This window comes from Python bivittatus, unplaced genomic scaffold (assembly GCF_059951505.1).
Source record: "Python bivittatus isolate LINGU-HERP-01145 unplaced genomic scaffold, Pbiv_v1 ctg000090_np1212, whole genome shotgun sequence".
Lineage (NCBI taxonomy): Eukaryota > Metazoa > Chordata > Lepidosauria > Squamata > Pythonidae > Python > Python bivittatus.
The window spans coordinates 1,599,432-1,823,653 of NW_028277046.1; the positions used below are offsets into that span (position 1 = coordinate 1,599,432).

A 224,222-nucleotide genomic window follows, 5' to 3' on the forward strand; every position below is an offset into this window, starting at 1 on the left:
GTCACAGGGAAAGTGGCTTTAACCTGCGAGATGAGCCAAGGGTGCTGGTCTGTTCTGCGCTCAATCTCAGTTGAAAAAGAACAAGAGAGTAAACTCACTTCTCGGGGGGACATTTGGGGACACGTGGCTGGGAGGACACCCATCCCGGATTCACCCTTTTCTGGCATTTCCCCTGCCGTGACTTTGCGTGTGGGCGAGATGAACCGAAAGGCAGAAGAGTTGATTATCTGATCCACATCAACTGACTTACATCCATTAGCAGCTGTCTAACTGCACCATAATAAGCCAGGCTGTCGGTTACAGGCATCACAACAGGTGAGACTTCACAGTCCCAAACTCCCCTCGCCACCCCCCCCTGCAAGAAATGAAATGGAGAGGGTCTTTGAGAAACGGGCCGTTCCAGCCGATGAAGAGCTGGAGGCCTCGCTGCAGATAGAAACGCAGGCCGTTCGGTCGCAATGTTCTTTTATTTAGTCATTGTGTAACTCCTAGAAGCCCCACTGATCCTGTGCTGCGCTCGCAGTGTCAGCCGGCCACCTCTTCCTTTCCTGGTCCCACCTTGCAGGGAGGGCTTCCGTATAATTTATTTCCTATTGCCCTGGGGGACGGTGTTTTTCCTCCCCTCTCCCAGATACCCTGCTTGGGAAATCAAATGCGTACCTGTTCGCTGCTGGGACCTTTGGTGGGAATTCAACACGGGAGGGCATGGATCCGGCTGAAATCAACCAGGGGCCCTCGAGGCCTTTCGTGGATCGATGCTTTTTGAAGACAGGGGTCCTCTTCCTTTGCAATCGGGGGTACTTTTAAGTGCGTCATTTATTGTATTTATTTATTAAATTTATATGCCGCCCATCTCTCCCAGAGGGCATCATGTTGCCTTTCTAAGACGACACTTGCAAGATCCACCCAGGAGTCTCTGGATGAAGCATCGGATAATCCCGAACCCTTTCAGGTCCGCTGCTGTTAACAAAGGAAGGCTTTTAGGAGGTGGGCATCGTTTCCATTAATGAAAATTAAAAATCTAGGCCAAGGAGCAGCTGGTGATGGATCCCCTAACATGTTTGGCAAGTTCACGTGCTCTCTGACTCTGCCCGTGTTGAGGAATTTCAAAGAAGCAGCTGGAAAATCATCTCAGACCCACTGCCTAGCCTCTCAGCACCCCCATCTCAGACACACCGCCTAGCAATTTGTTTTTTGAGGCCCAACATGTCCCCAAGGCTGCTGAGGACTAGAAACTTGTCTTTGCTGATTGTGAAGCTCATTCTGACTCTCGGTGGTCCCCCTTCCTCTAAATTCGTGCCTACGTGGACCCTCTCTGCCTTCCGGGGGCACTCTTTACGTAGGACACGCTTTATGCCTTCGCTGAGCATCCGGGAAAGGCTCCCGCTGACAAAACCAGTCAGGCTAGAACGCTACTGGTGTGAATGCTAGAAAGGTTAAGACGCAGAAACCGGGGTTAGCTGACAATGCCGTCATCTGCAATCTTGCCCAGAGAGAGAAAGGGCTCTAGGATTTGCATGATTATAAAGAAGCTATGCTAGTGTTTGCCCAGATGTGCCCTACTTTTACCAAAACCCCGCTAAGTGGGCTTTTACAGAATGCATAGGAAGGAAAAAAGAGAAAAAAGGAAAGAGCCGAAAAAACAGTTCGTGAGGGTTTGGCCCCGGGTTTCTGCCCTGTTTCTTCACGCCTTTGATTTTTCTGCATTTTCTTGCTTCCTGTTTTCTCTTCTTTGGAACCGCTGGCTCAGCTCCTTGGTGAACACAGAGCAGCAAGATTTCTGAGGTCGAGAAAAGAGGGGGAAAGGGGGTGGGGGAAATGAGGATCAAAAGTTTTTTTTTTTAATGGCTTGCATAAAAACCATATAACATTCGGCAGCCTCTGAGAATGTCGGATGACCCAGAAGGGAACAGGTTGCAGGGCCCTCCCTTCTGCAGCCGGGTGGCAGAGCTCATCGAATGAAAAACCGATCGACTGCAAAATGAAGAACTCTGTCTAGGATTCTGCAAGGGTTCAAAAGTGATTATGGGGCTCCCTCCGGAGAAGTTCCATTTTCCAGGAACTCAGATTTTGCGCAACGATAGGGAGAAACGGTTAAAAAGATGCCCATATCCAATTTGAATTTGTGTTTCAGCTGGAAGATGGATGGGGATGGGGAAGAATGGTTCAGGAGTGCTGAGAATTTATAAACCCCTAAACAGGGCAACTTTGCCATTCTCCAAGTTGGGATTTCCAAGAAACTTAAACATTTCTTGGAAACACAGCTCGCGAGCCAACATTTCCGTGCATCAAAAAAGAGGCGTTTGGTGGGGACTGAAAATGTTGCTTTGCAAAGCGTTTGCAAAGCGGAGAAAGAAACAGGGAAGAGCAAACAGACTTGGTTAAGGCCCTGGAGAAGGTCTAGAGGAGAGACTCCAATTTTTGACCCGTTTTGAAAACCAGCAGTGTGGCAAAGAGGGAGAAGTGGGGATAATGTTGATCCCTCTGCCACGTTGGGGGATCCAATGAAGTGGAGTGGGAAGTGGTTAAAAATGACCCCGTATGGGAATACGTGAAAGACATTCTCGCTCTCAGCTATATTTGAAGAAGAGAAAATGGTGGCTTTGTGGCCAGATTTGCACTGTTATTGAAAAAACAGCTCTGGAAATGTGGATTGAAGCTGAGCTTTGCTCCTGCCCGTTTATGTTATTAAAATGCTTGGATCTGGATCTTCTCCACCGCATTTCCCCCCATGTCTTTGTGCTACCGTGGGAGAACCAGAAGGCAGTCGGAAAGCCAGCTCACCTTCTCCTGCTGAGCGGTGTGGCGGCTTTGTTTGGAGAGCTCGATCGTGGCGACCGCCATTCCTGATGCGAGACCGAGGGCCAGCAGGAGGAAGATCCCGCCCAGAGCTTGGGGCTTCAGAGGACTCCACTTGTCATGGTCTTCGTGAGAACAGCTGCTTTCCCACCACTTGCTGCGGAGATAGTCCAGGTCTCCAGACTCACCAAGTTTCAGGATAGCCACGGAGAGTTTGCTGGTCCAGGAGGATCCTAAGAGACGGAGAGCAGTTAATTTTTTCGGCTTAGCCAGTTCAGAACAGACCTTCTGGAGATGGTAGTGGGGCTGCAGTGAACGATGAATGCATTTCACACAGTGTGTCTATTGGAGTTAACAGCACTGGGCTTCAGTCAATCCCATTTTTGGGATTCACTTGGCATGCAGAGCTGAAACGGGCAGCGGTTTAGTTTATAGTACGCTGCAAAAACCAGTTATGTGGGGGTTTTCCGTGATGCAAAGCACTGTAGCCAGGTTTGAAGCATCTTCTAGCTGGGTCTACTCCAAATAAATAAGGCTGTTTCTTGTACTGATTCCATTTACAGCCCCCCCAAGTCACTCGAGGCAGTTAACACGTAACACAAATCTAATTCATGCAGAGCAATTTAAACATGTTAAGATGCACCATAAAACTGACAAAATGGCTTGAGTGGACTGGCGCCTTCAGCGTTTGTTTCACGTAAAGCCAACCTGGGTTAGTGGTAAAGGCAGACCATGATCAGGGATACCAGATTCAAGCCCATTCTTGGCCCTGGAAGCTGACTGGGTGACTGTGGGTGCAACCGTATCTCACGGGCTTGTGCGGAGAAATCCGGAAGGAAGGTTACATCCATTGCTTTGTGCTCCTGGAGGAAAGCAGGAAATCCAGGACGGGAAGGTCTACTAGTGAATCCCGCAGGGGGTTGGACTTGATGACCTCTGAAGTCTCTTCCAACTCCATGATTCTAACCAAAGGTATAAACGGTCTTCTCAAGCCTTTGGCTGAGTGAACTGGGAATGTCCAATCTTGAGAAGATTTGGACATTTTTTTGGGGGGGGGGGGAATGTCCAATCATCTTCTTCAAGTATTTGAAAGGCACCACAAAGAGGAAGCCCTGATTTAATCTCAGAGCACCGATTTTGACAACTGTCACCACCCTAATCACTGGTGCTCTCCTGCTGCCGTTGGTCTAAGAGTGTTTCTCAACCTTGGCAACTTTAAGGTGTGTGGACTTCAACTCCCAGAATTTCCCAGCCAGCAAGCTTCAATTGAGTTGAGTTGAGTTGAGTTGAGCTGAAGTCCACACATCTTAAAGTTGTTAAGGTTGAGAAAGAGCAGTCTAAGATGATAGATTTTCATATCCATTGATCAATCAGGCTGTAATTAAGAACATTTAGGGGGTGACTCCCCCCAGCACTCACTATCTTACCTTTTGGGGTCGCAATGCCAAAACCTCGGGCCCCCAGGACTTCTGGGGACCGGACCAAGTTGCAGTGCCGGGCAACAGCGAGATCTTGAGAAATGGATTCTCCGATGAAAGCATAATTGGAAGCCAGCACTCGCTGAATCGCTTCTTGGTAACTCTTGGTCAGGACGGCCTCCTTCTTGCTCATGGACTCGTAGACCAGCTGCTGGACCGGACTCTTGGAATTCTGCCGGCACAAGGAAAGAGCTGATGCTAGGCCCCCTGGCCATGCAGAGGCCTGCTGTCCTTTGGGCATGCAAACACAGTCCGCTTCGTGCAAATCCAGTGCTGTGCTCATTGGGTTGCTGAATCCATTTGCAAACAAGGCTTTTGGGCAGGCACGCCGAAGGATTCAAAGGCATCCAGTCTGATCCGATTCAGAAATGTCATTTGGACATTTGATCCCTTTGAATCAACTCTTAAAACTGAAACGCTGCGCAGGCCTGGTGATCTGCCCTTAAATTTACATTAATAACTTAGTTCCTTGAATGTTTGCTCTACCGGGCCAATACAGGAATGGAACGGAACAACGCAGGAGAAGGGGGGTCCTGCGCCAATCCTGTGGCAGGATTCTGCTGCGGTCCCTCTTGTTATCAGGAGATGACAAATGTTTCATCAGCGGGTGACAGACCCCCTCTTTCAAGAACCCAATTCATTTAACCTTGATGCTACCTGTCTTTTTGTGCAACGCTTGCTATTCCACTCCAAACCATGATTGATTTAATGCGCCCTGCAGTTCAACTCCCAGAATTCCCTGCAACAGTTGTGCTGGCTGGGGAATTCTGGGGTGGTCAGTTCAGGGAAAGTTGCAGTGACCTTGAGGATGCAGAGACAAATTCTGCGTCGCATCCAGGGATGCTGAAAAACCAAGGGCAGTGTAATTTTCCCACGCTCCCTACTCCTTAGGTGCTGCAAAAAACCTGCGGGAACCCCATGCCAAAAGGAGAAATAAGAGAGGAGCTCACAAGGAACTCCTAGGCACGCATGGCCTACCTTGAAATATTGGAGAGTAGAAGATCCCTCCATGGTCCCAAACTCCAGCTGCCTTTGCTTCACCAGATCTTCAAAGCTCTCGATGGAAAGATGGTGGGAGGCCGACTCCAGAATAAAGCTGAAGCCGGCGATGTATGCCGCCAGGACCACAATGCCAAACAGCCACCAGATGGCAGAAATGACCCGTATGGAAAGGGACTTGGGTCGAGGAATGGTGCCTGTACAGGATGAGCAAGAGTGGAATGAATGGCCATTTCAGTCGATTGAAAAATGCCAAGCGGTTGAAACATTAGGAACTCAGGCTGCAGAGACACCTTTTTAATTCTTGTGGTGGCTTGGGAATTATTTGGCACCACAAACTGTGCTGGACACCACGAGACGTTGCGCCTGCAAGTCCAGAAAGTTGCTGAATTTGATTCCGCCCCGCAAAGAATTCAAATGACGGGAAGAGCCCGGAAAAAGACACGTCTCCTGATTAGACAAAACCAAGATTGCATTTGCCCGCCACCCGCAACTCGATGAGTTATGTCCTGAATTAACCGAGGGTGAGCATCATGGCATATCAGAAATTCACTGGGCAGATCTGGGTTGGCACAATACACCATGGGCAAATCCTATTTTTGGAGGCCATCTCTGTTTGCTGCTGTGCTGAAATTGCCCCCACCTGCTAAGAATTGAGGTGGTGCTTTCTGTAATGGGCTGCGCAAGGCCACCCAAGGTTAAAGCTAACCCCGCTTAGCATGTTGTGCAAAAATAGTGGGTTGATCCAGGTCATCCTGGATCTTGTCTAGCGGGGAACCAGAGAGACCGCAGGGCCTGTGCCAATGGGGGCCCTGGCTGTAGAGGAGGCAGAGGAGAAGGGCCCAGGTAGCGAGGCCGTAAAGGTGAGCAGCCCAGGCTTTGCCATCTGGTGAGTTCTCTGCTCGGCCTCGGCCTCTTCCTTGGAGGAAGCAGCAGAAGGACTTAACACCTGTTTGTCTGAACTGGGCCGACCAGAGCAAGACTAGTGCCAGCAGTAGAAAAAAAATGGGAGGGTTCTCTTCCCTTCTCAAAGAGGGAGGGGAAGCCAGGGAGGCTGGGGAGCATGGAGAAAGGATGGTCCAAAGGACAGGACCTGGACGGGCATCCTCTGGTTGGCATGTCACTCTTTCATCAAACTGAGGACTGCAAGGAAACCACAGAAGGTCTTCAACTGGCTCTCCTAATATCCCAGAAGAATTCTTTGCTACTTCAATAGGCAGAAAGAAGCATCTGCAGCCATCAGTGTGAACTGTTGCAATTAGTCCAAGACGTTGTCCCACCGTCCCTCAAGATTCCCTCAAGGTTGTGTCCCCTCTTGTGATTTCCTAGAGGTCTCCTGTCCAAGTCCTAAGGAGATCCAGCCCTGCTTAGTTTTTTTGAGATCAGCCAAGGTTGGCTAGGAGCTGCCACCTATTGTGCCCAAAGGAGCAATGATTCAGATACTGACAAGTCACGGCCTCCATTTCTATAGCCTACCTTGCAAGGTGAGCGCCCCGGCACCAAACCACAGGCTGTTCAGGAAGGTGAAGTAGTTCTCCTGGTTTTCATTCCATTCAGAAGGGCTCATTCTACGAAGAAGCAAAGCAAAGACTTTCTGCTGGACGCAGGGGATATAGGCTTGGGGTTGCCCAAGCTGAGCCCTTTGCACATCCATAAGAAAACAGCTTAAACCGAGAAGCGAGTAAGCCACGACAGAGATCTAGGAAAGTGTTTTTCCTTTGCTGGGATTGATTGATTTATTTCCATTCTACAAATCCTACAGCCCCAGGTTTTCCTGGTGGCATCCCATCCCCCCAGTGGTTCCAATCCCACCAAGCTTTTTTTCCATGAGATCCACAGTTGCCTAAGTGATGTCAGCTTGCTCGCTACTAAAGCTAAGAGGAACAGCGACGAAGACAATCTTTTTGGCCCACTGACGGTGAGATGGGGGGAAGTGTTACCAAGCCAACAGCCAGCCATCCTCCATCTACCCAGCTGAGAAGGGATAGCTGCACGGTCGTAAGGTATCGCTGAGTTTAGGAAGCATTTCCGGAAAGGGCACGAAATAAAAATTATTCTGCAAGCCAGACCACCCCTGAACGTATCAAGCTAATCTCTTCCCACCGCTTCTCCAAAGCAAGGAAATTAAGAGCCTGCAGCCTCCGTTTTTCCAACACAAACTGCCTTTCCATTCTGGATAACACCTGATTCCTAACCCTTCGCTCCCCCTGCTCACATAACTAGCTTTCCATCCCCATTGCTAGATCAATCACATGCTGCTTGGGGAGCAGGAAGCACGCCTCGCCCCCACATGCGTGCTTCAACTGACACGAATGCACAGATGTCATGGTCAATCGCCCTGGCACCATTTCCTGGCACGGTTTGCAAGGGGGGAGCCAAGGACTATAAACCTGGATGCTGAAGAACCCATAGGATGTATTATGACAAATTGCCTCTGTTGTGGCTGAACGGGACGAGAGCTCCCTGGTGTAACTACATTGCTTCCATTACTTAATAAAGCTTTGCGCTCTATTGTAATTCTGGCAGCCATTCATTATTTTTTGGGATCGCCCTGTGGCAGCTCTTGCCTGCCCCCCCACCCACCAGTGACAGGTCCCTGTGGTTCTCCCGTGGCTCTCGCATCGCATCTCTGGACCGCGCCTGCCCTCAAATTTTAAGCCATAGCCAGCTGGTTCTTGCCCAAGCTCTGGGTGGTTTTGAAACCGCCTCTTTCGCAACCAACTTTTACTCGCCTTCCGGCCAGGAAGAGACACAGGCTGGAGAGGAAGTAAGCAAGGAGGATCCCAGCCCAGGTCTCCTTGCTGAAAGGGGTCAGGAAGTGGAAGAGCGAGGCCTCCTCCAGAGCAGCTTCTTTCTCGAGCAAGATACCGATGCCCGTGTGCAGGAACGGCTGGGTGAAGTCCACGGCGTCTTCTCTCACCGATGTAATCGTCAGCGGAGCCACGGCGAGGTCAGCTTCCTGGAGAAGAAGAGGGGAGATGACGTTGGGGGGTCACGCAAGCAGGTGGCCTCTCTTCACAAACCCTGCAAACTGCTCCTGGTGGGGTAAGCTAGGAGTGACAAGCTGTGGCCCTCAGGAAAGAGTCAAGGAAGGTGATCTTGGCCAAGATGTGGAAGAACTGTTATCGATAGGGGTTGAAACCCTTCTTAAGTCCAGAACTACAAGACAACATTCAGAAGCGGCTCAGGAAGACGCCTCTCAGATTCACTGGAGTAAAGGAAGAGGAGGAGATGCAGCACTGCTGGAGTTGCAAGATTTGGTTATTATGGATTGCCTGGTCTGGCCTACCTAGCGGGGCTGACATCAATCATGCAAGTCTCCTACTCACCCTCAAGAGAGGCTGGAGGTCTTCCCTTGGTTGGTGGAGATGGCCTCTGATTGTCAGGGCGTGCCACTGTACTTTGCTGCAGCATTGTTGCACACCAGCAACAGGTGAATTGACACATGACTAACCAGTAAAACACCATGGGGTGACAAACACAACCTGGGAGAGAATTTACTTCAGCCCCTTTGGCCAAGGTCATGGTTCCTGCAGATCTCTGTCAAGGTCCTTAGTCATTACTCTCTACACCAGTGTTTCTCAACCTTATCTACTGTAAGATGTCTGGACTTCAACTCCCAAAATTCCCCAGCCATCTTTTTTCAATATTTGTGGTATCTATGGGACCAGAGGTTGGCTGTCTCCAGCATCCAGAAGATGACATCAAGTCCACATATTTTTCTTGGGCTGTCTACATTACAATACAGGTGTCCCATAGCCCAGGAATCTTGGCTATCTAAATTGGTGGGAACCTTCATGGCTGCACTTTGCCAAGCTGGTTGTGTGTGTGTCACACTCCCTTGACGCCCATGTTGGGATCTCACTCTCCTAGTCTGAGGAGCACACCTTCAAGAAAAAGCTTACCTTCCTCACAACCTCTCCGATCATCCCGGACCAGCTCCCGTTGGAACTCAGACTACCATATTTCCCATCCTTCACGATCCCCACTTTGTATTTGAAATGCAGCATTTCCGACAGCTTCTCCAGCAAGTCGATGCAGTAACCTTCTAACTCAGTGCCCCTGACCATCACATAGGGATCCTCCTGTAGATAAACCAAGGGAAAAATCTCACTGCGTCTTTCTGACCGGCCCCTCCATTGCACGGGTGTGAAAACTTGAGGATTCTATGAAAAATTCTGAACTTCTCTTCCATACCAAGTCTGGCGCACCTTCTAAGCCACAAAAAACTCTGGGTCTCCCCTAAAGGATTTGGGATGCAATTAATTAAAAGAGGGTCTCCTTCAGTTTCAACCAGGCAATGGATTAAGAGTAGGTCCTCTTACTAAACAGATGTGTTGTGTGTTGGGTTTATGTGATTAACTATTCCTAGGTTCTTAAGCAAAATACAGCTAAATGTCATATTTGTACTGTTTTTACAGCTTACAGTATATATATGGCTTCAGACACATTACATGAAGACCTAGTCCTCTGGAGAAGTCCATAATGTTGGGAAAAGTGGACGGAAAGAGAAGAAGAGGACAACTAGTAGCAAGGTGAAGGACTCGATTATAGCAGTGATGGGTGCTCCACTGGGGGACCTGAAGGACCAGGTTGAGGACAGATCATCTTGGAGATGGTCTATCCATGTGAACAGTAAGAGTTGGCACTGATTTTATGGTATATAATCAATCAATCAATCATGGTATATGGCTTTTTGCTGACTATTGATTTGTACATCACACTGGCTCAGATGGAAGGGGAGTATAAAAATATCGTAACATCAACTCCAGGGACTCTGGGCTGTTCCCAGCTAATCTCCTTACCAGAATAGTTGTCACATAGACCATCGGTACATCTTTCCCCCCTGCCCCAAGAGAATCACTGTCCTGTGGATGAAAACATTTAAGAAACTTAGCTGCAATTAAAAAGAAAGAAAGAAAGAAAATCACACACACACAGAGTACATTATGACAACGGTTGCACTGGCATTAGGAGTGCAGTTGCACCTTGTGGTAGGTGACCTACAAGCTGTTCTAATTCCAGGTGGTGTTTTCCCCTACAGAACTCTTGTGCGAATGATAGAAGTTTCCAGGGAATCATTTCAGCTGCACCCTCAAGTCACAGGGAGGCACCTCCCCTCTCCTCTGGACTTCAACCCTGGAGTATTCCAACTCCAGAAATTGTCATTTCACCCATCGATTGCCTCCATCCTAAAATTACAATGCCCCTCCTCCAATCCAGGTTCTGAGAAATGTCTCTGACTTAGCAAAACGTTAGTTTTCCTTAATTGCCCAGATACTGAGGTTAACAGATATCTGGGTTAACACTATCATGAGTCCTACCCATGGTTACAGTTCTGCCAACTCAGTAACTTGAGATTTCTGTTCTTACTGTGTCTAGCCTAGCATCAGCTGGGAAAAGCTGAAATATTCTGTGCATTCACATCTTACGAGGATTCAATAAAACTATTGATTCTTACTTCTCTGTCCTCCTAGGAATTGTGTTCACAGGTGTGTGTGTGTGTGTGTGTGTGCATTGACCACAGAAGCAGCTGTCTTTCTCCCCCACCATCGCATCCATCACAGAATACCACCCATTAAAATCAATTTCAGACCATGCCAGTACATCGAGGGAAATGAATACAGACCTTGCTAATGGAATCACCATCCTCAGCTGCCTCTGAAAAATACAGGAAGGAAGGAAATAATTGTGCAAGCAACTGCAATTTTATACTTGTGATTTTTGCCACTGTAAAATAACAAAAGAGACACACTTTCTTCCGTAAAAATAGACAATTGCCTTAGATACAGATTAATTATCTCTGTACACCACAGTTGTCTGCTAATCCTATGGGAAATAATCTCAGGCAGAGACATACTTTCCTTGTCAACAGAAATTGAGAGAGAGGGATTTTTTCAAAACTACAAACAGAACTTTAAGCAGGTTTCTTCAGGATCGCAGGAGGATGCAATTAATGACACGCAGAAATATTAATGCTTGAAAGCAAGACATTTGCACATCTGGCTTCTTCCTATCTTTGTATTCATTTCAGAATTATCATCCCCATCTGCTCCCATATGTGTGTTTGCAGAAAGAGATTCATAAACTAAAGAAGAAAAAGAAAGGTGCCATTTTTCCATACGCTGATTTGGGGCACATTTGGAGCTCCCCAATCTGCCCCCAAAATGGGACATTTAAGACAGGTTTGGGAGACTTCCAGATGTGTCAAGTAACTTAGACACTACCTAAGACATCTCCCCTGGAAATACCAGGTATCTGGGTCTTTGGCCTGTAGAGCAATTGTTCCCCTGCCAACTGACATCCAAGGAAGACTTAAATCCAGAAACAGCAGAGCTTGATGGAGGGAGAAGGAGATGACAATAATGTCTCTCCATCCTCGCAAGGTTCTTAGCCAGCACAGATCTCCACAGAGTTTTCTCCAGAAGAATTATAAATTGCTAACAAAGCTGGGAATCCTCTGTAAGAAAACCATGGATATTCCCCTGTCCATGGCCAACTCCAGGCGAGGTGGGAAATCCAAAATGGCAGACTACTTCCCAGGTGTCACTGATCACTGATTCCATGATGAGCAAACCAAGGCGATGGTGAGCAAGGAGGCCTCTTTATACAACAGCAAAAAGGCCCTTTGAGTCCCAGGCGAGTCTGCGTCAGGGATGTCGAAAAACCCTCTGTGCTTGAGAGAACTTGGCCATTTGTCGGTAGCTGAAAATACGGAGCATAGAGGAATCTTAAGTTTGAAGGGAAAAGCTGTGCACTGCACTAGTGGGAGAGACAGAGTTTGTCTGGGGTAACTCAAAGTGTATATATGAAACCTAACTTGGGATTTGTTTCAGTAAATAATGGAGAAATCACCCATGTTGACAGTACATTCAAGCTGCCAACTGAACCCAAATACAAAGCAAAACAAGATCTCAAGGAACATTTTAGGAGAACACTTGAGGGCCTCCAAAACCAGCTAGGAAGGTACCAAGAAAGGAAAGGAGTTGATGGTTGATGGATATCATTCAGGAAGCCCTCAGAACAAGAGGTTATAGTCAGCCTGATCCTTCACCAAGGTGTCCTCCAACCATCTACATTGGTGGCCATCCCCACACCCAATGGCCCCGAATCCTGCAGATTATGCAGGGCTGGAACTCTTGCAAATAAAATCCTCTCCTTCTTTCATCCAAGAAAATCAAACGGCAGGGCTGTGGAGCGGAAATAGAAGGAGGACATTCCAGCACTCCAGCCAGTGGAAGTCTCTTTCTCTCTCGCTTTTTAAACGCTGTTTATATATAGCAAAAAAAAATGTTCATCAATTTTGCCTCTCCTGTCTCGAGCTGAACTCTGAATTATCCCCCAATAAAGGGCTTTTACCAGCACCCAACAGCTCTCCATGGGAGCTGGAGAAAAGGTCCAAAGACAGCCCTTGTTCTCTTTTCAACAGCTGCTGTTCAAACCAGCGGGACTTCCTTTGGCCTCCTTTTGGAAGACCTGCGCAGGAGCAGTAGAAGGAAACAAGGAGGCCCATTGAAGCTCTTGGCATTCCCAACCGCAAGCCTGGGACAGGAATTGTAAAAGATGCCTCCAAGGGCAATGGAAGAAACAAAACCCCCAAATAAATAAAAGACCGGCTCTTGAAAGGGGCCGTAAATAATCTGCAACAGCAGCGGTCCAGGGTTCTCGATGGGAGCGTTTGTACAGCATCCAAATCCGACATGGATCTTGGTTTTGGTTAGAGTTCCTAACAAGCATTAGGAAGAAACAGGGCACAAGGCTGGAGAACAAGTGGGGGTCGAGCAGGACTCGAATCCAAGATAAAATGTTGGGGTGGTGCAATATGTCCTGCTGCGGATTGCAGACCAAGGCTCTCGATTAACCATCCCCAAATTGGGTGACTTCCAGTTGAGTGGACTTCAGCTCCCAGAATCTCCCACTAGTACAGCCATTCCCAAGAATTCTGGGAGCTGCAGTCCCCCTATCTGGATGGCTGCAAGGTAGAAGAAGGTTCCCAAAAGTGTGGGGGGGGGGATGTTCTTTACAGGGCCAGCCCTAATCAGAATGAAGTGGCCACTTCCAGCATCGGTTTGGGGCATTGTGGGAGGGCAGCAAAGATGCTGTATTGCTATATTTTAGCAGCAGGGAAGGAAGAGAATGCTTCTGAGATGCCCTGCTGTAATAATACAGTTGGCTTAATTGGTGCCATTTTCCTCTCTGTCTTAGACCCCAAGCTACCCTGGGCCACCTATTCCTAACTGGTGAGATCAATATTTTGCACCACACATTAGACGAACGGCCCATTGGGACCCTTACATTAAAACAACATACTTCATTTGTGGTCATAACCCCCCAAAAATCACATATAATACAGCCCTTTATCTGAACAAAACAGTACAAATGAGAACTGCATCTATGGATCTGACTGGGGTAAATTGTAGGGGTGACACAGAAATATGATTTGCATTGTCTTTTAGTTATACCTTTGACTGTATTTCATAACACATAGACTTTTATTGTTCTGTATTTTATATTTTGTATTCTGATATGGCCTAATGGCTAATCAATAAAGTATTATTATGATTCCTAACTGGATGGGCAACAGAAAAAAATCATTTTGTCAATACTCTTTTTGCTCTCTTTGGATCCTGAAATTATTGGCGTGATGGGGCGTGCAGACGCAGAAGGAGAGGGAGAGCTGAGAGAGTTGGAGAGGATGGTTGTAGAGGAACTGAAGGAAGAATGGGAAAACCCAAGGAAGTTTTGGAAGGAGAGAAAAAAAATGAATTCGGCACAAATAAACCAAAAATGACCTTCTTCACAAAGAGCATTGAATTAAGGAAGGATGTTTGCCCATGTTTTGGAAAATCAATAGTTGCTTGGTTGCGCTTCGTCCCTTCGTTATGATATGTATTTCTTGATGAATATGGAATATATTCATATTATTGAGAAACAGCGCTGAGGGAAGACCCTCCCCAAAGAAACTGTTCTATTTGCCTAAAAAGGAGCCCTCGAATTCAGTTCTGCTCAGTCTAGCAACATCTTAAGGATGTTTGCAAAGCAGGGAAGAGGAAAAAAGGAGGCAAACTCCTCGAGAAATGTCACACATCTAATAGAAATCCTTTGGGCCCCTAAGAGGGTCTCTAAGGAAATTTTCTTGAGAGAGATTTTGGAAGCAGGCCCAACTGTCCTCCTATCTCCAAATATTTAAACGTTCAGGAGGGTGAGATGATGCTCCAAAGATACTCCTTGCTTTTCTGTGTCGTTGAATCTAAATTGATCTTGAAACTGGTAGGAAGGAAGGGATTAAACAGAGAAATGTCCAAGCATCAGACTGGCTGGGTCAAGCAAAATGCTCATGATTCAAACCTGCTTGGCTAAACTCAAGGCAGATTGTTCATCCTTCTATCTTAAAAGTATTGTCAACTCTGAAAGATACCAGGCTAGACAAAGGACTACACATATCACTTGCTACCTGATGCTTGAATGTTAGATCTGGCTCCTTGGTGCACAGCATTTATTTGACCAAGAAATCACACTTTCTTTCTGTAAGAGAGGTCCGTATATCAAATCAGCTTTGGTCCTGCCTGCATGTTATCTTGCCCTGACCAATGACAGTTCTACCATTTCTTTTTCAAAGGTCTTCTTTATCACTTGCTCTCTCAACCTTTCAAATGAAGATGCTAGGGTTCAAACTGGGCTTTCAGCAGCTAAATTCACAGTTGATCAGCTTCAATCATTCCTGTAGGGCAGTGTTCTCAACCTCAGCAACTTTAAGATGTGTGGACTTCAACTCCCAGAATCCCCCCAGCCAGAAGTCCACACATCTTAAAGTTGCTGAGGTTGAGAAACACTGCTGTAGGTAATCCCTCATGCCACTAATATTCAAAATTGTTCATTATTATTTCATAATTTCCATGGGTTGAATCCTAAATTAATGGAATGAGTTAGCCCTGAAGGCTGTCACGGACCTAAGGGTGGCTAAATCTTTTATATATAAATGCCACTCTCCGTGGCAATCTCTTCATAACTAAACCAAGGATTCTCTATCCCCTTTTCATCCTCTTCTGCACACGGAGTCAACCTCACTCCCCACTTGTGTGGTCCAACCAGACATTCACCACTGTTACTTTACACAACAACCAGAGGAGGACTTGTCTGAAGATGGAGCCAAACGTTGGCCAACGGTCATGAGCAAAAATTCCATCCCGATTTAGAGTGACACATGAGCGCAATGCAATAACCCAACTTGGATGTAATTAAAAAATGTCTTCTTTGCACAGAAGTGTAGAAAGTAAGGAAGATGACTTTGACAGAGATAGGCCAGATCCGTCACCCAAGTGACAAGGGGAAAAACATGGCTTAAGTCCAAAACAAGAAGGTATGAGCAAGTGATTCAGGCAGACACCTCCCTAATTCACAGAAGGTCTTGGCAAGGTCCCATCAACGGGGGAGTTACTGGTTTCCCACTTTAGGAGTGAATGGAAGGGACAAAAGTTTTCCTGGGGGTAAAGTTTTAAGATTCTCATTCAAGCAGTTCTGAGAGGTCTTTGGAGAGCAAGGAGAATTCAAGCAAAAGACAAATCTTAGCTGATGTCAAACCTGAATTTGGGCTTATTCATGTCCACCCCATTTTGCCCTCATTCAGGCTGCTACAGAAAGTTCCCCAAAGCAGATTTTTTTGCTAGACCAACACAAAACGCTCGACAAGGCAAATTCTTTACCAGCAAAATGAAACCTACCCAGTACATCTAAGCTTAAATATTTAAAATAAACCTAAATCAAAGCCCAGCACTTGGTGAAATCAAAATTCCTTTGTTCAAATATTCTTAAGCAACATCTCTTTTGCAGATTTTCCCCAAATCTGAGCTCCTCAGAACATATACATCTTCCAAGTGTTTTACAGGGGAAAGATTTAGCTTTTCTCTCACCAAGCTAGGCGTGAGCAAACAGACTGAGGAGGTTTTGACACATTATGTGGTTAGAAATAGAGTTGAAAGAATGCAAATGTTGAATGTCGAGTTCTTGGGGAGGGCCCTGTCATATGAAAAATTGTAACAAGTAGAGTAAGTGCCAGGAAAGGAAATATTTTCACATTCCACCTAAATCATTGGCACCAAACTGCAACATCGCCCACAGTATTACTCTCTGTTGCATAGAGTCTGTTCATCAATCGGTTCATAAGGTCAGTTTTAATTAGTTTAATCAAGAGGAAGAACCCTTTCCAAAAATAAAATAAAATATAAAGTAAAACAAAACAAAACAAAATAAAACAACAGTGTTATTAGTTGCCTTGCTGCTGGACCACATATTTTTCAGACAGTCAAAATGTTTTTAGGAAATTAACTGATGGTTAATTATCGGTTAATTGGGTGTTCTCTCTTTCTACATATATGAGGACAATCTCAGGGCTCATCAGCTGCGATCCGACTGAGTCCTGAAAACATACATGCAGAACATTGCATAAAATACTTTTGATGCAATTAAAGTATTGAGAATAATTTGATGAGTGGGGTCTGGACCCTAGCTTTGAGCAAAGGGGATAAAATTCAGCTTTCTCACCTGCCCATTTAAGTTCTCCAAGCAAAAGGAAAATCGCACAAAAGATAAAGCCGAGAGCCTTGCCCATCACAGTGGAGAATTTTCTACCGGGGTGCCTCTGTTAGAGAGAAAAAAAATCACACAGTTAATTAGAGTGTACTTATTTCCTCAACATCATCTGAGACCGTCTCATTTCAGGACCCCGATGCACAACTTACATGCTGGAAAACAAGCCCATTCTTAGAAAGGGGGTTGTTCTCATTTAGCCCTCTCCCTGAAGTACTAGATTTCTGCATGAAGGAGAACTTGAACAGAATAAATCATCAGGGAGCCAAATGTAGCCTCAGGCGATGGGGTAGCCTAGCATGACTGAATACAATGATTTTTTTTTTTTTAATTTATGTAGGGGTAGAATTGGGTCCCATCAGATGATTCAATACAAGTATGAAGATAACAACGCACGCTTCGGTGATAGATGGGTTTGGGAGAAAGCAAAGTCTTAAGTTTGGGAGGGAAGGAGATTTTAATTTATACAGAAGTCTGTGCGTACATACGTACACACAAACTGATGACTTGAGAAGAAGGCACAGAGAGCGAATTCTGCAACAGAAGCAGGTGGGGATCTCAGTAGGCATTCTCCTCCAGCCAATTACATTTTGGAAACCAATTTATTTGACTGAATCCATCTGGATTCAAAGCATAACATGATAGTTAAAACATTTTTTTTTAAATAGAAAGCTTCTTCCAGCTGAATAGTTTTGTAGAACTATTATCTGGAACTAATAGAATGTAGAAACTCCGGAATCATCACCATTGCCATCCAACAGGAGATTAAACGGAAAAGGCTGAAACTGCATTTAAGATTTCCAAATGGGGAAGAAAGCGCCAACCCTCGCTACTCCATTCCTCAATACCAAAATGGACCGTTGCCTAGGAATGGGGCAAATACCTTCTTTTCCTTTTTTTAATTAACGAAATCCACAAAACAAAGACAAAAACAAACTTTTCTGCATTCTTTCTCTTTTCGTTTGGTTTTTGTATTCAGTTCATTTAAAAAGAGCGAGATGAATATATTCATAAATGGCACATCTTGGGGGGGAAGTCTAAGGGCGATTGGAAATTCTCAGCAAAATCTCAGCAGCCTCGCCACCTATATTCTCTTTTGCCCGCCCTGGAATCTATCGGACGCTCCTGATGGAAACGCAACCTTTTGCCTTGGAGAAAAGTTGGGAGAAATTCTGGGCAGGGTTTTCTGTACCAATGGTCCACCTCGGCCAGGACACCTGGGCCATACCTGAAGTTCTATTCGATTGCGCTTCTCAATAATCTTCCCACGCTGGTCCAGCAGAAATGCGTTCTCTCTTTCTGGAAAGCTGAACTTAGAAACGGCATCGAGAAGGCGACTGCTTTGAAAGGGAAAAAGTGGAGACAGAGACAGAAAAAGTCTCACTTACGGTTGGTGGCACCTTCCGAATCGCGGGGCACAGCTCCTTTGCTGCTGCAGCAGACACAGCCGGTGCTGAGCCCTTTCTGGGAAAATCACTGCATCAATCAACCGCACGGTCCCCCCTCGGCCACTCAGGAGAGGAGGAGTTGGGGGGGCAGGGGGCTTTCAAAAGGGAAAGCATTGTTCCCGGTTCTTGCTTGGAAGGTGGTGCGTTCCCCTATGCCTCTCCCAGTCCTTCAGCCAAAATGGTAGATTCTCCTGCAGGGCGAAAACGTTGGGAGCCCATTCCCATTCACAGGTCACAAGGGGAAACTATTCTGGTCTTCCTCTGTCCCTGACGTGCTAGGTCTCTCCACGCGGGGAAGATTTCGCTGGGTAGCTTCCCGCTTAAATTCTGCCCCAGTGGGGCCATAGCATTCGGTATGGCCCAAAACGTGGCTTGTTCCTTGTCCACAGAGACAAGTTAGTTTTGAAAGAGCGGGCAGAAGGAAAAAATAGGAACCTTTGGGACAGGAGAGTCGGGAAACATTTCAAAACATTTTGCTAGATGTAAATAGAAAACGCTGATAATAGGGACCTTTCTGATTTACAGCAGAATTTGGTAGAAATAAGGCAGCAAAATCAGAAGGGTTGTGACCTTTGGCCGCTGTTGAATAATTCAGCATTTCACAAAGCATCACCAGAAGATCTACCATTCATCTTCATCTGCTTTCTGCTTGAACGGTGAGCCCACCGTCCCTTGCCTTTTCCTTTTTCTCTTTAAAAAAACAAAATTCACCCAAAGAAAATGCAGACATCCCAGATCTGTGGAGGACCGAGAGGAGAATGCACAACATTCAGAAATACTGAGGTAGATATAGATATATCAATACGGATATTAAAATCACCATTTGGATTACACATCGTCGGCAAGTTTGAGTCTCCATGGCAAACAAGATGAATGCCTTTAAAATGCATAAATTCAGTATGGGCAGTGGCTGGATTTAAAGGTGTGTACAATAGGTAATTCTTTCAACTGCAACAGGGAGTGAGAATCCACTTGGGCTTTCTGAATGTAGAGGCCTGTTCTCTGTCTTTAGGTACAAGGCAAAAAACAACACACGCACACCCCCTTAGGGAGGAAAAAAAACTTTCATGGTAATGTTAAATGGTGAACTAGCGCCTTGTGAATATTAATGAGAGATGCTTTATGCCAGGAACAATGTTGGACGAGACGCCAGGACATCATACATTCAGTTTTGCCATTGGCAAGATCCTTCCAAGACTTCAAGGACACTGGAAGTTTAGAGCAAGAGCGATCCCATCTCTTGAGTCCAGGAGCGGAGATTTTCTTGAAAGCAAAACGAGAAAAAGAAAAAGCAAGGGGAAACATTCCAGGAAAACCGATCAACAGGGTGAGTTGGAACGCGGAGGAAATGTCCAACCTTGATTTGAAGTCCACCTTGAAGTGGATTTGCACAAAGACGGACAAGCTATGTTTCTTTGCATGCATCCAGGCTGGCATCCAAATCCTTGGAGAGGTAAAGAAAGGTGAGGACCATTCTGGGACATGGTGAATAAAATCAAAATATAAACAAAGGCTGTGTTTTGAAGTAAGTTTTCTTTCCTTTTCTCCCATGGCGTGGAACAACAATGCCTGCAGCTGAAACGGAAGCTGATATTTTGGTCAGCAATGGGACACAAAGGCTGCCCAGTTTAATGGTGGTGGTACCCAAACGTTCAAGACCTGTGTCTGTGTGTCTGCAGTGGCTGTGATAACAACAAGGCAGTCAACTGCCTGGCCAGAAAGGATCATAATTAGAGTTTTCAGATCTGCATCCGATGGTCTCATCAAGCTACTTCTGATCATCCTGATAATTTATAGTCTTCCCAACCTGTCCTTATCATTCACTTCTCACCTGCCCTTCCCACATCATAGCATCTCTTCAATATAGATCAATATATTAATACTTACCAGCATCCATTCAGTGAATCAGAAGCCAGGAGAGTCAGGAAAATAAAGGAGCCATCCACCAGGAAACATACGCAGATGGAAATGCTGCTTCAGCACTCTTTGTAGGTGTGGATCAGGAGTCAAGAGGTCTTGGCCCTTCCAAACCATCAGCTTTCTCCACAACGGGATTGTCTTCTAGACCATGATCTCGGGAGGTTACCTGGTCTCTGGTGGCGCTCCTGGAAAACTCTTAGCAAAACCAATAGGAGCTTCCTCTTCCTTTAAAGACTACTGAACTTGACAACTCAGGTTGGATGGATGGTAGTCAGAGAAGATACCTTGCTTAACTTCGAAAACAACGTATGTCTATGTGCCATTTATATACCTCGCTTAGACATTAAGTATAAAGTTCTACAGCAGCATCAGTCCATCTAGCTCAACATGATCTAACTTCACCAGCAGCTGTTCTCTTGAATTAAGATGCTGGATGAAAAACAAGCCCAGGATTCTTCTGAAAGCAAGTCTATGAGCTGAGTTACATACAGATATGGTACAGCACCTATTTATAAGGATCCTTTTCAACTACAAGGCCTGATACCAATTTTTCTCCAGCATGGAAACCCTGAAACCCTTCGAATCAAGGTTGATGAATGCAATGGAAGTCTTTGAGCCTGGGAGTGAGATTGGATGTTTGCAAACTTTTGCAGAACAAGAACAAACAGAGATTCATACCTGCTAAATGGCCAGCCAGCTCCTCCTTAAATCAAGAGAGTTGGAAAGAGGATCAAAAATGCATTGAGGACCCCCCACTGGAACACACTCACTGAGAAAAGGAGAGCTGAAGTATGCACATTTCAAGATTCAGTAACCTGATTCTTTCTTTCCCTGCAATAAACTCAGCTAACAAGACTTGGTGAGAATTTTGCTTCTTGGTTACCGTTAGGGGAATTGACACTGAGTCCTGAATCGTGGATCACCTGCTTGCCAAGCAGATTCACACACCTACATAACAGTCTCATGAAATACGATCTATCAGTAAGAGCTGCAAGCTGTAACACCATCACATTACACAGTGTACCAAGAGAAATGACAATTCTAATCCTATACGTGTGTGTGTGTCTGTGTGTGTGTGTATATATATATATATTTTTTACAACACACCTCTGAGGACTAATAATACCATGAAGAAATACTGTAATGTTCTGTATTCTCTACAGTGGGCCTTAAAAGGAATCATCTGTCTTCATATGGAATGCTGCAGATAGCAGAACTAATACATACTGTAAGCTGATCCCCATAAAACGTCTTTGCCACCCACCCAAAAATTAGAATGGTGACATTGTTTGTAATGAACTGAGAGTGAGCTGCAGAATCATGAACACTTGGAGAAAGGAAAGGAACACCAGATACGTCCATAAAAGGCAACCAGTAATGGTTCCCCTGGTCGTGAATTGCAACAAGTCCTTGTTGATCAAGTTGGAAAACTATAAAAAAAACAGGAGGACACAACTTTTAGGAGAACCCAGTCAAACAGATTTCAAGGCCCATACTCCTTGCTGTTGGTCATTCTGGAAACAGGCATGCAGGAGTTGAAGGCCAAAATGTATGGAGGGACCAGCTTCTCCGTTCCTCTCTTTAAGGACACAGAATTTTTGAATTTTGAAGCTTTTTCTCAGGAAAGAGGTGCAAATCAAACCCAAGTACCAGCACCAGCAAGGAGGAGGAAGAGGAAGTTGTTAGAAGGAAACAGGATCCCCCAACTAGCAGCTTTTGCAAAATTGGATCTCCATTCTAGAATCAATTATGGAAACTCAAGATTACATCTCCGCTCAACCACAAACCTCAAAATTGAAGACCTTCTCAGAGAGATACTGTTCATGACACACTAGGAAAGAATTGGGCACATTGGACAACTTAGAGGAAAGGCAGGCATCTGAATAATTACAACAAAGAAATTTTGATATTGCTCAGAGCTGCAGACAAAGCAATCGGAGGCAAATAGGTTAAATAATCTTTATTTTTTGAGTTGCGCCTGGTGATTTTACAAATAGATTTTAAATTATTTGCAGTGTAGAGAGAGGACACCAACCAACAAACAAGAAAAAATTCAGCCCTCAGCCTATTTCACACTCTCCAACCACACATAACAAGAGCTAAAAAATAAAATTCAATTTATAAGATCTCTCAATATATTCTCTGACTTTTTCTTACCGGTAAAATTTGTATTAATTATAATACATGTTAATTAGGCAAGGGGAATAAAGCAAACAGTTTGAAGAAGGAGTTTAATCTCTGTTTTATCTCTGAACAGAATTAAAGTTGTCTCATTTTCTTTAAAACATTGATTTTTTAAAAAAGTATATTGCATGGAAGTGCAAAAAGACAAGCAAAAAACATCAAGAAAGATATTTCTGGGAAAATACCATCTTTGGTGATTATGAAATAAGAACAAAAAATCCTACTTGTTATACTTAACTGCCTGAACCTTCACCCCTAAATCAACCATTTGAAACAAGAATGTGATTTTGAAAGAGATGTTGGACTTGCAAAAATAATAGCAACAATGGCTTATTTTAGGAGAAACCAAGTACAAAAATGCATATGTTTAGAGAAACGCACACAAGAACGCATGCAGATTTTTGTGCAAACTTGTTTGTTTACAGAAATAATCTGAAAATGACGCGGAAAGAAACTTTGGGCCAGAAAAATGAGGATCTGAAATCGATTTGTTCTTTATTCCTGGCTGGTATCCACTTTTCCTGGTTGTTCTCAGTTCCCACAAACTGCCCAATTTGGTATCTCCTTCTAAAAGGAAACAGAAGTGACAATGCAAGTGGCAGAAGAGGGGGGAAAAATGATGCAGCTGTAAATTTGTATGATCCCCTGGAAGATCTCTAACCCCTATAAGTCTCTATGGTTGTTTCTAGGAACTCGTTTTGCTGAGAAATCGCTTGACCGACTCAACTACACCCAATCCCTGCTTTAATAAGAAATGTAGGATTCCTCAAGACGACAAGTACCATGATGGTCGTGGTGGACAAGACTACAAAAACTTAGTTCTGCAAAGATGTCAACTTGGAGTCATGGAAGCATCTGGTTGGAAGGGACTGTCCAACCCCTTAGTCTAATCCTTCTAGTCAACTTGGATCTGGTGGAGTCAACATGTCTCTACCCTAGACGTGGCTGGATCTTCTGGTGGAAAAATGCACCAGATCCTCCATGCGCCAGCCAGTCTGGTTGGCAAAGGACAAGGTGCAAGATGAGATGGGAAGGGACAATGTCAGATGAGGGCCAGAGTGAAGGAAGCAGTGTCAAATCTGGTTTTGCCCCACTCACATATGAAGGGGACTGCAACTGAGAGCAAAGAGTCAGCATATCTGCCCGTTGCTAATCAATGCAACATCAACCTTGTCATCAAAAGCCCTTTTCTCATCGGCCAGATTTTGATCCAGCAGCCACCTTGAGAAAGCAACTTGTGGACAGAGTAGTAAGAAATGGGACATGGGGATTATCTCTTCCCCCAAATACCTCTTTTGCTTAAAAAAAAAAAAGATATTTCTACAATGTCTTGATATGAGATGGGGAAAGAACTCAGTTGAAACGAAAGAGATGTTCATCATGGCTTTAGCTGGGTCTTGAAATGGCATCAGTATAATGCCAGTTTGGGGCAAAGGAAGGGTTGAGGGGACAGATGGTAGAAGTTACATCTATAAATGATGATTATCACAGTTTAGCCATGAGCTACCTGAACTGAGGGAAAAGGGGCACCCTCTCCTTTCGTCGGGGCCTCATGTTCCACAGAGCAAGTGATTTTATTTTTTAAAGCATGAGATTAAAACTAAGCTGAATAGGGGACGTGACAACAGGAAAGGAAAGTTGGCAACAGGCCACAATTTTTCCCTAACGCTGTTAAAGAGGACATCCTAGAGAAATCAAGGAGGACGCTCCCTGCCACACCGCTCCTGAAAAGCAGGTTTCCCAAGTTTTCACGCCAGTTGGAAACCTTGCAAACGCCGTCGGGCCAAGAGGAGAATGAAGCTGTTGAAACCAGCGGGAGATGAGAAATCTAGGGATGATTTGGGGATCATGCAGTTATCAGCTCTTGTGAAATGCAGGCTCTGATCTTTGTGCTTTGTCTCCTGCAACTGAATAAAACTAAGGCCGCAGCTGATGGCTGAGCCAAATTTTTTAGGTCAGTGTTTCTCAACCTCAGCAACTTTAAGATGCGTGGACTTCAACTCCCAGAATTCCCCAGCCAGATATGCTGGCTGGGGAATTCTGGGAGTTGAAGTCCACGCATCTTAAAGTTGCTGAGGTTGAGAAACACTGTCTTAGGTATTTGTTTTCCCAGGACTGAGGAAAGCAGGCAAGGAAGGAGGAGGAAACGGACAATCGTGCAAATCCTTGGACATGCTTTCCAGGGAACGTGGAGGGGGAGAAATCTTCTCAGGATCTGTTCCCACCCTGGGAAAATTCAGTTGCCCACTCCCCATAACACATGCTACAGACTGCATTATTATTATTATTGTTATTATTAATATTATTGTTTTTCACAAACATAAAATTGTCCCTTGGAGGAGGAGGAGGAGGAAGTGCCCTCCCTCATTGAACGAGGGCTTTCTGCACTATGCTTTTTGTTTTAATAAAGAAAATGAGGGAAGGGAGTGTTGGTTTTGCTCCGACAGAAATGTAAACATCGATTCTTGTTCAGCCCTTCCCAGCGTTAGAGTTTGAACATAAAGACGACTTCGGGGTCAGGGTTCAAGTCAGTTTGGTTCTTGAGTTGGGATGTAAACAAGCCAGGGGAAGCCAGGTCCACGTCAGCCCCCCCTGGAAAGCAGCAGGCTCCTTCAGGGATCCCCCGTTCCTCAATGGGGTTCCCCTTGCTCAAGGCCAAACTTTTTAGCTTCTGCCTTTCTTGAGCTTGCTTGGCCCGGTTGGCAATGTACCTCACCCTGCTCTGGCTCCGAGACGAGGACCTTCGGAACAGGACCGCCCCTTCCTCTTCTTCTTCAGACTCCACAGGGTCAAGACGAGTGGGGGAAGTGATGTCGTTCTCCTGCTGGAAGAAAGTGAGCTTCTTTAGGCGCTCCGTCAGCTCGTCAGGAGATCTCACCGAAGTCCTGATGGCTCCACGGTGGCGCTGCTCCCTCATTGAGCGGGTGGCAAAGCTCCGGCTGATGCTCCGGTACTTGCTCTCTGTATTGCACGTGATGTCATCTGAGGTAAGATCACCAAGGCTTTTTGACTTAGTGTGGTTGGACTCGGGGTTCTCCTGCTCTTCCAACTTCAGGCAAGACTGCTTGAGGCTCTCCACATATAACCGGTTCCAGGTGTGTCTTCTTGATACAGATGATAATCCTAGCTCAAGACCCCTGGCAAGCGGCCTAGGGTGCAGGTCATCTTCCATGGGTTGATCTAACCTCAAGTTGGGGTTGGATTTGCTCTTGGACACCATGGGGATTTCACGTCCAGATGCAGCATTAGCAGACCATGGCCTCACAACCCTTCTCTCAGGGATGACTTCAAAAGTCTTATGCTGAGCACCAAGGTCGGGGAGGCTTTTCCGGGCAAGGTTGGGCAAGGAGAGATCTATAACGGTATCATTGGAGGACATGCTAGAAGAGGAGGACATGCTGTCCCTGTGAGTGGTGAAATCAAGCTTGCTCCAGATCCGGTCATTGACCGTGGCATTCCAGGACACTTCAGGCACAGGAGAAAAGTTATCAGGATGCTTCATCAAGACCATGTGGTCACACGATTTATATCCTTCATTCTTTGATCTCCTCACTACAATCTGAGGCATGGGGACTGTGATAACTCCGGTTACTTTGTGAAGTGGAGGTGGTGTGATGCTGTTTTCCCTTTTGCTTTGGTGTGGCTGCCCAACTGTGTTCTTCTCAGCACCTGTCAGCTGTTGAACCATTCTATCTGTCTGCTTCTGGGCATTTCCAGCCGGATGGAGCCAACAGTTGCCTAATGCTAGATTGTGCTGAACTTGTGAATGGAGAGAACCTCCATTGCCAGGAGCTCTTTTCCAGCCCCCTCCTTCTCGGCTGCTTTCCATCGCTTCTTCCTCTTCCAAGACACTAGGAGCAAGGGGAATCTTCTCCAAAACTGCATGCTGCAAAAGAGGAGGACTCTCAAGCTGCCTAGACTGGTCCCTTCCATCTGAAAGAGCTTTCTGGGAATGATCAGGCACAGATTCTTCTTTGGGATCATTGACAAGTTTGGTGGACAGAGGAAAGCAAAAACCGGAAGGTTGATTCTCATTGGCAACAAAGGGCTCCTCGTTGATGGTCTGCAGGCTGCTTAAGGAAGGGACCGACCTATGCATTGAGAATTGGCGGACATCTGGAGGGAGAAGGAAAAGAAATCCACGAATGAGTAAGTGCCAAAGAAGTTCTCAAAGAGATGTCTTGCCTACCTGGTGCCCATTTTGTAAAAGCACATCTTGTACTTTGCTGTCCCATTCCAGCATCTCTGAGTTACAAGTTGAAAATAGTGGCCTAGTTTGAGTAACACTTGTCCTTCCCAACCACCTCAATATGTGGAAGTAGAAGCAACTGCACACAGCTGTATCTTGCCACAGCACCCAAATGGGCAGATCATGAAATTCATCCTCAGAGACATAGTGACTCCTGGTTGGTTTCCCAGGTCAAAGGTGAAAAATCAACTGGATAATCTTATGTGATGGAGATGAAAACTGGAGAAGTTTCCCACTCCTTCCCACATGGAGGAGAAGTGGGTGGGGAAGAGTTGTGTATATTCATCTCTTCCTCTGTCGGGAGGCTTTGGGGAGCAGTTGCGCAGGAACAATCACCATCCAAACTGTCTTACACCTACCTGAGTTAGAAGATATCTGGAAATGGTTACTTCTAGCTTGAGAAGGCCCTGGAGGGATTTGTGCTCAACCCTGCCCAGTGGTGTCATACAATCACCTTAGGATTAAGTGACCCTTTTCCCTTCCAAGAAGTGATAGAGAGCTTGACAGCCCCCATAAAAATTGGATCTTTCTAAGCACACTGTCTCCTTGATACTTTGTACCTCCTGTACCCATCCAGGAGGAGGTGAAAAAGGGCCAGAAGGAGGTGAGGATGGATGAATCCCCCTCACATCCCACCCCCTCTGTTCTGTCACTGACCCTGATCAGGCCACTACAGTTCTTGTTTTCTTTTAATTTCCTTCTGGCAAAGTTTAACAAAGAGGGAGGCCACCCTCTTCTGGCCTCTGTTGCAGTGGTTGATGTAGAAAAGGGATGCTACAAGGCACACTGACCTGGTCATCCCAGCCCTGCCAAGAGCTCAGCAGACTGGATTTTGCAACCAACACCATCTTCTGACTCAGAAGCGATGACTCAGCAGCCATGCTCTGGAGGAGATGCGGACATACAGTCCAACTAAATCTGATCCCCAGAGAATCCCAGTGACATGATGTCTTCAACCTCTCCCCTAACCTCTTCAAATTACCGCCCTGTAATGAAAATGGTCCAGAGCCATCTCCCACCTACATAAAACCCTCCGAATTGAGGGATGCAAGACAGAGGGAAGGAAATGGCAATCCCACCAATATCGATGGGCCCCAACTCTTAGCAGCCCCTGCTTTTGTGTGCCCTAGGGCAAGGGCTGCTGGGAGTTGCAATTCAGCAACAGGGGAAGGCCCAATGTTGTGGCCCTTTGCTTTAAAGGATAACTGAAAGAGGGAAGGCTTGTGAAGCACTGGATGTCTGCAGCATCTGTTTCTGCATTGCCATAAGCAAGAGGAAGTCAGTGAAGCATCAAAACAGAAGGCTTCTTCCCTAATCAGCTGACAAGCACCGTCAAACCTGGTGGCAGGTGAGCAACCATGGACCTGACTTATCCCTTTCCAGATGAGATCAAAAGATGAACATCCTGAACTCTCTCCCAGGTAAAAAGGATATAACCCATATGTAACGGGAAGAAGGAACAGAAGGAAGAGCCTTCTTGAGGAACAGAAGGAAGAGCCTCAATCAAGACAATGGTCAGATAAAAGAAATCTGAGTCTGGGGCAGAAAGTAACCAGAGAAAACGTCTCAGACAAGACCCTCTCTAGTTCCCATGATGATAAAGGGAGGGAGGTGCATTCAGACTTGCAAGATTCTGTTACTATAACCTTATAATAAAAGTAGTATGAGCTTGTGTGTCTTCGGTTTCCACATTTGGTCTACCTTTGTGGGCTGACACCATATCTCCATTTACATTATTACTTTGCAGAAATCTGACACAAAGGACAGCTGCACACAAGTATCCACGTGTGTGCACCAAACATTCATATGCAAAGAGGCATGCTGCAGAAAAACAAGAACCCTGGGAATTTCCATTTTCGTTCGGGCTGTGCAAAGTTTCAAAAGGAGGCTTTGCCAGGACAACGTTACTTTATGAGGCAACAAATGCTCTGCGTCATAAAAAAACAAAACTCCTGCCACACTCAATGTCATTCTGGCTATCTCTTCCAGTGTTCTGTGTGCATAGAAGTTTCTTCCGATAATTAGACACACCAGAGGAAACAGTCGAAGGGACACAACGCATCTCAACAAGGGAAATATCTTCATCTCCCCCTCTCCCCAAAGCAACCAGCATTGCCTCCATGCCACAACATATCTTCTCAAGGTGAATTATGGCCACCTCACAAAGAACAACTCTTGATACCTTACTATAACCTAGCATGGGTTTGCTCGGTGTGGCCACCTCCACAGAACTCCCAGAATTCTCTGGAGACACAGCCAACATCCTTGGAGGCACCCACCTTGAGAAAGCTAAAATTGCATGAAATAAGTCTAGTGGACATGGTGGGAGACTGCTGCTCCTTCCCCAAAGACCCCCCAAGGCAATGAAAAACATGCAGGAAATGTTTCAGACAACCGTGCGAGGCAGGAAAGGAGAAACCATAGATAAGTGTGAGAAAGAAGAAAAATAAAACCATGAAAGAAGTAAACAGCAAAGGTCATCAGTTACCTGGAACTTGATCATCCTTTCAGTTCTTAACTATATGATAAGAGAGGGCATGTGGAATAGGACGAGAGAGAGGAAAGGAAAAAAAAAACCCAGTTAGTTCAGGAAAGGCTGGAACAGACAGGGAATAAATTAGTAAAAGGAAGCAAGGAGATGAGATTATCTAAACATGCTGATCCTGAGAATTCGCTTTTGACCAACCAGAAGAGATTCAAGGGTAGGGCTGGGGAGTGGGTTTGTCCATGAGGCCAAGATTACGGATAACAACATAGATGGTAAATCTAATAGAATTATGAAACCCCGATGAGTAGATGATCCCAGCTTTAATACAAACTACAAAAAAATTGCTATCGGGGATGGGCCACGAGGGGAGTAAGACATCCTTCTAGTTCCAGACAACTGTCCGACATTCAGCGTAGGGATAAGAAGGCAAAGACGACAGAAGCCTATTTCCATTCAGTCAGAAATCTCATGGGAATCTATTACGGCTATTTTCAGCTAAGTAAAAAAAAACCCTACGTGCACTTTCCTGGAAATAGGTTTATTGGAACGGTGGGATTTAGTACGCAACTGGCAGGCAGCACTCCGTATTTGGACAGCTCCACTCCGGAGGCCGTTAAAACAGGTGAAATACTGTGCACGGGGCCTGAGCTGAAAGAAGCCATGATTTTCATGGGCCCTTTGGGCAGCTACAAAAAGAATCTGGGTTAAGTTACTCCGAGAACAAGGAGAAGAGCCAAGGGCTGCCCTCACTCGGTGTTGGCTTCGGTGGGGTCATTCCTTAGCTAAAACTGATGGCTTGGGTGGCACTGTTAATATTATCCCGGATTAGCTAGGATGGACTGCTAACCAAAAGAAAGCCATTTATTTATATAATAACACCCTATTTATGTAATAAACAACCCAAGGGACTAGGGGCAATGCCAATGACAGGTTAATTTTCCCTTTCCTTGATGTAGCACTTCTGGTTGGATTAGAAACGGCTCTTAGGATCACAGCTAAGCATTATTTAATGGAATGCGCCAAGGCACATCACAGCAAGGTCTCCAAACGGTTTTGCTACAGGAGGTGGTTCAGCATGCAGGGGAAATCACTGTTTCTCTAAGATAAAGCCCCCGGCGGAATGAAACGATGGAGAAACGCTTCGATAGCATGCCTGGACCCCCACCGATCAAGGGGGAAATTAAAGTGGCCAACCAGCGAACAAGGAACATGGATGTTTCTAGGGGGAAGCCACAACACAGTCGGCAGTGTACGGTTGGGTGAAGAAGATCTGATCTTACCAGTAAAGAATATAGGGGATTTACTCCGAATTTCCTCCAATTTTTCAGCAAACAAGGCATTCATTTCCCTCTGAAGGGTGCCCGCCTGTTTTCGGGAGCTCTCTGGCCAGCATTTGGGGAAATCAGGGCTTCCGAGGCTCTCTAAGCTGCTGGAGCTGGAGGACACGGACCCGTTGTTGGAGCCCACCAGGTTGACGGTGCTTCTGTATTTGCCACCAGGCTGAGTGTGCCATCTACGCCAGGAATGGTCTTTGACCCCGAGACACTTCGAGTCCCCGTTTTTCTTCCCTGAGGTCCCAAAGGGCTGGCAGGTTCTGGGCAGGCTACTGGCAGCCCCGTAGCTGGTGCATAGGTGCAGATCTGACCGGGCCCTGGGCTGTTCTTGGATCCCCCAATGTTTGAGTTCTACCCTCTCCTCTCCCGCAAGGCTGCCACAGCAACTGCAGTGTGGAGCATCACCAGAGGCGGGCTGGCCAGCGCTGGGGTCACTCCACTCGCACTCCATGTCAGGGCTCTCATTAGAGCCGATCATGCACTTCATGCAGTAGGTGGCCACGCCAGTCCTACCCGATCCGTTGTTGGCACAGCGGGCGAAGAGGCCCTGCTTCTCACTGGGTGGCTCCTGGAGGCAGACCCGGCTGGATCTCCGGATGGGCTCGCTGAAGGTGGCTTCCCTGAGCCTCTGGCTGTGGCCGCTCCTATCTCTGCCCAAACTGTGAGCCTTACCTTTTGATCCCTTGCTGTCCACTTCCTTGCTGACATCCTCTCTGGGAACAGATGGCGTGGGGGACGGGCATTCAGACTCTTGGTCAAAACGAGGATGGGAGGAGTCTTCGAGGGCGGGGTCTTTGCTGGCCCCTTCAGAGCTGCTGTCTCTGGTGTCGATTGCAATCTTGGGCTTTTTCAAGCTCTTGGTTGGCGCACTGGCGGTCCGCCGTAAAATGTGACTGCTAAAGGAATGTTTGCGGTTGAGCTGACCAGCAACATGGCTGTCGAGAGAGACTTGCTTTGGATTTCTGAGAAACAGGCTTTTTAAGCCCAGCGCTTGTTTGACCTGGGGGAGAAGAAGAAAAAGGAGAAAAGCCATAACAGAGCATGTATGTTTCTTCCCCGGCGGGGAGAGGGGAAAAAAAAAATCCAGACCACAATCAGTAGCAATGTGCAAGATGTTATTAACCTCATGGTAGCCTCAGCTAATCCCGGCTGGACTGGAAGACAGAATTAGGAGGAAGATATGAATTGCAGTTTGGTTTCAAGACTTCACATTTGCATCGAACCCTCCCTTCTCAAGCCGTTCTGTTTTCCTTCCCTAACCAAAATTAGTCATCTATGTCCATGAAGAACATGACGTCCCGCTATCTTCAGGGGGGTTATTAATTCTCAGCACACCGAGGGAGGCATTTTTTCAAAGGGGATTAAGCCACGACCCCTGCTTAAACTTTTTTGGCCTCTCAGTTAGCAATTCTAGAGGGCAATAATCATTCTTGAAGTAGAGAGATTCAATAGGGAAGATTTCTCACACCTAGGTTTCTTGTTGTCACCCCTTCCCACCTAGCTTTAGAATTGCAGTGAGCCAATTCATCTGAACCAAAAAATGTTGAAAATCATCTAAGTATGGTGAAAGCTCATTTTAACAGACTGTTTGGGGGAAGAGGGTTCCCATTACTTTCAAAAGTCTGTTAAATGCAAAAGTAGGTTATTGCGCCCATTAAGATCCTTTGTTCCATGACATCATGATGCAAGACGTCATAAAATTAAGGTCAAAATAATGTACATTGAACGGCCTCACCCAGACTAATTCAGATGCAATGGATTTATCCATTATGTCTGGATGGAAATTCAGTCCGTTGCATCTGAAATCCGCTAAATGAGAGGTCTGTTAAATCGAGGTTTCCCTGTAACACGACTTTTGATTTTATTTGCTTGCGTTAAAAAGTTTCTCACATGCAGGGCACTAAGAATTGGTTAAGGAAGTTTCATCCAAACTAGAGCTGCCTTCAAAACTGGCCTGCTGTGAAAGCTGAAGCGTATTTCCGAGGGCAGGCGGGTGTGTGTTTGTGTGCGCGTGTGCAGGAAGAACTTTCTACAGCAGTTTAGGGGAAATGGCGTGCTGCTCCTTGCTCACTGTCTTTTGAGACTTTGGGTACAGGAAGGATGCATGTTCTAGCTGTGTAATGTAAAGCCACCCTTGGGGACCCATTCCCATTTTTTCTAGAGGCAATCCCCAAACTTTATGTAATGGGCTAAGACTTTCTACAGGGAAATAATTAGCCAATATAGCAGCACATTTCTTACATGTGCTTATTATTGAAAGATGACTATGGCAGCAAGAAATCTTAAAAAGCCCTCCAGGTATCTCTGGTCCATGATTACAAACCAATCTTGGGGAAGATTTCTTCCATCTATCCCACATGCCACCCTCTTTTGCACACAGTGAAATCTGTTCACATTGACCCTGGTTTGAGAGGGCTTTTCGGTGTTTGGTTTTCCCCTTAGCAGAGGTCAAAATCTGTTTTGTTTTGTTTTTCAGGGTCACAACTCTACCCTGCCTTCTTGATCTGAAAAATCCCGTCTTTCTGCACACCACCCAACCAAGTGTTGGAACACTTCTACTTTCGTGCCGCATGCCCTTGTCAATTTGTTAGCAAATGGCGGTTGAGTCGGAAGCCACCTTGTTAACAAAGAAAAGCTTCATCTTGGCTAAGGACAAGGGATCCTGCACGAAAGCATCAGCTACAGTTGACAGTAGTAAAAGTGGTTATTTGGTGCTACGGCCCTAGCACTGCGGAAACAGGGCAACTGTTAATTGCTTCAGGAGGACTGAACTTGGAGGAAGGTAGGTCATCCTAGGTTTGGCTGAGATTGAAAATACTTGATAATGCCCAAAGGACACCTTCATTGCTTAATTATCTCTAAATGCCAACACACATATGCCAGTTGCCTTACATCCTATCCTTCTGATAGCTTTGCCCAACAAGAAGCTTTCCAGATGTTTGGAAATAGAGTCCCCATCAACTCAGATGGCCTGGCCATTGGGGGAATAATAGCCAGAGGGGAAAAAACCCTGCAGGATACCAAATGGGGCAGGATGGACTTGAGGAAGGCCAAGAGAAGTGAGTTCAGGGCAGAAGTCCAAATTAATCTGCTTTTTTTAAACTAAGTGGATGGCCAGCTCTTAATTGTCATAGAGGACCCACGAAATAATGAGCTGTTTGGGCAAATACATAGAATGACTGTCAAACAGGCCACAATCCCATGTATATCGATTGCAAAAATCAGCAAGAAATCTCTCATGTACAAAATACAGAGTTAATGGGAAAGGGGACTTCCCCCCACCCACCCACCCCCACAAGAAATACAAGAACCCCGCTGATGGAATGTAGTGGTGTGCAGTGACATTTCTCCCCCTCCCTCCCCCTTCAGTCCCTTGAGGTCACTTGATGCATCCCCGGTGAGGCTACTCACTGACCCTTGAATCCAAACAAGCGATTCAAGATCCCAAATCCAGTGCAAATTTGGTGGGAAGAAAAGAAAGGCATTTAAGAAGAAGATCCAGCATGCCTACTCCCGATGTCAAGGCTAGAGTTGAGTCCCTTAAATGGAGACTTGAAAGAACCCAGATGACAAATTGCTGGTTTCATTGGGGAGGAGATGCGCTTGGCTCAAAGTAGAGCAGGTGTTAGTGGTGTTAGAAGGAAAAACTACCCCCCTCCCCATTAATTGATGTTGTAGAAGCAAGGATGAAGGCAACTCAGCTGCAGGGGCAACGGGGATTTTTAAAACATTAGTCGGGATGGGGGGAAGAATCCTGGATCTGCTTCATAAATGTAGGATAGTCTAGAGATTCAATGGCTCAGCAAACGTTCCAAGAAATGTTGCAATCCATGTTATGAGTGGAAGTTTTGGTTTGGGGCTTGTTTTTTTTTTTTTCCAGGAGGAGAAAAAAAAAAAAGAACGCTAAATCAGGAAAAGACACAAGATGTTAATGATGTTTTTGGTTACAGAAGCATGCAAGCGTGATGCTCGGAGCTCACTACACCTTCCTGGGTCATGAGGGAGGGGGGGTACCTTCGAGGCGTCTAAATTGGCTCTGCTTCTAAAAGGAGACTTTTTTTGACACAGAGAAGTCCACTGCAATCACAAACAGAAGTAAAAGGCAGAAAGTAAGACACAGAGAAGAACGAGCCGAGACAACGCTGCAAGAGATCGAGGCAACAGCTGGAAAGGATCAGGCACAAAACCCACATACGAGAAATTAGACAAATAACATGAATAAACTACAAAAGAAAGGGAGGGGGGAGAGACAAAACAGCGAAGGGAGCCAGGTGAAGGAATCACACAGTTTACATTATTAAATTCCCCAGGAATGCAGAAAAGTGGGTGGAAAAAGAGCAACGTCGCTTTCAGAGCAAACCGAGGCATTCTCAAAAGGGTTGGGTCCTCCTTTATTGCAAAGAAGGACCCCCAAATCTGTCAGCTTTGCCCGGTTGGATTTTAGAAGTCAGGGAAGTGCTGAAGATGATTTCTTACCCAGTTTTGAGCTTTCTCCAGTTCCACCCCTCTGGGTTGTGGGAAAGTACAGCTCCCCCAATTCCCAACCACATCACTTGAATTAAGGGTCTCACGGGTTGAACCCAGAACCTTGAGTTTGGCCCGGACGGCAATCACTGTCCATTCCAGGCTTCCTAATAGCTCCTTTTGCACTATTTTTCTCCAGCTCAGTGCTAACATTTCAAAGGATGCGCTCTCGTTTTTGTGGGGTTGCTTTGATTTTCTGGGTCCCGTATCATTAGTCACAAACGCCGATTTTTGCAGAAATCATTCCAGGAAATATTGCGGGAAAATTCACAATCTGCGTTATCCTGAATGCATTCATTTTTTACTCTGTTCATTCCTCCTTTCTCCCAAAATCCAGACATCTACCTAATTGTGGCCTGTAGCCTCCTATAAGTCCTTATTAAAAAAGAAAAAAAATACCGGTCCTCAGAAAATATTAAACGTGCATAGAAAATAACTGCTGTCTTTTTCACCCACCTAAGGGCTCTGCAGCCATGGACTCACCACTTCTGCAGTTGGAGGAGAAAGAAGAAAAAAAAAAGGCTATTCTCCAACACCTCCAGCCAGATCATTGGCAATCAAGTGAGCTAAAATCTTAACATTTTTACTTTGCAGGCAAAAGCTGTCTTTTTGTGCGTACACAAAGTAACAGCAACAAAACACGTTAACATCTATTATCTTCTATCCAAGAAATACCGAGAAAAACAGTCCTCAGCTACATAGTTGTGGAAACCCTGTCTAATCTATGGTCCAAAAATATTTTTGGAGTCTCCTCCGACCTTGGTTGCTTGAAAGTTAGTGTTCTGATTTTACCATGTTTAGAAATCTAGACACCAAAGGGAGGAGAATTCAACTGCCCTCACACCCAATACAAACCAAAAATGTGGCCCTGCCTGTGTGTGCCAAATTCCCCTTCCCATTTTGATCAGACTCTTCCCCACCGTGACCCTCCACCCCAAATGTTAAGTATGGTCAAGATTAGCCATGCATTGTCTCTTGGACAAAATCTGAGACACACAACCCTGCTTTTACTAAACCCAGTTTCAGCAAAAAATAATGCTGTAGCTGAAGTCACATCCCTGTTTTAGAACAGGATGTAGGTATAAAAGGCAGGTATTGATATGAGGAAGAAGGGTTTTACAGTAATTAAAAAATAGCTATGCTAAAGGCTAGGTGCAAGCAGCATTTGTAAGAAGCTTTGGGTTGAATGACTAAATTGGTTAGAAGGACCTGATGCTCTTGAGAACTGGTAGTTCTCCTTGTTTTGAGATCTCTCATGGATGCCCTAGCCAGAAGATCCAACAGAGAGCTGGGTTTGGACCAGGTGATCTCCAGCAGGTCCAGAATTTGGAACGGTTTGGTAGCTCACCGATGAAACAGAAGGCATAGCAGTGGGAGATGGTAACCATGTCTGCCCTGATTGTTCAACTCTACCCACTCTGTCAGCAACATCACATGTCCTTCTTTCTCCATTTAAAAAAAGATTAAATATTAAAACCTGCCATTCAGAGCCAAATGCCACATCACAGTAGAGATGAGGTTCAGTAAGGCTATTCCGTAGAATGTTTTAAGTAAGGCCAGTTTATGCAAAGCTTCCCAGACCAAGAAGAGGTGCATTCCAGTTGGCACAGAAGAGGGAGCTATATCAGGACATCCAATACATCAGGTCTCATCCAGAGAATTTGTAGGCCCCTGATGTATTTTAAGGGCAATACAAACCAATCTGAGGTAGAATCCTTATTCCTGGATCATCACCTCTTTCCTCAAGTTTCTTTGGTTTGTTAGTATCCAGTAAGAGAATACAAAAGGATGGTTTGGAAAGCCATGGATATGTCTACTGTCCCATGTCTAGTTTTTAGCTGGCAACAATAACCGAGAAGATACCAACTGTTTCTGGAGCAAAACTGAAGCCAAAATGTAATGGATCTAAAATCGGGGATAGTCAACTTGATGTCCTCTAGGTATTTTGGAGAACCCCCAAGAGCTCTAGCTTCACCTACTGCACTCATGGGAACTGTTATTTAAAACATGGAGAGGACACCATTGTCTATCCTTGATATGGACAAAACAGGTGGATTCAAAGAGAACCTCTCTGGGTCACACTTTGGCAACCTCAAAATGATTTTTCTCCAAGGATGTCATGGTTTTCTACCGTTAGCAGAAGGATGTTCCATATGAAACTCAAGTCATTAAAAGAAGGTGTGGGGACAGTAGGGTGAAAAGTCCCCTTTCTATATAATTAAGTCTTATTGAGAATGAAACAGTCTAATTTTTTTAAAAAAAACAACAGTTGGAGAAGTCTTTTTCCAGAGACAGAAATGTTTCCATAGTCTCTTGCACAGATTGAGTTTTATTCCATATTCAGTGGGACTTGCTTAGGGTTGCAGTACACACACAGAAAATGAGGGAATCTCTTCCTTAGAAAGATTAGAGTTAATAATTAGTATATTGATTCCCACAAAGTCAAAGGCAGCAGAAATGTTAATGAGAACACAACAAGGGGTAGGTAAGTGATTTGAGAACAGGAAGAGCAGGTATAAAGCAATCAAAAAACAAATCAGCTGGGGAAATTGGAAAAATCGAGGCGAGTTTACAAGCTACAGCAGGGGTTTCTCAGGACAGAAGGAGATGCAGGCTGGGTGTTGTGCAAACTGGAATCCAGCAAGTCCCCAAATTGCTGCCAGATTTTAAAAGGCCGTCAGCTGCAAATTAAAACTATCCATCAGAAAGCAACTCAAGCAGAAGAAGAGAAAAGCAAGAAATCAAAGAGGGCAGAAATTATGTGGGACTGATCAAAGGAGGTTAATAAAGGGAGAAAATTGCCTTCAGTCAAGAGATAGGCAAGCTTCAAATGGGGGTGTGTGTGTTTGTCTCTGTGTGTAAGCTAGTTTATTACAAGAACAGAATTTGTCAATCCTCCCCCCCCCAAAAAAACAAAATAGCATTAAATAATGGTCCTGCCTGTAATGGAAAAGTAAGCTTCTAGTCCTCATGGTTCTAAATCAGAGTGATTTAAATCAATGCATTGAGAGTCAGACTCTCAGTCCCTCTAGCCCAGCAGAAGCCCTTCCCCAGAGGTGGCAAAAAAAAAAAATTAATTAAATGAAATGAAATGAAATGAAATTAAATTAAATTAAATTAAAAAAAGACCTTCTGCTATGTCCATCTGAAGTGAAGGACAATTGATTTCTACTGTGCCTAATTCACTTATTTAATACCAATATAATTCACTTTCTGATACTTTAAAAAAAAGGCCCAGAACGTTTAGTGTATGGTTAGACACTGTGCTTCCGAGAGAGAGGAAGATGAAGGAAATCAAATTTCCCCATTTCCTTCCTGCTTGAGCAATGACTTCAGTTTATTAAGAGATACAGCATCTACTTGACTTGACTCCTAGCAAGGACAGGATTGATCTGTTCATCCTGTGGATTGATTAAAAGGTTGAATATTTCTTTAGAGAAGGGCTGGGAGAATCTCTTTACATAATCAGCCAATAACGGGATGAAAGGCGACCTCGATATTTCCTTCCCACCCTGCAGATACCTAACACAGCTTGGGGCCAGAACTGCGCAAGATGAAAAGGAACTATGGCACGGGCCTCCATCAAGTTTTCCAGGGTGGGTGTGGAAGGGGAAGGAGAAGAAGCTTGGCCCATTCGGTGGAGGAGACCTAGAGGGATTATAAACCGACGGTTTTCCAGACAAGATGGCTTTTTGTAGAAGGATTCGAAACCACCCAACTGGCAGCCCTCCAACCCTCCCTGCTTTGGCTGAAAGCAAATTGAGAGGAGAAAGGAGGAACCCGAGGGAGGCTTGAACTTCACGTGTTAACTTCTCCCCTCCCAGCTCCCCTCGTTCTGAGGATCAGAGCTGTGCCAGGGGCTTTTGCAAACGTTGCCACGCAACGCTCCGGCGCTGGGTTGTTCCCTTCAGGATTCGCAGCACCTGGAATCCGATGGGCTTCTCTGAACCCAGACAGAGACTCACTTGTTCTTCCCAGGACATTTCTCCCTGCCTTTTGACACATTTTCCTGCTTTCAATGGGGCTATCCAGGAAGAGCTGAGCAGCTGAGAAGTGATCTCTTGGAAGCGAGACTGTGAACATGGATGCACATGGCCGCACAGATTGCTTTCCCAGCCCTGGCCCAACTCAACTGGATCAGAAGAGCCAATAAACCAGCTTTCCTGTTTCCAAAAACTCTGGGTATGAAAGAGTTCCATGATACAGATATGCAGCTCCTAATATTGGATATTCAGGCACCTACTTCCAACAGTTTAATTCTGTGGATGCATTTGGTATTTTTTTAAAATGAGATCTATCATAGACTTTATATGGATGAGTAGAACACGGATGAATAAAACCGTAACTCTTCTTTTTCTTCCTTTCTTATTTTTTCAAGCTGATGTCTCTCGCATCATTCCTCTACATCAGTTTGCAAACTGACAAACATCTCGGCAGGAAATACTTAAGACATTCCCGTGGGGATCTCTTCTGATAGGCAGTTTTCCACATAATAAAAGCTGTTTTCTCTCATGTAGTTCATTCTGCTATATTTTTTCACCCATTTTGCTTGACTAATTAGGATTAATATATTAGAAATGCACAAACACGTAACTTGATTGATGATCTTGCTCTGTGCAACTTGGCTGAGATGATTAGGTTGTATACATCAGAAGAAATCCATCAAATATGCATAGTACAGATAGGATGCATATGTTTGGAGAAGCAGGCACAAGAAAACATATGAATTCTTGCATGGATTGTTCGCCAAAACATTTGCAAATGGAACAGAATCAATTTGGGCTTTGAACAACTCAAAGGTTAGAAATTTGTGAAAGGTGGCCTTGCCCTCTTTTATTCAAAGGTGGGGAGGGAAGAAAATTGGAGAGGGAAATAATTTTAAAAAACAGCTGTAGCATGGACATTTTTTTTTCCCCTGAATGCCCAGCATGATGGAAAAGGTAAAAAAAGAAAAAAAAGTAGAAGAAAAAAACTGAACTGTGAAGCTTTCCTAACACGCATTTAAACAGTGACATTCTATGACCTGACCATATTCAAAAACTGCTCACACAATTATACCAGATCATATCGCACACTTCAGCAGTTGCAGTGAAAAACGATGTTCCTTCTTAAGCAATGCGAAATGTAATTATTTATTTTCAACCACTAAAAGACCCTTCAAAACTGGAGTGTTGACAATGCAGCTAGCTGGGAGAACAAGTTAGTAGAGTTACTCTGAAGGGAGAAGCAATTTGGAAAGGAGTTCTCCAAAACACTGGGCCAACTGATCATCAGTACGGTCCTTGTTAAGGTATCTCAACAGCAGCAAGGATAGGATCTGGCCAAGGCCGTTGCTGAGTTTTGTGGGCAAAGCAAGAAAGCTGGTGCATGCTCAGAAATGCTTTGAGGTCTGGTTTAAAAAAACTAATCGGTGAACCTCCTGATACAGAGATATCTGTATTAGACTGGGCAGATCAGTTCAAACACCAGAAAAAACAGGGCATTTTTGGTTCTTCCTTCCATAAGTACAAGTCAACCATATCATCTGGAAGAAATCTCAATTCATCTCAGAACAGACATCCCCTCACCCATATCCAGACCTGAGAACCGGTTTGCATATCTTGGGCTCCAGGGTTACTCACCTTACCACATATGTCATTGACAGCTACGTGAACAAAAATGGAAGCCTCCTCCATGCCTTCTAGGTAGACATGCCGATAGCCTGAAAGCAAGGGAAGTTGGGTGAATGATGGCTTCTAGTCTCATTTAGCCCAAATCCTTTCCAGAATCCCCCAACCTCCCCCATTGGAGAGATCCTTCCAAGGAGAGGGAAGAGGAGGATGAATGGATGAAAATTAAGGGTGAGACAAGACCAGAATCTAGCAGAAGGAGATAGGGATGCCAAGAAATGGATTGCCAATGAAGAGTGAGAAAAGGAAGCTAAGGAAAGGGTCTCAGACAGGCAAACTCTTCCAAACTCATCTTGGGTTAAGGAGAAATTATCTATTAAGAAACAGTTGGGAAAAAACTTGATATTTCTAAGCTTCTACATGGACCAGGGAAAATGATTATCTCCATCATCAGATATTCTTTTCTTTCCCCAAGCTCACCACACTAGCCCTCCAGTGCTAAGTAGAAGGCACAGCAGAGGCACATACAATGAATGATTCTTCTGGTCCACCCATTTTTTCTCTCTGTCACCTGACTTGAGACTGAGAGACCAGGGGAATGAAGATACCCCCAAAACCTTGGGAGCATGCTCACTCTGCCACTCATCGGGACCTTGCTGCAGCCCACTTAGAGGCTTGTCCTATCCAGAAGACATCCTTCTCCTTCAGAACTCTCTTGGTGATCCAAACTGGTGGCAGCAGCAATTCAGCGCCGAAATTAGCAAGATTGTTCTCAGAGGTTTCCAGATGCCAACTGTTTAATTTATTGTCACCTCCTTTATATCTTGCTGCTACAATGCATTTGCCTAAGAAGAGGCTCCTTTGTGAAATTCAGTGGCAGCTTCTCTCTCCAGTTATCAAAGAATGGAATCGTTGCTGACAATCACATCTTTTCTAATTGATTTGCTGCTCTCCCAGAAGCCATTAGCATTGTCATAATCCAAATGTCTTTGGTTCACTCTTTTCTTTCAAAGCCAGACAGATTCTTCCCTTCTTGTGAAAAAAAAAATTCTTTTTGCCATATTCCCCCAGCTTTGAAGACGATGAAGAATGAAAAGAGGGAGGAAGAGATGGAAACACAGGGGGCTTTCATCTGAGCTAGGAAGGCCCACGCATAAGTTCATCCCCAGAGGGAGAGAAGAAATGGATGGGGGGGGTCACATTAAAAACCTCCCAATTTTGCAGGTACTCATCCTCCAGCCTGCTTTTAATGTCAGAAGCCCTCATTGCAACCACTCTTCTGCTGCCATGAAAATGACACTTTCATTTAAAAAAAACCCAAACACCCACTCTTTGAAGTTTGCTCCACTGATTCCACCAGACTGGGGATGAGCAAAGGGGAGGTTGGCAAAGATCACCAGCAATTCAGAGAAGCTTTTTTGTTATGATTGACAGGTGGAACAGGGCGAGGAAGAATGGGATGACATTCATGGTATGGAAATCCTTTCTCCATGGCTTCCAGAGCTGAGAGGCAGCAACACCAAATGCTCAAGGGAGCTGGGTCAACGCTAATCTGCAAATGTCTCTCCAGGGTTTCAAAGCAAGATTTTTCTCCTAGCGTTCCCTGAGATGACACCAGCTTGAACTAAGGATTTGGGGCACGCCCAGCAAAGATTTTTTTTCTTTTAATATCTGCTTAGTACCACCCCAATCCGACCTTCACGGACAAATTCTCAGAGCCAGAGTATCACAGAGAGACCACAGAGGGAATGCAGGAAATCCATCTTACCTGGCATCATGCTTGTAAATGCAATCGTCCTCTGACCAATAAAATCCCTCCCAATGGGATCATGGTCCCAGACCAGGAAACGCACCAGGGTAATCTCTGGCATGCAGATGTTGAAAACCAGGGTTTCTTCCCACATCGGATTGAAACCTGCAGAACCAAAAGGTAGGAGAGTGGATCTTTTTAAGCATTACCTACAGCAGTGTTTCTCAACCTTGGCAACTTCAAGATGTGTGGACTTCAACTCCCAGAATTCCCCAGCCAGCAGGGGATGGCTGGGGAATTCTGGGAGTTGAAGTCCACACATCTTGAAGTTGCCAAGGTTGAGAAACACTGACCTATAGTCAACACTCAGCTCTCCCCAAATTGTTCCAACTGGTATTATCTGTTCATCCTCAACAAGACAGCATGAACATCCCAAAAGTGTAAGTGTTGCTTTGTGATATACTGCCTGGGTTCACATGAAATTAACCCCCTTTTGCAGCCTGCTCAATATTTGAACAAGGCATTCATCCAAAGGGGCACCTTTGCACCTACAGGGAACCACCAAAGGAAAAAAAATAAAAGAATCCAAGATTAACAGTCAACAAGCTCATTGTGCTGTGTGAATGGTTTAGCATCACAGTAACAAATAGCTACTGCTGTATGAATGTGGTCTTTTGCCCCTCCCCCCCATAGCTACTTCTAAGCACCCCTGAGATGCTGCTTTATGATGGTTTTGAATAAACTTTAGGAAGACCTTCCTTGAGGGAATGAGCTGCTGAACAGTTAAGAGTTCCTCAGACGTTGTCAGGTGCTCAGAATTCCTCCAGCAGATGATGTGGAAGCTGCGCAGATGTTCTGCATAGATAGTGATTGGATTAAATGAATTTGGAGGATTCAACCAATCCTATGATTCTGTGAGTAACTGCAAGATATCCTTGGCCTTATAGATAGCCTACAGCAGAGATGGCAGGAGAGACAGTAAAAACTGAAGGAAAAACAGGGAAGCTATACCATTGTCATCCACAACTCTTGTCTGTTCTTTGCAACAATCCACGGGCAATCCGATCACCTCAACTTCCACAAATGGATCTATGATCTGGAAAAGAGGTGAGATATGATTGTCACATATCCTGGAATAAAAGTAGAGCTTGACCACGGCATCTTTCTTCAACCTGGTGGCTTCCTTTGTTGACCATAAATTGTAATAATTGACAGATAGCTCTCTTAAGATCTGAGAAGAGGCCTTTTCCACATTTGCCACCCAGAGGCCTTTGATCCTGTAGAAGGACCAAACTCCTCAGTGGAAGAACACACATTTTCCTCCAGAAGGTCACTGGTTCAATTCTCCAAAGCTCCATTTGACAACATATATACAAAATGTATTCTCAAAATGCCCTGATTTTTTTTTTTAAAGAAACCCCACTTACTGCTTAGATAAACCATCTTCTCGTCTTCAAATTAACAAACAAATTAATGGAAAAGTAAATACGTTACATAACTTGGACCAACAGAGCCATTTTCAAGAAAGCTACAAAGCACTGGACTTTCTCAGAGCACGTATTCTATATTTGGGGTGGCCAAATATCTGGAAAGGCTTTATTCAGAACCAAAATACTTTTGTTTGAGTCAACGCACAGGAGCAGCAGCAAAGAGAAAAAAAATCAAGCGCATCGGAGAAAAACAGAGATGATTTGGATGCACAACGACACATCCCATATGTGTTACGGTGTGCTGGGCCCATCTTTCGTTCTCAAGCTTAGCCCCAACGCCAAGCAAGAAGTGATTATTAAAGAAAAAACTCAATGCTACTTTTTCCCAGACAGGCCAATTAACAGCTTGGGAGAAAGAAGCCACCCACAAGGGTCCCTCCCTCCAGCGGGGAAAAAAAAACTTTGCTTGAAGGCAAAATAAATCCTGCTAAGGTATGGGGAGTGGGGGCAAAAAATTCGGGGGAGGACGCTGTTCAAACAGAACCCAGAACCCATCTTTAGATGGCCATCTAAAGAAAGCCATCTATCTTGGCTGACAACTCAGTGTAGTTTTACAGTGAGATTCTGGGCTGTTCACTGGGAGGTTTATTTTATTTTATTTTATTTGGTCCCCCTCCGCTTTCCAGGGAGGGGTTGTGAATAGGGTCCTGTCACTTTGATTGAGGAACTTGGCAGCACTTTCCCAACTCCCCAGAGGCACCCTGCAGACAAGAAAGCAAACTTGGCCCTTTTTTGCACAAAGGGAATGGGCCAAGCACCTGCTAAACCCCGGGAAAGGAACGGGTTGCGTAATCTTTCTAAAATGAGGCTGCCTGATGGATCTTCCAATGTGGCCAGAAGGGAGGGCAAAGGGGTGGGTGGGTATTGACGCCCATTTTAAAACAGCTTGCAAACGAGCTCGCTTTCTTGGAAAATGGGCAAGCCGTAGATGGCATTTGTCCCCCCCCCCAACTGCCACAAATATCTTTCCACCAAGAGAAAGCGCTTCCTAGCACAGAAAGCATGAACGGTGGTTACTTCTCTGAGTTACAGATTCAGACGACGGCCCTCGATTAGTTCAAGACTGAAAAGAGTCCCTTCAGGTTTGGCACTTCAAAGACTTTTTAAAGGGCGTTTTGGAGACTCGTGGGTCAACGGCTTTTCCAGGGGCGTCTGCACCGGTGAAGCGGGGAGGGTTTAAAAAGTCAAGGCACGTGCAAAAACAGGGCAGCGGACCTGATTGCGTGGCTGCAGACGCCATCTTGACTTTAATGACCCCTTCCCTGTGGACATCCTGGATTGTTCCAGCTCTGCAGCTTGAGAAATTGATAGGGAAAGTTCACCAATTTTTTGTGCTGCAAGCTTTTCGACCAAGGATCTCCCTTGCCCACAGGTAACAAGACAAGCTAAAACAGAAGTATTCTCCTATTTTAGAAGGGCACTTTCATTTTTTCTGAAACTTAAATGCACCCAGCGTTCGTAAAACCAGCAAAACTGAGATCCTCACCGTCCGATGAATCGTACCCTCCCACTCCGTTTGAGGTGATCGTGTTGGTGGGGCTGAAACGCAAGCCGATTCAAGCTATCGATGAGCGTTTGAGGTCCAGCGGGACCGACTGAGGTTGTGGCTTTGCCTCCAGCTGTTTTAGCAGCTGTCAGAACTGATCATTGAATAATCTTATTTCAACACAGCCCACAAAAAAGGTTGGGGTTGCTTCCAACAAGCAGGGCAAAGAGCGCGCGTCTCGCATTCCATTATTAAAAGACGCCAGGCGTGTCATAAAATGGCGATTTTTTGTTTATCCGTAGAATTTCCGTTCGGATGGCTGTCCCCTCCTATGTAACTCTGGGCGCGGGGTGCCCTACCTCGCCTCGGTCTCCAAGCATGGAATCCCGTGGTTTGGGAAGCTGTTGTCCGCTGATGATCCTTAGGATCAGCTGCTTTTTCATCTGGCCCACCAGCGGATCTTCGGAATTTGGGTTGAAGACCCCTGGAAAAGATTTACGGAAGTTGCACAGAGATGAACAGCAGAGGTGAACCCAAATGTCATGTCTGTAGGGGTCTCTGGACACAGGAAAGCGGGTCCAGGCAGGTTGGGGGGATCCGCCCATTTTGTGGGTTTCGTAAATCCACAAAATCCTAGGACAGGAGTAAGCAGCTTTTTCCACACTGCAGACTGCACTACCACTCCTAGTAGATACGGCTGAGACAAACATGAAAATCAATTTGATTTCATTGACATGTACATGCAATTAACATTAAATATACTAAATGGGCTAGCTCTTCTGTCATTCCTTTATTAATTTCCTCTCTCTGTCACATTATAAATTACAAGTTGGCAACCACCGATGAAGGTTTCTGAAGACCATGCCTCACATTATTTGGGGCTGCAAGCAAATTATTACTGTAATTATTCATTATATTTATATCCTGTCTTTTCTTTGAGAGGTCAAGGAAGCTTGCAAAGAATTTGTTCTAATTTTATCTCTGTAAGAATGACCCTGTGAGGTGGGCTGGGCTGAGAGAGAATGACTGCCCCAAGTTCTCCATGGCCAACAGAATCTCCCTGGTTCAAGGTCAACATCTTCACCACTGTATTCCTCTACGAGCAGAACTGTCCACCTCTGGCTTTCATTGTTGCCCAATATTTTCCCATCACAGTGACATCCAGATGTGTGGACTTCAAGTCCCACAATTTGTCTGCTAGCAAGACCGTTACTAAGAATTCTGGCAACTGAAGTCCACACAATGGGAAGTTGCCCAGGTCAGGAAAGGCTGGAATAGCATGTTGCGTAATAATCCAATCAGTGGTGGTTTATCCAACAAACAACAGTTAAAGCAATGGTAGCTTACTGAAACATGGAAACAGCCTCTGGGTCACCTTTTCCACCCTCTGGAACATATTCCCCCAACCCAAGAAATTAGACTTGCCCTACCCTGCTGGCCTTTCACAAGGCCCTAAAAACCTGGCTTTGCCATCGAGCCTGGGGCCCTGATAACATGGGTGAGCCTGTTTCATGGTTAGTTTGAGTGTTTATTAGTGTTTTTTGGCTGCTATTGTTATGTCCTTTTCTGTTCTTTTTCATTCTGGTTCTTTTTATTGTTTGTTACTCTGTTTCCACTGTTAGCCCCCAGACTCATGTAGATGAAATGGGCGGCCTACACATTCAATGAATGAATGAATGAATGAATGAATCAATCAATCAATCAATCAATCAATCAATCAATCAATGAGTGAAGGACAACTTCCCAAAGAGCCCTGTCAGCTCTTTTAATCTATAGGAGTATTTTCAGGTTCCTCTTTTGTGCCTTTTTGTCTGTGGTGGATTCTTGCACTGGGCAGGGGGTTGGACTAGATGTCTCGTCCAACCCTTACATCCTATGAGGACTATTGCATGTGAACAGGCTTTGATTATGCTTTATTACTGTGTTGAGGATAGCTATTTGATCAACTGCTCTAGGAGCTGCAGGCCCAGAAAGGCTAATAAATAAGTAAAAGGTTAAGCTTGAGATTGTGGCTTCTTGCAACAGGACAAAAGTGATTTGTCGCAGCGTTCTTCTGGGACGTTCTTCAATATCCCAATCCTTGAGATTTCCTGGTGATCTCCCATCTGCATATTAATCAAGTCTGATCCTGCTAGGTTTTCTCAAGATCACAGTTTGCTAAGTATTGCCATCCCCAGTGGCAATAAAGAAATATCTTCAGTAGATCAAATGAAATTCCTCTTTTTGGTGGGAACAAAGCAGAGAAAGGAAGGACATTCCTTGTTGGGCAGTTAATTTGAAGTTAAGGACACAAATCAATTTTTGGGAGGCTGCGATGAGCTAAGACACTACAGGAAAGCACATCTCCCATATGTAAAAAGTATTATAATAATTCAGGAGCAGGACAAGGGCCAGGCAGGAAGCCACAGGCATGAGAGCAAGATTTAATTTAAATCCAGGGGTGTGCAAACATCGCAAGCTTAATGTGCCGATGGAAAGCCACTCGAGAGCAGATAAGAGGCATCTGAGATGCGAAGGAAAATGGAGAAAGACAACCCAGGTGATACAGGATCTTCAAACAGGAAGGTCCACATGGGTCCACCTGGCTGAAGGAGATGCAGAAAACATTTTGAGATGACCAGCAGGACGTACCAGAGCTGAAATCCACTGGGCCTCCCAACTGCTCCTTTGGGACTTTTTAGTTTCTCTGCTATCTTTGGGCTATCCCACACAAGCTCTTTGCCCAACATTTGATGATTGAGATCATTTGCAGTTTGCGCTTTCCGTTTCCAGCCCAGCCTGGATTCAAGCACAAGGGTGTTTTCTCATCGCCCCCTTCAGTCACAAATCCAGATGGGGTGGCTAAAGATCTGGGGCTGAAAACCTGGGAAAGAAGAAGGGGGGAAGCAGAGTATTTGGGGGAATGAGGAGATGTTCAACAAGACCTGGGCCAAGAAAGTTGAGGATAATTGGGAACGCAAAGCGGACCAAAAGAGTCTGTAGACTAGAGCAGTGTTTCTCAAGCTTGGCAACTTTAAGATGCATGGACTTCAGCTCCCAGAATTCCCAGCATGTCAAGGTTGCAAACACTGGAATCGAGGGTCCTGGAGAGAAGATATGGTTGGCTGGAGAATTTTGTCTCCCTTACCTTGACACATACACTTGGGTTTGAGAACGTAGCCACAATTCCCGTTGGTGCTGAACTTGGCACGGTTCAGTTGCAGCATTCTCCCTTCGGACTGGTAGTTCAGTGCCACTGCAACAGAAGGAAGGATGGGAAATAACTGAGAAACGAAATTATAAGTGGACTTCTCTAGGCCAATTCTGATCTAGCCGTTTTCGGAAAGCATTTCTCACTTTTCTCCTCTTTTTTTTTTTTTTCCAAGGAAAAAGAGCTTGTTTAGTTTCGGAAACAAAACAGCCCCAAATGGCATTGAGAGGAACCATCATGTCTGAAAATGAAAAAAAGGGGAAATGGTTTTCTTTTCTTTCTCCACCAGCTAATTTTAAGAACTGGGCTAAAAACAGCAGCAGGGGGATTAAACCGAGAGAAAGACTGCTTCAGTTTTCCTCAAGGACAAATTGTACTGAAGCAAATTTCTCCTTGTGCTTCGTTTCTGTACCCACCATTCACTTCTTCTTCACTCCAAAGAGCAGGAGAAGAACCGATGCATGGAAGCGTGAAGGAAAGTGGATTTGGGCTAAAAACATCTGGACTGAGGGGGTCCTCCTTACCCAACTGGCAGCCGGCATTCCAGAAGGGTTGAGGGTTGTAATTACTGGAATCCACGCGGTAGGAAGAGGGATAGATTCGAGAGAGCTGGTGCTGGTTGAAGCGGAGATACTGGGCTGGTTTCTGCTGGAGAATTTGGTGAGCTTTTGTTTCGCTGAAGGATGACACTTGCCAGCTGGAAGAGACTGTAACACAAGAAGCCTTGGGTGACAAAGGCTTTGTCTCCCTTGGAGCATCTTTGATCTGTTCACCTCCTCCCCACTGGCAAAAGGGTACCTTGTACCTCCATCTAGTAGCAATAGCAGAGAACGGGGGAAGTTTCCACCAGGACAGAAAGTCTAAAGCATTGTACAGCAATGCAACCATATTTGGAAGCTATCTGGGGACAGTAATACTCACTCTAAATCAGTATATATTTTCCAATTCTACTCTTAACCAAGCAGCTAGCACCTGGGTTCTTAAATAAAGAGTCTATATTTTCACAAAGAGGCCACAGGTTTCCTTTCCCAGCCCAATCTGGCAAGGCAGGCACGAAAGGAATTCCCCTATAGGACTTTGAATGTACGTTCTCCAGGTAGAATGCAAACTTAGTTATTAGAGGTAACAGGATTGCATTATTTAAATGACTTCCACGTCATCTGGGGAATATTTGCAGGGATCATACTGAGCAATTATTATTGTCTGCCTGAGGTTGGCACCCCAAACAACATTACACATGAGTGAGGCCATTTGAGCTAGGACTTCTGGAGAAACATGCAACCCAACCTTGAGAAGAAGACTACCCAGATTTGGACTTTTCGTAAGGGTGGTCGCAAACTTACTTTCAGATTCCACGTCATGGATTCCAACAGATCTGGTGTATTTCACCAGGTCCGAGAGCGCCCGGGAGAGTTTCATTGTTTTCTTTTGCCGATTTGTTCTGGGAGGACAAAACGAGGTTACAAATTGCTGAAATTGATCCAAAATCAAAATCAATGCATCCATCAGACAGGATGGCTGGGATGCAGCGAGGGGCCAACGGAAGTTGGAATTTGCAAGGAGGAGCAAATGGAAGCTTGAACATCCCCCCTTGGCTCTTTCCAAACAAACCAAGAATCCATGCCTGTGATTTGTATTGTTATGCCAACCAGAATTCCTGGCTGTTCCTCTTCTGACCATTTCAGCACACTAAACAATCCTTGTTTCTCTAAGGACCTCAGTTCAACTAAGAAAGCATAGGCTGGTTTGTTTGGCCCTTGCAGGAGGATCCAAGAAGGAATGGTGAAGCAGCAGTTATCATCATAACCCAGAAATCTGAAATATTCTGGCTTTCTGAGACACTCCAGTTCAAAACAGACACCCATGGATATCACTGAACAGTATCCTGGTCTTTAATCTCTGGAAAGCCAATTCTAGGTTTAACTGGGTTAAATCAGGTTAGATTTTAGCAGGCTTACATGAAAGACAGAGGTCTGGGGAAGGATCTGTCTCTTTAATCAGATTCTGATCCTGTTCCTCGACAGAGAAAGGAAGTACTAATAAAGCTGCATTGAATAACACTAGGAAAATAGAAAGGGGTTGATCTTCCCTGACAACAATTTTTCTCCCTTGACTGTTTGTAGGTCAAAATCAAGAAGCCTTGCAGGGCCACGCGGATTAGCTACGGATAGACATGATTTAGTTTTAAAAGAAAATATTGTTATCCTGAAACCCCTGGCGCTTACTTGGTATAATGGACAGACGTTCTAGTTAAGTTTCCTTGGCATTCAAGATCATCCTCCCCATCTTCTAAACTTGACGTCCTTTTGAGTTTCCTGGATTTTTTCTGTGTCAAAGAAAGGCAGGGAGGAAAACAAGCCACAGTTTACTTGTTATAGATCTGCGCACACTCAGATGTGGAACCAGAAGAGCAAAATAACAAAGCAAAGGATAGATATTCTCCCTGAAGCCCACTTCTGGGCAAAGAATCAGTCTTTATTTCGAATGTTAGGACTGTAAACAATGAATCACAGAGAGCCAAAATGGTGCTTCCCCATCACAAGAAACAGGAACAAACAAACTTGGGGAAGATCAACATTTGCAGAAGCATAAGAAAAAGTTTCTGGGCGGAACAGAAGAACTAGACCCTAAGACTCTCCACATGGCAACATTTTGTTGCAGATCATCATTGTTATTTTTAAGGGGGGGTTGAAAGGGGTACATTTAAGGCCTTATTCGCAGGGCACATTCTGTTCTGTTCTGTTCTGCAGTCCCTCTTCCATCTCTGTTGAATCAAGAGATCAGGCCTTTAGCATCTTTGGGTACAGGGCTGTCCACAACTACAGCTGTCATCTTGACTTTTTGACCCTCCTCCCACTGATGCTCCTGTTTGGGCAGGAACCGGAACCCTGTTAAACTTCTTTTCAGTGCTAAGGTCAGCATGGAGAGATGAAACTAGAAGCCACTTAAATTTCCCAACATGCCCCAGAGGGCATTGCAGACAAATAATGCAGATAGACCAAGAAACTTGGACTCATTGGAGCTCACCAGGGACTACAAGGTGAGATGGGGGGGTGCTTGGGGTCAGGCCTTCTGTGGGGGTACATCAACTGGAATTGGCCCAATCTTCCTGCCTGACCAAAAGAGGGTCTATTTTTCCTTCTTTGTCTCTCCTAGCTGGTACCCTGCCAGATTCAGGATTAATCCAGGAAACTCCTTAATCATGATTTCTTCTTCTGGTGCCGTCAAGTCAACTCTGACTCCTGGCAACATGTCTTTGCAGGGGGGTTGGTGTATTACAGGAGTGATTTGACGCTGACTTCCTTTGCAATGTTTACTGGCTTCCAGTTAGGGCTGGGAAAGAGTCACCTGGTTGACTTCCATGCCTATCGTGGGACCAGAACCTGGGTCTCCTAGCCTAGCACCTTCACCACACTGGCTCTCCTTTCATTCTTAGCATGCTGAAACTGTTACAATTATACAAGCATTTGCAAAAAAAACCCCACACCAAAATATGGACATAAAGCAATACAGATTGGACTTGACGCGCATCTGTCTCTGTTGAAAGCTTAACCCCCTCTTTGGAGCACACCACCTTGTCTCCATCTATCTTCCATTTTGCACCAATTGGATTTGTTCTTATCTTGCCTTTTACTGACAGTGTAAGAACTCACTCTCACAGAGACATTTGCATACAATCAAATCAGAGAGGTTGTACAACTCCATAAAGGCATGCATTTATGGGCTCCTGACTGGTGGCCTTGTTCTGTCCTAATTTTCTCTGGCCTGTATATTTGAAAGGTTTTGCTTGCTAATGGCCGTAATAAATTGAAATTAACAATTGACCATTAGAAAGGTCAAAATCCATCACAAATCTCTCCACTGGGGAAAAAAACAGAATAGAATATTCCACCCACCCCCACACAAACAACCAACCAACCTTGCGTTTGGTCAAGCTTTCCATCAGCGATCGGTTGTGACGTTTGCTGAGGATAGCATCTTCCCCAGATTCCACATTCTCCTCATGCTTGTTCTACGGTGACAAAGAAGGACAATGCACAGGATGATCAGTGATTAGAGCAATGGACAGCAATGCTCAAAGATCAGAGTTTTGCAAAGCCACAAGCAGGCAGGAAACTGGGAAGAAAAATGCCCCACCATAAACATTCTTAGACGGCATGTAAGACATTCCAGATGTTACTGGTATCATAGAACAGCAAAAATTCATTCTCTCACAAAACTGGATGTGATTAATGATTTGTTTTTACATGTCTTGTAATCCTTTGAATTAATAATATGATTGGTTGGTGGAAGAATGGGATGAAAGGCTGCCTTTGAAATCCCCACATTTCCACTCCAGAATGCCAATCGAGGAAGCTCGTTTTCTTCTTCCCCCCCTTAATCTCTTTGTCTTTTACAACTAAGGGCTAATTTTTAAAGCACTGACAAGTTTGGCCTGGTCACCTCCCCCATAATCTTCGGCAGCTTGATTTTTGTAGTTTTTGGAGGGACAGGAAAGGATAAAAGAGGACCTGTAAAGGGTTCGATGCATTTTGTGCTCGTGATCCCTTCAAGGCAAAAAAAAAAAAAAATGTCTGATTCCTTGGGACTCATCTGTTTTTTAGCTCTGACACCCCTCTAACATTTTTTGCAATATGTCAGCAAATCCTCTGTGAAGCATTTTACATAGGACAGCTCTCCTCTTGCCCCCAGCCACTGATTAAGGACTCTCAAGAGGAAAAAACAGTGCTGGTGATCACAATTTTCAAGCCTCAGTATTTCTGGGGATGTAAGAAATCTGGCAATTATTGGGAAATTAACATATAAGGAGTTGGGAAAAGGGGGGGGGAAGCTTCTTTATTAAACCTCTGGGTTATTAAAAAGTACTCCCCCCCCTTTTTTTAGGGAAAATAAGATTGCCAGCACTGCAAAAAGGAGTGCAAACTACTGTGCGTTTCTCGTGTTCCCAACACCACATGTGGCACTCGACAACAGTGTTGTGCTGTTCCAAAACTTTCACTCACCTGCTTTCCTCATTAACTGTGTGCACTCAGCTATGAAAGGCAGAACCATTAATAAACAATTTAGAAAGAAAGCTAATAAAAACTCCAGCAAAGTCAGCTGCAAAAGGCCACCCGTTCTCGCTTCGATTTCTAATGCTTGCAGTACTGTATTATTCCTTGAGAGATCACCCCCTCCAATGTGAACAGATACCATTAACAGAGAATGGCAGGACCGGGGAGGGGAAAGGACCACGTCAAAACCTCATTACAGGAAATGTAGAATGGAGCTGCTGCCAAGGGGAAGAGAGGCACGTTTTATCCCACGCTGCTGTCAGCAGTGCAAAAAGCCGGAAGGAAAAGGGAAAAGATGCCGACGACTTGCCTGGTTCCTAATTGCTCATTCTGGATTAGTTAACAGATCTAGCAGCTGTGCTGATTCTCAGGTGATCTGGCATGTGGCATTTATTGGCCTGGTGGCTTAGAAGAAGGAAGAGGTGAAACCAACGGTTGCAAACGTCAAACCTTATACCCCAAGAATGAGAGCAGGCACGGGGTGGTGGTGAAGGTGTTGGGCTAAGAGTGGGGAAACCCTGGCTGAAGGCCACTTGCAGCCAAGGACTTTAGCCCAGTCCCACTCTTTCAGCCCTAGCCTACCTCGTGGGGATGTGGGTGTGGGGGAAAATGGAAGGAGGAAGTGCTGTGTGCATCAAGGCAAGCTATCACTCTAATGCATAAATAAATAGCAACAGTGACTAGCTTAAAGGGGACAGAAAAGGAGGGGTGATCATCTTAAAACTGGATCTAGATTAAGCCCCCTCAGTTGTTTTACAACAGAGTTGCAACAAACACATTTGCCCTGGAGGGAAGGAACCTGTTGTCAGCCTTGCAAGGTAGTCCAGACTAGAAGCACACGCAGAAGTACTAGCTCTATCTTCATTGTAAAGTTACATTAACAGAATCTTGCAAGTCTGAAAGTACCTTTCCCCCCCGTCACCTTTACAGCCCAAGAAACTAGGGAGGGTCCCTTCTGAGTTGCTTTACACACACCCTTTTCTTCTGTGGGCTCAGCTGCCTCTTATCAGACCCTTGTCTAATCTGTGGCTCTTCCTCCTGTCTCCCAAGGTCATTCCCACAGACCATTACACCTGGAGGGCTTGTAGGGCCAAGGATCAATGTCTATCCCCTTCCAATCAAGAAAGATAAAGCAGGATGTGATGGGAAAGACCATTGTCAGACACACACCTAGAAGAAGCCTCAACAGGCAGAACTGACAAAACTAGATTGCTAGGCTGAATTGATCTTTTCCCATTATCCTGCCAACAGGATGACTCCAACTTCTCCAACTCTGTGAGACTAAGTTTGCCTTGGCAGAATCAGGACCTACTTAAAACAGACCCAAACTTTCAAGCTGAAATTTCTCTGCAAACTGTTTCCCTCCCCCCCCCCGCCATCTTTCCCCCTAACCAAACTAACAAGCAGACCTCCCTGGGGGATTTGAAGGGTGCCGTGCAAATATTCTGAAGGAGACTCAAAATGATCTTGCTCACAAGCCCATTGTTGTGCACGCAACGCCGCTGACGGCAGGGGCCGACCTATTGTTTTCCCACTGTTAAAAAGCCAACAATCCGGCGACAGATTGGCTCGATTAGCAATGGCACAGAATGAAGAATGAGGGCCCTGTGCACTTTGGAACCGTTGTACCTCTGGAGGGCAGTGTTCCTACGCCAAGCCTGTGCAGATGCAGCAAGGAAGCCAGATGTTTTGCAAACCTCAATTGCCAGATAGAATTATGCAAGCTGAAACCTGGAGCCGTTTGTTCACACAAGCGCAAACGATTCCTGATTTATCCTTGTAGGAAGCAGGGGCATCAACCTGAGCAAGCGCTGCATTTTTCAACAGGGTCGGAGTTGGAATACTTTGTTCACACTTGCCTAAAAAGGAGCGTCAACTTCAAATCCGGAGGGAGGGAGGGAGGGAGGGAGGGAGGGAATGGTAGTTTGCCATATCCTGAGGGCTGAGGATTGGGAGAAACAGGGGATACAGCTAGAATCTATCCGAGAGGATTTTAAAGATGATTAATTGATCAAATCCATTCCTCTTCCTGTTGCAGATCAGAACTTCCAAGAGAGTACATTAAAATAATAATAATAATAACAACAACAACAACAAAGAATTCCATCCAATTGCTCAGAGCATCTGCTTGTGCCCTGCTGGATTAAAAGTTTGGAATAGATTCCATTGGTGACTCAACCAAGGAAAGGAGGAGAAATGTGTCTCCTGTTTTCTTATTTAGCATCTTTCCACATTCAGCAACTCTCCAACCCCAGGAGCGGGAATGCTACAAACCCCCGACTCAGACGGAAGTTGGAATCCAGCAGCTTTTAACAAGAAAGGAAGGAACCAACCAGAGGTCAGATTTTTGCCCAGTATTGATCTGAACAGTTCATAGGCGATATTCGCAGGTTCTAAGCAAGCAGCAAGCTGTCTAGCCTTTTACTCAACTGATGCAAAGATTCTTCAATAACAGCCGAACAGCAGGCAGTTCAGTTTTACATCATTAATATTCGATGCAGGGAAATAACTATAAATGTATTAGGCTAAGCTCTTTTCATGCGCTGGCCGTGTTGCACTGATGTTCTCAAACCCCACCATGTGCCTTTGGGCTCCCTTGCTGCAAATTGTCTAGCAACCAGCCTGAGAAGGCAGTTTTAACCCAATTCCCTACAGTTCACTTAAACATTTTGAAAGGGCAACGAAAAAAAGAAGACATGTTTGTTTAGACTTCTCCCTGCTGACTTCGCTGATCTACATTTGCAGTTATGCTTAATAAACATATTATTAGGATAGGGCTCCTGAGTGGACGTCTGTAGACCCCAAGTACTTTCTAACTGGTGGGATACTGGCTTGGAAGGTTGTTTCTGGATTACGGATCCTACCTGGCATGGAATAGCAGGAGTACAATGGGATAAACTTTTGGACTTGTGACCCAAACCGATCAGTATTGTCCTCTTTGTTAGCAGGGAATTTTGATAATTTAGTCTGCACCTTCTCTATCTTACTAAAAAGCAATTCTTGATTGACCGAAGCCCTAATGGACAGGGGAGGCCTCTGAGCCCATCCGGTGACAACCATGTCATATGGAAGATTGCAACTTGGAATTCACGAGGAGTAAACGATAAAGAATGTGAACTCACAAACAAAACCAAAGAAAGAAAAACAGATACTTCGTAGGTTGGGGAAACAAAGGGAAAAGTGTCCTAAATCTGAATGAAGGGGATTAAATCGTGTGGAGTGGAGTTGAGGAACACATGCAGGGAAGTGAAGGTGGAGGTTTAATTATAAATGAAGAGGCTAAAGTGCATGTGAGAAGAAATGAATTAGTGTCATCTAGGTTCTGTGGGCATATGAAGGCAGGAATCTGTAGGTTGGTAGGTGACGTCTGTTAAGCTACAACTGTGATAATGAAAGAACCAGGAATGAATTTTAGAAGTTATGCAATAGGCTAGAATGAATGTGATGGAGGCGGGAGACTCCTGTTAGGTGACATGAATCCTTAAGAATAAGACGAGAGAATCCAGAAAAAGTGAAGAAACTAGTAGAATTCCTGTAGGAAAGGAAGGTATGATTCTCACATGGAAAAGGGCCAGAAGATCATCTCTCAAACAAATGAATGGAAAACAGACCTAAGGGGAAAAGGATGTGGAAGCTGGATGGAATTAGAGTGAAAAAAAATCAGGTTGCAGAAGCAGGTGGAATTCAGAAATACTGACTTAGGCATCTCAACTGTCTGGCTTGGTTTAAAGCAATGTCCTTAGCTCTTACGGCAACATAAAACAAAGCTATCACTCATCCTTTCCCCTCAGTTTTGTTTTACCACTTTCCAGATGCACCAGTGCCAGGCGTACATTCTCCGTAATGTTGGTGGGGCTTGGGGTGAACCTGCTACGCTGATCACTCCTTGTTCCTCCCTCCTGCTCTCCCTCAGCAGTCCTTGATCAGATGGCATCTGTCTCCAGGAGTGCTGGTCGGAAAGTGATATTAATGGCTTGGCACGGGAAGAATGAAGCTGGTTCTCCATGCATCATTGTCCTCGTGTGTCGGATGCTATGTGCACAAGAAGGATGAGAAATCTAAGTGGTCAGTAAATATCTATCATGATTACAGGGAAAACCAACAAAGGCTCATTAATGTTCATTGCTCAACTCTCCTCACAGAGGAAGAAGCCAGAGTGGTGATCAGTCAGAATTAACTGTGATTACACACCCAGCTTCCCCACTCTAAAGAACTTTATGAAGAATAATGGAAAGATGGGTGCACTAAGAAATACAGTTATCAAAACTAGAATTGGGCAAGGATCCATGTGAAGAAAGGACACTCCAGGGTCCCAGTGGAAACTGGTGGCATTCCTGAAATCAGGGGTGCAAAATCAAACCCCTAGGGCCACATGGAACTCCCCAAAAATCTTGAGGGCAGGCTATGGAACATTTCCAAATGTTATCTTCCCCCCATTTTTTTTTAATGTGATAGAAGAGGAAAATATCAGTTATTCACTGATCAAATTGTTCCAGAGGTGGCTCGTTTGGAACCTGATCTTTAATGTAGGTAATTTAGACAGCCTAGGATTATCAGCCTATAGATGATGGCCATCTCTGACATTGGGTGGACATTAATCTCTTTTTCCTGAAGCAATTTCCCTTAAAAGTCTCCCCGACTTTTCTGCCAGGATGCGCCTGATTCTCCAGTGCTATATTTCCATTCAAGAGGGATATGGCTATTTTTTTAGAAATTACTAGAGATGGGTGAGAATTTTATCTGAACAGAGTGCTCAAGAACAGCCGCAAAACAAAAGGGTGCTTTTAAGGAGACTGTGTCTAGAGAGAGTGGAAAAGAGAGAAAAACTTCTCAGCAATAAAAATATGCAAAGAAGAGATCTACCACCCAAAATAGATATGGTTGAGCTTATGTAGTAGTGTTTTTTTTCTTTTTTTCTGGTTTTCAGCTGCTCTCCGAAGGCAACAGGGAACCGTGTGGGCGTTTGAGTTTACAAACAAAAACGGTTGCCATTCTGAAATTACAGTTGGGTTTCAATCCAGGCTTGGTTGCTAACGCAATTGCTTGTGCTTGTGGGAAAAGACATTTCCATTTGGGATTATTAGAGGAGCAAAGAATAGGCTGAAGATGGGGGGGTTTGTGACACCAGAGAAGACTCCCCCCCATGGTCAGATCAGGTTGGATTGGATCATTCGGGAAAATAAATACATGTGGCCCAGCCTTCTTAGGAGTGAACCCCAAATTCCACTTTGCTGCATCCAAGTGAGAAGAGAGATCTTGGCTTGGATCCCCTTTGAGCCTTCCTTCCTAAGTATTGTGCCCACCTATGGCAGTTTCTCCTCGCTGCTCCCAAGGAGAAGCCCCACTGCTGAGAGAGCTCCTCCCTCTCCAGAAGGAGCTCCACCTTCTTGTCACATTTGTCTCCTAAAATGCCTGGGAAACGCAAGGTTAAAAAAAACAAAAAGGCTAAGTCAGTCAAATGCTTGCCAGAGCGTGACATAACGATCTCCGGATCCATACATCCACATGTGCAAAGGTTCCTTCCTAGGGAGTGCTCCAAGAGCAAGAGATCTAACTTTTTCTAAATTAATTAAACAGGGCAGGAGAGAACGAAAAGAATATGTAAAGGCATTTCAATAGATGTTGGATTTTACTCAAAAGAGATCTAATTTAACCTCTTCACCAGCATGCTCCCTTCCCACCTATAGGTTAGGTGTCATTATCACTGTAACAGGTTAACCTTTCTGTGATGGTGATGATGGGTGCATGGTGTTCTCACTCATCATCCCAACAGGAGAATCAGCACCTTCTTTCACCGCCTTATTCAGGACAGCACTTCCCTGAATGTTTGAACATACAACCTAGGATCTTTGACAGCAAACAGACAATGGCTAGGCTAAAGCGGAATTGGGAAGTTTGGGGTTCAGGATGGTGGGAGAAAGTCAGCCATTGCCTCAGCAAGTTGAGTGGACCAAGCCATTTCATTAAGCCAAAAGGTGGTTTCTTGCCGGTCAGGACAGTTTTTCAGTCCTGTTGAATTCATCTAATGTTGGGAAAGTTTTACACACTGAGGAAAAGGGTCTTACAGTCCAGACAAACAGGAGCTGGGTTGGTTTGCATGTCATGTACATTTTATTTGATTCATGTAACACTGAAATAACCTCAGCACATCTGTTGACTGTTATACTGGGCTGGTTTTTACTTTGAAGACCTAAATCCTTGGTCCTGGATTTAGGATCTTCTCTTTTACACATCAGATCACTGAAAGTTCTTAGTTCCTAGTTGGGTTCAGTTCCCAGGCATTGCATGGATAAATGCTAAAAAAAGAGTGCCTCTGTGCCCAGAAATCTAGCCTATCGGAGAAAAAGCATTTTCCTTGCCTTGCATATTTTTTGTGTGTAAGAGCTACTGCTTGGCTAGAGAATCCTATAGCAATTTCAATCTTTAAGTTAAGCCTCTGAAGTGACACATTAATTATATATTTCCAGAACTTCACCCTATTATTTACGCATATTTTATAATTGAGCTTTTCAGATTGATTCCCTCTCCCCCCCCCAATCACCTTCTTGAGATCATGCTTGTTCCCCAACTTCCCCGAGGATGACAAGCTGGAGACGGCAAAATTATTTGGGTCTTCGCAGTCCCGAATTTTAGATTCCTTGATCAGAGAGTCCAGTTTCTTCTTGGCGAGGTTTTCCACCCGCTTCCGATTAGAAGAAGCCTAGAAGCCAAAAATTTGGAAGTTATGAGCTAGCAAAAATTCAATCCTCTTTGGGGGGGGGGCATTTTCCAGCAATAACCAGTAAAACATTAACTAAAGAAGGAAACGAAGAGGAAGCACATCAACCCAAAAGTTAAATCAATCACGTTTTCTCTGAACAGACTATTCTACAGTCTCATGCTTAGATCAGACAGGTAATATTATGGACCTATTTGCACTGCAAACATGACTTTGGTTTAACTGTCAAAGAATCCAACCCCCCCCCCCAAATTCCAGTCGGTACGTATTGACCACTCTGAGTTTAAGAAGATACCCTTTTCCACAAACGGGTGTTAAACCAGTTCATGTTGCTGCATAAATATGGCCCATAGTATGGATGTTCTGCAAAGTATTATTTTTTCTTTGTTAGAATGAGAGCGTTCCTTCCCAGTGCCAATGTGGATATTTTGAACAATCCCAGATCCTTTGGAAAACTATCCCGAGCAATCCCAAATGGTTGACGTGTTTAAAGGACGCATAAAAATACTTTGCAACAGCTGGATTGACCATTTAACAACTTGGGTGAGATGTGTTTTGTTACCAAGCCAGTAGTGTTGGGATAGAGGCAAAACCATTTTCCAGACAAGGTAATTTTTACCTGTGGAAGGTTTCGAGCCCGAGAAATGAGTGTAAAGTCATTTCTAAAGACATTGCATACAAAGTCTCTTCTAAGTCAGTTTAAAACAGCCAAGAGGCCAACTAAAAATCTCTATCATACAGTTCGTGGAATGACAAGCCTATGAATATTTAATTAGTGGCTCCCAGATGTTTTTTCTTCAACTGTTTTTAAATTAGGCACAAGGAAAATGTCAAAACAGGAAGGCTGATGAGTTTGCCAGTCAGCTCAGGAACTTTACATTCAGTGGCCAGCAGACCAGAAAGCTAGAGCAGCACTGGCTTTGCCTCTGTTATGGGAATAATTTGAAATCATTTTTGTTTGTGGAACATTTTAAATCATTTTTGTTTGTGTCTTAATATCCTGCCCTGTCTTTAGAATCACAACATTGTAGTGCTGGAAGGCTCCTTTGAGGCCATGCAGTCCACCTCACTACTCAGTTGAAGAAGCATTCCGGAACCATGGCTGGTTGGCTCCATTTGAACACATCCACTGGTGGGGAGATCAGCACACCCTTAACTATTGGGTCCACCATCAAATTCCTCTTTGGGTTTTCCCCCCTAACATCCAACCAGAATCTGTATTTTAAGACTATTAATATATGACCTATGTAACAGATGTTGACTTTCTTCTGGGCAATGGCTCTTCCGCTTTGTGAAAAGCACTCCCATCATTTTCCTCAGTTGTTTTTGGAGATGGAACAAAATTTCCCTCCTTCTCTCTCCTTGTAGGACTTAAGGAATCTAATCCCCCTCTCATCCCAGCTGCCCTGTGTTGAGGCTACCTAGGTTTGTCTGAATCCTCCTTAAAATGCAGCGCCCAGAACTGGGACAAACCTTTCCTATTCATTAAACATCATTTTTGATTAAAACAATAAAGAAAGGCTGGGAAAATTTTGAGAACCCTCAATACTGCTGATCGTGGTATTAAACCTTGTCCTTTACTGCAGCTCCTCCAAGAAGAATACTTTTTAAGTAGGGCACACTGCAGTTGTGCATTATACAGCTTACAGCATGCGTCATATTTCTTTCTCATTTACGTCCTCTGACTGGTTTCTGAAGAACACAACCTCTGCTTCCTTAATTGGCCACGGCGCATGGCAATTAATGCTATCAGAAAACAAGCTGTCGTTTTCTTTGCTTGCGAAGTGCCCTTTGTGAGCTTGACCAGTCATTCACATCTGGCAACCCAGATGCTGCTTGCAGAGTTTTTTAAAAAAAGGGGGGGCAAAACAAATTACAAGCTAACGAAGACAGAGCTGGAGGACAAAAGTACATAAAAAAAAATAAAGAAACACAATGGAGCACACAGTACAGGAATGAACAGGCTCCGGGTGGAAGCCGCGAAGACTCCAACTTGGTTCATTTTATCGCTCCAATTTTCCTTCAAGCCGTTTTCAGCCTTAGGATTTGGACTGAAGGGGGGAAAAACTTCCCTGCTAAAAGTTGCTGTTCAAACCTAGCTGGGGCTATATAAAATAACGCCAGCAGTTAAGCACTATTTGGGGGCATGGGGGGCGGCTGGGACGAGCCTTTTGATCTGTTCCGACTTTTGAAACAAATCAGGAGCTGTCTGAGGTCCTGAAATGGGAAAGGAGCTGTTCAGAAAGCAGACGGGCTGTCGTTCCATATCTCCCAGGTGAAAATCCCAAAGGTTGATTCAGTTGACTGCCTCTACTCTAGGAAAGCTGCAAAGATGAGGGTTCTGGTAGGCTCTGTGCCTCCAAGATCAAACTTTGGTTCAAAACTCCCAAGAAGCGGTCGAATTGATTGCTAGAGATCTGATTTGTCTCTTCGATCATGATTGGAGTTTCACCAACCTCTTCCCAAAGCCACCATATGTAATATATTAGGACAAACATTTTCAAATGGTTATTGTGTTTTTTTTTAAAGGAGAAGGACACGATGAGGTTCTGGTCCCTAATATTCAATGTTCTGAGGCCCAACCCCGCCCCCCAGTTTCCTGCCACCATTTCAGCACAAACATGGTTTGGTAACAAAACAGTTTAAAACTTAGAGGGATAATACTATAGCCAACAATTGACTTTTACCATACCTTCCACTTCAAAAGGACACAATGGCCAGGAAACAAAAGAGAGACAGAAAGGGAACATCAGACGTAAGAGAGGGTTGCTGAATTAACAATTTCTTTCATCTATGTGGGTTAAGGGACCTCCTCCCTGAACACGTAGCCCTAAAATGTTTTTCCTCAAAGAAAACATAATGGCCCAGGGGTAATTTTTTTTCTCAGGATTTTATAATTTGAGGTACAAATGCAGGGGAAACCCTTGGAGGAATAGATCAAATTTCCCAGCACATCAAAAACATGTTAAGGAGCTAATAAGATCAAATTTTAGTGTACAGGGATACTTTTTTTTTTTTAATTAAGCAGGGAAACACAGAGCCCTTCACCCCTTGTTGCTGTGAAATTCTTGGATTTTTATTAACAGCCATGTTCATCAGCTGTACTCACTTTATTTATATTTGTATGGATGCTTTAGTTCACCTTGCTCTATGCTAGTCCTTGACCAAAATAGACTCTCTCTCTCTCAGCTGTAAGGAAGGGTTCTGAATGGGTTCTACCGTGGCCGTTCTACTGTTGCCTGGAATGTCACATGGGCCACCATGTCACAGGTTCTCTTCTAACTGCACTAGGACAAAATCCAGTGGGGAGGAAAGGAGGATGGGATGGCCAGTGTCCCAGGTGAGCAAGAGACATGTCTCAGCTGAGTCTTTAAAATGTAGTTCTGCTAGGTCTCGTTTATCCCCAGCATCCTGGAGGTTGATAAACTCTGCTGCCGGACCCCTGACAATGAGACATGAGATCCATGCGCAAAGTTCATGTGGGAACAAATCCTACTTACAATAAGGATCCTTTTCCAGGTGGCTCCAGATGTTCCCCCCAAAGGGTGAGACTATAAGAAGGCAAGAGTCCTCTCTTGCAGCTGGTTCCAGCTTTATATGCCCCTTTTAATGCTAGAAGCTCCCATTTTTCCTTGTGGCTAGGAATTCCATACGTCAACAGATGCATTTGAGGAAGAATCCTGCTTTCTGGCCCTGGTTGCGGCTTCCCTTTGTAAGAATTGGTCCTAGCCAATCAGGGTTGGATGCAGGGCAGACAATCAGCAGAAGGGCATATAGCGTCAGCCCCATTAGGTACAGCAGACCCGGAAATCAACTCCACAGGAAGACCAGAAGTAGTTTGATTATGCTGTACCCACCCCTTCTTATACTCCAGTGAATCAGGGAGCCCTCTGCCCGAGCGGCTTCCAAATCTTATCTCCCTTCTCAGGGCTTATAAAATGTTTCAGCCCCCTTTGCCTAAGTAATAGTTCTTGCATTTTCCATCAAGATCATCTTCCTTACTCTTGACAAGCCACGATTCGTGCCTTCATTTAGAGCAGATTTTTTTAAACACACCTCCAAGAGTTTGAGAGTTTGCCCCCCAAGGAGAGTTTGGGGGTATTGTTTTGCCTCTAACAAAATCGTGGCAAAAAGTATTCCCCCATCCTCCTCCTTTACCCACACCCACATTAATGCAGCTGAGTTTGATCAACAAGAATCACCTCCACACCCCACCAGTCTGCCTTTCCATACTTACATCCCCATTCATTAGCTTACAGTCATCGTCCATCTCATCAGCACTGTCCTCATCTGATACTTCGCCCTCTTCGGCATCTTCACTAATGTTGGCTGGAAGCTTTTTCCCCTAGCAAGCAAAACCATGCCATTAGGAAAGGAATAAATGCAAAAGACCAACCAACAGCCTCGTCGCTGTGCCAGAATCAAAGGAGGCATATCGCTGATAAATGCAGATTTATTTCTTGCATAATTCCTCCTTCCCCTCCATCCCAAGTTATTCTCTCTCCCAGTTTTATTTGTGAAGCAATCCTCTAAGATGGGTTGAGGTGGGAAAAATGGGCCCAAGAGTGCTGTGGCTGAGTAAGCCAGCCAAGGTAACAGATGTTTAAGGCTGAACAGACAGATTCTCTTACAGTTTTCGACCAGTTCTTATTCACTTTGAGGGAAGAGGTTTGCTTTCAAAATTCTTTTAAAGGAGAAGAACCTTTCTGTGAAATGTTCATGGCGGGATATTCTTGCATCTACTTAGGTGGCCAAGGAGTCTGTGGGAATCTCTTAGTTTTCATTATAAAATGGAACATGGCATTCTGATGCTTGGCTTCCCATCAACCCTAAATGAAAATATGAAGAGGACCAGCTCCCACAGTACTTTTTCAACTCTTGCTGCTATGATTTCCATTAAAGGAGAGTTTATACCTTGATAAAGGGTGGAAGAATGTCCCCTTCCCCTGGATAAAGTTGTAGAAATCGTTCAAATAATTTGGCAGAGAATTTCCAACGGCCAACTCTGCCTATTACCTGTTAATGCTTGGGTATGAGGCCACCAAGAAATGCCAACTTCCACACTTGCTAATTGAAAATAATTCCAAAGGTGGCAGCAGAAAACTGCTTGCATAGGATTGCCAAGGAAACAACAGAGATGTATCCATGAGGTCACTAAAAGAGTTTTTCCTTATCTGCTCTTGCAGTGGTATGTGAGAAAGACCTTGGGAAACAGGGCAAAGCGATACTGCCTAGGGAGCAGTCAGATAAGAGAGGGTATAGCCCATAGCTGCATAATGGGTGGAAAAAGAGGCTCAGAATGGACCTTCCTTAACTTCTCAGGTTAACAGGAGGGAGAACTGTATTTTCAGACTTGCAAGATTTTGTTAATGTAGCCTTACAATAAAGTAGAATTAGCTCATCTGGTTGTGTTTCCTGTCTGGTCTACCTAGGAAGGCTGACAGCTCTTGAGGTCTGCATCAACTTGGACAGTTTAAATCTTGCCCAAGTTGTTTTCATTCTACCTAAACCTCCCCCCATTCCTCCACAAAGAAATGGAAAGCTTCAAATAGGGCAACGAGTTATATATTTATTGATCAAGTCTTGCCATTAAATCCCAAAAGGGTATTAGATTGATTGGCCTCAGCTTCGTCAGTTGAGAAGCTGGGCTCTCCATTATGGAAGCAGAAACCAAAGCGTTTATCAAAGCTGAGTGGAAATGGATTGCTTTCGAGAGGCCGAAGACTCTTGAAAAGCTGGCCTTGATCTCCCGCACTCCAAAATCCAATCACTGAGAATTGGGCAGCTGTCGCAGATTGTCTGAAACTGTTTTGGGAAAAAGAATTAAACTCTGGCGGCGTCAAAGCACAGGAGTGAGGGGAAAGGGTGCATGAAAGAAACAGTTTAACTAAAAGAAAAATGTATTCTTTTCTCATATGTTTGGAAGGAACCAAGGTACAAATTAATTAAAGTTAATTACCACCTCATTTAGTTACTTAACTTCCTGGAGCATATCTGATTCAAGTCGGCAACTTGACAACCCAATTCAAATGGCTGACAAGGATTGAAAATGAGTGAATTGAATCCATATGATTCCATAAAAATGGTGGCGCGGATGCACAAAAAGCCACTAAATCTTACAATTGATTTGAGGCCTTGGGGGCACATCTTCCTGATTCAATGAGCAAACTGACTTGCAAGGGGTGACTTTATCAAATCACCTTTGGTCCAATCCTTCGTAGAGACACAACACCAAACCGGTGTCTCCAAGTTGTATTGGGGTGGAAGACACAGGGTTAGCACAGAAGGTCAAGAGCCTCTTCCCCACCTGGCAAACTGGGCTTATGTGACTCATGAACATCATGAAGTTCAGGTTAAAACTTGAATCTTAGTGATGAGAAAATCAGTTTTGTTAAGATTTTCATCCCAACCCTGGACACTTTCCAATGTTCCATTTTATTAAGGCAGAATGACACTGCCTGATAGCAGAGTCAAAGCTCTCAGAGCCCGGTTGCTGGGTCAGAAGAACTGCAGAAGGTTGCTCCCATCTGATCTTCCTTTGCAGCACCCAGTAGTGGAAAAGGAAGTTGGCTTAGATATCACAGCAGCATAACTTTGGAAGGGAAATGTCTGTTGTGTGGTACAGGGGCCTTTATTTTGGATTCCCTGGTGAGAGGCAGTTGCTTTTTACTTATGAACTTCTCTCAGTGGTTGATATACAGATCATATCAGTCCCCGCTGACCTTTTTCCAGCATGTGCTCTGTGATGTGTGGCACAGAGTGACATGGTGTGTGGTTTTTAGTGTTTTGCTCCTGCCTTGCATCAAAAAACAACTGGGTATTTAAATGGACCTTCTGGATGGATTAGCCCTGACTAAGTAAAAAGTTACTGAGAGCTTTTCTTGTTAGGAAATTCCTAGCTACCTCCTTTACCCAAAACATTGTAGGACAACTTTGGTTCCTTTGTCCTGTTCTTCACAGGCTGTTCCCCACGGTTGAAACTGGAGTCTAAAAACCTACCGGCATCAACTTCGCATATGCATTAGAAGAAAAAAAGGGCGTAATTGCCCCATTTTACAGCTGGCCAATGCTTTCACGATTACAGACCCATTTTGCATCTGGGGTCTCTTGCTAATTCAGCCCACCAGCATCCTGTGATGTTCTACAGAGCTGGAAGAAGAGGAGAATCACTGCCCGATACCAACCAAGCAGGAAAAGCCTAAGGATGTCATTCTGTAGCTGCCCAAATCATAAGCCATCTTCGAATTGACTGTCTGCCAGCATGTAAACAGCCCATGTTTATTAAATGGAACAATACTGTTAAGCATTTATATATTAATATATGTTTAATCACATTTATATATTAATCCAATCATTACTCAGTGAGATAATTTAGCCTATCACCCACCAAGACTGGCAAACAAACATCTTAGCAAACTCCTTTACTACAGTGACAACTAACCTTTATTAGAGATTACTTATGACAAAACCAAAATAATGGTGTTCGCTAAAAGGCCAAGGATGTTAAATTGGTCACTAAATTGGGCACAGTTTAGAACAAGTAAACTGTTTTAAATACCTTGGAATAACCTTCCATGCATTGGGGGAAGGTGTGCCTATCAAAATGATGTGACATTAAATGCATCTAAATCCTCACCAGCTAGCTAGACCTTTCAGCGTTCCCAGAGTTCCTAGTTCATTCCTGATACAGTAAAACTCTTTCTAGCAAAGGGTCATCAGTAGCTCCTTTACGGAGTCCAACTTGGCATTTATTTCAGCTTCTCAAAGCTTGGGTCTGTCCAATCCAAGTTCCTAATCAATATTCTTAATCCAGTTAATCCAGCGCATGGATTCGTGTCTTCAAATTTTGGCTAAGGCTTGCTATTTTCCCTGTAGGCTCAGCCCCGTATATGCAGCTGACCCTTTTTATTTAAAAAAAAAAAAAAAAAAGGATTGGAGGAGAATCTATACTATTATGATTTCTCTCCTCGTGCACTAATGACAGTGGGGTATGACTTGGCTAGGAAGAACTGCAGATAATGAATAGTTGATGTGAATTGAGCACAGCCAAATTCTTACTGATGTCTTCTTAGGCGACCGAGTTGCCAGTCCTAAGTCTGCTAGATATCTTAATCCGATGAACCTTAATTCACCCTGCACGCTGCAGTTCTAGAAGTGAGATTCCAAAAAACCCCGTAGTGTAACAGACAGCAAGATTAGACAGGTCTTCAGTTAGAAGAGTTTGATTTGATGAAACTTGCTCCAAGTTTAGTAATTACAATGATGGTAAACCCTCCTGTTTATCTGTTTCGAGCTTTATTTATCACGGGCTTTTCACTGGAGCCTTAGGGGTAATGGCCTCATTATTCAAAGTGGTTTACCCAAACGAAGCAGGTTTCACCAGTGCTGTGAAATGTGTTCAATCTATCTTTTATTCCATTTTGTTTTATTTATGGCATGTTATCTTTGATCTTATCTTATCTCCCTGTTTTGTGTTACATAAGGCTGGTCAATGGCTGAAATAAAGTCCATCGACTTTGACTTTTGACTCTAGTTGGCTGCTAGATAGGAAAAGGTTGTCAGGTCTCTGCTTAAATATGGCAGCCACATCCTTGGGTAAGATCAAGAGGAGGACCTGGAGAACATCCTGCCTACCGTAGACGCCAACCCAAATCTGATCGGTGTATAATCTGATCTTTGATTACCTTAACCAAGATTTTCCCTTTGAGGCTCTCTGGGGAAGGCAGCTTTGTGGGATCCTCATTGTTGACTGAAGACAAGTCCAGTTTGTCCCCCAAGATTTCAGTCAGATACTGAGCCATCTTCTTCTGTTGGGTAACACTGCAGTGGTTTTCGATGGACAAAATGACTGGATATCTGCAGGACAGGGAGAGCCATGTACACAAGAAACATTAAGACACAAATTCTATCATCATCATCATCATCATCACCACCACCACTGCTATTTACACACAGTCTACAAGATACTTCTGATTGGATTTGGTACTTTTGACTATTGGATCCTTCCCAAGGATCTAGGATAGCTCAAGACAACATCAGAAGATATGCACTGTCCAAAGTAACGTAACCATTTTGTAACTGGTGAGTTGAGATTCTCTCATTCCTGATCCACTGCAGCTATCAATTTCCTGAACTAGGAAGCATGGAAAATTGCAGTCCCATGCAGGTCCCAGTTGCGGCACGGACACATCGCCATCTCTGGTTTTTCACTTTGGACTGATAAATTTGTGAGGGAAAACAGGGAGAGCTGGATGGTGGGGGGAGGTTTATATTTGTAAAAAAGACTAAGTTGGTTTCATAATAAGTTGGAAGGCCAAAGCAGGAGCTCATTTCCAACTCCACCCCCCAGTTCTGAATTTGCCACCATCTGAGATAAGATACGAATAGCAAAATAAAGGAATGAGCACATTTCACTAAGACAGTCCTTTCTCCTTTGGCATTCAGTCCTTGAGATGGAAAACACATACTCGCTCTTGATGAAGGCATACTTGTTGATGGTCTCAATCACATCTTTAAAAAGGATCTTGGAGGTCAGGGTGTAGCCATGGTGGACAATGGGCTCACCATCTGGACCATCCCAGCAGTCAACTGCATAAAAGAAGGGAAAAGAGACACCGCGATGTTAGACCTGCGTCTTGTAGCATCTTTAATAGCTGGTGGGAGGCAGAGATATTTGCTGCTGGAACCCAAATCATACAGAGAAGCACATCTTTGGGGTTTGGGACTCCAACTTCCAGATTTGCTAGTGGCCAAGAATTCCAGAAGTTGGAGGACTAACTGGAGAATATGGTTGACGTGGTCTGATAGTGACCTGAGGGGTTCTGAGCACAGCTGAAAAGACAACCTAGTTTCTTTTCAGGAAACTATCTATCTCAGGATAGCTGAGTCTCTCTTCTTAGAAGGGAGAGGGGCAAATTTGGTTCGGAGCCATTTGCTTAAAACAAAAAGCTGAACTGGGGAAGGAAGGGGAAAAGACAGAACTGAGTGAGGTGAACTAGATGACCGCGGAAGACCCTCCCAACTTTGATATTATGATCCTAGTTCATCCTCCCAGAGAGAGTCATATTCAACTGTGCTTATAGCCCAGATTTGGAGCTGTCATTGGTTGTTCCCCAACTTTTTTGCTCCAGGCAGAAAGAACCATGCTAGGGCACATAGCTCTGAATGCAGCCTCTGCACTGCAGGGACTTTGTTCCATCCATCTTTTCTTACAACCTCCCCCAATGTGCAAGTTTCTTCATAAACAGGTCTGGAAAAAATGAGAGAGAGAGAATGAGAGAGAGAGAGAGAGAGAGAGAAGAAATCCACAGCCTTGTCTATCTGGAATGAGTGACAAGAGGGAATTGTGGAATCTTGACATAACACAGCTGGGTTTCCAAGTGGGGCAACGGGATGCGGGTCCTTCCTGCAGCTCACCTTCTACACATCGGCATCCGGACTGCAGAACCCAAGCGTACATATCCACTCTGGACTGGGACATCAGCTGGTCTCCCATGAGGTAGGTATTATGAGATGAGGTGATGAAATAGTAACTCAAAGGGCGAGTCATGTCTTGATTGACATGGTAGTGTTCGGGGTTGAAAATATCCCCGGCAGGGCTGCGCATGTAGTTGGTGAACCCTGTAAGAAAAAGGAAATTCAGAAATGCGGTTATTCCGGCAGTGTACACAATGGACTTAGGGGAGACCCCTGTACCCCATGTTGGAATTACTCCAAGAATTCCGAGAGGATGGGGCCTTGTCAGTGCTGGCTGGCATGTCTGAGAGTTGCATTCCCAGCACCTCCGGAGGATACAGGATGGAGAACAAAAGACTGAACTTAAGTTAATGAGATGTAGCTTCAAGTGATTGAGCCTTCAAGTTCTGAAGCTGGACTAGTCAGAGCTTAATCTCCCTGTCAGAATGACTAAGAGAGGGGGAGGAGAAATTATTAGACACCTCCACCCTGAATTTTTAGTTTCTCAGAGAAAGAGGGATAATTATCAAGACAATTGCTTAAAAATGCTCAAGTAATTACATGCAAGTTTAATTAATGTAGCCTGAATACATTGGCATTGGGGAAAATCCATAGTAACGCAGAAAACTCCTTGTTTTCATTGTCAGATGAAGTACATGTACATTACAGTGAGTATTGTCCCTGTTGCCTGTCCTCCCAGTACAAGTCTGGCAGGAGACTCAGCCAAGAAACCAAACCAGTGCAAACTCAGATTTAAAGAGGATAAAATCTCCCCTGAATAAACACAATTCCTGATGGTTTCATGGACACATCCACAGAGTTTTTTGAGTAACAGAGCAGACGTGGTTTGCCATCACATTCTTCCTTCCATCCTTCCTATTTCCCCCCCCCGTTGGACTTTCTAGTCTATCCTGCAGCATGAGATTTCTTGTTGGCTCCCATTCATGAACACTAACCAGGTCTGGCCTTACTAAGTTTTGCAAAATGAACCATGATCAGTAAGGTATGACCACCTAGCTGGGCACAGTTGAGTGAAGTTGTGTTGAATGTCAATAGCTCAAGAGCTGTGATGTTGCTTCACCCCTGACCTAACATTATAAGCTCCCTCCTTTCATTGAAGGGTGGGGCCTTAGAGGTGCCAGGCTACTTTTCTCCAGACATGTTTTGGAGACATCTTACCTCTGCTGCTCCCCTTCCACGGAGAAATTTAGTAAATGGGGCCATTTGGACTCTCTCTTTCCAGGAAGGGTTCTCCAAAGATACCCTGTCTGCTGCACCACCCCCTGCATTTTCTGGATCAATTTCTGTGGCAACTGTGGCAACTTGCTATATTCAACCAGCACTGAAAAAGGAATCACACCTATGCCTAAACTGAGTTGATCAACCTTATGCGACTCAGACTGAATCCTAAACAGATCCATGCTTGTTTGAATTCCAACCAACTCGACCAACCTAAATGGTGTGATGGAGACAGATTTGGGAAGGCCCTGCAAGAACAAGATCACTGTAGGCACTTTGTCTCTGTGTCTATCAACGTTTTTCATCCACAACTCATGTGCCCATATATAGAACAGAAAATTAGCAGAGATTGGGGGAAGGGGAGGTAAGGACCTTCTGAAACTATTCACAGCAGTGTTAATTCTGATTGTGGCACCACCACCACTGGTATTTTGCTTTTTTTCAATGTGGGAAGATGGGAAGAGGAATGGTGAGACAGGAACGGATGGCTACCCTTGGACCAGTTGAGAGAGCTGTAGAAACAACCAGCCCATGAAAGGTCCAGGTGAGTTACAAGGCTATGTCATTCATGCTGTATGAGCAGTCCAAATGGATCCTGATTGTCCTCCAGCAAACCATCTATGATGCCATCTTGGTCCATCACTCCAATAGGCACAAAGGATAATTAACAGAAGCTTTGCTTACAAAAAGTATGTATTATCCTCGTCAATAACTGCACCTAACCCGCCCCCCCCCCATACAATCATCCATGGCATTTGAGCCAGCTGGGTCCATGGAGAACTAATTAGGCTGTGAAGCTTGTCCAGAGAACAAGGCTGAGATACGTAAGACTTCTATCAAGAATGGAGCATTTTTTTCCTTTAAACTCTTGAAACTTTCATCAAGCTTGTTCAACAGCCTTTCTAACAGGCCCACTTGGGGGCATCCAAGGTGGAGCTTGACCTGGCAATTCTTTTCAAAAGCTTTCCCTATGGGTTCCCCAGACAGACCAAAAAGCCAGGCTGAAACTTTAAACACACTCCTTGCGCAGTCCTCCTAATGATCTGGTCTTGGCTTCCTCCCCTAACCATCTTCAGTTGGGTGATCTGATTCCCAGCTGCTCCATTTGGTTCTAGCTGTTTCCTAATCCTTCTTGGGGTGGGTTTTTTCCCCCTCCAATTTGACTTTGTCTCTACTCTTGAGTTGTGACAACGCTGTCAATTTGTGTTGCTGTAGACTACCTAGCAACCGGGGCTTGAAGTATATTACAGTGAACTCACCTTGGGTGCCTGGCAAGTGCCTGGGTGTGTGTCTGGGTGTGTGTCTGGGTGTGTGTCTGGGTGTGTTGTGCCTGCAAGCTCGTCCACATCTCCTTTTATAGAAGGTCGATTTTAATCCTAACATGTGCAAATTATACAGCGAGCGAATCTAAACACAATCCTTACATGTCTTTCTCTTCAAGGGCGCTGGTGTCACCTCCTGAAATGAACAATCCCATGAGGTTTGAAATGGATTTGGACTACTCCGGTTTTCCCCAGTCCAGCTTCTTCCTCTGCATCACCATCTTAGAGTTCTTTTATTTCCCCCCCAGCTGAAGGCAAGCAAAATCTCTGCTTTCTTCATTGCTTACCACCATCATTACCCACAATCTGTCTTTACCTTGCCCCCTAACCATGGATTGGGCTCTGGAACAAATAGGAAGCTAGTAGGGCTATTTGGCCCAGCTAGACGGCAGCACCAAGCTAAGGTTGGCTGATCTTCAAAAGTTAAGCAAGATTTATATATCTATAGTGCCTTCGAGTCAGACCTGACTCCTGGGGACTGCCTGGACTAGTCCCTGCAGTTTTCTTTGGCAAGATTTCAGAACTGGTTTGCCATTGCCTCCTCCTCGGGCTGAGAGAGAGGGACTGGCCTAAAGTCACCCAGCTGGCTTTGTGCCTAAGGTGGGACTAGAACTCACCGTCTCCTGATTTCTAGCCTACTGCCTTAACCACTACACCAAACTGGCTGTAAGCAAGATTAGACCTGGTTAGTTCTTGGAGGGGAGAATACCAGGAGATCCCAAGGCCAAAGGTTAGATTGGAAAGTCAAAAAACTTCCCAGAAGAGCGATGCTGCCCTCCCCACAAAAAAATAGGTGCCTATGCAGTCACCAGGAGTTGAGATATATTTTTCAAGACCAGAGGGAGGGGGTCTACCAAATGTGCATAAAACAGTAGCTTTTTGCCCTAGCTACCATTCCCAAATGTTGTCCAAGGGCAGCCCTCTGTAACATGAGTTGTAGCAATCTAGGCAGAAGATGATTAAAGCACAGGCCACAGGGATCAGAACTGTTTTCCCTGAGAAGACATGTCATTAGTGTACTGTGCTAATTTGGAGAAGGGAGGAATTAATATTCCTAAATCTCAGTTTTCAATACAAAGGATTTTATGCATATTTTTTCCTCACTCGAACAAGTAAGAAGGTCTGCTTCTCCATCCACCTCCATTTATCACTTGTTTTCCTCCCCCAATTTTTTATCAGAATAAACAAGGCAGACTCATTTTTCAAACCCGACTCTAACTTAATCTGGTCACCCAGAATCAATACTTTTATGAATGCAGCGATTTCACGAAGCAACGGCTGCAGAAAAGGGGGAGGGTCTGCTAGAGTTGGGGACGTGGGGACAAAAGGCAAGCTGACATTTCAAAGCAGGGGTCACCAGAGAAAAGGTCAAAAGAGGCACTACAACATGGCTTGGTGTAATCACCTGCACCGGTTCTGCAACCATCAATCTTTTTTTCTGAAAATGCTGGTTTTTACTGGTTGGTTTGTTGGGGTTTTTCCTGCACTCCGGCTATGAGGTTGAGCCTTGTTTTGGCATGGAATTTGAGAATGAAACGGTAGCAAGTTTCAGAATAGAGCAAATTCTCTTCTGCTGTTCCATTTTGCACCTGAAGAACAATTAATGCAACTTTCTTCCTATCTATTTTCGAAATGCTGCCTCCAACAGATTATTTCCAGGGAGAAAAAGTTGCCCAATGCTACTTTTGGACCCAGAGTAAACTCTACTTCATTTGAGGCAGTTCCCATTACACTTCTAAGCAAATACCTGTTGGATTCTTTGAATTTCCCTTCAGGACTAGATTTGGACTCAAATCTTGGAATGTATTTGCAACAAGAGTTTTGTTCTTGGGTCAACCCTTCTGCCAGGAAAATCCATTCCATCAGCCAACGCCATTTTCTTTTCCAACTGACCTTTGACATTCCACATCTAATGAACTTACTCGTTTCCCAATGGGCTGAACCAGGACCCTCTGTTCCCTTTGCTTTTATTTTTAGTGGGGGAAGGTTATAAAGCTAAACATCTCAGAGTTTTCATGTGTATGGCCATACCTCCTGGCTTCTTATAGGTTCAGATTTTATATTAGCTCTTGGTAGGGCAGCCATGAAGGCCTGGGAAAAGATATTCAAATGTTGTAACTATACCTACAAAAATCAGAATAGTACAAGCTGTGGTATTCCCTGTGACCATCTATGGAAGGAAAAGTTGGACTTTGAAGAAGCAGGATAGAAAGAGTATTGACACTTTGAACTTTGGTGTTGGAGAAGACTCCTGAGAATACCAAGGACAGCCAAGAAAACAATGGATCATCAAACACATCAACCCAGAGTTCTCCCTTGGGGCATAAATAACCAGGCTCAAATTATCTTACTTTGGACACAGTATGTGAAGACCTAGCTCTTTAGAGAAGGTTCTAATGCTGGGAGAGGTGGAAGGAAAGAGAAGAGAACAACCAGTAGCAAAGTAGAGTGACTCACTCAGTTACAGAGGCAGTGAGTGCACCGTTGAAAGATCTGAAAGACCAGGTTATGGACAGATCATGGAGAAAATCTATCTATGTGGTCACTAGGAGTAAAAAACAACTTGATGGCACATAATCAATCAATCAATCAATCAATCAATCAATCAATCAGTCTACTCACTTGCTAGCAGAAGGAATTGTCTATGCTGAACTCCACAGGATTTTCCCATCAATCCATACACACACAAACACACATAGAGTCAATTTATATCGCCATCCATCTCTCAATTGTTACTCTGGGTGGAAATTATAGGGTTAAAACCAAACCAAACCATTATTATTATTATTATTATTATTATTATTATTATTATTATTGAAATAATGTAGCCTGAGGACAAACCCGGCTCAAAACAAGGAATCACATCGTGCGAGACAGACACACACACCTTGCTAGTCATCATCACACAACTAGACTCAATCCTCAATGTTGGAGGAAGCAGGTGGCATCTGTTCACACATTCTTAACTCATCATGAAGTAAATAAAAAACCTGGTTGCAGTGAGAGCAGCTGAACTGTTACCAGCTGCAAGGGAAACATTAGCAGATGTCCTGGGGGGTGACCTGGACAATTAATCCCTCTCTTATTTTATGCAGGAACAGAGGCGAGAAAGTCAATTCCACTAATGGGGTACATCACAAAGAGACCCTGTCATTTCTCTGAGGAGTGCTGAAGGAGAGTGCTAAAATAATAATAATAATAATTATTATTATTATTATTATTATTATTATTTGGAACAGCTCATATCTTGCAACAATACCTTTAACACCATCAAACAACAACATCTGCCTATCCCAGGTCCTTGGGAAGGACTCAATAGCTGGAGAAAAATGCCAAATCTAGCCTAAACATCTGGCTGGCTGTGCGACCAACCATAATAATAATAACAACAACAATATAATAAAAACACCTTAGCAATTGCTGCTGGCAATTTTGTCCAGCAGCTTTCATTTTTAAAAAAAAGAAGAGAAAAATTCTCTCCCTGGCAGGAAGAAGCTTGAATGTGCGGCTTGAATGGACAGTGTCTTTTTAGAGGACACTCTTAAAATTAACTTCCCATGTGGGCACTTCAAAGTTTAGGCTTGCCTATGGTTGCCACCTAAAGGTCTTTTCCTATCCTGAGACTTCTTCTGACCAGATTTTTAACTATAACTGTTATTTCCTTCCCAGGGAGGGTGAAGGCCTCTTACCTTTTCTGAAAGAGGTTTCAGATGAAGAGGCACTACAGTTCGAAACTGTGCTAGAACTTACTCAGTAATTTATTTTGTTCCAGCAGTTATTGCTGTTTTCTGGATTTGGATTCTGCCTGGGTTCAAAATATTTACAAATGCTGAAGATATAATAAACCACAGCAACTTTTGGAAAGCAATCCCAGAAGGAAGGGGAGAAATTAAAGGGATGGGGAAGGGACCCAAAATAGTCCATTTTTTCCGCAGAAGAGGACGTGTCACAATATCCAGTTTGAGAAAACTTCTCACCTTGGTCCCCTTGAATTTGACTAGGAATGCAAGCTCCAGAAAGCATGGGACTGTAATCCCAACATACATGGAAGGGGCTAGGTTTGGGTTGTGTGGATGAACACATCCCACCTGCTCAAGTTTATCTACTTGGTTGGTAAAAGCAACAGGAAACTTACCGTCAATCCCCAAAGCTCCTTGCTGTTTGTTTTCTGGACACGGTTCAAACTGATTGATAATTTCCAAGCAGTGCTCCTTGGTGACATTATTCATCTAAATTAAAAAAAAAAAGCATGATGCAGACAAATCGGTGCATTAAAGTAAAATCTGTCCAGTGATCCGGCAACTTGGACATTTTCTTTGCCAACCAGATCCTGTGTTCATTTCTCTCTCTCTCAACCATGCAAAGAGATTCTCCTCCCTGTCAATCAGTAAATCTTTGGCAGATCATTTTTGGTAAAATGCCAATGGTGGGGTGGATTGCCCCATCTGTTTCATTCCAAGGGGCATCTGGTGCCAAGCTGGCCAGCTTCTCCTGTTCTACAGCATTTCAACTACATGTAGAAGAACTTTTTCATGGTGTATCCTGCTTGGTTAAGGGATCAACAAGTAGGCTCTCTTTTGCTGGAGTTGTTGAAATGGAGACTAGATGGAAATCTTCTCTCAGGACCAAATTAAGGGATAAAAGAGACGGGGAGGATCCGGGGTGGATGTGAACAGAGGAACAAAGTTGAGAGATACCTTCTTCGATTTAAACAAAGCAGTTCTGCTGCCTTGCTGACAATGAACTAAGCCATTTGCCACTCTTCTGGGTCACTTTCAACTAAATCAGTCATAAACCCATTTTGGGTAATGGGTTGATACAGGAGGAGAGGAACCATGTAACAGACATGCATTTAAGGGGCTGTATTTTTTGCATTTTTCAAAAAGCATTTTTGGAAGGGTTTTCCCAGGCATTTTTCCTCCACAGGAGACCCTTCCACCAGTGTTTTCCATAACTGCACTGGAAAATTTGGAGCAATGTGTGACCTAAAGGAAAGCTGAGTTCCAAGTTGCACATCAGTCCAGAAGGTTTGTTTAAAAATGGGGACTTATGGAAACTCCTGGACTGCGGCCAATTAACCAATGTTTGTGTCCCTTCCAAACTGGAACAAGGCGAAAACAAAACCACCGTCTTGTAGTCCTGCCAATTAACCCTTCTTAGTAATCGCGGGGGATCAATAGCCCAGTGGTCCAGAAGCCAATGCTAATTCATTTGGAAGAACACTGAGTGCAAAGAGAAGCATATATTTCGTGCAATGCCTGCACAGGGAATCTCCAACAAACGGGGAGTTTTTCAGACACAAGAGCAGACGGGATTTTGTCACTTGCACATCCATAACACAGAAACAACAACAACAATAAAACCATTCCAGATTTTTTGGGATCAAAACAGGCCGAACTGCCACCTTTATTGCTTCCCTGCAGCCAAGTTGGTTGAAAGCAGCAGGGACAGAGGAAAAATTAACCGAGTCCTGAATTTTATTTGAATTTACTCAATTTTCAGCCTCTCCAGCCCAGAATGAACTAGAAGGCCCTAGCATGCCAAGAGCTGTGATGCTCAGAATTCCCCCCAAATGCCCAAAGCTGTATATATTAAGGAGAAATGTGCAAAAAAAGGCTTACAGGAATGTATGCATGTAGACATTTATATATGTGCATCTGGAGTTGTGTGAAACCAAAATGGGCAAATGTATCTCTCGAAGGGATCAAGTTCATTCCAGAGGATAGAATACCCTGTCAACATTTATTTTTCCGGTCTGTTTTGAAACTCAGACGTGTAAGATAATGAGCTTATTTCCCACAAGTGAAGAGGCGTCTGCGGGCACGGTTTTAGCATAAGGCTGCCAAAGGAAATGCCAATGGATTTTCAGGGTAACAACTTAATGCCATAGCACAGAAGCAAAAGAACAGATATTCCTGCTTTTGGAACCAGACTTGGGCTTTTAGGCAGAGCGTCAAGGGTGTTTAAGACAACCTTTACATTTTTCCCAGAGGCGCAACAGGAGTAGGTTAATTTGCTCTTTCTGGAGGCTTTTATTATTTATTTATGTCCTTCCTTTCACTTGGACACGGCCTGATTCCAGTCAATTTGGGGTGGCCCACAGCGTAAAAAAAAAAATCCAAACCGCGCTATGCAATCCAGACAAAATGAACAACGCGCGAGACGGCCAATCTGGCCATTGCTTCACAAAAGCATGTCGAATCTTTTGTCAATGCCATGTGCTGGGCCAGGATAAATGGATCTGCATAAGCCTCGTAGTTTAGCCCACTGGAAACCAGACAGTAAATCAATGTGGAAACACAGAGCAGACATTGCATCAGAGAGTCGTGAGACTGGCATGCAGACCGTTAACTGAAAGTGCGTAAGTGCACGTAGGCAGGTGTGGGGAATCTAGCAACTGAAGTAGAAAGGGTGAATTGTTTAACACAAAGGAAAAAAAAGGGGGGGACATGTATCTGGATTTTATGAGGGCATCCAGAAGAACCCCCACATTTATAGGAGGGAAACACTTTCGTCAGGGTCTGCTTCAAATCACAAAAGAGCATGTGGTCTTAAAAATTCTTCAGCAGACAAGATTGTACACGAAGCAAAGAAGAAAGGCAGAGAGACGAAGAAAAAGTATTTGACGGACTCAGTTTAGGTGCTGTTTAAAGAAGGTAGGAAGGAATTGGCTGCAAATTAGACTAATTCTCAGGGGCTGCGTTGCTTCCAGGTTTCAGTTGGGATTTTCCCAAGCTGTTTCCTATTTCTAAAACTGTAAAATCTTGAATGTCTCATTGGAAGCGTCTACCTTCATAAACTGAGCACACTGTTCCTTTGATAGATGAATAAGAGAAGGAAAGAGAAATTAGACAGTGGTAGATTGGAAAAGCTGGAAGTAATTTTAGATTGAATCTATCTCTTCTTTAAAAAAGTTAGTCCACGATGAGTTAAGCAACTCCACATAGCAGAGAAAGGAATTGTACAGTCAGGAAATAAAGCCCCAGCATAAGAAGAATGACCATCATTTGCTTTCGGTGACCGAGTCACACAAAACTGGCTACCAGGACAAAAAGGACCAAAAGCAGAAATGTGAGATGTTTTGATCTGCCTTCAAGGCAAAACACAGCATTTCAGTGACAATAAAAAGGAGTTTAAGACAGGAAACTATTAGGGATTAAAAAAATAGAGAGTTAATTTTCTTCTCTTCTCCAGGATCCTTCCTGCAAGTAGAGCCAGTTACAGCCTAGTTTGAAGACAATCTATCCTGGTGATATTTAGGGGAGATATCACTTTAATAACATCTGATTCCTAAAGAAAATATGGGATTGGAAGGAGAAGGAGGTCACGTGTGTCATGACATCAGACATCAGATATCTTTGATGAGCCTTCTAAGCTAACAATGACCTATTTTTCCTCATTATTATTGTCTCTTTAAAAGGGTCGCCCTAATTAATCCAAAAACACTGGTTGTGGTGCTTCCTGTTTATTTCTCCCTCCCACCCCCACACCCCCAGCAGGAGCTGTCAACGTTAAGAAGGACTGTATTTTTAAGGGTGAAAAAAATCCAAGATGATTTATATGTTTGTCTGCAAATATTTGCAGAAGTTCCCAGATTGTCAGAGATGACCTTCTTTTCCCATTGGGTCCAAACTGTGTTTCAGCAGAGGCAAAATCACCTTGAGCGGATCTTTCAAAAGTCATATTCACGTGCAACGTCTGATCCGAAAAATGGGAGGCGCATGTTGGTTTGGAAAAGAGAAGCTGTGAAATTGGTGTTGCTGGTTCTCCCTACCCTTCCTAGCAGGGGATAAGCCACCAAAGACATTGGCATCTCTTCCATTTTTTAACATTTAATTTTCACACTAGGACCCAGAATTACTTGTTTGTGTTGGGGGGAGGGAGATGTGTAAACACAACCATTTCCCTCTAATTGACCAGAAAGTGAGCTTGCATCCAGGCAAGGCAAGATGTTCCAAGAACAATTTTGCTGCTTTACTGGTTGCCGATGAAACTACGTAGTCACCCACTGGGGAAGATGAGCGGCATAAAAATTTAATAATAAATAAATAAATAAATAAATAAATAAATAAATATAGTCAAAACCCCAAAAGTCAAAGGGGAGAGGAGGGGAGAGAACGCACCATTTCTTGCCACCAACAGCAACTCTTCCCCTTCTTCTGGTTAAAAAAACACACAGACAAATCTGGACCAAATGGCTCCCCAATATGATTTACAAATAGGTATGTTGCTTGTGTTACATAGGACAAAAATGGAAAGGAACTCCATGAAGGAGGTGGAATAAAGGGATTTTCAATTAAATACTGGGAAGAATATCCTAGCAGTGAAAGAGTTTGCAGGCTCAAATGATCCTACTTTGGATCCATTATGTGAGGACCCAACTCTCTGGAGAAGGCTCTGATGCTGGGAAAGGTGGAAGGAAAGAGAAGAAGAGGACAATCTGCCAGAAGGGGGATGGACTCAGTTACAGTGGTGGTGAAGATCTGAAAGACTAGGTTGGGGATATGTTGTCACAGAGAAAAACTACAGTATGTGCTTGCTAGGAGTTGAAAACAACTTGATGGCACATAGTCAATCAATCCATCAGTCAAACAGTTTGACAGAATTAAGAGCCTGGGTCGTCTCTTTCAATGGAGAGTGAATGTTAAATGGTCATTTCTCAGGGACCCTGACGTCCTGCAACAGGAAGGAGTTGGGATGGATGATCTTCAGGAACCTTTCCAAGATCCTCTGATGCATTGATGATGTCTCCCCCCAGCTTTTCTTAGTCTTTTTTCTGTTGTTTTTGTGGTTCTGCTGGCAACTGCAACCAAAGTAATCGAAGAGACCCAAGGGAGTGGGCAGAGAGGGGCAACAACTTCACACCCACCTTTTGTTCGGTGTCCAGAAAGCGTTTCAGGTCGTCAGCATCTAGGAAGTCCTTGTGGTTGCTGTAGCTGAGCATGAGAAGGTACAAGTCACGCCGAGTGGACATCATCTTGTAGAAAGCACAGAACTCTTCAAAGTCCAGGGTGCCCTGGTTATCATCTGTATCAGCCTCCTGTTAAAACAACAGAAGGGCAAAACAGGTAGCACATAGGTAGAACTACACCTGCACTTCCCAGGAAAAGGGACAGTGGGCAATGATGTTTCTTGGCTTGGCGTTGCCTTCTTCTGAGATGTTTGACTTCCCAATCTAGCTTAAACCCCTGGTGTCCTAGTGGTGTCACATCCAACCAAGATCAGCTAAGATTGGTGTGTGGCCACTAGTGGCAACTGTTTTGTGAGTGCCCACCACATGCTTTCCAAATTTAAAAAGAGCCTATTGGCTCAAAATGTAATATGTTCTAATGCGATCAGAACAGACTAGAAATCAGCTACACACACACACACACACACACACACACAGCAAATCAGTGGGCATTAACAGATTTCCCTGCATGCTTTCACAGCCTTTTTTTTTACAACTACAAAGCATTCTTTTTCCTGTCTTCCAACCGATCGTTGATTCACTAACTGCAAAACATCCGATTCTGTTTCCAACACCGCCGTGATGAAGAGCTTCACACACCATTACCATCTGCCAGTATTTAATAGCAAACCACAGTGATAGGCTAAAGCCTAGGATATATAGGCGCTCTCTCCCTTAAGCAACCCAATAACCGTCATTTAATACCAAAAAGTCACCCGTTTTCCAATGGCAATTTCTTTCCCCTTTGCAAAATTAAAGCAACTCGGATGCTTGTGGAAGCCAGAGAGCAACCCCAAAGCTACAAACCCATTTAGAACCAGCACCAAACAGGTTGGGGTTGGGCTTGTCTCGGGTGAGGTTGTGCGTTAAAACGCTTTTCTGCCTAGCAGCACCCTGCCTGGAGAAAGCTAGCCTTTGGGCATCTCGCCTAAGGCAAACTTCCACTCATGAGATAGGCCAGGGAGAAGTCAGAAGAAGGAACAAAAGGAAGCATTTGCAGGACCAGCAGAGCCCGGCCCGAGCTCCTGGTATCTCAGAATGACTCTCCCCAGGTTTTGCAATTCTCCTCTCTCTTTAACCTATCAGCTGGAGGCAAATCACCATTTTAATTCCCACTTGTCCTACAAAGGCTGCAGTGAAAGTCATGTAAGAGTACATGGATCTTTGACCAGTGTGGCTGCATAGTGAAGGTATTGAGCCAGGCCTGGGGAGACTCAAATCCCCCATCAGCCAGGAGTAATGTTGGGTCAGTCACAGTCTCTTAGTCCAGTCTACTTTGAGGGTTGCTCTTTCGAGGACAAAAATGGTCCTACAGTCACAAGTCTAATGAGCAGGCCTAGGGAAAGAGACTGCCTTTTTAAGGAGCACAATGTTGGGCTTCAGATCTGAAGCAAAGCACATCCCAGAGTCCTTTCCTCTTGGTATTTCCTCTTTTTTGGGGGGGGGGACGGTTGGAGTCCTGACATGAAATCAGAGAATTGGAGTCTTCCTATCAGACCATGAGAGCCACTTCTCCTGTGGCACTTTTTGGGGATGGTCCCATGCTCCAGAAGTGGGGCTGAGGGCTCAAGCAAGCCATCACATACAAGGATTTTTAGTTTGCAGGACAGCTGGGTCTTTGTTTCAATGCACCAGTTTTATAAATGTAGGATTTTTAAGAGACATGCACACCGATGACAGCACGGCCCCTGTTGTTTCGTGACAACCTTTCACGCGGCTGAGAAGTTGGAATGTTCATACACATTCCCTCATCTGTGTACATCTTATGTCACTGAGATAAAACCTTTCGCTAATGCAAAAACAGGCCCTTAAATTCATCAACCAACAAAGATATATGGACACCAATGAAGACTTCAAAGGGCTAGGCTTAACTTTGTGCATTAGAAAATGGATATCAAGAATTGTTCAGAGGATGGGGAATCAAACAGCAAAGTCCCTCTGCCAAGCCAACCAGACTGGAGCACGCTCCACCAGAGAAAACCAAACAGGGTCAATAAATGTGAAGTAAGGCAATCCTGGAGGTATCAAAGAGAAAACAGCTGCGAGTGTTTCAATCTCCAGCCTTGCCTTTCTGAAATTTCAATTAAAACTGAGTACTGTTAACAGGAGAAGAAGAGAAAGGAGGGTCGGAAAAATCAAGCGCCAAAGCAAATGTAATAAAGTTACATGGCGCTTCTTTTTGGAGCCCAGTCAAATCCAAGAAGCGTAGCCAAGAAATGCACGGAGGTAGCAGGGAACTGACATCCAAATTAAATAGCTACTTGGATAAATGATGCCAGGAGGAAGATAGAAAGCTGGATGGCCAAGGTCCTGTGGTCTGAATCTTAAGCCGTATTCTGGGGTTCAGCAAAGGAGACCACACCTCTTCTGTTTCTACAATATTCCACTTGTATCAAATATGGTTTTCAGCAGGTGGTAGATCCTGCTGAAAATATGATTTGATCATGCAATCTATTTTCTGTCCCTGTTATGCATTCTCCAACCAATTACATGTAGCCATTAGGACTTTGATGGCAACATTTCAACTTGTGGGGGAAATTGGAGATTTCAATAAATATTCCCCGGCTGCCTGAAGTGGAAGGGGTCAATCAATTGCTGAAGGTCATCCTGCCTGCAATGGCCACTAAGTTGAGGTGGGGCTTCCAAGATGGCAGTCAATAGCTATGGGGTCTCCCTAGACAGCGACCTAGACCCTGTTCTGATGTGTGCGGATCAGAACAGGGGCTAAGTAGGCAAAACCATTATTTTTCTTTCAAAACCCAGGAATCGACAATCCAATGAACCTCAGCAACATCAAGAGGTTCCTGCTGCAGAGCACCAATTTTACGTCAGAACCCAAGATAGATTGCAAATTAAGTTTTACAGGGGGAAAACCATGCATTTCCCTTAGCAGGTATCTAAAAAGTCACTTTAATGAATTAATGGTGTTAATTTGAAATGGTCTACTACATCTTTAGTGATAATCGGCATATCTATTTTCCATTTAATTCTCTCTCTCCACAAATGCAAACACACACCACCTTTTTTTTTTTTTACAGATGAAAGTATTTCTTTTCTTAATCCTCTGACTTTAAAAGAGTGTTATATTTAGCTTTCCACGGTGCTATCTCTTTACAGTCGGCATCTGGAGGAGCAGCTAATCGAGGCAGAGAAAAAGTATGAATTTTTTTTAAAAAGGGAGGGGGGTTGGAACAAGCTTATTAAAAATGGCCAACAATAGAGAATAAGTTCTCTCTTTCTGGGTTTCACAGGAATTGCTTCACTTTTTTGACATTACTGCGTCTAGCTAAGTGTGGGCCAGACTGACTGGGAGCAATTCTATGGGATTTTAGTAGGATTTTTCCTAGTGCTGCATCAATGAGCTGTGAGACCTGCCAAAATGAAGAGAGATTTTAGCTGTCCTGCTTTTAAATAGTCTGACAGATCAGGAGCAAACACAGGAGCTGCTCAGTTTGAGAACATAAGTACAGCTCAACCACGCAATTTGTCCCAAAATTAGCTGGATCTCAGTTTAGGAGCTTCTCAACAGCCTTGCAAGTTCAGCCCTTGTTAGAGTATCAATCTGGCTTTCTTCTCCAGACTGGGCTCAGGGAAAGAAAAGCTCAGCCCCAGCCCCTTTGGATATGGGCCATATCTTGGTTCTCATCCAGAGAGAAGGAACATATTGCAGGAGTCAGCCTGATCCAGAAAGATGATTCTAGCTGTAAACCAGAAGAACTAGCCTCCATTTGCAGTATAGATAGAAAGGGGTCACTTGCCACAGGGAACTGCTCTAGAATCATCGGACTGGTCATATCAGAAATACGCAAGGGCTGGCTCAGTGGCGATATTTATATTTTTAGAGGCTGCAGTTTCAATAGCAATAGAACCACAAGAGCACATAGGAGGCAGGGCAGAGTTCTGGAAACTCAGCGTTTTGATGCTGTGAGAAAACAAGCAAAAGAGCTCAAGAAATGCCAACTTCAGCAGCCCTGGAAAGGTAAAGACTTTGATTTACAAGAAACCCTTCTCTTAAAACTTTGTATATCCAAAGGTGAACAACGTTCTGTTTCCAGAGCACAGTGTTTTTGCTTGCAAGTATCTGGGCAAACGGAGATGGATTTCAGGAAAAAACAGGATTCCCTCTGTCACCATTCACTTAGAAAATAGGTCAGATCAAAAAACAGAGAAGAGCTTCAGAAACAGCCTTGTTCATCTAACACTGGACTTCCCACCCTTGCCCAAAACACTGAGTTTGTCGTCTCAATCAGAGTCATTTGCGCTATGTGAGGTGGTCCCATGTAGAGGGCAGAGGGAATGGCCTTGAGGAACAGATGCTACCAAGACAACAGTCAGATAAAAGGGACCTGAGTCCGGGACAAGAAAGTTAAAGGTCTCAGACAGGCCCCTCCCTAAGGAGGGGAGCGCATTCAGACTTGCAGCCATCTGTTACTATAGCTTTACAATATAAGTAGTACTGAACTAGTACTGACACTGGGTTCCATTGGGTCTAATCTACCTTGAAGGGCTGACATCCATTCAGGAACACGCCGCCTCCAAGAGCAGCAACGATTTCACCATGGAAGTTGGGAGACAGCTGTTGCAGGCCCATTTGCAAGTGTGCCAAGCTACAAAATCGACATCTGACGGTAAGCCCGAGGTGGAGCCTGCCAGAGCTACAGCCACAAGGAGGGCCAATTGCTGCCGAGGTCAGCTGTCCCTCCAAGCACTGCCACCTGCCTCACTAGATGCCGCAGTGCATGATGGAGCCTTACCTTAAACATCTGCTTGACTTTCTGACGGGGGAGGTTGACGTTCAGCTTGTGCATCAGCTGGAGGACCTCATTAATGCTCAGGCTGCCATCTCCATTTTTATCCGCTTCATCAAAGGTTTGCTTCAACCACATTTAACAGGAGTCAAGGAAAGGGAAAGGACGGCTTGGGAAAAACAAGGGATGGTAAAGAGAGACAGAAAAGCAACTTTTTTTTCTGAATGGGCCTTCCTAGAGACAGCCATTGGACTGTTTCTCTAGGAAGATGGTTGGAAAGGAGAATAAAGAGAATATTTATTTATTTTATTATAAAGAGAAGTGAGAAGTATGCAACACGTGCCACTGGGAAATGTCCAGATCAGGCTGCTGAGTGTTCCAGAAGTGTTCCAACTTCAAAGTCTGAACATCTCATGATGCCACGTTTTACCACTTTGTACGTAAAATGGGACGGTCAGCCTTCAAGCTACCAGACCCATTCTCAAATTCATTGCTTGTTAAATCACTGATCTGAGATAGTATGGGCTGACAGTTGTTCCCTTTAACTCATCTTGCCAACTTCTGTTGGAAATGGCAGGATGCCCTGATCCTTCCCCACCAATACAATTCAAGAAACTATTTTTTGTAGCTGTAATTCTCGGGCCCGTTAAGATGCCCGGTGATAGTAATCTCAAAACCATGAATAGATTATATTTCAATAAAATAGTAAAAATCCACTGAAACTAACACATTTTTCTCAGGTCAAATCCCAATGATTCTCACAAAGTTGCGACATGAAAGAAGTCTGCAGTTTCTCCTAAGTGAAAGAGAAGCTTTGGAAGAACAGAGTTTTGTCAAAAATAAGGGCAAAAAGGGGGTGGGGAGTTAAACCCCAATTTCTAGTGCCAAAGTCCCAATCCTCAGCTCCACACACACGCTCACAAAGACACGTTCAGTATGATCACACTTAGCCCTCAACTGGGTCTTGATGGAGCTTACTGAAAGTAAATCCCTATTTAAATGCTATTTTTACCATTAAAAACCTATGGACCAAGCTATCTGTTCAACTTGTAGCTTCAGAAATTTAATGCGGATCAAACCGCAAAACAAATGCACGAAGGGAGAACGAAGGCGAAGGGAAAAGCCGAGGACGTTGTGGTGGGGTGGAACCGATGAGATCCTGAAAAAGAGAGGAGAAGCTTCAAGAATAAAAGGCAGTGCGTCAAGTAGTGCATGGATGTGAAGGAAGCAAGGATGCTTTGTAAGGATAGAAAGGAACGACGCGCAGTGGTGGTGCAAACTAAACTTAGTCGGATTCTTTTTTTTTCCTCTGGTCTCCTACATTTAATTTATTTTGTTTCCTATGTCTCAGTGTTTTTCTGCATTTCGTGCTGCTTAGCCCAAAAGGAAATAGTGTGATAGACTTCTGGGCCCAGAGAAGAAAGATAAGCTAGGGGAGATAAGCAAAAAGGAAGGGCCATCACCCCAAGGCATTAGCCTATAAGCTCAGGATCCCTTCATCCAAAAAGGATACTGGTCTCTAGTCCTCTGCCGTTTTGACAGACTGTCTTCATCGCTTATCCCAGCCATTAGGTACTTGAGGCCAGTGATCCACATCCGCGCCTCCTCCCCAGTGGATGACACCAGATCGAGGGACTCCATGTGATCTCCATAGTAGATAGTGAAGCAACAGTTGGGGTTGAAGCTGCCATCGCCGTAGCGCTGGAAGATCTCTGACTGCTTCCCCTCGCACACTTCCTGGATAGAATCTATGGAGACTGGGAAAAAAAATGGCAGAACTAGAATGCAACATGTCTCCTTTGAAAAATGGGAGCAGCTGCTGCCAGATGTGGTGAGGGTTAGCAGGTTAGAAGATGTAGAGGAAAGAGGGAATGGCCTTGAAGGACAGTTACCAAGACAATGGTCAGATAAAGGAGGACTGTGTCCAGGGCAGGAATGTAACCTGAGAAAACGTCCCAGACAAGACCCTCCCTGGTTCTCATGAAGATAAATGGAGGGAAGGGGGAAGTGCATTCAGACTTGCAAGATTCTGTTACTATAGCTTTACAATAAAAGTAGTACTAACCTATGTGACGTTGAGTTCCTAGTCTGATCTACCCTGAAGGACTGACAGAAGGACCAATTTGTGGTGGAGAGAGCTATCAAGGAATACAAGTTTCTAAGCCTGTATAGGACTTTAAAAATGAAAGGTAGCACATCTTAAACACCAATCACTGGGAAACAATAGGGGAAGGAGCCTTTCCATCTCTAGAAGCACCTGGTTGGCCATAAGGTAACATAGAATGCTGGGCTAACTTACATTTCACACTTACTTTTAGCTTTTTCGTTTTTTCGCGAGGGTCTCCAGCGAATGCATGATTTATGTTCATCCAGGTAGTAGAAACGAACAAGTCCTTTGGAACTGCCTCTGAGTTTGATCATCTGAGTACCTGCTTGCATGGAACTCATACATTTTTCCACTACGGGAGAAGACAGAATAAAAAAGGTTTGTTATGCTAAAAATCATGCACCTCGTGGCGCATACTCAATTTTCAGAGGTCAAGACAATAACGTTTTTATTGGCAAATCAAGTTATGGGTTTAGAACACACATTCCCAGCTGCAAATCCCAGTATGTAGCTTTTGTAGGCATTTATTTTAGCTATGAGCTGCATTGCAAAATGTGGACTAGTGTGAAAATCAGTATATAACTGCATTCCAGGGAGTGTAAAGATGCAGGATTTGCAAATTGGATAAATTTGCTGGTCAAATGAATTTACTCCAGGCATGGCTTGCTATTTATCTACCATTATCTCATAGTGATAGTGTTGAAACCCTACCCACATACTTCTCTATCATCAATCTTACCACAAACTGCAACACAATCTTATTACTCCTTTATTACCTTCAGTTTCAGGTTGCACTGACTCTTTACCTTAGTTTCCGCCAAGCTGATCTGAGCAAAGCCCTCTCTTATAATGTCATCAAATTCTGTTTAATAGCTGGCAAGATCTATGAGGATCTTGCCAGGAGCAGTTTGATTTGATTACATTTTTATTTACTTTTATTTGCCTTATTCTACTTTTAACCCAATTTTATCTAATTAATCTAATTAATGTTATTCTGCTCTGTTACTCTAGTCTGGTCAATGACCAAAATAGTCCTTTAACCATGCCCAATATCCTTAGTTCTCTTTAAGCTTCCTTCCTTCCCTAGCCTTCCATGCTTGGACCATGAAAGTGTCTGTAGGCACCTCTCTGTCAATTCAATTTCTGTGAAATGGAGCACAGTTCATCGAAACATTATGCAGTAATAAACCTGCTAGTGTTGTTGTGTTGTGGATTCTGTACTGAAGTCTGGAGAGCAGCAATGGGCCTCCATAGACTTCTAATCAGCTTGTGAGTTCTTAAAATGTATCTATCATCTTTGTGCGGCTATTATGGAAGTTTTGAGAAGTTGGTCACAAAAGCCATCAAGTTTCCTTTTAAGGCTGAAACAATCCATCATAATGCTCCCAAGTCAAGTCATTAAAGCATCCGCTTCCCATTCTGCCATTCACCCTACAGGCAAGTTACATGGCATAGCCCCCATGGCATAGCCCCCATAGCTTTTGCTTGTATCTAATCCCTCCCATTGAGGAGCGCATGGAGGGTATTAGCTCATTCTGACATCCTCTAAGACAGGGTTCCTCAACCTCAGCAACTTTAAGATGGGTGGACTTCAACTCCCAGAATTCCCCAGCCAGCATGGCTGGCTGGGGAATTCTGGGAGTTGAAGTCCACCCATCTTAAAGTTGCTAAGGTTGAAGAACCCTGCTCTAAGATTCAAGAACAAAACAAAGAGGAAGGATGAGGAGGAAACTCCTACCCAACATGTGGCAAGGGGATGATGGCAAATGTTCTGGAAGCCCAATTTAAAAATCCGCAAAGGCACATTAGGACAAACTGCCTTTGGGCACAGAAGGAGGACATTAAACATTAACAACTTCAGGGTTCTCAGAATGGTGAACTGGAGCCCGACTGCAATGTGATGCTGTTGGACGTTCAGGCAAGAAGGCTAGAACGTCTGTACAGATTCTCCAAATGAGAGATTAGTAAACCCTTGAGAAAAAGGGCTCTTCAAAAGGACTCCCTTTTGTGCCTCTCACAGGAAAATTGACAGCAGCTCTGAAACTCGAGACATGTCAAGTTGATTTTTGTATCATTTTCTGCAGAAGAGCAAATTACCCTTTTAAACATTAATAAAAATAAGATATTAACATACAAGGTAGTAAAAAGCGACAGCATGGTTCTTTAATTTTATTTTTCCCTTTCTGATCTGACTGGTACAGTTCTCAGGTCAACTTGCATTATACTAAAGTGTAGTAAAGCAACAGATGTGGGAGCTTGCCCACAACACTTTAATTGCTTGAGTGTTTTAAATAGCTCATCCAAACACATTGAATACCCTCCCAAATTACAGCTCTCCCTCTGTGATTCAAATGCCTGGTAACCCAAACTCTTGTCTTGCCCCCCTCCCCAAATGTTACCCCAAACAGATTAAAACTTCATCATTTCTGAAGTCCAAAATATCACAAGATCTTGATCGAATCACGCCCAAAGTTGACATGCTCCCAAGAGGTTGGCACGAGCTTTGGGACAATTGGGAAGAACCATATGAGATGGTGCCAGGGAGCCTGAGAGACAGAAAAAGTCCTCCAAGTCAACATCAATGGAACTTTTCAGGTTCAAAGCTGACATTCTGTATATAAATTCCTTAAATGATCCTGAGGTTGAGGGAGGTGTATTCTCACAGGTTCCTGCATAGCAACTGATGGCTATCTCATTTCTCTTTGTATTCTAAAAACAGACCTCCATTCTGATTGGGGTATTAATATTATTTGCAGGTGTTCATCTCTGGATAGACTAGTCCCCTCCCAGCAGCAACTGGGACACTACCCCAACGGCTTTAATATGTGGGGGGCTGAAAGACGAAACACTGCGTGACTGACTCTCTTTGTCTCCGGAGGAGTGCCTGGTAGCACCAAGGGATGTCTGCCAGAAAACCTCCTAAGCCAAGAAGGAAAATAAAGCCTCTGTGTCTGGCCGCCCTCCAGACTCCGTTTACAAGGAAACATGAGCAGCCCCTGGCGGGTTGAAGGATATAGATGTTCCCTAGCCGTCCGGACTCTATTTGCGACACAGGACCAGTCCACAAGACCTTTCATTTTAAAGAACCAGGCTGCAGAATTGTACGGATTTCAGAGAAACCCTGCTGGATTGAAACAGAGAGGCGTTGTCTCCTGCTGCTGGTCGCCAGCAATTGGCATTCATGGAGTTCTAAATCACAATTCTTCCTCCCCAAAATGGTCTTAAAATTCTCAAAAGCTGTCTAAGTTAGCAGTTTGCATTGACGGCAAATCATACCCAACTCCACTTAAACCTTCAAAGCAACAAATTGATCTACTAGTTAACCTTATTGTACTTTTGGTCTGTTTGCTTTCCGTTGTGTCTTTATTTAAGACTCATAAGCCACCTTTCCAAAGAAGTGGAAAAATATTTATCTTATAAAAGTATTTCAAGTATTTCAACCTCTGCATTTAAGGAACAAGGCAAAAAGGAACACTCTGGCCATTTCATAGCAACCATGACATTGAAAAGAATCATAACATTTAAAAGATCGTCATAACCATGACCAAAAATAGCCATTACATTTCAAATGCTAAGCAAGTACCACGAAAAAGTCAAACGTCAGCTGCAAAAAACATTGCCCCATTCTCATAACGAAAGTAACATTTTCACAAGTCAATTAAAGTGAAGAGGGAGCAAATTTGCCTCTTGGCAGGAAGGAGTTGCACAGATACAGGACCCCATCGACGCTCTGAGCCCGGTCAGGCAGGTTCATATGGATATCAGCAATCTTTTAAACAACGTTAGAGCTTTAAATGTCAAAATACGACACCGAAAGAAAATCAACGGTTCCTCAACCAAATTACAGATGAAATGAAATCCTCCTTTTTTTAAAAAGGGTAGGACCCTTTACTGCTGGAACTGAGAAACTGAAAAGATATTTAGCATCAATACAGGCTGGAAATAAGACTTTTGCCTCAACCCCAAAGTTCACAAACTGATCCAAAAAAGCAAAACCAATGTAAGAATCAAATCCACGGATGTGTGTATGGCCAAGTTCAAATAAATTATAGCTAAATTACTGGTAAAGCTGCACTAAAACAATTCTGGGAACACTCTTCTTGCTAACTGATACATCAATGCTTGATATATTTATATGTCAAGATACATAGAATCTTAATCTCTATATTAAGATACAGAAATAACCGAGATTGTACAATATATGTAAGTACAACGAGTAGCTAATAAGAGCCTCATCTTCCCTACATTTTATCCTCTTTTAAAGCCACCCTAATTGGTAACTGTTGCTCCTTCCTGTGACAGTGAGTTCTACTGTTGAACTAGGAAGACATTTGTGGAATATTAGCTGACCATCTTTGCACAACCCCTCTTCAACTGTCAACAGACAAACCTGTCACTATATCCCACATAAGACAGTCACATCTTTGAGACATGATTGCCTTCTAGAGGAAAGGGACTCGGGCCATGTCTGTGCTCTTACCAATTCGGCCCATCTTCCATTTGGGAGCAGCTACGATGCTCCCGCCAATCCAGAAAAATTCTTCTGCCAGGCGGGCAACTGAAAACTTGCTTTGGAGCAAAGGTGAGAGGGAGAGATCCATGTCAGAAACCAAAGTCACCGCTGTGTTGAATCCAAAGCTCCGAGAGTTTACGAATCTTCAGTAGAAAAACGTACCTGACCCTTCTCCAACTGAAACTCTGTTTGTAAATTTTTTTTTTTTAGAAAAAAGAACTGGACGCAGTTCCAGCATATTTTGCTTGGGAGTCCATTCCTCCTTCTGTCCTCCTCGGTGGCTAGAAGGCAAACCTTGAGATTTCTCCTTTATTAATCCAAGCCATTAGCGCGGGGATCGAGGGGCTTTGAAAAATTAAAAAGCAAACTGACCACAAAACGAAAAATCCTCTCCCTTAAGAGACTGCAGCCAAAGGAAAAGGGAGGCCTCATCCATTCTCTGTGAGAACTAGTCACATGAATTGAGGGTAGTCTGCGAATCGGGTCCTTCCATTTCTTTCCCTGCCTTATCTGGAGTATGAGATGCACTTTCTGGGATCAGCAGCTCTCTCTCCTCGATATCGCTGGCTAGCACTGGGGAGAGCCAACCCCCTTCGCATAGTGGAAGGCAAAGCACATGGAACCCTGATGAGTTTCTGGTGCCTGTTTATGAAGTTTTGATGAGAAATGCAAAAGGAAGCACTTTAGCCTCGGCACTGGGGCCACGGACGGTGATGAATGCCACTTCAAATCCATCTGGGCCCTGGTTAATCTCCTCTTTGATCCAGATCTTTTTGTGTGTGTGGGGGGGCAATTCTTAAAAAAGTCTCAACCAAACCAATCCTTCTTCATGCCTTTACTTTCCAAATGTAAAGGGGCTATTAGAAGTGCTGATTCAGCAAATTTAGAAGAGGAATTGTCCGGATGAGGACGAGAAAAAGGTAGCCTGCGTTCACTTCCAGCAATTCGGGTTTGCCTGCAGCTTAAATCTAGTTAATCCCAAAGCCGTGGCTTCTGTTTTATCCAGAAGAGATTTAAAGGTGGAGGGGGGTGAGTGTGTGTGTGTGCGCACTTGTGCTTCTGCGCATATTAGAGACATTGCAGCTGGATGAAACTGAGACCCACAACAGGCTTTGGTTTTATTTTTTTTTCCTTGAGCGGGCTGCCTCTATTAGACAAATCCCCGTCCAGTACAGAAGACAACAGTGCTGCAGATTTTGGCCCAAGTGTTCTTAAAAGCCAGAGGCAAATAAGGAAGTTCTTGCCAGGATGAAATACCAGCTAAATTTTGCACAATAGAAAAGGAATTCTGCCCAAACTTAACAAATTTCCCAATGGGGTTCTAAATGTCCTTGCACTGTACAGCCCATAAAAATGTGGATTGAATTTTGGGGCATTAAGAAAGAGTCACTAATATTGCTGGAAGAATGAAGGAGGCATTAATTAAGCGTGGCTTTCCCAGTTTCCCAGAAACACACACTTTCTGTAATCACACACGTGGACCCACAAATAGCAATTTGTGGATAGGTGGATAGGACAAATTCAGGATGGAGGAGGAGAAAAACAGCAGCTGAAGTTCTGTGCAACCAGGAGAAACAGCACAGAAGAAACAGGACACAAGAGAAACTGTCCTGCTTCTTTAACCCCCCTCCCCTTTTTTTTTTTTTTGCAGAAGTAAAAAAATGAGTGATGGATGGGAAGTGAGAGTGCTCTGTCAAAGTTATGAATATCTATCTCAAAATCAAAAAGTAGCATGTATCCGGCAAAGCCTGACAACATTGCTGGGGAAAAGAAGATCCAAAACTGAATAGTAAATCCCATTCTTTGGGTCACAATTATATACAGGTACAAGGACCCCAGAACATTCAGCTCATTCAAAAGGGGATAAAGCAAAGCTGCAGAGAGTGAGTGGCATAATTCTTCTTGGGACTCTCGCCGGAAAAAGAGCTGACGTGCTTAACGGCTGCAAGCTTATTAGAGAAGGTTGCTATTCTCGTCCCCCTTGACATCCCCAGGCGGGCCTTGCAAGCCAGGTAGCTACACACATAAATGGCAGTTGCATTTCCAGACTTCTGAAGACCATACCTTTCAAATGGGGGCCTCCTCCTTTGAGAATTAACCCATGAAGGAAGTTGATCTTTTCAATCGGTGCCTCCTGGGTTAACAAAGGGTTCAGAACTCTCTGTGCGGTTCTCGGCAGCTTAAACGTCTCCAAAAATATCCTTCCCTAGTTGATTTTCTGAGCCTCGCCCCAGTCTTGCTTTGGAAAGATTATGGTTGTCCTCCTCTAACTCAGGCTTAAATTATCCTACCTCAGACACATAATGCGAAGCCCCAGGTCTCTGGAGAAGGCTCTGATGCTGGGAAAGGAGGAAGGAAAGAAAAGAGGATGACCAGCAGCAAGGTGGAGGGACTCAGTTACAGTGGCGATGGGTGGACTGTTGGAAGACCTGAAGGACCAGGTTGGAGATAGATCATTATGGAGAACATCTACCTGTGTGGTTGCTAGGAGTTGACAACAACTTGATGGCACATAATCTATCAATCAATCAATCAATCAATCAATCAATCAATCAATCCATCCATCCATCCATCCTCCTCTAACTACATTCTGGTTTCATGAAAAACAGCATCGAAACCTTCTTCATGGGCAAATATGACAACCGGGCACAAAAAGTTAGCATGCCAGGTAGAAAGGCAGACTACAGCCCTAGTTGCTGCCATGTCAGCTTTTCATGCATGGGGATTGTTATTGGGCACAGGATCATCATGGAAGAGCATACAGACTCAAACTCCCCATTGCAGCGAAGTACCCTTCTTATCATCTCCGGGCGAATTAAACTTCTGCTTCTGCAGCCCTTCCACACCTCCCAAAGTAGCTGTCGAAATGCAAGTTTCCAACTAAGAGCTAAACACAGAGAAAAAGATGAAAAAGATGCAGGAGGTATCTCTACTAGTTTGAAAGTCTACAGTCCTCATGAGAAAGGTGACCTGGTTAGTAAATATTACACCGCCATTGCTCCAAGTGACTTGGATTGTATGGATCCCATACTGTTGCTGTATATTTCTGGCAAGAGATGAGTTACAGTGTGGTAGTCGAGCCCAAATCCAGGTTGTTACAGGGCCAAAATATTTCAGTGAAGGAATCCAAGGTTACCACTGATAGGCAAGTTGAGTGGTGCTAGTAGAAGGTAGAAAGAAGCCACCCATGGGTATCATGTGCCCAAGAGTACTGCTTTGCCCTTAGGCAGGAAAACACAGGTACAAGATAGGTGGGATCTGGCTTGAGAGAAGGATCTTGGAGTCTTGGCAGACCACAGATTAAACATGAGCCAGCAATTGCCGCAGCTGTCACAAGAGCCAATGCAGTTTGGAAGTCTTCTACGAAGGCAGGGCACACTGCATCACTCCGGTGGTTAGGTAACTGTAGTTTATTGGTATGAGAACTAACACTCACCAGCATGGAAGGCCATCAAGAAGACATCTCCCACCTGCCTCCAGGAAGGTGGGGACCTTAACATGCGAGCACGGATTTATCAGGAAGCTTAAGGCAGCTATCCATATAGAGTAACTGTTCCAAGAAATGTCTTTCTCTGAAATTGCTCCACCAGAGGATTTTTGGAGGTCTCTCACTTTTCATGTTTGAGCTCATGCAGTTTTCAAAATCTCTGTAAACTCAAAAAAAACCTAAAAAAAAAAAAAGATTGGAACAAAAACAATGCCCTTCTAGCTTTCTTTTGTTCTTGCTTGCTTTTTTTTTTTTAAAAAGAAGCTTTAATTCCACCAAGTTCCAACGCAGGTCTGTGGGAATGATAGATCTTTGTCTTCAGAAAAGTCTGCTTTATACAAAAGAACTAGGAGTTTGAAGCTTTCCTAAAAATTGAAGTGAGCAGAAGATAAATCTGGATCAAGCAATTGATCAGCAGATCAATATTGCTGGCTCCCTAAGTGGACCCCCCTTCCCAGAAATCATTCAGATAAACAAAGAAAATGCAGTGGTTACCTGGAATATTCTGACTTTTGAAATACATTCCTGAGTTCAGAATCCTGAATTCTAATTGTTACACTTGGATCTCCAAATATATAAGGTATATCTCATGAGTATGAAGTCTAACTATTCCTGTTATAAAACACATCCACAGCTGTCACTGAATTTTGGAGCATTTTCAGGAACACCCCCACCCCCAATGTATGAAGAGTTTCAAGCAAGGGAATCCATTTGATAACTGTATAATATTTTTGATTGATTGATTGATTGTCTAGTTTGTCAGCAAAATATACATAAAGTGAAATCTGAAATCCATTGGGAGGGAGATGGCTGTTATTTTTTCAGTCTTCAATTCTGTATTGCTTTAAAGTTTCATTTTTATAAATTGATGCAAAACCTCAAATGCCTATTCTGTGCACTTCTTTCAACATACACCTTTTTAAGATTAATTTTGCCTATCATATGTGCATTTCCCCACTCTAAGATCATTCATTTTACTATAACAAGCATATTTATACGTGGGGTTTTTTTTTCTCAGCAGAATGTTGCTTGGGTTGGAGAACTGCAAAGAAATTTGAGGAGTGCAAAGTTCAGAGAAAAACAGAGCTTCAGTCTCAGCTCAGAAGTGCAAGCGTGACATTCTGATATTCAGACTACAATTTGACACAGCCTTTTGGGGAAGGAAGCCAGTGGAGACTGGATAAGAAGAGTTTTAGCTTTGTAGAAATAATGTTCCTACTTGGTTTAGCAGACTTCTCTTCTGTTTGATGAGTGTTTCAGCTATTTACTTAATTGCTACCTTGGCAACTTTAAGATGTGTGGACTTCAACTCCCAGAATTCCCCAACCAGCCAGCCAGCTGGGAATTCTGGGAGTTGAAGTCCACGCATCTTAAAGTTGCCAAGGTTGAGAAACACTGGTTTAGAGAGATTTACCCTATTTTAACCAAGTAGGTCAGGTAACAAAATGGTTGTCCAGCACAGGGAAAGAGGAACCCTGAGGCCAAATAACAGAAGACTTATAGAGTTACAGGCGTTGGAGCAAAGAAATAATTGAAAACAAAGTGCCAGGTTGAGTTTTCTAATGGAAAACAAGGGCAAAGAATAAAAATCATGAAGTCTGTATCAGCTTCTGGATTTATGGTCACGTGCTGGCAAAGTTAATGGAAAGTGTTTCCGAAATATACATTAAAAAATTCACTTGTTTTCTATGCATTTGAGGGACCGCTTCACCCCAATTACATCTACCCTCCCATCAAGTCTGGCAGGAGGGGCAGGTTGTGGGTCTTGTCAGGCAAGGAGCTTCATTTGGTGGGGTGCAGGAAGAGACCCTTTTCTGCTGTGGCACCCACCCTTTGGAACATAATTCCTCCCCAGGTGAGGTTGGCCCCAACCCTGTTGGCCTTCCGGAAGGCCCTCAAAACTTGAGGATCAGGCCTGGAGATCCCATGGAAGCGTGGAGCCCATTTGATGGCTGGTATGAGTTTGATTACATTCTTCCCTGTCTTTTTAAAAAGTTTTTAATTGTTTTAATGGATAAATCATATTGACTGTTTATATTGATGGTTTAGCTTTCTTTTAATTGTGTACGCCGTCCAGAGTCACATGGAAGTGAGATGGGTGGCTATATAAATTTAATAAATACATTTACCAAGCCTAGCACAAACAGCATGTATCTGAAATGGCTTCAGAATGACAATAACTTGGTGATAAAAAATTCAAATCCCTCTGTGCACATACTATAGATGCCCAAAGTCATGACTTTTCCTCTTGTAATCTGCACAATGGGCTTCAAACCATTGGTTTCCATTGCATATGCAACATATCCCAAAGAAAGATCTTAATTGAGGCATTTCTCACATGGCACCCTCAGGCTGTGTCAAAGACCAACTCTCTTCATTCCTACTCAACCATTTGGAATGGCTCTTTTCCTCTCTCCCAATAACAACAGTAATAAAAACAAAGTAATACTCTTATTATGGCCTTTTTTATTTATTACTTGCCCAAGGATGAAGATTGATCAGTGTTACATCAGATCAATCAGTGCATTCGATGGCTCTAATGCTGCTCACTGGAAGTGAAGGCACATTGCCAAAGATTCAGGAAGAGAATAGTCTTTCTTTCCAACGCTCACAGCTTCTCCTCTTTAACTGGAGATGTCACATTCTAAGGGGAATTCTGGGAAAAACAAAGTGGCAGCTAACAGCCATTTTGTTGCTTCCTAAATCTGTCTCCTGCCCAAAATGATAAAACGATTCCCCCCTCCCAACTTTGGCAACTGACCACCCTAGCTCCTCTTTCAAAAATTTGCCTTCAACTTTTGTCTCTCTCTTAGCATAACCTTCCAGCGCTGATTTCATCCCAATTTGGCAAATTATGCTTTTAGAGAAAGAATAATTTGCTCCCAAATCTGTATTCCAAACCAGCAACAAGCACAGCTTATTTGTTAGGTTTGGGCAAATCAACAAATGGAATGCTAATTTGAAGTTGGTCATACTTGTAACAATAAACTGTAGTTTAGCATTACATCAAAATAAAATCAACAATCTGACTTGTCCATCACACTAAGCTGTGGTTTGTTTAATCATTGATTTGCTAAATAAAACACCACTGCCTGGAGCTGAACATTTACTAAACCTTATTTGCACACCATGACAGCTGGATTGTACAACGCGTTACAGCAAGATCAAATAAAACTCATAATTTTTAGCACAATGTGTTTACCTACGCAATATGTCAAAATGTTCATTCCTTACAGGTCAGTTGCTTCAAAGGCATATTTTACCATTTTCTAATTTTGCACCCAGAGCCATTCAATGCTTGCAATCTAATGACCTCTTAACGGAATTCCTGTCTATATTACATTTCCGCGTGATTGTTTTTTTCCAATGGACTCTGAAAACAGTTCAGGTGTGAGCTTTAACACCAACTCCTGTAGCTCAGAAAACTAGTTTGCACCTGACCCCTGGGAAGCTTGTCTTTCAAACACAAACATTCAATAATGATTTTCAATTAAGCATCCGCGTAATTATCTGACTCGTCCTCAAGTTATCAAAACAAGGAACCAGAAGGAGCAGGGAAGGTGGTCCCTAATACTCTTCAAAACGCCTTGCACTAAACTCAGCTCTTCCTTAAAAAAACTAACCCACGATCTACTTGTTTAAAAAAGAGACATCGAGTTAGCAGCATTTATATCCCATTCTACTTCTGCACTTCTCAAAACCTCCCGCCCAGAGTAAACAAAGCATGCCAGAGATGTTTGATCAAGAACATTTTCACCTTCCTCTAATGAAAAGAGATGTTTCCCATTGCGTTGTTCCCGGACGCATAAAATGCAAGAGATAAATGACACGCAGCATGGCCAGAAATGTTCCGGCATGTGTAAAATAAAAGGTGCAGAGGAAAAATAACTTTGGTTTGACACTTGGGGAAGCAGTTTGTTTAAGCTTATACATGCAGTTCACTTCATATGCTGAGAGGGAGTGTGGTGGCCAGGAAGAAGTTCAAATCCACCATCAGTGCATAGGGGGACTTTGGGGCAGTCCTTCTCTCTCCCTCAGACCAGCCTACCCATCAAGGTCGTTGCTGTGGGGATAAAATGAAGGAAAATCCCAATGGAGGCCACCTGCAGCCCTTGGAGGAAACACTTAGAAACGAAACTAACAAATAAAATATCCAAAATATTTTAAATTATATTTTAAATATAATATTTAAAAATATTGTATATAACCTATATGCTAATTGGAGTGTTGATATATATATTTTGCAATTCAGAAAAGTCATAGGGGAAAGGAGGTTCCAAAATATGCATGTTGAAGGAAGGTTTACCTAAGCACCCCCTTTTTTTTTTTTAGGGGAAAGGTGCAGAAATATTGGGAGGAATGCACATTTGAGGGTGGGGTTCTTTAAAAATGAAGAGAAAACAATGCACAAGCAGAATAAACAAGGTTTTCTTCATCTCTGGAGGAAGGCCTCTTGTCTGGGTATCAACACTGCCTTATGCTATCCATCCTTTAATACCATGTCAGCCTCATGACAAGGGGAGAAAAAAATGGGAGTGACAATGAACTTCTTCAGCTGGATCTGGAATGTTGGAATGGTGGGAGAGATGCTGAATGGACCCTTCGGGCTGGCAATTAAAATTGAATATTAAGAGGAGGAGAAAGAGCAAAGCAAAGGAATTGCATCATTTCAACCTTTTCATTATTATGTTGCTAAGTTTTATTTGAAAGCTGATGCTGATTCTTCCTCTAGTCCCCACCTTGACAGTATTCAGTCCTCCCCCCTACCTGCTAATACTTTAGGGATTACTGGAGGATGATTGTTTCATGTATGTGTTATTTTTCAGCTGATCTTTGTAATACACTGAAAACTATCTATTGCTTTTGTGCAAGGGTATTTTTAGGCACTGTCCTGTTCTAATTTTCATTGACCAAATTACCACCCACTGCCTAGAACTCCAGGTTCCTAGGCCACTGTTGCTTAAAAAAAGAAATCAATAAATACACAGGCCACCACAGTGTGGGCAAATGACCTCACCAACTTAGCTGGTTTAAATGGGGGTTAGAGGAGATTGGTGGAAGACAGGCTACTGATGATGTCTAAAGGACTAAAGGACTTCGGTTCCATTTGCTCTGATATCCGGAAAGGTGGGTTCCTCCCTTCCTCCCTCCTCTCCATCTTCCACCTTCTTTCAAATTCTGGCTGCAGCTATTCTGGGTCTAATCAAAGAGGTCTCTTCATTTGGAGCTCCCAGAGAAGAACCATCAGGTCTTCAGGGCCTGAACACAAAACTGTCCTTAGTTTTTGTTTCATAACAAGAATCCAGCTTCCTTAGAGAAGCTCCCTCTGCATCCGAGAGAGAGGCTTGGACTGGTATCTCTGCAACAGACAGGTAGATTAAAATCCCATCGGTTTGAGATTTGTCTGAGCAGGGGATCAAATGGCAGGTTCCATGATTCAAGACAGCCATGTCCCATTAGTAGCAAATGACAGATCTGGGACTCACCATGGGGAAATAATTTGCTTGGTCATTGTTTCAAAAGAAGGAGAGGGCGAGCATGAAACATTCATTTTAATTTTTGAAACAAGACGCTCCAGGTGGATAGTGACTTGAGTTAGCTTCATCTCAGGAGCCAAGAATACAGCCAGAAGGAGAGAGAGCAACGCTCAACTGAGCAAGATTTAAATAAAACTGGCAGGTGGAGCAAAGGGCCAAGGGAATGCAAAGCTAATGGATAGCAAAGAGAGAGGGCATTTATATGGTGTGGTCAACTGCAGTTGTGTGATTGGACCATCCAATCACATAATCCAAGTTCAAGAAAATGGAGTATTATATCCAGTTTTGGGCACCCCAGTTCAAAAAGGATGATGACAAATTGGAGTGAGTGCAAAAAAGGATAATCCAAGCCCTCTCTTTTCTTCCTCTTCTGCGACAGAAGCAAAAGCTGCCAGGTAAAATCAGTGACAAAATCCAGAATGTCACTGCAGCGGTAAGTGCATGTGAGAGCCCTCATTTCCAATAAAAAAGAGGGCAGGGTAGACCGGAATATCCGTCATTTTTAAAGTAAATCTTCTTTTATGCGGTTTTAATAATGTTTTTAATTATTTAAGTGCCGCCAGTTGCTGAACTGCATGCATATCCTCTGCATGCAACGACTTGCAGGATCCAAATCTTTGCACCTTTGCACTTCATTGTTGCAGATATCAGCCATGCTTGAATGGTTCAAACCTGAGATGAAGAGAGGACTCCCAAGGCCCAAATATCACGAGACAATACCTCCTAACGTTCCTCAGCTCCTTGAACCCTGATCTTCCTTTTCAAAGCTACCTAGATTTGAATCCTAAAATGGAAGCCATCTGTTGTAGCGCTGCAAGTAATTTACACCACATATTGGAGGAGCTGACCTACGGGGGCGCATTCAATTCTTGAGGTCATGCTCTTGACTAATGAAGACAGAGCGCTGTCGAGAGCTGATTCAGGCCTAATTCTAAACTTTAAGTGCAAAAGCTGGCTTTAAAAGAGTGGGCGTTCTTTGTTGATTCAGAAAGAGGTTCTCAAAGTGTATCGTTCAGCAGTAAACTTTAAATTTAAAGTTTAAATTTAAATTTAAAGTTTAAATCTTTACTACCAAATTGTAACCTAAACCAGTCAGTCTTTCAATAGGATGACTCTGCCATTCATTTTTAAAAACCTAGGCGGTTATCTACTCCTACTTCCAGAGGGATGGGGGGACAGGATGTGGGGAAAGGAAAAGGGAACAGGGAAATCACATTTATTCATATGCTGCTGCCCCCCTCCCCCTGCAAAAGTACTTGGAATGTAATTACACGACAACTTCCACTGAATTTCATAACACAAAAATGTATATGAATATGTATACATTCAGGGGATACTGGCATAAAATATATGGATTGGGCAAGTACATAAACATGCATTAAATTCAGGAAAATAATTTATTGGAAAGTGCATAATGAAAGGCATATATCAGGGGGAGAATTTGGATGCCAAAGTTTGAAGCATTATTATAGTCTTCAGACACCGTTGACCGTGTGGTTAAATAAAAAGCACTGGTAATGCTCCTTAAATTATTCTGAAGGCATATGCTTGGACTAATCCAAGACATTTTGATGCCTAAATTATTTTCCTGGAAGACATACAACAAGAAAAAAAAGAAAGAAAGGTCCGGAAGCCATTCAAACTGCATCAGCCCTCATAGCAGGAAATCCCTTAACGCTCCATTGGGAATAAAAAGTATATTAGTAGTAGTTCTTTGCTCTGCTTTGCTGTCATCCCAAATCTGCTATCTGGTCAGTCTACGTCTGGCTAAAGATGGGCCTCACCTTTAACCTTCCCAGAAGATCTTAACTGGTGGCGGACGCCAAGTGTGGGGACCCCAGACCTAAACCTGGTAAGGTTATAAATATGGATCAGAGACAAATTAGAATCCAAAACAGGCAATCAGAAATAATTTGTCTTGGCCCAAGAGACACCTTTCCAACAATGCAGGGCAGTGGAAAAGAGATTCATCCATTATTCCAGTTCCAGTTCTGCTTCCAAGTCCATGGACACTACAAATTAGGCTTCCCCAGCCTGTTGCTCCTTAGAAGGGCTAGACTACAACTCCCATAATACTAGACTAGCATTGTACTACTGGGGTTATAGTCTGAGGCATCTGGCAAGCATACAGTTGGAGAAAGCTGTCAGAGTCTGCTTCTGACTACTAACCTGATGTTTTGGAATGGCATACTTTTATTCTACTGATTTCAGCCTTAAAAATTTGTACACGGTTGTATTTTCCATATTTCCCCTGGAAACTCAATACAATCTATCAATATAGAGAAATCATTTTCTGACTGCCCCTTCAATCCCCTCAATACAGCCCTTTAATACTGTATAGTCAAATTTAGCACCATGGACAGTGGCAAGAAATGGATATTTTCCTCCAAACAATGATTTAGCACAAGAATTCTCCTCAGCCAAAAGAAGAGACTGGAAGGGAAAAAAAATCTTGGTTTTACTCCAGACAAAGTTTGACAGTGTCAAATTTCTCTTCCAAATGGCAAGCTATAGGTAAAACACAGTAAAATCTGTTCTAGGCTAGCCAAAGAACGTTGTTAATAAATATTTCATTGGCAAGACCTCTATTAAGCAAAATAGGAAGACCTGTTAAGAAATGGCAGTACTAGCAGAGACCAGGTTTCCACCCATCGACAGATTTGTCCTCAGTGATTCGCATTACCAACTAAACCCCAAACCATGGTTAATTAAACAAAATTGCTCCACTCATATAAAAGATAATGCACAAACCAACTGAATTATGGCTAAGTGGCGTGACCTGGTTCACACAAAACACTGAACCCATTTTAGTTTGCTGTAGTGTGTTTGGTGAATCTGGCCAATGTAAGCCATTTTCTGGTGTTCCTAGATTATGGGGCAATAAGCAAGTCCCAGCTCTGAAAGGAAGTGCTCTTGGATTAAATCCTCAACATATCTTGGTGGGCCCAGGCAGGGTGCTTACCTGAAATCTCCAAGAGCTTCTGAAAACCCCAGTCTGGATGGACTGAAATGCCAACATTTCAAACCAAGAGAAATGGGGGGATTATGGAAGGATTAACTTTCAGCCTTTGTCAATATTAAAGCAATCACTTTACCAATCTGTGATCACCCATGCAACCTTCATACACCCAGGAGGACACTGACCCACTCAGGACAGAGTTTATAGTCCTAATCAGTACAACGTTGGTGTCAGTCTCTCGACAGCCATCCCTTTTGTGGAATTTAGCATTCAAGGATTTTGGAAGGAAGGAAACAGCTACTTGCTGCAATGCAAGAAAAATCCCCACTCCAGAGTAGACCCTTTCCTTAGCTAAACTGGAAAACCTGAAAAACTACTCTGTTCCTGAAAAACAGACAGACAGATAGAATAGATATGGATTTTAATATGGACTGTAGCTAATTACAGCATGATTTTAGAACTACGGGTCAAATCTCACATCCCTCTCCACTGGAATAACAGACCATACAGATTTCCTATCTTCCCTGTGCAGTTATTAACTGCACTTTATTATTTGAATTCTTCTGGTCTTTAAGGTGCTCAAATGTTATTAAGTCCAGAGAACATGGGATCCTGGGTAGTGTAAAAGAAAGTTAGAGCATTGCATTCAGTTCTGCACATCCCTGTCTCAAAAGTATATTGATAAACTGAAGCAAGTCCAGAGATGGTGAAAGGACTGGAAACCAAGTCCTTGGAAGAACAGTAAAAAGACCTAAGGAAGGTTAGCTTGCAGAAAAGAAGGTTGAAAGGGCCATGATCGCTGTCTTCAAATATCTAAAGGGCTGTGATGTTGTAGAGGGTTCAGCCTTATTCTCAGTTGCTCCAGGGCGTAAGGCTAGAACTAATGGGATTAAACTTCAAGGATGTAGATACAGATCTGACATTAGGAAGAACCACTCGACAATAAGAGCTATCAATACGTGGAATGGGTTACCACCTGGAGGGTTTCTTCCCCTTCACTGGAAGTTTTCAAACAGAGGTTGGATCGTCATCTATCGGGGATGGTATAATAAATCTTGCAGTGCACAGGGGATTGGACTTGATGACCTCTTAGCTCACTTTCAATTCTATGATTCTTTGAAAGGAAAAAATCCGTAAAAAGAAGAAAGAAATTATTAGTTGTGGGGTTTTAGGTGGGCCTGAAGGGAGTTCAGGCAAGAAGTGGACAAGCCTCTACTGGCAAGCTGTATCTTGCTCACAGCAGATCTTGCATGGGGACCGAGGAAGGGGACAATTCCTTTTGACCCCCCAAGTGCCTCAACATAATTGCATCCTTTTTTTCTTCCAGGGTCACTAGAAAGAAGTGGGAAGGCATTTGTCTTCTTATTTGTTTGTGTGGGTGTCTCTGTGTCTTGCTCATACTTTCTACTCCTTATCTGGACTGGGGGTACAATAATTCCTCCTCTAGTGGTTGGCCCTCAAGCAGAACAGCACCATGGCCACAAGAGAGGAGGGGAAGAGATTGCTGGTATTGAGGTAGAGTGCTCCAGCCATCTGAATCCTGCAAGGGTTTAATTCCTGAAAGCAGAAAAGCAGTTTGCAGATGGGGATATAGAAACATCTTCCAGACAAATGTGTTAATACAGTAATGTACACAAAGGATATTGATTATTCTGAGCATGCAACATTTAGCATAAAGGTTCAATACTCACTCTTCTGAAATACAACAGTCGTTTTGCAAAGGTTTTGAAAGGGGAGGGAAGGGATTTCAGCATGCATAAAATCCATCCACATCTCCCCTGACAAGCCAGTGGTTTGGTAGCTCTGGTATAATTGGTTTAAAAGTCCAATCACTCCTTCTGGAATCAAAGAATATTGACTTGGCACCATGCAACTTTGCGATTAAGTGTGGACAAAGAGTGTTTCCAGATTGTCACTTAGGTGAGGCCACAAAGAAATCATGCTTCTGGATATTGCTGTTCCCTTCATTAACATAAATGGCATAATTAGCAAAAACCTTTCCATAGCTAAGTTTATGTTAGCAATATTTCTTCCCCCACCCACTCCGTGTTTCCTACAAGTCCCCTGTGCCTCACATTCCAACCCAACTATCAGCAATATTGTTAGAATCAGGGTTATATCTCAGGTTGGTTTATATTCTGACTTCATCGCCTATGAATTTACATAACTATGAGGCTTTTGCATTGAACCAGTGAGAGGAAGCAGATGGGCAGGTATGGGGAACAGGTGGTTCTCTTAGTATTGCCCAATTATAACTCCCAGGGCCACCCAATGTTTCGTTAAGAACTGAAGACCAGCAACATCTGGAGAACCACAAGCTATTATGGTATGCGCTAACTGGAAGGGATGGTATATTGTACCCTTGATTACCAGTGGCCTTCTGATTCAGGAGGTAACCACGTAAGCTCCCTCCACTTCAGAGGGAGCTTCTATGTATAACACCTGGCCTCTGGAATGACACTCCCCCCAACATTTGTACAAAGTGTCCTTATTTAAATGAGTCCTTAAGACCTGTCTCTTTTCCCAGGCCCAAATGGTGGGCTCTTTGTGGATTGTCTGATCCGTGGTTGTTTTCTCCAGATGTTCTTTTGGTATTGTATTTTAAACTTGGTATACTGTATGGTGCCCAGAGTCATAATGGAGTTGAATGGCTTATTGAGTTTATATATTTGATATATTTAATAAAATAAAGGCTGGACATAAGAGGTATTTTATTTTATAGCAAATGAGTTTTGCTCGATTACACTTTAAAATACATTGATTTTTAAATGATGTTAGTGGGTGTACATTTCCAAATATGTGGGCAAACAAAGGATCCTGTCCACTTATTGACCAACATGCTTACTCAGGTCCCAATGGAGCGTAAGCCAACATTGGCTGCAGAACAACACTGCATGTTCTTCCCAGCACTTCTCCAAACCAGAATGTAGTAACAAGCCAGGGTGAAACCAGTTGTTCCAGATGGCACTTGGCAAACAAACAAAAAAAATCCCCCACTGTTGGTACCCTTTATCATTGGAGCTTAACAAGCTTTGTCACAGAGTTGAACACAAAACAACAACAAAACCAGCTGTCTGCAAACCCCCAAGTGGAATTGGGGCTTAACAAGCAAGCGAGGGAGCAAAGAAAACCACAATTTGGCATGGGCTGCTTAACTTGCATCTTCACCTCACTTCCTGCCTCTAGTCTGGGCATCACATTTAAGGATTCTGACAACCTGGAACATGTTCAAGAAAGGCCACTGCCAAGACTATCAGAAGACTGAAAGTTAAGTCTGACAAAGAGAGGTTGAGGGAATCCGAAAAGCACTATGACTGTGGGAGACGTTCCTTTTTATTGGAAAGAGGTTTTCCTGTACATTTGGATCCCTGCCCAGAGCAGGGGGTTGGACTGATTGGCCTCAAGTGGACCCTTCCAAGTCCTGGATTCTCTGTGAAAAAGGTAGAAGGATATTACTGATCTCAGTTTCTCTAGCTTCTCAGTTAATCCCTTGGCTTGTTGAAAAAGAGGCTGGGGAGCCATCTGTTAGGGATCCTTTAATTTGGATTTCATTCTCTTCAACTTAATTTAATCCTTTGGCCAGACGGTAAATTCGAGTGAACTTCCAAGTGGCCCACAGCCTGATTTGCAATCCCAACCTGCTCCCGATAATTATTTGGAGGGTGGCAGAAGCAGGTGTTTCAACTGATCCTCTAAGTAAGACATATGGTGGGCTGCTGAGGTACTGTTTCGAGTCTCACTCAAGGCTGGCCAGGCTGGGGTTGCAAACATCTAGCAAGACCTGGGGGCTGTTGGTTCTCTGCTCTGATGAAAGGTCAAATGCATGCTCAGTTGGGGATCAGCAACCCCCCTGAGCTCTTCCTTGCATCCAGCAAGATCAAGACGTTCAGAAGGCTACTGCTGACATTAAGTGAATTAATTCCTGGGTGAATTTGCAGACATCTCTTTAATGAATGATTTTGGACTAATTAAGAGTAAGAAATGTGCAGAGTGGAGGCCATTTCTAGCCTGAATGCCTAGACTTGCCATCATGGGACAAGAGCCGCCAAGGACACAGCAAATCAATTTAAAAGGGGCTTACCAATTAAATTTAACTATTTTTAAGACACTGCACTGCATCTACACACTGCAAAGGAAAAGAAAAAGAGCCACTGGAAACCAATTTGAAAATGGCCAGCCTAAAAACCACTCTCACAAAACCATGGGACTTGAAAAACATCCAGCACTGCTCTTGCCAAACCAGTGTACAAAATAATCTTCCAACCAGCCAACTGCTACATGGGAAAACTCAAAGAGTGGGATAATCCTTCCCAACTTTTCACATTAGTTACAAGGACACAGCACAGGAAAACCCACAGGAGCTTCCATTTCAAGATAATTTCTTCTTTGCCTTGTTGGTGGGACTTGGAAAAGCTGAAAAGCGTGAAGCCCTTGACGTGTTCTAATAGGGCCTAAAATCCAATGGGGCTTAGCTAGAAGCCTTTTAAATGCAAAGAGCTGTTCCGTTGCATTAATCCAATTAATTAAATGACAACTTTTAAAGAACCTGCAAGAGAATTTCAGCTTTCTGAAGGAGAGTAGAGCATTTGCTGCTTTACAAAGACCTTTCTCAGCCGTTCCTAGAGATAATGAGGGCTCTCTTGATTTACACCAAGCGCTGTCCAATTCCACAGAGGAAGCCCGATTTATGCCATTCAGGATAGACAAAGGTCCCTAGCAAACAATATCTATCTAAATGTTCTACTTACCCCTTCCCACCCACCCCTTCTCCTTGCCAAGGGCTAAAGGTTGCTAATTAAACAGGGAAAAACAGTTGAGGGCTGACATGATCAGAATGCTTGATGCTATCCTTCATTTCAAGTTGCAATTGCCAAGTTTTTGCCAGCACTGCATTTTTCCACAGCCTGCCCAACCACAGGATAACCTGCTTAGAGTTCTGTGATTCAATCAGAGAGATGAATGTTGCTATTAAGTTCATCAGGAGAACTGACAGCAGAATCTTGGGGTATTACCAATGTTATAGGAACTGTCTTTCCTTCTCCCAAATCCCCGAGGAACTGTACCTCAACTATCATCACATCACAATGTTGCACAGCTGAAGACTGTGCAACCAGCATAAAATTTGGGGAAGTTTAGGGAAATTGATAAGGGATATACATAATGGCTCAAGAATGGGCACATTTTATCTGGCAAGGCAGTAAAGCTGATTTGCCAGTCAAGCTTTGCTTTTTTTTTTTTTTAAGTGAATTAATAAAAAAGAATCTCAGGTTAGGGTTAGAAGGGTTCTTAGAAAGTTGCCTCTCTAACCTCCCCTTCCGTGTGGGATCAAGAGTCCCGGGGGAGCTACACCAGCCCCTGAAGGCAACTGTTCAATCTCTGCCTAAATACCTCCCAGCCAAACAGCTCTTCCTGTTAGGAAGCGTCTCTTAAGGGTGAGCCAAAATTGGCCTTCCTGCAATTTCCACCCACAGGTTTTAACCCTGCCCTCGGGGCAGCTGAGAATAAACCTGCTCCATTCATTGCCTGTCAGATGTTTAAAGACCCTGATCTTGTCTTTCCATTAACCTTTCCTTCCCAAGGATTTCCTTCTAGCCCTGAGCCGTGGTGTTTAAAGCTATCCTGCAAGCTCGCTTGTGCTTCTAAAAAAACACATCAAAGCAACCTGCTGGATGGAACCAGCTGTGCAACATTCGGTTTCCATCACCAGCCAATCGGTTGCTCCTGGGAAGCCTCCAAACAAGGGAGCTGGGGGATACCTGGCAAAGGAGAGCTTTGATCTGACCTTCAGCTGCTGAATTTCCCCCAGAAAGGAAACAAACAGAATTCTTTAATTTGCTGCCAATTCTAATTTCTATTCAGCAAAAGACTGATTTAATATGCCAGTGGAATTGAGTCTTTCCATCCAGTTCCCTAGTTTTTCTGCCTTCCTCCCCGCAATCCTGTCTTCTTGATGCTCCTTTGCTTCCTGCCAGAGCAATATATTTCCTCTGGGGCTTCTTGCACCATGGTGACCTTCTTCCACCCCTTGGGTCCAGTCTCACAGTTACCTGCAGCTGTCTGCATGCTACTGAATGACAATTCCCAGTAGTCCTAGGCCAGCATCACTAGAGCTCAGGGGTTCTGGGAGCTGTGGTTCAGCAACATCTGGAGAGCCAGAAGTTCCTGTAAGACTACAGATCACAACTCAGAACCTGTTGCCCACCTACCAGCTTCTTCTACTGCCTTGGGTTCTTGAGAAAAAGGGTGGGATTCAAAATTAGTAATTAAAATAATATAAATATGCAAATGCCATTCTCTACCTCCTTCCTTCTCTATTGCTCTGTCTCTTCAGTAAGACTTGCTGAAGACTTACCGATAGATAGAAAGTCCACTCTACTCTGTCCTATAGCCACTGCAGCTTCAGTTCCCATCTACAAATTGTTCTCAAGTGTCCAAAGCTCTGGGTCACTCACAACTGCACATAATAATTTTGCAAGAGAGGCTGGTGTCTTTCAAATTCTTGAATCTAATGTGGGGGGGCTCATCTCAAGTGTGGCATAGAGGAAGAGGCTCTCCAGGGGTTCGGACAGAAATTTTTCCAGCCCCACTTAGACATAATGAGGATTGAACCGGCAACCTTTTGCAACGCAGGGCCAAAAATCCTGTCCCAGCAATTAAAGAACGCCTGTTTCGTGGCTATTTGCAAGGGCTTAATGGGTTCAGCCGCTTCTAATGGGCACATCATTATTATCATCATCATCATCACAACATCTACTTGCTTCTATTTATAGAAAGTTCATTATAAATAAATCAGAATTCTCACAGAACTGTAAAAGAACACAATCTAAACCGAGTGGTTAATTCCAAAATTAATTTAAGAGAGCAACAAGAGCATTTTCTTTTCCTTTTAAATAATTGCAGTAGCTTCAGACTCAAAACCATTCGATCAGCTGTATGAAGTTGCTTGGGAAGAAGGAGATCAAGAGACACTCGACCTTGATATTACACACCCAGAGACTTTTAAGCATATAGTTTATTATACAATAATTTTCTAGTCCAGATGTGTTATTTGTTGCTGTTCTTAATCCGTAACGCCTTTTGAGAAATTTTAATTGTAATATTTTAAAAGTTAAATTAAAACTTTATAATAATTCTCTCACACGCACACTTATGAGGTACAGCAAGGAACAGCAAGAATGCAATGGTTAGGCCCACTTAACACCCTAAACAAGCTTTAAATGGGATGGCAGAGTTGGCGGTTTCAGCAAATTGTGAGAACTCAGCTTGTGTTTTGGCATGTTGTGTAAACCAGCTGATTGCAGGAGGCCAGAATATAGTTTATTTGTTTGGGCACCGTGTATTAGGTGAATGCAGCAACTGTTTTTCATCAGCTGAGGCTTACAGTTAAGTACATGACATGAATGCAGGCAATGTGAAAGAGCAGCGACAAGCCTCAGCACAATCTGGGAATTTGCCACCAGCAGCACTGGCAACTTCCAGACAGAAACAGTACTGTACTTGTCACACGGCCAGGACCAGCTGGCTGGTAAGCCTGGGTTGAATCCCACTGCAGTTCATTCCAAAACTTCTATTACATAGAAAATCAGGCAAGAACCCTATTCAGACTGGACCTCCTCCCCCAGATTGGCCATCTGGAGATCTCTCCATGTTCAGGAAGCCCTACACCCCAACTTGCCCAAAGCCCTGGCCCTTTCTGCACCAGACGGGCCAGGCCAGTTTATGAAACTGGACTGGGCCCCACTGAGTGGGGAGGGGGGTGCTAAGCAGAGCTGATGTGGGCTACAGATGAGCAATTTGAGGACAGCTCCATGTTAGCCAGTGGGTAGATGAGTCAACCATAGCATTCTCTGAAACAGGATTATGTGGCATGGTGACTTTCGTATCCAACATAGTTTTGAGTATCTCATTTGGCAGGAATCTATCTTCAGTGTTCATCTCGGGTTGTGAGTGGGAGGAACCTCCAAGCCTAGTGTTGTATTGGACCCCAGCGGTGACTGGCAGGAGCTCCTTAAACCCCTGTGGAAGCATCTGGCTGAATTAAGCCTTCCCACTTCGTAAAGGGACCGGCTCCTCTACTCACTCCTAGCCTTCCAGTTTAGGATGCCTTCGCAGCAAGCGTTCATGTTTCAAGGCTGCCGGCTTTTCCTTTTGAATAATGCATGGTCCAAAGCAAATAGTTTTGTTGGGTGACAGATGAGCAACAGAAGAAAAGGTAGTCTGGAAGTTTGGAAGCAGCCTAGTAGAATCCAGCCGGGAAAGAAGCTGGTGGAGAGGCTGGGGACTCTGGGGATTATTTGTTCTTTTCCTCTTCTTCTACCAAATTCAGGGCTAGCATAGGATCAGCTTGCTCCCTTTTATTCTAATCAAAATCCAGGCCTGTGAAAACAGTACCGTCCAGCCTGGTTTCACTGGGTCCTAGCTTTCCAACAATCTATCCTATAGGCTCTACTATGTCAGGCTGTACCACATGTGACTGAATGGAAAACTTCCCAACTGTTTCCTTTTTGTTTTCCTGTACACACCTTTCCCAAATATTCTATTTACAGACATATTTTCCCCCAGTAGATGCATCTTTCTGCACATATCTGAGCAAGCAGAGATGGAGACTAGCAGCTTCTTTACTCCTACGCTGCAACTGAATCGCTTTCAATGGGTTCTGTGCTGTTTTGCCCCCATTGAATTATTCCGGAGGCTGCACATTCCTACAAATGCTAAGATTTCACCCACACCTAGGCACTGCACAAACAACTCAGAGGGGGGTATCCTAAGGCCCCTATCGCCACTTGAAAAGCCGTGAAAAGCACCAAGGAGGTTATCTGGTCGCACGTGAATCTACTGGGCACCTAAGAACAGCTTTGCTGAGTCCTGAAAACTAAGCAGGATCAGACCTTGGCTAATATTTGGATGAAAGAGGAAAAGCCATCCTGAAAGAGAATTACGCCAGAGCCCTTCCATATTGTTCTCAAGATCAGCTTGGGGAGATGTGACCTTATTTTATCACCTGGCCTCAGCCTTCAGTTTTCAGACATCAGACTGGCTCTTTTCCCCCAAATGCACGTGCTGGTTTTCATGGCTGGTTTTCCAATGCGTTGTGATAATTTGAGATCAGTATTTTAAATGTATCTATCATATCATTTTAATCTTGGGGAAAAAGGGAGAGGGATGTGACAGTGAGGTTTGAATTATTTGTCACCGCTGTCGCAAGAGATTTGGGATAAAAAAATATTTTATATAAATAAATATCCCCTTGAATGCTACTGGTGGTTGATCTGCCAATTCTCCATGAGGATAGAGCTGTTGGAAAAAGCCGCTCAGATGAGCCCAGGCAATCCAAGGTTTCCAGCCGAGCGGCCTTGCACCTTCTCAAGCAAGATGGATTGATACGAGGGGACAACCTGGTCCCTGCTAAGGAGTCGGGTTCTCGTTTGACACCAGTGGAACTGACAGCCAAGACTCGGTGTGGCAAGATGAATGACAGGGCTGTGCAGCGCCAGCGTTAACTAATCAGAACAGCTCGGCTGCTGGAGATGATGCACCTGATATGTATTTATCTCTGGCCCTCCTTATTCTATGCAGGCATTAGCCAGGAAGGAGAAGCCCTCACACGCACTGGGCTTGATCCCTAGAAAAAGGGAAGGACGAGGACTCAAGCTGACAATGAGGGATAGATCCTTAGAAGCTGCCTTGGAGCAGATGGCAGATTGGCAGGCATCAGCTGAAGATGCCAGAAATGGAATGGGTGACCGTCTATGTTGAAGGAAGCTGAATTTGGGTTCCTTGCCCTGTGGGAACATAAGAAGTTGCTTTTGCTGTTCTCTCTCTAGGCTAATATTGTTCTAATGTGCCCCGTGGCATCCATTCAGTCTCTTCCCATTAGCTGCTTCCTGGTTCTTTAAAGAGGAACTGTGCCATGCAGAGAATCTCACACTTTCTTCTACCAGTTCACATTCAATTTGTGGAAAGAGAATTTGCCTGTGATTTTTTCCCCCCGGAGGGAAAAAAAAATAGGAAGTCAAGTCCTGTACTTATTTAGTGATAAAGGAGCTGAGAGTGTCCTGTTTTCCATTCTACCATCTTCTTGGCTTATGGAAGTTTCCTCCACTTCCATAATCCAGAGGGAAGACGTCAGGAAGGCTCTGGGAAGTGTGAGCAGCAAGGAAGGCTAGAGAGTGATGGAACAATGTGATACAGAAAATACAATCCCAGCAGAAAGAAATATTAGAAGAATAGGGTAGCAAAACAACGGAGAAACTGTAAGGCAGCTTTCGGCCCAGCGTTGAATGGGAGATGCCAATCAGAACCTTCTGAGACCTTCTCCAAATGGAGATATGGGCTGCCTTAGACCTGCTCACACTATTTGTTTGCCATAAAGGCATGGATTCGGAGATCTCCAATCACCTTCTCCTTGAACCTTAAATAAACCAACAAAGAAACTGGAAATCTGGGGAAGCTGGCCCAGGCTTCTGCACGCCAAGCAGTTATTCTACCACCGAGCCACAATTCTCCTGCAACCACTTGCATGACAGCCCTTAATGGACTTCAACTTTTCTTTAAACCCAAAAGCCCTTAGTAGTCAATTTGTCCCTTTGTTCAATATTCCCCTGTCTCTCTTCTCAACTTTTAAACTCTCTTTTCCTAATTTCCTTGGGTGGTGATAGAAATTTCTTTTCCGAGACAGGATCCAAAAGTGAAAACCGCCTCGATGTACTCATATCATAGTCTCTGTATTAATTTCCTATATTGGATTCTCACACACTGGGCTTGGTTAGACTGACAGAGCTTAAAAATAAATAAGTCAACCTCCTGAGCTGTTGGAATGTTAGTAGACATTCTGTAGCTTCCCAACTGCTTAAACCAGGAGGGCCTCATTCCAATCAAATGAATGATCAATAGCTTCATCCTCCTTTCTCCTATTGTTTTTCCATATCTGGTGGGGAATGTTGGAAGAATTTCTTCCCTATAGTTCATTCCTTGCTCAGGTCAGACGCTGTAATTCAGAGTTCAAAGTGGGTATTACTGCCCCCCCCCCGCAATTAATGGAAAGCTACGCATTGGCTGGATTTGCATAACACAGTTCTCCCAGTCAGTTAAAAGTCTAATGTTGTATTTATGCTAGACTTGGCTAGCCTTAATTCCCCCCCGCCCCCGGCCATCCATTTTAGGATGTTGGGCGAAGTTAATCTGTGTCATGAGTTTCCACCTCAATGTATTATGTGGACCCAGAAAAATGGGTCAGTACCTAAGCACCTATTCTATACTTTCCTTTGTAATTCCATCCAATTTCCCAAGCACAGAAAAGGCCCTAAAAGATTATCCATAGTTGGTCCAGAATTCACTGGCAGATATAGATAGCTATGATCAACATAGAATGCACCCATTCTGCTGGAAAGGTGGGAAACAACACAGAAAGTGATAAAAATGCAACTTGGGGAGGAAAAAAAAATAACCACCAGTTTTCTTCCCAGAGCAATGGGCTTTTAAGTCATGCCTCTTTTACTTCCTGTAAAGCTTGCATAATACCACATGGAGGGGGGGGGAGCAAGAAAATACAGGACATATATTATTTATATCTGACTGCTGTTGTAATGCCACAGCTCGAAAGGGCACAGGTGCTGAACTGGGGCCAAGGAACCAAATAACGGGAGACTTTTGCTGCTGTTGTGTTCCCTAAGCCATTCACACTTCTTCAAAGCTGCACACAGTTCTCAAAGGTGTCTGTAGAACAGGTGATTGCTTCTAAGTTAAAATCGTTTAACATAAAGACCAAAGTATTATGGGGGATCAACTTGAACAAAATTAGGTATATTTCTAGTCACATGGCATGCCTAAGTTTTGACTGCCTGTGAAGAGGGAAGGAAGGAAGGAAGGAAGGAAGGTCCATACACCACACACAGACACTTTATAAAGATCGTTTTCAGGTTCAAGAGCTTGTTTTCCTTTACACACTCTCCGTAGCTAATGGGTCACCAAAGGTTCACATTTTTAAAAAATGGAAATTGCTTCTTGTCACAGAGCTACACTGACAAAGGGGGTGGGGTTGCTTGTGCAAAGGGACCTCTGCCTTGTTACCATACTGATTTTCCATCCATGGGGAAGTGTTTGCGTGGGGGGCCAGGTAGAGTTACAAACTACAGCAGCAGCAAAAGCAAAAAATCAATTTTTCTCCAAAAGACTCACTAGGGAAGAGCTGCCCCCCAAATCCAAAACAAACCCCACAGAAAATCTCCAAGCTCCTTGCATAATACATGTGCGTCTCCATGGGACGCTGACTAGCCGTTCTTTCCAGACAAACAGCGACCGAATCACAACCGTTCCACGCCTTAAGAAAAGAGTGAGGGGTTTCAAGGGAGCAGGGGTGGGTGGGAGACAGATACACGAGCAATCCTCCCTTACCTTGATCAGGGCTGAGGCATCGGGCTGTTTTCAAATCATCCATATTCCAAAAGGGGAGTCAAGGAGGAGGAGGAGGAGGAGGAAAACCAAAGTCCCGGAGCCAAGAGTGAGAAGCATCACTGAAGCACCGGGAGCATCTCTGAGAAGCTCGCAACGTTCTCAAGCACACCAAGGGAAGCATCTTAGCGCAAAAGCAAAAAGTTCCTGGGAAATGCAGCGGCTTCTCTCTGGCCTCATCCTGGTCCACGACCAGAATGACAGCGAGGCAGGTAGAAAGAGAAGGGGGGAGAGAGAAACGGACCAGAGACCGGCAGAGGAGCTTCAGGGATTCCCACCCCCCAGCTTCTTTTATGTTCAGCCACTTGGGATAATGGATCATTAACCCTCCACCGCCTGCTCTCCTGGAAAACAGGCAATTTGATCCACTGACACCAGCGCGAAGGAAGGGAAGCGGATGATGATGTCGCAGAAGAGACAACAGTAGCTTGGTTTCACGATAGTTAGAAGCCACTCTACTCTTTCACACGTCCCCTGCATGTGCTGTTTTCCCCCAAGAGGCAGGAGATCCCACCTTCAGTCGTGTATCTCTGCTGTGGCCTCAATGTTTTAAGCTGTAAAATGGGGAGGACAATGCCTGCTTCTATAGCCTCTTGCCATAATTAGGTCCCCAGAACACACACACAGACGCACAGACTTTTTTTTTTAAAGTGGCCCCTGATTTCTACTCAATGCAACAGATGCTCTGGTTAGACGTTGTACCTTAAAACCCAGGCACCCCCAAATCTGTGCCAAATCCTCAAAAGACCTAACAGGACATTTCTACAACTCTTTGCAGAGTTATCAGGATTTACGACGGATTTCCAGTACTTCCTTTCAGTCTGCCAAAAGGGACGCCCAGCGAGCCAAATTCGACGTCTTCAGTTTTTCCTTAGAAGTGCAGCCCCTCTGGGAAAGAAGGGCGAATGGGCAATACACAAGCCATCAAAGCAAAGAGGCGTTTCCCAAGAAATTCTGCTCCTTCAGGTGCCAGAGCAGACAAGCTCCAGCGGTTTGCTGAAGGGGGCAGTCCTAAAGCGCCTTCTCACGAACGCTGATGATGATCAGGGCTGCAGGTTAGAAAAGGAGGCTGCAGGAGTTCAGACGGGGATCCAGACACAAGAGACCCAAATCTTGCAAACTGAGGAATGCCAGGGAAACAGCCCCCTCCACAGCTCCTCCTGGATCCTGCAAACTGGACAAAATTCATTCCTAGAAGAAGCTACTTGTCCATCTCAACACACTTCTAGACAGCTGTCCCGCCTTCTTCCTCCTTTGTGGCTTCTGCCACTGAAGACTAGATCTTAGCAAGCCCAGCAGCTGCGCGCTTGGCTGCTCGGAAAGCTTTTTCGGAAGGTGAAGGAAAAAGCATTTCCATCTTTAAGCACAACCCGCTTCTTCGTATTTTAGAAAGCAAGTCCTCAGTGAAGAAACGAAACTGTTCTCTTCAGGCTACCGTGTCAATAATGGTGCTTTCAAAGAGTGGAAAAGAGGAGAAGGAAGAAGAAAACCTGGCAGGCCAGTTCACTCTCTTTCTTACAGGAGTTTGCCAAGACATCATAAAAGAATGGGAAGAGGGCCAAAAAAATATTAGAAATGGCTCCTGGCAAGTACAAACGACCTGCAAGATCCCTCCTGAGATATGAGCTGGAAGTCATCTCCTCCACCGGGTGCTGTATTCACTTGTTCTTAACTGTACTTGTGTCTAAGCCTAGCCTTGGCCAGCTCTTGGAGGATCGTCTGCCCCACACCTCTCAGCAGTCCAAAACAGGCAGAGCTGTGTTTCCTGCTGCTCTCATCGATACCCAGAGATATTTTCCTTTCCGTGCAGTTTTGGTGGAGGGTGGGGTACAACTGTTCCACTCCAATAGCACACCAGAGCAAACTGCAGAATTCAGACGAGCATCTGCAGGTTATCTCATGCGGAAGGAAGACGCAGCTAAGAAATAACGCGGGACAGAACTATAAGACAAGTTTGACTAAGGAGCTGGCTGGCTTTTGGATATGAAAGCAAGGCAGGAATTCAGACGGAAGAACAAGGAAGTGGTAAAGTGAGGCAACATGTGATCCTTGGCCTAATCCTTGGAGTTAGGCCAAGGATCGCACGTTAAGAGCTACCTGTCCCTAACCCTAACCCTTCTCCCAGAAAAAAGGATGGGAAGTGGAACACTAAAAGGAGAGGGAATGGGTGATCCACTCACTTTGGGTTCAGTTTCCACTCACTGTCTTCTTAATGGATGGGAATAACTGCTCTAGATCGACCTTCCTTGACCTGAGCATCCTCCAGATGTGATGACTCTTCAACTCCCAGAATTCTCTGGTCAGCATGGCCACTCAGAAAGTAGGCGCATCCTCAGGAAACTGTTAGTTTCCTCTTGTGCTGGGAATTCAACTCAAATCTGAGTCCTCAGGAGCTGTGGAACTGAGTGTGTGGAAAGCAGTGAAGCTGCTAAGCTTGCTTGTTTGTGTCCTACAACTCACTATCCCTTTGTGGCACCACTGCAATTGTCTCCACAGCAACTCAGAGCTCCAAAGAGCCTCATGTGACAGATTCCTTTGGGACTTTCCTGTCCTTAAACTACTTCTATCATTGTGTACTTGCCTATTGTAACTTTAGAGGCCTTTTCCACAGTACCATCCTAAGGGGAGGATTTTATACACTGTTCCAGGCAAATTATGACATTCTCTGCCATGTCAAGAAATATTAATGCAGTGGCTTCAGAAAGACTGAAAGAGAAGCAAGGAAGAAGGTGTATAACTGAGGAGTCACAAGAAGGACCCAAGCTGCATTGCACTCAGGTGAGAACACTCACAACACACTCTCAAAATTCCAGATGAGTTCCTCAAAAACACTGCACGCAATGGCCAAGACATATTAAATGTCTTAAGGCCCCACCAAGAGTGAAGAAGAGTCATTCAACTGCCTTCTTCTGTTACATTGCAAGAATTAAAAACGAACAACAAAAGCAACTCAAGGCCCTTCGAGTTACTTCTGGAAAAGAAATGCAAGTGAAATTAAATTTGGGACCTGTCAAAGAAGCCAAACAGCCACCTGGAGAGACAGAGAGAAAGAGATTGAGAAAACAATCACAGACAAGGCAGTCTAACATGAATAAATGATCGATGCCATAATAAAGCAGTTGTTCAGGTGAAACCCTCCCAAGACCTTTCAGGAGTCTTTGAGGTGATTATACCACAAAGAAATAATTACTTTCTTCTTTCTTTCATACAACGGAAGAGCAGCCTGCTAAAGACAACCAAACAAACAGTGATACATGAAGCCCAGAATGCATTGCTCTACAACATTGTTCTACAATGCTGGCTGGGGAATTCTGGGAGTTGAAGTCCACACATCTTCAAATGACCAAGGTTGAGAAACCCTGCCCTAGACAATCCCCCTCAAGGGTTTATTCTACAGTTTACGATGTCTGAGGTTGGAAAGCAGACATCCTTGCTTTCCACTCATGCCGAGATGGCGGCGAGCAAGTTTCACTCTGGATTAGAACTGGGGCTTTTAGCTCCAAGAGGACCACTTAAAAGAAGCTCCAGAGAGTCAGGATTTAAAGATGCTCCAGTCTGGCCTTAGATGAAGCTAAGCAGATTCAGTTTGCCACATCACGTTCTGCTCCCGTTCCACCCTGCATGCAAACAACAGTGAATAAATAAAGCAGCATCTGCATAGCTAGGCTAAATAATTCCTCATTTGCTGGCTGGCCAAGGGGATGCAGAAAAGGAATAAGAGAGAAACAGAGAAAGAGATTATCCCTTCCTGTGCCAGCAATGACGATTAAGGCCTCTCATCTGGCTATCACATGCCACATTATATTATTAATTCATTTTAAAATTCTGATCCCATCAATGTTCTTTTTGGGGGGAAAAAAACCCAGAAACAAAAACAGAGTAGCTCTGCCATTGGAGGCTGAAATGCCATCAATTAATCATTGTTTAGCTGCCTAATGACTGAGCAGTTTACAAAATGGATGGGAAAATAAACCATGTCAGCTGGAATGATAACCTGCTGGGCCCTTGAGGATTTTTAATTTCCAGCATCCCATCTTTCAGGACTGTGATGCTCCCAAGGCAATGATAAATGACTGGGATCTTCAGAAGAAGAGCGAGCAGGTCTGCTGTTGAGGGGACCTGTTGATGCAGCCTTGTTAGCGGACTCCTGGTGGTAAATTGGAAGTGCATGGGCTCCCATAACAGGGTGTTCAACAGGATTTAACTGTCTATCTTATGTGGTCACTAGGAGTCAAAAACGACTTGATGGCACACAGCCAATCAATCAATCAGCCTGTATGCAACCCCTCAGGTGTCTTTCACTGGAAATGCAAATTGCCTTGCAGAGGAAATCTTTATTCGAGCTAGCAGCCAGAAAAGCAAAGACCAGCACAGATTCACTCTTATGCTACACTGTCACAAACGCTAAGAACCTTGAAAGTCTCATCATCACTGCATTCATTTGGCCCAAGATGCGTTCATTAATTGCCCTGATGAGTCCTATTCTAAATAAAAAGATGCATTTTTTTTTCACTGCCACTCCAGAAGACTGGGTTCCCACCTGTCATGGCCCAGGCTCAGGACTCAGATTCTGAAGAAGCTGCTCCAGCTGAGCCTGTGAAACCATCTGAGCAGCTGGAGAAGTCAGATGAAGATAACGTGAGGCCACCCAGCCCTCACACCCAACGAGTGGAGAACAGACCAGAGCAGAGACGGTCTATGAGGCTCCTTGCCAAGCAAGGAAGTAAATCTCTTGCTTAGTGACAGCTTGGCTGCAGCCTGATTTAAAAGGCAGCCCTGACCCATGCTTCCTTTGCTGGAAACAACTGTCTGACCTCCAGCTCGTGCGTGATGCTCACGTGTGGATTCTGCCCATGAAATTCTGACTTTAGACTGGCTGACAACCTTGACCTGGCTCTCTGAACCTTGGATTGATTTTGGACTATTCTTCTGCGTGTTCCTGTTAAAAAGCAAATCCTTCAGGCAAATGTCTGAGACTCTGTTTTGGTTTGCATACTTTGACTGTTATCTCTTGACCTTGAGTAAACTATGAGCTACCATAGCAACTGCGTGTGAGTCAGTATAAGTAGCCCCGAGTTAAGAATGTCTGGGTTACAGACAACCCATAGTTAAGAATGGAGCCTATTGTAGCAAAAGTCAAGTTAAATACACAGTGATTTGAGTTAATTACACGATACTACTTATACAATATTATACAATAATACTGTTCTGGCTTACATACAAATTTGACTTAAGGACAGACCTTGGGAACAGAACTCATTCTTAAACTAGGGACTAGTTGTATTTGAAACCTGAAGCAGGACACCACCACATATTTAACCCATTTACTGAATCCCCTCATTTATTGGATGGGTACAATACACAGAGCCAGAAACTAACCAGATAAACTAGATTCACACAACATGCTATGCTGTAGGAAAAAAGAAACTAACCAAGTTTAACCCAGGTCTGAACATAGAAGCTTTAACAGACCTTTTAAGTGTGTTAGGTGGATTAGCTTAACAGTCAATGTGGATTGTTCTGTTGATTCAGCTCAAAGGTCCATTAAACTTAACCGTTCTTTTTTTTTTTTTTAGGAGTGGCCAATGAAATGCCTCCAGGATTTAGTTTAGATTCCCAGCGCCACCCATTCAGGGACATTTGGCTTCTCAAAAGGAGGCACCAGGAACTCAACGGCCACCATGATGTTTAATCATCCTATACTCTAAAACAACGTTGTTCTTCAAATGTGGATACCAAAAGGGCAAGATGCCAATATATTTTTTAAAAATAGGTCACATCGTTCATGCTCAACAGGGAAGAAGATCAGTCCAATAAGACTTGTGCAAAAGAACAGATTCCTGGGAAAATGGATGTGAGATATCAAGGAAAGCACCGTGATCAGCACCGCTGAAGAACAGGATACTATATTCTAGCTTCACACAACTCCTGTAACTGGTTATTAAATTAGTACATTTTCTGAGTCCACATATCATAAACTAACCCAAGAAATGGGTTTAGCAAAAAAAAAAAAAGGGGGGGTGGAGAGATAAAACTAGCCAATTTACCTTGCTATGTGAATGCAGCTGATAAATCTTAAACTCACCTAATTAAGAATGCCATTTTGTATAAACTACCATTGGTTTTATTTTAATATTAGTATTCCGGCCATGCCTTACTATGACAAGTATACTCAAGGCCTCTTGCGAGGGACAAAAGAGCTCCGCAGAATTCCAGTTAAGTCATAGTCATAAAACAAAAATGGACATAACAGTGATGCTACGTAACACCTCCGGGTGTGGCTGAAGCTCCAAATTTTGCCTTGCAAGGCCCATCTGGATAAAATTATCTTAATAGGCTATTAAAGGGGAGGGGGGAGGGAAGAGCGAATAGGCAAGCTGTTCCAGAATTGGAAACTGCACATAAAAAAAAGAACAAAACCAAACCAGTTTCTCTTCTGCACTCTAATTATCCTGCCATCAGCAAGGGGACAATGAGACCAGCCTCAGAAAACAAGCATCGGCTGGGGCAGATTCATACAGGAGGCAATGATCCCCGAGATTTATCTGCCAAATGCCATCAAAACCAGCAACCATCACCACCATTTTTAGCAGAACCATCACCCCTTAATGTAAATGTCCTAAAAGCCAGCGCTGGTTATTTATTTATTTATTTGTGAATTTATAGACCCTTTCAGTCAGAGGGCTCCAAGCCATATACAAGAACAGCCAGAGGCAATGCCACAACAGAAGAGTAGAATCATATACAATCAAATCTAATACAACTGACAGTCACGGTGTGGTAACAATTCCATTCTTGGTGTTGGGAGCTCTTACAGAACAGCCAAATTCTGATGAGCTTCTGGAAGATCAAGAGAGTGGGATCTGCCCTTGCTTCAGAAGGCTGGTTATTCCAGAGGAAGGGAGCCATGACAGAGAATATCTGCTTTCAGGAATCCTACTGTTACACCTCTCAACAGTGAGGATCTTCACTAGGCATAGTGAATTACTCAGTGCCCTCAGATTGGGCAGACAAAATCTGTGTGGAACAGACTATTTCAAAGGCACCAAGTCCTGACCCATATAGGTCTTTATACAGTAGTTCAATGGGATAGAAGACACTGCCCTGAGAGATGGTGGATTCATGCTCCTTTGCTGGAGATGCTCCTACAAAGGCTGGATGACCATCTATTGTGGTGAATTCCTGCACTGGGAAGCTAATTGGAGTGGATGATGCCTCTCCTTCACTGGAGGTGTTTCAACAGAGGTTGGATAGCCATCTGTAGAAGATGCTGTAGGAGTGGATTCCTGCACTGGTTGGAGGTCCACATCCCTGTAAAGCTGTCCCAAGAATACATGAGAACCATTTTACACATCCTATAAATGAACGGAATAAAGGACTGATGAGAAGATTTCCCTTCTTTAACGCCTTCTTCAGCACCACAGGAGAGGAAGAAAAATAAATTACTGCTTTTAAAGGCATATCATATTAAGCACATGTTTGGACAGAAGCTTCTCCCCGATGTTCTTCATACGGTGAAGCTGATTTACAACTGGATGATTTAAATATGCAAATAAGATCACCTACAATCGATGACACTATAATCAAGATAGGAGGACATATTTGCTTCTTCCAAGTTTTGCAAACACCAGCTTGATGTTCTGCTTTGATTGCCAAGGCAGTGGGATTATTTCTGGTCTCAGAATAAGCCTTTTCAGCTGCATGTGACTTCTCGCCATGCTTCTGAAACCACAGACAACTGTAAGATGAACTAACAATATGATGTATTTTATTTCAGTTTTCACTGTGTTGCACAAGAGAGATGAAAAAAGAGAGATCACCTGCTCATGATGATAGCTGCAACTGCATTTCACTCTCTCTCTTGCTCTTTTTTTTTTGCCTAGGATGACCTACCCAGGACAGCAAGGACTGATGTGAATGTTAATCTGGAATATTTCTGACCAAACAGAGGGAAACTATTAAAGTAATATAATATGATGGAATTTTTCTCTCTCCCTTGGATTCAATTTCATTTGGAGGCTTTCCTGCCTCCAAAAGATTTCTCTTGTTTCTGCTAAGCGGTGTTTTCAGCGGTGTTTTCTTTCCACAGCACATATTTGATCTTTCTTGGTTTTTTTTTTTAAACAATCATATTAGATATATTTTAAACTTATTTTTCATTATGAGAAGACAGCTGATTTTTATTAAACTCCTATTTACAGATTTTATACCACACACCAGGATACCAAGTTATTCATTCTCCTCTCAACTGAAATGCAATACAAAAAGAAAGGTATCTTTGATCTCTGCATGGAATAAGGAAAGACAAATGGTTTAGCAGGCATAAAAAAACCACAAACAATACATCTTAATACATACATTTTCCCCTTTCTTCATTGGGTCGGAATATTCAGAACTTCACTATGCCAGCATATTTTCCTGGTGGGAACCTACTTATTTCTCAGACACTTTTTGCAAAAGAAATCTGACTCTGATTTCTGTTTTCAAATATGTTTTCCGTCATGGGAGGACATTGCTAATTTTTTTCCCACAAACTCTGACCACGCCTTTCTCCCACTTTTGGATGGAAATATTCCAATCTCGGCTCATCTTCTCCAGCTCAAGCCAAGCCAGGATTTCTAACCAGGTCAGAATTGGCACTTTTGTCTCCTCAGGCACTTCAGCTGGAGCACTGCCTAATTCAGACAATGGAGCGTTGTGGATTGTGGCAGATCAACTGTGCTAGAGTCTGAAACTGTCAGTGTGGCCCAAGATTCACAGGCAAGAGGCTGAACTACTCCAGAGAATATTCTAGCCACCTGCCTAAAAGTTGAGGTGAGTATGGAAAATGCTGAATATTCTGACTACTATTGAGAGAATACTAGGCAAGTGATAGCACCAAAATTTGCTAGCACAATCTTGGGCCTCCTTGATTGTTGTTATGCGGTGGTGGAAGCAATGAGAAATTGATTGGGGTCCCATGCTCCTTTCTAGCATCTTGAAAGCTTTCCTGGTAAGGATCCTAGAAAAATTATCATTTTCCCAGAGCCCCTGAATCTGCACAACAAGCATATCCCATAAAAACCACATGTCCCGATGGTCCCTTCATCTAGGCTGTTGCTAATCTTGTACCTTGGCCCTCTACATTCTACATCAATCCAGACCCCTTCTATCCTGCCCAAGAACGGGGAGGAGAACTTGCAAGATTTCCATGCCAATAAGAAGCTAGGGGCTTGTCTACAGATAGATGGTGCAGCAAAACTCATTGTCTGGCAAAAATAGCAGGCTACTTCTCTACAACTCCTTCAAAGCCTTCTATGAGAGTTTGCCATCAGTGGGTGCCACACCAGTGGTGTATTTATTCTACATCATGTACAACAGGGAGGGAGGGAGGGAGGGAGGGATGGGTCACAGAAGGGTTGGAAGGTACTGTGGAGATCGCCTAGTCCAATGTTTTTCAAACTTGGCAACTTTAAGATCTGTGGACTTCAACTCAGCATGCTCGCTGGGGAATTCTGGGAGTTGAAGTCTACACATCTTAAAATTGTCAAGTTTGAAAAACACTGATGTAGTCCTACCTCTACAGCAAAGCAAGCATGATGATAAAATAGTGATTGGCTCCGGGCCTCTTAATAAGGAAATTTCAACTGGATTCCTCAGGAATCTGATCACATTTTAACCACTACTGCACACTGTTTTTATTGTCATGACATTACGTATGAAGTTATTGTTTATTTAAGAAAAGTGGGCATTGTAAGCTAAGAAATCCCAGTGGCGCTTTTAACAGACTAAAGGAACCTCGGTACTGCAGAATTCTCTTGAGAAAAAGGAGAGCTATCAACTTGGTTTCCTTGAAAATGAATATATCCTGACCCTAAGAAAATAATGAAATCTGTGTGGACAGTACATATGATCAGTGAAATGTTTTTAATAGTTCTGTGGTTTTCTTTCGGGAGCTGAAATTTGTCCAACAAATCCTCTTGGTTTGCCTTCCCTGACCCACATTAAGTCACCTGGAAAATTGTCTTTACAGACCCAAGCAAGTAAAAAGGTTTTAAATTTAGATTATCTCTTGGTTAAATTAGGAAATTCAGACACTCCAAAGACTCTCACAGTTCTACAGTGTTTATTTGGGTTTTATTACAGTACTTTTCTCGTCGATAGCTTGAGACATTTGCCCTTGCTGCAAGACATACAAATAATTCAATATTAGTTGAAGCAAACTACTCTAGACTGATCACTGGAAAGGCAGCTAATGAAGCTGAAATTTAAGATATTTGGTGCCATGAGTGAAGGCAAGAGTCACTGAAGATCTTGATGTTTGGAAAACTTGAAGACCGTAAAAATTAAAAAAAAAAAAAAAAAAAAGCTGACAGAAGACAAGGTAGCTAGAGATTATTGTGATGATCCAAGCAGGAGCTTGTAAAAATTCAAAGAAGCAGTTATTGAAAGTCAGCCCTGAGAAATTATCCACTGAGTCACCAAGTTGGAATCAACAAACCACGTAGTGGTGGTTTATAGAATTCATCCAATTGGCTAGGTTTGCACAACACACTGAATCATAAATTAACCACACAGGATGGGAATATGCAAAATGCTGGCTAAAATATGGTTGCTACGTTATGGTTTAGTGAGCTGTGCAAAGAAAACCATTGCTTTGTGATCCTAGTTATAGTTTGTATGGAACAGGGCTATAGAAATTGACTGAATAAATAGCCCTAACTAAACAAAACAGGGTTGATTCCAGGAGCAAAACGACTAATCAACTAGCAACTACTTATTAATTTGGACTGGGGGTTTTTATTTTGTGTTTAAAAAAAAATTAAAAGAAAAGGCTTTGTCAAAATCAACAATTAGCTTGACAGTTCTCTTGTTTAGCGAGACAAGAATGATTGTTATCTCCATCAACAAAAATAATTTAGGGGAAAAAATCCAATTAATTGTCATTCTACTTCAGGCTGCCCAACGCAACTGAAACATACACTTTCAGAAATTACTGTTTGGCTTCACTACACAAATGGAAAACAATGGAGATCCATCATGTAGCAAATATTCCTCTTGGTTACCGGTTTTGACAGCCCAGGAGATGTCGAGGGGCTGTTGCTTTTATGTCCATGAACGCAAACAGATGCCGGTCCCTTGCAAAATTGCAAATGATGAATTCTCTTTCCTGTGTGTTGCAGGGCTAGACCAAGCCTACAATTTGCTCTGAGTAAGCTGTATTAAGTACCGGACGTCTCATTGCTTGATGTACCATAAGAAGTGGATTCAATTTTTTTTGCTAGCTCCAAAGTTTCTTATTGCAAGGCACGGGAAAGTAAAAATATATGTTTATTGGACCAGAGGTGTTTAAAAGTGGGGGAGACTGCTTTGGCTAAACACCCTAACATAACAATGAAGTACTTCGTTCTAGCTTTAGGCTTTTTGCTAATTGCAGCTGAAGTGAACGTAACACGTTTATGAAAGACTTCACATTTAGGGACGTCTGCTCTTATCCAAAGCCACAACATAACACATCCTAGCTATATGCAGGGTGTAATATCTGGGCAGGTTACCCCCCACCCCACCCCACCCCACCCCACCCCCAAGAGGTGTACTTCTGTTTCTCTTGGAAGCACAAACAAAACCCCACAGAGCCCAAATGACAAGAACCTTGGCAGTGCCTTCTGGGACGGCTGCAGCGCGCAACTCCTGAAGAATTTGCTCTTTTCAAGTACAAACAAGCTTTAAACGTTATGACGTATTATGCCAAGAGCAGACATGCACTGGCCATGTCACACCAAGGCAGCTGACCCGTGTGGTTTCCCGTTGTGTTCTTAGGAAAAAAAGAAAGCAAAGTTCAATGTTGTGGCTCCGGTGCATTTGAATCTGTGTGTTTGTGTGGGTGGGGGTGTTTGTGCATTCTTTTTATCAAGTTTGATGCGGAGAATTTAAATGCAGGGTGCAATAAGAACTTTTTTCACGTGCTTCTCTACATTTTATACCTCCACACGTTATCCAGGAGTTACATCCGGCATTTCTGTAGCAACTTAGAATATATGGATCAGGGTATGCTTGGTTTTACTGTCTCCATAAATAAGGCTGAAATCCAGCTAATTTTTTTACAGAATCTTTTAAAAGATCCATAAAAGAAAAAAAAAATCACATCCATTTGTTGTTTGCCGTTTTTCTTAATACGCAAGTTCATTTCCATACATCTTTCTCTAATACACAAAATGGTTAATGTGCATTTCCCAGCTACACTGTTTAATATAATGTAACTACCCATTTGTTTACCATAAATCTTTATGTCACAGACTTTTTAATTTCAATTGTTCTGTGCAACTTCATAAAAAAAAACATTTTCCCCAGTATACATTTTTGTATGCAAATTCCAGAATCTTCCTTTCATTTAATATACACCGTGTATCATTTGCAAATCGCCCTCCCATGTATATCGTCCACAGCCCCCTTACAGAAATCCCCCTCCCACCATATATCCTAACTATGGTATTGTGAGTTTCTTCTCCCTAAAATCCTTTTGAGCCGTTGGCCTATTCATGCACTTTCTGTGACTCTTCCAAGCTAAGCCAAACTAGGGTGAATTATTTTCAGAAAGGGCTCCGATAATGACAGGGGACACAGTATGATGACAATGTAAGGTCATCATGTTCTCCTCTTGAAAATTAAGATGTATTGGGGAAACAATAATAAATTCGTGAGGAACATTTCTGCAATCGCAAAGATGAAAGTGCCTCCATTTCTAACACCCTTCCCTTTTCCTCTCCTTTGTCAAATTTAATGGAAACCAAACAGCTACAGGACCAAATTGGACCTTTGCTGCAGACATTATCTACCTGGAGAAAACATCTCTTGTTTTGAAAGCACTCCCTGGAGCTTTTCCCCTGCAGAGCTGTGTGTGTGCATTTGTGCATTTGGAGATCAGCCACCTCCAGCAACCCAGCATCCTATTAACGTCTACACTCCTGCAGATGCTGGGCTTAGAATCATCCCAGCCTGCAAAAAGCCTTCTTGCGTCTTTCTGCTTACTGGGTTATGTTTCACTGCACATGGAAGAAGTAGGTCATCCTTTTTTGTCTTTGTTTCTCTGTTCTCTCTCCTTCCTTGATGGCAGGCAGCATTATTTACAGGCTGCCTTGCCCACTCATCAGTAATACTGTTGCCCTGTTTAACCCCCCGCCCACGTCAGACACCCCCAAGGTTTCCTGTGCCCCAGTCCATCCTCTCCAAAGAGGAAATCTGCCATGTCTGTTAGGCTCTTCCCCCATCCTCCATTTAAGGGTCTACATTTGCATTGTGCAAGGTGAGGCGGACTGGGGAAAGCACTCTGCATAGGCTCAGAGCCCTTCTCTTCCTTATTATTTAATGCCACATGTGTAACGGTCTGTGGGAATGACCTTGGGAGACAGGAGGAAGAGCTGCAGCCAGGGCAACGGTCGGATAAGAGGCAGCTGAGCCCACGGAAGGAAAAGGGGCATGGGAAGCATCTCAGAAGGGACCCTCCCTAGTTTCTTGGGCTGTAAAGGCCAGTGGAGAGGGATGTACCTTCAGACTTGCAAGATTCTGACAAGGTAACCTTACAATAAAGACAGAGCTAGTAGAGCAAGGCTGACGCATGTGGCTAACTGATTTCAAGCTGTATCAAAGAAATGTAAGTCTTTTAATTCAGGAGTCCTGCTGAATTAAAAAGTATAAGGGCAGGGCTGTGCACCTGGGCTAGGGGAACCTCCCCAAAGGCCTTTCCATGGAAAGACTACCAATAAGTAGTCATGGCCAGTACAATGGGATGTTGGCATTTGTAAATCAGCCAGTTTTAGAATGGCAGAGATATCTCAAGTTGGGCAAGTATTCCCCAAGATTCAGGATGCAGTGCTCTACTGAGCCATGAAACTCAGGGTTGGTCCCCACCTCCTTCAGAGGACTACAAGGGAGGCAGTGGCTGACTGCATCTGGACATCCCATTTGAATAAGCTAGGGCATTCCTAAAGGTAGGACCCAGATGCCATTGAATTAGGACCACAAGGAACATGTTGGAATCCTTTCTGATAGTGACAGCTAGCCAATGGCCACCACTTCTAATGCCCTTCAAACCTGACTTGCCCAACGGAAACAGTTCCGGTTCAGAAAGAGCAGGTCATGATGAGGAGGAGAGGCGTCCCCAACAGACCTGTCCCCTTTGGGCAGCTGCTTAAGAGTTGAGGCTCATGGTGGCAGGTTATGTTTGCTTGACTTTCCTGCTGTCCCTAGCCATCTCCTGTAAGGCTCAAGCAGATTCGTGAGAAGGACTTTGTGAAAATGAAGAATCAGAAGCTTGTTGGAGAAACTGCCTTAAAATTGGCATTTCAAATGAAGGGGCTGGCAGAGATGGAAAGAGGCCCTATGGTCTTTGCCAAGTCAACAGCTGAGACAGAGTCGAGTATAAATATTGTTGCTTGCTTAAGCACAAGCACATGGGTTAGCAAGAGGAAATGGGATCATGTTTATCCCCCAGTAGGCAAAGACTTTTCTTTTGACCTAAAAGGCATAACTTAGCATTTACCGTAGACTGGGATTCCTCCAGAATAAATGGCACCATGTTCTGCCCTGTAAGAGAGGCTATCGCTCAGGAGATCGTGCACAGGTTTGTGTGCAGAAGGGCTTGGGTTCAATCCCCAGCATCTTCAGTATGACTGAATGATCTGCATCCAAATTCCTAAAATGGTGCTGCCGTCAGTGTTGAAAATATTAAGCTAAGGGGCTTTAATGTCTGAGTTGGTAAAAAGCACTGTATATATAGAAGTATGAGCATCTGATGTTATCTGTAGAAGGAGGTCCGTAGTTCAATGGACGTTTCAGAAGATCCCAAACTACGTATCTCACATCTTTAGAGAAGCCTCAGCCTGAAACTATGCAGCAATGCAACCAATCAGAGTAGACAATGCCAAACTAGATGAAGCAATTATTGAAAGTAGCACAAGGCATCTTCTCACAATGCTAAACCCACCAGGACAGTATGCAGACACCTTGTTTTCCAGTAGATATCCCCAGCCTCAAGATGTGTATAATAAATCCCATCATTTCCAGTGGGGAATTATCCACCTGGAATGTTGTTTTCCACCATTAGTGTTCACCAAAGTTGTTTCCTCCTTCAGGTTGAATTTTACTCTTCCAAAGCTCCAGATCTCACCTTCAGAACAAGAGAAAAGTTCTCCCTACTGAAGTTCTCAAAGCCATAAATTATCTGATTAACATCCTGGAGGAGAACACAAATGGCCAGCACCAGTGATACTTCCTCAATATGCATCTCACTCAGCTATTTGTAGCCTTCCTGTCCTCTGAGATTTTAGGGTGGGGGGAGTCATTTGTAACAGACAAAGCAGTTTTCCAATACTTGCATCGATTGGACTTTTCTAAATGCCAGCAATGTTTGCAAAGCTTGGCTTTTACGGAAACAATGGGGACTGTGACAAGGGGATGGATTGCTTTGCCCCATTTCTCAGTTGTTTTGTCACAACAAAGGCCCTGCTACACAATCAGGTATGGTTTTTCTAAAGAGTGTGGGCACAGCACCAGGGTAATAACACATTATGCCTGTGTGTAGAACTCTAGGATGAGCAGCAATCTTCAGCAAAAATTTACTTGGCTTAATTAATTATGAGTTTAATCCCTTCTGAAATAGGAGCAAGATTCTAAGAATAAGTTTGGGGATAGTTTCAGTGGAATTCTATTTTTACATCCCTCCCTCCATTCTTCTGGTCCAACAGCCCAGAAATCTGTTGATCGTGATTAAATCGTAGTCAGAAAGTTCACATCAAATCTACTTGAGAGGGCAGACAGAGGCACCCTAGAGCTCCCCAGATGGACCACAACTCCCACAATACCTTGTGGGCTGGGGCAAAAAGGAAGAAATGCAAACCATCCAGACAGCACAGAGGGAGGAGGCTCTTTCGAAGCTTCACCCATCGCCTGGATGGGCTAAACATTTTTGCAGGACCATGGACAGCTCCTATGCCATGACCTTGAGAAGTTCTGCCACCCAAGAAATTCTCTCTAAAGGCTCCTACACACTGCTGAAAATTCATTAATGTATCTGTGAAAAAATTAAAACAGGGGTAAAGTGCCTTAATCTATCCATTTTTATTACGTCTGATTGATTTGTGCGGTATTTAAGAATTTAAGAGAGGTTATTTCAAGGTGCATCAGCTCAAACAGAGCTGACACTTTTTTTCTGAAAAAAATAAAATGGGGATTTGTTTTTCTCTTTCTCACACAACTGCTTGCTATTCTCCACTGCTTACTTGTGCTGGGTTAGCGTGCCCTTTCTGCAGGAGCCGGAGTGCCAAAGTTGTCACCATTGCTGGCTTAAAGGACGGGGGGTCGGGGGGAGGAAGACACAGAAATGTGGATATTGGCCATCACTACAAGGGAATTTCACTCTAGGGAAATTTGAAAATTCCCCCTTCCTCCAGTAATTGGGTAAAATGCTTCCTCTCAATTTCTCTGCCCAGAGGATGTGATTCAGACCAACTGGCTGAGCATATACATGGCACTGAGATATGACTTACTTAACCATGGTTTACTAAATACAACCCTTTCTAGGGAACAGCTCACTCTTGGATACCTGGTCTTCTTCTACCTCATTGGGCCATTCAGACATGGCTCCTTAGGGAACCATTTAGGGATGCAGAAGTTCAGCCCGCTCCTCTGGGTGACACTGCAGTGACACTGTCACAGTACATTGGTTAGATGTGCTCTACTTTTTTTTTCTCCCATTTTTGTTGTATTTAAAAATACAGAATATTATTAACAGGTATATAGCTGTATGTGGTTTACCTGACTTGAGGATTTTAACCCTATGTTCTGGCTATTTATTATGCTGGTCTTTGACTGTAATAAAGGTTGGATTTGATTCTGGCTATTTGTAAACCATTCAAAATCTCTGGGAATGGAGGAGTAGAAGCCTTATAAGTCATGAGTCAGGAATGCATGAGCGGACCCTGGACTGAGCAGGGGACTGGACGAGATGGCCTCTGAGTTCCTTCTATGATTCTGGGATTTATAAAATTAAAGAGAGAGAAAGAACGCCCCCTTTCTAACAACATGCAGGACTACTTTGTTAAGAGGACTGGCTGTATACTGAGAAAAGGAAATCCATGGATCTTTATATGGCCACAATTATCTTAGGTCAAGGAATTCATCATTAGATGCTCTGATGGTGCCTATGATCTTTAAAAAGTGCTTTTTTCCCCTCTTCCTTTTTTTTTTAAAAAGGCAACATTCATGGAGGACAGGTCAATTGGTAGCCATTTGCAGATGGAAGGTAAATAGAACCTCCATGTTTTGGAAGCCTCACATACCTGCTTGCGAGCATTTGGTGGCATCTGGGTAATTACTGGACGAATGTGCTGTTCTGAAAGGTCTATGGGGTGGACCTCAATTTAGAAGCTAGAGGCGGAGAGTTATTTTATTAGGCAACGTAGTATCAGGGCACCATCTGGAGAAGGTCCTTCCCGGGCATCTGAAGTGATCTGACCGCACCACCAGCTAAATTCCAGTCTGAGTCAATCAAAACAGCTCCTATGATTTTATATACTAGAATTACAGCCCATACAGTTACAGCACGGCGCAAAAAATCCCCAGGGTTATAAGAAACAACACTAACACCGTGTTTTGTTTTGTTTTTTTAAAGTTAGCACAGCAAAGCAAAAACACGAGGAATGCTCCCCTTATTATCCCGATAAGAAAGAAACAGCGGTTTTGCCATCATTTCTATGTCTCTGGCCACCCCGCCTGGCCGCCTGCCACCCGGACAACGTGCTAATGGAATCAGCCCGAACGATCCAATTTCCCTCAACTGGGGCATAATAGGTTGCCACACTCATGGTGAGCCCTAAGTGAAAGCTTCCTTTCTTTTTGCCATTTGCAATTTATCCCGAACAAACAGGCGGCCTCTCAGGGGCCTGCCAAACGCACCCAGAAGTAATTTGCTGTTTGTTGATTACCCAAAGATGAGCTGTCTGCAGGTTGTCACAGGGATGGAGAGAAGAGGGTGAAAAGTTTTGTTGAAAAGATAAGCCAGCCGAGGTGCAGAAATGTGAAAAAGCACCAAAGCCTCTGATTCCCAAATGTAACCGGAGAGCTGACTCAGAAACCGTGCCCTCTGTGCCTGCCAACTTAGAGAAATCCACAGGAGACAAGCAAAAGGTTTCCTGCAAACGGGACCGCTTCACACTCAAGTTGGCCAAAAGACCGAAAGGGTCTTTCCCATCCAGATGTGTTGGGACTACAACTCCTCAATTTCCTATGATTCTCGCAAATCGTTACCATGCCAAGACTTGCTCTCTATCCTCCCTGACAGGAAGACATACAGAATCTGGATTTAAGAAATAGAAAGACAAAGTCGGGTTAGAGGGTAGGAAAAACTTGTGACGGGGCAGTTCAAACAATGGAATCCACAACAGAGGCAGGAGACGGGGTCTCATTCTATACTCAGTATTCAAGTGTCTTCAAGAAAAAGCTGGAAAGATACGCCAGATGTATTTAATCTGGATTCCTCCACTGAGCAGGAGGTTGGACTCAACATCTCCTTCCAGGGCTTAGATTTTATGGAAGGGAATCAGGGGTTGCCCACTGGTAAATTTATAGCATGTTGAGTATTTAAGAAGAGGCTGGAATAGAACGAAGTGCAGATCTGACTTATCCTGCTTATTACAGTAAAGGAGTAGGACTTCCATCCAGAATGCCCTATCTTTTGACTCTCCAAAACACACTTTAGAGTTGTAGTTCTTGTAGATGGAAGATGAGAGCAACAGGATTAAGAGAATTTACCTAACATACAAACTGTTGCATCAACAAAGGCCTGTCTGGTTCAGCAGTGGGTTGTCAGATACATGCCCAAGAGAAGTTGACTGGCATCATTCTTCCACTTTTGCTTCCCAGCAGAAAGCAATAATGATGAAAATGATTAAAAGCCAATGATTTGCTCCATCAGTCTATCCAATCATCTTCTAAACCTCTTTGACTTTATGACTGCGACCTCTTTGCGGCAGTAAGTTCTGTGGTCTGACTTCATGTGATGTGAATAACTACATCCTTCAGCGCACCTTGAATCTTGCACCTTCCAAGGGGTGAAGTTGGAAGACAGACCACATTCCTGGGAGCAAAGAGTTGCCTTGGATTCAGAGTTCAGAGTTGCGATATGTAGGTCTGTACTGTCAGCCAACAGGCCAGCTCACTCATGATAGTACACAGCATGACTTTCATTAGCTAAAGTGATATGAAGTAGAAAAAACAGGCTTCCTTGTGGTGAGCGGGCTCAACAGGTCACACAACCCCTCTGTCTGCACAGATGGGCATCAGAACAGCAAGCCAGAACTGTCCTTTTAGTCTATGAGAAAGAAAGACTCTAATTAAGCAGAGAATGTTTATAGGGGCCCCTGTGGTTGTTAATGACCAGGTTTATTCCCTTTACTTTGCCTGCTGCTTTATAACAGGTACAACTAAGGCAGGAAAATATGCTAATTTTGCTACAAAGGTAGCCACAAATCAACCCCAAGCAGGGTCTCTTTGTGCTGGGGAAAGAGGTGACTGAGGCTGAAGATTTCATTCTGCAACAAGAAAATCACACAAGCCAAGGGTATACAGCACTGGTTTGGAGAAGACTGGATTATAGCCTGCATGCTTTTTTTTTTTTAATTGCACTGTTCATAGGCATTGTTTCTCCAAAATGTTGCTGTTTCAATGACTTCCCCTTGAAATACTGTCCTGCCCCACCACTGCAAATAATCAGATAAGTAAATAAGAAAATTATAGGCAACGACATCCCTCTGCCACCAGTTGTTCTCTTGATTTTATTTTGTATTCCCCTTGACAAAATTCTAGTATCTCATGATAAATTAGCCATTTGTGTTTGCCTATTATTTCTCGTCTATAAAATGCTTCTTGTGCCGAGAGCCCCAAAGGTATTTTTGGACACAACCTGGGTGAGTATCTGGTCCATATTCTCAATATGGCACGTCTAACATGATTTTTAAAATGTATTTATTTGTCATATTTACATAGCCGCCCATCGCACACAAAGTGACTCAAAGTCCACATTAACCATAACTTTATCGTACCACAAACCACACCACCCAAATCCCAGGTCGTATCCTCTAACTCCAAAAGCCTTCAGTTTCTCAGCAAAAAATTCACCCTTTCTTGGAGACAAAATATGCCTCTGGGTTAAAGTAGAGAAGCCATACTTGCAGTATGCATTTGCTGTGAACGGGAGCTTCTTTAGTGACCTTTTCTTTGAAGCTGAACACATGAATTGGGTAAATGAGTGGATGACAGAACACAGGCAAGCAACTTGTGCTTTCTGGATATTTTGCATCAAGTTGAGCCAAATGCCCTTTAGAAACCCTTCCCCAAATGTTTGGGCAAAAAACTGGGTGGATGATTACTCTGAATTCCTTAAAGGAAGTCATTTTCTTGAGAGTGAGGATGCTGCATCTGAAAAAGCCCATGAGAGGATTTCCTCCTCCAATTTTCCCTAGAGACTAGAGGAAAAATGGGATTTTCAAGAAACAGGTTATGAAAATACAAGGGTTTTCATTGTAAAAAGAAGCTACAACATGGGGGGGGGGGAACGATACATGCCCCATAAAAATCTCCATCTCTTGCACACCCAGCTATTTCTCCCCCTCCCTGTTAGAAGGGTAAAGGATGTTTGAGAAGTGTTGACAAGTTCCAGTGAACGATCTATCCCATCTCAGGCAGAAGTGCCAAATCACACCAGTTCAAACTGTTTGTTAAAAAATATAATTTTTCTCCCTGCGAAAAATCAGTCCAGGAGGGACTGATGTGACATGGCACTTCTAAAAATGCATCAGTATCAGTGTCTTCTTTGGGAGTCAAACGTACATCTCAAATGCGATCTGGTTCTTGCTGAAATTTGCCCAGCCGTGGGCACTTTATTCTTGTAGATACCACTGGTAGTGTAAACTCAGGAAACCAGAGGATAGTTAGAAGGTCAGTTCATTCAAGGATCACATATATTATTGAAAGACCTGGAGGCCTAATGAACTAGGGTGTTGAAGGTAGGTGGCATGGATATGATATCAATAAATAGATAAATAAATAAAAAGTTCCTACGCGCTCTGGATTAAGATCACATGAAAAATCTGAAGTTCAGTCATCATTAGATTTATCTGACATAGTACATGTGATATAAACACAGAAGTTAAATATACCATATTCTTTTCTCCAATTTTACCATAACAAAAATCACCTTGCCAGACAAGCTGAAGAGAGACCGAGATAGAGAGAGATACTGGCCCAAAGTCATGCGGGAAACTTCCATGGTAGAAGGCAGTTAGAGTTAAATTCTTTAAACTAAGTTACGGTCTGGAATCAGTGATAGATGCATTTATATGAAGCCATGATTTTCCACCCAGTGCCCTTCCAATGACCTGGGAGAAGTTTTTATTTGGACAGACTCTGATAATTGTGGGAAATGGGAGGGGGGGCCCTTCTGAGGCACCCCGAGAAGGGCAAGGAAAGAGTGGGATTCCTTGGAAAGAATCTTCAGCTTCCTCACGCCAGGGTCCTTTGGAAGAAGCCAAAACAGGCCGGTACATTAATAGTCTGAGTAAAAGAAAATTTTCCCTTGCTTGGGAAAACTGTGAAAACTAGAACGGAGAGTTCTAGTCCCGCCTTAGCCCTGAAAGCCAGCTGGGGGACTTTGGGCCAGTCCCTCTCTCTCAGGCCAACCCACCTCACAGGGTTGCTGTGGTGGGGAAAACAGGAGGAGGAAGGAGCATCAGGTATGTTCGCCGCCTTGAGTTATTTATAAAAAAATAAAGGCGGGATAAAAAAAATCTAAAAAAACAAGTCGGTCCCGGAATCTTACAGGGAAGATTTTAGAGCCAGCTCTTTTGTATTATTTTCCCTCTTTAAAAAAAAAAAATCACAGAACTCCATCTCTCATCAGAATGGCAGGGTGCCACCATTGCTTGCAGATGAGCAGTGTTTGCTCTGAACTCTAAGACAGCTGGTGGCATCTTAGCTCATTGAACGTTATCGCAAGGGGAAAGGCACATGGATGATAAATAAGTAGTTAGCTGTCAGCTAGCTGGCGGTCCCCTCACCCTCCTTAGCTGGCGAGAGAAAAGAAACCTGCATTTTCAAAGTGGAATCAATAGAAGGGGCAAAAAACAACAGGAAGAAGAAGAATAGCAGAGGGCAATTCAGAGCAGCAAGGCTCAGAGAGATCTCGCCCCTGAAACACTGCGGTGGTGCCCAACCAAAGAGAGACCTGGAAACCTTTCCCAACATTTCATTCAAAGATGAATTTGTTGGAGTGCAAGCATCATCTATGACAGCAGGCATGGTTAGGGCTCAGATGGAAAAGAGGATGAAGCGAAGATCTCAGGATGATTGGCAAGACGTGACAAGCGTTAATACCAAGCCAAAAAAGCCCTCCCATCTCCTGGCACAGCCCCAAATGTAATTTTGTTAAACACCGGAAGAGGCGAGAAAAGTACAATACTGATATGCTGGGTCTGTATACAAAGACTTTCAATTTTCTGCTGAAAGTGGAATTTTGGGGGGAAAAAATCATCAAAAACCTTACATGGCTTAGAAAACAGGTAAATTGCTGTTACAGTTCCACTTCCACTTTTCCAGATGCTTGTGCAGCAAGAAGATGGTAATCTTTTTTTACTACCATTGTTGCAGGTGACAACCGTAGGAAAGGGTGACACCTGCATGAATGTATATGGGTCAGAGTACAGAGATTAAGAAATAGGCATACAAAAGCATATATATTAGAGAAATATAAGGGAAAAATGTATTACCGGGGGAAGGATCTCAGAAAAATGCAAACAATTATGGAAAAGTACACAAGCGAACGTCTTCAGAGAAATGGGTAAAAAAAAAGCACGCATTTTCATATGGATTGCTTTATCTTTCAAATACCCAATGGGATCAAGAAACAGACTGAAAGAAGTAAGGATGCGAAATGAGGAAACAAGCATACAGATTTGCCTGAAGCTCTGAACACACAGGAATGTGAATATCTTATATCCCCAATAGATCTTCAGGAACTTCAGTTCCTGGTGACCAGAGAGATGCCTCCGTGCAATGTTCAAGGGATTTGCCACTACTTTTTTCCAGGATGTTTTCTTGCCTACAGCTTGGGATCCCCTGGTGGTCTCCCATCCAAATACCAGTCTGACCCAGTCCTACTTAGATACCCAACTTTGACACATCAAAGGCTTTTATTCTGATTCTCCAGTAGAAGCAGCTCATCTTTCCCCTGAGGGTTGTAATGAAATGATCCTTTTCAAGCAACTTTACTCTTGATCATGAAAAAATCAATCTGTGAAAGACCACAGAGGGAAAGCTAAGAGTATGAGGCGGGGATACCAGTGAGACCTGAATCCAGGCCCCTTTCTGAAGTGTTGTTGTATAAGTAACTTCATTCCTCTAAAGAGTGTGCCTGATGGACAAACTAGAAAGCTTTCTATTTGACTGCAACGTTAAGTGCTTCCATTCAAGAGTTTGATCATTGCAACAGACATTTTTAGAACCAGCCAGAAGTCAATATATGCATACAGTAGGTCCTGCCTCCGGGAGGGAGGCTCTACCCAAATCCTGGAGCTTTGGGCCACGGTCGCTCATTTAGTTACCGTGTCTGAGCATGGCAGGTGCAACAAAAGAGCAGTGGGCTTAGGAATTTTTATGAAGATTTCAACAAGACCAGCAGCAATGTAAAACAATGAGACAGCGCAAACATGGACCATCCGGAGGTGAAACAGGGTCCCAAACACTGATCCCAGTGCTCAGCAGTTATTTGGACAAAGCAAAGAATCTAAGCTCTGTTTAACTGAAGAGACAATGGAGACTCTCTTGAGATGGTTGATCCAGGAGCACAAGCGGGCGCCTCCAAAGCCAGCTGTAAAAAGTGTTCAAGGTGCACATTTGGAGCTCTCCGTGGTGCTGAATTTCCAGGTCTACTTTGTTGACCTGTATGGCTTGGATGGGGCCACCACCATTGACTTGACTTGACTGTATGTTAAATGTATAATGAACAAAACGTTCCAATGCTTTTTATTTCTTTTACTGCAAGGAAGGGGAAATTAATACAGCTGTTCCTTACCAAAAGATGTATTAGTAGCTTTTATATTTCAGATCCAGTTCCAAAAGCTCTGGAGAAGAAGCAGAGCTTCTTTCGGTAAAGCAGGTGCCACAGCAAAGCTAGCAATAATTTCCCTATTTTTCTGGAGTACATCTCTTAGGTTATCGGAAGGTCAAAAGAAATGGGTCTCTTCAAAGCTTCAGCTATCTGATAAAGCTAGATTAGATTTTTTATTCCCTGCAGTTTGGAAAAAACAGAAAATATCTGTTCCACCAACCCCCTCTTCAAAGACACCAGAGCCAGGGTGTCCTCAAATACCTGTGGTTTTCAATTTCCATAGGAAGAAAAGAAAAAAAAGGGGGGGGGAATTACATATCTAGAGCTACAAATAAACGTTCCTGAACAAAGCAACAGGCTGATGAACAATTACTGGGGAATGGTGGAGAACAAAGGAGAGGCTTGGTCTGCAGCGAACCCCCCTGTACGGAACAAAGAAAAGAAGCCACTGGGAGGAATTGTACAACTGCAAGCTGGTCAGGAACAGGGTGTGGGTGATGATAAGCATTTGCAGGGGGAACAATGAGAAACAAAACCAAGCCAGTCAGAAATGTGCATGTACTAAGGCTACTTCCCAGCATGGGGGCTCACGGGTGAAATCCTAAATTTTTCTTCTCCAGTTCCAGCAGCAATCCAGCTCCATTGCTGTTATTTGCTTGCCCTTTCTAAGCATGCAAAATTACCGAAGGAAAAAAGAAGGCCCAGTTTCTGTTCCTTTTGCCTTTTATGCAATGATGCAACGGGGAAGAGAGCCAGGGGATGAGGGTAGCAAGACCGAGATGAGTCCATTGACAGAGGGAGGCTCGTGAAGCCCTTGCATCCAGAATCAAGGGATGGCAGAAAGGCAACTCAAGCACGGGAACCAGCCGAGCAAAAAAAAAAGACAAAATAAAGACTGAGATGTTCACTTCTGCAGCTATAGATCTCAAGGGTTTCATGATCTTTGTTGATGAGGGAGAAATCTCTGTAAAAATAACAGGGAAGACTGCACACATTCTTAGCTATGACCTCTCCTGCAAGCCACCGCAGCAGCAGCAGGAGGCAACTTACTGAAAGGCAGTGAGAAAATTATATATATTACATAAGCATGCCAAGTTATTTAGAAATGTTAATAATTTCTTCCTTTTTCATGCCATATTGGTAGCTAATTGCACCCGGAACCCTGGAGATTTAAACAATGGAAAGATGCTGGGTTATTCGTCCTGTTTAGGGATCCCTGCCAAAACAGAGCTTAGGCAGAAATGGGAATGTTTCAGTGATGGATATCAAACTAATGCAAATGTTACTTTGCCATATTAAAATGATTAGACATGGGAAGCCAACTTCCCCTACAGAGCAGCTGAGCTTGGATTTAAAGCTTCTTCCAGTCCCACTGAACCGGTTATGTGGGGCTGTTGATTCCTGCTGTTGATTCCCCAACCTGCAGCCCTCAAGATGTGGTGGGACCGTACATGCCCAGAAGTGCTAGCCAGCACAGATGATACCTCTGGAAGTTTTCAGTGAGATGCACACCAACATAAGGGAGCACACTGGGACTCTTTGCAATATAGACACTCCGTCTCCCTACACCCAAAACTCAGAAATAATTTGGCGCTTGGAGAAAAGACCAGAGGACCAATTTCTCCACCAGCATCATCACTGATCCACAATAGCTCACTTGCATTGGCATCAGCTCTTCTCAGCAAAGCCCTACTGAGTCCATAAAAGACTTCCCATCCATTCCACTTCAAGGTTAGGGAATCTTCCGTTAACACCTGCTTGGATAGCTCCTCTTTGGCTCTTAGCCAGGTTTGATCAAAGTGCTGGGGTTGAAAGCTATACCATTGCTGTATTGTCGAAGGCTTTCATGGCCAGAATACGATGGCTGGTGTGGGTCTTCCGGGCTGTGTGGCCGTGTTCTGGAAGTTTTGTTTCCTAATGTTTCGCCAGCATCTGTGACCGGCATCTTCAGAGATCAGGAGCACAGTCTGTCACGGTCACAGATGCTGGCAAAACGTTAGGAAACAAAACTTCCAGAACACGGCCACACAGCCCGGAAGACCCACACCAGCCACTATACCATTGCTATTCATCTTTCCAGCAGAAGATCATCTCCAGTTCCTGCCAGAACAACATATTATGCAGCAGTGGGGACAGCAAATGGGACCTCCATCATCAAGGAGCATTTTTGATACTTAGAACTTTCCTTCCTTCTAGAACATTTCAGATCCCAGATACATAATGCAGTTCCTAGAATGGGCAAGTGCCTTGCCTAGAGGACTTTACACTGATCCTTGCTCTTGGGTGTGATTTCTTAAAAAAAATACACACACACACACACACACATATATACATATGCATATACATATACATATACATACATACATATGGATCCTGGATGATTTAGACACCTGGGCTAAAAAATGAATCTTATGATAAGCACAGTGTGTTCATTTTTTTAGCCCAGGTCTCTAAATTATCCAGGATCCAGTTCAAATCACAGAGCTGAGTCAATCCATTAAATTGATAAGTTGACTGAAAGAGATAATTCATTTCAATAAAGAACTTTTGCTCACATAAGCAGAAGTCCAACCGCCGAGTTGATTTGAAGGCCTCTGAATCATTGTATCAAATTGGTTCAGCAATTTGACGTGAAGAGGTGATCCGACTGAATCCAAGCTTTGAACCGAAGCTTCCCAAGCATTATATTCTAGCCTTTTTTCCTGTTCTTTTTGTTCCTTTTAATTTCAGTGAAAAATTAAACTCAGCCCCTTCTAACACCAGCACAAATTGGCAGTTCCTTAACCTTCTCTTCCATGTGGTTGTTGAGGGTCACAACTTTATACCAGAGCTCAGATTGCAGCACCAACAGCCCCCTGCCCAGGCACATATAGAACAAAACACCTGGGAATATACACGCACAATCTCACGTTCGGACACATAGAGGTTCTTGCCCTTAGTATCACCTCTTGGATCCTGTTCTGATTGTTACAGTAGCATCTTGTCCCATCATAGTTGACCATATTCATTCTGTTTCCCATTCCTCACCTCCTTATGTAGCTTTGATGGTTCCCTATCTCCCTGTTTGTTCAGGGAGGGCAGAGTAATGACTCGCTCATTTCAACTGCTCACTGTTTGTCCTGATCCTTCTCGAAACTTCCTTCTGCATATTTCTCAGTGGAGTTGGGAGAAATTCCCAAATTCTTATTCAGCCCTCAAAGTTCTCTTGGGGCTGCAGAGATGATCATTAACCTAAATTGCAGGGATGATGAGAGGGTAAAAAAGGGCCAGAAGCAGAGCCTTCCATACTGGGGGGAGGACAGGGGTGTCACATGAGGCAAATGATGAAAACAACATTGTGTTATTGCAGTGCAAGCTCCGCCCCTTTTGCATGTGCATCTCAAAAAGAAAGAGCCAAAAATCACTAAACCTGACAGAGGAAAAAAAGAGCCTATGTAGCATCTGTCTGTCTGTCTGTCTGTCCATCTGCTGCATGATCCACTTTTCCTCCAGGAGCTTTTTTCCCCTCTCAGCATAATAAATCAAAATGAATTACAATAAGCAAAAGCTGGACCTTTTGTATAATGTCAGCCACTCTATGCTTTATCAGTATAGCTAGTTGGGGGAAAGTGATAAACTAAATTAGAATGTGGGAATTTAAACTTGGTTGAATGCTTTGATAACCGTTTGAGAAGATGGGGGAGAAAATTAATTTCGGAATGGGTAAATTGAAACCAACACTGAGGTGTGTGCAGAAGGCACACCCACAAATGCCATCGTCGGATACGGATTCCTCTCTTTCTGTTAATGGGAATGCAAAGCTGCTTCAAATGATGTTTGTCATTCCCTGCAGAAAAAGGAACCTGCCATTTCTGGATGGATTAGCAACCAGAAGAGATATTCTTTATCGACCCTGTGCTGAGTGATACAAAAAAACGCTCATCGCATACCAAGCCAGACTATTTGTCCGTCTAATGTACGACGACTGGTTCTGAATGGAAACAAGTGTCCAGAATCTCTGATAGCCTTTCCTAATCAAATGCTTCCTGATCCTTTTAACTGTCAGTGTTAGAAAACTCAGACTCAAAACTGTGTGTATATAAAGCAGATGTGCCCTGCTGGGTGACCCTGCAACCGTTGCTCTTCATCTAACCACCACACAGGACTTTTGTGAGGATACAGCTGGAAAGGGAAGATCGCCATGGATGCCGTGGGTTAGAATTATGGTTCTCTAAATTGTCCTGAGCAACAACTCTCCGCTGGAATTGCAAGCAGTTGTAGTTTAGCCATTTCTGAAGAACCACTGATTCCCACTTCGAAGTTGGGGTTAAAAGATAACTCACTGAAGATAATTAAAGAAGAGGATGCAAGGACCAAGTTGCTGAAATGGGTTGAACAGAATGTCTTACCAGCATGAAAATATAGTTCCAGGGAGAAATCAATGACGGAATAGCCATGCAATGAGGAAGGAAGGAAGGAAGGAAGGAAGGAAGGAAGGAAGGAAGGAAGGAAGGAAGGAAGGAAGGAAGGAAGGAAGGAAGGAAGGAAGGAAGGAAGGAAGGAAGACCATTTTTGCCTGGAGTATATTTAATACCTAAAATGAACCTGAAAAATGGACAAGAGGAACAGCATGTACTTTCTTCATTTAGCCAATAATCAGTCATTAAAAATCCTGAGCTATAAACTGAACTCTCACACCCCTGCAAATGCAGCCTCCATACCACCAACTACATTTCCAATTTCTAGTTGCAGGTCTTTGTTCTCCCATTCTTTAATGACTTTCCTGCATGATGCCATTACCACCCTGGATTTTGAAGCTAATTTATGTGTAAAGGTGACCCATTAATTTCTCTGGGTCTTCATTTTGCACACCAATTAAGCCCTCCAAAAGCCATTACAAGGTGTGTGTGAAATTCATCTTGATAAGATTTGGCTGTGCCAGAGCTTCACTTTGGGCATAATTTTGAATGTTTCAATAAAGCAACTGTGTCTGACACTTATTAGCGTCTGGCATCCTACTGCTTCAATTTAAATTTGAAACTGCATTAGGTAATAACAAGTTTTCTCAAATATCCAGCATGATTTATGAGTCGGCAGCCGTTGGGAATTGGGACACACCAAAATCCTCAATTCTACTGCTTCCATTGGCTCTCAGAGACAACCAAACTGAGGGGAGAGGAAACTAGACTAAAAGTGTGTTTGGTGGTAGAATTGAGGCAAAATGGATTTTCAAGCTTACCCCCCAAAAATAAAACAAAATTGGAAGTTGGAAAGTGTTTGTTTTCTGCACATACTACACCTGGAATTTGACAACAGAGAAATGATGTTGGCTTAAATTTAGATTTCTCCTTCTCACAGACCCACGGTAAATATTTCCACAACTGGATGCTCTGGAGATAAAAGCCTGCAGTCATTCCATGTGCACACTTAAAACTCGGCCTTTTCAAAGAAGGCTTAATGAACACACAGCAGATTACAAAGGCTTATTAAAGGTTGCGTTAAAGATGCAAAGCGTAATTATCTTCCGGATAGGTTCAAATATTACAGTCCAATTATGAGAGAGGGAAAACTAAATTGAATAAGAAGTTCCTAGGGGACACATCATTTCAACCCCTCTCTCATCCATTTCGCTCCGAGGTATACAGATACAGGCAACAAAAGAGAATTCCTGCAGGCTTTTCAGGCCCAGTTCGTTTATTTATTTAACTGATTTTCACGGCTGCCACTTATAAATTATCTTGGATGGCTTACCAGTGGTTAAAACAATACTTCATGCAAAGCAAAGTTTGTGAGCTAGACTAGAAAAGACGAATAAGTCTCAGGGAATTTCACTTGGCATCAGATAGAGTCCCTGGACCTAACTGTCGAATAGGAGCACTTATGCAAGGGTGATGCTGATCACCCATGGTCCTGCCAATGTTGTTGAATTACAGTAATTTGTAGAAAGAAAAGCTATGGGAGCGTCCTTGAAATACTTCCTTTTCTCTTATGTGTCGATTTGGGAAAATGCATCTGGATTTTATTTTATTTTATTTTTCTGGCTGAGTTTTCAAACAACATGTCCATAACAAAACTGCAAGCACAAGTTTGGGACCCTGGGACATGAAATGAAATGTGGCACGGTAGCTACAAGACTAAATTAGACTGAGAACTTTGTAATTCCCAGGGAAGCTCACTGATGGATTTCAGACTGTCTGTCAGAATAAGCTCTGTTCTGAGGCTGCAGAGATCATTATGAATGCCACCCTGAACAATTTGGGGAAAAACGGAGTAAGATTAAAATCTTGCACATAATAAACAGTTGTCTGTAGCTTCTTCAGCTTGTCTCAGGCAAATTACAAGTTTCTGGGTGCTGTGGGCATGACAGCCAGCTCTCTGGCCTGAAAAGTGACGTGTCAACCTTTATAAACAGGGGACAATGAGCTGTTTCTAAAGGGAATGACTGACCACCAAGTTCTTCCATCACTCTGGCTCTGAAATGAAGCTCTTTGACTGGAAGTCAATTAAGGCTTGGAATAAACTGCAAGGCGACAGCCGATCCGTGTGAGCTGGCTGGAAAAAGCTCGCCCCCTATGCTAATAGTGTCCCAGTATGATGGACAGACCTAACAAGGTATATGCGACAGACTCTTTCTCAAGCCCTGAGAACAATATTCGCCGTTTGCACAACTGCCAAGGGAGCTCTACCTTGATTTCTGAGGAACCTCAACTGTAGGCAGGAGGAGCATTTGGCCGAGACAGGCTATTGAATAAATGTCCTAAAATAGCCAACCCTGGGAGACAGGGCTCGCATCTCTGTGCCAGCCCCGCAGTCCTGGCCTTCCGGAAAAGTGTGAAAGCATGCCTATGCCAGATGGCCTGGGGCCTGATGGGGGCTCGCAGGGTTGGAAATGGCTGGTGGGATAATTGATTCTGTCCATTCTCCCCCCCCCCCCGTCATCTTGAATTGTATATAGTCTTTTTCTATAGAATTGTTCATAGCTGATCTTTAATATGGATATTTATATTTCCATGGTTTTTACTGTTCTGGATTTTAATTGTGAGCTGCCAAGAGGCGCTCTCTGGGGGAGATGGGTGGGATATTAAATGAATGAATGAATGAATGAATGAATGAATGAATGAATGAATGAATGGGAAGGTTTGTTACCAGCCTGTCTTTTGCATTAAAACCATGCTGGTCACACTGCGATCTAGGGTATGGTCAAATCTCACTTGGCCACTCGCATGAGCAAATGTTAGTTGACTCTCTGTTGCGTTCCCTGAACAGGTAGCCCTCGGTCAGAATCAGCAGCCGGCCCACTTCAAGGGACCCAAATGCTGACACAGCAGAAATGTAGCCTACTTTTGAACTCGCTCTCATTATTTGTCAATAAATGTAAAAAATAAAAAATAAAGAAAATAAGAACACAGGAATGAGCATTCTTTGAACCAAATGATTCCCTTCCAGGAAGAGAATCTTTGATGTGTGTCTCTGACACATTCCCTTCCTCTAATTAAGCCCATTGAGGATTTGTAAGTGGAACAACTGATTATTATTATATTATTATTATTATTATTATTATTATTATTCCCATACACTCACATTTTCATGTCGTTTACAAGAAAGAGTATTCATTGAATACAACCATAAAAGCAATAGATTAAAACAATCTAAATCATTTAACGAAAAGGACAAAAAAAAGAATCAAAGAGAAGAAAAGGAAAAAAAACAAAACAGAACAGAACCATTTGTCCTCTACAGAAACAGTTTTTTCACAGATGCCTAAAAGATACAGACGCAAGCACTTCCATTTCCTTTGAAACGTGCTGTTTACTCTGTATTTCTTCATAAACAAATAGTAAAGATACTCTCCCTCAAACTAATCAAGAAAAAAAGAAATATTCTGGGGTATAACATCAGGACCACTCGTCCACAAAATAACGTTCATTTGAAAAAAATGCACGAACTCAGTTATCCGCCTGGCTTAATCTACCCAGGCAACGCTTGCTATTGAGCAAATGAGAAAGATAATATTGGATTAGAAATAGAATACAGAAAGAAGGAAATGTGAGACTGGGATGATCGAGGATCAGAATAATGGTGGAATTCCATTTCTAAGGTGAGAATGCCGAAAAAAAGAGACCAGGCCGCCTCTGAGATACTTTCGCAGAATACTTTCCCATTACTATTCCACCGAGTGGACTGCAGAACTTTTGCAGGAGAGGAATAAACAGGCAGGTTTCGTTCAGAGCCAGATGTAAACTCTTCACAGTGTAATCCAATGTACAGTTACCTAAAATTATATTCCTCCAAATTCACTGGATAAAGATGCTATGGATTAGTGAAATCCTCCTAACCTGTTTCTTTGATTTCCTCCCCTTCCCATCTCTAACAGCCCCCCTTCTGCCCTTTTCCTCTCCCCGGGTGATCTTGGCTTGAAAGCATCGGCCTTATATTGTCCCCTTGCTGCTGAGAAGGGCCAAGGGAAGCGTTGCTGGAGAGGCAACCAGGCAGAACTTTGACTGCTGACCTGGCCGTCATAAGGGCCAGAGCAAGTCCAGCTTGAATTTTCCAGGTGACAAACGCAGTTTGAACACACTGGATTTGAAAGCAGGTTTTGATACGGAAATCATGAAGACTAGGGCGCCCTGAAAGGCACCTCGGCTGACCCATGTCAGAGAAGGCTTTGCAAAGAAGATTAACACATTACAAAATGGAGAGTGCTGAATGTTAGACTTGGCTCTCTCTCCCAGCAAAGCCCAATTCATCCCACTGCACCATTACACTGCAATTTTAACCAGACATCTGCGCAATGCTTCACCTAGAAATATCTATTTTAAAAACAGGTAGAGGCTCCCTGGTGACTTTACGGACATATCCCTGGAAGCACAGAAGGGATTTGCCTTCTTCCAAAATATTTTCAACTTGCCTACAGTCCTGGAATTTCTCAGGGGCCTCTTGTTCAAGTCCAAAACAGGCCCAACCCTACTTAGCTTTTTGACATTGGGTAATGTCCGCAAGAAGCCGCTGCTTGCTATATTTAAAAGCACAGAGCCTCAAAATACGTGTTTTTTAGTGTGTGCTAATATTTTCTATGCAAGGATTGATTTCAAAGAACTCTCTGGATCTTCTGAAAACTAGATTCTTTTTATGCATTAGTCCCACAGGGGTGGAGTGGTTAGGTCATCAGCTTCAACCAAAAGCTAGTGATTAAAGCCTTCTGAACACACAGCTTCTGTTGAAAGACAGCTCCGGTTCCGAGTTTGAAATGGTAATTTTTAAACCAAGGCAGTGGGTGAGCTAGGATAATCTAAGGGAGGGCAACCAGCAAGGCCCAGCCCTGTCCCTTTTCTGCAATCCTCAAAACATTCCCCCCATGGCAAAATTTGGCTGCTGGATTAATACCAGTGTGATTTCCCACCTTGCAGTGAAAAAAAAAAGCCTTAAATACTCAACAAGAAAAATGTTTGATAGCTCTTCCATCTTCCTCCAGGGGCGCAAGATTATGTACCTCGCAGTTCCTCCTCCAATGTTTCCCCAGAACAACAACCCTGTGAGGTAGGCAGGACTGAGAGGGAAGGACTGGTCCAAAGTCCCCCAGTGAGTATCCACAGCTGTGGCTGCGCTTGAACGGGCTCTCTCTAGTCCAAGTATCTTTTCAATACTAAAATATCCCCATCCCAAATTCTAAAAGAGGGCTGAAATTTCAAAGTCCAACCTTGGGCTCTGGTCTTACCAAACATGATCACGGCTGTGCTCCAAAACCTTTGGCCACTGGAAGAAAGAAACATCTACCAATTTTGAACAATGTCCCCATCACTTCCTTCAACTCCGAGAATAAGATTAGACCCAAGCACCAAAGATCAGATGCAAACCTTCAGCTCTGTTTGCAGTAGCTTACTGAGCTATCAAAATTAGGTTATAATTTCTAAGGCTGGACAATTTCATTGTGAAACAATCGTATAATACAGTAATGCAAACTCTCTCTTAAAAAACATCCTGGGCTCACAGGCTTTTATTTTGCTTCTATGTAAATGTTCCAAGTGGGCACTTTGACATGAGTATTATAAGTGGGCAAGATTATTGAATTTATCTTCCACAATTAATTCTGTGGTGCCATTTATAGCTGTTTGTCGGATGGCATGACTGTGTCCTGTGGTTCGAGCAGTTGATAAAACTCTGCAACTTTGATTAAGCTGTTGTGTTACTGCTGATGCCAAGCGCAATCTGTGACTAATAAATTCAACACTGTGGATTTATTAAGAAAAACCACCTGATGAGGCTTGCTTAATGTACATAATTTTGAACCACAGATTTTCTTCTTGATAAAGTTGGAGGGGTTTGCTTCCTTGCTAGACATGTGAGGTTCTGACATGCAGTTAACTAGATCTCTTGCAATGAAAGGCTTCCTGAAACTCATTTATCTTGCCTCCAGCAACTCTTTTCTCAGACCAGCTATTCTGCTAATAGCAAAAAAAAAAAAAAAAAAAGGATTCTCATGGAGAAGTGAGGTTAGTTCCTTCCAGCAAAAAACATCAACGAATTCTGCAAAACTTAAATACTTATTTATATATATATGGGGCATAATAATTCATAGGCTAGGGTTCAGATCTTGGGTGTTTGTTGATTTGCTAGTTTTTAAGTTCCTATAAGAATTTTTCTTATTTGAATTATACAGGGATGTTTCCAATGTGTGCAAAGGATCTTATTTTTTTTCCCCCCAAAGAAGGGCAGTTCCACCCCAGTCACACCATCCCCTAAGTTTGTAGTCTACGATATACTGCACAATCCAGGAAGCTGTGCAAAATGTTCAAACACCTGTGTGCAAACATATTAAAGGAAGAAAAGATGAGGAAATGAAGTCAGGATAGACAGCAATCTAGGGGCTTTTCCACCTGGCTGAATCAACAGTTTAGGACGACCAACAGCGCACTGCATTTTAACACCGCAAAGCTGGTTCAAATCTCTGCAAAGAGACTTTGGGAAGTAACATGCTTAAGGAATGTATTTCGTGGGAGATCACCAGGAGAGCCCAAGATTGCAAGCTAGGCCAGAAGTCAGAAATACACTCTGGAAGAAGGCAGTGATTGCCCAGAAATCTACATGAAGTCAATAGGAGGTGAGCTCAACTCGGAAGAGATGTTACCTTTATTTTATCACGTACAAAACAATTTTTCAAAGTCTTCACGATGCGTACATCTGTAAAATGCAGACAACTTATCTCATGAGGTTGGCGCTTAACCAAAAGAATTTTTGCAAAGTATTTCAGATACCAGACAAAAGGCTAATATACTGTCAGCTGTGAGGTAGGCTAGGCTAGAAACAGAGTCCATGACACATATTAGAATTCCACGTTAGTGATATGGAAGCCAGTTAGGTGTAGTGTTTAAGGCACCGGACTAGAAACTAGGAGTTGGTGAGTTCTAGCCCTGCCTGAGGCACAAAGCCAGCTGGGCGATCCTGGGCCAGTCCCTCTCTCCCAGCCCTAGGAAGCAGGCAATGGCAAACCACTTCTGAAATCCCACCAAGAAAGCTGCAGGCAGTCACCAGAAGGCAACACTGACTTGAAGGCACACCAAAAAAAATGTTACTGCTATAGGCTATAATAATAAAATCTTGGGAGCCGGATAGTATCCCCCCTTCCCTCCCTCTTATGCCAGAGCGAATCAAAATGGGGCAAGCTTGAGTTTCTTTCTCACACAATATTGTTTTCCCAGGCTCAGCTCGTAGTGTGCTAACGGTCGTGGCATTCTTTTTTCAAGATTATCTCTGTTTCTCTTGATGTACACAAACATCTACCAAAGTAATCAGGGTTTTTGTGTTTCGTTTTTTTACTGTTGCTTTACCAGACCTGTCTCCATTTTGAAACTATTCTCCAGAGCAGGTAATCTTCGATCTCTTCTTTTTCATGCGTCCGAGGACACAGTTTACAGACTGCATCCCAAACCTGCAATTTGACAGTCTTCTCTAATCCAGTCTCTGCCAAGGCTCCTTTCTGCTAAGTAGCATTACAATAATCTAGCCCCATGCCCCAGTGCTCACATATTTCCGAAGTGAGGTGACATCGCTCCCTTTCCGTAATAAACCCCAGTTAAAAATCGCTATTTCAATTAAAGAATGGGAAAAGGCCTTCAGGTATTAAGTAAAACAGCTCAGCTGAAATGCTTAGAAATTATACTAATCTGCTGTGACTGTGAAAACCCAGAAAGTTATTACATGTCGTTCACTGGAGAGTTGTATTAATTTGATTGTGATGTGGCTTTTTAAAAAAATTACCATAATAATCCAGAATACAACTCTGAGGTCTACACAGCAGCCTTTTAAAGTACTGGGGGCCACTGTTCAGATTATGCTGAAAATATGGAGGACACAATTTCTATTCTATTCTGATTGGGGAGGGGAGGGGGGCGATTCCATAGACTGACAGCCAGACAAACACAAATGTGCAATTTGGAAGGGCCACCCAACAGGCAAATTCAGCTTGGATCTGTGCAGAAGGGATATAGATATACAAAAAGATGCACACAATTGTCTGTCTCCTGTATCATTAACAGGTAGGAGGGCTTTGCAGGGTTACATAAGCAAACAATGCGCAGTATTGCAGAACTTACACTTTTGAGTATTAAGATATTTTCTGGAGCTCACAGCTTCAGGGTTCACACTGACTTCAGCTGCAAATTCAACATTCAGCTTCTTTTGGTACTGAGACCGGAGGACATTGGGTCAGCTCAGCAGATAAAGCCAATCCTTTGAAAACCCTCTATGTGTGATCCTGGAAATATGCTCCCAGTCTTTAAATAATAATAATAATAATAATAATAATAATAATAATAATAATAATAATAATAATTTAAAAAACTGGGCTGGGCTAGATGGTCAAATAATCTGAGCTAATAATCAAAAAATTCATACAGGAGCAAGGAGTGGAAGGGCGTTTGCCAAAATGACAGGGGCAATTTGTCAAGTTATCACAATGATCGACAGTTGCGAAGACAACATGAATGCTACAGTCTAAGACCTGGACACATGGCACATGGGGCGCACACAGAAAAACAGGCAGAGTTTCAGTTGCACCGTTGTGGGTGCTATTTTGGTTTTTTTGACCACACCCAGTAGATACCCCTGCCCCACGGGAATTTACTTAGGCTTAGGCACACACAGGATTGCCGTGTGAGTTGGGTGGCAACTTGTTTAGAGGCTTAATGAGGACAGAAGGACAGGAGAAGAGGCACCCTTGCATTCTTCCTGATTCCATATGCCTTGGGGATAAAGGGAGAAGGGAGAGCCGGGGAAGGCTGCAATTGGTAACTATGAAAACTGAGACAGTCTCTGAAGCTTCCTGCTAAGAGTGGGCTTACCTCCTCTAGTGTGTGGATTTGTAAATATTATTCATGCACTCTAAACCTTCAGCGCTCATTTTGGAAAGATAACTAAACTGCAGAGCATTGTCCTAGAAACCGCAGGAGAAAATGGAAAAGCGCATTGCAAAATGTACTCGGATGGAAATGACAGTAGGAAGGGGAGCTAAATCAGCACCTTCCTGTTCTCCCCCCAGCTTAAAACAATAAGGGGGGAGCAGAATGATGGATCCCCATTCCCAAGGGAGGGGAAGGATCTGTGCTTACTTTTTGGTCTATGGGGGGAAATACGAACAATGCGTACACCTGCTTGTCTTCTGAGAGGCTGGTGTTGAAAACTTAATGGATGATGTCTCTTCGTTCCGGATGGATCTTCATAACTCAGAAGGTCAGTGTGTCGAAAGCAATAAGGGGCAGATTTCCCAGCTTTAGAAAATGATTTCCCATCAGCGGTACCCCCGCACAAAACTCCTTCCCACATTGACAAGTAGGTATATTAGGAGTAACAAGACAAGACAACCTCTCTCTTTCATACATAAATACACCCACCCACGAACCCCCTCTTGGTATAGTTTTAAAATTAAAACCTCAGAGCACCACAGAAGGACGTTAGCCAGCTAAGAGGGCCAGGTCTACCTGCTGTCTCCTGGGTTAATTCAGACATAATTCATCTGAAACCCTAGCTGAGCAAACAGCTCCATCACCAACCTTTCTTGCCTTCCAGCATCATCATCGTCATCAATCACATCGCATCAAAATCTGTTTGCAGCTTCAAATTCAAATTATTGTCAGTGCCCGTTATAATGAACAGGCTTTCCTTTCATTTCACAGCCCACGCTTTGTGGAAGGTAAGGGAGACTCAAGCCAAGCCAAACCCAGCCTGTAGCTGGATTCAGAATTCTGTAACCTTTATCTGAGCAACTAGAGACGCAAAGGGATGATAACCCCTATTTAAGCATTGTTCAAAGACTCCTCTCTCCTCCAAAAAACATTGCCCAGTTAGGGGAGTTTATTGGCCCAATCTTTGCCTCTGGGAACTTATTTTGGATGCTAATTCAAATGCACAATCTGACCTCTGGCAATAAGCCTGACATCCATTTTATTCCAGTCAAGACAGTCAGGTATAATAAACTAGGACAAGAGCGAGCATTGAATAAAGTATTAAAAGTGCTTAGTCCTTAACCCATTTCCCCCATGTCCTGCATGAGGCTATTTTTTTTTCAGGGCAAAAAGTTCTCACTGAAATGCAAATGCTCCCCCCCCCCCGCCCCAAGAACTGCATTTTTACGCACTCCAACAAACATTGCCGCAGACCTTGGTTAGGTTCGTTCTGAGCTTTGACCCATATTGCAAAAATCAGGGAGATGCCGAAACAGATTGTTGCACTGCCCCCCCATGGATTAATTTTGGATGGGCATAAAAACCTGGACCCTCAAACAATTGGCCAATCTCCATTTTATATCTGAGGACGTGATCCTACAACCCAACCTCTAGTTCTCCTATTCTCTCCTGATGTCTTGCATTAGAAGGTTGAGATATTCCCATGTAAAAAGTAGAAATTCATTGGGAATCTACTAGCTTTTTTTTCCCTCTGAGCAACCAGGTATTACAGAAACCAGCGGCCACTTCAGCTTAGCCCACTCTCTCTGAACGGACTAGGAATGGGAGGAAGAGGCCCCAGCAAGGGAATGATCACTAAGAGGAGACAGAACCAGTCAAGAGCTGAAGCCCATTGGGACCAACTTGCCAAACCAAAATGTTGAAGCTGTCTCCTGCTTGGAATCACTGTCTGAGCAGGCAAGGGAAGAAGCTCCTTTTAAATAAAGTATCCTACCCTGCCTCAGAGTAATAACAAGAGCAGTTTCGCTGATTACCAACTTTTGTGCTGATTCTTTCAAATTAGCTTGATAATAGATAAAACCAGATCTAATTCCAATACTTGAAACAATACTGGCTTGGAAGAGGCAGAGTAGAATATGTGGCGGGGTGTGTGTGAGAGAGTCAATAGGTGGGTCCAGCCTAGTTTCCTTCTCATTTTGCAAAAAACACCCTCAAAATTTAGACTGTTGTTATGGAGCTATTGACTTCCAGCAGAGAAGGTCTGGGGTTGCATAAGATCTGTGCCACAAGTTCCCCACCACCACACACACACTTTAAAAAACTGCAGATAGCAAGAGATATATTTCAAGTACCTAATGGTGTTTCCCCAGTGACTTACAGCATCTCCTAATCTCATCCAGCCAACCATAATAGTTGGATGACCCTAGGAGATGGTACAAGTCACCAGTATGGCATTCTCCAACCCATCTCTAACTCAAGAATGCTCCTTTTCATACACAGGTCTCTAGAAATATTAATTAAAACTACACATTCAATCAACACTTCTTCATTCGGCCTGGCGCCCTGTTTTATGAATGATCTCTAAGGCTTAACAGTGTGGAACACCTCCAAAGGGATCGTAAAATGTGCCAGCGTCTGCAGACGTTGCCACTGCCTTGTTAAAACATGGCGAAAGCCAGTCCTCCAGGTGAATTCTATTCCCTCCCTCTAGACACAGAACCTTGGACGTTCTTTCCCTGGGATAAATTATGAATGCTGTCTCTCCCTCCTCCCCACCCGTTGCGTGCTACTCAAATCCCAGGTTAAATAATATATGAGTCAACCAAGTATCTGGCAAGGGTTGAACTTTGCGCCAGTGATACAGTGATGGAGATCAAAGCCCTGCTACTCCAGCGGACTTCCTTTGGGCAACAGGTGAGTGGGGGCAGGGGAGGTAAAACTGCAACAAAAAGTTCAGAGATAGAGTCAACCTTCCTTGGACTCTAATAGGAAGGCAGCAGGAGCTCAGGAGGGCAACAGCTGCCTCAGAAACCCAACAAGAAGAGACGGTGGGAGGGGAGAAATAAGATACGCAAGGAGGGAGAGTCATACCGTGATGAAAGGCTGCTGGTATCCTGTGTTAGAGAAGAGAAGCAGGTCACAGGAGTTTCCTACAGAGGAAATAATCTGCATGGAGGACATGCCACTCAAAGGGTTGACTGGCTCCCAGGAATGGATGAATCATGTCAAGATGGGGATTAATTCAAGTCCAAGAAAGCCATATTCAGATTTCTACATATAGAAGGTCCCGGGTTCAAGCAGAGCTGAGGAAGAGTCTAGGCAGGAACCCTGCAAAACTGCTGCTGGTCGGTGCTGGCAGCATTGAACTAAATGGACCTCATAGTCCAACAGAATCCTATGAATCATCAACCCATCTCGATTCATTATTTAGTAGTAAGAATTGTTTTCATTGTTCCCTTACCCTGGCCTCAATTGTGAGACAAATTCTACCATGGAAGCTGGGCCCTAACCCTATGTCTGGATGCCTTAATTGGATTCCTGCACTGAGCAGGGGGGTTGGACTTGAGGGCCTCAATGGCTGCTTTCAATATGTTGACCCCACGATCAGACACTGGCACTTATTTAAACTATACTTCTCCAGGCAAGTGAGTGGCAGTAAATCTATTTTATTACTCTTTTTTTTAATTATACTTTTAAACCACCCAATAACCAGAATCCTTTGGATGGATTATAAGGGATACAGAGAGAGAGAGAGAGCGAGCCCAGAAGAACCACAGAATACTAAGGAGCATTGGAACAAATAAGAAAATAAAAGCACTGTCCCCTTCTAACAAGGGCACTTAAATGAAAAAAATAACTAGGAACACAAATTAGAATGCTCTGCACCAGGAGGTTGATGGGTCTATGTATTCATATTAATGGATGCCACACAAATGTATTAAACAATATTAACAAATTTAGTCTTCAGAATCGATGTTCTCCAAAGCAAGGTCCCTGAAGACTGATGAAACAAAGAAAATTGAAATGTGAAGAGTAATGGACAGAAGGTCCACTCTAGTGAGCTGGTACCAGCAGAAGGATCAGCATACTGGTATTTATACCAACTCAGACAATCAAAAGATTTCATGATGCTCATCATAGAGAGGGGTTGGCACAGTGGCTCACTACAGCTCTTTCCAGCTTAGGAAACAAGGGAGAGATATAGTAGTCTTCTGCAATTTGTGGGGCTTCTGGTGTGCTGAAACTGCAAACGCCAGGATCCTCTTTCCCTCACACACAATAGATTCACTATAATAGATGACTATCCAGGCTCTGTTTGAAAACCTCCAGTGAAGGGGAAGAAACCCTCCCCAATTGACAGTTCTTACTATCAAGAGGTTCTTCCTACCGTCTGATCTGTATCTACATCTTTGAGGTTTCATCCCATTAATTCTAGCCTTAACCTTTGAAGCAAATGAGAATAAATCCAAACCCTCTAGCAATGACCCCTGATTGGTCGGGATTAGGTGGTGAAGAACCTTTGAGGCAAAGGAGCTGAGGTGGTTACCAGTGGGGAAGCGGGGCCACAAGCAGACAGGGTAAATGGGTGAGGAGCCAGAGAGGCTTCTATGGGCAAGAGGAAGCTCAAACCTGAGGACAGCAGTAGGCAAAACAGCACCCTTATTTGTCCTGTGCAAAATGACATGCCTTGTGACCCTTCTAGCAAAAGCTCTGGGTGGGTGGCTTTCCCTCAACAAGTTAGCCTCCCTCTGGCACAGTGATGTAGCAGGTGCTGCTCCAGATTTTCATTCAAGGATGGGAAAGTGTCAGGTTCAGCCCAAAGAACTCCAAGAGACAATGCAATACAGTTCTGTTGCGTTTATTAGCTTCCACCTCAAGACAGAATCTCCCCAGACTGAACCCTAGTTCCCAAGCCAGCCAGGCACAACACCATGAATTCCTTAGGGAGGTGCCAGCCCCATCTTCTTGAACTTCCCACGCTCCTGCTGGGGGCTAAGAACATGCTTATCTCCCTGAGCCTGGCCTTCATAAGTCCATTCCATCACAGAAAGGGAGCGACATGACTCTCTTAGCCATCTATTGGCCATCGTCAAGGCCAGCATACGCAGCAGATGAACAGTGGCCCTGAAATTATGAACTGATTGCTGAACATGCTTTTTGACAGAATTGGATCTGTTGAAGCTCCCTGGGACTGTCCCATCAAAGCTGGAGATGTAGAAACATCCCTTCCCTATGGCACGCGGTTTTCCCACATGGATGCAGCTTGCTTTTCCATTTGAGAGGCAGACCACAACCGCTGTGGATGCTGTAAATGGGCATCCAACCTTTAACGTGGTAATTTCTTTCAGTGCCAGCGTTGAGGGGCTGATAATTATCATAATCAGAGCAAGCCAAGGAAGGATTTTAATTTCTCCCTCTCCTACTGTGTTTCTGAGAAATATCCTTTCTTTGATGTAATGATTTGCATTGGGAGGAAATTCTCCATTAATATCAAACCCCCATAGTGGGTGCCAGCTACCAGAAAGAGTTGACACTGATACAAGTTTAAGCTTACCCTCTTTTTTGCCCCCCCCCCGCAAACCAACATGGAAATTGGCATCATTTTTGTCTTCCATTTGATCCCAAAGGCCTCAATTAAAAGAACCTCAAAATGGTGAGCCTGCAAGCAGATACCAGGATTGTTCTGTGCCGTGCCGATGTGGAACCGACATCTCAGTTTCATCAACTCAACCAGCAAAACTGCTATTCCCATGATAGCTGATTTGCACTGACTACTTTTGTCCCATCTTGACAGGTGGCAGAATAATCCACTTGGAGCCCATGATGAAACCAAGCCAAGCTCATCATTCAGAATCAGAAGTTTTAGCAGACTGTTTTCAGACTCGCTGTTTGGATTTCATAACCCAGCCTTGTAATGTTATGAAAATGCATCTTTCCCCAATTTAGTGCCGTCTAGAAATAGTGGTCCTGCAATGCTCAGAAGCCCTCGCCAGCACAATTAAGTTCTGGTCACACAGTTTGGGTCTGGCAGTGAACGACCCCCAAAACTGCTCCTGGGAATCTTAGCTTCTCTTCAGTTCCTAAGAGAAATACAAGTTGCGTGGTGCTTATTTGGATCTGCTCTGCCAGAGGGTTGGAAGGCATTTCTCAGCACAAATGAGTCGGATTTTTTCCCATCTTCAGATATTTTATGTAAGCAGTTTGGTCTCATCCCTATTGTCTGTCATATTCTTCCAATTCAGAGCATTTTCCCTCAAGGTTTACTATAATCTAATATGCATTATTTTCAGAGGCTCTCTATAAAGGTCCTGAGGAATGATAATCACCAGCACCGGAATAACAACAATAAAGAATACAAGTTATAGTTCATAGGGAAAACATGGAAGTGAAAAAAACATTAGGACAAATCAATGCAATGTAGCTATGTTGGGAGAATGACACAGCCTCAGCAGTGCAATTACATATTCACATATTTATTATGTATAAAAAAGAGTGTGAAATAGCTCATCCTTTCCCTATCAGGGTGACAGAACTGCATCTTCCCTGAATTATGCAAGGCAATAAGTACATTTTCTGAATTATGTAGGTTATCCTCATATCAGTTTCCACTCATCTGAAATGGAAGCCACTTCCAATCAGCCTCAGCCAGGCAAGTGTAGGGACACCATGAGGGAAGCCAAATTGGGTTTCGGTGTTCCTCTCCAGTGAATGCTGATGTTTAGGAACATGAAAAGCTGCTTTGTAAGAAATATATTCTTTGGTCTATCCGGATCCATACTATTCCTCTTGATGGGCAGCTCTTCTCCAAAATTTCTAGGAAGAGTTCTCCCAACTTGGTCTGAAGACAATGGCTGTTGAATCTGAGCAACAAGTATCTTATGGTGCTAACTAACTACCTTCTACAGTGCTACATCAGGCATTTCAGGAGGATTAAATAAATAGCTCCAAAAGACAAATTCTGTCATACAAGAGCAAGGGAATCACAGCCTGGGTTCTGAAGACTCTTAAGGTCCCCTAAAACCTTAGATATGCCTCCCCAAAGCTTTTCTAAAATTGCCTCTGAATTGTACATTTCAATGTAACAGAACGAAGGACAAATATTAAATAAGGAATGCACCTATTAATTGATCTGTGATTCACGTTAAATTACTTTTTTTTCCACCCCGGATTTATTCATTTCTTTCTCCTGGATCTGCTTATTTTTACAATTAGAAGTTCCCACAGTTGGTCATCCCTACAGTAACACATATATGCAAGGGTATCTGCAGGGTGTAGTCAAAAAAGTCAAGGGAACGGTTGAAGCCATAGATCTTATGGGAGAAGACCACAGCGCCAACACCAGACTTTAGCCTTGAGAACGTGGTCAGACCATGCTATCTGGATGAGCACCAGCAGAATTTGAGTGTGCCCCCACAGAACCTAAACCCACAATGTGGAATTCCCATCTGCAAGGACTTTTACTATCACACATCACTGATGAGGAATTAACAAGCAGGCTCTACTTTTCCTCCCTCTACCCCATTTCCAGCAAAGAACCAAAGAGCAAAGGGATGTTGTACTGTTAGTAAAGTCCTAAGGGAGCCATAGCAGCTGTGCAAGCAAACTTGTGCTCCATGGTAATGCTGAGCAATGGCATGCCGATTCTTAATTAAGAAAATGTTTATTTTATGTTCTCATAAAGCAAAAACAAGCAAAAGGAGCCCCATACTCAAAGCGTGCCCCCAGGGATGTCTTATTGGCATAGTGCCTGGGGGTCATGTAGATCTTTTCTTGTTCTGGGCAATTTTTTAAATTAATGACAAAAAAACTTAAGCATATTTCATGAAGCAGAAACTGGCACAAAAATTAAGTGAAGGACTTGCAGGTGAACTTCATGTTGGCTGGATTTGCCCAACTTGCTTCATCTGGTTGCTGAATTAACCCATTTTCTGAATTCACCCTTGAAAATATAAATTAGCACACCATGTTAAGCCACAAAAAAATAGGGTATTGTGTAAATTCATCTGCTAGGTCAACGTTTCTTAATCCAGGCAACTTCCAGATGTGTGGACTCCAACTCCCAGAATGCCACAGCCAGCATGACCATTGTTGAGAATTCTGGGAATTGAAGTTCAAACTTCTTGAAGTTGTCTGTGCTGGAAAACATTGAACTAGGAGGTCTTTACCTGGCCAAATGAAATATATTGTGTGAACAAAGTTATTTAATAATATCATATGGTTTTGACAGTTGAGGTGTAGTAAGGAGGAAGGAAATGTTAATTCTAATCAATGGTAAGCTCAGTCTCTGATGTCCACTACCAAGGAGTGGGTCATATAGTGAAGGTAATGGACTCATTCAGAAGTTTCAAATGCCCACATGATACCAAATGCCATGTTGTGGAAGGCACAACAAAAAACCCAGAGCGGAGCAGTGAAAAAAATAGCGCAGTTGTAGAGATTGGCCACCTCTGGAGACCAATGGCATTTTCAAAATGCTACGGTCCCAGGGCTCATCGTGAAGCATGGCACTTGCTTACCAGAAGACAAAGAGACTGAGTTTGCTGCAGCCTTACAAGGGCCACCTAATTTATCCTTGTTTTGCTTTTTTTTGGCTAAAGTCGTCAAAATTCCAAAGGAAGTTCTGTGTCAAGGCCATCACCATCTCCCTAATTTTAATGGATGCCTGTGGGGCCTTTTCATTTATATTCTTTATGAAAGGCTCTAAAAAGGGGGGTGCCAAAAGACAAGAGTCCGTGTAACACCAGCACCTGTAGCACTGATTAATTATCAAGGTAACAACAGAAAGACTCCATAACGGACAACCAAATTCTCCTGGGCAGGGGAAAAAAATCATTCCAAGTTGCTTGCATCTTCCTTCAAGTGGCTATGAACAGCAGAGACAAAATCTGTTTATGAAGGAAACCAACTGTCCTAAATTCAAAGTTAGACTGCACCAGCCTCATAACAGAGGCAAGACTTCACCTGAAGTGAGAAAGTGAGAAACACCAAAAACTGTGTTTAGTTACTGTCAGCGTTAAAGATATAGATTACATTGGGCTTCCAATCATTACGGTTCGACAGACAGAGAAAAGAGACACTTCTTTAATCAATAATGCTTCTACCAGTTTACTTCAGCTCCCAAATGCACAAGCAACATTGAAGGAGAAAGCCTCCAAAAAGTGAGATTCAATCTATTCCAAACAATTTCAGTTACTATCCTGGCAGATTCATTTTCTTTCCTTCTTTTTCTAAAAAAAGAAACTTGAAGATATGGTGAAATATTAGAAGAAGAAAAACAAAACTCATTCCAATATACTAAGGAAGGAAATTTCAGACTGTATTGTCAAAGTGAATTCTTTTATAATTGCATAAAATATATCAGCATGCATAAATACTATAGTAATGTTATGGCAGTTCTGGGGAACTTCCTTTTTTTTTTGGTAGGATCTGCAATATACAAGGTGGGGATCCTGCCTGAAATGCAATTCCAAGGGGGCTAATATGCTTGCATTTGTCACACCTATTGTGGCTGGGTCCAGTACTCCAGATCTGAAGGGGAAAAGTTGTAAGAGCACCTCTTCTTTTGTTCCCAGGATCACTCTACAGTTGCAGAGGATAACCCTGCCAGGCTAGCTTCCTGAACCAAACACCCCTTTTCCCCCTAAATCCTGACCGCTGTGCAGCCCTGAGTTAATGAAGTCTTGGTTTCATCACGAAACAGAGGGACCAGTGGCCTGCCTCAAAATCAGACCGCTTCCTACATTCTTCCCTTGATTTCAAAAACAGATCAGCCTGTCCACCAAAGTGAGGATGGGCCCCACTCCCAAGGCCCCAGCATCTCCAAGAGGCCTGGAAAAGTCCCCGCCTAAAATCCAATTCTGATCATTCTGACCTAGGGCCGATCTGCACTTTCTGCTTGGCCCATGGTAGGAACAGAGATGAAGTCGTCCCCCTCCCACGCCCAGCCTACTGCAAAGGCACCAAGCGCCCAGGTTTTCTAGCTGATTCAAAGCTGCTGTTTTCCAACCAGAATCGTCTTAAGCCCCTCAGAATGGATGGTCTTTGGCACTTCACTCCAGCTGTGATTGGCTACAGTGCCTGGTGCCCCCCCCCCCTCATTTTGTCCTGGGCTGCTAGACTATGTCCTCAGCTGTTCAGAAGTTCCTTTAAAAAGAAAAAAAAAGTGTGTGCATGTGTGAATATCTATCTATCTATCTATCTATCTATCTATCTATCTATCTATCTATCTATCTATCCATCCATCCATCCATCCATCCATCCATCCATCCATCCATCCATCCATCCATCTCCTCAGCTCTAGAAGCTCATCCTCCATTCAATCTCCCAGGGGACACCCTTCCAGTTCCTGCCCCAGCTGGATGAAGCACACTTTTCCACCCCCTACCTACAATACTGCAAAATTTCCGTTCCCTTTCCTCATTTTTGTAAACAAACAAACAAACAAACAAAAACGTTTAAGTTGCAACATAGGAATGTTTTTATGAAGTGGAATTGAATTGTGGTGACTTCCTCGCCACAAAGTTTCTGTGGACCTACAGAGGACCCTAGGCCCAAAAGAACAACCCGTTCCTGGTTGGTCTGATCAGAGCAACTGTGGTGCAGTAAGGGGGAAAAAGAGAAAAGTAATGCTCTGTGTTCGGGAAAGGGGATCATGGGAAGGGGGTCTGAAGGCATCCATGTGTGCATCAGGGAAAGCGACGACAAGGCACAGGGACTAGGGAACAGGGAAAAAAACAAACCCTAAAATGAAAAGTCCAGTAGATTGGTCCACATAGGAACCAGCCAGACATCTCACCTTCCCTAGGCGGTTGGGAAGATCAAGAAACAAGGGAACAAGCAGTCAGGCCCTATGGTGACCATACTGTAGTCCAGACTGACCCCCAGCCCAGCCCCATGGCCAACCCACCTCAATCTAGACTGGAATGTCTGAAGCTGGCTTAAGCAGCAGCCAGGAGCAGGATGGGAGACAAGCTGCTTAAGTTGCAGTGGGAAACACCCTTAGTTACTGGTCTTCTTCAAGATAAGCCAGCATCCTAGATCCATATGCCTGCTTCCAGGCCTCGGCATCTCTCATATCCAAACACAGCCACATGTGAAGCCACACTCAGGCCAAGGGTATACAGTGTACCCCAAAATAAGTTGTTGTTGTTGTTGTTGTTTAGTCGTTAAGTCGTGTCCGACTCTTCGTGACCCCATGAACCATATTGCGCCAGGCCTTCCTGTCCTTCACTGCCTCCCTGAGTTTGCTCAGTTTCATGCTCATTGCTTCAGTGATGCTATCTAACCATCTCATCCTCTGCCGTCCTCTTCTCCTTTTGCCTTCAATCTTTCCCAGCATCAGGGTCTTCTCCAAAGAGATCTCTCTTCGCATTAGGTGACCAAAATATCTGAGCTTGAGCTTCATTATCGATCCTTCCAATGAGCAATCAGGGTTGATTTCCTTTAAGATTGACTGGTTTGACCTCCTAGCAGTCCAGGGGACTCTCAAGAGTCTTCTCCAGCACCACAGTTCAAAGGCATCAATTCTTCGGCGCTCGGCCTTTTTTTTGGTCCAGCTCTCACAGCCATACATTACTACTGGAAAAACCATAGCTTTGACTATGCGGATCTTTGTCGGCAAGGTGACGTCTCTGCTTTTTAATATGCTATCTAGGCTTGCCATAGCTTTCCTCCCAAGGAGCAAGCGTCTTTTAATTTCATGGCTGCAGTCTCCATCTGCGGTGATCTTGGAGCCCAAATAAATGAAGTCTGTTACTGCTTCCATTTCTACCCCTTCTATTTGCCAGGAATTGATGGGTCCAGATGCCATGATCTTAGTTTTTTTAATGTTGAGTTTCAAGCCAGCTTTTGCACTCTCCTCTTTCACCCTCATCAAGAGGCTCTTTAGTTCTTCTTCACTTTCTGCCATTAGGGTAGTATCGTCCGCATATCTGAGGTTGTTGATGATTCTCCCTGCAATCTTAATTCCGGCTTGTGATTCTTCCAGCCTGGCATTTCTCATGATGTACTCTGCATATAGGTTAAATAAGCAGGGTGACAGTATACAGCCTTGTCGTACACCTTTCCCTATTTTGAACCAATCGGTTGTTCCATGACCGGTTCTAACTGTTGCTTCTTGGCCCGCATACAGATTTCTCAGGAGACAGGTAAGGTGGTCTGGTATTCCCATCTCTTTAAGAATTTGCCACAGTTTGTTGTGATCCACACAATCAAAGGCTTTTGCATAGTCAATGAAGCAGAAGTAGATATTTTTCTGGAACTCTCGTGCTTTCTCCATGATCCAGCGAATGTTGGCGATTTGATCTCTAGTTCCTCTGCCTCTTCGAAACCCAGCTTGTACATCCGGTAGTTCTTGGTTCATGTATTGCTGAAGCCTAGCTTGTAGGATTTTGAGCATAACCTTGCTAGCATGTGAAATGAGTGCAATTGTGCGATAGTTTGAGCATTCTTTGGCATTGCCCTTCTTTGGAATTGGAACGTAAACTGACCTTTTCACCACCAAAATATACAGATGCAGGTTCAAACAGTCATAGGCAGTGGGGCAAAGATAAGAGCAAGCCCAAGGTTAGGTCAGTTTGTGGCCATCTCCTGCCTCTGAGTGGCTACCTGAAGCTTTGGACTCAAAAGGCAGGATACCGCCAGCTCACGTTGAACAGCGATGAAAATACATAAGACAGGGTTTAAAAATACAAGTATAGTTTTATCCACGAGCATATTTATCTATTAAATAAGATAGGAAACAATCCAAAAAATTAAAGTAAGATAAGAAGGAGCCAAAACAGAACTAAGCGTGCCGTCTGCTTTTGCATTAAGGAGTAAAATGCTGGGAGCTGTATTTACCACTTTGTTGTTGTCTGCTAATTAAAAGTCAAATACCATCAAAACTCCTTCCTTGGATGTTTAGCTAGGATTGGTGTTAACAGTCTGCTTAGTGAATCACTATAAAATTTGCATATAAAGAAAACACAGAAAACACACACTCGCGCCTTTTCAGCAGGAGAGAAAAATGGTTCATTATCAGGGATATTTGTAAAATGTCTACTTGCTAAGGCAGAGATGAGACAATTGAATGTAGTCCTAGGGATAATCAGGCAAAACACGGCAACAATTAAAATATTCAAGGGATTTGCACGGAAGTTTAGGGGCAATCCACGGTGTTACAGAAGAAACTGTTCGTAAGCTATAGCCTGGAACAATTGATATGAGGGTTGAGGATAGATTTCACAGGACAAATTTCCTGGGCCGCCAAGAGATTTGTGGAAAGGCCTAGAAAAGTTTATTAAGGAATGACTTTGACCAGACACCAACACCATCATCTTTCCAAGGGAGAAACAAATACTCTAAAAATATATTTCCATCCATCATTTTCAACCTAAACCTAAGGGCTTAAAGCCAAGCCCTACATTTGACAGAAGGAGCACCAGCCTATAAATGTAATGCACGCCTGAGCATGAAAAATAACATTAAATTTTATATCAATAATTACGATTCAACCAGTGCCAAAGAAAGAAATAACCACCAACCTCAGTCTATCCTCACACCCCCAAAATCTGCCTCAATCAATTACTGAGACTATTTTATGATCCGTATCTCTTGTAAATGCATTATGAGCTGATTCCCCACCACCCCCACCACCACTCATAATATGGGTGAGCTAACACAGAACCCTATGGCTGAGTTGTTTGTAATCACAGAATAGAAATTATTTACACATAATTACTAGCAATATCAAACTGCCAGGAAAACAAAACCCAACAGGGTCTGTCAGTTAATGGATCTTTGCATGACTGACAGCTCTAAAAAAAAAACCTGACCCACCCCCAAGGTGCATCTGGAACAAGAAGACCTCAAAGTTCTGCATCTCTCTCTCTCTCTGACATATACATATACAAACACATGACTAAGCCAAAGATAGGGGACAAAGTGAAGGTCAGATGGACCAAGAAAGACTCTAAAAATCACTCAGTGGAGGTGAATCACATTGGAGGGCATCATTTCATGCAGTGAAAGAAGGAAAATTGGGTGATGTTATCAACTGGAAAAAGAAGGAAGGAAGGAAGGAAGGAAGGAAGGAAGGAAGGAAGGAAGGAAGGAAGGAAGGAAGGAAGGAAGGAAGGAAGGAAGGAAGGAAGGGGAGGGGAGGGGAGGGGAGGGGAGGGGAGGGGATAACTGTGTCTATTTTTTGCTTTGCTCATATTGGCTTTGAAGCCAGACTGTAAAAGAAAGAATTGCACCCCTTGAGTGACAGAAGTTCCCCTTTCCATCTGCAAGGGTTCTTCCAATGTAGCCTGGTATATCCCTTTCTCCATGTAACATGACTTTTAAAAGCCCTGATTTTGTTCAGCACGTTTTGGAACTATTTGAGACTTCTATAATGAAACAGAGGAAGTACCTGGATATTGAAATAGTCACATGACAGAGCTTTTGACCCTCACTGCAATTTTTTGGGGGGGGGCATACCCTCCAATCCTTGCACAAAGAGTTTTGTAACTTGGAAGCACAAGAGAAGGAAGGAAGCTGAGATCGCAGCCAAGTGTGGTTAAGTGGCTCGCCATGTTTAGCAAGGAGAGACGATCCCTGGGTCCTGAAGGAGCAGGCCTGGGAAGCAAAACAACCACAAGGTGTCACAAAGCCAAGTTGGCTTGTGGGAAGCCAAACCTCAAGTCTGGGCCTAGTATTGCGTGCACCTTTTCTGCAGCAAAAGTCAACACGTGACAATAGCGCACTACACCGCCTTTCCCCACCGTGCACACTGTATTTGGTAAGAAAACAGTCCATCTCTTCATCCCAAAGATGTTCATTTGCAAAGCGTCGATGGCTATTAATTTGTCTCTGTAAGCCACGTAATGAGCAAAGAATGGCAAGCGAGAGTGGCAGGTCTCTCAGTCATTGGGCTGCTTGAAGGTAAATTACCCATATATGTACGTTTGAAAAACCGCTGTAATGACGATGGGGACAGCAAGCTGCAACGGAACTCTCGGTAGAATTTTGACCATCATCGCTCCATCTGACACCCAGCAATTAAGACCTGGCTAACAGAAAAGGGAAAAAAACACACGCTATCTTTTTAGAGATCTGTTTGGCATAATTAGTTACATACAGAACAGCTCTGGCTAGACTCTACCACTTTAGTACTGTCAATTAGAAGGCTCTGGAATGGATGCTGCCCTATATATTCAACCCCTTATATACTTATTAAATTAATACATGGCGTTAATAGATAGTGTTGATCGCCATTTGTTGATCAGTACAGTGTAATGAAGAGACATGCATTCAAGTCCACTCCCAGCCATGGAAACGCACTGGCTGGCTTTAGGCCCGTCACTCTCAGCCCAACCCACTCTCCACAGATGTAGTTATGAGGATAAAATGAAGAAAAGATTCCCATGTAATCTCCTTGAGCTCTTGCAAAAAAAAAAAAAGACAAGATACAAATCTAACAAAAGGAACAGATAAAAAAGACCAAACTCCCATCTTGTAAAACAGACTTAGCTGTTGATAGATACAACATCCTAAACCCCCAGATTCCCTAGCCTGCTTTCTTCAAATTTACAAGGTTTTCCTACAATCCTTCCATTAGAATTGCACAGCCATAGTAACATTATAGAGACCGGCAGGACCTATGGATGGGATGGTCCCTATAGAGTTCTGCAAGCTGGCCCGGATATTTATTTATTAAATTTGTACAGCCGTCCATCTCCCAAGGGTGACTCTGGGCAGTTCACAACAATTAAGCCAACCACAGAAACTGTAAAAAAAATAAACACAACAGCAGACAACTATCCTAAAACCACAATTAAAAGTTCAATAAAACATCATCGCAGTCAGCTGGTGAATATCAATCATACATCCATTTAATATAGCCATTGCCGAGGGTCACCACTGCTGCCGGGCCCCCAGGCATGATGGCACAGCTAAGTCTTCAGGGCTTTCCTGGGTGCCAATCTAAATTCTGGGGGAAGGTTGTTCTGAAGGGTGGGCACCATGGCAGAAATGGGTGGTCCTGTCAGATGAGATTCCATAGTAGATGGGACCCGTCACATGCCTCTCCTGCCAGATCTGACAGGATGGGCTGATGTAACCAGGGAGATGCAGTCCTTCAAATAGCCTCACTTCCACAGACCCTATTACTAGTAGCATTTTGGTCGCTATGCCAAATCAATCACAGATCTTCCCTGAAGCACTTCTCCACTGCTATGCATGTCCTCTTCGAAGTTGGAAAAATCTAACAAAAATAAAACGCTGTCCCAATTCACTTATCCAGGCAATTCAACTGCAGATGTAAAGTATTTATTCAGGGGTCAATTCCATTTTCTTCTCTTCACAAATATCCCCTTTATACAGAAATAACATCTTTGAACTTATTTTCAAATACTGGGAGTAAAGATCAGATCCTTCAATGTAATTCGGTGCACCCCTCTCCCTTTATTTTTTTCCCCTCCCTTCCTCTGTACAAAAAAAGCATATATTTGATTAAAAATTAGCCTTCGGGGTATGTTTATCATTTCCGTGAGGAACCCCTGGGTATTGCACCATGACACCAATGAAGCTGTTGCGCTGAGCAGATTTCACTTCTTATTAAAGATGAATGACCCTCTTAAACAAAGTCATTGCTGGAATTGTAGAACACAATTCCCAGAAGTAAACCCTGCCCTGTTTTCACTCTTATCATGGCTAGCAAGCCCAGCCATTCAATTCTACTTGCTTTCACATTTGAATGACCATTTCTGTGCCCATTTCTGTTTAATTTATGCCTCTGAGTCAGTTTTTGACTCCTGGCAACTGCCTGGACTATTCCCTGCAGTTTTCTTGGCAAGATTTGAGATGTGGTTTGCCATTGCCTCCTTCCTAGGGCTGAGAGAGAGTGACTGGCCCAAGGTCACTTAGGTGGCTTCGTGTCTAAGGTGGGATTAGAACTCATGGTCTCCCAGTTTCTAGCCTGATGCCCTAACCACTACACCAAACTGGCTCCATTTATGTATTTGACCAAATATCCAGCCACATTTCCATGCATTATTCTCTGAAAGCATGCAGGTTGATAGGCACTGTTCTGACTGAGAACTTTTCTCCCAGTCAATTTTCCCATAATTGAATGAATATGTAGCATTTTCCCCTTAATGTTTGCATAATCTAAGTTGCAAGATTCAGAAGGTGGAGATCTCCAATGTGTGTAAAAATCCAGAGGGACTATCTCATCCTGTTACAGCCTCTAGAACTGTGGGATGATATAGCTGCAAATCAAAAACTCCCTGGTTTGGGTGCCCTTGTGCAACAGAGAGAAAACAGCTGCTATGTGGATTTCTACATTTGCTGTGTTACTTGTGTATTTTACTTACACTGCCGACCTGTTTTCCTGCAACTTTCTCAGTCTGTTTGTTACACTTTCAAGTTTCCCTTGACAAAGGATCATTATTCAAAATGTGTCAGGGGTATAAATAAAAATACAAAATACAGAAATCAACACAGTAACCGATTTGTTTCTTATTCGTTGTTTATTACAGCTGTTCGCTCCTTTTTGTTTGACAACCGAAAGCAGCTGACTTTTTCTCACCTATAGCTACTCCCTTCCTCTTGCTTGGAATATAACACTCACATGTTTTCTTGTGAACTTGAATGGATCCACAAATTCCCAGGGAGCTGGGGTTAGATCCAAGCCACATTGTTTCACACACTCTTCCCAAACTGTTGCCCAATAGAGGCCTTTTGGTTCAAAACTCCAAGGTGACTTTTGGCTCTGGGCCCTGAGAATTCTGGGAATCGCAGTCCAGAACATCTGGAGGTAATCAGGTTAGAAGTCAAGTCAAGCTCAATTCATGGGGATTTCTTGGAAACATCCAAATCGTTTTCTTAGCAATTAAACCAAAATGGTTTGTCATTGCCTCTTCTGAAGATGGTTTTTCAGCATCGTGACCCAGCCTATAGCCGTGGGATCTCCTAGTGATCTCCCACCCAAATAGGACCCAGGTCCAATGCTGGATAGCTTTTCAAAATTCTCTGATTAGAGAAAGATGATTTAGCCATTCCTGGCCTAGATTATGCAGCTGAATAATAATCAAGAATCTTGTTGTGTGCTACTGCTGGGATTGTTTTTACAATCTACTGGAGAGCTCTGGGAAATTCTGCTTGAGAAAATGCATTTAATATTACAGATGGCAGAGAGACTGGCTTAGCCCATCCCAGGTTTTCATCACCTCCCTAATAATCTCCAATTATGAGCCTTGAGATTCTGTACCCAAGATATTCTGTGATATGAAAAAGCTAAGGTGTTCTGGCAGCTTGAAAAACCAAACCAGACCTGGGGAGAATTTGATTAATCACTAGCTCCTAAAAGGGAACCTTTCCAAATGCACAGTTTGTTCCAAAGGATTAATTCCAGCCGACACAGGAATCTTAGCTAATCGTTTTAGCATCCCTTCCCCAAACACACAGGCTTGCATGGAAATCAAACCCCTGTTAATCCCCTCCCCAATTCAGATCCTTGACTCTGCCTCTAGCAACTTCATCACCATCGCTTGACTTAGGTATATCCCACTTAGTAACCCTGATATGGTTTAAGTGCTCTGTGGCTTATTTCTGGCTTCATAATAGCTCATTTAAAAGCTGTAAAGGAATCCAAGGAAGATGGACGGGTGAGGGCCATGAACTTATTTACCACTGGGGACATCCAGTTAAATCCAACCTGTGCAGATCAACCTCCATACTTGGGAACTTGGAACTGGGGAACACGGACATTGCTCTGATGAGAGAAACTCAGAAGTGTCCCTTTGTGCCAACTGAATCACTTGTTGTTCAGTCGTTAAGTCGTGTCTGACTCTTCATGACCCCATGAACCATATCACTGTCCATGGGGTTTTCTTGGGAAGGATACTGGAATGGGTTGCCATTTCCTTCTCCAGTGGACCACATTTTGTCAGAACTCTCTGTCATGACCTGTCCATCTTGGGTGGCCCTGCATGGTATAGCTCATGGCTTCACTGAGTTACGCAAGCCCCTTCGCCATGATAAGGCAGTGATCCATGAAGGGGATTGAATCACTTAGATTTCCCAAATTCCTTGCCTCGGTATGCAGACTATCTGTTTGCTCCTTCTGAACTCCTAAGGAAGGCGCAGCTGGCTTTGCTTGTCCCCTGGCCCATGCTTCTCTGGAAGGACTGGAGTTTGTTGGTCAGCCTCCAGCCTTCTCTCAGAGTCTTCTAGTTCAGAGAGATGCAATGTTGCCTTAGAAGAGAAAGCAGGGAAGTTGTGATGTAAGGAGCAACATTGTTCATGTGTGTGAGTGTGAACATTCCATAGTTTTTTTTTCCAGGATGAAGAAAAATTATCCAGTAGTTTTTGAGGGTGCGATTTCATTACCAGAAGCCGCAGAACTTTCTTCTTCCTTGACGATTTGTTAGGGGAGCATCTCAAGCCATTGGCCCAGCAGCGTCTGACATCTTCCACCCAGCCCCCTTGGGTACCATGATGGAGGTGGAAGAATGCTTGACTCTGACAGACACTTACCAAACATTTCTGTCTCATCTGATACTGAAGCTAAGGGCTTTCACATGCAAAGCAGACTCTCCATCTCTTGGATGTGATCTCCCTGCAGAGAAATTGCAAGCCCTTGCCTGAACGCCAGGCAGAAAGTGACGCAGAGACCCTGAACGCTGCTGGCAGGACCAACGGGCAGGGTTTTAACTTTGTTCTTCTTGCGCGGGGGGGGGGGGGGAACTGCCAATCCCATTTTGAAATAAAGAGTTCATTAAAGCTTCAGGCAGCGCAGAACGGCTAATGATCACAATAACCTTTCCGGTGGTATCTTGCAAGGCTTCTTGGCTTGCCTGCGATGAGAAGCTGCCTCAGAGGGTCACTCAGGAGAACGGGGAGGGAGGGGGTGGCGGATGAAATGCAAGAAATGCTCCCAATAAATGCAGCTTTTCCAAGGGAGAACCTCTTCTTAATAGAGAGATAATCCACACAAGGCTGTGAAAACAGCCAGCAGGTTTCCAGCTCACTTGTTGCAAGGTTCCCCCCCCCGCTTTTTTGTAGGATTGGAGACACTGCACATATAGGCATTCGAAAATTAGGACAGGGCTGATCATTTTCCATCTGCCTTGGAGTTCTGCTCACATCAAAAATCCAGCGCAGTCAACCATTCTGTCTTCACACGCACATCAACAAATGTATGTGGTTTCCACAAAAAACCCCCCATCTTCTTCTTCTCATCAATTACAGTGTGAATCTTTGTCTTCTCCAAGAGGCTGCCCCTGATGGTAAAGGATCTGAACCTTTAGTTCTCGTCAGGTTGAGAAACCACAAAAGATATTGGGCAAGAGAATGAAAGCAGTGCCTGGAGTGGTGTGTGAGTGCGAGCGTGCATGTGTGTTTTCAGAAGCGAGAGAGGCTTCAAATTATATTTAGCACTGTTGTGCATTATGTAATTACAAAGGGGAAAGAACCCTCCCTTTTCCTTTTCTAAAATTAAAAGGAGCGCAAACTTTTTCGGAATCATTTTTGCACATGGAGATTGGTGCAGGGAGCCAGAATTACTAGGAAAGTGCATTAAATGTAATTGCTTTAACAACAGAGTCAAGGGACAAAAAGTGTATAGCCAAAGGCTGAATTTGAATTACTAGCACAATAATGGCAATGGATGCTTTGGAAACTGGGGGGTGGGTGGGTGTAGGGGTGTTTCTGTTTTCGAGAGGGCAACGTGGAAGCATCAGGACTCATGGAGTTATCCAGACCAGCTCTGCTACAGATTCTCCATGATGCTGTGCTTACATCTCAGCACAGCAAAGCAAATGTAGCGGTTCAAACCAGTATTAGAGAAGAGTTATCAGAGAAACAGCTGCACCTGGGAACACCTTCCACTGAGGCCAGCTAAGCTAGTGGGTTTGTCTGCATTTTGTTTGCCCCAGCACAAAGACAGCCCGCTGACTGTTTACTGAGGAGATGTGTTCCCAACGTGGTCCTCAACCTGTCGCCACATGAGCCGACCTCTGCCCATTTTTCCTGCTCCACTTCAGAAGTGGTGTTTGTCCACTTCTGCCAGCAGGAGGATGTTTTAATTTTGTATGCCACCACGAGCCTTCTGATTTGGTGGCCTATAAACCCAACAAGTAAGCAAGCAGGCAAGCTATACCGAACAATCAGTCTGCTGTGAATTATTCCAAGCTAAGTTGGTAAAGGTGGTGGTGGGAGGGGAATTGCCCTGCTCCTATGGCCCCCTGAAGCTACTGGGGACACACACACAAACTTCCAGGCTACTGATTTTTCAGGGCCACTTATCTTTTAGCAGTGAGAGAGTCAGGATCCTTCTCCCATGCCCCAAAGCTGCCTTTCCTACTTCTCTCATTAACTCATGAGTGGCAGGAAAAGCAGAAAGGCAAGGAAAGGAAGCTGGTCTTTTGGGGTCAGCTCTCCCAGCACCAAAAGAAGCCCCCCTTTACTGCTCGAGTCTGCTTACAGAGGAGCACCCCTCAAACCACATCTATTTGCCCTCCATATTTTAATGCCTCCCCCCTCCCTCCACATTTTCTGCAGCCTTCAGCCTATCTTGAGGTACCTTGATAGCTTTTCTAAAGTTGCTTGGGTATTCTCAGCAGAGATAAGATTTGAATTGGGAGCCTTCTAAATCGCAGCTCTGTCTCTTCAAAACAGTGCAAGCTCTAATCCTAAAATCAGTGTTAACAATTCTCCTAGTTTAAAGTTTGAGAACCCCAGAGAGCAGTTGGAGAAACTCAGGAACAGTAAAGAGAAAACTAGTACTGGGTGGAGAGCATCCGCAAAGTTCACTGAGCCTGCAAGAGCTCAAATGAATTCTGAAATTCCCGCTGAGTCCTTTTCTCTTTTCTTGCCACTGGCAGATTATCCCACTCTCACCCCCAATCCTCACTCATTCTGCCCTGCAGAGCTGGTCAAAACACAGCAAAAAAAAAAAAGTGGGGGGGAATGAATATTCTACAGACACAACCGGCACTCAAAATACATTTTTCCTTCTCCTGCCAACAAGTCCTGTTATTAGTGGCAGGCTGGAAAGGGTGCATCGTACTTCCTCTTGGGAGGTAAAGAAATACCTAATCTGTGGACATGATAGGATAAACAGACAGAATGGAGAAATTCATACACACAAGCCTCTGTTGGTTAATCTGGAATTGTTGGCCTATCCAAGCCAGGTAGGTTCAAAGCAGGTCAAAAATAAAGTTCACAGCAAGCTGATTTTTGCAGTCTCCAAACTCCAAACCAATAGCCAGGCATGGAGTTTGCAAAACTTTTGGCAAAGAGGCAGTATGGTATAGAAACTGTGATTTTTGACTAGGGTGTTGGAGACTTGAATTTCAAGGACCACAACTATGGATGCTCATTAGGTGATACTGGGCCAGACACATTTTTTCAGACTGACCTACTTTAGAGGGTTGTTGTTCTAGGGAAAAAAATGGAAGGAGGTGCTATCTGGGCTGCCTTGGAAGAAAGGCAGGATATAAATCTAATAAATCCTTTATGGGGAGAATGGAAACAGATTTCCTCCTAAGTGCTGAGCCAATCCTGAGCTTATCGATGAAATAGGACACACCCCAAGACAAGATTTGCACTGAGCAATTCTGCAATGCAGTCTGAAACTCAGAAACTGAACATACAAAAATAAGTGCGTTAAGGGAGAATATTCAAGGAAGTTCATACTGTATCAGGGAAATTATTTGCCAAAAAAGAAAAAAAGCACATGGCAAACGTGGACCAGTTCAGAGCAGTGCAAAATCCAAAGGCTGAGGACGTGGTTCTCTGCACACTCATCTGAAGAACAGGTTGGGCTCCTCAAAATGGGAGCAGAATAACATTCTCCAGCATCTGTAATTTTCAGAAAGCAGCTGATGGATGTGTAACCCAAAAGCGAATTTCGCTATGCTCAATGGGAGTTGCTTTATAGTAAAGTGGGATTTAGGTTTATAAGCCTTTAAATACTTGGAAGCAGCCGTCAGGATGAAAAATAGCTGTTTTAAGGGTAAAAAGTACAAGCCACTGTAATTAAATGCTTCCTACAAACAAACTTTAGAAAATCACCGCCCCAATGCTCTGCTTTTTATTACACTTGTAGTGATACTGTCTTTGCCTTAAAAAAGAGATCCATTAGTAGTGTTTTTATCCAGTAACCTAGATCAAGAGAACATCCATAAGAGTGACTAAACCAGCACCAAAGCTTTTTACCAGCTTGAACCCAAAATGAATTAGAGTAACTTAGCTTATCTGGGGTTAGATACTTTCCACCCAGAATCAGAAATGTAAATGTTCACCTTCCACATTATTAAAGCCCTCTCTCATGAAGACTTAAACTACTATGATTTCAGGGGGAGCCGTCCCACTGATTCCAACAGGCTCTAAATTCTGCTGTGTCCCATGTTACGAAGCTTTTGGGCGGGGGGGAAACAAGCACTCTGAAAGGTAGACCAGTGTGATTATCCCACGCTGCAGGTGAGGAATATGTCTTGCCCAAAGCCACCCGATAGATTCTCCACTGATGGTGAGCTTGCCTTGATTTGTAATTCTCTGAATAAACCAGAGCAATAAGAGAGGAGGAACAAAACTCAACATTTGCATGGTGTCAGAAGTGGCTTAGTACCCAAGACGGAGGTTATATACAGCTCTGCACCAATACATGATGCTGGAGAACACATACATACATGTGAGATCCTGTAAGAGGCCAAGGATGCTCAAATGCCCCCCGAATGCTGGACCGAGAATTGCAGGGGCAAAGGGCCAAAAATGGGAGAAGTGGAGCACCAAAATATTTGGTGCCAAGTGGGGCTAGTTATCCTTAGAAGAGACACTGGAGAAGGCCGCTTTGATCTTCCATTTCTTTTGGAAGAGCTCCTTACCTCCAAAATGTACACAGACAGTCAAATGTCGGTCGAACCCGTTTAAAATATCTATTCCTAACGGTGCACATTTTAAACCCGAGGCTTCCCGGGCTATCCATCAGGCTCCTTAACCGCCAAGAAAAAGTTCATTTCTGCTGGTTGGGAAAGAATTGTGCTCTGCCAATCGGTTCCTGAAAGCATTTTTGTCTTGGATGCTCCTTTGCCACTGGCGTTTACTGCCAGGAGAGCTGAAAGTAGATATTTCGACTTCTACAGTCATTTCTCTGTCAGGGCCATTGATTGATCTGCAGAAAAACTCTGCTTCATTGGGAATTAAGCACCAGAGAAAAGATTGCGTCTCACAGGGACATCCTCCCGAGGCCAGGCGTGTCTCGCGGAATTAGCACTTTAGCTCTGCTCCTCTTCTTTCAAGCTACGCATCCCTCCTGGTTCATTTGTTCTGATTTATGGGGGCCCAGCCGACACATTGTTTTAGGACTCGAAAGCAAGCAGAATCCATCCTAACCCTTCGCCGGTAGAAAGAAGGCTGGAGCAGCGTGGTCTCCCTGCCGGAAAGCCTGTTTCGACTGGCAGGGCCGGCCCAACCAGGAGGTGGAAGGAGGAGGTTGCCTCAAGCCGAGAGGAAAGAAGGTGGGACGGTGATGGAGGAGGAAGCTCCTGTGACAAGCCTTTGGCCAGCCTGTTTTCCTCCAGGAGAGCAGAAAACATGGTTTTGCTACAGTGTAGAATAACCTTCATCTCCCACCCTAGGAAAGGGCCACCCGCTTATCCTTTGCCTCAGGAAAGCAGAGGTCTGAGGACAACGATGGGATGGAGACTCAGAGCTTATTTTCAAGCTGCGGGCCAGCTTATTACATTTATTTTTGCTTTCTTTTTAGGTCACCGAGTAGCAAAAATTTGTGAGACCAAGAGCGCTCAGAGGCATCCATCCATTCCTCCACTCTAGTTTAAGCCTCTCTGCTCAAAACCTATTTTTTTAAAAAAAGCAGGCTCTGGGTAGCAGACCAGGTAGTTTGATTAAAACAAAACAAAAAAAAAGACAAGAGTGGATCCCTGAAGCATGAAGTCAACTCTTCCCTATGGTAGAACAAAAATTAGATACATTAAAGGCAACAACAACAGCAGCAACAACAAGGTGTCAGTATCTCAAAGTGTATTGTCTCAAACCAGAGAAATAACAACTAGTGTGACAAAATAATAAAAATAAAGTACCCAAAGAGCACACAGTGAACCTATATAATCTACTGTCGGATCCCCCCTGACATTTCATCCAAGGGCAAACTTCTCAGATCTGGGTTCTCTCCAGATGTGCAAGGCTTCAGTTCCCAGAATCCTTTGCAATGCCCATGCTGGCTGGGAAGCTCTAGGATTCAAAGCCTACGCATCTGGAGAACGGTCGCCCGTCGGGGAAGCTGATAACGCAACCCCCAACATGCACAATGCAGACGCACTCTGCGTGTGTAAGAATTAGCAGGCGGCTTCGGTAGCGAAACCAAAGGAACAATTTATTGGCCACCCAGAGCCCACTAGAGATGGGCGGCCAATAAATTTAAATAAATAAATAAATAAATAGCCACCACCAGGGTAGAAGCAAGATCCACTGATCCATCGAGGCTTAATCGATGCGTTGGGCAGCTTTCTGACCCCATCGGTTTCCCTTCCTGAAATTCCTTGACCCACACATCTCCCCCTTGAGATCTGCATTATTCACATTTTGTATATTTCTTGCCTTAGGATGATGTCTCTTTTTAATCGAAGGTGATGGAAACAGGCATGCAGATCGCTTGATATTGAAATCAAGGATGTGGAGGCAGATGCTGAACGTGGGGAAGGGAAGCTCAAAAAGCTGTTAAAAATGTGACCCCACAGATGGGTACAGAAAGATGCACACAGGATCTTCCTCGGCCTGCCGTGCACTGGATCCTTAAAGCGCCCGTCCTGCAGGCTGAAGAGGTCCAAAGCATAGACAAGTGGGTCCCTCTGTGAGAGTCAGCTCTGATCTAGTTCCAGGAGATTATTTTAACTGGGATGCTGCTCTTCCCAAAACCCAGGTGTCTTCCCCCCGCCCCCCCCCCAAAAGAGACATAACACCTTCCTAGGCCGGAGCCTCCAAATTCCCTTCCAAATTCCCTAAGTAGACTTTGACAGCATCTCGAGAGAACAGGGTAATTGTTAAGAAGAGCAGGGAGAATGTCACAGGAGCAGTATGTTATAAATCCAAGAAAACAGATCTGTTTCCAGGCTTTTTTGAAACCTCTCTGCAGACATATCCTTGGGGGAAGGAAGGTCTCTACGTGGTCAACATCTCCTGTCCATGGGGTAGTAAGTCATCCTGAATTTTGTCTCCCTGCAGCATTTTTCTCCCTTCCCCTATTGACAGTTGCTGGTTAGGTGTGGCAGCTGCAACTTACCTGCCAGGTACTTCTGAGGCTAATTCCAAATATTCACATTATGCATTTTACAAGCCCCCACCAACAAAGGCTTGATAAAATTGGCAAGCTGTAAGACAGATGTTCCTGGACAAGCTCTCGAGATAATGCACGCTTCTCCCATTGTCTCATACGCACACTCTTTCACATGCACGCAGACCCACATATAGAAATGCAGAAAAAGAAAACTCGGTGAACATTCAGGCGTCAGTGTAGACAAGGCAAGCTACGGACGGAAACTGGCAAAAACAATACGGTGAGCCCAAAGCACCCCTGTCACCCTGCCCGAGGAATTGCCCCCCCAACCCAAAACAGCATCTATGGCTGCAGTCATTTTGTGGAAGAGGTTATAAAATTGCACACATCTACCCCTCCTATCCCCACCCCTGAACACCTCACAGTCACAACGAAAGCTTTTTCTCCTGTGGATAAAGTTTGGAAGACATGCTTCCAAGAGCCTCACCGTCCACGACACTTAAAAGAGCACCCCAGCACTGCCCCAAACCTGGGGAGAAGTTGCAGCTCGGGGTCAATGCAACTCTGCCTCCCCACCCCCGGGGGCATATTTTTCAGCACTGCTCTGCTTTTCTGTTTGTGGCTAATGTTATTGAGGGGATTCCTCATCAAAAACTTTGGCAGATCAGTGGTCAGAACAACGGAGTACAAAGCAGTCCATATTCCGAAGCAATTACCCATCTCTGGCTGAAAGAAAACCTTCATGGTATCTATAGACCGGGAAAAAAAAAAAAAGCCAGCTCACACGTTGATACCATGAATAAATCAGCAGAGAAACCAAACGCAGGCATATACTTTTAATGATGTGCTTGCATACATATACAGAGGCAGGCAGGTAACTGGATGGATGGATGGATGGATGGATGGATGGATGGATGGATGGATGGATGGATAGATAGATAGATAGCTCACTCATCTCAAGCTTGGGAAAAAATAAACAAGGGAAAAGCAAAGCTGGTTCACTAGCAGCCTTCTGGCCAAAAATAAATAAATAAATAAATACAGATGGCAGACATCTACCATAACAAAGATTAAATCCACCTACTGTGCTTTTGTGGAAGGGTTCTTAATTCCATGTCTTCTCCAAGATCAGACTTTTTTGGTCGCTCTTGCTCAGTTGCTTAGGTTGGAATATAAATACTCCTGCATTCTCCTCTTTCTCTCTCTCCCTCTCTCTCGCTCATTCCCCTGCGCTGGAGCTCGCGAGTCAGAGCTGGCACGGTGTGAAGAGCTAGTTTAAATTTCATCCCATTTATTAGCTCAGCCACTGAGGAGTTACCATCAGCAGCCCCTTGTTTTGGCTCTTACGGGAGCCTCGACAACGCACAGGACCAGAGCAGGAAGAAGGGGGTGACTTGGCAAAACCAATCTGGCAGTTCAGGTTTTTTTTCCCCTTCCCTTCTCTTCTGCTGATGAATACTTGCCAAATGGAGCGCTTCTTTTCCCCCCGGTTGGGGGTGCAAGCTCCCCTGGAGGCTTGAAACCCCTGGGGCTCACAGCCTACTGGGGGACCCACAAAGTCCCTCAGCCTTCTAAGCAACAGTGGCCAAAAGAGACTCAGGAAATCAGTCACGGGGACAAACTCACCAGGCAGGGGGGGTTACAGGTCCCCAGCATCCCAAAGCCAGAGTCTCACGGGGAGGGAGGAGCATATGACATGGTGGGGTGATGCCACGGGTTGTGGACTCTTGAAAGACCAGAACTGGGTGCTTAGGCGGGACCCCAGAGATGCGTCCCAACACAGCTGGGCAGAACTAAAGCTATAAAAGTTTAGAAGAGATGAAGACTTCTGGCAGAAGGTAAATTGGGGTGTAATCTACTGGGTATACCCCAGTTACTGAGAAGGCACTCCCTGATGCCTGCCCCCCACGCAGATATTTAGTTCCTCTGATACCATCCCATGGCTGTAATTCTCCTCTTCTCTCCCCACCCTGTTCTCCTTCTATGCCATGCCTGTTTTATAGACTGAAACCTGAGGAAAGAGATTATTTTTCTTTAAAGCTGAATTGGACCTTTCTAGCTGAAAGGCAGGACGTGAGCACTTTGAATAGACAGGTAATTGCTGGCGATCTGCTGCAACTTTCCAGGGGCTCCTTTGTGCCTCCTCCAATTGGTGGGAGAAAGAAATAAAATAAAGCTTTGGCTGATTACATAATCCTTAGTTGATGACACTCATTTCAACCAATTCATTAAGAATCAGTCACATGCAATGACATTTGCCATATTTTTACTTCTCTATTTAATTCAGCGAGACTCAACAGAAGAAGCCTGATTGGAAACCCAGAGCAGGGAACTCATTTCCAGGTGGGTGTAGCTAACTTTGCATCATTTGGCCTCAGGCATGAAATGGCCTTCTACTACCCCAGCTCCACCAGAGGGTTAGGGTTAGGGTTAGGACTGCCAAATTCATGGAAAGCATTTTCCATGAGGGGGATGAAGCCTTATCAGCAATCCCTAGCAAAGCCTTCTGGAGCAGTGATGGGGGCCCTTTCTTTGATCCCACAGTCCATGTTGGTTCACAACAGAAACCCTGCTTTGCTTGGTGAAACTCCCTCTGGTTGAACAAAGTTGAAAAAATGGTCAGGAATCTTTAAGAGCAGCGTTAAGCTGATCGTGAAGACCTAAGGCAACTTTCCATGTTTCAGCAAGAAGGCCAAGAAGATTGGATTACCGTTCCTATAATCCCTAGTGAGCATGAGATGGGAGGCTATCTAGAGGGTTGACAGAGACTATGTCTCTTCAATCCAAGTCTATCTCAGGAGGCAGCAGCAAAGGAACAAGGTGGGGGGACTACTTCTTTGGACTATGTGTCTCTATCTTGATAGGAGACCTCAAGGCAAGGTCTAACTGGGTCAAAGCCTACCCAGGCTAGGTCAAATGCTCAACCCAGCCTCTTCCAATAAGAAACATAATGCTGGCTGGTGGACTGTCTGGATGGGTCAACTTCTCCCAAGGTATCTTGGCCACTGCTGGTGGAGAAGGGTTCTGTCTGAACAGACACAGGCAGAGGCAATGCTACACTGGTTGTGGAAATGGGCAAAAAGGACCAGAGTCCACCATTAGAGTTGTAAATAAGAAGCACTGAGATAACAGAGATCCTCTACTCTGCCATTTAGGCCTACGCTAACCTGTGATTTGTGTTGGGTTGGAGGGGGACGCTAGCTCAGCACCCGGCTTAAAAGAATGAGTTGACCAACAGACCAGGATTTGGGAGACAGGGCATGCCAACTTCTCAGTCTCCGGTATCCAAACCCCTTGGGCTAACCCTAGTTCAAAACTCAGATCATCCGCCTTCCAGTTTTCCTTCTAGCAATGAAAAAAACAGGTCAGTTTGGATACAGGGGTAATTTCCCCCCCCCCATCTCTTCTTTGTTTTATTAGGAAGAACAAGATATTTTAAACCACAGATGCTTAGGAGACAAAAAAAGATGGTCCTTCTAAAATTAGATGGGATGCCATGTGTTGGTTCAGTTTAAACAGATTGATTGCATTCCAGCAATTATTATTGTCTAATACGTTTATTTAAATAGATGAGGAGCTTCGCTGCTTAGGTGCAGTTCCTAAAGTGCGGCTTTGAAGATGGATACCTGCTTTTGGCCCTGACCAAAAACTGCTTGTATAATTGTAGTGTTCACTCTCTGCCCAGGAGCATCTACTGTAGTTCCTAGGTCCTTCTCCAGTTCTAGGAATGGGGATTTAAGGCTCCTCCCATTCTATCAAAGCCCCTCCCACAAAGCCTTGCTTTCCAGCATTTGATCTCTCTGTCCTTGGTCTCCTTCTAGCTCAGCCTGCTATCTCCTGGCAGGACTGAGGGGGGAAATAACCCTGGTCTGATATCAGGGGAGTCATTCAAACTCCCCAACTTGGCATCCTTCAGATGTGTTGGACTAGGACTCCCATCTTCCAGTCATACTGAAGAATACTGAGCTGAATGATTTTGGTGGGAGGATCTCACACTTTGATCCGAGGGTGACTTCCAACCTGCCTGACCGTGAAATTGTCAAACAAAAACTTGCATTTTTGTTACCCCCCCCCAAAAAAAGAGGAATTGGTCCATAGTTTTGCAGTAAGTGTGGTGCAGTGGGAGAGGTGCAGCAAAGAGAATGGCTGCGATCATCTTAAACCCACTATTTGAATTATCCTCCTTAATGTGACTAAACAAAGGAAGGCTGTTATTCCTCCACAAACTTCTGCTCAGCTAGCATTATCTCTAAGGAGTGGTGAAATTCTTGGTCATTAAATGTGAATAAGTCTGTCAGTCAAACTGACGGGTAAAAGAATAAGTATTAAAACAGAGGAAATATCTCTCTCCATCCCCCTGTGTATGTCTTTTTTTACCCATGAAATATTCTGCTGATAGTTCCGGTGAATTTAATCCAGCAGAGTCAACCAGTGTCTTCCCAAATTTGAGCTATTCTTAGGAACTCTGCCTTGTAATGTGGACCAATTCCCGATTTGCATTTAAACTCTGGAAAAAGAGCTTTTCAAAACTCTCCACAGCCCACTGCATTTTCCTCCAAAGAAATTTGGGCTGCTGTAAAACAAAACACAGCGTTTTCAGGGATCATTTGCTCACCAGCTCAAGTTTCCGTCCTGGACATCTTGGGAGAAATGTCTGAGCGCTGCAAACTAATCTGAGACAGAGAATGGCTTACTGAGCATTCTTAAGCCAGGCCTTGTCAATGGCAGGTGACAGAAACTGAATTTTGGACCTTCTGAATACACAAGAGGTATCTGAAGCTGAGCTCAGCCCTTCTGTTAAGACAAGGATGGCTAACTGAGTGGTCAAATCCTGCAAGTGGTTTTCCAACCTTCTTGGTGATGTTCCCAGAAGGGGCATGGGGAAAAGTTTTCAGCCTGTTTTTTTTGGCTCTTGGGCTGGTGCTTTGAAGATGGGAATGAAACAAGGAAACCTCTGGAAGGCAAATGTCTATGATGCCCAGCCCACCTAAACACTTTTGGGTGTTTCAGGCAATTTAACAGTAGGAATGGGAGAAGGAGGCTCCCAAAGACAAACTGCTACTGTTCATACTCTTAAAAGCTGAAACTACATTGCCAAATTTAGCTATTTTCTAGCCAAGTATCAGCGGCCTGCTCTCAGAGTGCTGAGAGGTCCACGTGCGATTATCTTTGGTCTGAAACAAAGGAGAAGAGGAAGCTCCTTTTCCTCCATGACCCATGTAGTCGTCTTCTCAACAGGGACTGACAGCAGCTCCCCAGAGTTTCTGGTGGAAGAGTTTCCAGCCTGATTTGAAAATTAAAATCATCATCTTCTGCAATCTCTGCTGGGGCTCTGCCCCTAAACTGACCTATTCTAATAGCTGGTTCCAAGGCCAATAAAGATTCAGGAAGCTGTTATGCAAACAGCCATCTGCATGCTTCTCTGCATTAAGGGGAGAGACCTCTTCCCCTGCCTGATTGCAGGAAGGCTGTTAGAAAGAAAATCAGATATTCTCAGCTCTAAATACATAGAGATATGCTGGTTCTAAATGGGAAATCGTTCCATTGTTAGAATTCTGGTACCACCGTTACATTCTTCTCAATCAACCTTGCTAAAGAGAACCCCGTGAGAATCGTACTCGGAAAAGGATCACTTTCAGTCCCAGCAATTGCCAAAGGGCCTGACATTAGTTAATAAACGTGCAGCTTTCCCCATCCAAATCTTTTGGTGTATTTTTTTACATCTACGGAGCTGTGCTCCCTCCTGGAGTGTCTAAAATTATTGGCAAAGATACAGCACAGCTTCCATTTATCGCTGGACCAGAATGACAGAATCAGAACCTGGGGGAGACCAGGTTGGTGGGGAGGAGCTTTTGACTTCCATGTTCCTGTCTTGCAAATCTTAACAACCCATTTATAGCGATGCTTAAGCTCTTCTTAAGCTCCTGTTCTGCATGCCCAAACCTCTAGAACAATTGTGGAGGGGTGGAATTAGGCTTTCCTTATTTCATCAACCGCATCTGTTCTAGTTCATGGAGCACTCTTGCACACAAAATCTCAGGACCCTTGCTATACATGACAATTCAGCACAGATACAAGAGTGATGCGCAGACGAGACACTTAGCATGCTCAGTCTGAGAAGGTTTTAACCTTGATTGACTTATTTCACACAGCCAGAAATGCTCGATATATAAATCTAGCTGAGTGAGCAGGCAAAGCATAACATTTGGGACAGAAGAATAGAAGAGACACCCCTTCCCCTCTGCAAAAATGATTCCAACATTTTACTCTGCTTCCTCCAAAGCTTCACAAAAACAAACTCAGTAGTTCCATCCACCCCTAAACCTTCTCAAATTTTGTAGGTAGAGAAAGAAGCAGCAGCATATTTGACAAATAGCATGAAACATCATGGAGCTGAAATGAAAAAAAAAAAAAATGACCCCTTCTAACATCAACCTTCCTTCCCCGTGTCATGACAGACTGGTCCACTCTTTCTGGTTTAACCACAGGGTGATTGCATAAGTTTGCTAGCATCTTTCTTTTACTGTAATTACTATGCTTTATCTGGTAAGTGTAGGTAAGATAACTATATTAAACATTTTCTTCCGTGGCTTTATTTTTTCATTTATTGGCTCATCTTCGGTTAATTACGTTGTAATTATGTTAGGTAGTCTCATATAAAACACAATAGACAAGAACTCTCTAACAGGATGGCGCCTGTCTATTGTGTTCTATATGAGAATGCAAAACATAATTACGAAGTAATTAACCAAAGATGAGCCAACAAGATAATTTTAAGCATGGATTCAATCAGTGAAGTCTCCTCCAAAAATCTAGGTCTCTCATTCTCTTAAATGGTTGCTCTTTTTAAAGCTCCCAGGTATTTGATCTACTGATTTCCCCTAGTGCTTCTTTATCAGTTTGACTTTGGCATCAAAGAAATAAAATAAGTGTAAGTTTATAATTGTATCTGTTTTTAATGTGTTCTTTCTAAGTTCCAAACAATGTAGTGTAATAAATATTGTTCTTTACCTTAAACATGATTGTTTTTAAAACTGAGAAAACAATATACTTCTATGTTTTGTAGAGCCTTTGATAAAGGTTTTGTTTTGTTTTTTAAGAAATCGACTGCATTTGTACATAGTAAATTGTTTTCTTCCTGGCACTTGAGACATTTTCCCAACTTTTAAGGTATACATTCAGATGCAAGGTAAAACTTTCACCCCATTTTAAAACTTCCTTTTTAAAGAATAAAAACGTTCTTTTGACCAAGAATGTTTGCTGAACAGATTTGCAGTAGGTCTACTTTTTGTCACTTTGTGAGTTAAATTCTACACTCGGTCTTCCTTTCTCTCTTCTCTCTCTGCCTCCCAGTTCATTTCAGAGAAGTGATTAATAATACAGAGGATTCCTAAATATACTTTGCTAAATTTCAGAGTGCACCTGATAAATTATAGCTTATGTGCAGATACTAATATATTGCTTGATTAAATGAAAGTACAGCAAACCCATAGAGAACATGTTTACTACAGACCACCCCTATTTTGCTGCCTTATTAAGTGAAATTGAAACATACAAAAGTAGAGTGAGAGAAAGAGAAGAAAAATATCTCAGGCAACTATCCATAGTCACATCCAGGCAATCCAGAACGGAAGGAACCCCACTGATAGCTGCCTTGTATTTATTTAAAGACCTCTGCCACAAAGAGCTGACGCTGGAGATGACTGATATAATTGTCCCACTGCTCTTGTCACCCAGAAGTTCTTCGTATCCAGTCAAAATCTACCCTCCTGAAAGTTAAAACATTTAGATCAAGTCCAGAATAACAAAGACAACACACCTGTGTTATTTCCCAGATAACAGCATATTCAGAATGGCCTATCAGATCTCTCTTGGTCTTCTCCAGATCAAACATCTCTGGTTCCTCATTGGAAGGTCATCCTTCCAAGACAAGGAGCTATGCTGCAGATTGAATCAGACAAAGAAACAGGGCCAGGAAGATCACATGGCATGCAGGCTGGCTAGTGGAAGGGTGCTAGTGGAAGTGGGAGGACTACAGAGGATAAAGTTCTCTCTGGGAGATTGGGAGATGGATGGATGGATGGATGGATGGATGGATGGATGGATGGATGGATGGATGGATAGACAGACAAACAGACAGACAGACAGACAGACAGATAGATAGATAGATATCACTGCTCACTTCGCTAACTAAGAGCCCTTGACATCACATCTCATGTGTGTCCTGCTCTAGCGTGGAAGACTGTAGAAATGTCCACAAACCATCTCTTTCCTTTTCTCTCTCTTTACTTACACACACACACACACACACAGTTTTCCAGCACTCCCAAGCCATCTTTGTCCTGTTCCGACAGCCATGATAACCTTGCAGACCAGGCACGGTCTTTGGAGGAAGCAAGGGGGCAGGCCACATGGCTGAGAAAAGGCAAAGCGTGTGTCTTTCTCAGCCAGTGGCTTCTCTAATGAGGTCAAGCTGAAGGCAAGTGGGGCAGTAAACAGCTGTTGCCTCACTCTTTCAATTCCATCTGAGGTCATCTCCAAGCACCAACCAGATCTTTCACTTGCCAAACATATCATACGACTCTTGTTCTCCCTCTTGTATGCTCAGGAATGTTGAAGATCTCTTGATCCAATTCAAGAGAGGGGAGCTCAAGTAAGCTGACCTGAATCAGTTTCCTTTTCAGATCTGACTTCAGTGCAAATTTAGAAGGCAGAATTCCTCTCAAGTTGGGAATTGCCCACTCCCAAACTAAGATGTTACATCTCGAGGTAGAAACTAAATGGCTCTCTTTCCTGAACCCTTCAGAGACCAAATCCTGCCCTAACCTCTTCTTCATCCTCATCCCCTGCCTCCACACAGGCTGAAGCACATATGACTATGTTTGCTGCTACCCTTGAACAACATCCAGAAATTGCAACTGGGGCAGCAGCTACGTTACTCACTGGATGCCAACTGCTTACCGGGCACAATTTAATATGTTTGTATTGACCTTTAAAGCCCTAAAAGTCTTAGACAGCTGGACTATTTGAGGGCCAGCCTCTTCCATTACAAGCCTCTCCAGATTTTAATACCTGCAAAAGAAATATAAAGACGCCCTCTCCTTCAGGCGCCAGTCTATCTGCCTTCCCCTCTCTCATCCTTTAGAAAATCTGTAAAGCCATCATTCTCTTGCCATGGTTCAAGCTATTTACTTGATTTTAGTAGGATTTGGGGGGTTATTTTTAACTCTTTGCATTTGCGTCAAGTCCTTGAGGGTTTGGATGTCTGAGCAGGAAAATAGAGCATAAATCATATAAATGCAGTTCAAGACAGGGCTTTATTTGCAAGCTGTCATTTATATTTCCCTGGCATTACCCAGAGTGGCATCTTCAAGACACACCCAGCTACAGTTGCCACCATTTCCAAAGAGATATACTACTTTGAAAAATTTGGGAGTCTGGTTGGTTGGTTTGTGCCTTTGAGCCGATCTTGACTCCTGGCGACTGCATGGACAAGTCTCTGAAGTTTTCTTGGCAGCATTTCTCAGAATTGGTTTGCCATTGCCTTCTTCCTAGGGCTGATAGAGAGGGACTGGCCAAAAGTCACCCAGCTGGCTTCAGGCCTAGGGGCAGGACCAATAGCCACCATTTCCTGGTTTCTAGGCTGGTACCTTTAACCATTACACTCAGCTGGCTCTTGGAAGAAAGCTACCCGACTTCATAATTTATTCTTCTTCTAAGCCATATGATAGGTCATTTTTAAGATACCAATGAAGCTGGGGTTGCCTTATTAAGGCTTTCTCCTTTAAAATTCACTCTCCCTTCTTTAAAAAGAGCCAAATAACTCCTTCCTACATCATGCTACCCTGAGAACTGTTGTGGGTAGAAACAGAATGGCTGCATTTGCATTTTAGGTAATGCTTGTGGAATCCCGGATCACTGACTAGGTTGCTGATTTTTCGTGGTGGTGTTCTTTCTGCTAAAGGAAACTTCTTGCCTCGTCCTTTATCAGCAGTAAGGAGCGCCACAAGCTTTTCTTCCCCCAAATTATCAAATTTTAGATCCTCCTTGAAATTCTTTTAACTCCTTCCTGGAGACTGTCAAAGGAGAAGACAAATACTTAAATCCAGTGCCAATTTTTATGTGATTGATTATCCCTACTGCTTTAAATGTGCTCCATCTGGCCCTTAAGATGATTTATTGATCAGATGCTGTCAACCACTTTGGGACTGTTTTGACAAAGAAAACTTAGATATAAGTTATTTAAATAAACATGGACACAATTATTATCCATATACCATACAGGCCAAAGGGAAAACAACAACAACAACAGGATTAAGCACCAGGATGTTGAAAGGGGAAAATGAACTACAAGCACTTCTGATGGAAAATGGGAAATCATATTTTGAAACTTGCTTCCTCTCATTCAGAGCAAACAAACTCAGCAGGGAACTTCCTGGGTTTAACTTTTTATTTCAATCTTTATAATCATCTCCTCTGTAGTAGCCTGAACTCAAAAAGTGCCATCTACAGTATTGAATATGGGCTTCCTTTGGGGGCAGCCTTAAATCCTTTGCTTAAGAAGTTGGGATTTTCTTAAGGTTTAACAAGGCACTACCTATACCCAAACGTTTTGCAATACTTTTTATTTCTCTTTGTTTTCAATGCTTTAGCAAATCCAACTTGGATTCTTTGCAGAAAAATTATGCAACCCCCCCCCGTTTTTTTTTCATAAATTTAGCACTGGAATGTTACACATTCATGTTCCAGACCCTTCCAAGAATTTCTGGTTACCATGGTACACCTCTGTTGCAGTTCATAGTCCCAAATGTTTCCGTAACGCAGCAAGATTTCAAAGCTGAGGCTAAGAACAGAGCATACAGATCCCCTTCTCTCTCCCCCCCTCCCCAACCACCGCTCAGCTATGTTGCTGCTGATTATTTTTATGGCAAAAGAGCCATAAAATACTCCTGGGATTCTAAATACTGTTAATTAAAGTTATTTACAATTCCTCCATGTAGCCCTGCCCTTCCAAACCTGGGGGAAAAGGCAAAGGCAGATTCTAGAGAGAAATGAAGGGAACAAGTGGGAGGGGAAGAGAATTTATGTCAATACTTTTCCCCCCCTCTACAGTGTGGCATTAGAAATGCTAACCCAAAGTGCTTCTCAGGTAGGAATTCTATCTGGAAATTTGTAGTCAGGAAAGTGTCTTTGGAAAAGAAATGTTAATAAAAGAGGCATTCTTTCTGCAGCACATAAACAGCTAATTGTCTCTCGTTAGCGAATCCACCCTCTATACCAATTTAATTATAGCATTTTAAGACATAAGATGCAGTCACTGTGGCAGAAGTGTTGGCATGTTGGGGTCTGGCATTCTGAACTGGCATTCTGAACTGGGCTCATAATCCAACTTGGCCTTGGACCTCATTGGGTTGCTCTTGGACCTGACAGATCTCCCAGTAAAACCTTCACAGGGTCATTGGGAGGGTTAAATAGGTGATGGGAGATCTCCTTTAAGAAAGAATTGTGTATATACATAAATTAGCAGCTGGTTTGCATGTAAAAGTCTCAGGAACATGGTGCATGCTGCAGGATATGGAAAAATACCCAGATTGCAATACTGGAGGTGGGTTCTGAAGAACCTCATTCTGTTTAGAAAGGAAAAGAAACTCTTCGTCCATACAGTATGATCAAAAAGGCACAAGAAATTACCACCAAAATCTTAGTTCCATGAAGGGTGGGGACTGAATATTTCCAGAGCCTTGGATAGTTCCTTGCTCTCCTCACAGATAACAGAAATGGAATTCATTATATTGAGCTGTGAAAATTGCACTTATGCAAGGCCTGAGAAAAGTGGTGCAAATAGTCAACATGTATGCATAGGCTAGATTTTGATTTTTTTTTTTTTGTTTGGTTTTGCACAGCCCTATTAAGGCTGCTTCTTCCCCAGAGAGCCATTGCATTATTTTTATTTTGCTATTTTTTCACAGCCAGGGAGATTTTTTTCCACTGAGGTCCACTGGTACATTCTGCACCATATTCTGGGCACGACCATCCAAGGAGGGTTCTCTGGCAGTTTGGGACCAACTCCAGACCTGCCCATTGTGCTTTGCTTGAACCCAGGACAAAGCTGGTGTTTTCTTTGCAGTGCTGTGAGTTTAGTGAAGCTTGTGGATAGTTCTTTCTCCCGTTTATGGGGAAAAAAAGTACCATACGTTCCAGATTTTGGTCCCACTAACAGATCTTTCAAGGGGAAAGAGAGCTTGATGGCTTTGCAGATTCGTTTTGTAAGAACTCTCTGATTTTTTTGCAAATGTACACAGGATAAAGTTCGGATGTAGAATACAATCCATTTATTCCCTTTTCCTTTTATCTGACATGATGTATGCCGGCTTGGAGCAGGGCAGTGATTAAATGACATTGCTTGTTCCTTGTTTCGAGGCCAACAGGGGTGAAAACACTCTTCAAGCTGCCTTTGAAGGTCTGGGAATGACCGCAATGACAGCGGGGCAATGCCTTTTGATATCCTTGATTGACCTAGGTAAGGAAATGCCTTACTACTTGACTCTCCTGAACATACAAATTGGCTTCAAGAACTGACATACATATCAGTCTAGTGCCAAGTCTGTTCTAAGTCATGTGTTAGAGAAGGCTACATGTCAGCGTTGTCATCTACTGCTCCGTGGTTTCAAAACAACATAATCCCATTCAAAGTTTATATTTATATACAGACTCAGATGCAGAAGTGGGACAGAGGCTCCTCCAATGAAATAGCCCTGGCATTCGGCAATTCCAGAACACTAGTGCCCTCTACAGTTTTTCACAAAGCACATCTCTGATGCATTAAAGAAGCAAGAGTGGGAACAGTCCCTTAGGGGCACATCTCAAGCTACATATGAAAGACAAGCCTGTCCTTTGCAACTTTGAACAACACCTAAAGATTTCATGAGAACCAGGAATTCATGAGAATTGGACCTGGCAGCCCTCTATGGTGGTCCAGAAAAAGATCAGTTGTAAAACATTCAACTCTAACTTCTCTCCTGTTTTGGGGGGCGGACAGTATTTCTCAACCAGTCATGAGAATCTGAGGACTTCTGACCATAGGTACTTGACTGCTGCTCTGAAACACGTCTACTCTTTCTCCTGCCTTTCAGAATTGCTTCAAGAGATGCAACCAGGAAGGGGATCTGAACTTCCAATCTTGCTAAGTGTGGACCTTCACCACAGAAAGGCTCCATCTCCCAACCTTCTAGCAAACTGCTGGTGAAGAAAACCTTCACTGTTGGAATCTTCTATCTCCCAAGTTTCAACTCATCCATCATAGTCCACTGCACCTCACAAAGAGTCAGCACAACTGATGGAGAGTTTGTATAACTTATTTGTCACTCCGCCAGATTGTTTTTCAGAATGGAGGGGTAGATTTTCTGCCAAAGCCTTGACAAAAATCAACAGCTTGTTCTCTACATTCTTAGACCAGCTTCTTTTTTCCAAAAGTCAATTCAACAGTTCTAAATGATAACAGCTTGTTACCTAGGATACATGGCCAGGCAGTCTAAGCCACATCTCCATTTCCAGAAAGAGTTATTTGATTATTAAACCAAGGTTGGAAACTGCTTTGGATAAGACAGGTTAACTTTAGGTCAGCAATGCCATCCCATTTGATGGGCAACTCACACAGGCTGACAATTTATTGCTTTACTCACAAGATTTATATTAATTTATATCAAGTTTTAGAGCCTACCTTTCTAAAAAAGAGTCAAGATAGTTTAAAGTGAGATTTTAAGAACACAAAAACACACACAAATAATAATAAATAACTTGAACAAAAAAGTGACCTGATCAGCATAAGTAAAAAGACCAGAGAATCTTGCATTTACATAAAAATGAATATGATTAAGTGGTCCATTTTTTGAGGGTAATTGGATTTTTTAATTATCAATTGTGATAACTCTTAAGAGTCCTTGACAGATTTAGAGGTATGCAAATATAAGAAATAACTGTAAGAGGGAGTGGGTATGGATGTCTTAAATATCTGCAAGGCTTATAGCATCCATTTTGGACCCCTCAATTAAAAAAAAAAAAATAATACAAAAATTTCAGTCCACCCACTCATGGGCCACAAATGGGATGCTGAGTTGCCAAATGTTGTCTAGCATTGCTCTGATAAACTTCAGCCTACAGAAAAATATGATTTATTTGGTTTATCACAAAATGGCTGCCGTGGTGGGCACCAAAGCAGAAGGTAAATTAGCCCAGGATGCTCACTACTTTACCAGTGGGAACTGGTAGTAAGTAAGTACAATCTCAAAGCTGGTATTTTGCTTCCTATTTAAATTTGCTTAATTAAAAGATCCTTTTAAAAAGTAAAATGAGATAGAGAATACGATGTCTGAGGGTATGGCCTATACTTGGCTTAACTTGTGATTAGAGCTCAGTCAGTTGTGGTTTATTCAGCAGGCTAGCATTGAACAATGGCATGAGGTGATGTCTGAGCCTAGCTGAAATTTCCTATCTAGAGAATAAGGTTTTGTCTCCTTCAGAGTTTCCAGTAGCTTGGTAAAATCCTTCCAGGGATGCAGAAAGAACCTTCTACCAACCATTCATAGGGGGTGAACCTCATGTTTTGTATGCAAAGGAATCTTGTGAACACAAAGGAGAAGTTCAGAGCTCTCACCCACTCCTTGTGAAAGAGAAAATAATGCTTGGGAAGAAGCCAAATTGTTGTGGGTGCCCCAAAGGACACAGCCATGTGACATATGGATCATGGTGAAGGAAACTGCTTGTTGGTTACTTGTCCACCTTCTGTGAAATGCCGAGAGAACTGCAACAAAGAACTTGATTGAGTCCCTCTGCTTCAGTGGGGCCTCTTACATAGATATTTCACTCTCTCTAAGCAAAGTACTGAGAAACACTCCTATATCCAAAAAAGCCATTGTTTTTGCAATGTGTTTCTCTCTCCAGATATAAAATAGATGCAGAAATGAGTACAATTGCTTTTCTTAAGCACACATTGACTATCCAAATAGGTTGGAGGAGGGAAAGAGGATTGAGGTGTGTGAAAAATATATATATATATATATATATATAATATATGCCACCTGAAATGTCTATGGTCATATTATCTCTTTCAAATCCCTCCCAACTCAATTTACAACAGTGAGAAGAAATTCAATTGGAGACAAGGATAAGCTTTGCAACATTACAAAAGCTGCCATTGTAAAAGCACATTTAAAAACGAAATGCCTAGAAATGACAGATAATAACATCATCTAACTCTGACTAGCTAACTCTGGTCTCAGAGCTGTTCTTCCATGCAACAGAACCTATTGAGGCTTCTGAACAAAACTTAAATGTTGGTGAAATGCTGGTTTTGTGCAGTCCGTTTGTAACCCCTCCATGGCAATCATTTTGTGAGTGTGCCTGCCAGACTCCCAATGCCCTCACTTGCCCAAAAAGGTTGTCTACTTCCACAGTAAACGCTACTGGGCCAGAGAGTCAAAGCACTTATGTCCTACAGGCTGCTTCCAATAATCTTTATATTTTATGTACAATTTTGCAACAAGTCAAATGAGTAGTAGGAGAATACTACTCATAAGCAAGCTATCAACCATTTAGATTGGAATTTTTAAAAGACGACGTAGGAGACAATGCTATTATTCCAAAACTCAGCAAAGGACAACCACAAGGTAGATGACACATCTGAAATGAATGTCTCTGTTTAATCTCAAGTTACCTAATTTAACTTGTTTATGAAACATCAGTCTAGGAATTGACCAAGCTACTTTCATCTATTGGCACATCCCTTCCTTCTTGATTGCTCTGAAGTTCCTATCGCTTCTCTGACCGTAATCCAAGCTCTCCTTTCCTCTAATCTTCCTTCCAAATGGAAGCATTAGCATACTTAATAACAGAGTCTACTTTTTTTAAAAAAGAAAGAAAATCTGCACTTGCCATCTCAGAGCCATGCTGGAAAGGAAGGGCCCAAATAAGGTTGCAGTGCATCTTTCCTAGGTGAGACCATTTTTAAAACAGGGTTGTCTTGCTACTGTGGACCTGGATGGTCGCCATGAGTGGAGGAATGGTGGAGATGCCCGGGCAAAGCATTAGCTAGCATGTCTGGTTATATTCCAGACATGACAATGAGGGAAAAAATGAAGGGAGGAGGATAGAAAGGCTCTTGATTCAATGCTGGCCAACCCTTTCCACTGCATATGAGGACAAAAGGTTTTCTTAAATGATGGAGGATAGGCTGCATGGCACAAAAAACTTCACCATCCACATCTATCGTCCTTCTCTGCTCTTGCTCTACCTAACAGCACAACTGGTCCTGTAAATCAAATTTAGATTTACAGCGCAATGATGGTAACCCTAACCTCAGACTTCTCACTGGCTTAGTCATTCCTTTTCCCCTGGGCTATCTGGGAATTGAGATAGGAAGTTCTTACCAGACTACTACTCCCATTAATTTTATGGAGGAGAGCCACTATAAAGTGATATAAAATATGTGCTATAGAGATGTTGCCTTTCTAGCTTAAGACTGCAAGTCTTAACTGAGGGATAAAATCCATTACTAAGCTAAACTTATGACCTGCACAAGGTTTCTGCACTCTGCATTCTTTACCTTGGGGCCATAGAGAGGAAACTGCATAGGCCCACCTGCTCACAGTTTCTCAGATTCTTCAAAGAAAGTTCTGTTTAACCTCCAGGTAGATAGATGGGGGCGGCCTGGGAACAGATGGAAGCAGAAAAGCAGAGAAAATAGAACTGCCTGGCAAGAACAGAGAAGGGAGAGATCGTGGAGGACAGGAGAAAATTACTTCTAACGAGATGCAATAAAAATGGAGGGTACATCAATAGAAAATACACCCACTGTTACAAAAGTGGCACTGAACAGTTGCAAGGGTTGGAGCCACCACATATGGGTTGCAAAAATCCAGACTTAGATGGCAGCAAAGGAATACAAAAACCCTCTTGCCATGTAGATTTTTGGAGCTCAAATTTGGTAGCCATTGCACTGGAAGATGGCAACAGCAGATGCAAAGTGGCCTCATGTTTTCTTAATCAACAGTCTTTTTCCTCCTGTGACAGATCTGAAATTCATAACCCTTCGCTCAGTGATGACTGAAAGACGTTAGAAGAGAGCACAGGAACAACCAGATGGCTGCATTTAGGTGCTGTTCTCCAGTCTGTGAGCAATCAAAAAATCTAATTCTTTTTTTTTTTTTTAAAAACCTTTTTAGCAGTCTTTCAAAATAATGCTAAACCTTGTTTAAAAAACAGGTTTAGCATTCTTCCAAAAGAACACCAAACCCATATATTTAAGGAGCCCACTTGGTGGAAAGCACCATCAGGCATTATGGGGCAGATGCCTCAGTAGAAGCCTGTGTCAAGTCTCACCTGGACCAAAGCTGGAGATGGGATATGATTGTAGCAGGTCCCACCCCTGACCTTGTCATTAATCACATTGTTGAAGCATGCTAAATTATGGTCATATCACAGGAAGAGGGAAAACATTATTTTAGAACAGGAAAAGCTAGAGATGATTGGAAACTGTAGAGATGAGCTGCCCTTTGGATCTGAGGCTAAAGAAGGGCTACAGAGCAGGTGTGGTTGGGCTTGCCAAACCTGCTGGTGCCTCCTTAAAGAAGCTGTGTCTTTGGGCTACAGAGACACCAACAGGATGTCTACTTCCTCTCCAAAGTTCTCTCTCATGCCCTGTTGACATCTCCGTAGCTCAAATGGGCATTTCTCTGGGATTACACAGCTACTGTGAGCCCAGGAAAAGATTCAGCTTCTTTAAGAAGACCTCACCAGGGGTGACATCCATGCCTATGCCTCCTCCAGAACACCTGTTCGGCTTCAGAATAGAAACACAGAAGCATAGTCCATCCCTGTGTAGCTGCCTCAGCTGTGGGCCGGGTATGAGACAAAGGCAACGTCATATGGGCAGAACATAAAAACCCAGTTACTAGGACATGTTTTAACCATGGTTAGAGAGACATGATGAGCCATCAAATTCACTAGTGCACGGAAAGTCAAAAGGAAGGGTTCCAAAGGCAAAATCCTGTTGTCCACCTCTGCGTTTGCAGGACTTCTTCATTTCTCATACAGCGGACGCTCAGCTGCATCCCTTCGCAGTCAGTTTCCATGGTAACCTTCACTTCAATGAAGTATTGTCGGATTTTAAGAGAACAGAGAGGGGGACTTCAAAACAAGGAAAGGGGCAATGCACTAATGCACCTTCCCTCCACCAGTGGTCTCATGGTATAATTGCCCAGAGGGAAGCTACTTTTCATGACTGCATAAACATCCTGTTCCTTTCAACTTTCCCTGGTTTTGCAAATATACAGTATGTGATTTCTCAACCAGAACTTGTCTCACCATCAAGTCAAATGTCCAGGAGCAAAAGTCTGTGAATCTGTGAAGATATTGCTTAAAAGGCTCTCCTATTATAACAGTGTACCATCCTAAATTCTCAAGAAGCAGATTAATCTATTACTGTTACCATTTAACAAGTTATACTGTATTGTAGTTTTATTTAGGAAAAAGGATAAGCCAAGTGGCTTGTTGCTACTGTACAGATAACAGAAACAATATAAATCCATTCCAGTTTATCATCCCAGTTACTAATTCTCTCCATTTCTCTTCTTCAATATTTTACTTTACAGCACACGTTAGAAACACTTTTATCAGTTTCACATCACAGCTTTTCCTAACAGACACACAACCTCCTCCAATATAAATAACTTAATATAAATTCCCAGAGAAAACCCTCTATTTTAAGGTGCATTTCCCTGATGTTATTCTTTGTTGTATTCATTTTCCAACACAACTTTTAAAATATAGATGTATCATATGGTACTCCACTTTCGTAAGGACGTGTTATTTTTTGAAGGCTTCTCTCACTAATTGATTTTTACACTGATTTTTGACTTGAAAAAGAGGGGCTCTAATATAGTTCACATTGTTGCCCGTGCCACAACAAAATTAATTTTGCCAGATCTGATCGGTCTGTTCTGCTGGAAACCCACGGAAGATTTCTTTTACATTCCTATTTTCAATGTACAAATCCCTATTTCAAAAACGAAATCGAATGCTAATTAAATAGCACACCACCCTACCAAACCAAGAGGAGGGTAAAATGATTCAGAAGATTCAAAATGGTAAAAGACGCTTCAACCTAAACTAAGGACCAGGTAGGACGGAGGGAAAAAAGGTTCTGGTTTGTCTGCAGCTTCAGGCTGTGTATCTTAGGGAGCACCAGACCAGCTCAACTACCCTAGGAACCGCCTTCCACAGCTTGTCTCACTGCATCTCCTTTGTGTGCGCAGGACCTCAGTAAAGAAAGGTCAGTAACAATAGTTTTCATTTCTTTGCATGTGGCCGATGTCCCGTTTATTTTTATGCGCCTGCATATGTCTAAGCAGAATAAGCCAGCTTCTGAGGTCACAGTGGGAGGCCAACTCTAAAACTAAGCAGGTATGCCTCTAAAATCAGACATAACACAACGCCATGGCGGCCTATCGTGATCGGCGGCCTCGCTAGACAAGAACATTAGTTGATAAATCCCTCAAATGCACAAATATACTTATTATTGCTCGCTTTATTTGCCAGCCAGAATTCTTTTCCAAGAGCAGCCAAGTCTGTCAGGAAACAAAAACAAAACAAAACCTTGAACTACCATCTAGAGATTTTCAGCTATTAAGAAGTGTGAGATTTTTTAAAAAAATACTGTAGCTTATTTGCTGTTGACAAATTCCATGGATTTTCCCCTGCGATAAATTCCTTGGTTTCCAAAGCGAGGCCAAAATATACCATGTCTTCACTCTGCTCTCAGTTGCAAGTTCCAGCCACTGCTTGGCACCTCCACATCCATGTATAGACTTTCTTTTGCTTTTTTTTAAAGAATCTCATCCTGACTCCTACATGTTTGGGAATGTTGTACAAACAGGTATTTGTTGGGTTCTTCATGTTCTCCAAGTTTGGGAGTCTTCTTGCAGATGATTTTGTTACCCTGAACTACGTATAGTGTTTACCATTGGAACAGACATTTCTTGGGAATTATGGTGGACTGAACAGCTCAAAGATGGACGGTCTTCATCAAGAAGCTCTCCCTAGATCACTTGAAATCTCATGAGAATTTGAAGTTCTTACCCAATATTTTAAATTGGGTCACACAGCCTTAAGCAGCATCTAAGATGTGCCATGGAATCTACAAATGCTACATTTCTGACCCCTGTCTTCCTGTCCTTTCTGACTCCTTCAAAACCTTTCACGGATGATGTAATGGGTTACATAAAGGAAAAGTCTGTGAACCGCTGCTCTAAATTTAGAAAGTGTCTGCTCCAAGGTCTTTATTTTGCTGTATCCTAGCTTTTTATTAAAATCACCCTGTCTGGTTCATCATCTTTGTCATTTCATCCAGCCCATCTCAAAACACTGGTTAAGGGATCCCTCACTATCCATCAGAGTTTAAAATGAGATTCAGTATATATGAGCCAACGTGCCCAATAAACGTTACTTCCTGCCCAGGGTCTCCATTTTACATCATAACAGAAACCAAGAACAGCCTTGGTACAGGGTGGCAAAACATGAGAATTCTATTTCCTGAGCTCCCAGGTACAAAAAAATATCACAGGCAGTGGCTAAAAATATGTGATAATACCCAGAAAATATCTATAAAATCCCCACATTTAGTCATAGACTATATAGGATTGTATTATAAAGCGATGCACTGTAAAACCAAACAAGGGCTTGAAGTTTGGCTCAAGAAATCAAGAACATCTGCAGAAGATAAAAATGATGCAAAAATTGGGAGATGCAACTATGAGCCATTAGCTGTGGGCAGCTGTGAAAGAATAATAAAGAACGTTGGTAAAATCACAATAACCTTGCTGAGTTAGGCCTATCTAATGTATAAATCCAGATCCAAAGACCAACCAGATGCCAGCTGGAATTACCTACAAGCCATATACGAGTCCAACAGCATCCTGCTAGTTACTGGTTTTTAGAGACTATGATGGGTACCCACTGACAGCTTTATCTACTATGAAAAATATTGCCTTAAGGGTTTTCTTGGAGCACAATAGGATTTATGGAGCAAGAAAGCTGTCCAATGTAGAGATTTATTTTGCTAGAATCCTGCAGGGGCTTCTTTACTCTAGCAAAAGGTGGCTCAGGAGCTGCTGAAGAGAGGCAGGAGAGAACGCAACTAGGAAACACAGTCAAAATATAGACCTTAATGATTTCTAATGTCATAATATAGTATCCAAAATTATACGGTATAAATTAAAGGGATACTGGTAAGATATTCTTTCACTTTCCCATGTTCCAGGGACGAAAGCTAATATATATGTAACCAAAATGGCATCATACACATGTAAGGGGAAGATTTCTTATTTACTGCATTTACATCCCATCTTTTATCAAGGAGCTGAGTTTCCCTTAAGTTGTGACAACCCTGAGAGACAGTGATCGGCCTGTAAAGTCACCCAGTGGTAATCATCTTGAACTTTTGAAGAGAGGGAAGAACAAAAGGGAGGGATATTAAAAATACAAAGATGGAGGTTTACACATTATTGATTACTTTTTAAAAAAAATTAAGGCAGCAATACATATAAATCAATCCATTGACAACAGACATTACTCAAGGATAACAGAATTCTGACTGCAGGAAGAACAACAAAAAGGCAAGTGGAGAATGGAATGGAGTATCCTGGAACAGGGCAGAGCTAACTGCAATGATTAGTGTTTTGTTGCTGCTCCCACTGATTTATATACAGAACCGCTTTTTTTTTCTTTTTTGGTCCTTAAAAGTAGTTGATGATGCAACCTATATCTATATATCTCACACACATACTTAAAAACCGAAAGCAAGATGGAATTCATCACAAGATAATTAAACAACTAACAGGAAAATGTTAACTACTTTAGAGAAAAAACTAGGAGAAACAACAGATGTTAGAATAGCTTGTTCAAAAATAAAAAAGGAGGGGCCCTAAGAAGTAGCTGTAGAGGTGACCTTCTCCGTGCTAGGTGGCACCACTGGGAAGGTTCTGCTTAATGTCCCAGACAGATATACCTGGATGCAACATTATAAGTATGAATAGTCATGAGTATGCATGGAAAATATCTTCTGTGCAATTTTATATCCTGCACAGAGTAATATTCTTTGGCCTGGCTCTGAGCTTGCAGAATCTCTTGAGGAAGCATTGAAACCATGGCAGATTATGGGCTATTGTGAAATAGGAGGAGCAAGCCATTCTGTTCCACTCACCATTTTTTGGATCCAACCCTACATCCCACAATCCCCTAGCCCACCATGGAATGCAAGAGCCTGGGCTATTAATCCACAGATGTTTCCAGGCCTAAGGGGGTTTTCTATTATCACGGCTACCCCCATACAAGAGGCAAAAGAAACAAATTGGTTTACACAAGAAATGCTTCTTTGTTTTTTCCTCACCAGAGATAAAAAAGCATGTGCATAATATAATTACTAAATCAATTTACCTATCATAATGATGTTTGCGGAAAGGAAGGATTGGCAACGCATATTTCTGAACAAGAAGCCGTCCAGTTGTCCGAAATCAGCAAACATGTTGTCCAAAGTTGTCACACACCCGAGCTTAAGATTTTGTGCCTCTTGAGTCTTGGAAAATGGACGCATTCATAGAAGGATCTTCAGTTCTGCCAGTCTTATATCACGGTCAAAAGAAAGTGACAAAGTCAGCTCTTTGACCCATATTTGTCCAGTACTTTTCCTTCAGTTTGATAACAGCTGCCCAAGTCATCAAGAGAAAATCCTTTCTTTACTAATGCAAGATATGGGATTCAAACTTCAGGGTTCATGCGCAGAAAGTACATGTTCTACCACTGACTAGCTGCCTTTCTGCAGTGCCTACTCAACATCTGGATGAAACTTCTCTCTTCTTTTAGTAGAAAGACTGCTCAGGGTTCCAAGAGATCCAACTGGTTAATGCCTTTGTCGCAATCTGTGTGTCAGTCAGGAAAAGTACCAGACACAGCAGTGGAAAACGTTCATATCCTTATCATCTTTCAAAGCAGGAAATGTTCTGTTATTGTGTTGCATTTGTGTTCACTGGATGTTTAGAGGCATCAAGGTTTATTTCTTTGTGAGTTGGTTATACAACTGAGGAGGAAAACAAAACAAGATTAGCATGTACTTTCTCCTTCTGTCCTATGACATTCAGCAGAAACATATATATTTTCACAGCTTCTACAGCAACTAAGATTAAAGATGTGATTTGCTGTCTTGATAGGAAAAAAAAAATGATTGCCATGTTTACCTGAAACTTTTTTTTGCCTAACTTTTTGCAGCCTACTTATTTAATGAAGTTATATAATCACATATTAGGGAGGCACAAATCAGGCAAAATCCAATTTGAATTATTTATTCGATTCATATCTGTGGCCCAGTTCAAATTTCTGAATTGGTTTGGGGGGAAAGTTTATCAGAATTGATTCAGAGGCACGTCTAACCTTAGTCATCAATTCAGTCTGGATAACTGTTTTAATGACTCAATGGAATCACTTTTAAAATGAATTTCTGAGTTGAATAGGCACAAATTCCTTCAATAGAAGATATTCTAAAATCCCTGGAATTGAAATAGGGTTAATATGAAATTAAAACCACAGTAAATGATTTTGGTGTTAATTTGGCTATCATTACATGTTCATGCAACATATTCCCCTATTTTTCAAATGACAAAAATTCTCCTTCCCTCCACCTCCTACAAATTTACCATAAATAATGTATGCTATTATCATCTGAGCAACTACTGTTCTTGATTACTCATCAAGCCCTAAAATTTTCCTTAATATGGCCAAAAAAAAAAAGGGGGAGGAATTTGGTAGTGAATTTCAGGCTGTGGACATTATGATGTTGTGGTAACAGTGCTGCATTTGTTGAGATCCATGGCCTGTCATATAGACACACCAAAAGCCAGACCCCATTAGTCAATCACAATATGTTTTAATGATTTTATTAATTTTTTTCCCAGGGGAAATGTTACTGTACTTAAAAACATTCAAAGGTCATGAGTCAGGAAGTACTGTATTTAGAAGAAAATAGCAACCAATTTGAACATTTAATGTCATTTATTTATAATAAACTGTTTGTGAGGCCTGATTTTTGATACACCCTTCCTCCTGGAGAAACTCTATGTGATTGCTAAGAGTCAACAGCAACCTGATGGCACATTATCAATTGATCAATCAATATAGTTTCCTCTTCTTCCCATTTTACTGAAATCTCTATGAGCAAGAACAGTTTATTACAGAGGGGAAATTGTGATACTCTCAAAGGGGATGAAATCAGTTCTCAGACTCCTGCTGGAAGAACTGGCATTCATGTAATTTCCCTGTTAGCGCTGTGTTCTTAAAAAATTCTGCAAGACACTTGATCTGGCGTGAAAGAAACGACCCATCCGGAGATTTGCAGAATTGACATTGTTTTGCAAAACGACACTCTATTCTGCAAATTTCATAAGCTCCATAAAAAGAGGGACACATGAATAGGATTGCACTGTTATTCTTCAGTTCCTCTCCTTCCACAAAATATGAAATGGTACACCTTTTAAGATGCTAGGTCTGCTTCCAAATAAAGGCACATGGAAAAGTTGTAAGTCATTCCTATTTATTTGGCCATTTGCGCAAAACTATTTATTGGTTTGGTCATTTTTCCAAGTATTCCTCTTTAGGTTGCTAAGTCTTTTCTCTTCTCTTTTTGACTCCTATCTTTTTTCCCTCTCCCGGGAAGTTACAGATGTATAATTTGCTTACTTTAATAAGTCTTAACCGGCACTAAACATGAGGCAGGAACATGAAACAGAAGCTCACAGAGGATGATGTTAACAGGTTAACATGTTATCTTGCTCCTTCCACCGTTTTATTTCTAACCCTATAAATGTGAAACTAAGTGTATGGGTGGATTCCCCTCTAGATCTGAATCACTGCCCCATTCACGGGCACCTTGCTCAAAAATTAAAAAATGAAAATAAGGCGGCAGTACAATCTTCTTGAAATAGGGTCCCTCCACACATGTTGTAACCACTAATTCGTTTTCACAATTTTCAAAAAGTTTGCATTCCAAATCAAACATATTTCAGAAATGTCTGGATTCTGAGAGGTAGATTTTACAACGTTCTGAAAAGTGTAGGGTTCAAATCAAACCTTTATTACAGTCTTTGGGCCAGAAAGCACAACAATAAAATACAAAGACCTGTAGTCATTAATAAAACTTTCAAAAAATGCAATAAAATTACATAAAACACATTAGTATAGTAGCTGTAGTACAAAGAGCAGTGGCAATCACCAAAATTTGTGCTAAACGTCAACCGTAGATAGGACAGATACCACAAATGATAAAATTGGGCAACCAGGAAAGTTATGTCAGGGTCCTGGTCAGATAGAAGCAGTGAGAGACAGACATTGTGCTCTCTACCAGGGTGGTTCTTTAAAATGGGATAAATACCTATCTTGATTCCCTAGAGAGAGAGAGAGCATACGGCTTAGGGATTCCACAGAGCCATCTCCACATGGACAGAAGCACTGCTGAAAAGGGATGTTTTTATACCACCCCTGCAGAACTGTAGAGGGTAGCCAAGTCTCGTTTTTGCATTTCCAGGTGTCTGTGCCTGCCTGTTTTGGATGCCTCAGAAGGAAGCAGAGGAAGGGAGGGGAAAATCCACAGGGTTTATCAGAGCGACTAAACTGTTTGCCTAAGCTTTTGTTCCCAAGCCTGAGATTCCATCACAATGAAGTATTTCGCACAGAGTGCCCATCCCAACCGGTGCGTTTTTCAACTGCAGGGTTTTGATGACTACAGTTCTTGAGCAGGGCAAGGATGGGGAATGGGAATAATCCCAATAATACCAATTCCTAACACTTTCAGGAAAGAGTAGAGGCAAGATGACATGTTTGCTCCTCGTGGACTTGCCAAAAGCACTCTGTTGGGACAAGACGAGCTTGGAGTTGGATCCAGCAAAGTTTTTCTGACATGCTGACTCCTGCATTAAAAAACATGCCCCGACGTCCAAGGAAGAAATGGCAAACTGAAGATGGCCCCGCTAAAAGCAGAGCCGCCGACTGCGGTGGAATGAAGAGCCGGCAAGCAGACCGGCTCTTTGTAATTCCTCTCCAGACGAGGAGAGGACTTGAGATCGCCCACAAGTGCTCCATCAAAACCTGTTCAGGAGCCTGTTCAGCAGAGGAGAAACCTGCCTGCTGTTTAACAGCTGAACTGTGGGATTCATTGCTACAACACGGGGAGATGGCCGTCAACTCAGAGGTCTTTTAATCAGATTAGTCATCATGGCTTGAGGTCACTGATGATTGTCTCAACCTCCATGAATTTATCTTACATCCCATATCACACTCAAGCTGCAGGGAAGAGAGGAAAAGCTCTTTTAATTTCTGCTTAACACCCAGCTGATCAAGATGCTAAAGAAATCTGATTTTTAATCCAGGCAGGCAGGCAGTTTTAGCCAAGACAATATGTTGACCGTCCATGCACAAAGGTCAGTGGCCACGATATTGCCCTCCTATCCTTCTTCTGGCCTTCCCAAAGGTACCAGGCTGGCCACTATAGGAAACAGGATGGTGTTCTTTGGTGTAATTCAGCAAGGTTTCTCCTCCATTCTTATATAAACCTTCTCAGAAGATTTTACCAGCCCAGAGAAATGGTCCCATATACCAAAGCAGTAGAGAAGGGAGCAAACAAAGTATAATGCTAAGCCCTCTGTCGAATCCATTTCATTAAAAAAAGAAATCCACTGACAAAAGGTTATATATTGTGTAATTTCTAACATTTCATTTATTTATTTATTTATTTATATTTCACATTTGTTATTGCCCATCTCCCTAGAAGCGACTCTGGGCTATTTACAGTAAAGGAATAAATATTAATTAAAATACAATAAAACAGTAGACCTACAATTATAATGGCAGAAGTGTTGATTTATAAGGCAACATAATTAAAGACAGTCGGTGAGGAGCTTCGTTTAGCTTGAGACAGCTAAAATGATTTTATGACTCTGATGCTATCTGAACATCTGAACAATACGAAGTGTGAGAAACATCTCCGTCAGAATGAGAACAAGTTCTGAACCCAACCAAAGGAGGCCTGTATATGTTTTGGGCATTCAGTTCACATCATTCCTACAGGTAGGCCAGCCAACATCAATGGCTTGTGGGACTTGAGATCCAGACCGGCTAAATGCACATCTGTCATAGCTGGGGGTCTTAAAAGAGCACCTTGTCATTCACTAAGATCTCACCGCAGCAAAGGGAAAGCCACGCTTCTTTGATAATAGCTTTATTAGGGAGAGCCATGGTTCGATCAAACATTGCTTGATGTCATCATCATCAAGCAGAATAGCTGAGGGCAGATTATGTTACTGGTGCAAACCCTCTGGTGCCATTTGTTCATATTTCACTTGGAAAAATGAATATTCAGGAAGCCCATAGGGAGCCTCACACTGCAACTGATATTACAGCATTCAGTTTTCTACACCAGTCATGACTGCATCCGTTCTGGGCCTCCTCACACACCTTCTTACCTAGCTAAAAAGCTCCGATTTTGCTGCAGCCCCTCCTGATAGGGAATTGCTTTCATCCTCTCAATCATTTGGGGGCCTCTTTTCTGCACCTTCTATCTGCAGCATACTTTTCAAAGGCATGTCTGTCATTGTGGCTGCAGTGCGGCCATCACAAAGCCAAATCAATCTGAAGTGAGCCACCTCCTAAATAAGGGGATTTTTCTTCCTGAGATACAGGACCAGCAGTTGTATTTGGGAATGAAATCATTCTTTCAGATCAGAGTCTGAGTTAACAGCAAAAGCAGAAACTAAGCTTTCCATTCGTTTTGCCACCGAAAGTCATTTGCCAACATTCCTCATTCCAAAATCAATTTGCTTCCACTTGCATCGCTGATATGATTTTTGAAAATGGGCTCACTGAAAGTTGCGGGATCCAGCCCAGCTGCATCATAAAAGGGTGTCTGTGTCTGGAATTCACAGGATAGAGAGTTTAAAATCAATTCAGCAGATCGACAGCAAGCACGGAACAATGATTAAGGATTGGAATAACCCTCATCCCTCAGTGCCCTTTGGCCAGATGCTACAGTACTCTTGGCCCAATCTACCTTAGAGGGATGTTGTCTGGGGGAAAAATGGAAAAGCATACAGACCAGGGGATTGGCTGATCTGAAACTTTATCCACCCATACCTTACTCACACTGGGACCAAAATGACAATTAAAAAAAAAAAATCTATGGAAAAGGATGGAGAATCAGCTGCACTGGATGTCCAAGGTTAGGTCGAACAGTTGTTTTTTAATCAGCTCATTTTTTAAAGAATATTTTAACACAAGTACTTGCAAAACAGAGGGTGGCTGGTACCATCTTGGGAGAGGCATTCTTATTTTTCAAACTTCTTACTTTCACCTATGGGCCTGTGTCCATCTCATTCTTGTACTACTTCACAGAGACCCGATTTCCCCCTCCGCTCAATAATCTACCAAAAATGTCTGTGTTTCCCTGTCTCTTACAATCCATTCAAGGCAGCTGCTTTCAATTATTATCTTCTCTCCCTGCTTAATTATGATACGGTGGTGGTGTTTTTTGCTTTCAACCAACCAACACTACCTTACGAACATTGGAGAACACTCCCATGCCGATTCTGTCAGCCTTTCCAAAATGAAAATATAGGAATATATAATTAAACGAGAAAGCAGACATTTACAATAACACAGAGGTCTTTCTGGGCCTAAAATTATAAAGTTGGATGATAACAAAGTCAAGAGAAGATTGGGCTTACTTGACTTTATCCCATTGCAATTGCAATCCTTTGAGTTTAACCAATTGCAGGATTTTGTTCTTAACTTGCACAGGTACTCCAACTGCCACAGGGTAAAAAACTGAGATACTGTACCCCAAATGTTTTTTAAAATAAATGTTTTGCTAAGCTGGTGTTGCTCCTGTTTCTGCCACTGCAACCCAGAATGTATAAGAAAGATAACTAAATCATGACAACGTAAAGTAAAAATATCTATATCCAGAATGGACGCTGCTCTGAGGAATGGGGTAAATTGCCCATTGCATTATTCATGGTTTTTTTTTAAAACAACTGTGTTCTTAATGAACACCTCACACTAGTTTCTTGCTGAAAATTCCTCCCAGCATCTCAGTTGCTATTTGCTCTCCCCAAATGAAATTTGTCTGGAGCAGCACCCATGAGGGCAAAGAGCGGCTGAGAAGAAGGAAGAGATTTGGGGTAAAAAAATATTATAATATCTGCATTGCATTGGAAGCACACAACTGGACCAAGACTGGCCTGTAACACAGGTTAAACAGCAGAACTGCCGGTTGATTCTTAATTTTACTGCTTTGCTTACCTGTGTAAATGTTTATTCTGTTTTCTCTTCTACCAGCTAGCAAAACGTCTTTGTTTCTTCCTGTACTTTGCAACTAGCTCAGCTCATTACGTTACATGTTTCATAAGCCATAGTTACAGGAAAGTCATTGAGATACTTATCTGTCCATATAGTTTTTGCTGTCCATCGGAGGGAAAGAGGGAAATGGAAGACAATGATGCTGGCTTGTAGAAACAGGAATTGAAGATATGTGTGCTTTACACCAAAGCAATGTTAGGTTGAATATACATAATTTAATTTAAGTGTTATTTACCTGTTTAGATACTAGTCCTCTGGCAATTGCAAAGGCAATATTAAATTTCTATTAGTCTGGTTAAAAGAAATGATTCTTTTTGCAGTCAAGAGACAGTGCAATAATGAGATAGGGAAATGCTTATGTATATATATAAAAAACATCTGAAAGAACCTGGAGTCATTTGGGATACAGAACACAGAAATGTGCAGCAGCTTTTGAATATATTAATATATGTATGTTGGACCGGGATTATGGGGCAAAAATACATTTCTTCTGTCTCTCTCTTCTCCAGTTCCCAATTCTGAGAATTCCCAATCAGCACAGCTTTCACCTGGCTGAGTGAAGGACAAGTCCCATAATGCATTGTATCTCTGTCAGTCTGTCTCCTTTTCTTCTGTTAGTTTTTCTGCACTTAATTCATGCATTTGGAGAATGAATCTGTTGAACTCAACATGTCACCAGCTTCTCAACAGGGTCCTCTTGGGGAGAGCCACGTCTCAGCAGGAGTGACACAGAGCTCAATTAGGTCCATCTTTTCAAACTGTAGAGATGTTGATCTCATTTTAATCACGAGCTTACAGCCAAGGCTTTGAGCTACACGGGGCTTATTAATCTGCTCCCACTCTGAAACATCCAGGGTCAGACACTGTTTTAAGTGTTACCGCTCTATTGTTTTTCTTAACTGTCGCCATCCTTGCACACCCAGAACTCTTGTTATGAAAACTGGAGTTTGTAACTCGCCTGATAATTCCACATCCAATTCGATTCCAAGCTTTCAGCAGATCCTATCATGACAGTTCCCAGCTGTGAGGGTACCAAACAGAGTGGAAATGCCTTAGCGCCACAAGGCTTATTTTAGCCCACCAAAACAGTTTTCCAGTTTGACAAGCCCAATGGTTCAATTAAGGCCATGTCCCCACGAGGGACATATGGTGTCTTTCAGCATCACACATGAACTGATAGAAAGCCTCACTGATGCTACTGTGGTCCTATGATGCTTGCTTGGATGACTATAGAAGACATCAGAAGCTGCAAGTGGGGAAATACGAAGGTAACATGGCTTCCATTACAGAATTTTGCTGCTTGTGGTCCTTTCCATTCAGGGTCTCTGCTCCATGGAAGAAATCTCAAATATGTTGCCAGAAGGATCCAAGGATTTTCCGTTTCATGTATGCTTGGATCAGTCACAGTCACTTCTGTGGGACCCAAGTTAAATTTAAGCAACACAGGAGTGCGAGCTTAACGCCCAGAGCAGAATGCAGGCAGGGATCAAAATAAGGAATGGGTGGGAAAGTTGTTTAATTCCCTTGAGGAATAAGAACCTATGAAAATCTGCAATCTTTTTCCATATGCAAAATAGAAACAGCTTGAATTTGTTTTTAATGAAAAATGGCAGAAATTTCAACTGACATCCCAGAAGAGGCTTTTATGTACTCAGCTCTTAAAAATCAGTTTTAACCCTCACATATTTAGTGCCTTTCAGAGAAGTTACAAGTACAATTCCCATAGACCTGGCTGATTGCAATAAGAAACATATCCCAATGTATCTTGAAGGGAACCAAGTAAAAAAAGGCAGTAGAAAGTGAATGGGTTTTGATGGCTTACACCTAGAAAGAGCTGAGAAACAAGAGATTGCTATGAATTCATTCCCTGTTCTATTTTAAGTGTGAAGACCATGTTAACTTCTTCAATTTGCAGTAAACGTGAATGCCGTTCATCAAGGCAATATTTATTATCTCCCTGAAGGATGGGAAAGGAATGTTTTACCTTGTGAAGCAGAGATAAAGCCAGAGCTAAACCCCTGTATTCTTTAGCAAGTAATAAACAAGGAACAAAACCAGGGAGATGCTTTGTGTTACTAACTACCTGTTTTTTCACCTCTTATAGCACACAGCATAAAAAGCAAGTCTTAGGGGAAAGCATGTAGTTTATTCTAAAATGACTTGCTTTGACATAGAGGGGACAAAACAAAAAGCAGAGATTATGCCTTCCACGCATTCATGAACCACTAGCTGCATTACTGAGCGGGATCTGGAATTCTTGGCAGCTAAGGTGGAAACAGAAAGGAGGTCAAAAACAGGAGAGATTAAGTAAGATCACAAAAGACTGATCATGATTGGAAACCCCCTGGATGCACATGGTCTCCCCCTTCTCCTCTTCCCTTTACTGGCCCACAAAGCTCAACTAGATCAAGCTGGTGAAGTTCAGGTGCTGCCAGCCCCCTGAAATAGGCCACGTCAGGAAACAGACACCAGATTCCAGAAACGCCACTTGGTTGTTGTGGGGTATGATAGCAGAATCTTGAAAGCCTGCCAGAGTTTCCCTTGGCCCCATCTTATACCAAAGAGAATCAAAGAGGGGTTATTTGGAGTCTCTTTCTCACACTTTCCTCTTTCCCAGGGGACCATAAGGTTTATTGTTCCTTAATGGCTCTTGGTAAAGCTATCTCTGCCTTCTTCTTTTAATCTGGGTAGGTATTTAATTTGCAGAATATGGGAGGATGAATCTCTATCTATTTGACCCACAATGCCATAGACCCCACATAAGAATGCATGGCTCTGACCAGGTTTGTGGTCAGCTCCACCAGCTCCACTAAGAACACATGCCATTAACCCAGACAGAAATACATACAAAGATGCTAATACTTCACCTACCAACCCTCCACCCCCAAAGTACAAAGCCTTTGATCCAATCCCTGAATTAGGGCACCATCAACTCTTTGAGAGATGTATGTTTTCCACACATTAGTGTCAGGCTACAAGCACAGAGTCATCAGACACGGTGAGAAATATGGCACCAGACAAGCACTATTTGTGTTTCAGCAGATCCCATCCAAGAGAGTCCCTGTTTTTCTAGGGACTGCCCAGCTAAAATAGCCCTATTTCCATCACTGAAAATGATGTCTGGCAAGAATGGTGTTTGGCCAGGATAGCTACTGTGCACCCCTACAAGCTCTACCTTTCGCACAATTAACCTGGGCTCTGCATTAGACCTTTTCTGGTATTCTGATCAGAAATGGATAGCTCCTTCAACTGCTAGCTGGCTGCCTCAATGACAGTATGGCTCCAAATCCCCTTGGGCCATTTATCCCATTATCAAACGCTTTTAAGGCAGATAACTTCTTCCTAACATTCAGCTACCACCTCTCTTCCTGTCATTGCAATCCATGTCTCCATGTCCTGCACTCCAGGATAGAATGACAGCAGCTTCAGTATAGGCTGCCTTCTCAGGGGCTTAAGTAAGACAACCCTATCCCACTGGAGTCTTTTTCTCAAGGCCTACATACTCAGTCTCTGCCTGTTGGACTTCCTTTCCGGTGCCATGATTTGCCCTTTTTTGCACCTGCCCGTTTCAGTAGATGATGCCCCCCTGCCCAATTCTAGTGTTGTAAGAGAGGTAAGAAAAGGAAAAAAAAATCTCCGGTCACTTTCCTCTCGGAGCGCATGATGATAAAACTTTGGTCAAGTTTCCCACTTCCCCAGACCTCTTCCAATATACTGCACCTCATGGAGTTGGTGACTGCTTCTGCTGACCAAGCTACATTCCCCACACACAGTTCCACAACCAACTTAAGCCAAGAAACTGACAGCAGATACCCAACAGCCTCTTCTGCACTCGGGGGGAGCAAGAAAGGGGCTACCCATATTTCCAGCGACTCTGTTTGGCAAGAAACTTCGCGGACAAGAGGCACCTTGCTATAGAGCCATGCAAATAAGAGCGGAAAGGAGTAAAAAGACCCAAATAAGGATTTTGAAAGTGAACCGGGGGAAGCTGCAGATAAAATAGGCGAATGTTCTCACAAAACCCGGATTCAGTTCTGGGGAAGTCTATAGGATACTAGACACACTTGAAAGGGAATAAAAACAGCACAGAACTCCATAAAGCCAGCATATTGTTAATTTATGTGGATAAATATATTTTCTAAAAATAACAAGAGAATGCTACTTTTTTCCATGCCAAGGGCAACACTCAAGCTTTAAATAGGATGCCGGAAGCTGTTAGTCCAAAAACTAATGAGTGGGGGGCTAAGACCAAAATTATTACATTTCCTTTCAGTTTACCTACACGGACGTGTTATTAAAATTAAGAAAATACATACAATTACTTGGGTCATGTATTTAAAATCATTTCCCTCTCTTGTAAATATTGTATTTTGACAATAATTTAGGGAAGCCTTTGGGGCCTACACCTAATGATTTCTGTCTCTGCAGTATACACACGTGATTTTATTTATCTTCCTTAACCTACTTCATTCTAAGCTAAAAAGCTCAGGCTGCCATAATCTTTCCTTCTTGGGCTGACAGTATGCAGTGTTTTAAAATACTGTTATTGCCTTACTCAATGAAAACATAAACTATTACTTAACAACTTGGCAACATTGAACAGCAAAACAATAAAAATAGCAAGGAACCGAAAACAAACATTTTAAATTGTTCAGTTAAAGCATTTCCTGAAAACCTCAGTTCACAGACAGGTAAAAAGCTTTCTTTACGGTGAAAAGTTTTCACCGCAAAGAAGGGGGAAAAAACATTCACAAGAGGGCCCAGGCAGGCCTGCATTGGGAGAGATTTCCAGATTTAAAACATTACAAGGCTCATCGAACCAAGTCCAAAACCCAGATCCCACAATGGCCACAAAGGGTTGACAAGGAAATGTCCTGCTCCCCAAAAAGACTTCAGTTATGCTGAAGTTATGCTGTTTTCTCCCGCACCTTTTTATCTTCACAAATATCCTGCGAGGTAGGTCACTGAAAGAGATGAACCGGGCAAGTGCAGCCAGGGTGTTTGGGAGCTAAATGGCTCCCCAAATCTGGGATTCCCTGAACAGATCCTCTCTAGAAACCCTCTGGTTCAGAAGTGCAATAGCTCTGACTGGAGTCTCATCCTGCAGACTCAAGGTAGTTTTTCCGTTATTGTGAACCTCATGCAGAAAGTTCACTTCTCCTCTAGAAATGCACTGCCCTGTTCCAATCTTTCCTCTTGTTGGATCCCTGAAGACAAATTTCTCAAAACGTAAAAATAAAGAGCCTATCGGAAGCTGGGCCAAGAAAAACATATCCCCTTACCTCTTTCAATCTTGTTTTCTCTTTCTTTGGTTTCAACGCTCTCCAAGAGCTCCAATTCTTCAGGAGGACTGGCTTCTCAGGAGAAACAAGCTAGGCCAGACTTCTTCCTTGCAGAGAAAGAAGATAACAAGTTTAAAACAAAAGATTCCCACCCAGCACAGGCTCAGGTTCCAGCTAAGTCAACAGGCACCCAAAGCGGCTACATTGAAAACTCAGTTGCCCAAGCAAGAAACAGCATGCAGGAAATACCGAATTGACAAGACATTTCGGTAGGATGCTGTCTTCATGCTCTCATTTGTTATCGGATCCGGAGCAAAGGACGAGAGAGAGTGAGAAATGGTAAATGCTGTTGCAACCTTAAAAGCTGCAGAGCTGTTCCTGTAGAAGCATGTTGGAAGTTGCCCAACTCGCTTTGGCTTCAAAGCCGGGAAGAAGCCTTAGTACTACAAGACCAAAGAGTATGAGGAGGAGGAGGAGGAGGAGGAGGAGGAGGAAAAGTATAGAGGGAACATACCTCAATTTCTCACTCTCTTTTCTCACTCTTCCTTTGGACAGTTGCAAAGGCTCGCTCTCCCGTTCGCAGACCCAAGTTTCTCCCATACAGAAATCTCCAAAAGGCACGCCCCTCCCACGTACATTTTACATAATGACGGCCCAGAGATTACAGAGCAACTTTTAGCCTCCTTGTTCCAGCTCCAAGGTAACAAGTTCAAAGGGAGGAGGCCAAAGACAAGTGGTGGGGAAGTGCGCTGGCCTAAGGTGGACTCGGTGTGCGTTTTTTTCTTTTTTCTTTTAAACAAAAGGAAACTTGTTCTTCAGGTTGGCAACAGAAAGAAAACTGTTTATTGCTGCATTTGCACACTCCCAGTTTTCCTGTACACTAACAGGCCAGTGATAGGAAAAGGTATGTTCAATTAGCTTACCAGCTGCACATGGGCGGTCTGGTTAACCATTAGCAAGCAAGCCGACTGGATCTGTTCTGGCTTCTGGGATTCCTCATCCTGAACATGTCTGTGACAAGTAATGGCAAAAGTCCTCAAATCTGTCATGAGAAAGAGAGAAGGGGGGCAACACCAGGATTTAATCCCTTACACATGTAAAGGTTAGGTCTGGTGAGTCTGAGCACAGATCAGAAGTGGGGGCCTGGACCCCAATTTCCATAACCTCTGGCCAGCACAGCCAATGATTAAAAGTGATGGGAACAGTAATGCTACAAGGATGTAGATTCCTCAACCACGTGTGAAGGCTAGATTGAGTCCTGGATCTGGGAAACCTGCCACCCCAAAACCAGATTTCTTTTACGCATTTCAGAGTTTCCTCTGACTGCCTCATTGAGTTGCAAGAATATGACAGCTGAAAATCTATGGGATATGTTTACCTACAAAGCGCATATAATCCCAACTTCACTTGAATGCAAGGGCTAAAACAGACTTAACAGGAGGAGGGGAATGAAAAACCTTATCCAGCTCTGCCCACTTCAGTGCTCCCCCCAAAAGATTTGGAAGTTACCAGACACAAACTGGGCTCCAATAAGTGTTATTCTAAAATGTCAGGAAGCTTGACCCTATACAGGAGCGTCCACAGATGTTGTAAAATAGGAGAATGTGAGCCAATGACTCAATAGCACTTACTCCATGAAGGCAGGTTAACTCAGTTTTCTAGGTTCACATAAGATGATGAACCATAAACCAACCATTCAGACAGGGTTCACACAAACATAGATTGAAATGCGACTGGCTATTTTGTAGACTGGTGCTAAGCCTACACAACTGTTGAATCTCTTCTTAAGCATGTATATACAGTTCTTGTTCTTATATACTTACCTGTCATTATTACCCATTTTCAATAACTAGAAAATACAGTAATTGGTCTAAATCCAGAACTGTGAATGCTTAGGGCCCAAGATTCATTGCCTGGTAGGGAGGAGAAATAGGATATAACTGCAGTTCAAGAAGCTTCAACATCTCAATTATTTGTTCATCTCGAAGGGTCCCCAAAACTTCTTCGCTCTGCTCTGAACTGAGAGCACCACTGGTACCTTATGATCAAAACCTGTAAATCAACACACTTCCAAGATAGGGTACAGGAACTACGTAACAGTGAGGAACCTGCAGTCTGGGAAAAAGGATGGGGAAGGTGTCTAGTTAAAGAAGAGAAATTGATCATAACACAAATACATGGAGAAAGTCCCCGAGAGTTACTGTCATCTAACCAGGGGAAAGAATTTCCAAAATTCTTGTGAAGCTCATTTCTGAGCAAGAAAGCAAGATTTATTTATTTATTTATTTTATATTTACTGGATTTCGAGGCCAACCAATTCCAAAAAAGACTCTGGGCGGCTTATATTTTAAAAAATACACAATTTAAAGAAACACGACTGCCCCGACAAAACCACATAAATAACATCCAAGATTATGTCTCTCTCCTGAGTTCCCTGCACTACATGTTCAAGATATAAAAAGGCAGGGAAATGCAGAATGGTATGTATATTTTGCTTTCCTAATAAAAATCTCCTGCATAAAGATACCTTGATTTTCTGCCCAAAATGGGTTTCAGCTACATTGAACTACACGACCCATTGCCAACAATGCTGAGAAATTCATGCACAACAAAACCCAAGGAATCACCAGCAAAGGAATAATGCCTCTCTTTTACCCTAAGAGTTTTCCATAGGTTTTTTTTCCCCAGCCACCATCTTGCCTGCCAAACATTGGCTGCAAATTCTTAGAACTTAATTCTAAATTCTAACTTGGGCCAGTCTAGAGGCTACCATGTTGGAGAGGACATGCTTTCTTAGAACTGCTAGCATAAAATGCTTTGTTATTTTTCCATTCAATCAGTTGCACGGCTTTAATTCTTTGATGGCTGGCCAACCCATGCAAGAGAAGATTGGACTTTCAGCCACAGTCTGACAGGAACTCAATTATATAGAATAATAAACATATGAGATCTTGAGTACAAAGGGCTCTGCAAAACCAGCCACCTGAAGTTCTCCACCCTCCTTGGAGGTGATAAAATTGTTGAGGAGAGGACATTTAGCAGAGTGTCCTCTGTGGCAAAAGCAAGACCCTAAACTGGTTAAAAAAAAAGTATTTTCTCAATAATTTTCTCAGGAAATAACTCATGCTAGTGGAATAGGTCAAGAGAATGTTCAAAAGTCCTCCTCCTATACTAATTTCACCATCAACAAATAGGAAATCAAGTTCCAGACACAACTATGGATCCAGCCTATTTTTTTTTAAATCTGAATCACTCCAAGTTCAACAAACCTTACAGTTCATGAGTTCAGCAAGGCGGATCCTAATAAATTGGTTCATACACTTTGCATCTGTCAATCCACTTGAGAGAAAAAAAGGCTGTGGACTTCAGTTTCTCTCACTTTCTAATTTTTCCAGTCTGAAACTGCATTCCCTTTCACCCAGTTTTCACATCTGGTTGCACAGTTTTAAGGCCACACAAAAATATGTATGTCTTTGGAGCACGTTTTAATATACTCATTTTTGCAAACAATTTTCTCTAATAGTTACATTCATGAATTTCAGTGTACACGAACACATTATTGTGGTGTTAGACTTTTCTCTAACATAAGCTCTTTTGCACACTCGGGATGCTGAGCCGAAGCGCACATCTCAAAATGCCTGTTTACGTTCACATCTTGGTTTAAGGAGAAGGAAGGAAATAGGCTGGAATATCCATACTATGCACTGAAAAAACTCCATCCATCAACATGGCATTAGCCATCTTTGACTCCAAAGTTAATGTCTTATGCCCTACCGCCATCACATAAAACTACAAACCATGGATTATTAGCCACAATAGCTGATTCACACAAAAAACTAAATCAAAATCAACCAAAGCACCATTAAGACTTAGTACAATGTATGTACTCAATTGCAGGCTGCAAAAATCTTGACGACGATTGGATGTCAGGAAAAAGACACCTTAAACTTTAGAAATAGTCTGGAATTTGGCAGCCCAGATCTAGCAGCTCTAATTACCCTGGTTAATGTTTTCCTCACTTCTTGGGGAACTTCAGCTTGGGGGAATCAGGACTCAAATATCAGGCAAAGAACTATCAGCCTGGCTGATTCTGCAGCTCCGAAGCAGCAGCGGTTTGGCTCCTCCGGCTCAATTTCAACATCTGCAAAATGGGGCCAGTGAAGCATTACTCACTTGCTTTTGTAGGAACCATGGAGCCTGTGGTTAAGGAACACCCTCGGCCCTAAACCTGTTCTCTTGGAAGCATGGCCTTAAAATCACAACTTTTAATCATACACACGCAGGCACCTTGTTGAAAGCAATTGCCAAAGTGAAAGGAGAAAACATCTGCAGTTCCTGAACGGGCTTCCGTTCCAACCCCTTGGCATAATCTGGATTTACAGACTCAAGAGGACACAATAAAGTCTGGGTAGGAAGTTACCCCTGTTCCAAAACACCAGTACTATATCAGAAACATTCCGGGCAATGGTTCTGAGTTTGGACGTGATTTGGGGAGGCAAGAAACGAACCCTTCTAGGATTTCATTTTCTGCACCCATAATAATGGAACGCCCATTAATCAAACACATTCTATTGTTATCATGCAAAAACTACAAACATTTCTGAAAACATGGCTTCTATAGAAATAAACCATTTTAATGTCTCATTTAATGGCTGCAGTCCTCCTGTTTTTATTTTCTTGGCAGATAAGTTCTTTCAGAGCTCCACAGGAGGCTTCATCTCAAGTAAGCAAGTCTGGGACCCAGCTGTAGCCAGATGCAAATTTCTCAAAAGGAGAAAAAAAAGAACAAAACTATTCCATCTGCCCCAAGGATACTTAAACAGGATAAAGAGAGCAAAAACTATTTAAATGATTAAGCAGCAAAGTAATAATTCAGGTAAAACAGCTGCCTAGTTCAGGACTGCACAAAATCATGTTTTCTTTAATCATGGTTTATTAAGTAACCCACAGTCGGCTAGGTTCACATATTGTATGAAGTCAAAACCAAACAAGCCACGTTATGGGTTAGGTTAATCTGCAAACACAGCAAAAGCAGTTTGGTATTAGATCAAGAACCAGCTTTAAAACCACCTTAGGAAGAGATGGAAATCCAGTTGTTCAAGTGTGCAATTCCAAACATTCTAATTATGGTCAAGTGTGTTCTGCAAGCCCCATTGGTATGAAGAAGCATTTACATTCAAGTAAAAATACTTATTTAGGCTGCTGATCAGATCTGGGCGAAGTCCCACCCGTGTGTATGTCAAAATGAAATGGGCTATTCCTTTTTTTTCCCCTCAAAAGATTTGCACCATTAGATGAATTTTAGCCAGTGTGGTTTAGTAGTTAAAGTGCTGGATTAAGAGAGGGGAGACTTGGGTTCTTTCTGCCCTCAGCCATAGGTGACTTTGGGACAGCCACTCTCTCTTCAGTCCAGCCTACTTAGAGAGTTGCTGCTCTTGTGGATAAAAATAGGGGGAAACAGTGCTGTGCACACCAGCTTGACCTCCTGTACAAAAGACAGAATACAAATCTAACAAACACATTTTATCCTAATTATGCTGTCCCAGAGATAGCTCTATGCTATCAAGCACAAACTTTAAAATAATGCAGTAACTAACAGCAGAGATCCTCAAACAGTGGATCTTGAGTAACTTGGGTGGGGGGGGTCACAGATTATTAGAGCGGGAGCACTGTCAAAACTCGCTACAGGCTTTGCTCCTTATTTTGGGTGCACGAGCCCCAGGGGCCAGAGTCTGAGAACCCCACTAACATCTATCTTAACATTTTGTGATTAAAAGTCTGTGGTATTTTTCTTTCTGGCCCAGCCCCAAAGACATCACTAGATTCATTAGTGACATTCTCCCTCCAGTTCTCAGAAAATGAAGCTGTTCAGGACTCATGATTTGATGCAGGTCTGCCACCTAGTGAGGTATTTTTGGAATTAAGAAGGCACTACATTTTTTTTTCCATTGGCATGAGGGTCTTGCAGCTACTTATCTAAGGAGAAACGCAATCTTTTCCCATTTGTGCACTTAAACTCAATTAGGGGAGCAGAAGCTGAAGCCTGGGGGCAAACGTTGAACACAATTCCTCCAGAAGACGTCAACAAATAACAAACTTTCAATATATCAGTGGATTTTGTGGCTCTCGATGAAGAGAAAATGCTAGTAATTGTATTAAACTCAGTTCAAATTAAATTAATTTTTTATCTGGCTTCACCCATTTTTCAGAACGCACTCAAGTCCTGGCTGTTTCCACACAACACACAAAGCCAAAGTTAACTGGACCATGGTTTATTGAATTAACCCAGCTCCCTGCTTTCTCACTGAATCAGCAACTAGTCGCATTTTATCAAGCACGTTGTGTGAATCGAGCCTGTGGACTTGGTTTATGGTTCACTATGTTGTACACTCCCAGATTGGGTTGGGCAAACAGCAGGGCACTCAAACACAGGCAAGGGCATCTTGTGAATGCAGCTAATATAAGCAACGGTTCCCAATCCAGGGGCCCTCCAGATGTGTGGAATTCATCTCCCCAAGTGACCATCTGGGCAATCCTGTTCTAATCTACGGCACTTACAGCATTCTGGGCTGGAGTCCAGACTTAGCCCCATTGATTCCCAAAGGTCTATTCCCAAAGGACTATTCAATCCTGGGTGAACGTTTTCTGCTGTGAAGGCTGAAGTTGCTATTTGTTCTGTAAGATCAGGGTAGGCAGTCTTTGGGGGGCACCGTTTGAATGCGGGGACCATGTGGTGCTATGGCTGCTGTGAGAACTTTATTCACCACACAGCTGCCATGGGGGGCTTTGCCAGTCACAAAAGCCCCACACCCGAAGGCAAACTTGCCCTTTGTGATTGATTCTCTCTGACATCCCAGTAGAACCTTAGTGGGGCCAAAGACATTCCTGCCAATAAATATGCTACAAGGAGCTGTTTGGCTTTGCAGCACATCAGCTCCCTAAACTAGCAGGCGCTAATGTTTTCTCAGAGAAGCCCAAAGCACTGTGTTACCTATCCCTGTTCTAAACAGAAACAGCTTTTAATATTGATCCAGCTGTAGTGCAACTCAATTCTCCTTAAGAGCCCTAATGTCAGTTTATTCCACCTTACAGATGTGTTTGGACTCCAATTTGCAGCTTTCCCAGCAGTACAGTCAGCGATGAGGAATACTGGCAGCTAGAGTTTAGAAGAATCTGGAAAGTTACGTATTTCCCACCCAGGAATTAGAAAGAGAAGGATTGTCTGTGGCCCTGATGCTATTCCTGAAATCAACTAATGCTTATGTATGGTATGGACTTGAACAAAACCTTTAAACTCAAAATTTTGGATATTTATCTCCTATTCAGGGGGAAAAAAATCCTCTGAAAACCATACCTCAGAAATTTTTTTTCAGAGAAGTCCTGCTCAGATGCTTCATCCCTGTCTTCAGATGAAAGACGGTGGTAGAAAAATTCCTTTTTCCTGAGCATTCTGGGACTCACTTTCCTGTAAGCTGATGGAGCTAAACAACAACAGTGTATTTTCAGACAGTGTTCACAAGTGTTCAAAGAGCTTATGTTCCAAATGGGAATCTATCTGCCCTGCAGCTCCAGAGAAAACTATCTTTGCAACATTTCCTCTGAAGCAAGAGCCAAATGGATTAACGTCTTGACTTCCAAGCACCAGGATATTCATTGGGACATAGACAATAAGTGGAAATAGCCTCCCACCTCTTGTGGTTACTAACAGCCCTTTAGAGTTTCGAAATAGGGTATTTTGCAAAGAGGAAGTGCTAAATCTGAAAGGGCATGCTGCTGCTTGATCACCTTATGGCGGAGCAGAGATTCAGACTTGGTACCTCCTAACTGGCAGCGCGAGCTCTAGCTTTATGTCCAATGTCCCAAATA

General features: G+C 43.3%; 2 protein-coding genes across 3 annotated transcripts; both read right to left on the minus strand.

Moving 5' to 3' along the window:
* Positions 1-452: 452 nt before the first annotated feature.
* LOC103058141 (putative glutamate receptor) lies at positions 453-23,579 on the minus strand. Of its 2 annotated transcripts, XM_007427112.4 has the most exons (11): positions 18,091-23,579; positions 16,818-16,914; positions 10,906-10,937; positions 10,082-10,144; positions 9,182-9,361; positions 8,009-8,235; positions 6,753-6,844; positions 5,256-5,473; positions 4,227-4,449; positions 2,785-3,032; positions 453-1,780 (listed from the first exon to the last, which is right to left on the minus strand). In XM_007427112.4, the coding sequence occupies exons 2-11, from the start codon at positions 16,882-16,884 to the stop codon at positions 1,685-1,687; spliced, it is 1,446 nt and encodes a 481-aa protein (XP_007427174.1). In that variant the 5' UTR covers positions 16,885-16,914; positions 18,091-23,579; the 3' UTR covers positions 453-1,684. The 2 variants fall into 2 exon arrangements, with proteins under 2 accessions (XP_007427174.1, XP_025021747.1); XM_025165979.2 differs by having other exon boundaries at positions 16,818-23,579.
* A 128-nt stretch (positions 23,580-23,707) lies between these two features.
* PLCH2 (phospholipase C eta 2) lies at positions 23,708-217,080 on the minus strand. The gene is made up of 24 exons (XM_088136706.1): positions 216,871-217,080; positions 216,357-216,463; positions 204,115-204,754; positions 89,333-89,479; positions 88,532-88,777; positions 87,027-87,154; positions 82,192-82,362; positions 77,458-77,551; positions 70,723-70,926; positions 69,774-69,894; positions 68,991-69,162; positions 64,544-64,651; positions 60,130-60,288; positions 52,454-52,546; positions 50,760-50,860; positions 49,878-49,975; positions 49,059-49,241; positions 48,472-48,579; positions 45,704-45,828; positions 43,380-43,464; positions 42,387-42,533; positions 40,631-40,710; positions 30,432-31,485; positions 23,708-26,530 (listed from the first exon to the last, which is right to left on the minus strand). The coding sequence occupies exons 3-24, from the start codon at positions 204,269-204,271 to the stop codon at positions 24,900-24,902; spliced, it is 5,412 nt and encodes a 1,803-aa protein (XP_087992832.1). The 5' UTR covers positions 204,272-204,754; positions 216,357-216,463; positions 216,871-217,080; the 3' UTR covers positions 23,708-24,899.
* Positions 217,081-224,222: the final 7,142 nt, after the last annotated feature.

Bases quoted from the DNA above. Each gene is read 5' to 3' on its own strand.
- LOC103058141 (XM_007427112.4), bottom strand. From the start codon at position 16,884: ATGGGCAAGGCTCTCGGCTTTATCTTTTGTGCGATTTTCCTTTTGCTT. The intron at 10,938-16,817 runs GTGAGAAAGCTG...TGTATTTTTCAG, and splicing joins TGGAGAACTTAAATGGGCAG to AGGCAGCTGAGGATGGTGAT. The intron at 6,845-8,008 runs GCGAGTAAAAGT...GCTTCTTCGTAG, and splicing joins TGTCTCTTCCTGGCCGGAAG to AATGAGCCCTTCTGAATGGA.
- PLCH2 (XM_088136706.1), bottom strand. From the start codon at position 204,271: ATGCGTCCATTTTCCAAGACTCAAGAGGCACAAAATCTTAAGCTCGGG. The intron at 49,242-49,877 runs GTAAGTTTGCGA...CTTGTGTTACAG, and splicing joins CCATGACGTGGAATCTGAAA to TCTCTTCCAGCTGGCAAGTG. The intron at 48,580-49,058 runs GTAAGGAGGACC...CTTCTGTTGCAG, and splicing joins GAATGCCGGCTGCCAGTTGG to TGGCACTGAACTACCAGTCC.